The sequence below is a fragment of the Nyctereutes procyonoides genome, unplaced genomic scaffold (genome assembly GCF_905146905.1).
Source record: "Nyctereutes procyonoides isolate TBG_1078 unplaced genomic scaffold, NYPRO_anot_genome, whole genome shotgun sequence".
In the NCBI taxonomy this organism is placed as follows: Eukaryota; Metazoa; Chordata; class Mammalia; order Carnivora; family Canidae; genus Nyctereutes; species Nyctereutes procyonoides.
Window position 1 is genome coordinate 15,937,184 of NW_026575120.1, and position 288,358 is coordinate 16,225,541.

The window sequence follows — 288,358 nt, forward strand, 5'->3', positions numbered from 1 at the left end:
TTTCCAGAACCACTTCAGAGCTCATTTTCTTGGAACTCTGGGGAATAAACTGAGGGCGGTAATTACCCCTCCAGAACCTCTGGCTACAGATGGGTTGACCCGGGAAGACTGGCTGCATTGCAGCTGCTAAAAACCCTAGACGCTTGATTCAGAGAGAGGATGCCATGGCCAACATCCTCAGTCACCTACCCTGGCCTGAGGAATGGTGAGATGTGAAGGAGTGCACCAGCAGGAGAACTGGGAGGGGGGTTGGTAGAGGTCCCAGAGAAAAGGAAATTGCTCTCCTGGAAGAGTGGGGGCCCTGCTTGGAGTGGAAAGAAAAGGAAGTTGAGGCTACCAGTTGAGGTGGTCTTACCCAGGCGGGCGTACAGTCTTCCAAGCTCAGAGAGCAGTGCAAAGAGAAGGAACATGGCTGAGCCAGAGCGCTGCAAGCCCTGCCCAAGGCTGAAGGCCGTTGGGCCGGTCTGAGGCTCGTGGGCTGGAGTCCTCAGAGAAGTCCAGCACGCTGACCGGGCGCTGCGGGTGAGCACTGCGCTTGCTTTCAGCTCGCGCTGGCCCACACTTAGGGCTGCAGAGCGAATCAGCGGCTTCCACTGGCCCGCGGAAAGCCAGCACCAGACACAAGCTTATGCGTTTGCACGTAACTGATTTGTTCTGGCTAAATTTACATTGATTAAACTCTTCAGTAGCGATATAGGGGCAAATGAGTGGGCTTTGCTTTTCTGGTGAAGTTCGTGGTAATTTTGATTGGCCATGTCATGGTTTTCTGGCATGTATTTTATTTGCTGTGGTAGAAGAGGAAAATAGAAATGTTAACCATTTTTACCAGAAATTTTCTACTAAATCGTGCTACTGCTGACTTTATTATCTTTGCAAATAAGGAAAAATCAAGAATAGTGAACTTGGTCTTGGATAAGGCAATCAAAAAGCACATTTCTTCAACTGCATGCTTATTCTCACTGTATTAGATTGTAATCAGTTGAAGAAAGGAAAGGAAACCTAAGTGTTTTGTTACTCAAGCACTAGCAGGGAAGGGCAAGGAGGCAAATAAGAACTATGTCCAGGGTGGACAAGAGCATGAAATTGTCTTTGAATATCCAAAGAGAAATCTTAAACTACACAAGTACAAAATCTAACTCAACTTCTACCCACCTCTCATCTATACCTCCTTTTATCCCAGTACACCCTATTGCAAGCATGAATTGTGTCAACAGTTGCAACATTAAACTCATCAGGCTTAAAACATGGGCATGCCAGTACTACACCAGGGATCCTCAAATTTTTTACTAAAATAAGACAGGCCAGTGATCACAATGACCTAAAATAAGTTAGTGGCAATGAGAATTGAGGAAATGTCATGGTAGAATCATCATATCTAATTTTTTTACAATATAATTCACCCATTAAAGTGTACAGTTGCTTTTAGGATTCTTCATATGTTCATAGATGTGTGCTATCACCACCCCTCACCCCCAGCTCTTTATCCCCCTCCTAAACAACTCAGCCCTACACAATCACTAATCTTTGTCTCTATAGATGTCCATTTTGCATATTTCATACAAAGGAATAACATATGCGTTTTGTGACTGGCTTTATTTACTTAGCATAATGGTTTCAAATGTTCACCCACTTTGTAGAGGTGTATTTCATTTTTTTTATGGCTGAATAATACTCATTGTGCATAGATCACTATCCATACAATGTTTATCTTTTCATCAGTTGATGGACCAAGGAATCTCTTGGTCTCTGTGGTGAAGTAATCCTACCCCTGAACCAGAAGCATCTTTGTGTATTGATGGAGACTCTGTAGTTTCTCATTAGACTCCACCTAGGTTGATGGTTCTCTTATCCATGTACAATGCTTTGAGGTATGTAGAAGTGCACTCATCTCAGTAAGAGGAAGATGGGGAGGAAGGCACTGAAGCAAGAAAATCTTATCCAGAAAAGCTCAGCTCAGTGAAGAAGGAGTAACAAGACTCCAATTCTGTGTCAGAAATGTTCCTGCAAGGACAAAGATATATGCCATATCTCAATTTACCTGAAGCCAAGGAAGTATCACCTGGAGACACAATAGTTATCTATGACCAGGAACTCAGTTCAAGCAATTCCCTGAAGATAGAATGATGTTAGTTCCTGAGCATTCTGGGGCTGGCCTTACCTAACAACATTTCCTCTCAATATCCAAAAGCCTGGAACAGATAGAGCAGGGAACTGTGAGCTACTAGAGAGGTATGGACTGGATGTCTTTTCCTGAGAAGAGAGCAGTTAGCACGGCCCTGGGCATCTGAGAGTGGGTGGCAGCAGCATTGAACAATGGTATATTTACAGATTGGGACTTGAGAGCTTCTCTGGTTCAAAAGAGGCAATGTTGCTTATTTCCTCCTAAAGCATCACAGCAGGTAAAAGAATTAATAGACACAAGCCTACATACTTTCACTCTCAGGATTTATTTTTATTTGTGAAATTGAAAGCTTTAAGCCATAACAAAAGGAGAGACTAGTAGATTTTTTTTCATTCTCAGATCAGAGTTAATGGTGAATGTCTTGGTAATACTCTTTTCCCAACCTATGGCTTTTTAAACACTGTCATAAAATAGAGAAAAATAGAAATGTTAAATTTTAATTTTTAATCAAAACTATCTCATTTTATCATGCAACTACAAATGTAGGAAGTAATTAGCATATAGAACACTCCTTATAGTGTTACAGTCTATGCTTGTGCTCCATGAAATTCTTAAACCCTATTTTCTTTTTCCTAAATTGTTTGTAACAGCCCCAGTAAAAGGAAATATTATAAAGTGGTATTCGCACACATTTTATTTACACAGTTTCAACAATTCACATGGATAAAAGAAAATCACCAACAATGAAACAGAGGAAAAGAACAATAAAAATATATGAATAAATAAATATTGTCTATTTTTATCCACAGAGGAAGAATACTTCCAGAAGTCCTCTGCATTTCCAACAGGTGTCCCACATATATACACATGTTCAAAACCAAACTCATTCTTCACCCGCTCCACAGGGCCACTCCCAACACAAACTGGTGTTGATCTGGCTACACAATGTGTCATTATTAAACGTGTCATCTATTGTGTCACAAGTGTTTGTCTCTGTAGTTTTCTAGTATTCTAACCCAAATACACCCATCCAGTCACTCCTTCGAGTCTATCTCTGTTATATCTCCCAAAACTTTATTATTTGTCTCTTGCTCGATCCTGCCCTCCTCACACATTTCTATGAGTTCTGTTGTCTCATAGCTGTTTCACTAGCCTCTGGTTCTTGCTGAGTCTGACTTTTTCCCTACTTTATCCCAGTGAAATTTGTAACAAACAATGTCATGCTGAATCCCTTAAACTATAAGAGAAATGAGAAATGAGAAATGAGAAAACAAACCTCTTGCCATGGCATACCAGCCACTTTTCATGGCTCATGATTACCTATGTAGATTTCTCTCACAATGTTCATAAATTTTAACACAAATTTTAAAATGTACTAAGAGCACAAACTGCATTTACATTTACCTTTGTACGTATTTACATTTACATTTAACCTTGCTTATCTTGCTGTTTTATCAATAAACATTATTTAAACACTTTTTCTTACACTTTATGTTTGAACTATCATTTCATTCTGTTGGTCACCTTCAAAATTTATTCCTAAAACGATCTTTACTATCCCTGATCAGAGGTTCCATCCCTCCCCTCCTAGATTTTTGCAGTAGTTTCTCCACTAACTGGTTTTACCACCTCTACTCTTGCCATCATACAGACTATTTTCAACACACCAACCTTTTATTTTATTTTATTTATTTATTAACAAACCAGACTTATAAAGTGGAAGTCAGGTGCTTGAAACTTTAATCCTCCAGTCTTTTCCCCCTTTCACAGGGAATAAAACACAGATGGTCCGCAAATCTCCCACAGCCTACAAGAATTTTACTGTCTGACCTACTACCACCATAGCCCTCTTGCTAACTCTGCTCCAGCTAAAGGGACATGACTTTTATTCATCAAACATTCCTGGCTTATTGTTTCATTGGATCATTCATGTACTTGGAAAGCTCCCGCCCAGGTATATGCATGGATACCTCTGCCAGCTCTATGCCTATGTCAGAAAAAGTTGATTTACAGCTGGAATGGAAAAGCTCTATCTTTATCTCTGGGAAAGCCAGGTCCCTGGTTTCACTTTTTGCCAAGACAATGGCAGTGGAATTTGTAGTGGGCTGTTTAAAATTTAAAATAAGGAACCTGTGCATGAGGTGTCTCTGTGGTGCTCCTTGCTTGTCTACCCTCTCTTTGCTACACTGTACACTTTACCTTTAAATAAAAGCCTCCTGTGAGTTGCCCCTGGGAAGTAAAGTACCTCCTTTCAAATACCTAAACTCAGGAAATACTTGCACCTCCCCCAATTCTTTGCTTACATATCCCTTGCTGAATTGGGCCTACTTAGTCATATTTAAAACAATTCACTATTCATCTCCTCCTTTACCATCAACTCTCCCAATTAACCCTACTGAGAAATAAGCTCATTTAACATGGAGAGTAGTAGTTACGAATGTTTTCTTTGGTGGCAGATGGGAAAGAGATCCATTGGCTTAACTCTCCAACAAAGTCCGATATGGAAGAATGCAGTTGAATTTTTACATTTACTTCCAGTAATAGGTCTAATATGTCAAATATTATGATTTTTTATGTATATGACTTATAATTTTGAATATATACAGATTATTCTGACATATGTATATAATTACACACATATACAGAAAATATATAGATATGTATATTGAATATATACAGATGCAAATTTTATGCCATCTTATAGCAAAGACTTGTCTTACTGCTCTGGAGGGACAGTATATTTACAATTTTGCCTGGCATCTAATAGATCCTCAGTAAATGTAAATTTCATTTCCCATCACCAGGCATATATCAGTCTATGTGTCAAAACTGTAGAGTTCTTAAGAATTACCCAGGAGTCTTATTGTCTTAAATGAAACTCCAGCTCAAAACTTACTAAAATTCTGTAACACATGGAATTATTTAAATTCTTTAGGTCTGTTTCCTCATTTTAGTATGAGAATAACAATAACCACAAAGTCTTAGTGAAGAAGAAATGTAATCATCAGGAGTCAATCTGTGTAAGTCTACTAATAGGAACCTCAAGTATGGGATCAGGATGCATAATTGCTCATAAATAGTTTAAGAACATATTCAAATTATCTTTAAAGTAATTTCTCATTACCAAAATTGTTGGTTAATAAATTTCCAGCTAATTTTAGTTAACATTAAAATTTCTAAATTAATAAAAACAAAATTAGCAAATGCGTTTAGTGTTTGTTTTGGTAAATGACATTGATGAAGAATCTGTATTATGGAATGTGGAATAATTGTCTCTTCATAGTGAAGTATTGTTAACAAATTTTTTAAAATTCATGAAAGAAAATCTTAAATAATTTGACATCTTCAATTCACCTTTAACTCTCTGACAGGGTGCTGTTATTATTGCTGTCTTCTGATATAGTTCTGTATAAAAGAAATAGCATTACTTTTAGGGTTAGGGAACATGTAGTCTTATTGTTTTGTATTTTTTTATTGGAATTCGATTTGCCAACATATAGTATAATACCCAGTGCTCGACCCTTCAAGTGTCCCCTTCAGTGCCCGTCACTCAGTCACCCCATTCCCCTCCCACCTCCCTTTCCACTAGTCTTAAACAAAATCAAGAGAAGTAGAAAAACAAGACTTGTACTATTTACTCCATTCCCATGTACCAGTATCTACTTTGCTTCTCATATCCCACTCAGCAATCACATATTCTAGCATTTGGTCTTCTTCTAATGTTAATCTAGGTTTTAACAATGTGAGGCATTTTAAATTTCAAACATAAATCCATATAGTACTTTTCTCTATTTTGTCTACACAGAAGACAGAAATATTAATATGGTTGATAATGCTTCTCCAAAGTTAAAATGATGATTTTTGTGCAAATCTTCAAATTCTTAAATTATCATAGTTCCAATTTTATTATTCTGTCAAATAACTAAGTAAATAACTATTTCATTTTCATTATTGAGGTCCTTGATGAGGCTTCATATCTTTCAGTTATATAGTTACCTGTTGTAGAATTTATATAGACTCCTTTTTTTTTTTCCTTTGACTCCTATACACACTTAACTTCCTGTTGAGGAGGAGTGTCATTGTGTTCAGTTTCCTACTATATGGCAACAATTCCTTGGCCAGAGATGATGGAATGGGGTTTGAACACCTAACTCAGAATTATAAATGCAGAGAAGATTGGCTGAATTTAAGTACACTTACACAGATATTTTCTTATATCTCTTGAGAATGTGAACTAAGAAGCATTGGCTGTGGATAGATTATTTGTATTTTATTTGAAAGTGAATCTAGAAAGGATTGAGATAGTTATGCTGGATTATGTGCAAGCAGAGCAGTCACTTTGGAGAGAATTAATAGAAAGACAAGAAGAGATGATTTCATTCATACATCCTTTGGGTGATGGAAAGAATAACCTATGTCTTGAATATCCATTAATACCATCCCTTTGGACTTCAGCTCTGCATAATTACTTACACTTGTGGCCCTAAAGCCATTCATTATTGATCTAAAACTTGGCTGCTATGACCAGATTTTTATTCATGATCAATTAGCCCTTATTATAACATTTCTTCCAAAAGTCAGGTTTGTTTCTAGCGACTATTCAGATTTTGCCAAGATGTCCCAGGTAAGAGCACTAAAAGACTTATGTCAGACATCATTCAATTATATAAATTATAATAATTATTATGTAAATGTCTGTATAAATTATGCAGAATACACTGACTAACTTTGCTACTAACTAATTGAGAAATAAAATGGATTAATTTTGGACATACAGATGTTGATGGAAATTTTATATTATTTTATCTCCATCTACACAAGTAAGAGACATCTTCCTTTAGCATGGAACAATAAGATTCACTTTTTTATCTTTACTTCTGCATTTTCCTAAATATTCACTAAGAAAAATTATGCCTTGTATTGGTGTTATGATTAAAAAAAAAGCTATGTTTAAATGAAATAATTCAGACAGAGAAAGACAACCACCAAGACTAAAGAAACAAATTCATACATACAGAGAATATATTACATACAGAGAATAGAATGGCAACTGGTGGTTGCCAGTGATAAGGGTATAGAGTGGGCAAAATGGGTGAAGGGGGTCAAAAGGTACAAACCTCCAGTTATGACATAAATGAGTAGGGTATATAATATATAGCATGGTAACTATCGCTAATAATACAGTATTGCATACTTAAAACTTGCTTAAGAAAGTAAATCTTAAAAGTCTGCATCACAAGAAAAAATTTGTAACTATGTGTGATGATGGTTGTTAATGAGGCATATTGTAATGCTTATTTTGTAATATATAAAAATATTGAATCATTATGTTGTACACGTGAAACTAATAGAATGTCATATGTAGATTATATTTAATTAAAATAAAAGACTTAAGCTATCAAAAAAATTAAAAATAACTGTGCAAGTACCTTAATTCTAATTTTAGAAACACATATTAGAACAATATTAAGTATAAAATGGGCTATATTCTGTGGTGGGTTTTTTTTTGTATCTTATTTTTTAAAAATATTTTTCTCACTTTCTACATATTATATTCCAAAATTTGCTTCTCTATCTTTTTTTAAAGATTTATTTATTTATTCATGAGAGACATAGAGAGAGAGGCAGAGACACAAGAGAGGGAGAACCAGACTCCTCACAGGGTGCCCAATGTGGGACTCAATCCGGGATCCCGGGATCACACCCTGAGCCAGAGGCAGATGCTCAACCACTGTGTCACCCAGGCGTCCCACTTTTCTATCTTTATTAATCTCCTTGCCACAACTGAACATCAATGCAAGGAAATTGGGGTTGCTTGAGAAGTAGCAATTGCTCCTGAAGCAATTATATCCAGTGTGGCTTTCTATTTGAAAGGTCCTATAAATTTACTGAGTATCAGTTAGTTCTGGACCTATAAGAACATAAAGTATACCTAATTGACTGAAATTTGGAAATAATTTGGTATATAATGAGTCAATATTTCTAAACATTAACACAATCCACCCAAGAATCTCTACTTGCAATATTATGAATTAATTCAAATTAATTTGAATTCTTCTCATAATGTATTTTAATATAAAATATAGATTATAATTAATTTACTTACCCTTCAGTTGCTGTTCCCTCTCGATTCCCAGATCTTAGTTTATTCCATTTAAAAGCCATGATGGCAGCTATAATAAGGAGAGGTAGAAAAATGTAGAAACCAAACAAGAGGCTATTTTTTCGAAAAGAAGCACGTCTTTTTGTAATCAGGTTGTTATCATCACCTGAAAACATAAACACAGCTTTTAACTTTTTCAAAAATTATATTCAAAGCATATTAGTAATTTGAAGTATAAAAGTTAGAGATTCAAATAATATAGTAAGAGAAGAAATAAACAAATGTAAAAACATTTTCCTATATTCTGTGACTATTCCCCAAAGTCCATTACAATTACATATGTGTATGCATATCTATGTTTATCTGTATCACTGACATACATTTATTTTAAATCTTTTATCTTTAGTTATGTGCTTTACTAAATATATTTTATTCTATTACATTTTATTCTATGAATTGCATAGAATATATTAAATTGATATTCTTATCTAATATTTCTTCTATTAAAAGTAGAGCAAAAAGAAGTGTTTTAAAACTAATTTAATAAAAAAAATTATTGATATAACTAACGGTTACTTTTAAAAAACAATTAATTATGGTAAACTAGGTTAATTTTCCATATTTTCCATATTATCTGCATAAGGTGATATTATTCTAATTTTGACTATATTAATTGGAAAAAAAAGTATTTCTCTGGGTGTTATAAAAACATTACAGAAAATTAGAAAAACCTATTAGGTTCTGTCCTAACTGTACAAAATAAATAAATCAGACAACTAAATACATAACACTAAATTAAGCAATCAGGATTACCACCAAAACAACTATGATGATACTGAATGCAAATGTATTTAGTGTTTCCCCCCCCAAAAAAAGGCAAAAAATTCTGTAACTTTAAAATATAGAATCCAGTGGTATGTTGATAAGAAATGATTTACCTAAAAGAAAGTGACTCAGGATGTTCATGTTTATAGGAAATAAATTGAAAAATACGTAAAAATATTAAAGAAGATGGAAAAAGAAGAGCAAATAAAGTCTAAATCCAGCAAGAGAAGAGGAATAATAAAGATTAGAGCAGAAACCATGATATAAAAATCAGAACAGTAGAACAGATCAATAAAACTAGGGGCTGGTTCTTTGAAAGAATAAGATCAATAAACCCCTAGCTAACCTTATCAAAAAGAAACGATCCCAAATAAATAAAATTATGAATGAAAAAGGAGAGATCACAACAAACAACAAGAAATACAATTATAGGAGAATATTATATGTAACTGGATGCCTTCCTAGAGATGCATAAACTACCAAAACTGAAACAGGAAAAAACTGAAAACCTGAACAGACTCATAACCAGCAAGGAAATTGAAACAGTCATCAAAAACCTCCCAATAAACAAAAGTCCTGGGCCAGACACATAGAATAGAGAACCCAGACAGGGACCCTCAACTCTATGGTCAGTTAATCTTTGACAAAGCAGGAAAGAATATTCAACGGAAAAAAAGATAGTCTTTTCAACAAATGGTGTTGGGAAAATTTGACAGAACATGCAGAAGAATGAAACTGGACCATTTTCTCACACCATACACAAAAATAGACTCAAAATGGATGGCAAGCCCAAATGTGAGATAGGAATCCATCAAAATCCTAGAGGAGAACACAGGCATCCACTTCTGTGATCTCAGTCTCAGTAACTTCTTGCTAAACATGTCTCCCAATGCAAGGGAAACAAGGAAAAATGAACTATTGGGACCTCATCAAGATAATAAGCTTTTGCACAACAAAGGAAACAACTGACAAAACCAAAAAGAAGAACTATGGAGTGAGGAGAAGATATTATTCACAAAGGCCTTATCAGATAAAGTGCTAGTATCCAAAATCTATAAAGAACTTATCAAACTCAACACCAAAGAACAATAATTCAATCAAAAATGGGCAAAAGAGGGGATCCCTGGGTGGCTCAGCGGTTTGGCGCCTGCCTTTGGCCCAGGGCGCAATCCTGGAGTCCCGGGATCGAGTCCCCCGCATCGGGCTCCTGGCATGGAGCCTGCTTCTCATTCCTCCTGTGTCTCTGCCTCTCTCTCTCTCTCTCTGTCTATCATAAATAAATAAATAAATCTTTAAAAAAATGGGCAGAAAACAGGAACAGACATTTCTGCAAAGACGACATGCAAATGTTTAACAGAGACATGAAAAAATGCTCAACATCACTCAGCATCAGGGAAATACCCATCAAATTCACAATGAGATACCACCACACACTAGTTGGAATGGCTAAAATTAATAACTCAGGAAATGGCAGACATTGGCATGGATGTAGAGAAAGAGAGACCCTCTTACACTGTTGGTGGGAATGCAAACTGGTACAGCCACTCTGGAAGAGTATGGAGTTTCCTCAAAAAAGTTAAAAATAGAGCTACACTATGACTCAGTAACTATACCACAAGGTATTTATCCAAAGGATAGAAATATAGTGATTTGAAGGAGCCGTGCACCCCAATGTTTATAGCAACAAGGTCACAATAGCTAAAATATGGAAAGAGCCCTAATGTCCACAAACAGATGAATGGATAAATATGTTGTATATACACATAATGGAATATTACTCAGCCATCAAAAATTGAAATCTTACCATTTGCAAGGAAACGGATGGAACCAAAGTTATTATGCTATGCAAAATGAGAATCAGAGAAAGACAATTATCATATGATTTCGTTCATATGTGGAGGGAAAAATAAAATAAGACAAAATCAGAGGAGAGGCAAACTGTAAGAACTTTAACTATAGGAAGCAAACTGAGAGTTGCTAGAGGGGAGTTTGGGGGACGGGTAACTGGGTGATGAGCATTAAGGAGGGCACTTGATGTAACAAGCCCTAGGTGTTATAAGCAATTGATGAATCACTCTACTACTATACATCTGAAACTAATAATACATTATATGTTAACTAATTGAATTTAAATAAAATAAATAAAAATTTAAAAAATAAGACATATACAGTGTCTGGTGAAAAGTATAAAATTCTGATGCAGAAAATCATAAAATAATCTAAATAAATGAAGTGACGCACCATATTCATAGATTGGAAAGTTCAATAATATACAGTAAAGATTTACAATATCTTCCTAAATTGCTCCATAGGTTTAGCAGAATTTGTATCAAGATCACAGCAAAGATTTTAAAACAGATAAGTTTATTCTAAAATGTATATGGAAAGGAGACCCTAGAATAGCAAAAACAATTTTGAAAAAGAAGAAAGTGGTAGGAATCACTTTTACTAATGTCAAAGGTTACCATAGAGTTATAATAATCAAACCAACATAATGATAGTAGAAAAATGATACAGAGATCAATGGAACAGAATAGAGAAGTGAGAAATACACCAACACAAAAATGTCCAATTAATTATTGACAAAGAAACAAAAATATGAATGACTCAGTGTTTTGGCATCCTTACTAATATCCAATAATATCACTTTTTAAAGTCATTCTATTAAGTGTGTATTAATATCTCTTGTGGTTTTAATTTGCACTTCCCTAGGATAGTGATGTTGAGTATCTTTAAGATGTTTATTTGGCATCTGTATATTCTCTTCAGTGAAAACTGTTCATATATTTGCCCATTTTCTAATTAGACTGTGTTTTTTAAAATGTTGAATTGTCACCTCAGAAAAAGCTTTTGAAAAAATGTTTTGGTCTCAGAGAAAACAAATTACAGACATGGAAAAAATGCGTTCATATCAGATATCTAATAAAATATATATCTAGGAAACAAACAAAAACTCTGACAATTCAACATTTTAAAAAACACAGTCTAATTAGAAAATGGGCAAATATATGAACAGAGTTTTCACTGAAGAGAATATACAGATGCCAAATAAACATCTTAAAGATACTCAACATCACTATCCTAGGGAAGTGCAAATTAAAACCACAAGAGATATTAATACACACTTAATAGAATGACTTTAAAAAGTGATATTATTGGATATTAGTAAGGATGCCAAAACACTGAGTCATTCATATATTATTAGTAGGAATGTCAAATGTTATGGTGTCTCTGAAAAATAGTTTGACAGTTGCTTTTAAAATTGCAAATGGCTCACCATCAACCCAGTAATTTCACTATTGAGGATGTTTCCCAAGGAATTTAAATTTTACTTTTGTGCAGTATTTTCTACACAAGTGTTCACTGAAGATCTATTCATAATAGTTAAAAATTGGCAACCACCCAAATGTCCATCAATAGTTTGATACATCCATACAAGGGAATACTAGTCATCAATAAAAATAAATGGAATATTTATACATGCAACAAATTCTGATATAGTTCAAAGAAATAATGGAAGAAAAAGAAGCCAATATCCAAGAGATACAAGCTGTATGATTCCATATATATAACATTCATGAAATAACATAAATAGAGGCATAGAAGTAATGGTCACCAGGAGTTAGGAATGGCAGAAAAGGGGATCAGTGTAGCTATATAAAGGGGTGATATTAGGAGCCATATAGTGATGATACACTTGTGTATCTTGATTGTGGTGATGCTTACACAAATTTGAACATCTGATAAAACTGCATGAAACTAAATACAAAGACACATATGTGCTCACACACATACACACATACACATATGAGTGCCTGTATACTGGTGAAATCTAAATAAGGGCTGTGTATTTTAATAATGTCTATTTCCTTGTTTGCTACTCTGCTATAGTATTAAAACATGTTAACACTGACAGAATCTGAGTAAGTGTTACACAGGACTTCTATCTGCATTTCATTGCAACTTTTTGTGAATCTATAGTTATCTCAATGTAAAAAGTTAAATAAGTCACAAGGGGATATTATTAGACATCTGCAACTGGGAAAACAAAATCAAACAAAACAAAAAAATGACAGTATCAATTGCTTGTGAAATGTGTAGCATCCGTGCAGAGAAACTGGAACTCTCATAGATGATGGAAAGAAGGAGAGCTGGGATAGTCACTTTACAAATAGTTTGTTTCTTATAAAATTAAAAATACACTAAGTAAAAACTAAAAACTTTAATAAATGACCCAAAAATCTTACTCCTAGGTATTTACCAACCAAAAAAAGAGAACTTACATACAAGAGAGGTCTATGTGCATGTTAATAGCAGGTTTATTTATAATTGCCAAAATCTAGAAACAACCCAAATACCTTTCAATGGGTGAATGGATAAGGAAATTATAGTGCATCATTTCAATATAGAAGCCTACTTAGATATTTATCCAAAGGACACAAAAATACAGATTCAAATACATGCACCCCAAAGATTATAGTTGTGTTATCAATAATAGCCAAACTATGGAGAAAGCCCAAATGTTCATCAACTGATGAATGGATAAAGATGTGGTATATGAATAAATATATACTTAGATATATATTAATATAATGGAATATTAGTCATCAAAAAGAATTCTTGCCATTTGCAACAATGTGGAGCTAGAATGTTTTATGCTAAGCAAAATAAGTCAAAGACAAATATATGATTTCATTCATACTTGAAATATAAGAAAACAGACGCACATATGGGAAGGCAGGAAAAAGGAGAGAGGGGAATAAAACATAAGAGTTTGTTAAGGGTAGAGAACAAACAGGGTTGATGGAGGGACGTGGGTGGGGAGGGGCTAATGGAAGATGGGTATTAAAGAGGACACTTGTAATGAGCACTGGGTGTTGATGTAATTGATGAGTTACTGAATTCTTCATTTCAACATTTATTTACTTATTTGAGAGATATTGAGTGGAGGAGAGGGACAGGGGGAGGAAGAATCTTAAGCAGACTGCACTGAGCACAGAGCCCAGACACAGGACTTGATCTCCCAACCTTGAGATCACGACCTTAGGAGAAACCAAGAGTCAGGTACTTAACTGACTACACCACCCAGGTGCCCTGAACTACTAAATTCTACTCCTGAAACCAATATTGCACTGTGTATTAACTAAGTAAAATTTAAATTAAAAATTTTTAAAAAGAAGCCTCATTAACCATAAAAGAATGAACAATTAATAACACCTAGCTGTCTCAATTGGTAGAGCTCGAGACTTAATTTCGCTGTGAATTCAAGCCTGGAGCCTACTGCAAAAAAAACCAGAAAACTATTAAAACATATGGCAACAGGAATGTATCTCAAATTCATATGTACTGTATATGACATTCTGGAAAAGTCAAATCTATAGGGACAAGAATAGGTCATTGGTTGCCAGGAATTGGCAGTTGGGTATGAATACAAAGCAGAAGCCAGAGAGAAATTTTGAGGTAATAGATCTATTGTGTATCATGATTGTGGCAGTGAGAACAAGAGTATGTGCATTTCTTCAATGCCCTTGAATTATATGCCACAGAGTGAATATCACAGTATATCATTTATAAAACCCAAATATGTTTAATAAAAATATTTTTAAAAAGATAACAACAGCTAGGAGGTTTTTTAAAATTTCCCAAAACACATTATGCTATAGTTTGAAGAATCACAGCCAACCCAAGCAGGATAAATTCAAAGAGAAACATGTCTTGGGCAGCGCCGGTGGCTCAGCAGTTTAGCGCCACCTTCAGTCCAGGGCGTGATCCTGGGGACCAGGAATCGAGTCCTATGTCAGGGTCCCTGCATGGAGCCTGCTTCTCCCTCTGCCTGTGTCTCTGCCTCTCTCTCTCTCTCTCTCTCTCTCTCTCTCTCTCTCTCTCTCTCTCTATCTCTCATTAATAAACAAATAAAATATTAAAAAAAGAAATGTCTTAATTGTAGTGAAACTGTGGAAAATCATATAAAATACATATAAAAGAAGTCTGAAACTCAAAGAATAAAAGAAGCATTATATTATTGAGATGAATAGAATAATAAGAATGATATTGTATTCTCATCAGAAAAGGAAGCTAAGATACAATTGAATTACATCTTTGAACAACTAAAAGAAAAAATTCTCAATATAGGATTCTAATTCCAGTGAAAATACTTTTCACAAATTAAGACATTTTTATAAAAACCATTTTTATTTGAGACAATTGCTCATCACAAAGTAAAACAAAAGAAGTAAAAAAGGGAGTTTTTCAGAGAGAAAGAAAATGACCCACATGCAATTTGAACGTCCAAAGAGAGTTGAAAAGCACTTAAAAACAGTAAATGGATGAGTAAATGTAAATATTTATATTCAAAAAGTTAAAAATTCCATTGTCTAAGGCAAATATAATAGCATTATCAGATTTATAATGTATATAAGTAAAATAGAAAAAAAAAGTGCAATTGATGAAAAACATTAAAGAAATTATACTGTTAAGATTTTTATATTGTGAATTTAGAAAAACAAATATGGTATATTTGTTCATGAATGTTCATCAAATAAAATTTTAAAATGATTTGTGCCATCTACTATCCATATCCTATGGATATGGAAGATCTGATTAACTTTCCCTTTTGAAAAGAGAAACTTAAAAGATGCAACTTGCTGTGAACTATCTAACATGGTAATAGCTAACATCCTAGAAATATTTGGAGTATATAATAAAACTATCACCTATTGTATAATCAAACTATACCTATCTAGAAAATTCTGCTATATATAGAAATGGTTTTGGCAACCATGGTTAAAATTAAGGAGAGATCTATTAAAATGTTCATTCCTAGATTGGAATTAAAAGCATATAAAAATTTTGATTGGCAGTATGATCTAGAGCTGTACTGTTTAATGACGTTGCCACCAAGCCACAAGTGGCTACTTAAAGTAAAATAAAATGGGGGATCCCTGGGTGCTCAGTGGTTTCATGCCTGCCTTTGGCCCAGGGCATGATCCTGGAGTCCCAGAATCAAGTCCTGCGTCGGGCTCCCGGCATGGATCCTGCTTCTCCCTCTGCCTGTGTCTCTGCCTCTCTCTCCCTCTCTCTCTTTTTCTCTCTCTCTCTGTCTATCGTGAATAAATAAATAAAAGTTAAAAAAAAGTAAAATAAAATGGAATTTTTAGATTCCTAGTTGTACTATCCGTATGTCAGGTACTTGATAGACACATAGTCTGTGACGATGTAAACCATCTTTCTGTGATGGCAGAAAGCTCTTCGAAGCACACTCATCGAGATACTAACTTCCCCTATTCCAAAACCCGTTATCAATACTTCCTCCTGGTGATATTCGTGATGGTTTACAAAGTGGAGGAGAATATCCAACATCACAGTGACAATGAAGCAAATTATTGCAAACCTGAAACCAAAACCAAATAAAAAATGAGAACATTTTATGTACAAAATAAAAATTATATATATTTTTCTGATTGTGAGTCAATGTAAATTATTAAAGTATTATAATTTATATATTATAGTTTTTATTTCAATGTGGAAAATATTTTTAAAATAAAATGTAATATAATAAATTCCCATGCAATTTGTTGCTATTATAACTTTCAAATGTCATATTTTCTTTTGTTTCATATATTTTTAAATTTTTATTTAAAAGCTAAAAGTAGATAAGCTTCTTGATAGAACTGAAATGCCTTATTCCAGAAAGGCATAAAATTATGACCCCCAAAATTATACTAATAATCAGAGAAATGCAAATCAAAACTACAATGAGGTATCACCTCACACCAGTCAGAATGACTAGTATCAAAACAAGAAAAACAAGCATTGGTGAGGATGTGGAGAAAAGGGGACTATTGTGCATTGTTGGTGGAAGTGTAAATTGGTAGTCACCATCAAAAACAGTACAGAAGTCCCTCCAAAAAATAAAAATAGAAATATATAAATTCAGTAATCCTACTACTGAATATTTACCCAATGAAAACCAAAACACTAATTAGAAAAGTTATAAACTCCTGTTTAGTGCAGCAGTATTTATAACAGAAAAGATATGGTAACAACTTAAGTGGCTAACAGTAGATGAATGGATATATAGATGTAATATAAATAAACAATGGAATGTTACTCAGCCATAAGAGAGAGAGAGAGACAGAGACAGAGAGACAGAGAGACAGAGAGATCTTGCCATTTGTGACAACATGAATGGACCTAGGAGGTATTGTGCTAAGTGAAGTAGATCAGACTGAGAAAGACAAATACGAAATGATTTCACTCATATTTGGAATTTAAAAAATAAAACAATGAATAAACAAACAAAAAGAATTAGACCCATAAATACAGAGAACTAGTGATTATCAGAAAGGAGAGTAGTGGTAGAAAGGGGAAAAATGGGTGGAGAAGAATGGGAGATGCAGGTTCCAGTTATGGGATGAACAAGTCACCGGGATGAGAGGTTCAGCATAGGGAATATAGTCAATGATACTATAATAGCAGATGGTAGCTATATTTGTGGTTAGGATAGCATATTTTACAGTTATGAAAGAGATTTGAATAAGCAAGAATTTCAGCTCTCAGAAAAATATTAGATTATATTATGTGTAATATAAATATATTAAGTGTTCAAGTATTTATCAATACACATACACTCAACCACAAGCAATATTTACGTGTATGTTAAATGAGTATGAGTTAATCCTTAATAAAATCATTTCCAAATTGTCATAATCTTAATCTAATGTAATAGTCTATATTTTATATTGTTTTTGTACAAAGTTCAAAGCTCATAAGGCCTATAATAATGTGACTGAACACTATTATATATGCCATATATATGTATAAATAATGGAATCTACTTTCCTTATTTTAGCTGCAAATTTTCAAATTTCTGTATCAAATAATTCTACCTCATTATCTTGAACAATGTTTTTGATGCGAATTAAAATAACTATACTTAGAAATGAAATAACCATTACATACCCCATGTCCACTGCAATTTAGTTTTGAGTCACAGTTTGTTCTCTGTGTAAATGAAGTCCTAGAAGAGCACTGTCCCAGGTAACAGTACTAAAATGTTAAAACCACAAACAAGAACTGTAAATATAAAGCCAAGAGTTGAGCAATTGTACTTGCTACAAAAATTAGATGCATATGTTTTATATTTATGTCATATATTATGAATATGAATATATAATATGAATATGGAATTCATGACACATACTTATTCTAAAAAAGAATTTGGGAGTCCAAAAAGCATGTTATTATTTTACCAAAAAAAATTTGAGAATGAGATATTATTTCTTTCTTATGAGGGAGCACGGCTATGAGTTTATTGATATACTGACACTAATTGGTATAAGAACAAAAATAGGCAAGTTGTACTGACTATTTATAATTAGCTTGGGTCTTTCTTTGCACCTTCTTTGTATTTTTATAATACATACTCATATATACTCAAAGGAAATGTTTTTATTTTCATTTTATATGTGATGAGAATGTATTCCTAAATTCATGTATAAGTTATTGACACAGCCAATATTCAGTGCAAGAACTCCTTAAGAACAGAAATACATATTGATCAATGCTAAATAATAATGTTTCTTGTCTTTTTAATATTTTTCCAACTTTAATGACAATATCTCTTATCTTTCACATTAGTGCTAAAACAAGTTATTTAATCTCTGCATACCTCCATTTATCCATCTTTGAATTTGGAATAGCAATTATATTTAAATTTTTTAAAAGTACGGTATAAGGATGAAATAATTTGTTAGACATAAAGGAACAAAAGCAGTGTCTGGTGCATAGTAAATGCACACTCAATATAAGATATAATCTTAATTATTATTTATTTGACCTGATTTCTATATAAGCTCTATGTATTCCTCCATCCAAATTTTAATTTAATTTGAACATCTTTCGGGGAGTCTGTTAGTTATCTGTTGGCTTTTCTCAAGTTATCTGATAGAATATTTACTATTTAATGAATACTATTAAAAACCATTATTTTCTATCACCATTAATCAATTATCACCATAAGGGAAAGAATATCAGCTTGTTCATTTACTGAGAGTGCTCTGATGAAGCCAACAAGAATGACAAAATGTTGGAAAAACCAGCATTACCTGTCCACAAAACCATTTTAATTCTAGTGCTCCTTAAACATTGTCCCTGAGGCAATAGCCAACTAGTCATATTTCATTGGGTTGTCCTTAGGGGGAAAATAAGCCAGGAAAAGTTAAGACCTATGCTTCTGATACAGTTTCCTTCAAGTAAACAGATCAATTTGTAGCTGGCTCTTTTGTAATGACAGCAAAAGCAAGAGACACCATAAAAGTACTCAGCCCTGGGCAATGGCTGGAATGATGTTTTGAATATAAACTAATACACAAGCTTCCTCCTTTGAATAAGAGACACAAAGGGTGTCACAGAAGCAGACACATCATGGTTCAAAGAAAAGAATATATAAGTAAATACATATTTCCTAAAGTGAAATGCCTGGATTATGTAAGCATTTTTCTCATATAGTACAAGGTATGAGTAAGAAAAAGGCAGTTAATTTTATTTATTTATTCAATAGTTAGCTTATCTTATTTTGGATAATTAAATGTATCAAACATACCCCTTTTCAAGTGTAAAATGAATGTGCTGAGGTGTGTTTATCTTCCCTAGGCTACATGTGTGAACTAGAAATCACTTCAATAAACATTTCTCCTGTTCTGAGTCTTATAAATAAAAAAAAAATCAAAAAAGCCTTCTATCACATCCAATATTAAACAAACTTGCATTGTTGGAATAATGCTTATCTCCATGTGGTGTACTTTGCACTCAGTATATTAAATACATGTGTTTTATTTAAAATTTCATTGTGATTAGTAAGAGAGACCTCTTTTCTGTTAATAAGTAAGATATAAAGTCTCCCCTCTCTCCCTCTTTCTCTTCTTACCTATCAAGATAATTTTTACAAAGGACCCACATTTAATGAGAGTAAGGTAAAGAAGTCTTTCCTTTCCGACCACTCTGAAATCAACTGAATAATGTAGAATAACGGATGAAAATAACATGTATCCTTAATGAATTTTTTAAACAATCATAGAATAATTTCAATTTAAGTTCACAGACATGGCAGTCATGATTGTTCTCCCTTTCCTAATTAATGTAAGTTAAGGAGAAACAGAACAAACCAATTAGAAGATGAGAGAGTTAAGAACTTCCTGGGGTTTTGAAATAAAATGAAGGCCACTGGTGGATAAAATGCAGTGTGGAAGCGACCACATCAAATACAATGATAAAAGAGAGAGCCTAGTTGATCAGCCACACAATGCTCTGGAGGAGCTGCAGCCTCAGAGTAATAAGGAAAAGCAGAGAAGAAGATCCAAAAAGGTTGGGCAGGGAGGCTAACAGGTGGAATTATCCATGGAAGTCTGTCCACAGAACCACAGAAGTAGTTCTCTTATATTCACTACTTACCTCTCCTCTCTCTCAATTACAAAATGCAGCCAACACAACATTTTTATCCCAAGGGAAAAATTAGAAATGTATTTTGTTTCCTAAAGCAATTGAATTAATGATGACTATAGAATTTAGGCTTTCCAAGTGGTCTGTCCTCTAGGAGAGTCACTATCCAATTGAACTACAGAATGTACCACAGCCTAAATGGCCACTTCCGAAATGAAGACTGTGACAAGTCCCCGTCATATGGAGGTTTGTCAATTAATTGTTTTTTTGTTTGTTTTTAATTCTAGGTAGTTAACATACAGTGCAATTTTGGTTTCTGGATTAGAGCACTGGGTGTGACATGTAACACTGATGAATCACTGAATTCTACTCCAGTTTTGTTTTGTTTTTAATTGGTGTGGGAGTAAAAAGTCCTGCCAACTTAAAGTTCCTACTAACCAAGTAGGAACCATTTTCCTTCTTTCTTTTCCTTCCCTTCTTCTCCCTTCCCTTTTCTTTCTCCTTCACTCTTTTCTTTTCCCTCCATAGGCACATTGGTCAGATGGGCATAAGCTAGTGATCAGACTTTCCCAGGCAGAGAATCACTGATGGAGAGAGGAGTGATCTCTAAAGCTTTTAGTGGTCATATGGGGCAGTGGGACAAAGAACCATGGCAATCTTCTGTGGCATTTGTATGCCTAGGTCCCATATTGTTTTATTTTACTTATTACCACTGTAATTGTATTTTTTCCTGTACATGTTATTTTACTCTCATTATTTTTAAGATTCTTTTTCTTTGCCTTTAATTTTCAGAAATCTCATTATGCTGTATCCTGCTGCAGATTTGCTGGGTTCATCCTATATGATGTTCTTTGCTTTTTGTATCTGTGTGTTTACCTTTTGCCAAGTTTGGAGACATACCAAACGTTATTTCCTGAAATACTTTTCCATCCTTAAATTCTTTCTCCTATTCTCCTAGGATCTTAGAATGGCTTTTATCATGACAAAAAGTAATAACAAACATTTTTGAAAATGTAGAGAAAAGGCAGCCCTTGTGCTCTATTGATAGAAATGTAAATGAGTGCAGCCACTATAGAAAATAGTATGGAGGTTCTTACAAAACTTAAAAAATGGAAACATCACATAATACAGCAATTCCACTTCTGAGTATTTATCCAAAATAAACGAAAACATGTAACTCAAAAATATATATCCAAAAGTATTTATCCAAAAACATATATCCAAAAGTATTTATCCAAAATAAATGAAAACATGTAACTCAAAAATATATATCCACCTGCACATTCATTGCAGAATTATTTACATAGCCAGGATATGCAAGCAACTGAAGTGAATGAATGTATGGATCAAATGTAGCAAATATACACAATGGAATATTATTCATCCATAAAAATGAATTAAATCTTGCCATTTGTGACAACATGAATGGACCTTGAGAACATTAGCTGATTGAAATAAGTCAGACAGAGAAAGACAAATATTGTGTGATCTTACTTCCATGTGTAATTTAAACAACAACAAAATATGAGCTCATAGATGCAGAGAACAGGTTGGTTCCCATGATTCCGATGATGGGGGTTTGAGGGAGTGGATAAAGTGGGTGTCAGAGCCAAAAATTACAAACTTTCAATTATAAAGTAAATAAATACACAATGAAGAGTATAGTATAGTACGGTGACAAGAGTTAATAACGCTGTATTGCATATTTGAAACTTGCTAAGAGAGTAAAATTTGAAAGTTCTCAATATAATAAAAAAATATCATGACTATACAGTAGTGGATGTTAACTAGACTTCTTGCATTGGTCATTTCACAATATATACAAATATTGAACCCCTATGTTGTACACCTGAAACTAAGGTAATGTTATATTTTAACTGTTTGTGAGTTAAAAATAGTAACAAAATGTAATTTCTAAAAATCAATAAAATGTGTAATAACATATTGACTCCATACATATTTCTAAATCACTTTCCAGAAAGAATGTGCCCAGTTATATTTGTTTTAGGATGGTAATAAGTTATGCTTCTCATCATCAGTTATTATTTTTAACTCCTATTTGATTAGACAAAAACTAGCTGGATATTCATATAGTTTGTATTTATTTCACCAACCCACAAGAACACCAAATCTCATCATTCAGAAGTTTTTATAGTGTTCAATCTCTTAACCATATTACTTCCCTTCCTGAAGCTTATGATGAAGCTAAAATTTAATCACTTGGTCTTACTAGTGATCAGCTCCATCATAAAGTTATCCTAGAGGCCCCATTCTGTCACTTTGTTAAGTGTAAATTAGTTTGATTGAAAGAGGCTTTTTATGAACAACAAAAAACATTCCTATCACTCATGAAATTCCAAGGAGTTTAGAAGCTCTGTGCTAGAAATAAGGGACAAAGACCAAATTATTTTTGTGTGTTATACCACATGTATACCATTTAAGTGTTTTTTTTCCCTCCTAATTGATGAATGCTTGAATTGGCTGATAAATTTATGTATTTAATCTCTCACATTCATAGTAAACATTTTTTTCAGTTTGTCTGAAATGTCTTTAAAATAATAACATATTATTATTTTTTTAAGATTTTATTTATTTATTCATGAGCAACACACAGAGAGAGAGAGGCAGAGACACAGGCAGAGGGAGAAGCAGGTTCCATGCAGGGAGACTTATGTCGGGCTCCATCCCAGGACCCCAAGATCATGCCCTGGGCCAAAGGCAGCCACTCAACCGCTGAGCCACCCAGGCATCCCCGGAATGACCTATTATAAAGGAGTCAGCACTAGTGTGTTCCCTTTGATTATTTCATTAATTTTATGTGAGAATGTTTTCCCATTTTGAGATAAATTTACTATTCATTTCCATTTTTCTCTATTTTTTGTTTCTTAAAATTTTGCATCTCAATGTAAATTATCTAAATTCAAATGTGAAATACTTGAGTAGTGTTTTACATTAGTCAATTTTTCAATGGTAGTAGTTTAACAGTCCTTTATTTTGTTTCTTAAGCTATTTAAGAAAAAGAAAAATAAATAAGGCTTAAACTCCATTTCTTTATTGTGTCTTGTGGGAGGACCAAATTTTTAACAAGTATTTGTTATGCTTTTGGAAAAACAATTAGGGGATTTGGCTAATGAGCAAATAACTGTTTTATTTTCATTACAACCAAATTAATTCTTCCTGTCAATAATTGCTGGACTAAATACTTGGCTATTTTGTTTTCTTTGTTCTTATTATTCAGATTGTTTTCACCTATTTTTTGGTTGTTTATATCAATTTTTGCAAACCAGATCCTAGCCTAATTAAGAGGCTAATATTCTCAAGTATGAGAAAACAAGTTTAAATATAATTACTCAGCCATTAGAAACGACAAATACCCACCATTTGCTTCAACGTGGATGGAACTGGAGGGTATTATGCTGAGTGAAGTAAGTCAATCGGAGAAGGACAAACAGTGTATGTTCTCATTCATTTGGGGAATATGAATAATAGTGAAGGGGAAAACAAGGGAAGGGAGAAGAAATGTGTGGGAGATATCAGAAAGGGACACAGAACATAAAGACTTCTAACTCTGGGAAATGAACTAGGGGTGGTGGAAGGGGAGGAGGGCGGGGGGTGGGGGTGAATGGGTGACGGGCACGGAGGGGGACACTTGACGGGATGAGCACTGGGTGTTATTCTGTATGTTGGTAAATTGAACACCAATAAAAATTAATTTATTAAAAAAAATAAATAAATAAATAAATAAATACTATACCAAAATTCATAATAAACAAAATGATACTGAAGCATGTGTTCCTTTGACCAACAGAAATTTTGAACTTTAAAGCTTAAGATCAAAAAAATAAAAAAAAAGCTTAAGATCATGATATAGTAACCAAAATTTGTAATGTAAATTATAATATTAAGGTCTTTTCTGTCTCTCTCATATGTGTGTATGTGCACATACACACACACACACACACATACACTCCCATACTTTATCAAGTCAAATTTTTACTTACCCTATCTGGACCGCACATAGTGCCATTTGATGTATAGGTAATATCTTCTCTTATATGTGCTGCTGGTGTTCTCAAATATGCAGAGACACACAAATGGCCTTCCATGTAAGTATACTGAATATCAAATTTTTTAAATGGTATTATTTCTAAATGTGTCCAGTGACAAACTATCTTTCCACATAAGATATCCCTAACAATATAAGGCAGAAAAAAGTATTTATATGATACTAGGGATGCAAATATTAGGGAAATAACTGTTTAAAATATGAAATTAATTGAAAATGTTACAGATAAAAGCTATTCAGAACAAAACAATCTTAGGAAGTGGAACATGAATATCTATCTGTACATAATACATTTATTTCTCACTTGCATTAAGCAACTCTCTGCAGTACAAACATACCAACAAAATTGGAAAATTTATAATTTTCTAAATACACACCTAAAATTACAAAATCCTCCTCTACAGTTTCCAAAATCATCATCCTGCATATTCACTTCTTGTGTGCACAGAGAAGTAGAACCCTTTGCAACTGAAAAATATAAAGTTCCAATTACTCATCTTAAAAAAATAAAACACTAAAAGTATAGTAAACTAATATGGAGACATCTAGATGAAAGCAATGCCCAGTCAGTGTCAGCTACTATAAATTTTTGGTGTAATCTACTGGCTATACAAGAAGAAGAGTTACTAAAAACTATCCACTTGGGAATAAGAAAATTGCTATCATAGTGAAGAAATTATTAAGAAATCAACCATTTACTCCTTTATCTGTAATTCTAATATTCTACTCTTTTTCCACCAATCACCTGAAATTTAACTAATATCTTATTTTCTCTTTGCCCTGTAATTATTAGATCTATCTACCTCTTCATGTAGTTTGAGGTTGTTTTGACTTGCAATTTTATTTTCAAATTTGGATTTACACAAACAATATCTTTTATCATGGCTATAGGGTAGATTACTGAATTTAGGAAAATATAGTTTAAAAATGAATCCCTGAGGAGCCCACACAGGAAAGACAAATTCCCATAATATTTGGCTTTGAAAGCAAGAGGAGCCAAATTTTATAAATTCTTACAATCAGCAAGACTTAAAGCTTAGAATTTTAAAAATCAGCAGCTAGGCTCTGTTTGAACCCAGAGGGCATTAGGAAGCTGAGTCTTCATTCAGACAGCAGGACAAACAGTCAAAAGAGTTACAGCATGGAAGTAGCAGTTTGAAAAACACCATAGACAAACATGAGGGAGAAGGATTTACTCATCTTGGAGCATTGTCCAGAGAAGCAAGATCATGGAAAAATACCTCCAGGAATAAAAGCTGTCAGGTGCCATTTCACTCCCCAAACCCCCAGTATAAACATGGTGCTATCTGCAAGAAACGGTATGGTGCAAACAGTTGCTATTTAATTTGCTTACACCAAGCCCCACCCCTCTCACTTCAGAGGAGAGGCCCTTTCCGGTCATGCTTGCCTCAGCCCTAAATCCATGGGCCTCCACCCCAGGAAAGACTAGTGGAAACCCTACCAATACCCAGTCAATGGACCCATGTGTTTTATGGGACCTCAGTTCCTGTGGTGGTATGGCAGCAGGTTTCATTTCACAAGCAGAAATGAAACCCACCCACCTTGTTAAAATGTGCTGCACCTAGCCATAGACCAAACACTGCCCACAACAGACAAAGAGACCCTCTGCAGACAACCTTACTGAAGGAAAAAGAATCAAAGCATAGCCAACACATATAGGAGACACTTCTTGAAGCATGAGGTCTTGGGGAACAGGGAACTCTGCACTGTAGAGTACTAATGAAGTACTTCTTCATAAGGCCATTATTTTCAGTAGTAAGAGAAATAGCTGACTTTCCTAACCAGAGAAACAAACTCAGAGTTAGAAAAAATGAGGTGACAGAGGACTGTGCCCCAAATGAAAGAAAAATACCAAGCCACAGTAAGAAACTTAACCAAAACAGATGTAAATAATATACCTGATAGAGAATTTAAAGTGGTAATCATAAAGATACTCATTGGACTTGAGAAAAGAGTGGAGGATATCAGTGAGACTCTTAACAAAAAAAAATTTAAAAAAACCCAATCAGATAAAGAACACAATAAATGAAATTAAAAATATACCCAATACAATAAATAATAGGCTAGATAAAACAGAAGAAAGAATTAATAACCTGGAGGACAGAGTACTGGAGAGTAATCAAGCTGACAAATTGAGAGTAAAAATAATAATGCAAATTGAGAACAGTCTTAGGGAACTTAGTGTCTGCATCAAGCATGAAACATTTGCATTATAAGGATCCTAGAAGAAGAGAGAGAAAAGGGAGTAGAATTTCTGTTTGAAGAAATAATAGCTGAAAATAATCAATAGTAATACAATAACAGTGGGAGAATTTAACACCACACTTACACTGATGGACAGATCAAACAGCAATACAATGAGGAAATAGCGGCTTTGAATGACGCACTGGACCAGATGAATTTAACAGATATATGCAGAACATTCCATCCTAAAACAGCAGAATACACATTTTTTCAAGGGCACATGGGACAGTCTACAGAATACATCACTTAGTAGCCCACAAAAAGAGCCTCAACAAATTCAAGAAGATTGAAGTCATATCATGCATCTTTTTACCACAATACTATGAAACCAGAAGTCAGCCACAAGAAAAAAAATCTGGTGAGAGTATAAATACATGGAAATTAAATGACATGCTACTAAGCAATAAATGGGTCAACCAAGAAATCAAAGATATCAAAAAGCATATGGAAACAAATGAAAATGAAAACACAATAGTCCAAAATCTCTGGGATGCAGAAAAAAAGCAGTTCTAGGAGAGTTTACAGCAATGCAGGTCTACCTCAAGAAGCAAGAAAAATCTCAAATAAACAGCCTAACCCTGTACTAAAGGAGCTACAAAAAGAATAACAAACAAAACCCCAAACCAGCATAAGGAAGGAAATAATAAAGATTAGTGCAGAAATAAGTGATATAGAAACTAAAGAAATAGTAAAACATCAATAAATCAAGAGCTTGTTCTTTGAAAATATCAACAAAATTGATAAACTTTTAGCCATACTCATCCAAAAAAAGGGGGGGAGAGAAAGACACGCCCAAATCAGAAATGTAAAGGAAAACTTAAAAATGACATCACAGAAACACAAAGAATTGTAAGCAAATATTATGAAAAATTATATGCCAACAATTTGGACAACCTAGAAAGAATGGAAAAATTCCTAGAAATGTAAAACCTACCAAAACTGAAACATCTCTACAGCTACATTGTACCCTTTCAAAGCATTTAATTTTATTTTTGTATATATATATTTTTTCTTTTTTACAATTCTAGGATGTAGTCTCTTCTAACAAACAAAAATATACCCAGGATTTACTGTATTGTTCTGTTCATCTGTTTGTTTATATTCCTTCCTTTTTGTTTTAATTTTTACAATTATATTCTATCATTTCATTATATTTAACTTTATTTTTGTACATATATAAATTTTTCTTTCTTTACAATTTTAGGATCTAGTTTTCTAACAAACAGACCAAAATACACACAGGAACCAGTGTATCACTCTGTTCAATTCATTTGTCTGATTATATTCTCTTTTTTGTTTTAATTTTTCTTTTAATTTCAGGTCTCTTCTGATTTGTTTAATGTATATTTCTCTGGGGTCATTGTTACCATTTTAGTATTTTGTTCACTTGTTCATCTATTCTTCTCTGGAGAGAATGAGGAAAGAAAAACTCACCTCAAAAAATAGAACAAGAGGCAGTACTAACTGCCAGGGACGTAATCCGTATGGATGTAAGTAAGATATTGGAACTAGAGTTCAGAGAAATGATTGTAAAGATGCTAGCTAAGCTTGAAAAGAAGCACAGAAGACAGTAGAGAATCCCTTTCTGGGGAAATAAAAGAATTAAAATTTAATTAAGTCAAAATAAAATAGGCTATTAATGAGATGCAATCAAAAATAGAGTTTCTAACTGCTGGGATAAATGAGGCAGAAGAGAGAATTAGTGGTTCAGAAGACAAAATGATAGAGAATAAAGAAGCTGAGAAAAGGAGAGATAAACAACTACTCTATCATGAGGGAAGAATTCAAGAAATAAATGATACAATAAGGTGAAATAATATTAGAATAATTGGGATCCCAGAAGAGGAAAGAGAGAGGGGGGCAGGAGGTATATTGGAGCAAATTATAGTGGAGAACTTCCCTAATATGGGTAAGGAAACAGGCACATAAGTCCAGGAGGCACAGAGGACCCCAACCCCTTAAAATCAATAAAAATAGGTCAACACCTGGACATATAGTAGTGAAACTTGCAAAACTCAGAGACAAAGAGAAAATCCTGACAGCCTCTCAAGACAAGAGGTTCTTAACCTACAATAGTAGAAATGTTAGATTGATAGTAGACCTATTTATGGAAACCTGGCATGCCAGAAAAGACTGGTATGATATATTAAGGGTGCTAAATGAGAAAAATATGCAGCCAAGAATACTTTATCCAGCATGGCTCTTATTTAAAAGAGAAGAGATAAAAAAGCATTCAGGACAAAAGAAACTAAAAGAATTTGTGATTACTCAATCAGCCCTACAAGAAATATTAAAGGGGATCTTTAAGTGGAGAAAGAGCCTAAAAGTAATACAGACTAGAAAAGAACAGGGACAATATACAAAAACAGTGACTTTACAAGTAATACAATGGCACTAAATTCATATCTTTCAATAATTACTCTGAATGTAAATAGGCTAAATGTTCAAATCAAAAGATGCAGGTTTTCAGATTGGATGAAAAAGCAAGACTCATTGATATGCTGTCTGCAAGAGAATCATTTTAGACCCAAAGACACCTCCAGATTGAAAGTGAGGCATGGAGAACCATTTGGAATGCTAATGGACATCAAAAGAAAGCTGGGGTAGCAACCCTATACCACACAATTAGATTTTAAAGCAAAGCCTATAATTAGAGATGAAGAAGGACACTATATCATAAAGGGTATATCCAGCAAGAAGCTCTAACAATTGTAAATATTTGTACCCCTAACATGGGAGCGCCAGTTATATAAGCCAATTAATAACCAAATTAAAGAAACACATTGATAATAATATAATAATAGTGGGGAACTTTAACATCCCTCTGACTGCAATGGACAGATTACCCAAGCAGAAGATCAACAAGGAAACAACAGCTTTGAATAATACACTGGACTAGATGGACTCCACAGATATATTCAGAATATTCCATATTAAAGCAATAAAGTAAACATTCTTCTCAAGTGTACATGGAACATTCTCCAGAATAGATCATATACTGGGTCACAACTCAGGCCTCAACTGCTACCAAAAGATTGGGATTATTCCCTGCACATTTTCAGTATACAATTCTTTGAAACTTGGACTCAATCACAAGAGGAAATTTAGAAAGAACTCAAATATATGGAGGTTAAAGAGTATGCTACTAAAGAATGAATGGGTCAACCTGAAAAATTAAAGAAGAATTTTAAAAATTCATGGAAACAAATAAAAATGAAAACACAACTGTTTAATACCTTTGAAATGCAGCAAAGGTGGTCATAAGAGGGAAGTATATAGCAATCAAGCCTTTCTCAAGAAACAAGAAAGGTCTCAAGTACACAACCCAACCTTACACCTAAAGGAGCTGGAGAAAGAACATACTAAAGCCTAAGCCCAGCAGAAGAGAATTAACAAAGATTAGAGCAGAAATCAATGAAATAGAAACCAAAAGAACAGTAGAACAGATCAACAAGACTAAGACCCCAAATACCAAAGGAATGTTGAAAAAGAAACCTGAAGCTGGTGGCATCTCAATTCCAGACTTTGCATTCTGTTAGAAATCTATAATCATCAAGACAGTATGGTACTGGCACAAAAACAGAGACATAGATCAATGGAACAAAATAGAGAACCCAGAAGTGAACCCTCAACACTATGGTCAACTAATCTTTGACAAAGCAGGAAAGAATATTCAATGGAAAAAAAGACAGTCTCTTCAACAAATGGTGTTGGGAAAATTTGACAGCTACATGCAGAAGAATGAAACTGGACCATTTCCTCACACCATACACAAAAATAGACTCAAAATGGATGGCAAGCACAAATGTGAGATAGAAATGCATCAAAATACTAGAGGAGAACACAGGCAGCCAATTCTGTGACCTCAGCCTCAGTAACTTCTTGCTAAACATGTCTCCCAATGCAAGAGAAACAAGGAAAAATTAACTATTGGGACTTCATCAAGATAATAAGCTTTTGCATAGCAAAAGAAACAACTGACAAGACCAAAAGACAAACTATGGAGCGAGGAGAAGATATTATTCACAAATGCCTTATCAGTTAAAGGGCTAGTATCCAAAATCTATAAAGAACTTATCAAACTTAACACCCAAAGAACAAATAATCAAATCAAGAAATGGGCAGAAGACAGGAACAGACATTTCTGCAAAGGCGACATGCAAATGTTCAACAGATACATGAAAAAATACTCCACATCACTCAGCATCAGGGAAATACACATCAAATCCACAATAAGTCAGAAAGTGTTAGCTGTTGGAGAGGATACAGAGAAAGGGGAACCTCTTACATACTGGTGGGAATGCAAGCTTGTTTAGCCTCTCTGGAAAAGTATGGAGGTTCCTCAAAAAGTTGAAAATATAGCTACCCTCCCTATGAGCCAGCAATTTTACTACTGGGTATTTACCCCAAGGATAGAACTATAGTGATCTGACGGGGCACTCATATCCCAATATTTATAGCAGCAATCTCCACTATATCCAAACTATGGATTGAGTCCAGATGTCCTTCCACAGATGAAAGGATAAAGAAGATTATACACACACACACACACACACACACACACACACAATGGGATACTACTCAGACATTGAGAAAATGAAATCTTGCCATTTGCAATGATGTGTATGGAACCAGAGGATATTATGCTATGTGAAATAAGAATCAGAAAAAGACAATTATATGATCTCACTCATTTATGGAATTTAACAAACAAAACAGAGGATCATAGGGAAAGGAAATTAAAACCAGATGAAAGCAAAGAGGGAGACAAACCATAAGAGACTCTTAATCGCAGGAAACAAACTAATGGTTGCTGGAAGGGAGGAGAGTGGGGGATCAGATACTGGGTGAAAGACATGAAGGAGGGCATGTGATGTAATTAGCACTGGGTATTATATAAGACTGATGAATCACTGACCTCTACCTCTGAAACAAATAACACATTGTATATAATTAACAGAATTAAAATTTAAGAAAATTTAAAAATTGAAACACAAGAAACAACAAGTGTTTGTGAAGATGTGGAGAAAATCTTCTTGCACTCTTGAGCATCGAAACTGGTGCAGCCACTGTGGAAATCAGTGTGGAGATTCCTCACAAAGCTAAAAATAGAACTATTCTGTGATCCAATAATTATACTACTTGGGTGTTTACCCCCAAATTACAAAAACATTAATTCAAAAAAATACATGCCTTTCTAGGTTTACAACAGCATTATTCACAATAACCAAATTATGGAGGCAGCCCAGGTGTCCATCAATTGAACGGATAAAGAATAAGTGGTATATATGACAATGGAATGTTGTTCAGCCACAAAAAAAAGAATGAAATCTTGCTGTTTACAATAATATGGATGAAGCTAGAGAGTATAATTTATGCTAAGCAAAATATATCAATCTTAGAAAGAAAAATACCACATGATTTCACTCATATGTGGAATTTAAGAAACAAAACTAACAGAGGGGGAACAAAAGAGAGAGGCACACACAAACCAAGAAATAGACTCTTAACTATAGAGAACAAACTGATAGTTAACCAGAGGGGAGGTAGTTGGGGGGATGGATATTAAAGAGTACGCTTATCATGATGAGCACTGAGTAATATATAGAATTAAGTCACTATATTTTACACCCGAAACTAACATAACTCTGTATGTTAACATTACTGAAAAAAATACACAATTAAATAATAAAAATGAACCCCAGAAAAAAGCACACCCATTACATTTTCCAAATAACTCTGCACACTGTTTATCTGTATCTCGGCATTTTCCCTCATAGCAATAAGCAGTGTTATTATTGCATGGTTCTAAATCAGCAGATTGCACATCAGGTACGCAATACTCATGTATTCCATCACAAAATTCTGGAAAATCACAGGGATCTTTACTTTCCCGACATACAGTTCCTTTGGTGGATATCTGTGAGACAAAGAAAAACAATTATTTTTGTAAAGTAGTAAACCAAAAATGTAAAAAAACTTAAACAAGAATAATAGATTTCTGTCATTTCCATTATTATTACATTTTTAACTACTTAAGTTATGAATTTACTTAAAAGCTCAATTGAAATAGATTGGAAAAAACCCAAATGTCCACCAATGGATGAATAGATGAACAAATTGTGGTATATTCATATAGTGGAAGATTTTCAGCCATATAAAGGAGCACTGATACATATGCTACAAAGTTGTTGAATCTTCTACACTATGTTAAGAAAGCCAGACACAAAAGGTCACATATTCTATGCTTCTACTTATATGAAATATCCAAAATATGTTACTCCAGATAGAACACAAATTGGTGGTTGCCAGGGACTGAGGGGGAGGGAGAAAGGAGAACAAGTGCTTAATGGGCTGGGAGTCTCCTGTTTGCATGAGGAACATGTTTTGGAACTAGGTAGAGGTGGCAGTTGCACAGCATTGTAAATGTACTGAATGCCCCTAAATTGTTCATCTGAAAATGGCAAACGTTATGGTACGGGATCTTCACCTTAATTTTTTTAAAGGCTCTACCAAATGTAGGAATTATCCCCATGTGTAAGGGAAAGGGCAAAGGACTGTGTAGAAAAGCCTTATTGTTCAATTCCACTGATTTGGAGACCAAGGCCAAGATGAGAGCTCTGGTGAAGGAAAGAACGTTTATTGTTAGGTAGTAGAAACTCTAGGCTTGCCTCTTTATTCATGCTCCTTGAAGACAAGTGACCACTGGCTTTAATTACTAGCACATGGAGTGAAAAGGAACACACACAGAACAAAATAGAATGACGTTTGGAGAGATTTCATTTACAGGGGAATATAAGGGAAGGGAGAAGAAATGTGTGGGAAATATCAGAAAGGGAGACAGAACATAAAGACTTCTAACTCTGGAAAATGAACTAGGGGTGGTGGAAGGGGAGGAGGGCGGGGGGTGGGGGTGAATGGGTGACGGGCACGGAGGGGGACACTTGACGGGATGAACACTGGGTGTTATTCTGTATGTTGGTAAATTGAACACCAATAAAAATTAATTTAGTAAAAAAAAAAACAACCCACATAAAAAAAAAAGAAAACCTGCCAATCAAGATCTCTAATGAATCAGCTTCTTTGACAGTTGTTGATGCCTGAAAGTGACACAAAGGTGGCAAGATGCTACAATGAAGTAATCCTCAAAACACAAGTCTTACTCGTCTCCTTTTAGGTGTGGCGATAAAGGAAAATTGAATGGAAAACTTGCCAAGGGAAGCCAATGATTCAATCCACTTCTGGGACCAGGAGTCCTTGCATAGAACTTCAGTATTAGACATGCTACACCTTGCTGACTATACTACATGGACTCTTTTTTCTGCTATTCTCAAAATGTTTATTCAAACATTTTATGTCAACCATGCGCTGGGTGGCTTATTTGTAATTTTGTTGTGAATTGTTGGGTCATGAAAGCTACATTCAGATATGAACTCAGGTATGACCAAGAGGAATCCATCATGCCCAAATAATCTGGAATTGGTGTTGGATAACCTGAGGGATCTTGAGTAGAGACTGAAACAATACACTGAAGGCAAAGATAAGAAGGAGGTTGAGAAAGATCTAATGACATCTGAATTCTGAATTCAACTGTGTATGAATCAAGTATTTTAAGCTACATATTTGAAAGTTGTGTAAAAAAAAGCAAGAAAAAAATAAGTGAATGCACAAGAACAGAAAAAAAAATCACAAAAGAAAATACTGCAATAATTTGAAAGCTTACCTGACAAGTATCTTTATTACAGCATGGTCCAGTGCCACACTCTGCAAATTCAAGCAGAGTACAATCTTCAGGATTACAGCATTTTTCATATTTTTTGCACTGCTAAAAGTAAATATACAATAGGAATTTTCAATCAAAGAAATAATTTTATTTATTGTCAAAATATACTATAATCTCTTAGTTAATTACAACCATAGTATGATTTTTACTTCTGTATTTATTATTTTTTTTCTTTTTTAAGATTTTATTTATTCATTCATGAGAGAGAGAGAGAAAGGGAGAGAGAGAGAAAAAAAAAAGAGAGAGAGAGAGGCAGAGACACAGGCAGAGGGAGAAGCAGGCTCCATGCAGGGAGCCCGATGTGGGACTCGATCCTGGGTCTCCAGGATCAGGCCCTGGGCTCGAAGGCAGCATTAAACCGCTGAGCCACTGGAGTTGCCCTCTGTGTTTATTCTTAACACCACTTTATTTAAAACTAATATATTTCCAGTATAGGAAAAAAAAGATAGTAATGAAATTATAATTCCATGCTTAAGAAACTCAACTGTTAAAATTTTAATAGAATTTCTGTCAATCTTCTTTGTGTTCATAAATATATGCACTATAATTTAAAAATATTTTTTTAATATTTATTTAATATTTATTATGTCATAAGTACTTTTTCATCTTATCAATTCTCCTCACGGTATCATTTTGATAATATATTTATGAATGTGACAAAATAGAGGTTTCTAAATTATATTTTATTATTTAAAGGATGTGTCTATGAAAATTTTATTATTTTTAGCTCTAAGATATTATATTAAAGATTAATTCTAGAAGTTACTAAGACACAGTCCAAAAATATTAGACTATAACATACTATTATTTCCTTATTTCTATATACCTATCTGTTCAGTGAAAGAGTGATTTTTCACAAAACTGATAGTAATATTTAAAAATTAGCAAAGCGATAGGCAAAAATAACTAAGTGCTACAAGCGATAGGCAAAAATAACTACATCTGTTTCGATTTTATTATTTTCATTACCAATGTGCTATAAATTTTACAAAAATGCACGTTCTCATTTATTTTATTTTTTATGCATATATTTTATTGTGCTCTGTTTATTCCCTTTATTTGTAAGCACTTTTATATGAATTATTTTAACCGTTGGCCACTAATATATCTTAACTATGTTTCACAATTTGTCATTGACAACTTTTGTTTTGGTGTATTTTGGGTTTGTTTGTTTTGGTAACTGTTAGATTTGTGAGATTGTGAAATGGTACACTCATGCTGTCCGAGAACTATCATCTTTTTTTGTGGTTTGTTCTTGAGTTTATGGATAAAACTTTCTTCCACTCTATATCCAGTAAATATGTGAGTCTTAGTGTGTGTGTGTGCAAAATATTTGTGTTATATATACTATGTATTTATTTATTTTTATATTGAATGGTTTGAGTAGTGTGTTGTGAAAGAAGCTATAATGATGTATCTTTTTCCCAAAACAGAAGTTAAATTTATCAATTGCTTTTATAGGATAATTTATTCCTGATCTTTTGTAATACCTGGACTGTCATATAACATCCTCTATAAAATTAGATATGTCAGTGTCTTCAATTATACCAACTGTATATCAAAGTATATTTTAAAATGTTATCATATAACATGTTTTAATATTTGCAGGAGTCAGATATTTTTCCATTTTTATGTTTCATTATTAAAAGAATGTATTATGCTTTATAATATAAAGATTTTAATAAAAATTATCAAGAGTATTTCATGAAGACAGAAGATTGAACACACACTAAATATTACGGGGGAAAAAACAAAAATCAATGACACAAAAGAGAAAGCCTCCAAAGGCTAGAATCAAAGAGAGCCTATAAGAAAGGGGATCTTATGACAATATTCAATGTATAATGGAAAGCTACACTAAATGCTGGGCTTAGAAATTGATGTTCAATGCATTGTGGTTTAAAAATGGAACCCCACAATGGGCCTGAAAGTGAGAATATTTATTATTTATTTATTTATTTATTTATTTATTTATTTATTTTAAAGATTTTATTTATTTATTCATGAGAGACACAAGCAGGGGGAGAAGCAGGCTCCCTGCAGGGAGCTTGATGTGGGACTCAATCCCAGAACCCCAGAATCAGGCCCTGAGCCAAAGGCAAATGCTCAAATACTGAGCCACTCAGGCATCCCTAGATGTGAGAACATTAAAAAACAAGTAACGGTGGAATGCTATTGAAAAATTAGAGAAATAAAAAGGGTATAGATGTCCAAACTTTATCAAATGTCACTTCAATATTTAATATCATAAGTTTTATCTTTATCAATTTTGATATATGTTGAAAAGTACCAAAATGTTTCTTTATTTCTTAAACTCAAATTATATTATTTTTTTCATATATTCACTGGGATTATTTGATAATTTTAATTTAGACATTTTGCGGGTATTTTCCACAATATGGATCAATCATTCAAAGTAAGTTTAAGCTGGTGATCACAGGAATCAACAACTTTCACATTTTAATTCTATTTCTATATGCCTGCAAAGGACACTTTAAGTGGATATTTTTAAAAGGTGCAAAATTTACAGTAACAGGCAGGAACATGAAATATTTAGGTTTTGAATTTAATTAGAAACATCTAAAAAATGGAATAATATACCATGTTCATAGTTTGAAAATCACATTGTGAATACATCACTTCCCCAAAAAATCATGTATGGATTCAAAAAAGTCTCAATCAAAATTCCAGCAAAGTTTTTAATTATTTTTTATTTTTTAGGGAATGTGGGTAGAAATAGAAAAATTGATTCCAAATTTTACACAGCAAAAATCTAAGATCACCAAACCTATCTTCAGAAAAAAGTAAATATGAAGACACAATTTACCTAATTTTGTGAATCAGGGTAAGAAGGGCTGGTATTGGTGTAAAGATAGATATATGGATCAATAAAACACAAACTATGCGATGAACTGTTTTTCGATAAGAGTAGCATAGTAATTCAGTGGAAAAATGATAATTTTCCAATAAATGGGGCTAAAGAAATTAGATATACATATAGAAAAATATATTCCCTAATTCAAACTACAAAAATTACTGAAAATGGATTATAGGTAAACACATAAAAGCTAATATCAATAAACTTCTAGAATACTTATTAGAAAGTTTCACAACTTTGGGATTGATAGGACACAAAATACAAAGCCATGACACATATTTGCATATGGCTAATACTAAGAATTCCAATAACTACATAAACAACACCCTCAAAATATGTAAAATATGTGAACATTCAAAAAGGAGACATAGACATATGGATGTCTCATAACCACATGAAACACTGTCCAGTATGATTAGTCATCAGGGAAACGTGAATAAAAACTGCAGTAAAATACCAGCAGACATTGAAATGACTAACATGTAAGGGACTGGCAGTAGCAAAAGTTGGTAAGAATAAGGAACAATTAACTGCCACTCTCATACATAGATTATTGGAATGTAAAATATTACAAGGATTTTAAAATGCAGATTGATGCTTTGTTACACATTTAATAGTGCAATTAACATATGACCCAGCAATTCTATTCCTAGAAATTTATCCAATATACATAAAAACTTAAGTACAAAAAAAACATGTTATTTTTTTTTAAGATTTTATTTATTTATTCATGAGAGACACAGAAATAGGCAGAGACATAGGCAGTGAGAGAAGCAGGCTTCCTGTGGGGATCCGAATGTGGGACTCAATCCCAGGACCCCAGGATCATGACCTGTGCAGATGCTCAACCACTGAGCACCCAGATGGCCCATAAATGTTCTTTAGAACATTCTAAAATCCAAAACTTAAGTTCAAAGAAGACATGAATGTGCTTTAGAAGCATTTTTCATAATACTCAAAACCAAAAACAACCTAAATGTTCACTAATAAATCCATGAATAAATAAACTGTTATAGTCATACAAAGAAATACTACTCCACAATAAATACCAATGAACTACAGATGTGTTCAATCATGCAGTTGAATATCAAAAATATAAGCAAAAAAATCTAGAGTCAGAAAGGATCCATCATCTATAATTCATTCACGTGAAATTCAGTAGTGGGCAAAAATAATGTGTTGTGACAGGATGACAGGATTAGAAGTTTCAGATATTAATGGGATTAATTTAGACTCCTCCAATCAATGGAATTAAGGTAGAACTGCCTGTGATAATGTAAAAGTCCTAATATTTCTTTTATCCACATCTAATTAAGTATAACATAAGTCAAATTAAAAAAAAAAAAACAAAACTCAGCAAGCCAGAAGGAAAACAATACATACTTACATATACACAAGCACACTACCTAGATAGATCCTAAATCTTTGTGCTGAAACAAAAAACAAAGTCACAATGCCTATAAAGACAGATGGATTCTATGATCATCCAGCCAGGTGTGGAGCTAACTTGGTTTCTGAAGTTTTCAGTGATAATGAGGACAAATGGTTTTTGATCATCATTGCCGAGATTCCTGATGAGTTCCATTAGTGAGGCTGGTGGTCTTTGTAATATTAAGGAAAGCTTATTGTGGTTATTGGTCACTCACCTACACTATCAAGAAAATAAAAGTACTTTCCTTCTGCTGATAGCCATAACAATAGATAGAAAAATCCCTGTTAATAAGAACTGTTGGTTACTCTAAAATTCACTGAGATGGGGGTATTTGACGGGATCAGCACTGGGTGTTATACTATATGTTGACATATTGAACTCCAATAAAAAATATACAAAAAATTCAAAAAAATAAAATACACTGAGAATTCTCAATGCATGAGAAAGAGAAGAAACTAGAGATATATTTAGGAAAAGCCGAATGAAATTCTAAAAATTAGCTCATCTAACATATTAGGGGGAATCAGTGCAAATTTTTCTGGATTTGAGGGTACGGAGTCACTTGGTCACTTAAGAACCAACTTCATGCTCTAAGCATCATTTATTAAGAACCAACTTCATGCTCTAAGCATCATTTATCAGTGACCACTCTGGTTAATTATATAAACATGGAAGAAGAGAATGTAAAGACTTACTGCAGCTTATTGCAGTAGGTCTTGTTAAAAGATAAACTAAGTAAAAATCAATTCAAATTGGGCAGCATCCATTCTAGTAAAAGAAAGATCTAAGGAGTTACACAAAATGAAAGACAGAAGGGAGGAGGAATAAGGAAGTAATAAAGGCAAAAAACTATGTTTGCTATTGCAAAGTAACATTCCTTTAGGAGGTTGCAGGGGTCTATCAGGCAATAACTATTACTGATAAGGTAATTGACTGGTTTAAGATTCTATTTCTGGGAGAGTTAAAACCAATTAAGCCTAAAAAAACAACAACAACAACAACAATTAAGCCTTGGTTTGATAACATGGGGCTTAGCCCAAGTGACTCCACTATGGGCCTGTTGTCTTGTTTTTAACAATCTTTACATCTATAATTAGCAGTGTCCTATCCGAGATAAATTCCCATGTTCCAATAGATGCCCTTGAAATCCAGTGGGACAAGCTACCATTTCCCTTTGGTCCACTGTGACTCTATTCCAGGTTTTAATAAAGACTAAAAGTGCCCCGATAAAATAGGCATGTAAATCAGATCAATCAGTTCATATAAACAGTGCAAACTGGCTATCAGAAGCAAAGAATCTTCTCTTGTGTTCCAAGAATAATCTCTGAAAAAAACTATTCATGAACTGAGCAATTAAGTATTCCAAATAAACACTTTTTTTTTTTTGCCATAAATCTATTACTGATGTAGGATTGAGTTACCGGGCAGACAGGACTTGTCAGGGAAAGATAAGGGAAAGGCCCAGAGTCAGGATCCTACCCATCCCAAGAAAACTGAGATAAGACAGTAAAAGCAAACAAACAAAAAATAAACCTGGCTCCCTAGCTCCAAAATATTAGGGAGTATCCTCCTTTAATGGCTACTAAGTAATCACAGAAATACCAGATGTAGAGAAATGTTATGGAGGAGATATTAACCAGAGAGAAGGGAACACCTTGTCTGTGCTCAGGATATTTACAAAAAACATCTTGTTTGTTTCAAGTCCACCATGTTTGTTCTAAATATTCACCCTGAAATGGACAAGAAATGTACCAGGTTCCCTGGTCAGTTTCCTATAAAAGATGGACTGTAAAAGCCCTCAGTGGCAACCCTGTCGGGACACCTCTCACTTTTGGGAGCTTCTCTGTATCTCTGCTTATTAAGCCTGTATCTCTATTGTCCATGAGATTCATTCTTTGATTCCATGAGCCAAGAACCAAGCTCTCCTGTATCATTACTATATTTTTAAAAAATCAACTATTTTTTTAAAAGAAATAGATTGAAATTTTGCAGCAAGTAACACATTCTGAAAATGTATGTTTGAGCTTATTAAACATTAGAACTAACCTGGCTATTGTTTTTTATGCCTTCTGTGTATTTTTGTTCTTGTATTAGGTTTTATTACTTGATAAATTTTTTCTTGGTCCTCAGATGTGGTACACATTTGTAGCTTCTGTAATGATTGGTTAAAGTAAGAACCATCTATGCTCTTAAGGTATTTCAAAGTTGTAAAATGACACATGTGAGGAAAAAAATAAACAAGCACTGTCTGGGGCTGGAGGAACTCATGAATAGAGGCTTGCATTATACCACTGAAATAATGAATTGAAAACCATTGTTCCCAGAGTGAATAACAAATTAACAATAATTAAAATTTTTTTCCACTAATTGCCTTCAGCATATAGAAATGAGTATAGCTACTACTTTATATACCATTGTGGGAAGTTGACCAAATTTAATTTCATCAGGCAATGCTTAGAGCATAGTTTTACTGTTCTGGACTTCCACAGTGATGGGTCTTGTCTGGATTATACTAATTCTTATAAAACGTGACATACTGTTAAGTGTATAGATATTCTATCACAATCATAATGTTTTTATAATGGCCTGCACTGAACCAGTGTAGTCACTTTGAAGGAATTCAGGAGATGACTGAGGTGATGGTTATAATATTGGCTTTAACCATGTTTATGATACAGAAAAGTGGGTATTGCTACTAATGATTACACATTGAAGAAAATCTACCTCTTTAGTCCATGCTATGCTTACCCCTTACTTAAATTCTTCAAATGTTTTAAATTCAGGATGAATCAGTTATCACATGCCCCACTGTGCAGTATTTGGGGAAAAAAAGTCCATTTTATATCACATCTATATTTATAAGGCTACAGAAGAAACACAAAGAAAAATCTTTAGATAAGCTATTATGTTTGTCACTAACCTCTTGACTACCACAATCACATTGTTCTGAGTTTTCCAAAATTCCATTGCCACAGAGTGAACTTGCTGTGTGGTAACCCACATTTGAAATGGTTTGATTCTGAAGACATTCAAATTCAGGCTGTGAAGCCATACGTTTAAATTCATCCATGCTGCAACTGCTAAAAAACTTTACACCATGGGAACGTCTAAAAAAAATTATATTCTTCAGATAAATGGAATACAATCAGTTTCAAAGAAACGCCCTTCAGTAGAGTACTATGAATTCTGTACACTTCACTTATAGAAGAGCCAAGGAGAGGATGCTTTTCTCCCCTTACATTTTTGATTAAATTCCAGTTAGTTAACATATAGTGTAATATTAGTTTCATGTGCTTTTTTCCCCTAATGCAAGTCATAAATAAAAGCAATAAATCCATCTATAATTCCATAATATGGAGGAAGTTAAAATGACACGAGTTAGAATACATTAAAACTCTTAACAGTGCTTCACACACAAAAAGCTCTTTTAGGTATATCATTATTTTCATTATTATTGTCAATATAATTATCATTATAACAAGAAGCAATAATTACAAGAAAATGAAATATTAGGAAATTTATGTAAACTGAAGGAATAAAAGATGGCTAATTATGCTAATGAAAAGTCAGGGTTATTCTTTTGTATCAAAATCAATTAACCTGTATCAACATTGAGTATATAAAATCTGTAAGTCCTAAATTCTTTTTTATTTTATTTTATATTTGTACATTTTTAAGTGCACTGCTTAATGGGCTTTTAATTTTGCAGCAATCTAAATCTTAGATAAATGATACAATATAGTTCAAAGAATAAATTTTATTTACTGAAAGTTAAGAATAATTGTCAAAAACAATCTTAATAATTTTAAGTATTTTAATGTATAATTCTTACATAGAAATGAATTTTCCTTAAGCAGGCCCTTAAAAATAAAGAAATACTGATGCTTTACTAATATCTAATTCTCAGATGCCATTCAAATTTACCTTTCATTACAATATTGGCACTTTATCGCAAGAGGATTCAGTTCAGAATCAACCATTTAGTTCTCAATATCTAGGTTTGTTTTTAAGTTTAGTTATCTACATTTCTTATCGAATTTCAGAACCCTGAAAAAAGTTTTATGGTTACAGGGTGATTATTTGCTAAAGTAATCCTTTTCTGCAATTTAGGACTATAAAATGTTCTCTCATAACTACACTGAGGTTATGAATCTTGTCAACATTATTACAAAAGTGTTGCTGAGTCTGTTTTCATTGCATATTAACAAATGGCTCACAATTTTCATTTTGAACCATGCTTTCTGATTGTATTTCCTTATTTTTCTTTCTGATAGTTCATTATTAGCGTATAGAAATGCAACATTTCTTTACACTGTTTTTATATCCTGTAACTTTACTGAATTGATTTATTCTGATTTTTTGTTGTTGGTCCTTAGTGTTCTCTGTATACAGTATCAGGTCATCTGCAAATAGTGAGAATATTCCTTTTCCAATTTGAATGCCTTTGTTTCTTTTCTTTTTCTTTTTCTTCTTCTTCTTTTTTTTTCTGATTGCTGTGGCTAGGATTTCCAATACTATATTCAAAAAAAGTGACAAGAGTGGGCATTTTAGAGGAAAAGCTTTCAGCTTTTCACCACTGAGTATGATGTTAGCTGTGGGTTTGTCTTATAAAGACCATATATGCTATGCTCACTTTGTTTACAACTTCAGCTATCATAAATGTTGAATTTTATCAAATGCTTTTTCTGCACTAATGTGATGGTCATATGATTTTTAGCCTTCTTTGTGTTAATGGGGTGTATCACGCTAATTTATGGATATTCAACCATCCTTTCATCCTAGTTAATCTGAGTGTATGATATTTTAATGTATTATTGCATTTGTTTCCTGATATTTTGTTGAGAATTTTTGAATCTATGTTCATCAGGGCTTTTGGCTTGTAATATTTTTTGGGAGCTCAGTGCCTTTATTTGGTTTTGGAATTAGGGTAATGCTGGACTCCTAGAATAAGTTTGGAAGCGTTCTTTCCTCATTAATTTTTTGTAATATTTTAAGAAGTACAGGTATTAACATTTCTTTAAATGTTTGCTAACACTCACCAGATGATGATACCATCTAGTACTGTACTTAGGATGTTTTTCTTGTTTTTGTTTGTTTTACTAATTCGATTTCATTACTAGTGATAAATCTGTTCAATTTTTCTCTTTCTTCTCGATTCAGTTTTGTAAGACTATTATTTGAAAGAATTTACCCATTTATTCTAGGTTGTCCAATTCATTGGCATATAATTGTTTGCAGTTTCCTACAATTCTTTAAATTTCTGTATCAGTTGTAACTTCTCTTTCATTTCTGGTTTTATTGCAGCGTTCTTTTTTTTTGAAAAGTCTGGCTAAAAGCATATCAATTTTGTTATTTCAAATAATCTGCTCTTTGTTTCCTTTATCTTTTCTATTGTTTTTTAAGTATATATTTCATTTATTTCTACTCCTCTTTATTATTTACTTCTTTCTACTAACTTTAAACTTGATTAATTTGTAATTGATTTATAGTTTCATATTGTTGTGGTTGGAAAAGATGCTTGATATAATTTAACTTCTTAAATTTATTAAGACTTGTTTTGTGACCTAACATAATCTATCCTGGAGAATGTTCCCAAATGTACTTGAAAAGAATGTGTACTCTGCCAGTTTTGGATGGAAAACTCTATATATCTATTAAGTTCATCTGGTTAATATGTTATTTAAGGTCAATAGTTCTTTATTGATTTTCTGTCTAGATGATCTATCTATTGACATTTGCAGGGTGTTAATGTTTCCTACTATTACTGTATTACTGTCAACTTCTCCCTTTGTGTCTGATAATATTTACTTCATGTATTTAGGTTCCCCTATGCTAAATGCATAGATATTTATAAGTGTTACATCATCTTGTTGGATTGGTCCCTTTACCATCATGTAATGACCTTTTTCTTTTTTATCTGCTACGGTTTTTGTTTTAAAGTCCATTTTGTCTGATAGAAGTATTGCTACCTCAACTGTCTTTTCTTTTCTTTCTTTTTTTTTATAAATTAATTTTTATTGGTGTTCAATTTACCAACATACAGAATAACACCCAGTGCTCATCCCGTCAAGTGTCCCCCTCTGTGCCCATCACCCATTCACCCCCACCCCCCGCCCTCCTCCCCTTCCACCACCCCTAGTTCATTTCCCAGAGTTAGAAGTCTTTATGTTCTGTGTCCCTTTCTGATATCTCCCACACATTTCTTCTCCCTTCCCTTATATTCCCCTTCACTATTATTCATATTCCCCAAATGAATGAGAACATACACTGTTTGTCCTTCTCCGATTGACTTACTTCACTCAGCATAATACCCTCCAGTTCCATCCACGTTGAAGCAAATGGTGGGTATTTGTCGTTTCTAATGGCTGAGTAATATTCCATTGTATACATAAACCACATCTTCTTTATCCATTCATCTTTCGATGGGCACCGAGGCTCCTTCCACAGTTTGGCTATTGTGGACATGGCTGCTAGAAACATCGGGGTGCAGGTGTCCCAGCGTTTCATTGCATCTGAATCTTTGGGGTAAATCCCTAACAGTGCAATTGCTGGGTCGTAGGGCAGGTCTATTTTTAATTCTTTGAGGAACCTCCACACAGTTTTCCAGAGTGGCTGCACCAGTTCACATTCCCACCAACAGTGTAAGAGGGTTCCCTTTTCTCCGCATCCTCTCCAACATTTGTTGTTTCCTGCCTTGTTAATTTTCCCCATTCTCACTGGTGTGAGGTGGTATCTCATTGTGGTTTTGATTTGTATTTCCCTGATGGCAAGTGATGCAGAGCATTTTCTCATGTGCATGTTGGCCATGTCTATGTCTTCCTCTGTGAGATTTCTCTTCATGTCTTTTGCCCATTTCATGATTGGATTGTTTGTTTCTTTGGTGTTGAGTTTAAGAAGTTCTTTATAGATTTTGGAAACTAGCCCTTTATCTGATATGTTATTTGCAAATATCTTCTCCCATTCTGTAGGTTGTCTTTGAGTTTTGTTGACTGTATCCTTTGCTGTGCAAAAGCTTCTTATCTTGATGAAGTCCCAATAGTTCATTTTTGCTTTTGTTTCTTTTGCTTTCGTGGATGTATCTTGCAAGAAGTTACTGTGGCCAAGTTCAGGGTGTTGCCTGTGTTCTCCTCTAGGATTTTGATGGAGTCTTGTCTCACATTTAAATCTTTCATCCATTTTGAGTTTATCTTTGTGTATGGTGCAAGAGAGTGGTCTAGTTTCATTCTTTTGCATGTGGATGACCAATTTTCCCAGCACCATTTATTGAAGAGACTGTCTTTCTTCCAGTGGATCGTCTTTCCTCCTTTGTCGAATATTAGTTGACCATAAAGTTCAGGGTCCATTCGTAAAACAATCAATGTGATTCATCATATCAGCAAGAGAAAAACCAAGAACCATATGATCCTCTCATTAGATGCAGAGAAAGCATTTGACAAAATACAGCATCCATTCCTGATCAAAACTCTTCAGAGTGTAGGGATAGAGGGAACTTTCCTCGATATCTTAAAAGCCATCTACGAAAAGCCCACAGCAAATATCATTCTCAATGGGGAAGCACTGGGAGCCTTTCCCCTAAGATCAGGAACCAGACAGGGATGTCCACTCTCACCACTGCTATTCAACATAGTATTGGAAGTCCTAGCCTCAGCAATCAGACAACAAAAAGACATTAAAGGCATTCAAATTGGCAAAGAAGAAGTCAAACTCTCCCTCTTCGCCGATGACATGATACTCTACATAGAAAACCCAAAAGCCTCCACCCCAAGATTGCTAGTACTCATACAGCAATTTGGTAGCGTGGCAGGATACAAAATCAATGCCCAGAAATCAATGGCATTCCTATACACTAACAATGAGACTGAAGAAAGAGAAATTAAGGAGTCAATCCCATTTACAATTGCACCCAAAAGCATAAGATACCTAGGAATAAACCTAACCAAAGAGGTAAAGGATCTATACCCTAAAAACTATAGAACACTTCTGAAAGAAATTGAGGAAGACACAAAGAGATGGAAAAATATTCCATGCTCATGGATTGGCAGAATTAATATTGTGAAAATGTCAATGTTACCCAGGGCAATTTACATGTTCAATGCAATCCCTATCAAAATACCATGGACTTTCTTCAGAGACTTAGAACAAATTATTTTAAGATTTGTGTGGAATCAGAAAAGACCCCGAATAGCCAGGGGAATTTTAAAAAAGAAAACCATAGCTGGGGGCATCACAATGCCAGATTTCAGGTTGTACTACAAAGCTGTGGTCATCAAGACAGTGTGGTACTGGCACAAAAACAGACACATAGACCAATGGAACAGAATAGAGAATCAACTGTCTTTTCATTTTTATCTGCATGAGATATCCTTGTCCATCCCTTCATTTTCACTCTGTGTATCTTTAGATCTTACGTTAGTTTATTACAGGTAGCTTTTATATAGGTCTGGTTTTTATTTGTCCATTTAAACACTCTATGTCTTTTGATTGGAGAATTCAGTCCATTTATATATTTAAGATATGTACTTACTACCATTCTATTTATTGTTTTATGTTTTTGTAGTTCTGTTTCCTTCTTCTCTTGCTGTCTTCTGTTGGTATTTGGTGACTTCTCTTGGTGTTATATTTATGTTCCTTTCTCTTTTTTGGTTTGTAACTATTATTGGTATTTGTTTTGTGTTTACCACGAGAATCATATGTGACAACCTAAGTACATTGCAGCCTATTTTAAGTTGATGGTTGCTTAAGTTTAAATGTGTTCCAAAAGTGCTACATTTATATTCCCCCTACCTTTTTTTTATTTATGATAGTCACAGAGAGAGAGAGAGAGAGGCAGAGACACAGGCAGAGGGAGAAGCAGGCTCCATGCACCGGGAGCCCGACGTGGGATTCGATCCTGGGTCTCCAGGATCGTGCCCCGGGCCAAAGGCAGGCGCCAAACTGCTGCGCCACCCGGGGATCCCTACATTTTATTTTTGATATCTTATTTTGTGTATACCTTGACTAATTATTACAGGTAAATGACTTTTGTCTTTTAACATTCATACTATTGTTACATAGGCGATTGACCTGCTGCCCTTACCCTATATTTACCTTTACCAGTGAGATTCTTTTCATTCATAATTTTCTTATTTCTAGTTGCAGCCTCTTCTTTTCCATTGAAAGAATTCTCTTAACATCTCTTGTGAGATTTGTTTGGTGTTGATGAACTTCCTTAGCTTTGTTTGTCTGAGAAACTTCATCTATCCTTCAATTCTGAGTGATAACCTTGATGTGTACCATTTTTTTAAATATTCCTTTCATCAATTTGAATATATCCTGCCACTCCCTTCTGATCTGTAAATTTTTGTTGAAAAACTAGCTATGAGGATTCCCTTATACATGACTACTCATTTTTCTCTGTTTTTAAGATTCTTTAAATGTTGACACTTTGATTTTAATGTGTCTTTGCTCTCTTTGGATCAATCTTATTTGAGACTTTGTGCTTCCTGGACTTGGACATCTATTTCCTTCCCCAGATTAGGTAAGTTCTCAGACATTATTTCTCGAAATATGCTTTCTGATCCTTTCTCTTGCTCTTCTCCTTCTGGAGCATCTATAATATGAATGCTAGTGTGGTTGATGTTACCTAGAAGTCCCTTAAAATAACCTCAATTTTAAAAATTTCTTTTTTCTTTTTACTTCTCTGAGTGCTTTCCACTATCCAGGCTTCCAGATTGCTTGTCCATTCTTCTGCATCATCTAATCTGCTATTGATTACCTTAGTGTGTTTATTTCATTTATTGTATTCTTCAGCTTGATTGGTTATTTTTTATATTTTCTATGTCTTTGTTCTCACTGTGATCACCCATTCTTCTTCTGGTTTGGTGACCACCTTTATGACTATTACTTTGAACTCTATCTAGTAGATTGGCTATCTCCATTTCACTCTTTTTCTCAGGTTTTGTCTTGTTCTTTCATTTGCAATCTCTGGTGCCTAATTTGCCTCTATGTACTAGATAGTTATGTCTTGAAGGAGGCTTTTTAAGCAGAAGGTGGTCCTGTGAGACCTAGTAATGCAAACCCACTTGGACACCAAAGCCAGGTGCCCTAGGACTGCCCTCTCTATGGGCTGTGTGCATTATCCTGTTCTGGCTAGGCCATGACTGGTGTGGATTTTGGTGAGTGGAGCTCCTTCTCAGTGCATCTGTATGTGAGGTGCAGCCACAACTGCTAAAGGCACACTGGTGATTAGGGCTGGCTCTTGGCCCATCTGAGAGTCCTGGCCATGACAGACTAGGGTGCATACCAGGGTGGCAAGGCCCTGTATCACAAATTTGAAAGTTGCTAAGAGACTAGATCTTAAAAGTTCTCATCACAAGAAAAAAAAGACATATGTTATTCTTTATGATCACAAATTTTTTTTTAATTTTACTTAATTATTCATGAGAGACACAGAGAGAGGCAGAGACATAAGCAGAGGGAGGAGGAGGCTTCATGCAGGGAACCTGATGCGGAACTGGATCCCAGGACTGCAGGATCACACCCTAAGCCAAAGGCAGATGCTCAATCACTGAGCCACCCAGGTGTCCATATGATCACAAATGTTAACTAGTTTTCTGTCCCTTTGACTCTTCTCTCTCCTTCTGGGACTTCTATACTGTGAAGAGTGGTTTGCTTGATTTGTTCAGTAAGCTCCTTATTTATCTTTATTTTTATGAAGGACATGTGTTCAGATTCTTCCTATGTTGCCCCCTACCTACCAATAATTCTTGACATCTCCTTTTCTCTCAGTCTTAAAAAACTGCTATTATTTTGAAATATCCCAAATATTCCCAAATATCACTATATTGTTCTCTGTGCTATATTTTACATTCATTTTACAATGTAATTTTTATTATCCATACTGAATAAACCAATTAAAATATATTCCATTACATTTATTATAAAATCCCTTTTCACATCATTAATGCATGATTAAGGTCTTTCCTATATTCCTACATCACATCCTGGACTTCTCCTGACTCATTCTTTAGCCTCACTCTATATTATTTTCTTTTCCTTATGTCTAAACACTCTTCTTATAGGCCCAGCTATTTTTTTTTTATTTTTATCCTCTCCACAAGCCTCCTTATATCAGTCTGTCAAGCTTGTTACTATTCAAGTATTACTTCACTTGTTTTCATTGAAAAGTTTTCAACTCTTTAATAAACATCTTTGTTCCTTCTCTGTCATATCCCAACATAATTATTTCCATAATTATTCCTAGACCACTTTATCAGAAAGTTTCTTCTCCTAATATTTTCTCTATTTATTTTTTTCTTGGCATCTGTCATAAACTGTTTAGATCTTGCTTGTTCTTTTGTCCTTTTAAAATCTTCTGTCCCTGATGGACTAATATATTTAGGACTTATCTATCTTGTTAACCTTTTGTAAGTCAAAGTAACACAATAACCAAGACACAGTAGATGCTTATTAATAATTTGAAGGTGAATTAAATTTTACCCAGGAAGCCATCATCAACATTCACTTTCTCCCTACAATATCACATAGAATATAGAATAAGCACATTTTTTACAATATCAGATACTCTCTTTAATAAACATTAAATAATTGCATGTTTATCTAATAAATAATTCTCTTAATCAGATTATATTGAAAGACATTATACATTAAAAATATTACAAACATTTCCCAAGGGAAGATACAGATTTAACAAAAATAAAACCTTACATTGCTTTGGCGTTCATTATGCATGTAGCTCCTGGGCAGTAACAAGTGAAGATGTCATTATTATATGTTAATCCCAGACTAATTCCAAGCAACTGTGCTATAACAACTGAAAACGCCTCTAAAGTTATCACCTGTGGATACTAAATAAACAAAATATCAGAATTGTTATCTAAGTTGTGTATTCATCTATTTTATCTTTTCAAGTAAATGTAAATACAAATTTAAGAAAACCTAGTATACCAAAGATTATTTGCTTAAAAATTTGGAAAAAAATAGTAAATTTTGTTATTTTCTTTGAGTAATGGTATTTTTAGTCCAAATAGCATTGACAAATAACAATTAAGATCAATGAAATCATTTGACATGTTACTAATATTTATATTTTTTAAAGATTTTATTTATTCATGAGAGACACACAGAGAGAGGCAGAGACATAGGCAGAGGGAGAAGCAGGCTCCCTGTGGGAAGCCTGATATAGGGCTCCATCCCCGGACCTGGGGATCAAAACCTGAGCCAAAGGCAGATACTCAACCACTGAGCCACCCAGCTGCCCTGACACATTACTCATTTAAATTCTATTTTTTTATTTTTTTAAATTTCTTTCCTTATTTATTTGAGAGAGAGAGAGAGAGAGAGAGAGAGAGAGAATTTTAAGCAGGCTCCATACCCAGCATGGAGCCCAACATTGGGCTCAATCTAATGACCCTAAGATTATGGATGAGTCAAAATCAAGAGTTGGACACTTAATTAACTGAGTTACACAGGTGCCCTTAATCTATTTTTTTTAATTGAGAAGAATAAGCATTGCTCCAGTAACTATATTACTTTTCAAGTCAACACTCAGAAAAAATACACAGGTTCTTAAGGCTTGACTTGGCAAATAGTATGGACTTTAGAAATAGTTTTAGGGAGGAAAAAAACAAATTAACTGTTTTCTAAAGGTGGAATACTAGAATATCTTGCAAGTAGCATTTCGTTTGTCTTAAAAAGTAAAACTTGAGAAGTAGTGATATTGGCAACACAGAAACCCCTGGCAATCAATAACCTTGGCATTATCTCCATAGTTTTGCCTTTTATGGAATGTCACAGAATAGTAATAATAATACAGTATAATACAGGATAAAACAGTTTTTGGTCTTTTCTCCAAATGGCTTCTTTCATGAACAAGTATTAGATTCCTCTATATCTTCCAATCGCTTAATGGTTCACTTCTTAAAACACTGAATGGTATTCCTTTTTATGTATTTATTCCTGTTTGTTTATCCACTGACTTATTAAAAGACATCTTGGTCCCTTCAAATTTTTGGTAATTATGAATAAAGCTGCTATAAATATTCATGTACATGATTTTATGTGGATATGATTTCAACTCATTTAAATGACTGCCAAAGAGGACATATGCTGGATCATATGGTAAGAGTAAGAAATTGCCCAACTGATTTCTACAGTGGCCGTACCACTTTGCATTCCTATCTTCATGAATGAGAGTTTCTGTTCCTCTACATCCTCACAGCATCTGGTATTATCAGTGTTTTGCACTTTCAGTACAAATCTGAAAAGGACTGGTAAGTTACATTCTTGCCTTGTTCCTGATCTCACTGGGAAAGCATTTAGTTTCTCACCATTAAGGTTTTAGCTATAGGTTTTTTTCTAGATGTTTTTTCCTCAAGGAAGATCCCTTCTTGATCTACTTTCTTAAATTTTGTCACAAACGGCATTGGATTTGTCAAATTCTTTTTCTGCATCTATTAATATGATCAAATAATTTTTAAAATTTATCCTATTGATGGCATTGGTTATATTAATTGATTTTCAAATGATGAACCAGCCTTACCTATAAATTCTGGGTAGAGATATCAACAGGAGATATAAACTATTATAAAAAAATTCCAGGGACACTTGGGTGGCTCAGCTGTTGAGCATCTGCCTTCAGCTCAGGATGTGATCCCAGGGTCTGGAATTGAGTCCCGCATCGGGCTGAGGGGGGGCTGCTTCTCCCTCTGCCTACCTCTCTCTCTCTGCCCCTCTCTCTCTCTCTTTGCTCTCTCATGAATAAATAAAATCTTTAAAAAAATTCTAGACCCAAAAAGTACAATAAATGAACTTAAAAATTCACTGGAGGTATTCAAAATCAGATTTGATAAGGCAGATGAAAGAATCAGATCTGAAGGCTGATCATTTGAAATCATCCAGTCATAGAAATAAAAGAAAAAAGAATTAAGAATATAAAAAGAGCCTATTGACCTCAACAAGCAGATTAATGTATGCATTATAAGAGTCTCAGAAAGAGGAGAGAGAGAAAGAAAAGGACAGAGTTTATTTGGAGAAAGAATGGCCACAAACTTCAGAAATCTTGTTTGTAAAAGAAGCTCAACAAATTCTAATCAGGATAAACCCAAAAAGATTCACAAAGATTCCCATTAGTCCAAGACAGGAGAGAATCCTGAAAGCAGCAAGACAAAAGTGACAAATATAGTAACATGCATTATTGTAATTTTGGTGGATAGAATTGGAAGACAAATACCGAAAAACAAAACAAATCCTATTATCTGTAATAGAACTACAGAGGATAGAGACACATGGGTGGCTCAGTAGTTGAGCATCTGCCTTTGGCTCAGGACATGATCCTGGAGTCCTGGGATCAAGTCTTAATCGGGCTCCCTGCATGGAGCCTGCTTCTCTCTCTGCCTGTGTGTCTGCCTCTCTCTCTGTGTCTCAAATAAATAAATAAGTAAATAAATAAATACATAAGTAAATAAATAAATAAATAAATAAATAAATAATAAAATCTTAAAAAAAAACTATAAAGGTTAGAATAGAACTATAGAACTATAAAGGACAGTGTTTTTGTATGCATTTAAATGTAAGCTATTAATAGAAATATTAAAAAATAACCCCCAAATTAATATGGAATCCCAAGGAACACTAAATAAATATGCCAATTTCAAAAAAGAAGAACAAAATTGAAGGACACATTTCCTGATTTCAAAATGTATTACAAAGCTACAATAATCAAAACAGTATGGTACTGGCAATACAGATAGACATAAATATCACTGAACAAGATTACATATCCTAGAAATAGATCCTTACATGTATGATTAAATGATCTATAAAAGGGGATCAAGATGAGATAATGCAGAAATGACATTCTCTTCAACAGGTATACTCAATAGATAAAAGATAGCTTTTTCAATAAATGGTGATAGGAACTTTGCATATCCACATACAGAATAAAGTTGTATCTATGTACTTCATATACAAAAATTGCTTAAAAACAGCTTAAAAGTCTAAACAGTAGATTGGGTAACATTTGGGTAAATCTAAAGGGTAAATCTAAATTTGGTAAAAATCTAAAGGGCAAGATTTGGGCAAAATTCAAAACTATAAAACTCCTAAAAGAAAACACAGAGGAAAATCTACATATTAGGTTTGACAATGATTTCTTAGATATCATGCCAAAAGCACAGGCAACGAAAGCAAAAATGGACAAATGGGACTACACCAAACATAAAACTTCTGTGTTTCAAAGTACATAATCAACAGAGTATAAAGACAACCTACAAAATGGGAAAATTTGCAAATCCTCTATCTGATAATGGATTAACATCCAAAATATAAAGAACTCCTACAATACAAAAACAAAAAATCAAATTCAAATCAACCAATTAAAAATTGGACTAAAGACATGAATAGATATTTCTCCATAGAGGATATACAAAAGACCAGAAAGCATATGAAAAGATCTTCAATATTACAAATAATCATAGAAATGCAAATCAAAGCCACATTGAGATACCCAATAGGATGGTTACCATAAAAAAGAAAAAGCAACCACAGAAAATAATAGATGTTGGCGAGGACGTGATGAATATAATGTGAACTGCTGGTGGGATTATAAAATTGTAAACCACCCTCAAAATCAGTATGATGGTTCCTTAAAGTATTAACGATAGGATTATCATATGATCTAATAAACAAACCCACTTCTGCATATATATCCAAAATAACTGAAATCAGTATCACAAAGAGATACCTGTACTCCCACATTCACTGCAGTATTACTTATGATGGCCAAGGTATTTAAAGCAACTTAAGTGCTCACTGACAGATGAATGTAAAAATAAAATGTCACCCCCACACACACACACACGATATGGAATGTTACTTATCCATAAAAAGAATGAAATCCTGTTATTTGCAATGACATGGATGAACCTAGATGGTACTATGCTAAGAGAAATAAGCCAGACACATGAAGACACATATCAGATGATCACCATTATATATGGAATCCAAAAATATCATACTCACAGAAGCAGACAGTAGAATGGTGAGTGCCAGGGGCTAGAGGGTTTGGAAAATGGGGCCATGTTGAATAAAAGGACAAAGCTACATATATGCAAGATGAAGAGTTCTGGAAATCTGTTACATAATAATGGAACATACATACTTAACACTACTGACATATATACACTTAACAGTTAAGGTGGTAAATTTCATGTTGTATATTTTTCCCTCAAAATTTTTTTGAAAATTGTAATATGTGAATTTCAAAATCCGAATAAAAATTATTTTATAAAAATGTCTCAAAACAGCATAATAGATATGCTATATGTACTTTTGCTCCTTGAAGTGGATATTAACTTTCAAAATGTGATATAATTACCAAATAGATGGGAATAAAATGCATACCAGAGCAATTCCTGCAGCAAACTTTGGATTGCATGCCATTCCATGATATGTTGCTCCTACATAATTAGGACGATCCCTATAACTAAATACCAAAATTTTTCTTGTAAATAAATACATTTTAAATTTTTAATAACTTAATGAACTTTTAAGAATTGGGCTCCTTAGTAAAAAAAAAAAAGCTGTGCTTTGAAACTTGAATATTACATATCACATCTAGTGTTTTTAATCATTTTGTATTTGAATAACTTCCCACAGTTCCTACAAAGTTAAGTTCCATAGCTTATTTTAACATTATATGATGCACAGCCCCAAACCCACAGTGACTAATCCATCCAAAATACTAATCATAACCGTTACCATGACTGGATGAATATAATTCTAAGGTGTACAAGTCAAGATAGCTTACTGCCATGATTTGCACATAGTGAGCCTTTAAGGTGTGTAAAAATGTTGAATTGGAGGATAAGGAGGGAAAGAAGAATGTGCAGTACACTAACGAAAAGAGAACTCAGAAAGTGTCCTCACACATTTCAATTCTGTTAATGTTGCTCCTGAGCTCCCGTATCAGACTTTAAAAGCCACAGGAGACACCAATAGATTTGTAAATGTATTCCATATTGCTTAAGACCTTCAGAATTGTATTTTTATTTTTCCCCATAAAGAATAAAGTTAAGTCAAGCAAACATCTATATGAAAACTTTTGAAAGATATAGTGCATATAGTGCATATAACTATATATATATAATATATATGGTATATATATTTATATTCTGACCATATATATATGGTCAGAATATAAATACCAGAAAGTAACCACATTACTATTAAATTTAATTTTTTTTGCATAACCAGCTTTATATATAATTATTTTATTTTGTTAACTAATTTATATTTTACTTAATGTTAAAACAATAGTTTCAGTTCTTTAACTCTGAGAAAAATCTTTAAAATCCTTGAGGCCCATGTTGCTCCAAGGCTTTCCAAATTTCCAAATTTATTACATTTCCATGGATAAACAGTCCACTCTGAGAATAATGGCCTACCATGATTTAGTGTCTTACATTGTTATCAAATTTTTATATTTTACGTTTCGCTAACACAGTATGCATATAATTTTTGAAGTTTCCTGTCATTATATATAACACATTTTGTATTTAATTTTGATAGCTAACATATCACATAATTTGATAAGCCCTACCTCCATGAAAATAATGCACTTACATTAATAAATATGCTAGATCATGGGATCTTTGAAACAAAAATTGTTCTTTCCATGACACAAATCTCTGTAGTACTTCATCAGCATCCGCATTAGTTGAAATCATATTTTGATCTGACCAGAACTCCAAAGAAGTTAGCTTAACAGTCACTTTAAGCTGGGAGAACATCTAAAAATAGGAGATACACCACATGCAGGTTTAGGTAGTAATAGGTATTACATTACATCTCTATACATAATGCTAACATACTTATTTTTGGAGGTGAAATCCATTGGTGAATGAAACTAGTTGGTAAGACTACTTAATAAAATTACAAATGCTATTTACACAATGTTATTGCATTAATAGGATGCTTAAAATTTAAATGAAAAATACTTACAGTATTAACAAGACCAAAGATATGGACAACTTTCTCAGCTGCAACTGCCACTTCAGAGCCCATATAATCAAACTGAAAGAAAAATTTTGTTTCACTATTGAATATTACTAAACTACCACATTTTAAATGTATATAATATGGTAAGGGGCACCTGGGTGGCTCAGTCAGTTGAGCTTCTGCATTCAACTCAGGTCATGATCCCAGGGTCCCGGGATCAAGCCTCCCTCTCTTGCTATCTCTCTATCAAATAAATAAATAAAATCTTTAAAAAAATGTTAAAGTAAAGTGGTGCTCAGTGAAAGGAAAAAAGAACTAAGATTTATCAATTGCTTAGTTAGTTTTAGGTTTAAATATAGGGAGCATATGTATTAATAATATTAAATGAGAAGGTTGTGAATATTTTCCTCTTTACACAGAAAAGTTAAGGGTTGAAAGTTAAGATGCCAAGATTCTATAACTACTAAGCATAAGAACCAGGACTCAAATCTCTAACTAAACTACAAAGTCATTTTTATCTACTCTATCTGCCACCATTTATCTTCATTGTAGTAAGATAACATGACTATGTATCCTGGATAAACAATGTACCATAATAAAAGAAATTCAAGCAACTGTTCTCATTCAAGGAAACAAAAATCACATATTTTCTCTTAAATACTTTAATAGTATGTGTACACACATTTCTAAGTTTTTTGCTGAAAATGAAAAGTGGCAGTTTGAGATTCTTCTATAATTTGCACCACGTCTGCTGAAAACCACTAACAGAAAATAAAACGTAATATCCTCCTAGTCTCCAGAAATTATGTACTTTGCTATTTCTCTGCATGTAATCTTTCCCAATAAATTACATTGTATATTTACACAGTGTAGCATGTGCACTATGAGTGAAGGTGAATAAAGGCCTATATAAAATAATGAGAGAATATATATATTTTTTCAAACATACATGAATGTTTTACATAAATTGACCCATATTAGGCCATTCAAAAGCTATTTGAATATAAAACATTAAGCGTCACTTAGATCATATTGTCCAACTATAATGCAATTAAGTTATAGTAGACTTAATATAAAGTATTTTAACAATGTCATTTTTACTTACATGGATAACTATTGTGTTTATATAAGATAATGATCTTATTCTAGGTAAATGCACACTGAAAATGAATCTCCATATTGCAATTTACAACTTACTTTTGAACAGAGCACAATTGATAATAGGATACAATATTCATAAATCTAAGTAAAGAGACTTATAAGTATTTTTTGTCTTATTCTTCTTCTTGCAACTTTTTTTGAAAGTTTGAAAATATTTCCAAATAAAACATTTTAAAAGTGAGGATAAAAATAACTTCAGATGAACAAAAGCTGAAGCAAATTCATTAACCGGCTAAACATCAGAAACACAGACTACAAGGAAAGAAGAGCTTTGAAAATGGTAAATGTGAGAGAAAAATGAATTTTTTTCTTTTCCTTAATTTCTTTAAGCAATTGAATATTTAAAAAATAATTTCTTTTATGGTTTATAACCAATGGCAGAGTAAAATGTATTACAATAATACATAGGGTTATTTTTATAATTATTTTCATTAATTTTTAATTTGAGTGTAGTTGACAATGTCACATTAGTTTCAGGTGTACAGCATAGTAATTCCTCCCATAGTGTAAACAAACAACACCTCGTATTACCACAAGTGTAGCTACAACTTGTTGCCATACAAAGCTATTATAATATCATTGACTCTATTCCTTTTTTTTAAGATTTATTTATTTATTTATGATAGACAGAGAGGGAGAGGGGGAGTCAGAGACACAGGAGGGAGAAGCAGGCTTCCATGCCGAGAGCCTATGTGGGACTCAATCCCAGGACTCCAGGATTGCGCCCTGGGCCAAAGGCAGGCACTAAAACGCTGAGCCAGCCAGGGATCCCCACATTGACTCTATTCCTAATGCTATGCTGTGCCTTTTATTTCTGTAACATTCATTCCATAACTGGAAGACTCTCCCACTCCCTTTCACTCATTTTGCCTATCCCCCACTCCCTCCACTCTGACAACCATCAGTTTTTTCTCTATTTATGTATCTAATTTTTTTTCTTTTCCTTTTTTTTTTTTTGATTCCACATGAGTCAAATTATATAGCACTTCTTTTTCTGACTTCTTTCATTTAGCAGAATAGCCTCTAGGGCAGCTCACAAATAGCATGACCTCATTCTACTTTATGGCTTGTAATAGAACCACAAAAGTTCCCAAAAAGCCAAAGCAATGTTGAGAAACAAGAACAAAGCTGGAGGCAACACAATTCCATATCTCAAGTTGTATTACAAAGCTGTAGTGATCAAAACAGTATAGTACTGGTACAAAAGTATACACATAGATCAATGGAACAGAATAGAAATCCCAGAAATAAATCCACAATTAATAGTCAATCAATCTATGACAAAGGAGATAAGAATATACAATGAGGGAAAAGACAATTTCTTCCGTAAATGATATTGTAGAAACTGGACACCTACATAAAAGAATGAAACTGGACCACTTTCTAACATCATACACAAAAACAAACTCAAAATGGATTAAATATGTAAATGTAAACCCTGAAACCATAAAAATCCTAGAAGAGAGCACAGGTAGTAATTTTCTGACATCCACCATAGCAACATTTTTCTAGATATGTCTCCTAAGGCAATGGAGGAAAAAAGCAAAAATAAACTATTGGTACTACACTAAGATAAACAGCTTTGGGGGAAAAAAAACAAAGCTTTTTAATGGTGAAAGAAACCATCCATAAAATGAAAAAAACAACCTACTGAACAAGAGAATATGTCTGCAAATGATAGGTCTGTTAAGGAGCTAATACATAGTGGTTAAATGGAACTTTAATGTTATAAACTTCTTACATTATATGTGAAGTGGTATAATATTAATTCTATATTGTGATAAGTTAGGAATCTTAATTTGAACCAACAGAGAAACCACTGGGGTAAGAAGTGGGACAAAAAGAGATTGTAGGAAAAAACAATATAGAAGATAAAGATTGGTTTATCTTTACAGGAGATAAAGATTGGATTAGTGGGTTATTTTTAAAAATTTTTATAACCCACTAATCCAAGGGCAGCAACGGAGGAACAAAGGAATAAATAACAGGACACACAACACTAACAGCATAGCAGTATCCACAGTACTAGTTGTAGGACCCAGGAAATTTAACAAAATCCCCTACCTCTGGACAAGCAGGGCAGGACTGACTCTATTTTGGGATGCACCCGCCTTGTGCTGACCTGATTATTACTTACTTAGGGCACTGCCCCGCTCTAGTCAAAGACCAGGGCACACCCTAACCGGAAATCCAGCTCAGCGGACCAGCATGACTGCAACTTTCTGCCTATCCCATTGGCCACTGGCCCCTATAAAGCTGCTACGCCTCTTAGTGTCGGGGTCCAAGTACCTGCTCCGCTGCGCCTGGTATGCTTGGACCCAGGCTCGAGCTTCCTTTTTTCTTTTTTTTTTTTTTAATTTTTATTTATGATAGTCAAGAGAGAGAGAGGCAGAGACACAGACAGAGGGAGAAGCAGGCTCCATGCACCGGGAGCCCGATGTCGGATTCGATCCCGGGTCGCCAGGATCGCGCCCTGGGCCAAAAGCAGGCGCCAAACCGCTGCGCCACCCAGGGATCCCCCAGGCTCGAGCTTCTAAATAAACCCTCGTGTGATTGCATTGGTGTCGGCTCCTTGGCGGTTTCTCGGATTCGCGATCTTGGGCACAACACTAGTAATTTTGATAAATATAAATTAAACATTCCAATGAAAAGCCAGGGATTTTCTGAGTAAGGAGAAAAAATAGTTTACAGAGTCATATTTTAAAATTTAAGACAGATATACAACATAAAAAAGAAACGGAATACTAATCATAGGATATTATAAAAACTCTGGAGTTCTTTGTTGTTATTTTTGCATGATGATATGTGCATTGAAAAGGCCTTCTGTTTTATTGGAATGGTCAGAAGATAGCCCGTTAAATAGAAAGGAAAGTAGGCTGTCTAGATTTAATATTAACAACCTCATGGAGGTGGCTGTTGCAGAGCATAATTTCAATGCTCATGATACTGGTGTTAAGTATTAACATTCCCCACATAACAAAAATCTAAATCTAAATGCCCCAAAGGGCAATAGTTAGTAAAATAGGTTAAATTATATTAAATATATCAGACACTATGTAAGTGTTAAAATAAAACTGTAATGATATATTTCATTAATATGTGGAAAAACAGGGGCAGCCTGGGTGGCTCAGCGGTTTGGCGCCAGGGCATTATCCTGGAGGCCCGAATCTAGTTCCATGTCAGGCTCCCTGCCTGGAGCCTGCTTCTCTCTCTGCCTGTGTCTCTGCCTCTCTCTGTCTCTCTCTCTGTCTCTCATGACTAAATGAATAAAATCTCTTAAAAAAACATGTTTAAAAAATATGTGGAAAAACATAATAAAATAACTTACAAAATAGCATATATAAAACAAAGGTATAAGAACATATACATATATATATTAAAAACAGAAATGTGTACATAAAATTTACCTCCTGATAATAAAATTATATGTGCTTTTTTCTTTATTATGTCTATCTATTCTTTCCTGTTGTTTTTATTAAAATTATTTAAAGATCTAAATATTTCCTTTTACCAACAAAATTTTATGTTGAAAATTATGGCACTTATCGACAGACTTTAGGCAAAAATATTAGTGATAATGAAAAGATCAGATTTATTTTTTTTAAGACTTTATTCATGAGAGACACAGAGAGTGGCAGAGACATAGGCAGAGGAAGAAGCAGGTTCCCTGCTGGGAGCCCAAAGTAGGACTCAATCCTGGGACTCTGGGATCACGCCCTGAGCTGAAGGCAGACATTCAACCAGTGAGCCACCCAGGTGTCCTGAAAAGACCAGATTTCTTAATTGCTACCCATAATGACTTGGCTAAAACTGATTATATAAACAAAAACTGAATGAATATTCCTATGAATAATTCTTCCTGTTTTCAAAATACATTATTTCCGGACACCTAGGTGGTTCAGTGCTTGAGCATCTGCCTTTGGCTCGGGTGGTGATCCTGGGGTCCTGGGATCAAGTCCTGCATCAGGCTTCCCACGGGAAGCCTGCTTCTCCCTCTGCCTATGTCTCTGCCTCTCTGTTTCTCTCATGAATAAATAAGTAAAATCTTAAAAAAATAAAATAAAATATAGAATTTCCATCAGAGAATCCAAGAAATTGTAGAGCATAAAATAATCTTATAAAAGGTCATTTTCAGCAGCCCGGATGGCTCAGCAGTTTAGCATCACCTTCAGCCCAGAGCATGATCCTGGAGACCGGGGATGGAGTCCTGCATCAGGCTCCTTGCATGGAGCCTGCTTCTCCCTCTGCCTGTGTCTCTGCCTCTCTCTCTCTCTCTCTCTGTGATTATCATAAATAAAAAAATAAAAATTAAAAAAAATTAAAATAGAAATTAATTTGTGTAAGAATTTCATCACTATTTGGAGTGCATCCAGAAGTATATACAGCTCATTATAATTGACTAGATTATAATGTAGCAGAACCTTTCCATACATATAAATTATATAGTTTTGCTAAAATTCTATATTGATTTTGAAACCAATAATATAAATATTAGCCCCCAGTGCCAATGCAAAGGCAATGGACAACATTTCTTTATGTCTTGCTACACTGAGATACACATTTCAGAGTAAAATATATCTGTATTTCAGACAAATGGAATTTTCTTAATTTCCTTTGAACTTAAACACAAAACAAAGATACTATCAATATCAATAATGCATACCAAGGCTTTATCCATAATGATTTGTATTTTCAGAATTCTTTGTAATAGTATATCTGAATCTTTCTGCAAAACAGATGACATGAATTAAATAAAACATAAAAATAAAACATTTTATAAGAAAAAATTCTTCTATTATCATATACATTATTTGTGTGTGCACATACACACACACAGAGGGATGGACGAATAAATAAATAGGTAAGATAGCTCACTACAGATACATAAAGATACATATAGGTCAAAGGAAAATAAAGGATGGAAGGCCACTGAATAAATAAGCAAGTGAGATTCCAAATAAAAGTTTTAGGAATAATCAAAAGCTTTTATCTTACATTTTTATTAGAATCCTCAAAAACGTTACTGAAATGAGGGAGAATCCATGTTTCCTTTTTCTCAAATCTTCATCTTAGACCCTCCTCCAACCTTCATGTTAAATTAATGACCATCATCTTTCCCCCAAACATTGCCTTTAATTTCTCTTTTTTAAATGCTTTCAATTCTTTATGTTAATTCTATCACAGTTTATTCATTGATATTAATGTATACATCCATGTAACCATTTCTATATTAAGATAAAGAATGTTTCCATCACACTTTTCCAAGTCAAGAGCACACATGGCTCAAGGCAATCAATGATCTGCTTTCTTTCACCATAGGTTAGAATAATCTATTCCATAATTTCATAAAACTGAAATCATGTGTCACACTTTTATATCTGGTTTCTTTCATTAGTATCCATCTACTATGCTGTGATTATTCATAATTCATTAGTGTTTATTGCTAAGTAGCGTGCCATTGTAGAAATATATCCCAATTTGTTTACATATTTACCTGTTGATAATCACTTGGATTATTTAGAAACTGTAGCTATCACAAATAAAACTATGAATATCCATGTAGAGGTCTTTGTGCAATTATGTTCTTTAATTTTTCTTGGGAAATCTTTAAAAATGGAATGCCTGTCATCTGGTAACTGTAGGAGTGTAAAGTAGGACAAAAGTGCCAGATTGGTTTCTAAAAGCATTTTGATCATTCTGCATTTTTACCAAGAACTAAAAATATTGCCAATTACTCCACATTTTTGTCTGTATTTGGCATTATCAGTTTTTTTCATTGTATCCATTCCTGTAGGTCTGTAGTGATATCTCATTGAGGTTTTAATTTGTAGTTTCCTGATGATTAATGATATCGAACATCTTTCACAGGCTTATAGCTCATTAATTTGGTTTCTCTTTTAAGTTATGTAGCAATTTTATGCTTAGTCTTGACATTTGTCTATGCTCTAATTTTTCTGAATAAGGGCCAAAATTTATGTCATGTGAATATCCAGTCTTTTAGCACCACTTGTTGAAGAGTTCATTCTTTAAGTCCTTCTTAGCACCTTTGTGGAAAACCAATCAGCCAATAGCATGTGTATTTCTGACCTATTTTGATCTACTGATCAATATGTACTCATTTATATTAATAACACAATTTGCATCTCTACAGCAGGGGCCAGCAAATATGGCCCAAGACATGGCCACCGGTTTTATAAAAAAAAAAGATTGTTATACCAGAGGCATACCAATTTGTTTATAGATCCTCTAAGCTGTTTTCATGCTACAAAGGCTGAATGAAGTAGCTTCAACAGATCATCTGCCCCACAAATCTAAAATATTTACACTCTGGCCCTTTAAGAGAAAGATAATAGAAGTCCTTCATCTTGTTCTCATTTTTCAAACTAGGTGAGTAATCTAGGATACTTGCATTTCTCCTTGAAAGTTTGAAGACCAACTTCCACAAAAAAGTTTTCTGTAATTTCGATTGTAATTACACTGAATCTATAGATCCATTAGAAGAAAATAAACATTTTTAATAACATCAATTTCTTTCTTTACTGTGATCTTGCTAGACTCTCTTATTAGTTCTGGTGCTTTGGAGGGGAGTGTTTAATCTTTTCTTTTTTTATAGAAAACATCTTTTTCTTTCTCTGTTTTTCTTTTCTAATTCAATTAGCCAACATATAGTACATCATTTGTTTCATGTAGTGTTCATTAATTTATCGGTTGTGTACAACAACCAGTGTTTATCACGTCATGTGCCCTAACTGATGTCCATCACCCAATTACCACATCCTTCCACCCACTTCCCCTCCAGCAATTCTCACTTTGTTTCCTGTATTTAAGAGTCTTTCATGTCTTCTCTCCCTCTCTGATGACTTCCCATTCAGTTTTCCCTCCCTTCTCCTAAGATCCTCTGAGCTGTTTCTTATATTTCACATATGAGTGGAACCATGTGATAATTTTCTTTCTCTGACTTATTTCACTCAGCAGAATACTCTCCAGTTCCATCTACATCTACATAAATGATAAGTATTCATCCTTTTTGATGGCTGAGTAATATTCCGTTGTGTATATTATCACATCTTTATCCATTCCTCAGTCAATGGACATCTCGGCTCTTTCCACCATTTGGCTACTGTGGACATTGCTGCTATGGACACTGGTTTAGTATTTTCTATGTACAGATTTAGGTCACTTTAAGAAAAAAGACATTTTTTCTTTCAAAAATGTATGCCCTTTCTTATTCTTTCTCCTATTGCACCACTCTAAAGGAACTCTAGGAAAAAGTTGGCTGGAAATAGTGAGGGCAGATAGCCTTGCTTTATTCTTAATCTTATGGGCTGTTTTAGTCAGTTCAGGCTCTAATTAATAAATATGCCATAGACTAGGGGGCTTAAACAATGAACATTTAGTTCTCACATTCCTAGAGATTGGGAAGTTCAAGATCAAGGCACCAGCAGATGGGCATCTGGTGAGAGCACTCTTCCTACTTTGCAAACGGCTGTCTTCCTCTTGTATGTTGATGTGAGGGGGCACAGAGATATCAAGGAAGTTTTCCACATCACAGTTTTTTTTTATCATGGATAGGTACTGAATTTGGCCAGATGATTTCTGGAACCATTAATACGGTTGTGTGGTTTTGACAAAAATCTATTAAATTGTTTCATTCCTGTTTGCTATGCCAATTTGAATCATAGTGCTTCAAAGTCGCATAGATATAATAGTCTCAAAATTCTTGAAAAAGTACAAATGCTTTTTTTTACTATACTGACAAGTTGACCAGATAAAAAACCGTTGAGATTTGTATACGTGCTAGAGAAGCTATTCTATATACTACAGATATACATATCTTATAAGCACTTCATTTGGCAAAGGCAAAAGCCAGTTTTTCTCCTTTATGGAGGTCTCTGAGGCCAAGATGCCTGTAAGTTTATTTATGATTTATTTATAAAGTTTAATATATTAATAATATTATAGTTCAGTATTCCCAGTTTTAAATTAGGGTTTCTTAATTTCTTTTTTAAATTCAAGACTTTTTTCAACAAAGTTTTATTCTTTAATAATTTGAATATCTTGGGTGCTACTTTATTCATTAATCACATTTTTTTATTATCTTGAACTGCCATTATCAGTCTCTCATACCATACTATTCAGGGTTTCCCAGAAAAACAGAACCAATAGGATGTGTTTTATTATTTCTTATAATTAGATTATAAGGAATTGGATAACATGATTATGGAGGTTAGCAAGTTCAGAACTTGAAGAGAATAAGCCAGCGGCTGTAAACCAAGTGAGAACTGCTATTTACCTCAGGTTTAGAAACCATTAGAATAGAAACCCAGGGTAATGATGCTACAGTACAAAGGTAATCATCTAGAGAATTCTGTCTTACTCAGGGGGTGGTCAATCCTTTTGTTTCATTCAGGGCTTCACCTGATTGCATTAGGCCCCTCCACATTATGGGAGGAGTCTGCTCTACTCAAAGTCCACTGATTTAGATTTTAATCTTATTCAAAAACATCCTCACAGAAATATCTGGAAAATATAACTATCTAGGGAATGTGGCCTAGTCAAGTGGACATATAAAATTAACTCTCCTATATTCTTAGCTTTTCTCTAGCATCATTTTTATTTCATTGCTTTCTCTATTCTCTCAAACCTAACTATAATATTATAAATTAGGGTTTTAGAGTGTCATTCAGAAGTTCTTTTATCAATATCTTTTATTTTTAAAATAGTTTTATTTTTCCTCTTACCTTTATTTCCTGAGCACTTTCAGGGAAATTTTATTTATTTATTTTTAATTTTTATTTATTTATGATAGTCACACAGAGAGAGAGAGAGAGGCAGAGACATAGGCAGAGGGAGAAGCAGGCTCCATGCACCAGGAGCCCGATGTGGGATTCGATCCCGGGTCTCCAGGATCGCGCCCTGGGCCAAAGACAGGCGCCAAACCGCTGCGCCACCCAGGGATCCCTCAGGGAAATTTTAAAACAGACTATATAAAGGTATAATATTAGACTGCTACAGAACATTCTCTGGGGTAATATTCTCTGGGTTTGAGTTTTAATGCTACATATTACAAGAGAATTTCACAGTATAAAAATGGAAATTCTCTAAATCTCTATTTCCTGATCTATAAAAGAAGATAACAGTAACCTTAAAATTGTTGAAAGAACTGGGAAGGCAGGGTACATGTAAAGCTCTTAGAACACCATGTGGCACCTATGAGGCAGTACCTAAATATAGTTTTTTAATTTTGTGCTTTTCTATATTGCATTTTATATTTATATTTCATATACTCCATGTTTGTCCCCTTCTAGTTACTATTATTTTAGAATATATGTAGTTCTTTCAAGTCAAACCATTCTTTCAAGTCAAATTTCATAATAAAAGTCAAACAATGAGTTTTATTTTACTATAAGAAATGGCCAATTATCTAAGGATGTTTGCTCCCTTCTCCAAGAGAAAAGATGTCAATGAGACACCTGTCCAGGCTCAAGTGTATTGAGGTGGGGATGCATACACCCTTCACCCTCTACTCTTGACTAAATTCAAATAATCTAGTGAGGGGGACTCTTAGAGGCCCTGAATCAGAGCTAGGAAGGGAAACAATCAGGGGAGTTTCATCCACTTGGGCATTTTCATGAGCAAGACATAAACCTGTTAAGCCACTGACAGTTGGAATTGTTTGCTTCCAAATCTCAATGACCTAATAGTGATTCTTATGAAAAATACAGATTGAGGACAGCTGCTTACACAGGTCTTCCATCTTTTCATTTGGTTGACAGTTCATGATATTTGACAACTATTATTTTTGGATCTGGTTGTGATGGTGTCTGGCTACTATCTTCAATCAGGATGAGATTAGAGTCTCTTTTTTCCACTCAATTGTGGTTTGTTTGTTTTTATATTAGGAAGAATGTTTCACATTAGGAAGAAATAGTTTTAGTAAAAAAAAAAACCCTCAATTCTGTAGTTCTGGATTGGTATAGAATTACAGATTAGAAACTATTTTGCCTAAGTATTTGTGCCATCACCTTTCAAGTATTGCTGTAGGAAAATTTCATGCCATTCTGCATCTTGATCATATATAAGAAACCAAAAATTTTAATATCAGTTCAGAAATTCACCTTAAGTAATTCTGAGTTTTCTTAAATTGTTTTATGAGTTATTTGATTCAATTTTCTCTATTTATTGATACTGAAACTTCTACCACCAATATTGTTCTTTTAATCTCAAATTTCTGTCATTTGTCTTTGTTCTTTCTTTTTGTATAATTTCTGGAATTTAATACTGTGAACTTTCTATTGAGCGTTTACATTTTTATTATCATACTTTTAATTTCCAACAACTGTTACTTACCTGTGGAATGGTATTTTTTAAATTACACTTCATTCTTATTTTGTGGATAAAATATTTTTTCTGTATCATTTTATTTTCTTCACCCTCTGTGTTCTTTGGTTCCTCAAACTTGAAAATTTGGATTTATTCATGTCTCTATCTTCCACGTTAAATTGTTCGATCATATGTCTAGTACCTCTTCATATTAACAATTGAACTTTTAATAGCTTATTTCAATATCTTTATGACTATATATGGAGTTTATGGGCTGTTGTGTTGTGTTTACAGAGAGTAATTTTGTCTGGGTTGGTTAGGAAAACCCTGCTGTTAATGTGGTTAGTTTTTATTATTTTGGCATGTTTGATTCCCTCCTGAAGAGGGGTCTTCCAATATACTTCTTAGAATGTGTAAGCCTGGCTCACAATATCCAGTGTGTCAAATTTAACTTAAGCACACAAGTCTTAGTATGGTACTCCTCCTCTATTAGGAAATACAATGGGAAATATGTGCCTGGTATCTCCATTTCATAGGCTCCCCAAAGAAAACAGCCTTCATTGATCTGTCAGTCTACAACAGAGACAATTAGTTAAGAAAAGGAATGAAGGTTTCTACATAGTTATACAACTGCACTTACCTTTGGAAAATAACATTTTATCCATTCTTATTTTCCTTACAAATGCATATGCTTAGTATTTTAATAGATGCTAACCCATATATTATCTAATTGTAAATTATAATAAGTGTAACATGTGTATTATCACCTTAATAGCAAAAAAATAAATTTCAAAGAAGTACATGTGGTTATATCACTTTTTTTTGTTTAAAAATATCTATGCACTGATACATCTAGATTTATAACTAGGTATATAAAAAGAATTGGAATAAATAATCCAAAATTCTAAGCACTATTTCTAGATGATGACCTTGGACAATTTCTTCCTTCCTTTCTAATTTTATTTTTTTTAATCAAACTAATAAAGAAAACATGTATTGTCAAGGAAATGCAGACAAACTAAAAATAAGTAAATGAGGATTTCATTATATTTTAGCATGCAAATTTGGTAACAATGAACCTATGTTTATATGCATCAAAACACTTTCAATTAAGGAAATGAGAGTACTTTGATTTTTAACTTATGTGAGATTATATCAATTACAGTTTCTAAATACTGTATGACCAAATATAAAAACATATTTAAAATAAAGATCTTACAACAGAAGTTCAATATCTGTTAAATTTTTTCCCAAATATAGCACATTTAAACATAAATAAATTTATTAGAAATAACACAAATTAAGATTTCATAAGAGGGGTTACTTACTTCTGATTTCACAAGAATCTTGTAGGACTTTTGTACCAATTGGGGCATAGGATTTTTGTGTAAGAGAGAAAAATCAATTTTATCATTATTTATTTGATAAAGCATATGCTCATATGCAGCTGTAGAGTCCACTGGCTCAATGCCATAACTGACATTCTCCAACTGCAATAATCCCCTACACATTTAAATACATAAAAAAGAAATAAAAAGATAATTAATATATATTCCCACAGAGAATATAAATCACCATTAAATAATATTTTATAAAAATTTAATAGTGGTCTTTGTAGTTTAGCATCTAAGAACCATCCTTTCTTACATGGATAAGCTTTCAAATCTAATTTTATATCTTTTCTGTCTATTATGTTACTTAGGATTCATTGTGTTTTTAGTATGACTGAGGAATGTGAATACTCCTCATACCAGGGGTTTTTTTACTGCATAAATTTTATGACTGCAAGCCTGGGATGGAGACAAGAGATAGAAAAAAATGATAGGAGGAGGAAGAAAAGAAAGTATATGAGTAAAAACACAATCAAACTCTATTTTCTTTGCCTTCACTCTATCCTTCAAGATATTTCTAAAAATTAAAGAGTCACACAAGATTTTCAATCATGTACATCTCTGGAATATGCCATTACCTAAGTCCAGAACAGGTGCTAAGTGTCACAGCTGATTTTGGAACTTCTGCAGCATATCCTTGATAAAAGCAATGGCCCTAAACAGGAGTATATTAAGATACATTCATGAATTATTTTATATAAAGTTTTTGGTTTATCTTTACTTCCTAACGTTCAGATTTAGTCATTACCATAATATTATTCACCAGGGATTCCTTTTCCTTGTTATCTACTTACAATCTCTTTCTCTTAACCCTCTTTTGCCTAAAAATGATTATGACTTCTGTTCTCCCACAAAATAATTCTTGCTATAATTCTAAATTTTTGATGAACAACTTTCTTATCTGTGTCTTTTCTTTCTCAGCCATACTTTTTCTTCTTTATTTTTCTAACTTATAAAGTTTTATTCAAATATGGTCATTGCAGTTTTAATCTTTATTCTGTTCTATTACCTTAGTTTATTTTACAGACTTACGTTTAATGACTCAGTTGGATTTTTTCCTTTTATTAGGTTATTTAATTTTTTACTTGACATTTCCTGAATACATAATCTATAACTGCTAACTCAATGTAAATAAGATTAATTTGACTTCAAATGTGAACATATCACTTTTTTCTAAGTTACCCAAAAGTATCCTAATTGATATTTCCTCATTTTTATTTCTCTTTAATATCTCATCATATCATTTAATTTATTTAATATCTTACCATTATTAGTTCAAGCTCTCCTCCCCATGGACTTTCGCAGCATTAGTTTCCCCAGGTTCTCCCCTAATATTCTCATTCAGTGAATATTCCCTTCTCTTCCCTTAAAAATCTAGTGACATCTATAATCAATCCTGTTGCTTTGTTAATGCTATGCTATGAAAACTTCAGTGTCATCATATTCTCTTTTATGAATTTGTTTATATGTTATTAGCTGCCAGACATACATCTCTATTAGTAACCATTCACTTTTCCTCAAAACTAGGCTTAACTCCTATCCTCCACCCACTGACAGTGGCAAGGCCTACCGTGTCCCACACCAAGAAATAGTAGCAGCCACCTTTGTCTGCACTAGTTCTAACAGACTGTACCACAAGCCCTTCACAAAAAGGTATAAGGTGAACCATGCCCCAATCCTCTGTCCAGCATCAGACAGTAGTTAAGTCTCTGTAGCTCCTGGCCTTGTGCCAGGGGGAGAAAATGAGCCTCATAAGATAATTCTCAACATCCCCAACACAAAAAGTGACACAAGTAGGAACTGTCCTTACCCAAGGGCACTAATAGCGAGTGAGAAGTGTACTGATAGGGTTAGAGAAGAGCCAGAATAAATGTTATCTATCCCATGGGACCTTCATCAGCCAGCCCCACCTTGCAATACAAAGTGGCCCAGGAGAGTACCTTTTACCACTATAGCCTGCATCAGCAGAGATCCAGCAGGAGCTTGAGAAGAGCCAAAAGAATGAATCACAATAGAATAACATTAAAAGTCTCCCACAAAAAAGAGAAATTGCCTGTGGTACAGTAAATCACAACAAACCTAAACTTAACCTGGGTTACTTGCTTTTAAAAATAGAGTTGAATGTTGAGTATACAGCCAAAAGTCATACACTATACCAAGAACCAAGAAAATCACAAGAATGAGAAAAGAAAGCCACCTGTTAACAATATTGAGATAAACCACATGATGGAACTACCAAAGATTTTAAAGTAGCTGTGATACTATTGCTTCAGCAACCAATTACAAATAATCTTTAAAAAGCTAAAGAACAGAACTAGAAGCCATAAAAACATATTAAAATATTAGAACTAAAAATATATAATAAACAAACCTACAGAAAAAAAAAACATATTTGATAGGCTCATAAGTAAAGTGGAGACGGCAAAGTGGAGACAGCAACCAGTGAACTTGAGAACAGATCAACAGAATTTACTCTATAACACAGAAAAATGAACTAAGAAAATGAATAAAGCCTCAAGAACCTGTGGTACAATAACAAAAGTACTAAAATACATATCAGAATCTGACAAGAACAGAAAGAATTTGGAGCTAAAAAGTATCAAAGAATTAAAGGCTAAAACTATGGTCAGGAAGATAATGGAGGAGGAATCCTTGAATTCTCTCTTCCCTAAAAAACAAATTCAGCAACAATTCACAGACAAATTTCCTTTATAAGGAATCAGAAACTAATTGAAAGGCCCTGCACACTCTGGGAGAATGTCAAATCAGACTTACCAAACCAAGATGGAGGCTTGGTAGACTCTTTCAATGGGGACACTGCCTCGGACCATTACCATATGGTCACAAAAAGACCCTCAGGCTGTCAGCTTGACCGAGACCATGAGAAGGGTTTTTGCATATATCTAGTGCCCCAATTTTTCTGAAGGGGCTAGTCAAAGAACTGTGACCTATTTCACTTGTCTTGAAGCTCTAATGGGTTCAGCACAAACTAGCCACCCAGACAAAAATGGAGATGGTGACTTGGGCTAGTAGACACTATTGATTTTTTCCCCCATGTTACCACTAAACACAGAGTAAATGGACAAAAAGATACCAGCTCTGCTTCTCCTTGGAGATGGAAAAAGTTGATCCATGTGTGCAGTTTTCCTACCTCACCAAAACAGCCCAAAGAATCAGCATCTGTCTCCCATTGCTGGAGCACAGATGGGCCAACCACAATATAATTGCCAGGGTGAGAATAGAGGCAGCAGCTTGTGAGGGTAAATGCTACTAATCCTCTCTCCTCACCAACACAAACAGAGCAGGAAAAAGACACAGATGCATGCTTCCCCTTTGAGAGATATAAAGATTTGGTGGAGGTCTCCAAAATCATTGGCCAGGATGACTTGTTGGGATCCTTTTCTGTACAAGGTCAGTCAGTAAAGACTGAAAATAGCAACTAGTTTTTTCTAATGAGCAGATACCAAAGCAGAGTCAAGTAAAATGAAGAATCAGAAAAGGAAGTTTCAAAGAAAGGAAGAAGATATAGCCAGAAACTGATCTTAATGAAGTTAAATTAATTATCTCACAGAGAATTAAAAATGCTGGGTTCAAGAGAACAATGCATGAACAAAGTGAGAATTTAAAAAAAAGAGAGAGAAAAAACATTTTCTTAAACTATGAAACAGAGGACATAATTAAGATGGAGGAGGAGGGGCCCCTATGCTGGTCTTTTTCCTCAAACATAGCTGGATAAATATCAAATCATTCTGAACACGTAAAAAATCAATCTGAGGACTGAGAGAACAAACTTCATATCCATGGGTAGAGAAATGATCACATCATGGCAAGTAGGAGCTGCAGAGAGTTGATTTGGGAGAGAAAAGAACTGCAAGTGCTATAAAGGGGAGGGAGCCCTGATCACAGAGAGAGACATGAGAGATAGAGAGTGAAAAGATATAGAGATGAATGAGTGAAAGTGTGCACAGGGGCTTGCACAAGAAAAACTGCCCCAATACTATTGACTGCAAAAGAAGGGCTGACTACTGACTACTGCAAGATTTTATAAGCAGCAGAGCTCAAAGCCTGAGGTTTTAGAAATCTATGCCATTTCTAGGGTCCTGCCTGGTGGGCTTAGTGGTGATCCAGTGGGGCAGGAGGCACAGGAGAAGGCAGAGTATTCTGAAGATCCTATGGCCTGAATGATGAGAAACAGTTCCCCTTCTTAGAATGCATTTCAGAGTGGTGGCATGGCCTCTCCAAGGACAAAAGAGTTAGTGGTGCCACCATACTGCCTTGTTCACTAGCATAGGAACAGAGACACCTGCTGAGGGCAGCAAACCTTGACTATACCATAAACTTCAAACTACTGCGTGGTCATATGACTGATTTTCTGAGACAACTGGCAATGGCTAGAGTGTGGTAAGACCCCTAGAGGATCAGCATGGGTCACCACCACACAGTTCCCTAAATTTGGAGTTTTGAAACCCAGTGAGTGCCTGAGTTAAACAGAGGAGTACTGTGCCACCAGATGGCAGATAGTTTGAAAACAGACAGGGTGAAGGTAGGGATCTGATGGAAGAAGGGGACACAAGAAGTGTGAAAGTTTGCTCTTCTGCAAGGGCTTCCTGAAGAGTGGCAGGCATGAACTACCCACTGCAGGGAGGAACTACCCCTATCAGCATTGACCAACTTCAGTGAGCAACACAGCATGCCCTCAGTGGAGGCAGGGCTGCTTACACTAAGCCCCACCCCCACATATATGCCCTGCAAGTATACCTCCACTAGAGTAAGTCAGCCTGAGAATCAGTGCAGCAGGTCCCTCCCCCAAGACCAGCAGAAACTCCTTGCACACACTATGTCTACTGATCACACAGCACTGTAAAACTTCAGCTTTAGCAGAACTAGGATAAACTTCTTTTAACAAGCAGACCAAAACACACTGAGTTAAAACTCGCCACATAGTGGACAAAGTCCAAACACCTGCCACTTTAGGCAAGGAGAAACTCTGCAGAGGACTGACCTGAGGGAAGGAGCAGCCAAAACACAACAGCAGAGTGTACACTCTGAAACACCTTCTAAAGCACCAGGCCCAATATATTACAGGAAATTTTCCTTAGTATAGCCATTACACTCAGGAGCAGGAATATAAGAGGCTTTCCTAACAACCAAACAAAAAATTTAGTGACCTAGACAAATCGACAAGATGGAGGAATTCACCACAAAAAAATAAAGAACAGGAAAAAATAAAGGACTCATTCTTATGTATATCAAAACTGATACAAGTAAGATGCCTGAACCAGAATTTAAATTTTTATTTATTTATTTATTTATTTATTTATGATAGTCACAGAGAGAGAGAGAGAGGCGCAGAGACATAGGCAGAGGGAGAAGCAGGGTCCATGCACCGGGAGCCCGATGTGGGATTCGATCCTGGGTCTCCAGGATCGCGCCCTGGGTCAAAGGCAGGCGCCAAACCGCTGCGCCACCCAGGGATCCCCTGAACCAGAATTTAAAACAACAATAATAAGGATACTAGCTGGGTTTGATAAAAGCATAGAGGACACTAAAGAATCCCTTACTACAGAGATAAAAGAACTAAACACTAGTCAGGCCAAGATAAAAAATGCTATAACTGAGATACAAAAGTTACCAGATGCAGTAACAACAAGGATAGATGAAGAAGAGGAACAAATCAGTGACATAGAAGATAAAATTATAGAAAATAATGAAGCTGAAAAGAAGAAAGAAAAATTTTGGAATATGAATGTAGATTAGGGAACTCAGCAATGCCTTAAAGTATAATATTCAATATCAGAGGCATCCCAGAAGAGGGGGAAATGGTTTTTTGTTTTGTTTTTTTTTTTTTTTTGACAAATAATAGCTGAGACCTTCCCTAAACAGGAGAAGGAAACACATCAAAATTCGAGAGGAACAGAGAATTTCCATCAAATTCAACAAAAGCCAGCCCATATTAAGACATATCATACTCAAAGTCACAAAATATGCAGACAAGGAAAGAATCCAGAAAGCAGCAAGGGAAAAAAGTCCTTAACCTACAAGGAAAGACATAATCAGGTTTGTAGCAGATCTAACCACAGAAATGTAGCAGGCTAGAAAAGAGTGTCAGGATATATTCAATGTGCTGAATGGAAAATATATGCAGCCAAGAATACTTTATCCAGGAAGGCTGTCATTCAGAATAAGAGGAGAGATAAAGAGATTCCCAGACAAACCAAAACTAAAGGAGTTTGTGACCACTAAACCAGCCCTTCAAGAAATATTAAAGAGGACACTTTGAGTGGGAAAGGAAGACAAAAAGCAACAAAGACTAGAATGGAACAGAGAACATCATGAGAGACACCAAAATTATAGGCAACAAATGGCACTAATAATGTCTATCAATAATTACTCTGAATGTAAATGGATTAAATGTTCCAACTAGAAGACACAGGGTATCAGAATGGGTTTTAAAAAAAAAAAAAGAAAACCCATGACCAATCTGTATGCCACCTACAAGAGACTCATGTTAGACCTAAAGACCCCTGCAGATTGAAAGTGAGGGGACAGAGGATCATCTATTAATCTAATGGACATCAAAAGAAAGTTGGAGTAGCCATACTTATATCAGAAAAAAATAGATTTTAAACCAAACTTGTAATAAGAGACAAATAAAGGTACAATATCATAAGTAAGGGTTCTATACATTAAGCACTAACAACTGTAAATATATATGCACCCTACTTGGGAGCACCCAAATATATATATATATATATAAATCAATTAATAACAAACGTACAGAAACTCATTGATAATAATACAATGATAGTAGGGGATTATAACACCACACTTACAGCCAACAGACAGATCATCTAAGCAGAAAATCAACAAGGAAACGTCACTGATGGACTTAACAGATATACTCAGAACATTTCACCCTAAAGCACTTTTTTTGAGTGCACATGGAATATTCTCCAGAATAGATCACACACTGGGTCACAAATTAGCACTCAACAAGTACAAAAATATTGAGATCATACCATGCATAGTTTCATACCGCAACACTATGAACCTTGAAGTCAACCACAAGAAAAAAATTGGAAAGACCAGAAATACATGGATATTAAAGAATACTAAGGTTAAAGAATTAATGAGTTAACCAGGAAATTAAAGGAGAAATAAAAAAAATACATGGAAACAAATGAAAATGGAAACACAACAGTGCAAAACTTCTGGGATGCAGCAAAGACTGTCATAAGATGAAAGTATATTGCAATACAGGTCTACCTCAAGAAGCAAGAAAGTCTCAAATATACAACCTAACCTTCTACCTACAGGAGCTAGAAAAGGAACAGCAAATAAAGCCTAAAGCCAGCAGAAGAAGGGAAATAATAAAGATCAGAGCAGAAATAAATGATAAAAAAAAAAACAGTAGAACAGATAAACTAAACTAAGAACTGGCTCTTTGAAAGAATTAATAAAATTGATAAAAACCCTACTTAGACTTATCAAAAAGAAAAGAGAAAGAACCAAATAAGTAAAATCATGAATGAAATGGAGAGATCACAAACACCACAGAAATGCAAGCAATTATAATAGAACATTATGAAAAAAATGTATGCCAACAAACTGGGCAATCTGGAAGAAATGGATAAATTCACAGAAACATGCAACCTATCAAAACTGGAACAGGAAAAAATAGAAAATTTAAACAGACTCATAACCACAAAAAAAATAGAATCAATAATCAAAAATCTCCCAAAATACAAAAGTTCAGGGCCAGATGGCTTCCCAGGGAAATACTAGTCATTTATAGAAGAGTTATATCTATTCTTCTCAAACTGTTCCAAAAAATAGAGAAGGAAGAAAACTTCCAAACTCATTCTACAAAACCAGCATTAACTTGATTCCAAAACTAGACAAAGATTCCACTGAAAAGGAGAATTACAAGTCAATATCCTTAATGAACATGGATGCAACAATTCTCAACAAGATACCAGCAAAATGAATCTAACAATGTGTTATAATTATTCACCATTCACCAGCAAGCTAGCTCAGTAAGTTAAGCAACTACACTTGATTTCAGCTCAGGTAATGGTCTCAAGATTATGAGATCAAGTCCTGTGCAGGGCTTTGGGCTGGATATAAAGCCTGCTTGGGATTCTCTCCCTCCTTTTTCCTTCCCGCCACCCCCCCCCCCCAACTAGCTCTCTCTCAAAAGAAAAACTATTCTCATGATCAAGTGAGATTTATTCTTGGGCTGTAGTGGTGGTTCAATATTCACAAAACAAAGAATGTAAAACATCACATTAATAAAAGAATGGATAGAACCATATGACCCTCTCAATAGATGCAGAAAAAGCATTTGAAAAAATACAGCATCCATTCTTAAATAAAACTCTCAAAAAAGTAGGCATGGATGGAACATACCTCAACATCATAAAAGCCACATACAAAAGATCCACATCAATATTATCCTCAATAGGGAAAAACTGAGAGCTTTTCTCCTAAGGCCAGGAACATGACAGACATGTCTACTCTCACCATTGTTATTTAGGATAGTACTGGAAATCTTAGCCTCACCAATAAGACCATAAAAAGAAATAGAAGGCATCCAAATTAGCAAAGAAGTCAAACTTTCACTATTTATGTATGACATGATACTCTATGTAGAAAACCTGAAAGACTCAACCAAAAAATTGCTAGAACTAATACATGAATTCAGCAGTCACAGGATATAAAAATCAATGTACAGAAATCTGTTGCATTTCTATACATCAGTAATGAGGCAGCAGAAAAAGAAATAGAGGAATTGATCTCATTTATAATCACACCAAAAGACCATAAAATACCTAACCTAAGAGGTAAAAGATCTGTACTCTGAAAACTATCGAACACTGAAGAAAGGAACTGAAAGAACACAAAAAATGGAAAACATTTCATGTTCATGGGTCGGAAGAACCAATATTGTTAAAATGTCTATACTACCTGGAGCACCTGGATGGCTCAATCAGTTAAGCATCCAACTCGAATTCATCTCAGGTCATGATCTCAGGGTTTTGGGATCAAGCCCCACATTGGGCTCTGTGCTTATCAGGGAGTCTGCTTGAAATTCTCTAACTCTCCCTCTTCTTCTCTCCCCCCTCTGCTGTCTCTCTCCTCCCTTTTGCACTCTGTGTCTCTAAAATAAGTTTAAAACTCTTTTTTAAAAATGTGTATACTACCCAAGACAAGCAATTCCTATCAAAATGCCAATATTTTTCACAGTGCTAGACCAAACAATCCTAAAATTTGTATAGAATGACAAAAGACCCCATATAGCCAAAGCAACCCTGAAAAAGAAAAGCAAAGCTGGAGGCATCATGATTCCAGACTTCAAGCTATATTACAAAGCTGTGATCATCAAGACAGGATAGTACTGGCATAAAGACAGACACATAGGCATGCTAGTTGGCTCAGTCTGCCTTCAGCTCAGGTCATGATCCCAGGGTCCTGGGATTGAGCCCTGCATTGGGCTCCCTGTTCTGTGGGGGGTCTGCTTCTCCCCCTCCCTCTGCCTGCTGCTCCCCCTTGCTTGTGCTCTCTCTCTCTCCCTCTCTCTCTCTGCCAAATAAATACATGGAATCTTTAAAGAAACAGACTCATAGATCAATGGAACAGAATAGAGAAGCCAGAAATGTAACCACAACTATATTGTCAACTAATCTTTGACAAAGCAGGAATAAAAGTCTTTTCCCAATTAAAAAAAAGTCTCTTCAACAAGTGGTATTGGAAAAACTGGACAGTACCCTGCAAAAGAAACTAGAACACTTTTTAACACTATAAACAAAAATAATTCAAAATGGATGAAAGAGCTATATATGAGACAAGAAACCATCAAAATCCTACAGGAGATCACAGGCAGAAGCCTCTTTAACATTGACCACAGCAACTTCTTACTATACACATCTCTGGAGGAAAGGGAAACAAAAGTAAAAATGAACTATGGGGGCTTCATCAAGATAAAAAGTTTCTGTACAGTGAAGGAGACAATCAACAAAACTAAAAGGCAGCCTATGAAATGGAAGAATATATTGGCAAATAGTGTATCTGATAAAGGGTTAGTATTCAAAATATAAAGAATTTATCAAACTCAACACCAAAACCCAAACCAATCACAAAATGGAGAGAAGACTTGAAAAGACTTTTTCCAAAGAAGATATCCAGATGGCTTATAGAAACATGAAAATATGCTCAACATCACTCAGCATCAGGGAAATACAAATCAAAACCACAATGAAATGCCAGGAAACAAAAGATGTTGGCAATGATGCAGAGAAAAGGGAAAACTCTTGCACTAGTGGTAGGAATGCAAACTGGTGCAACCACTCGGGAAAACTGTATGGAGGTTCCTCAAAAAGTTAAAAATAGAACTACCCTATGATCCAAGAATTGTACTATTAGTTATTTACCCAAAAGATACAAAAACACAGATTTGAAGGGGGTACATGCACCATTGATGTTTATAGCGGCATTATCAACAATAGCCAAACTATGGAAAGAGCCCAAACGTCCATCAGCTGATGAATGGATAACAAGAAGGTATAGATATAGATATAGATGATACAGATATAGATAGATAGATAGATAGATAGATAGATAGATAGATACATGTCTATATCTATAGATACATCGTGGGTTGTTACTCAGCTATCAAAAAGAATGAAATGTTGCCATTTGCAATGATGTAGATGGAGCTAGAGTCTATTATGCTAAGTAAGATATGTCAGTAAGAAAAAGACAAATACATATGATTTCACTCATATGTGGAATATAAAAAACAAAACAGATGAACATTTGGGAAAGGGAAAAAAAGGAGAGAGAATAAAAAAAACATAAGAGTCTTTTGTTTTTCATAAGAGACTCTTAATGATAGAGAACAAATTGAGGGTTGATGGAGGAGAAGTGGGTAGGGGATGGGCTAAATGGGTGATTTAGATTAGGGAGAACACATGCTATAATAATTACTGGGTGTTATATATATGTGATGAATCACTAAATTCTCCTGCAACTGATATTACATTTTATGTTAACCAGAATTTAAATTAAAACCTGAAAAAATAAAGTACCAAATAGAAATCACAGAGCTGAAAAATAACTGAACTGAAAAAAACACTAGAAAGTTTCAATAGCAGACTAGATTTAGCATAATAAAAAAATAACTGACCTCAAAGACAGGTCAGAGAAGCAAAAAGAAAAGTGACTGAAACAGTGAAAAAAGCTTAGGGTACTTGTGGAACATTATCAAGAGGAACAATATCCACATAATAGAAGTCTCAGAAGGCAAAAAGAGAGAAGGGAGGAATACTGTGATATGATAAAGGAGTTAGCTAGTGCTATAATGATAATCATACTGAAATATATAAATATCAAATCAACACACTGTATACTTTAAACTTACATAATGTTATGCCAATTATATCTTTTTTAAAAAATATTTATTTATTTATTTATTTATTTATTTATTTATTTATTTATTCAGAGAGAGAGGCAGAGACACAGGCAGAGGGAGAAGCAGGCTACATGCAGGGAGCCCGACATGGGACTTGATCCCGGGTCTCCAGGTTCACACCCCAGGCTGCAGGCGCTAAACCGCTGTGCCACCAGTGCTGCCCACCAATTATATCTTAATAAAAAAAACCAGAAAGCTTATTCAAATAAATAATGGCTTGAAAATCCCGAAACATGGGGAACCCTGGGTGGCTCAGCAGTTTGGCGCCTGCCTTTGGCCCAGGGCACGATCCTGGAGTCCCAGGATCGAATCCGGTGTCGGGCTCCCAACATGGAGTCTGTTTCTCCATCCTCCTGTGTCTCTGCCTCTCTCTATCATAAATAATAAATGAATGAATGAATGAATGAATGAATAGATAAATAAATAAATAAATCTTTAAAGAAAAAAAAAAAGAAAATCCCCAAACATATAGAAGAAAATTAATATCCAGATCCAAGAAGTTCAAAAGACACCAAATAAAATGTTCCTAAAGAAATGTACATTGAGATATATTATAATTAAATTATCAAAAGTGAAATATAAAGAGAAAATTTTGAGAGCAACAGGAGAAAAGTGGTTTATCATATATAATGGAACACCATTAAGTTTCAGTAGATTTTTCAGCAGAAACCTTGCAAGCCAGAAGGCAATGAGATAGTAGATTCAAAGTACTGAGAGGAAAAAAAGACAACCAAAAATATTGTATCCTGCCAAACTGAAGAATGAATCAGAGACTTCTAGTTTCTGGTTCTGCATGTAAGGAGCTTAGAAGTCACCACTCCACCCTAACAGCATGTAGAATGTTAATTATACTGAAAAATCAACAAGTCTTCTTGGATCTGTAAGAAAGGCAAGGACACAGGGAAAATCACAGACTCCAGGACTGGAGAGAACACAGGGAGTTGCAACTTACTGAAGTAGAGAATCAGTGAAAACTGCTGCTGGAGCCAGAACCAAAGCATGTGATCCTGATTATAATTTATGAAATGCTAGAATATGGATAATGCTAGAATAATACTCCAGAGAACTTATGAGCGTGGCCCACAATTTTGTGAATTTACCTATAGGAGCTTGACAATGATGCCATAGTAAATATCAGAAAAACTCCTCATACTTTGAGCAATGGGAGGGGGGAAAACATTCTTAAATACATCAGAGCACTCTCTTCTTAACAGAACCTGCATTGAGGCGAAATAAAACTGAGAAACACCTGTGAAGTTCATAGTTCAGAGGCATAGGTTTACTACAAAACTGAGACTTAATCATAAAACTGTAGAACACCTCGTTTCTCCCCACGCCTCACCAGTACATTACAAAAGATTTATTTATAGCATCCCCTTTACCCATTACGTCATATCCAACTATTAAGAAAACGATTACAGGGCATGCCAAAATTCAAAAAACAATTTGAAGAGAGAGAGCAAGCATCAGAATGGCAACGATAGGGATCCCTGGGTGGCACAGCAGTTTAGCACCTGCCTTTGGCCCAGGGTGTGATCCTGGAGACCCGGGATCGAATCCCACGTCGGGCTCCCGGTGCATGGAGCCTGCTTCTTCCTCTGCCTATGTCTCTGCCTCTCTCTCTCTCTCTGTGTGACTATCATAAAAAAAAAAAAAAAAGAATGGCAACGATATTTCAATTGTTAGCCTGGAAATTTAAAACAACCATGATTATATGATGCTAAGGGCTCTGATGGATAAAGTAGACATCAAGCAAGAACAGATGGGGAGATGTATTCAGAGAGATGAAAATTCTAAGGATGGATAAATAAATAAATAAATAAATAAATAAATAAATAAACTCTAGAGATTAAAAAATGTTAACAGAAATGAAAAATGCCTTTGATGGCTCACCAGTAGACTGGGCATGGCTAAAGAAAGAATCTCTGAGCTTGAGACTATTATCAGTAGAAACTTCAAAAATGAAATAAAAAGCAAATAACACAAAGAAAAAAAAAAACAGAAGAGATCATCCAAGTACTATGCAACAACTACAAAAGAGCTTACATAAAGGTAATTAGAATGTCGAAAGGAGAAAGGAATATAAGACGCATTTGAAAGCAATGACTGAAAATCCCCCTGAATTAATATCAGACACCAAATCACAGTTCCAAAGCTTAGAGAATACTAAACGGGATAAAAGAGAAAAAACCCTACATTTTGGCATACTATTTTCAAAGTACATAAAATCAATAATAAAGAAAAAAATGCTGAAAGAAGCCAGGGGGCAGAGGAGGTTACCTTATCTATGGAGAAATAAAGTTAAGACTTACATCAGATTTCTTGTCAGAAACCACACAAATAATGAGTAAAGTGATGCATTTAAAACAATGAGAAAGAAAAAAAAACCAGCTTAGAATTCTATACCTTATAAAATTATCCTTCAAAAAGAAGTACTTCCTGAGACAAAAATTGAAGTAATTTTACCAGCAAACTGGTTTGTAAGAAAAGTTTTGAAAAAATTCTCTATAGAGAAGGAAAATGACATGTCAGAAATTTTGATCTATATAAAGAAAGGTAGATCACTGAACAAGTAATTGTGCAGTAAAACTTTTATTTTTCTTATTCCTAACTGATATAGCAATTCCTCAAATAATAGCAACAATGTATTTAACTACATATGCTTATGTATAGACCATATATACATTGAATACATATATTTGCATATGCTTACATATAATAACTGACAACAGTGATATGAGGCAATCATTGAGATTCAAGAACATGCTTCTTTTTTAAGATTATTTATTTATTTATTTATTTATTTATTTATTTATTATAGATACACAGAGAGGGAGAGAGAGAGAGAGGCAGAGACACAGGCAGAGGGAGAAGCAGGCCCCATACCGGGAGCCCGATGCGGGACTCGATCCCGGGACTCCAGGATCGCACCTTGGGCCAAAGGCAGGTGCCAAACCGCTGAGCCACCCAGGGATCCCCCAAGAATATGTTTCTAAATTCACATGGGTTGAAAAGTTTTCAAAATAAATTTAAAAATATTTTTAACTAAATGTAAATGAAAATACAAATCTTCAAAATTTGTGGGATGCAGCAAAAATACTGCTTAGAGGGAAATTTATATTATATTCAATACACATATTAGAAAAGAAAAAGTATCTAAAAACCCTAATCTAAGCTTCCACCTTAGAAAACTAGAAAAGAACAAATTAAATCTAAGGTAAGCAGACAGAAATAAATTATAACAATTTGAAAAGAAATCAAAAGGAAATCAATAGAGAAATTCAATGAAACTGAAAGGTGGTTCCTATCAATAAAATTACTGAACCTCTAGCTAGGTAAACTAAGTACAAAAGAGAAAGGACATTAGTTACTCATGTCAGATCTAAAAAAAAAAAAGGCATATTTCTACATCTCATGCCCATTAAAAGCGTAATAAAGCCATGCATATGTCTTCTTTGGTGAAATGTCTGTTCATGTCTTCTGCCCATTTCATGATTGGATTTTTTTTTTGTTTCTTGGGTGTTAAGTTTAATAAGTTGTTTATAGATCTTGGACACTAGCCCTTTATCTGATATGTCATTTGCAAATACCTTCTCCCATTCTGTAGGTTGTCTTTTAGTTTTGTTGACTCTTTCTTTTGCTGTGCAGAAGCTCTTTATCTTCACCAAAGAAGACATACATATAGCCAACAAGCACATGAGAAAATGCTCCACAACACTTATCATCAGGAAAATACAAATCAAAACCACAATGAGATACTATCTCACACCAATGAGTATGGTGAAAATTAACAAGACCGGAAATAACAAATGTTTGAGAGAATATGGAGAAAGGGGAACCCTCTTGCACGGTTGGTGGCAATGTGAACTGGTGCAGACACTCTGGATAACCGTGTGGAAGTTCCTCAAAGAGTTAAAAATAGAGCTACCCTATGACCCAGCAATTGCACTACTGGGGATTTATCCCAAAGATACAGATGCAGTAAAAGCTGGGACACCTGCACCCCAAAGTTCATAGCAGGAATGTCCACAATAGCCAAACTGTGGAAGGAGCCTTGATGTCCATGGAAAGATGAATGGATAAAGATGTGGTCTATATATACAATGGAATACTACTCAGTCTTTAGAAACAAATACCCACCATTTGCTTCGATATGGATGGAACTGGAGGGTATTTTGCTGAGTGAAGTAAGTCAATCGGAGAAGGACAATCATCATATGGTTTCACTCATACAGGGAGTATAAGAAATAGTAAAAGGGATTATAGGGGAAAGGAGGGAAAATGAGTGGGAAAAATTAGAGAGGGTGACAAACCATGAGAGACTCCTAACTCTGGGAAATGAACAAGGGGTAGTGGAAGGGGGGGTGGGTGGGAGGATGGGGTGACTGGGTGACAAGCACTGAGGGGGGCACTTGACACAGGATAAGCACTATACTATATGTTGTGTTATACTATATGTTGGCAAATCAAATTTCAATAAAATATACATATAAACACAATAAAGGAAAATGATGAATAACCCTATGACCACAAATTTGAAAATTTAGATGAAGTGGGCACAATTTGTTAATCTTCTATGAAAGACACAGTTTGTTAAACTTCAACAAGAGGAAATAGACAATATGAATAGGTATATATTTATTAAAGAAATTAAATAAAAAACAATAACCTTTGAAACAGGAATCAGCTGGCCCAGATGGGTTTCACTGTCAATTTCTACTAAAATTTTAAGGAAGAAATAATACCAATTCTCTAAACACTCTTTCAGGGTATAGAAGCAGAGGCACTACTTCAGTTAGGAAAGTTTTTTTTTTGGGGGGGGGGGCTTTTATTTGGATTTACTGAATTAGCACAGGAGTTGCAGGAATGCCTATCTCCTTCCTTGCTCTGTATCTAAGCAGGTGTCAATGTCTGGTCCTGGTTCACCCTCATCCTGGGGGTTGAGATGTTGGTAAACCAGATCAAACCTGATAGGTCCCCCAACCTGAGCCATCCCTGGGCTTGACTTCTGCCACCTTGCCTCCAAATGGGAGCTCCACTGCATGAAGCCCCCAGGACCAGAGTAGCCCTGAGAGGGGCCACTTTCCGGGTGACCACAGAGAATAACAGCCAGGAATCCAGGCCACCGTGGCCACATCCCACACAGGAATGGAAGAGGGGCAGATGCCAGACAGAACTGCCTGGGCTTTTCAAAACAAATCTCAAAACTGAACTAGCTTTTAATGCTTCTAAAAAGATAAACAAAACAAACAGTGGGTCCATTACTCTAATACCAAAATCAGACAAATACATAAAAAAAACTATGACCAATATCTTTCATGAATATAGATGCAAAAATTCCTAACAAAATATTAGAAAACTGAATGCAACAGTGAATAAAAAAAATTATAGACCACAACTAACTGGGATTTACTCCAGATATGCAAAGTTGGTTCAACATTAAAAAATCAGATAATGTGGGCAGCCTGGGTGGCTTAGTGGTTTAGTGCCACCTTTGGCCCCGGGGCGTGATCCTGGAGACCCAGGGTCAGAGTCCCGAGTCGGACTCCCTGCATGGAGCCTGCTTCTCCCTCTGCCTGTCTCTGCCTCTCTCTCTCCTCTCTTTCTCTCTCTCTCTCTCTCCTCTCTCTCTCTCTCTCTCTGTATCTCATGAATAAAAATCTTTTTAAAAAATCAGATAATGTAAGTAATCACTACAGGTTAAAAGGGAAAAACCAGTCAATTGAACTATGTTGCAGGGTACAATGTGAACATACAAAAATCAGTTGTGTTTCTATTCACTGCCAAACTATCAGAAAAAGAAATTAACAAAATAATCCCCTTACAATAGTTTTCAAATAATAAAGTACTTAGAAATAAACTTAACCAAGAAGTTGAAAAAACTGTACACTAAAAACTAAAGTACACTGATGGAAGAAATTGATAAGGACACAATGGTTAGATATCTTATGTTCATGAATTTGAATTAATAATGTTAAAATGTTCACACTACCTAAAGAAATGAACAGATTCAAAGTAATCCCTATCAAAAATTCAATCGTGTTTTTCACAGAAGCAGATTAAAAAATCCTAAAATTCTTATGGCACCACAAAAGACCCCATATAGGCAAAGTAAATGAGAAAGTTGAAGTATCACACTACATGATTTTACCCTGTATTAAAAATCTATAGGTTATTATAACAATATGCTCCTGGCATGAAAAGACAGACCAATGCAGCATATTTGGGAGCCCCGATACAAATCCATACATAAAATGTCAACTCATCTTTTACAGGGATGGCAAGAACACACAATGAGAAAATGATAGTGTCTTCAATAAATGTAGTTGTAAAACTGGTGATATTGGACCCCTATCCTACTTCATTTATAAATGAACTTGAAGTGGATTAAAGACATAACTATAAGATGTGAAACTATAACAACTAGAAAAAACACAGGAAAACATTCCTTAATGTTGGCTTAGCAATGATTTTTGGGGTTTGATAAGAAAAGAAAATTTTTACAAAATGGGAATGCATCCAACTAAAAGACTCTTCACATCAAAAGAAACAAATAACAAAATGAAAAGGCAAAATATGGAATAGGAGATAAATACTTATAAACCATGTATTTGATAAGGAGTTAATGCAAAATACGTAAAAAACTCAATAGCAGAAAAATATTTTAAGTAAAAATTGGCAAATAATAAAAAAATAAATGAAACACAACAGACAGCAAGAGGAAAAGACAAAATAACTGCAAAACAAACACAAAACAATTAACAAAATTTTAATAGTAAATAATTAATTTAAATGTAAATAGATTAAATTCCATGAACAAAAGACATAGAGTGGCTGAATAGGAAACACACACACACACACATAGATAGATAGATAGATATACACACACACACAGTTACACACTGGGCATTGGAGCCTAATTAGAAATAAAATTTTTAAAAATCTAAAAATAGAAGAAAGGTCAAAGTACTAAAATAAAGATTAGAGCAGAAGTAAATAAAATGGAAAGAATAAAAGAAAAAGAAAGAAAATAATAGAAAAAATTGTGAAGCTAAGGGTTTTATTTTAACTTGATAAAATTGACAGACCTCCAGCTACATTAAGAAAAAAGAGAAAACACAAATAGACAAAATGAGAAAATGAAAGCAAAATGAGAAATGAAAGCAAATTAAAACTGATGTCACAGAAATAAAAATGATCAAAAGAGAATACTATTAACAATTACACACCAACAACTGAATATCATAGAAAATGGACTTGTTCTTAGAAACATAACAACCTGGGCAGCCCAGGTGGCTCAGTGGTTTAGGGCCGCCTTCGATCCAGGGCGTGATTCTGGAGACCCGGAATTGAATCTCACGTTGGGCTCCCTGCGTGGAGCCTGCTTCTCCCTCTTTTTTTTTTTTTAATATTTTTTAATTGGAGTTCAATTTGCCAACATACAGCATTACAGCCAGTACTCATCCCAAGTGCCCCCCTCAGTGCCCATCACCCAGTCACCCCAGCCCCCTGCCCACCTCCCCTTCCACTACCCATTGTTCATTTCCCAGAGTTAGGAGTCTCTCATGTTTTGTCACCCTCACTGAACCTTTCACGCATTTTCTCTCCTTTCCCTTTACTCCCTTTCACTATTTTTCATATTCCCCAAATGAATGAAACCATATAATGTTTGTCCTTTTCTGATGGACTTATTTCATTCAGCATAACACCCTCCAGTTCCATCCATGTTGAAGCAAATGGTGGGTATTTGTCATTTCTAATGGCTGAGTAATATTCCATTGTATACATAGACCACATCTTCTTTATCCATTCATCTTTCGATGGACACTGAGGCTCCTTCCACATCTGGCTTCCACATGTGGCTACTGAGGCTCCTTCCACATCTCCTTCCACATGTGGCTACTGTGGACATTGCTGCTATAAACATCGGGGTGCAGGTGTCCCGGCAGGATTGAGTCCCATGTCAGGCTCCCTGCATGGAGCCTGCTTCTCCCTCTGCCTCTCTCTCTCTCTGTGTCTCTCAAGAATAAATAAATAAAATCTTAAATATATATATATATATATAACTGTATTAAAATGAAAATACATCAATTGTTGCAGACTGCAGCTCAAACTATGCTGAGCAGCAAATTTTAGCTTACAGTAGAAAAGAGGAAAGATCACAGGTTGATAAGTGTTTCCCTCAAAAGAAAAGAACTGGAAAATTAAATTTAAAAATAAGTATGGAGTAAGGGAAAAAACAATAAACCTAAGAGTCAAATGCAATGACATTAAAAATAAGACAACAGTATGAAAACAAGAAAAAGTTGGTTCTTTTGTAAATTCAATAAATTGAAAAATCTCCAGAAGGATTGACAAAGTTGAGAGAAGTGATCAACCATTGATTAATATCTGTCACACTGTCAACCAAGTGTCAGAAATAAAACACTTCTGTAATTATTAAAAGGATAATAAAAACCAGGCCATGACAAAATTGCATAAATTCCACACCTGAGATAGAATGGACCAATCCCTTAAAAGCCACAAACCACCAAAATAATACACATGAAACAGATATTCCGGGGATCCCTGGGTGGCTCAGTGGTTTAGCGCCTGCCTTTGGCCCTGGAGTCCCAGGATCAAGTCCCACATCGGGCTTCCTGCATGGAGCCTGCTTCTCCCTCTGCTTGTGTCTCTGCCTCCCTCTCTCTCTGTGTCTCTCATGAATAAATAAATAAAATCTTAAAAAAAAGAAACAGATATTCCTGTAACTATTAAATAACATTATTTTGTAATTAAAAATCTCTCCCCCACACACACACACAAATCCCCAGGGACTTCCCTGAATTATTTTACCAAATATCTTAAGAATTACCCTGGACTTTGCATAATTCCTTCCAGAAAATAGAAGAGAACATAATACTTCCTAATTTATTTTATTGCCAGTATTAGTCTAATACAAAAATTAGACAAAATCAGGACAACAAAAGAAGGCCACAGACTCACAGACCAATATTTCTCATGAACTTTGACAATAACACAACAAAACTGAGAAATTATTAGCAAATAAACCTGGTCATGAATAAAAAGAATTGTATAGCAGGACCATGTTGTAGCTTTTCTAGATATGCAATATTGTTTTCAGTATTTGATCATCAATCAGTGCAATCCATCATATCAACAGGCTGACAAAGATTTATGTGATCTTATCAACTGAAGCAAAAAAAAAAGGCACTTGGTACAATTAGACACACACTTTGATATAAAAAAGTCTTAGAAACCTAGAAATGGAGAATGTCCTCAACTTTATAAAGGATGTTTAAAAACAACCCTACAACTAACATTATCCTTAATGGTAAAGAGTAAATAAATTTTCCTTAAGATTGGGAACAAATGAGGATGTTTTCCCTCCCTATTGTGATTTGAACAGTACTGGAAGTTGTAGCAAGCACAGAAAGGCAAAACAGTGAATAAAAGCACACAGATTGAAAACAAAAAAAGGAAAAATTTTCAAGTTTGTAAATGACAGGTCTATGTAGAAATCTCAAATACTCTACCCAAAAAAATGAAAACAAAACAAAAATCATCATAGAATTATGTAACTTCAGTAAGTTTGAAGGCCATGAGAATAAAACAAAATGCGTTTCTGGATAATAACAAATATATAAATACTGAAAATACAATACCATTTATAATGGCAACAATAAAATTAAATACTTTGGCATAAGCCTTAAAAAAAGATATGTACAGAATCTAAATGCTAAAATTACAAAATGCTAATAAAAGACATGTAAAAAAAGACCAAATAAATGGAGAGACTCACTGTATTCATGAATTGGAAGACTCAACATAGTGAAGATGTCAGTTGTCCCCAAAATGATGTATAGGTTTGACATAATGTCTATCACAATCCTATCAAGTTTGTGTACATAAAGCAGTTTAGTCTAAAATTTGTATGAAATATGAAGAATAGTCTAAAAATCTTGAAAAATAAAAATAAAGTGGGAGAAATCACTATAGTTTACATAAATCCTTAATATGTAGGTAAACTAAAAAAAGACAGCATGATAATCACAGAAGTATAGACACATAAAGGAATTGAACAGATTGAAGAACCCAGAAATATATCCACAAAAATATGTCCTACTGACTTTCTGCCTTAGATGCAAGAGCAATTTAATGCACAACAGCCTTTTCTATCAATGATGTTGAAACAAATACACATCCTCAGTCAAAAGAATGAAATTGGATTCAAACCTCACACCTGATACAAAGCTAATTGTTCACTTTTATATCAAAGTGAACAATTAAATATAAATAAAACTACAAAATTTTAGGAAAAAAAACAGAATCTTTAAGAACTAAAGATATATGAAGTTCTTAGGTTTGATAACTAAACCACTACTCATCCAAAGTTGATAAATTAACCCTCAACAAAATTTAAAATTTCTGATCAATGAGAGACCTTATGAAAATGATGAAAAGGTAAGTTACAGACTGGAAATAAATATTATCAAATCACATATCTGACAAAGAACATGTATTTAGAATATATAAATTGCTCAAAAGTCAACAGTAAAAAACCAACCAATCCAATTAGAAAATGGATAAAGGATATTAATAGACATTTCACAGAAGATGACAAATAAGCACATGAAAATATGTTCAACATCACTGGTCATTAGGAAAATTTAAACCAAATTACATGAAAAAATCACTACACATCTCTCACAATGGCTAATTTTTTTTTAAATTGTGATAATACCAAGTGGTGGCAAAAATGCACTCTTTCTCTCTCATACACTGGCAATGGAAATGTGAAATAGTAGAGCTACTCTGAAAAACAGTTTAGTAATTGAACAGAGGGTTGCTGGAGGGGAAGTTGGTAGAGCTGTAGGGTAATTGGGTGATGGGTATTAAGGAGGGCACTTGATAATGAACACTGGGTGTTATATGCAACTGATGAATCACTAAATTCTACTCCTGAAAGTAATAAAACAGTATATGTTGACTAAATTGATTTTAAACTCACACTTATCATATGACCTGGTAATCATATTCTTGGATATACATTCCAGAGAATTAAAAAATTATATCCACACAACAAATTGCACATGAATGTTCATATAAACATTATTTTTAATAGCTAAATTAGAAACAACAAATATCTCTCAATAGGTAAAGTGTGAAAATATTTAAACCTGGCATGGGAATGTAGTTATTAAGAAACTCACATTTTTAAGTAGATTTCAAGTGATTGAGATTTTCTATTATTTCTCCCCTCAATTTTGATGTTACCCTTTTCAAGGAAGTTGCCCATTTCATCTAAATTATCAAATTTATTGACCTAAAGCTTTCATAATACTCCCAAATATTTTATCTTCTGTATGACTAGTCATATCTCCCTTCATCCCTAGTATTGATGGAATTTGTTTTTGTCTGGGTCAGTCTTACTAAGGGTTATTAATGTTATTAGACCTTTTAAAGAATTACATTATGGGCTTAATTTTTTCCTATTCTTTTTCCTTTTTCTATCTCATTGATTTCTACCCTTATCTGAATTATTTCCTTCCTCTACTATGCTTTAACCCTTTATAGAGTATTTCATTTTGTATTGTAATTAATTTGATGGCAACCTTCCTTAATCCTCTTGTTGCTGAGTTTTAGCCCTTGGGGTACGGAATGAGGGTGATAAGAGTATCTCTTACTCTAAAGCTTGGTCTTTCCTCCTAAGGATTAGGGTTCTGGGCTCAGCTGAATGTCTGGGGTTTTAGCAAAGTCACTCTACTCTCTCCAGGCTGAAAATCCAACATCTCCTGATTCTGTTGGACAATTAGTATTACCTCCATCTTACTCTCTGCTCTTCAGTAGAGTCTTACCCTCTTCAGTAGAGCACATAGGCAGCCTAATCGTTAGTCAAAGACATAAGGACAACTCCCCTCCCTGCAAAAAATTCATACATCTGACGGCCCCTCTCTCTGGTCCTGTGTCATCACAGTTGAAGCTGCATCAGCAGCTCTGGTCCAAAGTCTGCAAGCTCTGCTTGGTCCCAACTCCCTATGTATGCTATGGTTGAGACTTTAGCCTCAGTCAGAAGGGCCAAGTTGAATGTGACTCACCTTCTGGGTTCTCTTATCTCTCAGAAAAAATTTTTTTCCTGATCTGCCTATTGTCAAATGTCTCAGAACAGATGTCTTTTGTATTTTGTTCTGTCTTCTACTTACAGATGGCGACAATGTTGCAGTAATTATTTTTAATTTCATTACCTCTCAACTGCAATATAGCAATAGAATTTGACCCTTCACTTGCATTTACTTCTTGCCAATCATCTGTTCTCACAAAGTAAATAACTCACTAATTTTCTCAGATACTTAAAAATTTCTTGAACCCTATCTGCAATTTCAGATCAATACAAACTCCTGTGTTTCACATGTGAACTTCTTCAGATTCTGTACCCAATATGCTTTGACATCCTTACTCTTTCTATAAGGCGGTTCTTTCTATTAGGTCTTTCCGCAAAGTGATTTCCACCACTTCCTCCATTGCTCAGGTCCTAGGACATTTCAGTTTAAATGACTCTGTGTTTAGGGGCTTCTTATTCTTAGCTCCTTAACCCACTTTCTCTCTCTCTCAGACCCCTGCTAATACTTCTGATAGTTTAAACGACCTTTTTACGTAAAAGATTCCTTGAGTTCCAAATGTGAAAAGCAGTTGTTCCTTTCAATCTGCCTTCATAATAAAGCCACGTTACATTTGGGCTTCTGATCTGATTGCCCATTCTGTGAGGTAGAAAGCATTCTTTTTCTTCTTGCCAATGGTATCTTAATGATATTTAAAAAGTAAATCTAGGGGATCCCTGGGTGGCTCAGCGGTTTGGCGGCCTGCCTTTGGCCCAAGGTGTGATCCTAGAGTCCCAGGATCAAGTCCCACATCAGGCTTCCTGCATGGAGCCTGCTTCTCCCTCTGCCTGTGTCTCTGTCTCTCTCTCTCTATCTCTCATGAATAAACACAATCTTTAAAAAAACAAAAAAAGTAAATCTACACAGCATAAAGAAAACTTACCTTTTCAAAAGAAGAATCTGGATACAATTTTCCTAATTTGTTGTATGCATACACCAGGAAATGAGGGTCTAAAAATGACCTAATTCAACCAAAGTAATGACACTTCATGTAATAGTAACATTAACAAAACCAGAGTCATGAAATTAAAATTTTCATTCAATTTTACAAGCTCAAATATCCAAAAATTAAATGGTCCCCTCTCTCCATTATCTCATTTGCATTTTGATAGCATAATTTGTATGTAAGAAAAAATAATAAGCAGCATAATCAGATAGCATCAGGGACATCATAATGACATAGATTTATGTATACTAGAAACCAGGACTTCCTGATTCCCATGGCAAAGTTTTCTTTTAGATTCAACAATCGATCTCATTGCATAAATATGTTAGTTAATATTTGCTAACAAATAGCCATAGGTTGATAAGAAAAAAATATGCTTTTTCCAATAGTTTCCATGCAATTATACCATGGTAAAAATACGCTCCAAATTCTCAATGCCTCAAAACAACAGTGAATGCTCTTCACAAGTTTATTGCAGGTTCAGCTCCATCTGCCTTCATTCTGGAACCTGGGAAAAGACATACCTTCTACCCCTGGAACATGCCTTTCTTTGTAGCAGAAGGCAAAAAAAAAAAATTGTAGAAGCACACAATTCCTAAAGCCTTTGTTTCGAAGCAGAAGACTAGGAAACCTGAGGGCATGATCCCGGGGTCCTGGGATAGAGTCCTGCATCAGGTTCCCTTGCCTGGAGCCTGCTTCTCTCTCTGCCTGTGTCTCTGCCTCTCTGTGTGTCTCTCATGAATAAATTAAAAAAATCTTAAATCTCATTTATTCATGAGAGCCACAGAGAGAGGCAGAGATACAGGCAGGGAGAGAAGCAGGCCCAATGCAGGGAGCCCGACGCGGGACTCAATTCCGGGTCTCCAGGATCACACCCTGGGTGGAAGGCAGCGCCAAACCACTGGGCTACCCGGGCTGCCCAGTAAATAAAATCTTTAAAAAAAGGGGGGGGGACATATACATCTTCCCCAACCTCCCCACTCCCTAGGTCTTGGATCTGTGTTTATGCCTGCAAAGCCAACTTCCTGAGTTTGTGTTCCCCCAGGGCCCCAAGGTTAGAAGTGTCCTGTCCTTGATTAAATGCTCTGCTATTGATGCTCTGTGATTCTTAGTACTATTGAAAAAGAGATCTCATATTTTCATTTCATCGTGGGCCCTGCAAATCATGCAGCCCATTCTATGGCTATGTGACTTTGGCCAAAAAGATGCTAGCTGACTTGATTCAAACAGAGTTTTGAAAAAGCTCTCCTGCTTTTGTATTTTTCATCTTGTTTGTCTGCCATCCCCATGAGAATATGCTTTGATCAGCTTTCTGGAAGATGGAGACAAGTGGAGCACCGTCAAGATGCCCTAATCATGCCTAGATCAGTCAACATTCAGCTGAATGAATGAATCCAGAATCTACCTGAATGAACGAATCCTAGACCATTGAGCAAGCAAGCCTGGTCACCATTAGCAGAACTACTATTGTTACTCACACATAACCCAGAAAGAAGTGTGAGCAGAGATATTTACTATGTTAATGTGTGTGGTTCTGTTTTTTGGGGTTGTGCTTTTTGTGCAACAGTTTGTATAATATTTTTCAAGATTCATTCATACTGATGTGTACAAAATGATAGTTTTAAATATATAACTATCAAATAAATATATCTCATTTATTATTTATTCACTCATATTTATAGCAAGAAAAGGTGTATTGTGGATATCCTTGGCCATGACTTCCTGGGCACCAGTGAAATTGATGGGTTATAAATGATACAATTCCCAAGAGTGCTATATACCACCCACTTTTACTTGAGGGTTTATACCAGTTTTTGCTTTTGTCAATCATTCAAAAGCATTTTTGTTCTCTATCTTATCAACAAAATTAGTATCTTCACTTATTTTTTTTGTTAATTAATGGATGAGAAATGCTATTGTAAGGCATTTTAATATATGCTAATGCTTTATTATGCTTTATTTATTTTTGTTTAAAGATCTTATTTTGATTTATTTATTTGAGAGAGAGGGAGAGACCACAAGCTGGGAGAGCTGCAGAGGGAGAGGGAGAAGTAGTCTCCCTGCCAAGCAGGGAGCCTGACTGAGGTCTTGATCCCAGGACTATTACCTGAGTCAAGGGCAGATGTTTAGCCTGACTGAGCCATCCAGGCACCCCTTATTCTGCTTTAAATAATGCTTTTAATATGTTTTAATTGTTGTTTAGGAGTATCTTTTTGAATATTCACTGACTACACTAATTGAATTTCGTTTCCAATGTTTTGTTTTTTCCTTGGGTCTTTAGTTTTAATCATTTGTTTCGAGTTATTGTCAATCCATGGTTTATCTGTTTAAATTTTTTCTTCAAGATTAAATTGTGGGAATTTTTATTTACTGTAGACGTCAACCCTTTATCTGTTCTATATGTTGCACAAACACTGCCCAGCCTGTTGTCCTCCCCCATCCATCTTTGTGGGATTCATTGCTATAAAAGTGAAATTTTTATGTAATCATATGTTCATTATTTTTATAGGTTTTCAGATTTCTCTCATGTCTCTCATATTCTGAACTTGCATCATAATCTGATAGTATTAAAAATTATTTTATATTTAAGATGTAAAATCTTTCAGTATTTTACAACTGTATTGCATTTTCCAAATTTTACCACTGCTTCTTTTTTTATTTGTGATTTTATGCTGACTTGATTATTGTATATTTATTCTACTTTCACATTGTTCTCTTCAGATAGACTATGCAAATGGCATGTTTTCTGGATCTGTGCAGAAATATGCAAATGTACCTTTTGTTCTCAGAACAAAATAACTGAACTGAATAACTGAATAACATCTTGGCAGTATGTAGAATTTTGAGTCCTATTCCTTTGCTATTAATTTTATAATACATGAAATAATTCATCTTATATCAGTTTTCTAGTGTGTGTTTTGTACATTTGAGTACATGTGCATGCGTACATGTGTGGTTTTACATTCATCTTCCCTAACGTGATAAATCCCTTAATTTTTCATTTTAATTTTAAATCATTGCATATTTTTTAAAATTTTATGGAAATCAAAAAAAATATGGAAATCTATAGTTTATTCCTGGGTCTTATGGATCTGCCCTCTTTATAGTATAGTTTTCCTCCAACTATTTTCAAATCTCTATTTTGGCTGTGTTTTTTACTACAAAATTTGTTCTCTCTATTGACTAAGACTAAGTTTTATCTTTTTAATTATGCTTGTCAGGAATCTGTTGAATTTCTTTTTCCTGGATTCCCATTTCCACCACCTCCATTGACATGCTTAGTTACAAAATATGGCTCTGACCATATTCCAGGTACTCACACCTAAAGCAACCCAAGCCACTCAGCATTGTCCCTGAATACATGTGGGATATGGTCTGATAAATAGCAGTATTTTTTTTTTCTGGGAAGCTCTCTAGTTTTGTTATTTGAATTGAGGAAAGGAAGAGCTGTCAGGAATGATAAAAGATGAAGAAGCAGATCTGAAATGAGAAGGGGTAAAAGTGCACACTCCATGAATGTGCTGGTCTCTCTTTCATTCTGGCCCTGAACTGCCCCTTGGTGTTTGGAATCCTTAAGAATCCCAGTCTCCCATCAATAAATAATGGTGTCAGGCTGTTCCATGACAATCACTATCTTCTCTGCAAGATGACACTTCGGTACCACTTATATGAAGTTTGTCTATAGAAATCATTTAGCTTATGAAATTTGAGCAAGGGACTAATCTTCCAGGGTGGACTCGATCCCAGGACTCCAGGATCACAAGGTGAGCTGAAAGCAAAGGCTCAATCACTGAGCCACCAGGCACCCCTATGTTCCACCTCTTGAAGGTAAGAACTCAAAGTTTTATGGCAAAGATTGAAGATACAGAAAGAAGTAAAGAATTGGGGTCACCTTAGTGGCCCACCATATTCAGATAAATAAATTATATAAAGGAGTATTGTGCCATTTATGTTTATTTAAGGTAATACTCAAAACATGATGATTCATATTGAACTCTAGGCATACAGATGAATGAAAAAAAATATGACAGTATGTGTCAGTATCACAACTATAATTAGCACTGGGGAGTGAAAGAACTGAATATGTCTAAGGATAGGAATAATAGATTTCACTATTACCTACCATGTACACTTTCTAGAAAAATATATAAACAAAATTCTTACATGTGTGTCATTCATGGTGAAAACCTAATTGCTTATATTCTCAGAATTTTCCTTTTTATTTTTAACCAAAAAAAATGTCAATGTAAAAAATTTGGGACTAATATAAACTATGGACTTTGGGTGATAATGATCATGAATTATAACATATGTATCACTCTGGTGGGGCAAGTTCATTACAGGAAAGGACATGCATGTGTGGGGTCAGGCGGTACACAGAAACTATACTTTCCCCTCAATTTTACTGTGAACCTAAAACTGCTCTGAAAAATAAATATTGAATAGGAAGGAGGAAAATGCAAATGGCTAATAATTGTTTAGAGAAGTTATTGAGGGAAATATAAATTGGTACAAAGATGCAATATAATATTTTAGCATATCTCACATACTTTTGAAAATCTAAACTGATTTCAGAAACTGAAAATATATCTCTCAATATCCTAATACAAAATGTGAGTAATAAAGAAAGTTGTTGTGAAAATTAAATCAGTTCCTCCATGCAAACTGCTTAGAAACATGCCTGGCAAAGAGTGCCTGGGTGGCTCAGTTGGTTAAGGGATCAACTCTTGATTTTGGCTCAGGTTGTGATCTCAGGGTCATGAGACATAGCCCCGTGCTGGGCTCCACACTGAGAATGGAGTCTGCTTAGGATCCTCTCTCCCTCTACCTCTTTTCCTCCTTGCCCCCACCACGTGTGCACACACTCGCTTTCTCTTTCTCTCTGGAAAAAAAAAAAAAAAAAGGAAGGGAGGGAGGGAGGAAGGGGGGGAGGGAGGGATGAAAAAAATAGGTTCCTGGCAACTGGTATGTGCTCTATAAATGTCAGTTACTTTTGTTGTTGTTATTATTATTACTATCATTCATACTTCTTGACTCAGAAACCCATTTCTTGATATCAAGTCTACAAAACAAAATCTCTATTACATAAGAATATACATACAAGGATGTTTGTTGCAGGACTCTATAGTAATAATTCCTGGAATGAAACTCATTATTAATATTACATACAGTGAAATGTTATCTCTTAAAGAATGAGTTAAAATATATATAGCAAGAAAATGAACACCATTATTAAATAAGATCTGCTAGTGACAAAACAGTATTTCCATTTGTGTAAAAATAAACTCTTTTGATAGGTTCATTTAAGGGAGAGATGAAATTTAGAATAGAAAATGGTGAAAATATACACCAAAGATTATTAATATTGGTTTCCTCAAACAGAAAAATTAAAGAACACAAAATTTAAGAGATTAAATTCTATATTATACCAAGATGAGAAAAAATTATGGTGTATTACCAAGTAGAATGCTTAAAATTACATAGGTATATAAAATGACATGAAGACAAAATTAAACATACAAATAAAATTATTTTCCGAATGTTATTGTAGTTATATTTCAAGAAATTGCATAGAATAATTGTAATTTATCTAATATACATTAATATTTATATCATTACATTAGAATTTGGCTTCAATATTAGATTTAAAATCTCAAGAGGAAGACGGTTGAAATTCTAATCTGTCATAAATCACAAAGATATAACATATTAAATAAATACAATGATCATGCTCTTTAGACTCAATGTAGAGTACTAATTTTAAAAATCTAAGTAACGAGGGGATCCCTGGGTGGCTCAGTGGTTTAGCGCCTGCCTTTGGCCCAGGGCGCGATCCTGGAGTCCCGGGATCGAGTCCCGCATCGGGTTCCCGGCATGGAGCCTGCTTCTCCCTCCTCCTGTGTCTCTGCCTCTCTCTCTCTCTACGTCTATCATAAATAAAGTAAATAAATCTTTAAAAAAAAAATCTAAGTAATGAAAAAGAATGGGGTGCCTAGGTGGCTCAGTTGGTTAAGTGGCTACCTTCAGCTCAGGTTATGACTTCAGGGTCCTGGGACAGAGGCCCATGTTGGGCTCCCTGCTCAGCACAGAGCCTGCTTCTTCTTCTTCCTCTGCGCCCCCCCCCCCCCGCCACTTGTTCTCTCTCTCTCTCTCTCTCTCTCTCTCTCTCATAAATAAATCAAATCTTAGAAAAAAAGAAACAACAAAGAAGGGCATGAAAAGAAAAATGACCACTTACTGTTTTTTAAGATGGAGAGTATAGGTTTCCCTGTCAATTTTGATGGCATAAGTGACCTACAATAAAGTATTCAGAAAGTAATTAGCAGAAATCTAAAATTCTTAAGTCAAAAGCCACAATTTTTTAAATGTCAGTACTCATTCATGTAAACAAATGGTATCACAAATGTCTCAAAATTTTATATAAAAGTATATAACATATATATATATATTACTATCTTTCTTCAGTCTTGGAATGTGACAGAATTAAGTATAATTAAATTTAAATACAATTAGGAGTTAACTCTTCCAAAACTAAGAGAATTAGTTATTAGCATTTATCATCATATGAAATTTTAATTTAAAATGGTTACATTTAGAAATGCTGAGTAATCTTCCGAAATAAATTTTATTAACTTTTTTCTACTTTCTGATTTCTAGCCCAAATAAATTGAAAATTAAAGACTACTACACAGGTTGTGTGAAACTGAGATGTCACAGAAGTCGGAAAACCCTAGGCTTGCCTCATCCCGAACACTGATGGATAACTAACCAATCACTCTGAATACCCAAGAAATCATCTGAGGACTGCAGGACTAGAGGAAAGAGGCCACATTGTGGAAGGTAGGAGGTGTGAAGGTGTGGTTTGGGGGAGAAATGGACTGCAGGTGCTGCAGAAGGGAGGAAGCCCTAGTCACAGAGGGAAGCGAGACAGAGAGAGGAGCACACAGGGGATAGCGCAAGGAAAACATTTTCCCAAAACCATTGACTGGCAAAATGAGAGGGACTGATTTTCAGAAGGTTTTACAACCAGCAGGGCTCAAAGACTGGAGTCTTAGAGTGTGCAACCTGAGGGTGCAGTGCTCCTGTGGAGAAGGAGGGTGGAGAGCCCAGGAACAGACATTGCCATATGAGGATCCCCAGGATGCACAGGGAGAGACCATTCCCCTTCTTGGAGTGCATATAGGAGAGAGAGCATTGCCCCTCTAGGGAACAACCAGTGGGCACCATTACCCTCCCTGGCCCCTCAGCATAGATGCTGAGGACACCTATCACAGACTGCTGCACTTTACTCCAAATTCTGCACCCCTGTGCTTTGGCTGTGACTGCCCTTCTGGGACGAATCTGCATCAGTCCCAGAACAGCAAGATCCTCCGCCAGAGGACCAGCGTGGTTGGGTCCACAGAAGCCCATATCTCTAAAGTTTGGAGTTTTAAAACTCAGCTGTCCTGCCTTGGATAGACCCCAAGGTGCACTGTGCTGCCAGTCTGGCAGGTGGCCCGACACAGACAGGGTGAAGGCAGCATTCTGAGGGATGCCTGGAACCAGGATGGAAGACTGTTTGCTCTTCCAGGAAGCAGCAGGTGTCAACTCCTCTCTCTAGGGACAAGAGAGCTGGCTGGTGCCATTTCTCTCTCCCACCCTTCAGCATAAACTTACTTCAATAAGCAGCACACCACCAACACTGTCTGCCTGAAGCTCTTACACCAAGCCCCGCCCCCTTGAGCTCTACAGGTGCCGCCTTTCTCAGGCCACTGCACCTGAGAACCAGATCAGTGGGCCCATCCTCAAGAAGACTAGCACAAGCCCTTGCACATACCATACCTATTGAGCATAGGGTCCTACAAGCTTTAGTTCTTAGGTCTCTTTTAACAAGCAAACCAGTGCACATTTAATCAAAACTTGCCATGCTCTGGCCAAGGTCCAAACACCGCCCACTGCAGGCAAGGAAAAGCTCTGCAGAGGACTGACCTGAGGGAAAGAGCAGCCAAAACACAACAGCAGAGTACATGCAGCGTACACCAGAGACACTTCCTGAAGTGGCAGGCCCTGGACAGCATATGGTCTCTTCTTCATAAAACCATTACTCTTAGGAGCAGGAAACATAACAAGTTTTCTAACACAGAGAAGACAGAGGCCTACACAAAATGCCAAGATGGAGGAATTCATCCCAAAAGAAAAAAACAGAAAAGGCCATGGCCAGGGATCTAATCAAAAAAGATATAAATAATATACCTGATCAGAATTTAAAGCAACAATCATAAGGATACTAGCTGGGCTTTAGAAAAGCATAGAAGACACCAAGAATTCCCTTATCACAGAAATAAAAGATCTAAAAACCAGTAAGGCCAAAATGAAAAAAGTGATAACCAAGACTTGAAATTGACTGGATATAATGATTATGTGATACAGAAGATAAAGTTATGGGAAATAATGAAGGTGAAAAGAAGAGAGAAAGAATACAGGACAGATCCCCTTTTCAGATTAAAAGAAGTATCTCCTAACTGTAAGAACATATTTCTTCTCCATGTCTTCTTTGAGAATTGCCTCAGCTACAGAGGGTCACCTCTGACCAAGTCACAACTTTCTGAGACAACCCACGTTTACCTAGAAGTCCCCTCATCCCAACTCCAAATACTGATAGGCAATGCAAGCTTCACATTTTGCTGAGACCCAGTTGAGTCTCCATCCCCTTCTGACTTCCTCCCCTCCCCTTTCACAGGGGTTCATCACAAGAGCATACTCTAATAAACTGCCTTCACAGGAATCTTCTCAAATACTCTATCCCAAAGAATCTAATCTGTGACATCATCATAATACATACCTGTTCTTCATAGCATAGCACGTTGTTAATAAGGGTAAATTTTCCACATTTGCAAAGAATATGAATTTTGTCATTAGAGTACAGTTTTCTGTATAAGTCATTTTAAACCTTCTCATGTTCAGTCCTCTGCAAGTTTGCAGCTATTGAAAAAGGTTTGTTGACATCTCCCTAAATTATTGTGATATTATTTCTTTCTCCTTTCGTCTGTAGTTTTTGACCTTACATATTTTAGAACTCTATTGTTGGTATAAAACATATTTAATATGGTGATATCTTCAGGATAAATTATCATTAAGGTATCTTTCATTTCTTGAAGTGTTTCTTTATCTGATATTGTTGTAGTTGCATCAGCTTACCCGTGATGTTTCACTTTTTTAATATTTAGCATTTGTCCATTTTGATGTAATAGTTAGGTTTTCTAAAAAATGTTTCCTAATCATTTAAAATTTAAGGATGCTTTCTGAAGGACAAAAGTAAGTTGCAATTTTCAGAGATTTACTGGCATAAAGATGCCCCCCAAATCATTTATTTCACAATGGCTATTGCTAAAATTGTATAAATGCAAATGAAATGGAAAACAAATTGATTTAAGTACTACTTCTTTAGTATCCCTCCTCTTTCTATTGTTTGAGAATAAATCTGTGTAATTCCCTTCTAAATTATGGATCTTAGGTAGGTAATGACATCACCATATAACAAAGTTACTCAAAGCAGAACCATGGTCTATGTGATAGCTGATCTATGTCTTATCTTTTAAACCCTACTTTTTAAATATTTCTTAACTTTTTATATTTTAAATTACTGAATAAAATGGAAATAATACGCACCTCTGTGTTACTCTGATCCTAAAATAGAATTATATAATGTGTAAAACATTAAGTGTGATATTAGTTATAGCTTTGGTTGATGTTCCCTTGTTCCCTGGAGCCATTTAAACACATTGAGGCCATTCTCTTCCAAAGAGGAGTATTATGTACATATTTGGTGAATATGTATGTATGAATGTGTGAGTAATTTTCTGAAATGCTCTTTTGGATACATTTATTGATATTTAAGAATATGTTAGTGTGGTAGTTTAATAATTTTTTCTACTATTAAGACTTTAACAGAGAAAATCTACTTGGTCATAATATTCTATAATTATTTGCTACATTCACTTTTTAAATATTTTAGTTAAGTGAAAGGACCTATAATTCCCCTTTCTCATATTTTACTTGGCCTCTATTAAAGGTACATTAATATTTTTAAATGTTACTAAATGATCTGAAGGATTAGTTAACTTATGTTCTGTTCTGTGTTCTAGTCTCTAAAAAGGATATATCATTTTCCCGTGAATTTTGTCTAAAAGTTTAAAATAAGAGTATCCAGGTGGGTTAGTTGGTTAAGTATCCAACTCTTAATTTTGGCTAAAGTCATCATCTCTGGGTTCTGAGATCAAGCTCCTCATCATGCTCCATGCTGGGTGTGGAGCCTGCTTAATATTCTCTCTCCCTCTCTCTCTGCCCCTCCCTTGTCCTGTCTCTTTCTCTCTTTAAAATAAATCAATCTTAAAACTACTTGATGCATGGGATTTTCTGGCAATTTATTTAATTACTAATTCAAATAATTTTATGATTATAAGTGTAATCTATAAGCAGATATTGTATTTCTGCCTGAGTCAAAAGAAATGTATTTGGGTAAAAAAAAAAATCAAGATTGGAGACTTACACTAAACTTATAATCACAAAAATTAAAAATGAGTGTGCATATATCTAAAAATTAACTAACTTCAAATTTCCTGTCTCTAGAAATGTAGGTGGACATTCACTTTCTTAAAAATTATCTGTGCTATCTATATGTCCCAGAAGAAAATGACAGAGAAAAGAGGACAGAAAATTTAATTGAAGAAATAATAATTGAAAATATTCCAAATCTGGAGAAGGAAACAGGCATTTAGATCCAAGAGGCACAGAGAACTTCCATTAAAATCAACAAAAGCAAGCCAGTAACAAGATATATTGTAATTAAATTTGAAAAATACAGTGATAAAGAAAAAACGTTAAAAGCAGCATGACAAAGTCTTTAACCTACAAGGGAAGACCCATAAGTCTAGCTGGAGATTCCCCAACAGAAACTTGGCAAGACAGAATGTAGTGGTATGACAAATTAAAAGTGCCAAATGGGAAAAGTTTGCAGCCAAGAATACTCTATCAGCAAGGCTATCATTCAGAATAGAGGAGAGATAAAGTGTATCCCAGACAAACAAACACTAAAGGCATATATTATCATTAAACCAGCCCTACAAGAAATATTAAAAGGGATTTTTTGAGTGCAAAGGAGAGACTGAAAATGATGAAGGCAAGAAAGTATCAGAGAAATCACCAGAAACAAAACAAAATAATAAAATGGCAATATATACATATCTATCAATAATTACTTTGAATGTAAATGGACTAAATTCTCCAATCAAGACACAGATATTAGAATGGACAATAAAACAAGATCCATCTAATGGTACATTCAAGAGACTCAATTTTAGACCTAAAGACAACTGTAGAAGAAAAGTAAGGAGATGGAAAAATATTTATCATCTAAATGTATGTCAAAAGAAAGCCAGAGTAGCAAAACTTTTATCAGAGAAGCTAGACTTTAAAATAGAGACTGAAACAAGAGACAAGTATGGCACCATATCATCATAAAGGATACAATCTGACAAGAGCTATAACAAGTGTAAATATTTATGCCCCCAACATGGAAACACCAAAATATATAAAACAATAACAAAACTAAGGAACTAACTGATAATAATGCAATAATAGTAGGACACTTTAATACCACACTCACATTAATGGGCAGATCACCTAAGTGGAAAATCAACAAGGAAACAACTTTGAAAGACCCACTGGGGCAGTCCAGGGTGGCTCAGAGGTTTAGCGCCACCTTCAGCCAAGGGCGTGATCCTGGAGACCCAGGATATAGTCCCACGTCAGGCTCCCTGCATGGAGCCTGCTTCTCCCTCTGCCTGTGTCTGTGCCTCTCTCTCTCTATGTCCCTCATGAATAAATAAATAAAATCTTCAAAAAAAAAAAAGACCCACGACAAGATGGATTGAACAGATATATTCAAAACAACCCATTAAAACAGAGGAATATACATTCTTTTCAAGTGCATTTAGCACATTCTCCAGAATAGATCACATATTAGTTCACAGATCAGGCCACAACAAATGCAAAAGGACTGAAATCATATCATGCACCTTTCCTAAGCACAAAACTATGAAATTAAAAATCAATCACAAGAAGGGAAGGGGCAAAATGGTGGAAGAGTAGGGGACCTCGTTTAATTGGAGCTGTTGAATTTAAATAGATAACTGTCAAATCATTCTGAACACCCATGAATTCAACTTGAGATGTAACAAGAGAATTGCTGGAACTCTACAAATAGAAAAGTGACCACTTGAAGCAAGGTACAAGGTGTGGAGAAGTGAATCCTAAGCAATGTATCAGAAGATAAACAGCGATGGGAGGAAGCCTCCATAAGCCAGCTACTGGAAAGTGATATAGCCCCAGAGTATAAAATTGGAACCCTTAGAAATCTACTCCAGTAAGAGACATCCCTGCCTGAAAGGTGCTCAGGTGGTGAAATGGGGCAGAATATTAGTTGGGACAGTGTGGTCTCAGGATCCCCACAGTTGGAGAAAAATTAGAAAAATTAGAAAAATCTCAAATACACAAGCTAACTTTACACGTAAAGGAGGTAGAGAAAGAACAGAAAGTAAAGACTAAACACACAGGATAAGACAAATAATAAAGATTAGAACAGAAATCAATGAAATAGAAACCAAAAGAATAGTAGAACAGATCAACAAAACTAGAAGTTGGTTCTTCAAAAGAATTAGATTGATAAACCCCTAGTCAGACGTGTCAAAAACAAAATAGGAATGATACAAATTAATAAAAACATGAAAGAGAAGAAATCACAACCAACACCAAGGAAATTCAAACAATTTCGAGAACATATTATGAGCAATTATATGCCAACAAATTAAGGAATCTGGAAGGAATGAGTGCATTCTTAGAGATGTACAAACTACCAAACTGAAAAAAAAGAAGAAATAGAAAACCAGAACAGACCCATAACCAGCAAGGAAATTGAAGCAGTAATCAAAAACCTCCCGATAAACAAGAGTACAGTACCAAGTGGCTTCCTAGAGGAATTCTACCAAATATTTAAGGAAGAAATAATACCTAGGCTTCTGAAGTTATTTCAAAAAGCAGAATAGAAGGAAAACTTCCAAACCCTTTCCGTGAGGCCAGCATTACCTTGATCCGAAAACCATACAAAGACCTCATCAAAAAGGAGAATTACAGACCAATAGCCCTAATGAGCATGGATGTCAAAATACTCACCAATATACTAGCCAAGAGGATCCAAAAGTATATTAAAAGGATTATTCACAATGACCTTGCAACCTGGGATGCAAGGGGGGTTCAATATTCACAAATCATACATCATTATACATCACATTAATAAATGAAAGGAAAAGAACCATATTATCCTCTCAACTGATACAGAGAAAGATTTGACTAAGTACACTACTCTTTCATGATTAAAGCTCTTCACTGAGTAGGGATAGTGGGAATATACTTCATTATCATAAAAGTCATACATGAAAAGCCCACAATGAATATAATTCTCAAGGAGAAAAACAGATCTTTTCTCCTAAGGTCAGGAACATGACAGGGATGACCACCCTCACCACTGTTGATCAACATAGTACTAGAAGTCCTAGCCTCAGCTAGAACAATAAAATAAATAAATAAAAGGGCATTCAAATCAGCAAAGAAGTAGTCTAACTCACCCTTCACAGATGACATAATACTCTATATGAAAAACCCAAAATACTCCACCCCAAAATTGCTCGAACTCATACAGCAATTCAGCAAAGTGAGAGGATACAAAATCAATGCACAGAAATCATTTATATTTCTATGCACTAACAATAAGACTAAAGAAAGAGAAATTAAAAATTTTTAAAGATTTTATTCATTTACTCATGAGAGATGGGGCGGGGGGGCAGAGACACATGCAGAAGGAGAAGCAGGCTCCAAGCAGGGAGCCTGACGTGGGACCTGATCCCGGGATTCCAGGATCATGCCTTGGACCGAAGGTGGTGCTGAACCACTGAGCTACCCAGACTGCCCAAGAAATTAATAAATTGATCCTGTTTACAACTGCACCAAAAACCATAACATACCAGGAATAAACCTAACCAAAGAAGTAAAGGAACTGAACTCTAAAAACTACAGAACAGGGATCCCTGGGTGGCGCAGCGGTTTAGCGCCTGCCTTTGGCCCGGGGCGCGATCCTGGAGACCCGGGATCGAATCCCACATCGGGCTCCCGGTGCATGGAGCCTGCTTCTCCCTCTGCCTGTGTCTCTGCCTCTCTGTCTCTCTCTGTGACTATCATAAAAAAATAAAAAAAATAAAAAAAATTTAAAAAAAAACAAAAACAAAAAACTACAGAACATTTATGAAAGCAATTGAGGAAGACACAAAAAAATGGAAAAACATTCCATGCCCATGGATTGGAAGAATAAATATTGTTAATATGTTTATGCTAAAAAGATTGGACCAGAAAAACAGAAAAAAAAACAAATAAAATAAAGGGTTGAATCTCCAGGAAAAAAAAAATGTCTATGCTACCCACAGCAATATATACATTCAATTCAATCCCTATCAAAATACCATCAACATTTTTCACAAACATGGAATAAATAGTCCTAAAATTTGTACAGAACCAGAAAAGATCATGAACAGCCAGAGGAATGTTAAAAAAGACCAAGGCTGGTGGCATTACAATGCTAGACTTCAAACTATATTACAAAGCTGTAATCATCAAGGCAGTTTGGTACTGGCACAAAAACAGACATATAGATCAATGGAACACAATAGTGAAACCAGAAATGGACTCCCAATTTCGATGGTCAACTAATCTTTGACAAAGCAGGAAAGAATATACAAGGGAAAACAGCCTCTTCTTCAAGAAATGGTGTTCATCCTTCAGTTCATCAGAAGGATGAAACTGGACACAACAGACTAAAAATGAATGAAACACCTAAATCCTAGAGAACAGAGGCAGCACTTCTGTGACCTTAGCCACAGCAACTTCTTGCTAGACATGTCTTCAAAGGCACAGAAAACAAAAGCAACAATGAACTATTGGGACTTTATCAAGATAAAAAGCTTTTGCACAGTAAAGGAAACCAAAGACAACCAACACAATGGGAGGAGATACTTGCCAAATATCATATCTGAGAAAGGCCTAGTATCCAAAATCTATAAAGAATTTATCAAACTCAACACCCAAAGAACAAATAACCCAGTCAAGGAATGAGCAGAAGATATGAACAGACATTTCTTCAAAGAAGACATTCAAATGGCCAACAGACACAAGAAAAAAAATGCTCCACATCACTTGGCATCAGTGAAAACAAAACCATAGTGAGATGCCACCTCACACCAGTCAGAATGGCTAAAATTAACAAGTCAGGAAAGTACATATGTTGGTGAGGATACAGAGAAAGGGGAACTCCCTTCCTCTGTTGGTAAGAATGCAAGCTGGCTGGCTGGGGCATCCCTGGGTGGCTCAGTGGTTCAGCACCTGCCTTCGGCTCAGGGCGTGATCCTGGGGCCCAGGGATCGAGTCCCACATCGGGCTCCTGCATGGAGCCTGCTTCTCCTTCTGCCTGTATCTCTGCACCTCTCTCTCTCTCTCTCTCCTTTCTCTCTCTCTCTGTCTCTCTCTCTCTGTCTCTCATGAATAAATAAAATCTTAAAAAAAAAAAAAAGAATGCAAGCTGGTGCAGCTACTCTGGGAAATAGTATGGAGGTTTCTCAAGAAGTTGAAAATAGAGGGAAATGACCCAGCATTTGCACCCAGCATTGCTGACTCTATAAGCCAGCAATTGCACTACTGGGTATTTACCCCAAAGATACAAATGTAGTGATCAAAGGGGCACCTGCACCCCAATATTTATAGCAGTGATGTCCACAATAGCCAAACTATGGAAAGAGACCAGATGTCCATTGACAAATTAATAGATAAGGAAGATATGTATATATACATACATACACACATACACACAACGGACCACTACTCAGCCATGAAAAAAAGAAAGAAGAAAGAAAGAGAAAGAAAGAAAGAAAGAAAGAAAGAAAGAAAGAAAGAAAGAAAAAGAAGAAAGAAAGAAAAAAAGGAAAAGAGAAAAGAAAAAAGAAAAGAAAGAAAAGAAGAAAAGAAAAAAGAAAGAAAAGAAAAGAAAAAGAAAAGGAAGAAAAGAAAAGAAAAGAAAAGAAAAGAAAAGAAAAGAAAAGAAAAGAAAAGAAAAGAAAAGAAAGAAAAGAAAAGAAATCCTGACATTTGAAATGACATGGCTGGAACTAGAGGATATAAGGCTAAATGAAATAAGTCAATCAGAGAAAGACAATTATCATATGATCTCACTCATATGTGGAATTTAAGAAACAAAACACGGTATCATAGAGGAAGAGAAGAAAGAATAAAACATGGTATCAGAGAGGGAGACAAACCATAAGAGACTCTTAACTCTAGGTAACAAATTGAGGGTTGCTGGAGGGGATGAGGGTGGAGGAATCGGTTAACTGGATGATGAACATTCAGGAGGGCAAGTGATGTAATGAGCACTGGGTGTTTTATGCAAGTGATGAGTCACTGATCTCTACCTCTGAAACTAGTAATACACTATGTTAGTGATTTGAATTAAAAAAAAAAAGAAAGAAAAGAAAAGAGGGACGCCTGGGTGGCTCAGCGGTTAAGTGTCTGACTTTGGCTCAGGTCCTGATCCTGGAGTCCCTGGATCGAGTCCTGCATCAGGGTCCCTGCGCAGAGCCTGCTTCTCCCTCTTCTATGTCTCTGCCTCTCTCTCTGTGTCTCTCATGAATAAATAAATAAAATCTTTAGGAAAAAAACAAGAAAGAAAAGAGATGTGGTGTATATATACAATGGAATATTAGTCATCAAAATGACTGAAATCTTGTCAGTTGCAACAATGTGGACGGAAGTAGAGGGTACTATACAGATATTAAGTATTAAGCAAAATAAACTAGCCAGAGAAAGACAAATACCATTTATTTCACTCATATGTGTATTTTAAAAAACAAAAAAGATGAACTTAAGAGAAGTGAAGGAAAAATAAGATGAAAATAAGAGGGAAGCAAACCATAAGAAATGCTGGACTCTAGGAAACATGAGGGCTGCTAGGAAGGTAGGTCAGAGGATGGGGTAACTGGGTGATGGGCAATAAAAAAGACACTTGATGGAATGAGCACTGCAACTTATGAAACCCTGAATTCTACCCCCGAAACTACTAATACACTATGCACTGACTAAATTGAATTTAAATAAAACAAACACATGGAAACAAATGAAAATGAAAACACAATAGTCCAAAACCTTTAAGATGCACCAAAAGCAGTCCTAAGAGGGAGGTATATAGCAATAAAGACCTTCCCTGGGAAGCAAAGAAAATCTCAAATAAACAACCTATCCTTACACCTAAAGGACAATTAGTGAAACCTGAAAGCATCACAAGGAATGAAAGAGGATTAGGAGAAGTAAATGAGACAGAAACAAAACAAGACAAAAACAAAACCAAAAAAAAAAAAATAGGTCAATGAAACCAGGATCTGGTTGTTTGAAAAAAATAATAAAATTGATAAGCCTCTAGCTAGGCCTATCAAAGAGAAAAGAGAAAGCAACTAAATAAATAAAATTACAAATGAGGGAGTAAAAAATAACAACCCATGCTACAGAAATACAAACAAATATAAGAGAATATTATGAAAAACTATATCCCAACAAACTGGACATCACGGAAGAAATGGATATATTCCAAGACACATAAACTACCAAAACTGAAACAGGAAGAAATAGAAAACTTGAACAGAGCAATTACCAGCAAAGAAAATGAATCAGTAATCAAAATCTCTGAACAAATAAAAGTCCAGGATGAGATGGCTTCCCAGGCAAACGCTATCCAACATTTAAGGAGTTACCAAAACCAGATAAAGATTCCAATAATAAAGAGAATTATAGACCAATATCTCTGATTAACACGGATGTAAAAATTCTCAATAACATACTAGCAAACTAAATTCAACAATACATTAAGGAAATCACCAGGATCAATGGTGGTGAATTTACTCCTGGCCTACAAGCATGGTTCAATATTCAGAAATCAATGTGATACACCACTTTAACAAAAGATTAGATAAGAACCATACGATCCTCTCAATAGATGCAGAAAAAGCATTTGACCAAGTAAAAATCCATTCACAGCAAAAACCCTAGACAAAGTAATTTTAGAGGGAACATACCCCAACATAATAAAGGACATATATAAAAAACCTACAGTTAATTATCATCTTCAATGGGGAAAGACAGAGCTTTTCCAATATAATCAGGAACAAGGCAAGGATGTCCACTCTCACCACTTTATTTAACATAGTGCTAGAAGTCCTAGTCAGCAGACAACAAAAATAAATAAAAGGCATCCAAATTGGCAGGGAAGAAGTAAAACTTTCACTATTTGCAGATAACAAATATTTTTTTCATTAAAAAAAAAGTGACTTCTTAATTACATGTGTTTTGAAATCTTCACCGTCATTGGTATTTGTCCCAATCTTCCGCGGCACGGTAATTTGTAGAAGGGATGGTTCAGGATCTACAGTAAGGACGACATGTGTGAGCCTTCCCCAGTGCCTGGCAGCATCCTCCTTCTTCACTTCTCCTCTCACATCACCTCACCCTTTGAAGCTCCAAGCCCCAACACACACACACACGCACACACACAGAGGCACGCACGCACCCACCACAAAATCAGACTTTGTACATCCCGGGAAGAGGCTCCCAGGAAGTGGGGAGCGTGACCCTGCCCCCGTCCAGAGACTTCGGGACTGGCCGACCGCAGCCCGCAGGTGAAGGAGGGCTGCGCCCCAGGCCCCAGGCCCCAGGCCCCAGAGGTGCGCGCCCTCCCCTCCAGGTGCAGGGTCCGGCAAGGGAGGGGCACCTGTCCCAGCCTCGCTCCGAGCCCTCCCCGCAGCAGGCCCAGGACGACCCTGACGCCAGCGGGCTCTGACAAGACGCTGGTCTCTCCCCAGCGGACCGGGGCTCTGGAGCAAGGGCCCGGGGCCCGCCGAGCCCAGGGGCTCTGCGGCCGGTGGCCCTCCGCGGAGCAGGGTCCGTCACTCACGATGGCCCGCGGAGGTCAGCCGGCCCAGACCTGAGAGCATCAGCAGGAGAGACAGCATCGCGGGGCCCGCCGGCCTGGCCACGGTGACGGCTGTTGGCTGCGGAACGGTGGCGGCGCGCGGGGCGCTGCCCTCCGGCGGGTGGGAAGGGTCGGCGCGGGCCGCGGGGCGGGGCGGGGCGGGGGCGCGGCTGCTCCGCCCACCCCGCCCCCTCCGCCCCCTCCGCCCCCTCCGCCCCCTCCGCGGACCCGCGCGCAGCCGCAGTCCCTCCCCCCGCCCCCCTCCACCCCCCCCCCACCCGCTGCGCGTGGGACGCACACACCGGCGGGTCCTGCTGCCCTCGTGGGCTTGCGCTTTATTTTGCAAAGCGGGGACATCGGAGACTCGTTCGGGGGTGACGTAAGGGTCACGAAGTGCATTTTCTACCCTGGAAATGGGCCGTTTGCCGGTGAAGTGCTTGGCGGTGTTAATATTCCACGTCGTAGGTTTCTGGCGCAATGGCTGAATTACTGTAGTGAAAGAAAATAGGAAATGGAAATTCACAATATGTTTATTAGCAGACAGGTGTCTGTTTTAAGCATACCTACTGCCAGATTTCTAGAAGTCTCGGATCAAAACAAATACAGGTGCACACAGATAAAGAGTGTAAAAAAATTGTATCTGAACCAATTAGTTCTGTGGTCGATAACTTTCTTAGAAAGCTCCTTTGTTAAGGAAACTAAATAAAACGCTAATTATGACATGGATGCATGTATGTGTTTTAATCCTTCAATATAGAATTGCAATTTAAATATCAGGGCAAAAACAAATCACAACTGTGAAATAATCATGTAATAACAACTTTATCTTCCCATTATTTATTTATCCCATTGTGTATGGCATGGCTTCCAAGGAGTATATTAAGAAGTACATGCAGAAGTTTGGGACTGTGTACAAACCCAAAGAGGACACTGAATTAGAGTGACTTGTGGGGCCAGGATGGGAGGACAGGTGAGCAGGTAGGACCGACTCGGGAGAAGACACCCCGTGGGCCCGCTGCGCCCCTTCCCTCCCCCTCTGTCAGGGCTGTGCTACTGGTGACACATCGCCCCGGGGATTTCAGACCTGCAGATTTCAACTGAAAGCCACGAAATCCAGCTCCATCTGCAACAGGCGATCCCTGGTCAGGAGCTGTTGGGGTGTGGTTGGAAGCCCGTCAGAGGCAAGGGCTGAGTGAAGGACCCGGCTAAGATCCTGGCCAGGCTAGCCCCACTCCCAAACCTGGGTCTCCTCCTTGGCGGTGCTGTCAGCGCACAGACCCATGCGCATCCCCACCCATAACCCTTCACCCTGACGATCTGTATTATATTTTAATGTATATGTGAATATATTGAAAATAATTTGTTTTTTCCTGGTTTTGTTTGTTTTTCGTTCTGCTTTTAGCCTCTACGTGCTAGATCACAGGAAGACTTTGTAAGGATGGTTTTAAGTTCTCCTGCAAGGTTTAATTTGTTATCATGTAAATATTCCAAAGCAGGCTGCCTTGTGGTTTTGGCCAGCCTTGTGCTATGTTGATAAGATTGATTTACTGCTTAAAATCACTTTATTTTATCCAATTTTTACTGAACTTTTTATGTAAAAAATAAAATCAATTAAAAGCCATGATTTATTTGATGTGATTGGCTTGTTTCTACGTGGCGCCAAGAATGAAACTGTTTAACAGCTGTAACCAATGGTACTGACCTGTCCATCCAATCTTGTCCTTTATTATATCTGATTGTGGTTTGATAGTATTGCATTGTCACACCAGGAAAGCTGAAGAAGCAAAATGTTTTAGTAACTGCTGAAGACCAGCCTTACTAAGGGACAGCTTTCCTGCCGAGGATTATTAACTTTTATCAGGTGTTAACATCTGTTTCAGGAATACGGCAGTGTGTTTACATGTCAGAAGTCTCGTTTCATTCTATGATATTTCTAAATTGATTTATTTAAATAAATTCAGCAAATGGAAAAAAAAAGATTTTCCTAAGAAAATCTGTGGCTAGTAAAAGGTTAAATGTAAACTTTTCTCCCCATCAGTATGACATTCACACATGAGAAGGGAGTAACTTGGAAAGAACTTTTATTTTTTGGCTTACTATGCAAGTTGATGGCTTGCGTAATTTCCATTTTGCAAGGACTTGTTTGCCAGACAATGATTTTTCTTTAAATATTTATTACAGAGAGAGAGCGAAAAAAGAAGATATTATGGTGATTACAAATAGAATTTCAAAGTAGAATTTTAAAAACTTCAAATGCTACTTAGAGATCAAGCAGAATGAGAACTGAGGTGATTATTGTTTGAGTGGTAATGAGTAAGTAATGAATGTCCTCATATTCTTCAGGAATCGGATGCTGAGGAAGAGTTACAGAGCAAAAGATCTTTCAAAGAATAACAGCTCTGAAAGAAAGGAGGAAGCAGATTTGAGAAAATTACCTCGCACCATAATAAAGACCTCACAGAGTTACTGCCAGTCCAGAAAGGTGGCTCCAGAGCCACGGACTCCAAAACAAAGATTGCTCATTAAAGGAGGTGAAGTTTAGCCCTTTGTACAGGTAGCTTGCTCAGTAATTAAATCAATACACTCCCAAAAGGTCCTGTTGTTGGCTCAAAAGCTGAGACAGACTTTATAGCAACTAAGAGTTTGAGGCTATAGGCTAGTCACATTCCTCCCCTGGGTAGCAAATCCTTTCTTCAAGGGGGATCTGAGTGGTGCATTTTTCTGTTAGCAAAAAAAAACCTTACAAGAAGTTGGTAGCACAGCAGGGACAGAAGCCATCATGTAGAAAGTTAGGAAGGAAAAGGAGAGGAGATGTTGCAGAAGGGGTTAGTCTATACTTTTAGCAGGACTGGAAAGATCCAGTTAGGAGGGAAGAAACATAGCAAGGATGAAGGTGGATAAGGAGTGATTAGAAAATAAAATATAAAAGTAAAAAATAAAATGAAATCACACTGTTAAAGAGATGTGATTAAAACGTTAAGTGAATATTTTCTGAAAAAGAAGGGAGAAACATTATGCAAAAGATGTAAGACTTAGGGTGATAAAATTAGTAGTTCAAATGTTAAGAGGCATTGTCTACTGTGGGACATAGAAAATAATAACAATAGTAATATTTTCCTAATTAGAATGTAACCTACAAAAAGCAAGGGACATATACAGAATGTTCTATCCAACCTCAGCAGAAAATACATTCTTCATGAGCACATGTGGAATATTATACAGGATATATTAGGTCACAAAATAAGCCATAGGAAATGTATGAAGATTAAAATCATACCGAGTATCTTTTCCAACCACAATAATATGAAAATAGAAATCAATAATAGGGGGAAAATGGTGAAAATTAAGTGACATATTCCTGAACAACCAATGGGTCAAAGAAGAAATCAAAATCAGAAACTATATTGAGACAAATTAAAGTGAAAGCATGACATACTAAAATTTATAGGATGCAACAAAAGCAGTTCTCAGATGGAAGTTCATATCAATAAGATGTCAAAAAATCTAAATTTATACCCTTAGCAGAAGGAATGAAATAACAAAGATAAGAGCAGAAATAAAAGAAGTAGAGACTAGAAAGATATTAGAAAAGATCAAAAAAATTCAAAGTTTGTGATTTTAAAAGATAAAACTGCCAAACTTTTAGCTAGACTAAAGAAGTGAGAAGACTCAAGTAAAATCAGAAATGAAAGATATATGTTGAAGACCTGACTCCCAATACCTCAGAATGAGACTGTATTTGAATATAGAGGCTTTAAATGGGTGATTAAATTAAAGGGCTATGTGGAGGGCCTAACCCAATATGACTAATGTTTTTATAAAAGAGGAAATTTGGACACAAAAAGAAACATCTGCAACGTTTGAGCACAGAGAAAAGATCATGTAAGGACACAGTAGGAAGGCAGCCATCCACCTGCAAGCCAAAGAAAGAAGCCTCAGAAGGACTACCAGTCTCCAAAATTGTGGGAAAATTAATTTATGTTATTTTAGCACCCCACACTATGGAATTTTATTATGCAGACCTAAGCTAATAGAAAATGTAGTGGACCCAGAATATCTCCAATCTCATACATGGGAGTGTAGGCATTTTCCCACTCAAAAATGTACTACAGTACATTTCACTACAAAAAAGTCACAGTAATCAAGACACAGTGTTACTAGTATATGAAGAAAAATATAGATTGATGGCATTGAAATGAAGAGTACAAAATGAATTCTTACTTTTACTTTCCATTGATTATTAATAAAGGTGCAAAGACAATTCAATGGGGGAAAACATTGTCTTTTCAACAAGCAATCCTGGGGCAACTGTATAACCACAAGTAAAGAATCTGAACCACTATCAAATATCATACATTTTTTTAATTTTTATTTTTTATTAATTTCTAATTTTCTATTGGAGTTCAATTTGCCAACATATAGCATATCACCCATTGCTCATCCTGTCAAGTGCCCCCCTCAGTGCCTGTCACCCAGTCACCCCAACCCCCTGCCCACCTCACATTCCACTATCCCTTGTTGGTTTCCCAGAGTTAGATGTGTCTCATGTTCTGTCATCCTCACTGATATTTTCACTCATTTTCTCTCCTTTCCCCTTTATTCCATCTCACTGTTTTTTATATTCCTCAAATAAATGAGACCATATAATGTTTTTCCTTCTCTGATTGACTTATTTCACTCAGCATAATACCCTCCAGTTCCATCTACATCGAAGCAAATGGTGGGTATTTGTCATTTCTAATGGCTGAGTAATATTCCATTGTGTACATAGACCACATCTTCTTTATCCATTCATCTTTCAATGGCACCGAGGCTCCTTCCAGTGTTTGGCTATTGTAGACATTGCTGCTTAAACATGCAGGTGTTCTGGCGTTTCACTGCATCTGTATTTTTGGGGGTAAATCCCCAGCAGTGCAATTGCTGGGTTGTAGGGTAGCTCTATTTTTAACTCTTTGAGGAACCTCCACGCAGCTTTCCAGAGTGGCTGCACCAGTTCACATTTCCACCAACAGTGCAAGAGGGTTCACCATTCTCCACATCCTCTCCAACATGTGTTGTTTCCTGACTTGTTAATTTTCCCCATTCTCACTGGTGTGAGGTGGTATCTCATTGTGATTTTGATTTATATTACCCTGATGGCCAGTGATGCGGAGCATTTTCTCATGTGTGTGTTGGCCATGTCTATGTCTTCCTCTGTGAGATTTCTGTTCATGTCTTTTGCCCATTTCATGATTGGATTGTTTGTTTCTTTGGTGTTGAGTTTAATGAGTTCTTTATAGATCTTGGATACTAGCCCTTTATCTGATAGGTCATTTGCAAATATCTTCTCCCATTCTGTAGGTTGTCTTTTAGTTTTGTTGACTGTTTCTTTTGCTGTGCAGAAGCTTTTGATCTTGATTAAGTCCCAATAGTTCATTTTTGCTTTTGTTTCCCTTGCCCTCATGGATGTATCCTGCAAGCAGTTGCTGTGGCCAAGTTCAAAAAGGGTGTTGCCTGAGTTCTCCTCTAGGATTTTGATGGATTCTTGTCTCACATTTACATCTTTCATCCATTTTGAGTTTATCTTTGCGTATGGTGTAAGAGAGTGGTCTAGTTTCATTCTTCTGCATGTGGATGTCCAATTTTCCCAGCACCATTTATTGAAGAGACTGTCCTTTTTCCAGTGGATAGTCTTTCCTGCTTTGTCGAATATTAGTTGACCATAGAGTTGAGGGTCCATTTCTGGATTCTCTATTCTGTTTCATTGATCTATGTGTCTGTTTTTGTCCAGTACCACACTGTCTTGATGACCACAGCTTTGTAGTACAACCTGAAATCTGGCATTGTGATGCCCCCAGCTATGGTTTTCTTTTTTAAAAATCCCCTGGCTATTCAGCGTCTTTTCTGGTTCCACACAAATCTTAAGATGATTTGTTCCAACTCTCTGAAGAAAGTCCATGGTATTTTGATAGGGATTGCATTAAATGTGTACATTTCCCTGGGTAACATTGACATTTTCACAATATTAATTCTTCCAATCCATGAGCATGGGATATTTTTCCATCTCTTTGTGTCTTCCTCAATTTCTTTCAGAAGTGTTCTGTAGTTTTTAGGGTATAGATCCTTTACCTTGGTTAAGTTTATTCCTAGGTACCTTATGCTTTTGGGTGCAATTGTAAATGGGATTGACTCCTTAATTTCTCTTTCTTCAGTCTCACTGTTAGTGTATAGAAATGCCACTGATTTCTGGGCATTGATTTTGTATCCTGCCACACTGCCAAATTGCTGGATGACTTCTAGCAGTCTTGGGGTGGAGTCTTTTGGGTTTTCTATATATAGTATCATGTCATCTGCAAAGAAGGAGAGTTTGTCTTCTTCTTTGCCCATTTGAATGCCTTTTATTTCTTTTTGTTGCCTAACTGCTGAGGCGAGGACTTCTAGTACTATGTTGAATAGCAGTGGTGACAGTGGACATTCTTGTCTTGTTCCTGATCTTAGGGGAAGGGTTTCCAGTGTTTCCCCATTGAGAATGATAGTTGCTGTGGGCTTTTCGTAGATGGCTTTTAAGATGCTGAGGGATGTTCCCTCTATTCCCTACACTCTGAAGAGGTTTGATCAGGAATGGATGCTATATTTTGTCAAATGCTTTCTCTGCATCTATTTAGAGGATCATTTGGTTCTTGTTTTTTCTCTTGTCGATATGATCTATCACACTGATTGCTTTACGAGTGTTGAACCAGCCTTGCATCCTGGGGATAAATCCCACTTGGTCACGGTGAATAATCTTCTTAATGTATTGTTGGATCCTATTGGCTAGTATCTTGTTGAGAATTTTTGCATCCATGTTCTTCAGGGATATTGGTCTATAATTCTTTTTGGTGGGGTCTTTGTCTGGAATTAAGGCAATGCTGGCCTCATAAAACAAGTTTGGACGTATTCCATCCATTTCTATTGTTTAGAATAGCTTTAGTAGAATAGGTATTATCTCTTCTTTAAACATTTGATAGAATTCCCCTGGGAAGCCATCTGGCCCTGGCTTTTGTGTCTTGGGAGGCTTTTGATGACTGCTTCAATGTCCTCCCTGGTTATCACCCTGTTCAGGTTTTCTATTTCTTCCTGTTCCAGTTTTGGTAGTGTTAGTTCCTCTTGTTGGATAGACCCTTTTTTTAATTTTTTTTATTTATTTATGATAGTCACAGAGAGAGAGAGAGAGAGGCAGAGACATAGGCAGAGGGAGAAGCAGGCTCCATGTACCGGGAGCCCGATGTGGGATTCGATCCCGGGTTTCCAGGATTGCGCCCTGGGCCAAAGGCAGGCCCCAAACCGCTGCGCCACCCAGGGATCCCCTGGATAGACCCTTTAAGTATGATATATTGTCCCTCTTCATCTCTTACTACAGTCTTTGGGATAAACTTTTATTTATCTGATATGAAGATTGCTACCCCTGCTTTCTTTTGAGGAACATTTGAATGATAAATGGTTCTCCAACCTTTTATTTTCAGGCTGTAGGTGTTCTTGGGTCTAAAATGAGCCTCTTGCAGACAGCAAATATATGGGTCTTGCTTTTTTATCCAGTCTGAAACCCTGCACCTTTTGATGGGATCATTAAGCCCATTCATGTTCAGAGTTACTATTAAAAGATATGAATTTAATGTCATCATAATACTTATTCAGTCCCTGGTTTTTGGATTGTTTCCTTGGACTTCCTCTTTCTTTTACAGAGTCCCCCTTAATGTTTCTTGCAGAGCTGGTTTGGTGGTCACATATTCTTTCAGTTTCTGCTGATCTTGGGAGCTCTTTATCTCTCCTTCTATCCTGAATGAGAGCCTTGATGGATAGAGTATTCTTGGCTGCATGTTCTTCTCATTTAGGGCCCTGAATATATCATGCCAGCCCTTTCTGGCCTGCCAGTCTTTGTGGAGAGGTCTGCCATTAACCTAATACTTCTCCCCATAAAGCTTGAGGATTTCTTGTCTCTTGCTGCTTTAAGGATCTTCTCTTTATCTTTGGAGTTTGCAAGTTTCACTATTAAATGTCGGGGTGTTGAACGGTTTTTATTGATTTTAGGGGGGGGTGTCTCTCTATCTCCTGGATCTGAATGCCTGTTTCCCTCCCCAAGTTAGGGAAGTTCTCAGTTATGATTTGTTCAAATACACTTTCTGGTCCTCTGTCCCTTTTGGCACCCTCTGGAACCCCAATTAAAAGTAGATTTTTCCTTCTGAGGCTGTCATTTATTTCCTTTAACCTTTCCTCATGGTCTTTTGTTTTTCTCTTTTTTCCTCAGTTTCCTTCCTTGCCATCAACTTGTCTTCGATGTCACTCACTCATTCTTCTACCTTGTTAACCCTCGTCATTAGGACCTCCAGTTTGGATTGCATCTCATTTAAATGAATTTTAATTCAATTCAATCTTTGGCCTGATTAGATCTAAATTCTGCAGTCATGAAGTCCTTTGAATCCTTTATGCTTTTTTCCAGAGCCACCAATAGCCTTATAATTGTGCTTCTGAATTTGCTTTCTGACATCAAATTGTAATCCAAATTCTGTTACTCTGGGAGAGAGTACTGTTTCTGATTCTTTTGTGATGAGTTCATCCTTCTAGTCATTTTGCTCAGTGCAGAGTGGCTAAAAACAAGTTGTACTGGAAAAAGAGAGGAAAAAAGGGGGGAACCAACAAACCAAAAAGGGAGGGATATCCTCTGATTCTGATTCTATATACTGTAAGTCTCTCAACTTCCCCTAGAGCTTTCTAGTGCTGCTTGGTTAAGAAATTGCTCTTCCCCTGTCCTTCCAGGTGGTCTTCTGGGGTGGGGCCTGCTGTGCTGATTCTCAGGTGTGTGCACCTGGGGGAACTGCCCCACCCCCTGCCAGGTGCACAGCTCGGTGGGAGCTGTTTATCCTGTGAGGACCTTGCTCCCTGGCGGCTGCTCAGTCCCCCTCAGTCTCCGGCACAAGGTGACACCAGGAGGAACAACAACGGTATCAGCAGCCAGCTCTCCAACCCTTGAGTCAGCTCTTGCAGTAACTACCGCAGCTCCCAGTCCACAGAGGCCTGGATGCTCCGGGGGCGGGGTTGTGACCTGCACAGCTTGTAGCCGACCATCTACAGGAGCGTCCTTACTGTCCTGTGTCTTCCCGGCCTCCACCTGTCCCAGCCTCTGGTGTCCCTGGGAGCACCAGATCCTGGCCTGTGTCCCCTGGTGCCTTGGGCTCTGGTGCCTGGGCTGCTGGAATTGCACTCCCGGCCTTGCAGCCCCCTCCGCGGAGCCACTGCCGGAGCTGCTCCCAGGGCCCCACCAGATGTGTGCTCCAGCCCTTTAAGGAGCTCAGCCTGCAGTGTGTGGCACCCTCTCCCCCCGGGTGCACCTCCTCTGTTAGTGACCCGGGAACCTGGAGTCTCCACTGCCCCTCCTGGGATGCTGCCCGATTTCCCTGTGAGCACCTCTCCATCCGGGAAGATTGGTAAAGCTGCTGCTTCTCCGGAACAGAGCTTTCCAGTCCTGGAGGCTCTTGCAGCCTGGCCTTAGCCCAGCTCCTTGTGGGGGCCCCTCCCCCTTGGATGTTTTTTTATTTATTTTTTTCCATCTTCCTACCTTGATAGAAGCGTGAACTCTTCTCACTGTTGCATTCCAGCTGTTCTCTCTTTAAATCTCAGGCCGAATTCGTAGGTTTTCAGGATGATTTGAAAGTTATCTAGGTAAGTTGGTGGGGACAGGTGACTTGGGGGATCCTACTCTTCTGCCATCTTGCCCTGCTCCTCAAATATCATACAAAAATTAACTCCAAATGCATCATATCCTAAGTTCTAAGGGCTAAAATTATAAAACTGTAAGAAGCAAACATAGGTTAGATTTTCATAACCTTGGATCTAGCTATTATTGATAACATAGAACACCAAATGTAGAAGGTACAAAAGAAAAAGAATGGATAAATTGGACTTCATCAAAGTTATTTTCTCATTTTTTAAAGATTTAATTTATTTATGGGATCCCTGGGTGGCGCAGGCGGTTTGGCGCCTGCCTTTGGCCCAGGGCGTGATCCTGGAGACCCAGGATCGAATCCCACGTCAGGCTCCCAGTGCATGGAGCCTGCTTCTCCCTCTGCCTGTGTCTCTGCCTCTCTCTCTGTATGACTATCATAAATAAATAATAATAATAAAAAGATTTAATTTATTTATTCATGAGAGACAGAGAGAGAGAGAGGCAGAGACACAGGCAGAGGGAGAAGCAGGTTCCATGCAGGGAGCCTGACTTGGGACTGGATCATGGATCTCCAAGATCATGCCTTAGGCTGAAGTGAAGGCGGCGCTAAATCGCTGATCCACCTGGGCTGCCCTCAAAGTTAGAATCTTCTATGTTTCAAATGACACCATCAGAAAGTAAAAGGACAATCCATGGCATGGGATTTTTTTTCTTTCTAATTATTTTTTTTTCTAATTATTTTTTTTAAATTTTAATTCCAACATAGCTAACATATAATGTAATATTAGCTTAAGGTGTATAATATAGTGCTTGAACAGTTCCATACATCACTGAATGCTCATCACAACAACTACACTCCTTAATTCTCATCATATGCTGAAATTCCACACATGGGTGAAATCATATGGTATTTGTCTTTCTCTGACTGACTACTTATTTTGCTTAACGTTATACTCCCTAGCTCCATCCATGTCCTTGCAAATGACAAGATTTAATTCCTTTTTTAATGAATGAATAATATTCATATTATCTTATATATACACATAATATAATACTCATATTATTTTATATATATTCAAACAATATACTCATAAAATATATTCATAATATATACTCATAATAATACTCATTAGACTTATATACTCATAACATTCATCATATACTCATATACTCATCATATACTCATAACTATATAGAAAAACAATTTTTAACTTTTTGAGGATACTTCATACTGTTTTCATAGTGGCTGTACCAGTTTGAATTCCTACCAACAGTGCTAGAGGTTTCCTTTTATACCACATTCTCTCTAACACTTTTCTTTTTTTGTTTTTTATTTTAGCCATTCTGACAGGTGTGAAGTGATATCTCATTGTGATTTTGATTTGCATTTCCCTGATGTTGAGTGATGTTGAGCATCTTTTCATGTGTCTCTTGGCCATCTGAATGTTTTCTCTGGAGAAATGTCTGTTCATGCCTTCTGCCCATTTTTAATTGATTATTAGGGAAAACTGGATAGTCACAGGCAAAAGAATGAAACTGGACCACTTATATCTTACACAAAAATAAACAAAATAGATTAAAGACTTATATGTGATACCTGAAATAAAAATACTAGAAGAGAATATAGGCCATAATGTTTCTGATGTCAGCCATAGCAACAATTTTTTTAGGTACAAAAATAAACTATTGGTACCATGTCAAAATAAAAATCTTCTGCACAGTGAAAGAAATAATCAACAAAACTAAAAGACAATCTGCTGAATGAGAAAGATTTTAGCAAGGTTGGACAAAGGGTAATATCCAAAATATATAAAGAACTTATACAACTCGGTATGGGACAATATATTTACAAAGTATATATCTGATTAGGAACTTTTATTCAGAATATATAAAGAAGTATTATAACATAATAACTCAAATAATCCCGTTTTAAGGTGGAAAGTGATTTTAAAAGACATTTTTCCGGGCATCCCTGGTGGCCCAGTGGTTTGGCGCCACCTTCAGCCCAGGATGTGATCCTGGAGACCCGGGATAGAGTCCCACGTCAGGCTCCCTGCATGGAGTCTGCTTCTCCCTCTGCCTGTGTCTCTGCCCCTCTCTCTGTGTCTCAAATAAATAAATAAATAAATAAATAAATAAATAAATAAATAAAATCTTTTAAAAATAATTATCCGATGTGAATGCTTCCAAGGTACTACAAACTACATCACTCATGACAGTAAAGGCATTTGCCCACTGCCCGTCTGTTTCTTCCTTGAATACTGTGATCAAACTTCGGGCTTTTGGTGACTGTGTCCATCTGGACCTATTTGCCCTCTATTTTTAGAACCTGTGAGTAATTAAAATTAAATCTTTTACTTTTATATGTCTTTCAGAGTGTAATTTCACAGCTGCATTGGAATGGCTTTTAAGTAACCCACAAGGGGGAGTCACTCTTCCATTTACAACACAAAACTTTAATTTAAAATTTATGTTCTTTCCTGTATATGAATGATATACCTATTAAGTTTTGTTTCCATGTGAAATTAAGTATTGAAAAAATAGTGTTCAAGTGTGCTTACAAATTTTTAATGTAAGTAACTGCTATTTCATTCCTAACTTTGTTTATTTGCAATTGTTATAATAAAAAGTTATAAGTATAATGGTGGTTCTCTGAATACATTAATTGCTTATTCATGAACATATATAATGTATATAGTTTTTATAATATTTTTTCTAAATTATATACACTTAAAAATAAATTGATGCTTTGGAAATTAAATGTACATTTATTAACTCTAATAATAAGGGCAGCCCTGGTGCTCAGCGGTTTAGTACCACCTTCAGCCCAGGGTGTGATCCTGGAGACCCAGGATTGAGTCCCGAGTTGGGCTCCCTGCATGGAGCCTGCTTCTCCCTCTGGCTGTGTCTCTGCCTCTCTCTCTCACATGAATAAACAAATAAAATCTAAAAATACCCTCTAATAATAAAAATGTGATATTTTATATTATATCTATTTTCTTTTATTTTTCTAAAAAATAGTTTGTATTGTATTTTTCAAAAGTAAACGCTTTATATGATTGAAAATAAAAAAGATATCTAGTCCTTTACCATAAATAATTTGAGAGGTGTTTATCTACAACGCACTATTGCATAAGAATTAGCATAGAAAATATTAAGAACTACAGATCAATGAGTAACCAGAAACATCTCCAATCAAAATTAGCCAAAAGACACAATTCTTTCACAGAGTAGAAAATACAGCTTGTCTTAAACATCTGAATAGATGATTAACCTCACTAGCAATCTGAATAGATAGTTATTCTCACCAGCGAAGTTCAAAAAAAATAAAAAGCTCTAAAAAGGTTGCATGTCATATGATTCCAATTATCTGACATTCTGGAAAAGGCAAAAGTATGAAGCAATAAAAAAGATTAGTGGTTGACAGAAGTTTGGTTGACAGAGTGATGGACACATTTGATTATATATTTATTGAAATCCATGGAATGAACAACATAAAGAATAAACCCTAATCTTATTTATTTATTTATTTATTCATTCATTCATTCATTCATTCATTCATTTTTGTTTTACCACCTCAATTTTATTTTTTTTAATAAATTTATTTTTTATTGGTGTTCAATTTGCCAACTTAAAGAATAACACCCAGTGCTCATCCCGTCAGGTGCCCCCCCTCAGTGCCCGTCACCCATTCACCCCCACCCCCCCAATCATCTTTTTAAAAATATTTTATTTATTCATTCATGAGTGACCCAGAGAGAGAGGCAGAGACACAGGCAGAGGGAGAAGCAGGCTCCCTACAGGCAGCCCAATGTGGGACTCCATCCCAGGACTCCAGTATCATGCCCTGGGCTGAAGGCAGACACTCAACTGCTGAGCCACCCAGGCGTCCCAAAACCCTAATCACCTTTAACAAAGGCACTAGACCAATGCACAACATAAATAATAGGGAAACAGTATGGAATCGGACAGAATTGGGGAGAGGGGATATGTAGGAACTCTGCTGTTTCTGATCAATTCTTTGTTAAACCTAATTCTCCAAAAAATGAAATATGAGTTTAAAAAGGACATACACACAAAGAAATACAATTTTACATTAGCCAGATGGGCAAAAGTGAAAATTACAAACACTAACAAATATTTGATGAGGTTGAAGTATATCTCAACAAAAATATGATTAGATATTTTCACACACTATTGGTTGGAAAATGTTCTGGAAATATTATCTTGTAGAAAGTGGCACATTCTCATCTTTATATTCAATAGTTCACCTCTTCCACATGTATATCTTTAGTCATCTTCAGTCAAGTGCAAGTTTTGCCCTTGGGGGACATTAGGCAATGGTGGGAGACATTTTTGGCTATTAAAATTAGACAGAGAAGGCACTATTGGCTTCAAGTGTGGAGAGGCCAGGGATGCTGTTAGACACCCTACAGCTCCACACCAAACCAACAGAGACTCAGCCCAAATGTGAATGAGACAAAGGTTGAAAAATTCTGCTTTATATCAACACTTTTATAGATTCATTGGATTTTTGCAACATTGTTCTTCATAGCAAAAACAAGTAAATAAACAATTTAAAAGAAACAAAAATCTAGAAATAGCACTTATGTATAGAAACATGAAAATGGGGATCCCTGGGTGGCGCAGCGGTTTAGCGCCTGCCTTTGGCCCGGGGCACGATCCTGGAGACCCGGGATCGAATCCCACGTCGGGCTCCCGGTGCATGGAGCCTGCTTCTCCCTCTGCCTGTGTCTCTGCCTTTCTCTCTCATTCTGTGTGACTATCATAAATAAATAAAAATTAAAAAAAAATAAATTCTTAAAAAAAAAGAAACATGAAAATGAGTGAAGTGTAACATATTTATAAATTGAATGCAATAAAGCAGTGAAATTTAATGACAAACATATCAATATGGATGAATGCTACAAATATAATGATCGTTGAAAAAAAGAAACTGTGAACATGCAATAGAATATCACATTTTCACAATTTTCAAAAACAAGTAATAGTAAACAACACATGGTTTAAAATTACATGCAAACTTTGTAAAACTAAAAAAAATGAAAGTAATAATTAAAAAATGCATTCATATTTATTCAGGTCCTCTGCCCATTTTATTAATCATATTATTTGATCAAACATATTGAAAATATATGATGTTTATATCATATTTTTGATATTCAATTGTATAATTTCTCTATATATTTTGGATATTTAGACCTTAACAGATATATCATCTCCCATTCAGAAGATTGCCTTTTTGTTTTGTTAATGGTTTTCCTCACTGTGTAGAGCTTTTTATTTTGATGTAGTCTCAATAGTTTATTTTTGCTTTTGTTTCTCTTGCCTTAGAAGACATATCTAGAAAAATGTTACTAGGAACAGTAAGAGAAATTACTGCCTGTGCTCTCTTTTAGGATTTTTATAGTTTCAGGTCTCACATTTACATATTTAATCCATTTTGAGTTTATTTTTGTGTATGGTGTTAGAAAGTGGTACGGTTTCATTCTTTTACATGTAGCTGTCTTATTTCTGCAGCATCCTTTATTAAAGAGACTGTGTTTTCTCTATTGTATATTCTTTCTTCCTTTGTCATGATAATTGTGGGTTTACTTCTGGATGCTCTAATCTATTCCATTGATCTAGGTGTCTATTTTTGTGCCAGTGCCATACTATTTTCATTACTATAGCTTCATGGTATATCTTGAAATCTGGTATTGTGATAAGGAAGATGTGGTACATACACACACACACACACACACACACAATGAATATCATGTAGCCATAAAAAAGGATGAGATCTTACCATTTATGACAACATAGATGGACCTAGAGGCTATAATGTTAAGTGAAATAGACTTGAGAAAGACAGATACTATACGATTTCACTCATGTGTGGAATCTAAAAAAGTGAATATACAAACAAAAAGCAGAATTAAACATAAAAATACGTGAAGAAACTGGTGGTTCCTAGAGGGGAGCATGGTAGGGGGTGGGCAAAATAGGTGAAAGGGAGTGGGAGAGATACAGGCTTCCAGCTATGCAATGAATAAGTCATGGAAATAAAAGACACATCATAAGGAATATAGTCAATGATGTTGTAACAGACAGTTGGTAGCTATACTTGTGGGGAGTATAACATATATGAACTAGTTGAATCACTATGCTGTACAATGAGACTAATGTAACATGTGTCAACTATGCTCAACAAGTTTAATAGAAAAAATCAACACACATGCATTCAAGATGCTGTTTCTCTGAAATAGGAATGGAAGTCGCAAGGAATGTGATTGAAAAAGAGCATCCAATTTGGGTATTTGGTGATGTTCTATTTCTATAGGTCTGTTTTTTTATTATTTATTATAATTTAAAGATAATCTTTTTTAAAATTTTTATTTATTCATGAGAGAGAGAGAGAGAGAGAGAGAGGCAAAGATACAGGCAGAGGGAGAGGGAGAGAAGCAGGCTCCATGCAGGGAGCTGATGTAGGACTTTATCCCAGGCCTCCAGGATCACACCCCGAGCTGAAGGTGGCGCCAAACCGCTGTGCCACCAGGGCTGCCCTAAAGATAATCTTTATATGTTCTCTTGTCTTTACCAACATTTCATGATAAAAAGATTTAAAATGTAAAAAAGAAAACAAAAAACAAATAATAGTGAAAGATACAGTGATAAGTAAAAAGATTTTCTCAACAATATGTTCCCGAGCCCAGTGTTTATATATTTACTTCTCACAATACTTGGCTTCTTTTATACTCTTGACCTCTATGCAAAATATTATAGGATCTATCCGGTAGAATATTTAGATGGTTGAGTTGGCAACCTGGCATTCCTCTTGACATGAGAATCAATTAATGAACTCAGGTACTTCCACAGATGCGTTTATGAATTGATTTTAAAAATTAAGTGATAATTTCCTATTATCTCAGAATTTTGGTTGAAGCTCAAAGCAGAGGATAATGTTCAATTAAATTCACGATAATTCTAATCCACAAAAATCATCTCCTGGAAATTCATGTAACTTGTTAAACCCAAGAATGAAAGAAAACAAACAAACAAATAAAAACAATGTCTTATAATCTCTTAAGAGAGGCTCCATAGCATAATGGTTTTAAAAGTATGGACTCTGGTTAAACTCAAATCTTGTCTTTCCACACTTATTTTGTGAACTTGACACAACTACGTAAATCCTGCATGTCTTATATTTCTCATTAGGAAGAAGAGAATAGCATACATACCTTTTAGGATGATTGCAAATATGACACGAGTTAGCATTTATAAAGTGTTTAGAAAAAAGTTACTTAAGCATTTCATAATTAAAATATTGATGACTATTTGATTTACATGGCATTTTTTCAAAAAAAATTTAAGAAAACACATATTTACTCCATATAGTTTGCACTTCTTTTTAGTTAAAATTTGCAACAACAAAAAGTGGTTCATACTCTCACTTGAATATTAATGCATTTGACTTAACTGTAGCATTGTAGTGATGTTCCCTTTTTTATTTGTGACATTAGATATCTGCATCTTAATTTTTCTTTATTATTTTTATCAGGGGTCATATTTTTTCAAATATATGTAAATATTTTTCTATCTTATTAATGTCTTCACTTATTTCCTTTCAAATTATTTTTTTCTTTTACACTTTTTTTGATATTAATGAATTATTTTTCCGAAATCATGAAATGGATGCATAGTCTTTTTTAAAATAATTTATGATTGCAGATTATACATTTCCCTTTCAACATGCCTTTAGCTGCATCCTAGAAATTTTTTTTACCATTATTCACATCAAAATAGTTTCTATTTTCCATTTTCATGTTTTTTTAACCTATGAATTGTATAAACAAACATATGTCTTCATTTTCAAACATACAGGAATTTTCCAGTTAACTTTTTGTTATTTATTTTACCTTGGTTAAAAATATATTCTGTAGAATTTAATCTTACGAAATTTTTGAGACTTGATTATGGACCTGCATATACATATATGGCCAATTTTTGTAAATATTACAATGTATTTGAAAATAATATGTATTTTGAAATTGATAAGTTTGATATTTTATACATCTTAATTAGTTCAAGTTCATTAATCCTGTTCTTAAAATTGATTATATGTTTAATGATTTGGGGTTAACTATTCTGTTAGTGAGCTTTTATCTATTTTTTTTTAAGATTTTATTTATTTATTAATGTGAGACACACAGTGAGAGAGAGAGAGGGGCAGAGACACAGGCAGGGGGAGAAGCAGGCTTCATTCAAGGAGCCCGACGCGGGACTTGATCCTAGGACTCCAGGATCACGCCCTGGACCGAAGGCAGGCGCCAAACCGCTGAGCCACCCAAGGATCCCCAGTGAGCTTTTAAATTTAAAAAATTTGCAAGGTAATTATGGGTTTATCTCTCTGCCTTTTGTATTCCATCTCCATCCGTTTTTGCTTTACATGGTTTGAGATTATATTATTTAATGTATAGAAAATTTAGTATTGTTGTATCTTCCCAGTAAATTAAACACTTTGTGTTATAAAGTATTTCCCTTTATCTCTGTGATTGTTTTATGTCAACTTGGACTAGCTATAGTACCCACTTATTCAACTGAACATTAATATAAGTTGTAAAATATTTTCCAGATGTTAATACCTATAATTAGTTGGCTTTAAATAATAGAGATTAAGTGTGATAACTTTAGTGGGCCTCATCGAATCGGTTGTAAGGACATAGAAGCAAAAACCTAGGTTTTCTCTTCAAAAGGAGAAATTCTGCCTATGAACTGCAATATTAGATCCTGTCAGAGTTTCCTGTTTGCTGGCTTGCCCTCCAGATTTCAGACTTCCTAGCCCCCACAATATGTAAGCCCATTTCTTGAAATCCGTTTATGTATGTATGTATGTATGTATGTATGTATGTATGTATCATCTATCATCATTATCATCATCTATCATCCATCTCTATCATCCATCTCTATCTATCTATCATGTATCTATCTATCATGTATCTATCTATCATCTATCTATCTATCTATCTATCTATCTATCTATCTATCTAATCTAAAATATCTCCTTATGGGATGTTTCTCTGGAGAACTCTGATTAATACAATCTCTAATATTGTTGCCTCAATATACACTACCTAATATTTATATAGCTATGATAGATGTTTTTATTAGTGTTTGCATAATATATATTTTTATTATTTTATTTTTAGCCTTTATGCATCCTTATATTTTTGATTTTTACATTTTAAACATCATATAAAATAATGTTTCAAAACTGCAGTCTAATAATCTTTGTAATTTTAAACTGGAAGGTTTCATTCATTTACATATAATGTAATTACTGATATATATGATTTTCAATCCACAATTAAACTTTTTTCTTCTTTCTTAATATTTATTTATTTATTTATTTATTTATTTATTTATTTATTTATCTATTATTTTATTTGTAAAGAAAGAGAGAGTGAGAGGGAGAGGCTCAAAGGGGTAGGGAGAGAAAAAAGGGAAAGAATCCAAAGCAGACTTTGTACTAAGCATGGAGCCTAACATGGGGCTTGATCTCATGACCTGAGCCAAAACCAAGAATCAGATGCTTAACCAACTAAGTTACCCAGACACCCTTTGTAACTTTTTTTTTAAATGTTGCCTGTTGTATTAAGATTTGTTAATCAGTTTTTCCCATCTATTGGCTTGTTGATTTTCACTGTTACATCATTTATCTGTTGGTAGCCTTAGTGATGAAAACATGCATGTAAATTTTCAAAACCCTTATAAATTAGTTAGGAATTTAATGACATTTCTATCTCTCTTCATATTTATACTGTTGATATATATTTTTAATTCAATCAATCTATCCAGATAAAACTCCACAATGACTTATGGTTATTATTTTTCATTTGTTGTTATTTCTGAAATTAGTTTTCCTCTACAAAAACAAACATGCAAAAAAAACAAAAAAAACATAAACAAACATGCAAACAGAAAACCTTAATTTTTCCTTGACTGTGGGCTAGCTGGTAATAGATTCTAATCTTTTGTTTGATTAACTGAAAATATTTTTATTTTATTTACATTCTTGAGTATTATTTTCTGTGAATATATAATTTATGACTTGATTTTTTTCTCAGCACTTTTAATATATTATTCCATTGTCTTCAGGTTTCATTAGTTTCTTAGAGAATTTAACTGCCAGTGTGTTTAGCTCCTTTGAAAGTAACTTACTGTATTTTTTCTAATTCTAAAATTTAAAGATTTTGGGGATCCTTGGTGGCTCAGTCAGTGAAGTGTCTGTCTTCAGTTCGATCTCAGGGTTGTAAGTGAAAAAAATTTTTTTAAATGTTTTTCTGACACCAGATCAAAAGAGATTTTCAATGAGATGTGCTTTTTGCTGGAGAAAAATCAAGATAAATGAGGACTGAGAATCAATTGAGAATGTAGTTTCAAAGATATAAAAAGGGTGTAAGTGTGAAGGTAGAGATAAATAGGTAGAGAATAAAGTAGGATACTACAATATTATTGTTTCCGCAGTCAAAGGTAGTGTGAATCTTTTTTTTTTCTTAAAGATTGATTGATTGATTGATTTTACAGAAAGATGTGCAAGTGTGCACGAGAAAGGGTAGGGCAAAGGAAGAGGGCTGAGCACAGGGCCTGGAGTGGGACTCAATTTCATGATCATGAAATCATGACCCTGAGATCATGACCCTGAGATCATGACCTGAGCCAGTCAAGAGTCAGATCCTGAACCAACTAAGCCACCCAGCTGCCCCCAAAGTAGGACAGATTTAATGAAGTAGTTGGATAAGTAGAGTCAAGCAAATGTTTTATCAAGACATGCTTCTTACAAAAATAAATCTTCAGAAACTTTTCCAAGACAGGATTATCTGAAACTTCATTACATGTATCTGTTTTGACTCACCCATGAAAAAAATTCAGTTATAAAGAGTGAAAAAAATGTAGGAATAACCACGCATTCTCTAATTCTTAAAAGTTTTATGGAATTTTTGGCTTCAATATAGATATGATAACCTAACACGGTATTTTTTAAATTTGTTTCTTTTGCGTTGGGCCTGATTTCAGAAATATCAACCTTATGAATCCTTCATTTTTTTTTAGATTTTATTTTATTTATTTTATTTATTTATGATAGTCACACACAGAGAGAGAGAGAGAGAGAGAGAGAGAGAGAGAGAGAGAGGCAGAGACACAGCCAGAGGGAGAAGCAGGCACTGGGAGCCCGATGTGGGACTCGATCCCTGGTCTCCAGGATCGCTCCCTGGGCCAAAGGCAGGCGCCAAACCGCTGCGCCACCCAGGGATCCCTGAATCCTTCATTTTGAAGAAGCTTAAACAAGTGTTCTTTTTGCTGTGCAATTTTGGTTTCAGTTTCCCTTATTTTTATTATAAGGAGGCTGTATTCTTATAAAACTAATCATGTCAAAAAAAGAAAAACAAATCATGATGTAATTAGGAAAGACTAGTGGGAGAACTATTCTAGAATGCAAAGTAATGCATCATTAAAAAGTTATTTCAAGCACTGATAAGTTGGATGACAAAGCTGCATTCTAATAATGTACTGAACACTAACTCCTGAACTCTTTTCTCCTTTTGATCATCAAAAAGAACGATATGGTTTCTGCTTTTACTTCAGCTTTATTAGTAAGATCGAACAATACCTATAAGTGACCACAGAACTGCATGCACCTTCAAAAACGTTTACCAAATGCAATTTTCATTTGTGTTCTGAATGAAACTTTTCAAGGTATTTTATCTCTTACTTAAACTTTTAACACATTGCAAACTCTCCAAATGTGAAGGGCTGTTGCCTTATCATCCATGCTTAGCAGTCAAATATAGTAGAGATACAGAAAAGTCTTCCTGAAAATGACATAAAGAATATAAGAAGAACTGTATCATTGGAAATACAGATAAAAGACTGGGTAAGAAAATGGGGGCATAAAGGGGGTACTATCTTAATCCTCATGTTTTTCCATTTTTTTCCTAGTTCAATGTATCACAGGTTGCATTTCATGGCTGCAAAAGCAAGACATTAGTATGTTCAAAGAACCCTGATAACTTAAAGGAAAGCCTATGGTAGTGCTGACTAAATGATAGTTTAGGACTTTAGCCTAGCTTAAATTCATTATATTAATTCAAAGATTTAAAAGGTCCCATTAAAAATGTCTTTTTCTGGTTACCTATTTTCATGGTTTTTGTTATTCCAGTTTCTTTCCGACTTCCCCAATGGCAGTAAACAAATGATATTCCTGGTGATAAATACTTCATAAGAACATAAGCTTTCAGTTTCTTCATATGATAAATAGTGATGCTTTTGTGGCTTTATTGTTTATCAAATTACAAAAAAAGAAAATGAAACTATTTCAAAAGTGGAAGTCATTGCTTACTGCCTACATGAGTAAGGTTGTGGTCATATAAGGCTGTGGCAACCTTTATAATAAGTAGAGGCTCTGAAACTCTATCAGAACTAAGGACCAAAAGAGGAGACTGCAAGCATGGAAGATGATGGAATACTTCTTATGGAAAGTCCTCAGAGAATTTTTGAAAAATACCATATAGATGAAGAGATGGGCTTCGCTTTGCCAAATCCACTGGTAAGACAGGGTACCGAGATATGGGCAAAAATGTTTTGTTATCATTACTCACCTGGACAAGTTAACTTCTATTGATGATATGTGGTTCAGTAATTTTTACTAAACAATTGGATAAAGTAGTGCCAAAATTAGAGGCAGAGTTTTAATAAATGGTTCATACTTAACATTTTCTGGCTAGAGATTTAGTATTAAATGCACATTTTACTTACCTTACACAGATAAAGAGAGTGATGAGATAAGGAAATTATACAAGTATTTTAGCTTAATATAATTGTAAATTTTCGGAGGACATTTTGAAAAAAACAAAGTAAAAAATGATCCATGAGTCAAAGGAACTCTCTTGACTGATACACTTAAATTGTATGAAGTATACATTCCTACTTTATTTTTTTGAGATGTTATATCAAGTAACTTTGTGTTATATTAATACTGCCTATTGTTATAAGTCTAAAACTACTTTTCTTTACAAGCTTTGCCTAAAAACAGCAAGACATGTAAAGTAAATGTCTGCCTTTATTCTTTTTTTAAAAACTCTTATTTATTTATTCATGAGAGACATAGAGAGAGAGAGGCAGGGGGGCGGGAAAGCAGAGACACAGGCAGAGGGAGAAGCAGGCTCCATGCAGGGAGCCTGATGTAGGACTCGATCCCAGGACTCCAGAATCATGCCCTGGGCCGAAGGCAGGCTGTTTGCCTTTGAAAATGTTTCTAAGTCATGTATCAAAGAATGTTATGAAAACCATATTATTATCTATTTCAATTATCAAGTATTTATATAGCATGTTTAAGCAATTTACAAATATTCTTACTACATCTTTACAACCATCTCTAATTTTCCTGATGAGAAACTTAAGCAATGGAGAATTTAGGTAATACCCAAATTCACACAGCTAGCAGAGATAGAATGTGAGCAAACCTGACTACTCTGGCTCCAGAGTCCATGATCTTTTTTTTTTTTATTTTATAAATTAATTTTTATTGGTGTTCAATTTACCAACATACAGAATAACACCCAGTGCTCATCCCGTCAAGTGTCCCCCTCAGTGCCCGTCACCCATTCACCCCCACCCCCCGCCCTCCTCCCCCTCCACCACCCCTAGTTCATTTCCCAGAGTTAGAAGTCTTTATGTTCTTTCTCCCTTTCTGATATTTCTCACACATTTCTTCTCCCTTCCCTTATATTCCCTTTCACTATTATTCATATTCCCCAAATGAATGAGAACATACACTGTTTGTCTTTCTCCGGTTACTGTGGCCAAGTTCAAAAAGGGTGTTGCCTGAGTTCTCCTCTGGGATTTTGATGGAATCTTGTCTCACATTTAGATCTTTCATCTATTTTGAGTTTATCTTTGTGTATGGTGCAAGAGAGTGGTCCAGTTTCATTCTTCTGCATGTGGATGTCCAATTTTCCCAGCACCATTTATTGAAGAGAGTGTCTTTCTTCCAGTGGATCGTCTTTCCTCCTTTATCGTATATTAGTTGAGCATAAAGTTCAGGGTCCACTTCTGGGTTCTCTGTTCTGTTCCATTGATCTATATGTCTGTTTTTGTGCCAGTACCACACTGTCTTGATGACCACAGCTTTGTAGTACAACCTGAAATCTGGCATTGTGATGCCCCCAGATATGGTTTTCTTTTTTTAAAATTCCCCTGGCTGTTTGGGGTCTTTTCTGATTCCACACAAATCTTAAAATAATTTGTTCTAAGTCTCTGAAGAAAGTCCATGGTATTTTGATAGGGATTGCATTATACGTGTAAATTGCCCTGGGTAACATTGACATTTTCACAATATTAATTCTGCCAATCCATGAGCATGGAATATTTTTCCATCTCTTTGTGTCTTCCTCAATTTCTTTCAGAAGTGTTCTGTAGTTTTTAGGGTATATTTTGAGAACCATTTGAATGGTAAATGGTTCTCCAACCTTTTATTTTCAGGTTGTAGGTGTCCTTCTGTCTAAAATGAGTCTCTTGTAGACAGCAAATAGATGGGTCCTGTTTTTTTATCCAGTCTGAAACTCTGCGCCTTTTGATGGGGTCATTAAGCCCATTCACGTTCAGAGTTACTATTGACAGATATGAGTTTAGTGTCATCATGATATCTATTTAGTCCTTGTTTTTGTGGATTGTTCCACTGAACTTCTTCTTAAAGGGGAGTTTTAAGAGTCCCCCTTAAAATTTCTTGCAGAGCTGGTTTGGAGGTCACATATTCTTTCAGTTCCTGCCTGTCTTGGAAGCTCTTTATCTCTCCTTCCATTTTGAATGAGAGCCTTGCTGGATAAAGTATTCTTGGCTGCATGTTCTTCTCATTTAGGACCCTGAAAATATCCTGCCAGCCCTTTCTGGCCTGCCACGTCTCTGTGGAGAGGTCTGCTGTTACCCTAATATTCCTCCCCATGAAAGTCAGGGACTTCTTGTCTCTTGCTGCTTTAAGGATCTTCTCTTTATCTTTGGCATTTGCAAGCTTCACTATTAGATGTCGAGGTGTTGAACGGTTTTTATTGATTTTAGGGGGGGATCTCTCTATTTCCTGGATCTGAATGCCTGTTTCCCTTCCCAGATTGGGAAGGTTTTCAGCTAGGATTTGTTCAAATACATATTCTGGCCCTCTGTCCCTTTCGGCGCCCTCGGGAACCCCAATTAAGCGTAGGTTTTTCTTCCTCAGACTGTCATTTATTTGCCTTAATCTGTCTTCATGGTCCCTTAATTGATTGTCTCTTTTTTCCTCAGTTTCCCTCTTTGCCATTAACTTGTCTTCTATGTCACTCACTCGTTCTTCCACCTCGTTAACCCTCGTCGTTAGGACTTCTAGTTTGGATTGCATCTCATTCAATTGATTTTTAATTTCTGCCTGATTGGATCTAAATTCTGCAGTCATGAAGTCTCGTGAGTCCTTAATGCTTTTTTCTAGAGCCACCAGTAGCTGTAGAATAGTGCTTCTGAATTGGCTTTCTGACATTGAAGTGTAATCCAGATTTTGTAACCCTGTGGGAGAGAGGGCTGTTTCTGATTCTTTCTTTTGAGTTGAGGTTTTCCTTCTAGTCATTTTGCTCAGTGCAGAGTGGCCAGAAACAAGTTGTATTGGAACACGGGGGAGTATCACTGGTCCGTCCAGCTGGTCTTCTGGGGGAGGGGCCTGCTGTGCTGATTCTCAGGTGTTAGCACTTGGGGGAGCTGCTCTGCCCCTGCCTGCTGCAGGGCTCAGCGGGGGTTGTTTACCCCGTCAGGCCCCAGGAGGAACAGTCGCAGTTGCTATGGCAACTCTGGAAGCCTGGATTCAGCCTCCGCAGGAACTACGGGGCTCGGGGCTCTCGGCTCTCCGTCCGCAGGGCCTGGAGGCTCCGGGGCGGGGCCGCTGATCTGCTCAGCTCGGGGCAGGAGCGTCCTTGCTGTCCTGGGCCCTCCCGGCCTCTGCCTGTCCCGGGGGAGGCCGGATCCTGGGCTGTGTCCCGGCGCCCTGTGCTCCGGGGCCTGCGCTGTTGGATTCGCGCTCCCGCCCCGCAGCCCCCTCCCTGGAGCCGCTCCCGAGCCCCTCCGAGCTGCTCCGGTCGGTCCCCGCCGTGCGCGCTGCAGCCCTTAGGGAGCTCGTAGCACTCTCCCGGGGCGCAGGTGTCTGTTAGTGTCCCCGGGAGCCCGAGGGCATCCCCGCCCTCCTGGGTCCTGCTCTAACTCCCTGCGAGCCCCTTTCCCCCGGGAAGGTTGGTGCAGCTCCTGCTCCTCCGGGACGGGGCTCTCCTGTCCTGGGGACACTCGCCCCGGCCTCAGCCCGGCTCCTCGCGGGGCCCCTCCCCCTCGGAGGCCTTTTGTTTCTTTATTTCTTTTTCCCCGTCTTCCTACCTTGATAGAAGCGCGAACTCTTCTCACTGTAGCATTCCAGCTGGTCTCTCTTTACATCTCAGGCCGAATTCGTAAATTTTCAGGATGGTTTGAAGGTTATCTAGGTAATTTGGTGGGGACAGGTGACTCGGGGACCCTGCTCTTCCGCCATCTTGCCCCTCCCCCCTCAGAGTCCATGATCTTAAAACCATTATAATATGCTGCCTCTCTTAAAAGAAAAGAAGGTATCATAAGGCATTGTTTTCCCTCTACCCACCTCTTGGATTTAATAAGATTCATGAGAGTCCATATGATTTCTAGGAATCAGTTTTATGTTGTGATAATTCTGTATACCAGCATATATCTATTTATTGTAGCTAAGAGTCTATATTCTAGAGGACATCTTTTATCTTAGAAAGAAAGAAAGAGGGAGAGAAAACAAGCAAGGAAGGGGCAGAAAGAGAGAATCTCAAGCAAACTCCCGCTGGGTCCAGAGCCCAATGCTAGATTCAATTTCAGGATCCTGAGATCATGACCTGAGCCAGAACCAAGGGTCCGTCACTCAATCGACTGAACCACCCACACATCCCTAGATGGCATCTTTAAATGCACCAAATATATATTTTAGTAGAGATCCAATATAACTGTACTTAGAAATAACATCCTGTAAACACCTTGTGTAATACAGACAAATCTAAACAAATTCTTCTCCTGATTTAATTCTTCTCTTCAAACTATTAAGTTAGTTTAATGTTATTGCTAATAGCAACTAGTTTACTTTATATTTGGAAATCAATAATACTCAGACTTGCTATACTTCCATCCAAGCACACCAAAATGCCAGAATAAGATGGTTTTGAAAATATACTTATCAGTGGTACAAGAACAAAAATCTTCAAAAACTGTGAAACCTCATATGATCTCTCCCCCCACAGTAAGTTCTCTTAAAAATTAAGACAATTATGGTAGTTTATGGGGACTCGGGTGGTTATGGGGTAGTTTTTGGGAAAACAAAACCCCCAAACAAAAGCAAACCAAAACTCTTCCTGAACTACTTAAAAAATAATGTTGCTACCTAAGTTGTTTAGGAAATTAGATCATGTCCTGAAACAAGAGAGATAAATTAAAGGCTACTTTTATTTCTTCACTGAAGATCTTTCCCTGAGATTATAAACTCAAAAAAGTCCACTTCACCTCTATAATCTATCAGCTTTCTATTCCAAAGGAAAATAATGTGTCTTCTAATTCCACATAGATACCAAATACATTCTCTAATCTAGCAGAAATTGAATGACTTTCTGTTTCACTCGTCATTGATTTATATTATACCATTCAAACATTCTATGACCAGAGCATATTATTGATTGAATTTTACATCTGTTGAAAGTCAAATAGGATAATCATGATATATAACAACAACAAAAAATTCCTTTATTTGGAGAAAATAGTAACAACCAAAAATTCAGTTGTGCTACATAGTAAGACACACAACGAAAAGAGATATATGTATTACTAAAAACACTCGAGTACAACTTTTGTGTGGTTAGAGAGAAAAATTCCAAGAAACAAGAAAGGTGACTCTCTAGTGAGTATACAGTCACTAATTATCTGCAGCCCCTGAAAATATTTGAATTTGATGTTACAGTTGCCCTTTTATCTTATAGTTTACTTATTAACTTTGTTTTGTAGCTTGAAGCTTCTCCTGCGTTGGTTTGAGTTAATCTCTACTTTTGCTGTGTCCCCATAGTTCAGTATTGACCTTAAGGATATGTCGGGAAACAGCTTAACGAAGGAAGTATAGGGAAAAAGCATATGGGAAGTTGTTTAGGGATGTTAATCTCATTGAGAGCTGTTGTCTAGGTCTTTTGTTTGAATATTTTCCCTTGAAATGAAAGTACAAATATGATAAGATCCAAGGAAACACTTTCGTTTGGCTTTTATTTGTACTTACTGGGTAAAATTTAAGCCTATTGTCCCAAAGCAGGCAATTGATATATGTATAGACAATATAGTTTAGTATTGTCTTGTTTAGTACTGTCCCAGGTTCTGCAAGAAATATAAAATTAAAAACAATAAAGTCCTTGCCATCAGAGAGTGAGATGTTAAAAGGGCATTGATTTGTGAAAGCTGAAAACACTTAAAAGTTCAATCACAATAAACTATATCTACAAAACAATTTCATAAACTGAGCCTTGTTTTCCTTATTTATGAAATGGAGATAACAATCAACATTGTAGATCATTAATATTTAAATGAGAAATTATTGAGCAAAATGCCTAGTCTATTACTAACATCTAATAAATCTCATTTTTCTTCCATTCAAAGAAACTTAAATCTAGTCAGGAAGAAAAAATACATAGCAGATAACAATAAATTACTTAACAATCAAAAGGTATAATATACAGGATGCCTAATTGAGGCTATAAGTGTAGACTAGAATAATCAGGATAATTTTAGTGAAAATTTTGAGGTGACTTGTGAAAAAGAGACAGGTCAGAGTGTCTGAAGAGAGAAAGAGAGGATCTTGAGTTCTGAGTGTGCAGGTGGCAATGCAGGGACTGGAGTTGCTGGACAGGTATGTATGTGACAGGACAGCATGGTACAGAATTGATTTAGAAGCAAAGATAGACTATCAATCAGAGGCAAAGATATTTTATAAAAACTTTAAATACTAAATAAAAATCTCATTTCTTTTTTTCAAGGAGAAGCTACCTCCGCCTTATGATGAATGGATTTCCATTGCTAAAAATCTGCCTGAACTGATTAAGAAAAATGAACTACGTAAAAAAGTTGATGAGGTTTGGAAGAGCATTACATTTGTCTTCCTCTATCATTGCTTCTTAAAATTTTTAACTTGGCTTTGAAGCTGTACTGTCACCTATATTGATTTGGGTCAACCTCTATTTTTATTCTCAGTTAAAAATTCTCAGTATTGATGGCCTCAGTGGACACAAGTTGCAGCGCCTTGCACGTCTGGCTCTGGGGTATATCACCATGGCATATGTGTGGAATCAAGGTGATGGAGATGTTCGAAAGGTTTGGAGATTTTATGATATTTCTTATGCTACATGACAATTTACATCCAATTTTTTTTACATCCAATTTAATGTAAAAAACATTCTAAAAGTATTACAACTAAATTTTAACAGGTAACAGAAAAAAATAAAAAGGAAAACAATCATTTAATGCTTTAACATTCCAACTGCTATCATTATTGGATTTTTAATCTTTTACTTGTGTAACACAGTTCCTCCATCCTGTGTATATAGATGTATGTTCTGTGTCTTTTACTGAAATTACATTGTAAGCATTTCTTAGTTCCTATACTATCCTTCTAGTCATCATTTGAAATGACTGTAGTTTTTCACTGAATTCCTCAACTTTATTTATTCAATCCTCTATTGATAAATCTGTACTTGTTTTTAAAATTTTACCATTGTAAATGACACTATAATCAATATATTTGAATACAAAACATTTTCTCTATGAGTTTTGGGTGATATGAACATTTTATGCCTCTTTTTACTTAATATTAAAGTGTTATCTTCTGTCAGCATGTAAGAATATATGGGTTTTACCCTACTCTCATCAACAGTAGATAACTTTAGATTTAAAATAATAACATCTTGTTTTTTATCTGGCAATCCTAATTACATGAAACCAATACAGATTGTAATACCTAATCTTTAAACTGCAAAGAGATAAAAAAGACTCCAGAAGGACCTTCTGCCATTTAAGGAATTTTTTTTTTCCTTTTTGACAAAGGTAATCGGAATTTTATCTTGTTTGTCTTTTCACATACTGTGTAAATATAGAAAAAGACATATTGTTCATCTATGATATGTCATCCTCTGATATGTAAACAAAAAGAAAATGTCATTCTACATAATCATGGGGACATCTTATATTTCTTTATAATCATCAAACTATCATGTCTAGATTTTTAATGACGCAAAAAGGTTTAAGATAAGCCTTACAACCTAAGCACACAGTCTCACTAGACTTGCTAGAATCTGGCTCTAGCTAAATATGTAAGAATTGTATAGAAAGATCATCAATAAAAAAGGACAGCATATGCTAGGTGTAGAAGTATTAGAGCCCAGAATAGCTAAAGAGTCGTTGGTATAATAATGAAATGCTTCAAGGAAGAAGTGGGACTTGAACTACTTCTTGAAAGATTGGTAGAGCTTATCCAAAAAGGAAAGGAGCAGAAAAGAGAGAGAAGACTAGCAAAAAATATGGAGACCAGAATGTACATGGGATAATCAAAGATAATATATTTATTATTGGAGATCAGAATTACAAAGAATACATGAAAATATATTTTTAATTTATCTAGTTTTTGTAAACCACATTATTCTAAAAAGGATTTTAGAAGCCACCAACAAATATAGTTTGATGAGGAAATTATAATATATATATGTACATATATATAACTATTTAAATGAGGATATTGTGGGAAAGAAAAAATTGATAAAAAATAAGATATATCAATATAAGGCACATTTTGCTTGAGAATGAGCTAGGAACTAGCATCTGAGTTTCTTAGTAACTGCATAAATGTCTTTAATAGATTAAGATGTGTTTCAACATTTCCTTTCTTTTTCCCGTCATTTCATATTAACTTTTTCATTAAGCATCTTTCCTTTTGATTCCCTTAGATCTTTTCTTTAAATCAGAAAGAGACAAAAATTTCCATTTGAAACATGTAAAATCAATCACTTGCAAACCAAAATATTCAATTCCCAAAGACAAAAGTTCTACAAGGGAAGCACACATCCAGGTGTTACTTTGATAGCCAATGTTTTTCTTTCTCTTTTTTTTAAAGATTTATTTATTTATTTATTTATTTATTTATTTATTTATTTATTTATGATAGACACACAGAGAGAGAGAGAGAGAAGCAGAGACACAGGCAGAGGGAGAAGCAGGCTCCATGCCAGGAGCCAGACGTGGGACTCGATCCCGGGACTCCAGGATCGCGCCCTGGGCCAAAGGCAGGCGCTAAACCGCTGAGCCACCCAGGGATCCCAATGTTTCTCTTTCTAACATTTTGTTCTCTGTTAAACCATCATCTTCAGGTGTATTAAGTTAATACAGAGCCATTTAGGTTATAGCTCTCATGATTTTTGCAGAAAACTGTGGAGTGTGCCACATTGTCATATCACCTCTACCACCACAGTTCCACTTCCCACTACCCCAGATAAGTCACACATCCCTGTCCTTTGCCTGGTTAGATACACATATTCCAACAACTGGCTGCTGATGACAAGAGTGACCTTAATTATTACATGGAACCCTCTAGTTACAAACCAAATGATACTTAGATGAGGAAGTCAGGCAGGTAAAGAATAAAACATCAGCATTATAACTAATAGCACAGTTGGAAAACATGGCTTACATGTGTGGCAACAATGGGCCTGCTAGGAAAGCACTTATCCATCAGGACTGTCCATGGGGGTAGGAGCCTTTTAGAGTGTGGCCAGACACAGACTAGAATCCTGAGTAATAGGCACAGGGAAAGACAAAGTTTGCTGAGCTAAGGTCCCCCTCCACACACAACAATTGGATTAGCCTCTATACCTCCTCTGAGGAAAGGTGAGTGAAAGAGCCAAGAGTGTCACTCCAATTGACCTACTCTGCATGGAAATAGAAAGGAAGGCTAAAGGAGATTCTTCCTGCTGATATAAGTAAGTCTTCAAGGATGAGCTCCAACATCTTCTATGGTGAGACTTTCTAAAAAACCATCCAGGGGAGAGTTTCTGTCAGCACTATGCTCCAAGGGCAGCAAACTGGTTATGGTTCTAGTATGTACCATATCCCAAAGTTATAACTACAAATGACTTTGCACTTCTTGGAGACAATTGATTTTAAACTTGTATTTACAGAAAAAGAGCTCTTCATAGAGGAGTTGCCTAAAAATATTCATGGGATGGATGCACAAATAAATGACTGCAAGTAATCCCAGGTCATTAGAAAGTCAAGGATACATCCTTTGTTTCTTGTACCCTCTACCTCTTTTTCCTCTCTCTGATTAGATTATATCCACATCAACCTACATCTAAAACATAAACATTTAATAATTACCAGGACAAAGTTATGAAATGAGGAAGAGAAAATTATGATTGTTTGGTTTCAGAGTGCCATTATGTAGAATAGTTAATGTTTTGGCACTAATCGGGAAGTTGGAAAGGTAGCAGAAGAGGTAGCTGGGAGGTAGCAGAAGACAGAAGAAAAGGTAAGGCACTTCAAAGGTTAATACCAAATTTTGTGTTTTCATTAGGTCTTGCCACAGAATATTGCTATTCCTTACTGTGAACTCTCTGAGAAGCTGGGTCTGCCTCCTATTCTGGTTTATGCAGACTGTGTCTTAGCAAACTGGAAGAAAAAGGATCCCAATGGGTATGTGAACTCTAAGTACAACAGGAACAATAGAAATGCATGCTATTTACATCAATAGGGCATTAGTCATTGGTTGAATTTTCAGCAGCACAGCTTTCTTCTCTGCTTTAGGGGTATGATTTCTTTTGCTGGCATCTCTATAACTACAGATATATGAGAGAAATGTATATAATTAACATACAATGAAATGCACCATCTTAACTGTTCAGTCTGGTGATTTTGACTGTTCTATATACATGAATAGCCCTAAGCAACATACAGAATATCACCTCTGTGGCTCTTTCCATTCAATTTTCTTCTCTACCTCTAGGTACACATATTCTGATTTGTCATATTAAAAATTAAATTTTTCTGCTATTAGATTTCATATTAATTAGATTATAGAATATGTACTCTGGCTTTTCTTAATTAACATGTTTTGGAGATTCTACAAATTTGACTTTTAACTATGTGGTTAAGTTTAAGAGTCAATACATTGTCAGCAGTAGAGATGGCAATGCCTGGGCCTTCTGTGCTGCCTGCTGAGGAGCTAGGCCTCTCTCCTCTCCTTTTAGCAATATGCTCTGTTACAACAAAGGGACCAGAGACTTATGGTGCCCCAGGGGTCTGGGTGTGATTTGCCAAGTACTATAGACACAGAACCATAAAATGAAAGGATTTGATTTAGAAAAGAATGAGAAGTACTCAGAAAAGGAGACAAATGCTGAAAGACTTTTAACTATAGGAAACAGACTGAGGTTCGATGGAGGAGAGGTGGATAGGGGAATGGGGCAACTGGTGATGGGCATTAAGGAGGTTGCATGATATGAGGAGCACTAGATGCTATATGCAACTGATGAATTATTGAAATCTACATCTAATTGTAGATGTAAACTAATGATGTACCATATTTTGGCTAATTGAATTTAAATAAAAAAAAGTTTATTAGTAAAAACTAATTTTGACTAACATGGTGTTCCTTGAATATTTAATTTTTTTACTTACAAAGTGTTTGCAATGCCTGATAAATACTGTTTAAAAACACACATATATTCTCTTTTTTATCTATATCTTACCTTTAATAGAGCAGTAGTATTAAATGGGATATGAATAACTCAAAACCATTTGATTTTTAAATTGATTTTCTTTTTCTCTTCCAACTGATCCATTGCTTCATGGCTGCTTTCACAAGGCCTATGACTTATGAGTAAGTATTTGATTCTTATTTTATTATAAGAATTGGTATTCAAACTGAGTATAGGTTTATCAATATCCTCTAAATGTACTTTTTAAAAGACCAATTGAATTCAAGCAAAAATAACTCAAGTAATTGTTTAAAGAGCAAATAATCCCAATCCTTATTTAGATTTATGACTGACAGGACTGTTTCAGTTTGATATTATAGCTATAGATATATACAAAACTAGCACTTGCATATATAAAAATGTAATTAATATTCATAAATCCAAACACACATACATCTGTATGTCTTTGACTTGATGACTTCAGTGGCCAGATATCTATATATACCTGTTCTTTATTACCCAATCCTTACTATTTTTAAGTCATGAACTGAGCAGAGGCTAAGAGCTAGGGAAACCATGGTAAATATAGGAATAAGCCTGTCCTAGTGAAGAAAGCAGATACAGGAAAATTATGTAATTATATTGCTTTATGATTAAGAGAAAGGTGAGAGGATAAAGTGCTGGGAACTCTAGCTGAATAAAAGTGATGAAGAAGTAATCCCTGCAGCAAGTTATTTAAGCTGAGTTCCAAAGAGTCAGTCAGAAGGAATTAGCTAGAAGGAAAAGATTACTGTTCATAGTGGAGGAAACAGTAAGAGTGAGGGCCTTGAAGTGATGAATATCTTCATGCATTATCAGAACTGAAGGAAGACTAAGGCCGCTGATAAGTAGTAACTGCTAGGAGTAAGTGGTATGGAAAAGGGAAGAAGAAATAAACTTAGCAAAAAGATTATGTAGGACTTTCAGCTATGATGAGGGGTTTAAATAGTATCTTAAAATCAATGGGAAGTTATGGGAGGTTTTTAAATGGGAGGATAATATCATCAGTCCTGTTTTACAGATGAGAACAGTGAGTCAGAAACATGAAATATCTTGGTCAGTGTCACACAGCAAGTAAATTGCAGAAATGATCTGGCTTTTTCAGAGACCATGAATTTAACCACCATGAACTTCATAGATTTATAGATAGTGAGCCTTTGTTGGCACTAGCGCCAAACTTCAATTAAAAAGAAAATGGAGGGCACCTGGGTGGCTCAGAGGCTTATGTGTCTCACTCAGTTTCAGTTCAGGTCATTACCTCATTGGTTGTGAGATAAAGCCCTGCATAGGGTTCCATGCTCCACACAGAGTCTAAGATTCTCTCTCCCCCTCTACCCCTACCCCCGCTCGTGCTCTCTCATTCTCTCTCTCTCTCAAGTAAAGAAATAAATCGAAAGAAGGAAGAAAGAAAAAAAGAGAAAGAGAGAAAGAAAGAAAGAAAGAAAGAGAGAGAGAGAGAGAGAGAGAAAGAAGAAGAGAAAGAAAGAAAGAAAGAAAAAGAAAGAAAGAAGAAAAGAAAGAAAGAAAGAAAGAAGAAAGAAAGAAAGAAAGAAAGAAAGAAAGAAAGAAAGAAAGAAAGAAAGAAAGAAAGAAAGAAAGAATAAATCAGGTCTAATCAGCTATTTGCATTTCCCCATTCCTTTGTAAAGCAGATAAACCACTGAAAAACTGAAATAGGTTCATAAATAAAAATACGGATATGAATATATTTAAAGCAAAAAGACTACTTAAAATTATACCTCACAAATGTCTTTATAAGTATTATATATATAAATATATAAATATGGTAATATATATGCATGTGAAAAATTAATGAGAAAATAGAAACAGAAATGGTCTTGGAATTTCTAGTTCCAAACTCTAAAATGGGATTTCAAGTCCAACTTAATCTGCTATCAGATCTTAGGCAACAGACCTAACACTGATATTCCCGATAATGTAATGGAGATAGTAAAACCTAAAATACTTATCCCACAAGATTATTTTGAAGCTAAAATGGAATAAAAATATGTAAAACTACAACACTTAAATATGCCAGAATTTTTGCTAAATTCTTGACTCCCTTGACTTATTTTCTTAGGAACATGGACATTCTCTTCTGGTTTCCTGGTGGAGACTGCAGTAAAGGATTTTTCCTGGTTTCACTATTGGTGGAATTAGCAGCTGCTTCTGCAATCAAAGTACGTCCATATCTACAAGCAAATTTTTATCTCTATTTGCATAAGCAGAGCAATCATTTAATAACTGAACTATATTATGCATGAAATAATTTTATCTTGACTAAATACAGCATTCAATTACTTAATTGGATGTAAGGGATCATCTGGTAGAAATATTTAATTTATTTTATGTATCACCTAAAATATAAAACATAAGACACATTAATTAATTTTTTTTAAGAGATAGAATACAAGTGGGAAGGGGAATAGGGAAAGAAAGAATCTTAAGCAGGCTCCATGCCCAGCACTCTCAGGACCCTGAGATCATGACCTGAGCCAAAATCCATATTTGGATGCTTAACCAACTAAGCTACCCAGGTGTCCCAAGACCCATATATTTAGAATTAAGTTTGAAACCTCAATAGGAGAGATGCATTTTTAATAAAATTTGGCATTGGAACTAGATAACAGTGACATAAATCTAATGGTTTTGAGTATTAGAAAAGAGATAAAACTATATAAAACTTTATAGACTTTAAATGGTAAATAAATAAACATAAACCCAAGTTTATAAGGAAATTAGTCAAACAATAAAAGTATAATCAGCCTAAAAATGAAGTGGAAATCCTACATTTAACTTAGAGATTAAGAATTAGAATTTTATTCTATACCAATATTTAGTGCTAAGAAACCTTAAATATTCATCTTTTTTTTTAAAGGTAATTCCCAATTTATTAAAGGCAGTTAAAAATCAGGACGAGGTCACTTTGAAGAAGGCACTGCATTATATAGCTTCTTGTCTGCACCGAGCCCATGAAGAGTTTGAAGAAGTTCATAGTAAGTATTATATGCCCATAAACATTCAAGGCTGGCAATCACATGCTTCTGATTTTCTGAGACTAGAATTGTTGAGAAAATGGAAGGAAAAACTTTCACTTAGGTAGTGTGTTTTCACTTTAACTCACTAAATAATTATACTTTCTTGTAGGTTTTATTGTGTGTATTTTATGGGTAAGGTAATCTAATGGAGAGATAAGATAAGTGACCCGAGGTTACTTAAATTAGTAAATTTTCAAGCTGGGTCTATTTAACTCAAAATAATGTCATTGCCTCCCACTGAAACCATGGAGAAATTTGCAGAAAGTTCAGGCTGTTTTAAATACCGAAATATTTAGCTTCTGCTTTATAGGACCTTCCTACAAATTCTGTTTTTTCATAAGTTAAGTAAGAAACTGCACAGAAAAGCCACTGAGCTCAAAAGTTATTACGAAGTTAATAGTTAAAATATGGCAATAACTAAGTATGTAAACAAGGACTTACAAAAAAAAAAAAATGTGCCCTGCTTAACAGCCTTAACAAGTACATGACTATGTATCACTGAGCTTTGAGTTACTGCTGATGGGTCCTTGGCAAAAAGATCAACCTTTAAATCAGAAAAGTTAGTAACCTTTGGGAAGGGAGACCCAGGGATGGTGTCCACAGGGCTCCTGGGGCTCTTGTTTCATTTTGTTTAGGTTTGTTTCTTTCTTTATGTGAGTAGTATCTGTTTTTATCAGTAAGCAAATGAATAGCTTTAAAAAAATTGACAGTTGACAGTTTAATTGGTCTCCTGATTCCTTGACACAAGCTGTGTGTCAGCCCTAGGGGTCAGTAGGCCCTGTTCAGTGGACACGGAAGTAGGCCCCGTTCAGTTCCCCATGAACTCTCAGGTGAGTGAGAGCTTGTCCTCAGGGACATTTTCCTTCATGGACTGACTGACCTAATGCCCTTCCTGCAGCCTAAGCTGAAACCCACTATCAGTTGTTTACAATATCTTGATCTCCTCTGAAAGTTCTGATAACTGCTTAATTAAACACACTTCATCTTTTTACAGAACATGTGGACCCAAGCACATTTTTCAATGTTCTTCGCATATACTTGTCTGGGTATGTAATCTCATGCTTAAATTTGTTTTCTTTTAAACAATTAATATAAAGAAAACATCAAATTCTCACTGATGGTCCCCACTATCCATTGAATTTAGGAAATAATTTCATATGATAAAATACATGTTGTAGAGAAAGATTAGACTGTTCCCTGTTATTATTCGGCCAGTCATGCACTGGAGTATGGACAGGAAGGCTAGTCATTTAGGTAAAAAAAAAAAAAAAAAAGCAGGGATGTCAGGGGAATAATCTTTGCTAGTGCAAAGGTAAAGTTCCAATTCTAGAATATTTATTCCAAATTTGCTCAGAACCATGTTATTTGTCATTCTCAAACATGAACATGAATGGAAAGGGAGTGTGGAAGAAGAATAATGAAGCCGATTTCATGTCACTTTCCATTCATCCTCTATTATAAGATTCTATACCTGAAAATTTGTCAATTCTCCAAATAATGATGTTTTGTTTGGTTTTGTTTTGTTTTTTTCCCTTCCTGGCCTAGTTGGAAAGGCAACTCCCAACTGCCAGAGGGTTTGAAGTATGAAGGTTTCTGGGAAAACCCAAAAAAGTTTGCAGGAGGCAGTGCAGCCCAAAGCAGCATCTTTCAATGCTTTGACATTCTGCTGGGCATCCAGCAGTGTTCTGGTGAAGGTGAGTGGATAATGACAAATGTCAATCACCTCATACGTTAATACAAAAGTGTTTTAATATATGAAAAGTAACTTCCCATCAGCATTTCATCTGAACTTATCTGATACTTTTAGAAGAATCAGGAAGCAAGACTTTATTGTTATCATCCCATTTCACAGACAATCAAGCAGAAATTTCCAAGTTTCTTTAGAGGATAAGCGATGGGCTCCTTATTAACCAGCTTGAAAGCAATGGAGCCAGAACCAAAACTCAAGTTCATCACTATCTCAATCTTGACATTTGGGCATGTATATAAGACCTGATGGACTGTGGTGAAGCCCATAGCACATGTTCTAAAGATGTATAATCAGATTCAGAAAAAGAAAGCCACCCTGCAAATGGGATGGAACTCTGAGCTAAAGTTGGGGAGGTGGAAACCTCAGTGACAAGGCGAGGCTTGGCACTGCTCTTGCTCAGCTGTCTTACTCCAATAGCAGTTCAAATTTTTTCATTTAATTTAATTATTTTATTTTATTTTATTAAGGTTTTTTTTATTTATTCATGAGAGAGGCAGAGACACAGACAGAGGGAAAAGCAGGCTCCTTGCAGGAAGCATGATATGGGACTCGATCCCAGAACCTGGGATCACCACCTGATCCAAAAGGCAGATGCTCAACCACTGAGCCACCCAGGAACCCCAGCAGTTCAAATTTTAAAGATGCACCAAAGTTGAAAGATGAACCACACTGATTATATTTCTTCTAGGGGTTTAGAATGGGCAGAAGAAGCTCCAGTAAGAACTTTGTACTTTTCTCTGTTCTCCTAAACTTCTACTTAATAGTCAAAGGGAAAAGCATTGGCATGGGTGTAAATATGCTTTTTTTTTCTTAGTTAATTCATTTATTTAAAAGTTATCCTTTAAACTCTCTTGGACTCAGTGTCATGATCTTTCAAGTATAGATTACATGCACCCTGTCTATATCATCTGCTTTTTAGAAGGATCAAATACAGTAGGGAAATGAGAAAGGACACAAAAAAGTTTATTATGAAGAATGAGTTCAGTTCAGGTGGTTTTCAGAATTAAGTAAATATTACAGTAAACGGCATTACTCGTAGCAAGACTAATAGCCTAACAATCCTAACAGGATGGTGGTAAACTCATTTCCTCATGCTTCCATGGTGATGTGTGATCTCCTACTCACTGTCCTCACTCTGCCTTTCTCACCTAGATTGGGGAATGCTTAGGCTTCCCTACTAACTAATCTCTCTCTTGTTCCTATAGAATTTGCTGCTGAATTCCTCCAGGAAATGAGAAACTATATGCCACCAGCTCACCGGGACTTTCTTCTCTTGTTAAAGTCAGGCCCCTCAGTCCGTGAGTTTGTTCGTTCAAGAGATGATATTGAACTGAAGGCAGATTATAATGAGTGTGTGAAAGCTATGGTCTCCCTGAGAAAATATCACTTAAAGATAGTAGCTAAGTACATTGTGATTCCTGCAAGCCAGCAGCCCAAGAAGAATCAAGCATCTGAAGAATCATCGGAACAAAAAAATAAAGGAACTGGAGGCACTAATGCCATGGATTTCCTGAAGAGTGTAAGAACTACAACTGAGAAATTCCTGCTGATAGATCATTAATGTAACTCAAACAAGGGCACATTTTGTCAAGATGAAGAGGTCTGTATATATTAGTGTCACTGCTCATGATATCAGACCCATGAATTAATAGTACACAACAATGTTTTAATAGTACCTATAAAAGATTTCAAAATGTTTTTCCAATATCTGTGTCTTCCTTGTATAAATATAATAAGAAAAATTATATTAGAAGTATTATAATCTATATTCTGTAATTAGAATGATGAAATTCAATAAAATTTTGTGTGATATAATTAAATGTCTAAGATTTGCTTTATTCACAACTAAAATTACTCTTCCAGATGAGACTCAGTCTACACTTCAACCCTTTAAGCATGGCTAATAGGTTCCTGTACTCACCCTATAGTAATAGCATGCTTGTTTATAATTACCTGTGTACTTGTCTCTATTCTTATTACATTATAAGCTTCATGATGCCAGGGATAGTCTACTGTTTACTGGCCCATCCATTCTCTGACCTTAGAAGATAATTTGCAAATATTGGTTGAATGAATATTTAAAAGATTGAGTGACCTCATGATTACATTAATCTGGACTAACAAGAAGAGGTCACTTTTGAAACATAATTTCTCCTGGGAGGTCAGGGTTATCTGGCACTCACAGTCTGGCATGAATTTACTTAATAATGGAATCTAAGAATGGCAGAGAGGAGCTTAAGAATTATATGGGCCAGATTGTTTTAAAGATAACAAAATTGAGGTTCAGAAGAATGAAGTTGATTGCTTAGGATCACACAATTAGGGATCCCTGGGTGGCGCAGTGGTTTGGCGCCTGCCTTTGGCCCAGGGCGCGATCCTGGAGACCCGGGATCGAATCCCATGTCGGGCTCCCGGTGCATGGAGCCTGCTTCTCCCTCTGCCTGTGTCTCTGCCTCTCTCTCTCACTGTGTGCCTATCATAAATAAATAAAAATCTAAAAAAATATATTTTAAAAAAAGGATCACACAATTATTTATAAATGGGAGAACTTAAGTTTGTTGACAACTCTCATCTTTGTCACAGGACTTGATGTAGACCAGTTTCAAGAGGAAGGGAATTTGGGAAGGAGAGGGAGGGAAAATGAGATGATGTGTTGGAATCTCAAGAGGTAGTAGTAGATGATCAGCTAGAGATTTGATATGCTATTAAAGATGAGAAGAGAAAAAAGGCACAACACTTGCCTGGGTGCAGAATTAGCAAGCACTTTCAATTTATCAAAACACCAGCTCTGGGCAGCCTGGGTGGCTCAGCGGTTTAGTGCAGCCTTCAGCCCAGGGTGTGATCCTGGAGACCCAGGATCAAGTCTCACATCGGGCTCCCTGCAGGAGCCCGCTTCTACCTTTGCCTGGGTCTCTGCCTCTCTCTGTGTGTCTCTCATGAATAAATAAATAAAATATTAAAAAAAAAAACCCAGCTCTGAGGAGATGGGTTGAATGCACACAAGCAGATTCAAGGAAGGAAATGTAATAACATATTTCTAAGGTCAAACTACTTTAACATTATTTTTCAAATTCACTCTAACCCGATGAAATCTCCCCACTCATAGCAAAATTTCACTTGGTTCTGAAGAAAATATAGTAATAGTTTTTAAGTGCATAGGACACATTTTCTTCTTTATTCTCCTGTCAGTGTTTTTGCAATGAGCATATATAAGTTTATAATGAAAAAAATATGAGGCTGCCTGTGTAGCTGAGTCAGTTAAACATCGGACTTATGACTTGGGCTCAGGTCATGATCTCCTAGTCATGAGATCCAGGCCCACATTAGGCTCCATGCTGGGTGTGGTTCCTGCTTAAGATTCTCTCCCCCTCTCCTCTGCCCCTCCCCACTTCCTGCTAGTGTGTGCATGCAGTGCACATTGCATTCTCTCTCTCAAAAAAGAAAAAAAGTATGCATGCATGAATGTATGCCTGCAGACCAAATACATATATGTACATAATTTTTAGGGTTGGCCAGAAAGATCATCGTGTCTTAGGAATTGATGCAGTTCAGAAAGCACTAAACTGGGAGTCAGGAGACCAAGAGGTGGGTTCCATTTTTTGCATCTATCACCTTTGTGACCTCAGGCAAGTCACTTTGTATTTCTGTACAATAAGCATAATGATTCTTGCCCTTCCTCATTCACAAGATTACTACTGAACAAAATATAGTGCTAAAGTCTTAGAAAACTATAAAGTACTACTAGAATATCAGTAAGTAAATTACTAAGGATCATTTACTGGCTCTGAGTTAAGGTTTTTTTCTGTCCTGTCTTCTGTTCTGATCACTCTGGCTCCACAGCTACATACCACATCAAGAGTTTCTCCTCCAGAGTTGGTTTCACCTAATTAGCGATGAATCAGCTTGACATGCAAATCATCTTTGATCCCCTCAGCCAGACTCTGCACTCACATCTTCTCTTTAAGAACATCACATATATCTGACCTGGGGGATGAAAAGTAGATGGGGGAAGGAGAAGCAAGGGGCATTGTCTCACATACCACTGTTGTCTGATAGCTAGTAGACAGACTGAAACTGGGCTTCAAATTCTCCACAAAGAGTGTAGATGCTCATTTCTCAGAAGCTATTCTTTTCTATCTGTCCGAATAATAGAAATCATAATTCCTGCATTTCTTCTAAGTCACTCATATCTGGACTGGAAGATGTACAACAAAATACAGGATATGTTAAGAAGTCCTGCTATTCTTGCATCCATGTCATGTGGCCTCTGCTCATCACAGTGAGAGCTCCTGGGACAAGGGTCATGGAGTTACTGGAAGATAAAGGTAGTCTACTACCATAAAAGAAGCCTTTAGCTAGATTAAATGAATTCTTAGTAACATGGGATCTATTTGAATAGAATTAATGATATTTCCATCCCATCCCAATCTGTCTTCGTAAAAGCAGAAGTGTACAGTGGTATATTCCCTACATGTTGTTTTCCCTAAGTGAGGAAAAGTTACCTGAAAATATGTGTATTTTTCATATCAAGGATTCAGAAAAATAATTATTCCTTTCACCCTTCCTTCTATAATTAACTTTTGCACAATAAATGATTGAATTTCCTTACATATAATTCATATCGTATTTTTCTCACTCTAATATATCAAATATAATATTACATGATACAGAGGGAATATTACTCAATTCATAGCATTCTGAACTCCTCATACCATTCTATAAGAGTTAATGTACAGAGAGACAGTTCTTAGGATAGGAATTTATTTATTTCCACAGAATTGTTTCATGTAACAATAAACAATTGAAAAATTCGAAGTTCAGATAGGCTAAAAAGTCGGCATATAAACAGACACTTGGTGGTCTCTAAGGTTCTTGCCAATTCAGAGATACACAGCCCATACAACGTATGAATCCCTCTCCAATGCCTCTGAAAATATTTAGAGCTTACATATATCAATTTACTTAATTATTTCAATGAGCCAATGAAACAAGTACTAGCTACTTTTAAGGATTAAGACCCAATTGAGTTCAGAGGCTTTTAAAAGCTACACAGCTAGTGTATGGCAAAGAGATACCCAGAATTACACCCAGGCAAACTGACTCCAGAATATGTCAAACCACTACATAGGAAAACTCCTTTAAAGGAAGGGATCCCTGGGTGGGGTGCAGTGGTTTAGTGCCTGCCTTTGGCCCAGGGCGCGATCCTGGAGACCTGGGATCAAATCCCATGTCGGGCTCCCAGTGCATGGAGCCTGCTTCTGTCTCTGCCTCTCTCTCTCTCTCTCTCTCTCTCTCTCTCTCTCTCTCTGTGTGTGTGTGTGTGTGTGTGACTATCATAAATAAATAAAAATTTAAAAAAAACTTTTTAAAGGGAAAAAAATGTCCATACACAGGAACTTTGCTCAATAATATTGAGTGCTTGATTCTTGGGCTTTCCCCCAAATTTCCAACTCATTCGTGATTTTTTTATTATGTTGTAATAATGAGAGTAGTGGAAGTAGGATGGAACTTTTGTTCCCATTACTTCTATTGGGTCAACCAATCCTCTATGGAAGCTCAGAGGCACACTCCTGATTTGGGAGATGTCCTGGAGACATTTTTGTGGCTGTTTTTGCCATTGGAACTGTAGCCATAGAAACTTAGCCTAATTGGAACTGAGCTTTGTAAGAGTAAAGCCAATGTCTGGAAATATATGTCCTGTATGGGAGAGAAGATGGGATATTTGAAAGTTGGAAATCTATTTGGTAAAGGATCATTTGCTTGTGTCTACAAAGCTGAGTCCATTCATACACACTTCAAAGCTGCAGTCAAAATTAGACAAGAAAGTTGGAATGGGTACGAATAGTCAAGCATTAGGTGAAAAAGAATTGCCAATTGGATCAGCCTTCTACTTTGGATCTATATAACTATTTTGAAGATAGCAAGTATGTGTATCTAGTATACCTTAGTACCATAAACCCATATGTGAAAAACCCGTAGTGGATATCAATTTCAACCAGGAAAAACTGAGAGCTTTTCCCCTAAGGTCAGGAACATGACAGGTATGTCCACTCTTACCACTGTTGTTCAACATTGCACTGGAAGTCGTAGCCTCAGCAATCAGACAACAAAAATAAATAAATAAATAAATAAATTAATTAATAAATAATAAATAAGGTATCCAAATCAACAAAGAAGTCAAACTCTCACTCTTCACAGATGACACAATACTGTATGTGGAAAACCCAAAAGACTTGACCCAAAAATTGCTAGAACTCATATAGGACTTCAGCAAAGTGGCAGGATATAAGAATCAATGCACAGAGATCAGCTGCATTTTATACACTAACAATGAGAGAGGAAAAAGAGAAATTAAGGAATTGACCCCATTTACAATTGCACCAAAAACCATAAGATATCTAAGAGAGTAAAAGGATCTGTACTCCAAAAACTGTAGAACACTTATAAAAGAAATTGAGGAAGACACAAAGAAATGGAAAAACATTCCATGCTTATGATTTGGAAGAACATTATGTTAAAATGTTTATGCTATCCAGAGCAATCTACACATTGAACGCATTCTCTATCAAAATACCATCAACATTTTTCACAGAGCTGGAAAAAATAATCCTAAAATTTGTATGGAACCAGAAAAGACCCCAAATAACCAAAAGATTGTTGGGGGGAAAAAAGCTAATGGCATCACAATTCCAGACTTCAAGCTATATTACAAAGCTGTAATCATCAAGACAGTATGGTACTGGCACAAAAACAAACATACAGATCAATGGAACACAGTAGAGAACCCAGAAATGGACTGTCAACTCTGTGGTAAACTAATCTTCAACAAAACAGGGAAAAATATCCAATGGAAAAAAGATAGTCACTTCAACAAATGGTGTTGGGAAAATTGGACAGCCACATGCAGAAGAGTGAAACTGGACCATTTCCTTACACCATATACAAAAATAGACTCAAAATGGATGAAAGATAAACATAAGCCAAGAATCTATCAAAATCCTAGAGGAGAACACAGGCATGGAAAAGCAAGGAACAGGTCTTCAAAGGCAAGCAAAACAAAAGCAAAACTGAACTATTGGGACTTCATGAAGATAAAAATATTTTGCACAGCAAAGGAAACAGTACACAAAACCAAAATACAAACTACCGAATGAGAGATGATATTTCCAAATGTCTTATCAGATAATGGCTAGTATCCAAAATCTATAATGAACTTATCAAACTCAACTTCCAAAAAAACAAACAACAAATAATCTAATCAAGAAATAGGCAGAAGACACGAACAGACATTTCTCCAAAGAAGACATATAAATGGCCAACAGACACATGAGAAAATGTTCCATATCACTCAGCATCAAGGAAATACAAATCAAAACCACAATTACCACCTCACACCAGTCAGAATGGTTAAAATTAAGAAGTCAGTAAATGAAAGATATTAAGAGGTCAGGAAACGAGGATGTTGAGAAAGGGGAACCCTCTTACACTGCTAATGGGAATGCAAGCTGGTGCAGTCACTCTGGAAAACAGTATGGAGGTTCCTCAAAAAGTGAAAAACAGAGCTACCCTACAACCCAGCAATTGCACTGTTAGATATTCACCCAAAGACACAAACATAATGATCCAAAGTGGCACCTGCACCCCAATGTCTATAGCAGCAATGTCCACAATAGCCAAAATATGGAAAGAGTCAAATTGTCCTTCAACAGATGAATGGATAAAGAAGATGATATATACAATGGAATATTACTCAGCCATCGAAAAATGAAATATTGTATTTGTAACAAGGCAAATAGAACTAGAGGGTATTATGCCAAGTGAAATAAGTCAGTCAAAGAAAGATAGTTATCATATGCCTCAATTCATATGTGGAATTTAAGAAACAAAACAGAGGACCATAGCAGAAAGGAGGGAAAAATAAAATAAGATGAAATCAGAGAGAAAGACAAACCATAAGAGACCCTTAAATATAGGGAAACAAACTGAGGATAGCTGGAGGGGAGGTGGGTGGGGGAATGGGGTAACTGGGTGATGAGCATTAGGGAGGACACATGATGCAATGAGCTCTGGGTGTTATATGCAAGTGATGAACCACTAAACTCTGTGAAACTAATAATATTGTATCTGTTAATTCATTGAATTTAAATTAAAAAATAAATGGACTGTAATAAAAAAGAACAGATATGTGAAAAAACAGAAAGGAAACCTTTTCAAAAAAAATTTTAAACATCGTGTATAAGATTGTCACAAGAATATTGTGTGTTCATTTTCAATACATACTACCCTAGGAACTCACCTCTTACATATAATGTAAACATTAAAATGGCCTACGTTAGACTAGGAACATAAGTGAAAATGACATTATAAAAAGCTCTATGCTTCATGTGATACTCCTAATTACATTCACCCTAGAAATTGCAACTCAAACTGCACATGGACTTGAATAACATTTGGTCCATGGGCTGAATGCTTTAGACATTACCTATTGGGAGGAAAGCTTTAACATTGTTGCAGTCAAAAATGCATTAAATAAAGTAGTATTGGCAGATTATAAAATGCTAACTTTTCTTTTTCTGAAGAAAGTGAAACCTGAGGTGTGGAGCTGCAGTTGGGTTACCAGTATCATAACTGTCACATCTTTTTAAACTATTTACAGGTTAAAATCAATCAGACTGAAAACCAAAAATATCTTAGTGAATATGCTTTATTCAGAAAGTGTGAGCAAATTTTCTAAAGGAGTTCATATATCTACAGTTTGAAATGTGATTATTTATTATACAAATGATATAAAATGTTTTCTCTTATTCATAGAATGTGCTTACCTGCTGACAACACAGTAGGTATAGACTTGACAATTTACCAGAAGTATTGCAGAAAATAGGAATACACTTCCAGGTTCAGCTTATAAGATTTAAAACTCTAAAAATCACCTATTATACAAGATAGTGTAAATGCACTTTGACAGAAAATTACCCTGTGTTGGTTTTGAGGTTTGGTTTTATGATGAGCATTTAAGTCAGATGATTGATAAAACTGGGAAACCTTACACCCTCATAGCAGAAAATAAAGCTAATAGCTTGAAAGAAGACTCACAAAAGATGTATATGGTCCCACCACTCTGAGATCATGACCTGAGCCAAAATTATGAGTTGGACACTTGACCAACTGAGCCATCCAAGTGCCCCTTATTCAGCACTTTAAAGGAATAAGTGATCAGGCAAAAAAGGAGGAATCTATCATGTATATTATTACTAAGTAAAAGAAGTCAATCTGAAAAGTCTACATACTGTGTGATTCCAAGCATAATGACATTCTGGAAAAGGCAAAAATTTGGAGACCGTAAAAAAATCAGTGGTTTTCAGGGGTTAGGGAAGAGAGAGAGAGGAGTAAGCAAAACACAGGGTTTTTAGGGCAGTGAAATTTTTCTGTCTGATACTACAGTAGTGGATAAATGTCATTATACATTTGCTAAAACATGTAGAATGAACAACAGCAGGAGTAAACCTTAATGTAAATTATGGACTTTGGATGACAAGCATGTATCAATGCAGGTTCATTGATTTTAATAAACATACCATTGTGGTGTGGAAAGCTGTGCTTGTGGGGCAGAAGATTAAATAATGGGAATTCCCTGTACTTTCTTTTTCATTTTGCTATGAGCTTAAAACTGCTCTAAAAATTAAAATCTATTAAAAAGAAAACTACTATGTGAGCTCAAATAATCACTTACCTTCTCTGGTCTGTTTGTTCACATCTAAAAGATCAGAGATAGGGCAGCCCCGGTGGCCCAGTGGTTTAGCGCCGCCTTCACCCTGGGGCGTGATCCTGGAGACCCAGGATCGAGTCCCACGTCGGGCTTCCTGCATGAAACCTGCTTCTCTCTCTGCCTGTGTCTCTGCCTCTCTCTCTCTCTGTGCCTCTCAAATCAATAAATAATAAATAAATAAATAAATAAATAAATAAATAAATAAATAAATAATCAGAGATCAATAGATCATTCTTAAAGTGCCTCCCAACTCTGTGATTTAATTATATGTAACCTGAAAATTCATCCATGAAAAAAAAAATTAAATGACAGGCTAGGTTCTAACGGAAATTTTAAACAATATAAGTCAACATGTGTCAGTATTAGAATAGTACTGATTTTTCTTTTGGATTACAAAGACAATAATTTCGTGTAATAAATATGTATATATTTGTGTATTTTACAAGTTTACAAAGTCAATGGAATTTCCTATCTACAATCTGGCTAGAAAATCAGAACAGGAACTCTTTTTCTTATTTTGTGCTGATTTTCAAATATTATATTGGAGGTAGGATGAATGAGGAAATGTCAATACCAGAATAACCTGCCTTTGGAAGAGAATGTCTTCCGACAAATAACACATACCAGACCCTCCAATTTTCCAAGGATGATTAAAGCCTTGTGAACTCTGGAAAGAACTCCAGTAATCATGCTAATACAACCACTTCCCACATATCCATTTCTATTTGAGAACCACTATTTTAGTCCATTGCCCAAACCCAAACTGAAGGATTAACTTGTAGGGAAGTTTCTCTCAACTTTATTCCCCTAGATTTTTAAAATTCTTTTTTTTTTTGAACAAGCTACTTTTGCTCTTATATAGTGATGATGGCGCTCTCTTTCTCTGTGTGTGTGTATTATTTAAACTGCTATTTTACCATTTCTCTATAGCTAGGATCCATGGCTTTTTTATTCTTACATCATAGCACTTAGCAATGAGTTTAAAATATTGGCTGCTAAGAGAAGAAAAATATAAATGCTGTATTAACTCAAGCATTATTTCACTAATGTTTAAAGCTCACCTATAAGCATCAGAATGTATACCCTAATTACTCATCTGTTCAATAACCTTTTGATGGGCAAACATGGTATGCTAGTCCCTAAGCTAGATAGTAGAGATAGAAAGATTAAGGACATTAAACTTTCTTCATGATGCTCATTAGTAGGGAAAGAGACAAATGAATTAATTCAACACAATGGGATGAAAGTTATATAAATACAAACAAAGAGTGTAAGAGCAGAGACGTATAGTTCCTAACCCAGACTAGTAGGCAACAGAAAGAGGATGGGCAAAGCAGGGAGGTGGTACTGAGAAGAGTTGTAATAAGAATAGACTTCCTTAGATAAGGTAATATATGACATGAGTTTTAAAGGGTGAAGAATACATATGCAAGTGAAAGAAAGGTTAGAAATTTCAGAAAGTGAGAAGAGTTTACAAAGGACAGCAGCATAAGCATGATCTGTCTGAGGAAGTACACATAGTTCAGTATGGCTGAAGCATAAAAAAATAAGGGTGATAAGCTAGTGAAGCTAAGCTATAGCTAGCTTTAAGGGCCATGCAATGAAGTAGTTTCAATTTATCTTGAAAACCAAGTGAAATATTTTATTTTATTTTTAAATATTTTATTTATTTATTCATGAGAGACATAGAGAGAGGGGGGGGGGGCAAGGACACAGGCAGAGGGAGAAGCAGGCTCCATGCAGGGAGCCTGACATAGAACTCGATCCTGGGACTCCAGGATCAAGCCCTGGGCCGAAGGCAGGCACTAATCTGCTGAACCACCCAGGGATCCCAAAGTGAAATATTTTAAGCATAGAAATGATTTTATTATATCTGCATATTTGAATAATATTTAAATGAAAAGTTGCCCATCACAAATAAATATTTAAATGTAGTAGTTGAAAAGAAATATTATATGGGTAGGATAAAACAGGGGGTCATTATAAAGGCAGGGAGATGAGTTTGGAGGTTGTAAAAGCAATTCAAGTCTCAAAATGGGAAAGCATTATGGGATTAGATTTGAAACAGAGACATCAGTTAGGGATTATGGTTTAATACTCCAATGGTAAATATCAAGGAATCAAAAACAATGTCAGCAGAATTGGTAATAAAGGGAAATATAAGAAATATTAAGACAGCAGGATCAGCAAGACTGCTGTTCTGTTGGATATAGTGGAGAGATGACTTCCAGGTCACCTCTAGCTCCAGAAGTACCGGGGCCCAGTTCATTGACACTCAACCTGTGCAGTCGCATAGGGTCTCACATACAGAAAGGCTTAATGCTTGACTTAATGTTTTACTGTCAGTATCTTGTAATTCTGAATAATTTTGAACAAGAATCCTTAACTTTTTATTCTCTACTAGTCCTTCACATTTATTCCTGGTTCTGGGGATTCCATTCACCAAGACATGAAATAGATGAGGCAGATCAATTTTGTTCCTGTTATGAGAGAATAAATCGATAAGTACAGATATGACCTTTCATTAATTAGTGGACTCTCTGCTCAAGACCTTGTTGGAGGTTTTAAAGCCTTTGCCCCTGCCTTAGTGTTCAATATTAAGATTTTCATATAAAGCTTCTATACAAGTCAAGTGAAGTCATCTATTAGACGGCAGAAGAGATTCAAATAGAAACAAAATGTTGAGAATCATCAGTCTAGAGATGATAGGCAAAGTCTTTGAATGGATGAAGTCACCCAGGGAGAGGGAACAAAGTCAGGAGAGGAAAGTTGGGATCTGAACTATGGAGACCACCGATAGTAAACCGTAACCAGAATTAAGAGGAGAGAATAACCAAAGCAGGGAAGCCCTGTCCCTCATGGTTAGGAGTGGTGACTTTCATTTTATTTTATTTTATTCTTGTTTTCATTTGTATTTATTTTTAATTTTTTTCCCTCCACCTCTCCTAGGAGTGGTGACTTTAAGGTCAGATTTTGTCTGTGATCCAGTCCTGACTCCATCACTTACAAAAAGTATGACCCTAGGCTTTTACTTAAGCTTTACAAGCTTCAGTAATACTTAATTATGGGAACAACAGCACCTAACTCACAGGGCTGAGTGAGGGTTAAATGAGATAATCCATGGAAGAAAACTTGGCACAGAAGAAAAATCAGTGAGTATTAACTACCATTTCTTTCTTATTATTTTTAAGTACAATCAAACCAGAAGGAATGGATGTCATAGCAAATGCCAAGAAGAGAAGAGAGTTAAAAAAAAAAAGGAAGAAAGAGAGGGAGAGAGTGGAAAAGAAGAAGAAGGAGGAGGAAGAGGAGGAGGAGGAGGAGATGAAGGAGAAGAAAGAAGGTGCAGCAGAGGCTGTGGCAAAATTCCAGATTCCTGCATGGTTCATCAGAAAGGAATGAAAAGTCCCACTGAATTTACAAACAAAGAAGGGATTAATGAGTTGTACAGGAATAGTCCCCGTGTACCAGCACTTTTTGGGTTGATTGTGACAAGTCAGATTCTAAACCTTAACAGTTTGAAACTGAGACTATATCTGAAATTGCCACCATTAAACATGTAAATGATATCTTGGGGCACCTAGGTGGCTTAGTTGGTTAAACCTCCAATTCTGGTCATGATCTCAGGGTTGTGAGATGGATTGAGCCCTGCATCAGGCTCATATTCAGCAAGGAGTCTCTCCCTTGCCCTCTGATCCTCCCCCTGCTTTTGCTCTTTCTCTTTCTCTCTCATTCAAATAAATAAATAGGCAAAATCTTTAAAAACATAAAATAAAATATAAATGATCTCTTAAAAATTTCCATCAGGAATTTTTTTTCCTTTTCTGGATACCCCTTGTTTCATTTCCAAAAAGTTGTAATACACAGTCAAAGACAAACAGAACCCTTGTTGCACACTAACACTATTTTAATTTGTGGTAAAGCTAATTATAGAACCCAGGACTCTGAAAATCCAAACCTTTCAGTTAGGAGAGGAAGTTCCTGTGCACAATTATATTTCAGCTCCTTCCTCTTAGTAAATAAGAAAGATGTGAGGCAGGGCTTCATGGAGTGTGTAGCCACTATGTTCCTTTGGGCATAGTAAGTCACTGGGTTGGGGCCAGTATGAATTTCTACCTGGCAACAAGACCCTGGTTCTAAAAGTATGGAATCCACCGTGAGACTCTGAGAGACCACTCATTTAACAAATACTCCTTGAGTACCAGACACTGGACACATGCTGCTGAAGGAAGATGCAAAATTGGGTATGAATTCTTCAAGAAGCTTACAATCTAACAGAAAAAATGAAATAAATATGTTAGTAACTGTCAAACCAGGAAGCACATGAATGTGACATGATAGAAGTTCAAGGTGATTGCAGAATTTTGCACAGCTAGAAAGGCGATGAAGAGTGAGGCAATGGACATTATCAAATGCCTGATCAAGAAAACTTGAACTTTATTTAATTTACAGTGAGGAGCTCTTTTTTATAAGATTTATTTATCTGTTTATGTATTTGAGAAAGAACACAATGGGGAGGGGCAGAGAGAAGGAGAGAGAATCTTAAGTGCAGAGCCTCATGCAGTGCTCCATCTCATGACCCTGGCCCTCAGATCAAAACCTAAGCTGAAATCAAGTTGAATGTTTAACCAGCTGGACCCCACAAGTGCCCCCACAGTGAGGAGCTCTTGAAAGATTTTATGGTAAGACCCGAGATGTTCACTAACCCACAAGTACCATAAGATTTAAACCTTGGGAGCCAGCAAGTTCAAGACTGAATATGAAGATTTTGGAACCTGGTATATAGAATTGATGGCTACGATGAGATAAAAATACATAAGCATATTGAAGTAGAGAATAGTTGTAATAACACTACAAATATGTGTATGTTCGGTGCCAAAAATTTTTAAAAAGGAGTCAATGATTGAAATAGAAAAAGATATAATCAGAATGATAGGAAAGAAAACCAGAAAAAACATTAAAAAAGGATGTCCAGAAGGAGGCAAAAGGGTCATGATAAAAAATAGCATCTACTGTTTTCTGATAAGTGCTTCACTTAGTGGTTTCTCCTAGATTTATCCTGAAATGTCTCTGGGATAAATGTTGCTATTACCTGCAGATGTGGAAACAGAAGCTCAGAACTTTAAGTTACCTGTTAAAAAGTCTCACAGCAGATAAGTGATAGAAATTCGCACTCAGGTAGGCCTGGCTGGGTAAATAGAAATTCTGGACTGTGAGGGGCAAGTCAGAATTCTAGTTCAATTCTTATGTGCACTCCCAGGATGACATGTGTAAGTCATTTCATTCCCATAATTTCAGGCTTTTCATATATTTAGTGAAAGTGCTGAACTAGATAATCTATTCTATAATATTCCTTTCAATTCTGATATTTTATGATTCTATGCTTTTATGAGGTTACAATTAATTCTGGAGAGGGGGTAGAGGGAATGGATGCAAAATAACATACCGAGCATCAACAAAAATAACTGGGCCTTCTTTTCACCTGAAATTGACGGAGAGAACAAGATGATTATTAACATATAAAGTTTGAGAAGTTGCATTTGTAACACTTAGAATAAAATTTCAAGACTGGCTGGGTATTTGGTTGAGGGAAAGTAGATAATTGAAAATGGCTCTCAGGTGTTTGGTGAACCATAAATTAGGCTACTTTTGATATACAACTTTTAAAGTTGAACCTTCCATGGGAACTATTCAATAAATGATTAGAGAATTTCCTGCTGTTAGCATTTTTTTTAAGATTTATTTATTTAGTGACTCCCAGGTGGCCCAGCGATTTAGCGCCTGCCTTCGGCCCAGGGTGTGATCCTCGAGACGTGGGATCGAGTCGAGTCCCACATCAGGCTCCCTGTATGGAGCCTGCTTCTCCCTCCGCCTGTGTTTCTGCCTCTCTCTCTGCCTCTCAAGAATAAATAAATAAAATCTTAAAAAAAAAAAGATTTATTTATTTATTTGATAGAGAGAGAAAGAGAGAAAGAGTACAATGGAGAGCAGAGAGGGGATGAGAGGGAGGGGGAAAGAATCTCAAGCAGACTCTAAATTTGGGACTAGATCCCACCATCCTGAGATCATGACTTGAACTGAAATCAAGAGTCTCATTCTCAACCCTGAACCACCTAGGCAAGCTTTAGCTTTCTATTTATCCTAGAGAAAGAGAGGAAGGAAACTATGTGTTTAGATAAATTAGCTTCCAAATAAATTTGTTTTACGGGAGTGGATGGTTAAGTGTCTAACTTCAGCTCAGTTCATAATCTCCAGGTCTTGGGGTCAAGCCCCAGGTAGGGCTCCCCACTTGGTGGGGAGTAGGCTTATTCCTCTCCTTTTCCCTCTGTTCCTCCCCCAACTCATGCACATGCTCTCACTCTCTCTCAAATAAATAAAACCTTTAAAAATATATATCAAATAATTTGTTTACAACTTCCTTTCCTATGTTCAGGATCCATTTGGCAAAAGGCAGAGTCCTCAGAATTTCCACAGTGCAGATCTATGACTTGGAACTCATAAGTGGGCTCTGTAGTTAAGTGAATTCAAACTGTAAGAGCATTTTTGACAGATAGCCTGGCAGCTTGATCTAGTAAACACAGCAATGGCTTGGAAGTCAAGTTATTTCAGCTCCAGTCCTCACCTGCCAATAATTAGTGTAGTGACCATAGACAGGGTTATTTACATGTGTGTGCCTCAGTTTACTAGTCTGTAAAACTGGTAAAATTAGTAGCTACTTCATAGGTAAAATCACCTATCTTAGTGGTAGGTTCTCAAAAGATGGTGGATATAGGTAGAGGGTTAAATCAAATAATGTGTTCCGGCTCTTAAGTTTGTCAATATCCACTACCTCATTTGTTAAACTTAAGAATATATATGTCTTCCTTATTGTGATTAAAGATTTCAAAAAAAATATTAAATATTATTTCTTGAGGGGAGGGGCAAGATGGCGGAAGAGCAGGGTCCGCAAATCGCCTGTCCCCACCAAATTACCTAGATAACCTTCAAACCATCCTGAAAATCTACGAATTTGGCCTGAGATGTAAAGAGAGACCAGCTGGAATGCTACAGTGAGAAGAGTCCGCGCTTCTATCAAGGTAGGAAGACGGAGAAAAAGAAATAAAGACACAAAAGGCCTCCGAGGGGGAGGGGCCCTGCGAGGAGCCGGGCTGAGGCCGGGGCGAGTGTCCCCAGGACAGGAGAGCCCCGTCCCGGAGGAGCAGGAGCTGCACCAACCTTCCCGGGCGGAAAGGGGCTCGCAGGGAGTTGGAGCAGGACCCAGGAGGGCGGGGATGCCCTCGGGCTCCCGGGGACACTAACAGACACCTGCGCCCCGGGAGAGTGCGCCGAGCTCCCTAAGGGCTGCAGCGCGCACGGCGGGACCGGAGCAGCTCGGAGGGGCTCGGGAGCGGCTCCAGGGAGGGAGCTGCAGGGCGGGAGCGCGAATCCCACAGCGCAGGCCCCGGAGCACAGGGCGCCGGGACACAGCCCAGGATCCGGCCTCCCCTGGGACAGGCAGAGGCCGGGAGGGCCCAGGACAGCGAGGACGCTCCTGCCCGAGCTGAGCAGATCAGCGGCCCCGCCCCGGAGCCTCCAGGCCCTGCGGACGGAGAGCCGAGAGCCCCGAGCCCCGTAGTTCCTGCGGAGGCTGAATCCAGGCTTCCAGAGTTGCCATAGCAACTGCGGCTGATCCTCCTGGGGCCCCACGGGGTAAACAACCCCCGCTGAGCCCGGCAGCAGGCAGGGGCAGAGCAGCTCCCTCAAGTGCTAACATCTGAAAATCAGCACAGCAGGCCCCTCCCCCAGAAGACCAGCTGGACGGACCAGTGATACTCCCCGTGTTCCAATACAACTTGTTTTTGGCCACTCTGCACTGAGCAAAATGACTAGAAGGAAAACCTCACCTCAAAAGAAAGAATCAGAAACAGCCCTCTCTCCCACAGAGTTACAAAATCTGGATTACGCTTCAATGTCAGAAAGCCAGTTCAGAAGCACTATTCTACAGCTACTGGTGGCTCTAGAAAAAAGCATTAAGGACTCACGAGACTTCATGACTGCAGAATTTAGATCCAATCAGGCAGAAATTAAAAATCAATTGAATGAGATGCAATCCAAACTAGAAGTCCTAACGACGAGGGTTAACGAGGTGGAAGAACGAGTGAGTGACATAGAAGACAAGTTAATGGCAAAGAGGGAAACTGAGGAAAAAAGAGACAATCAATTAAGGGACCATGAAGACAGATTAAGGCAAATAAATGACAGTCTAAGGAAGAAAAACCTACGTTTAATTGGGGTTCCCGAGGGCGCCGAAAGGGCCAGAGGGCCAGAATATGTATTTGAACAAATCCTAGCTGAAAACTTCCCCAATCTGGGAAGGGAAACAGGCATTCAGATCCAGGAAATAGAGAGATCCCCCCTAAAATCAATAAAAACCGTTCAACACCTCGACATTTAATAGTGAAGCTTGCAAATTCCAAAGATAAAGAGAAGATCCTTAAAGCAGCAAGAGACAAGAAGTCCCTGACTTTCATGGGGAGGAATATTAGGGTAACAGCAGACCTCTCCACAGAGACGTGGCAGGCCAGAAAGGGCTGGCAGGATATATTCAGGGTCCTAAATGAGAAGAACATGCAACCAAGAATACTTTATCCAGCAAGGCTCTCATTCAAAATGGAAGGAGAGATAAAGAGCTTCCAAGACAGGCAGGAACTGAAAGAATATGTGACCTCCAAACCAGCTCTGCAAGAAATTTTAAGGGGGACTCTTAAAACTCCCCTTTAAGAAGAAGTTCAGTGGAACAATCCACAAAAACAAGGACTAAATAGATATCATGATGACACTAAACTCATATCTGTCAATAGTAACTCTGAACGTGAATGGGCTTAATGACCCCATCAAAAGGCGCAGGGTTTCAGACTGGATAAAAAAGCAGGACCCATCTATTTGCTGTCTACAAGAGACTCATTTTAGACAGAAGGACACCTACAACCTGAAAATAAAAGGTTGGAGAACCATTTGCCATTCAAATGGGTCTCAAAATATACCCTAAAAACTATAGAACACTTCTGAAAGAAATTGAGGAAGACACAAAGAGATGGAAAAATATTCCATGCTCATGGATTGGCAGAATTAATATTGTGAAAATGTCAATGTTACCCAGGGCAATTTACACGTATAATGCAATCCCTATCAAAATACCATGGACTTTCTTCAGAGACTTAGAACAAATTATTTTAAGATTTGTGTGGAATCAGAAAAGACCCCAAACAGCCAGGGGAATTTTAAAAAAGAAAACCATATCTGGGGGCATCACAATGCCAGATTTCAGGTTGTACTACAAAGCTGTGTTCATCAAGACAGTGTGGTACTGGCACAAAAACAGACATATAGATCAATGGAACAGAACAGAGAACCCAGAAGTGGACCCTGAACTTTATGGTCAACTAATATACGATAAAGGAGGAAAGACGATCCACTGGAAGAAAGACAGTCTCTTCAATAAATGGTGCTGGGAAAATTGGACATCCACATGCAGAAGAATGAAACTGGACCACTCTCTTGCACCATACACAAAGATAAACTCAAAATAGATGAAAGATCTAAATGTGAGACAAGATTCCATCAAAATCCCAGAGGAGAACTCAGGCAACACCCTTTTTGAACTTGGCCACAGTAACCGGAGAAGGACAAACAGTGTATGTTCTCATTCATTTGGGGAATATGAATAATAGTGAAAGGGAATATAAGGGAAGGGAGAAGAAATGTGTGAGAAATATCAGAAAGGGAGTCAGAACATAAAGACTTCTAACTCTGGGAAATGAACTAGGGGTGGTGGAGGGGGAGGAGGGTGGGGGGTGGGGGTGAATGGGTGACGGGCACTGAGGGGTACACTTGACGGGATGAGCACTGGGTGTTATTCTGTATGTTGGTAAATTGAACACCAATAAAATTAATTTAAAAAAATAAAACAGAACTTTGTCAACAACAATAAATAAATAAATAAATAAATAAATAAATAAATAAATATTATTTCTTAAAGAAATCAAAGCAATTGTATTTTACAGTATGTTGTTCAGTATGTTAGAGCATGTCATTGTTCAGAACCCTTTGAGATTCTGACATGCATTTAGAGTCTTCCCCTCTTCTCCAGTCACCACCAACCACTGAAATATCTGTCTAAATATAACTAACTTCCAATGTTAATAGTAGGGATAAAGACCTAGTGCATCGAAAGTCATTGTGGACCAGGTTATTGTCAGGGTATTTGGGATAAGCCATGACCATAGTTCTAGTTCATTTCCCCTTTTCCAAAGGAGAACAAATTTCTCTCTGGATTTATTTGTTTGTTTGTTTGTTTATTCATTTATTTTTGTCTCTGGATTTAAAGACAATCTTCTCATAGTACATGTGTGTGAAAAAAAGGGAGTTTTTTGTTTGTTGTTTTTTCTATTGTGATTTTGTTTCCCTGTGGTTTTTTTTTTAAGATTTTTTATTTATTTATTCATGAGAGACACAGAGAGAGAGGCAGAGACATAGGCAGAGGGAGAAGTAGGCTCCATGCAGGGAGCCCGATGTGAGACTCGATCCTGGGTCTTCAGGATCATGCCCTGGGCGGAAGGCAGCGCTAAACCGCTGAGCTACCCTGCCCATGTTTCCCTGTTTCGTAATTAGCAGTCTGTAAGTGTTTACTCAGCCTCGTGTCAGATTAAATTTGTGGCAGTCTGGAATTCAACCTCAGATCAAGGTTCTCCTCTGTTGCTGAGACACTACAGAATTAACTCCAGTGGGAAAATACTATTATGAAGCTCCCTTACCCTGGGTCTTTGATAAAATATTGAAGTAGTGGACACTCAGGGACTCAGACTTTAGTGTAGATACTTCAAACAAAATTATGGAGCCTCCAAGTCAGAATTTGAAGACAACACCATTATTATCTCTAAGAAGATTTCACATTTCTGAAGATTATGGCTTTCTTCTTCCAAATCCTCTGGTAAGTATAGAGCCTTGGACCAGGGCACAATAGGTTTCTCAAGATGCTGATTTGTTGGTTCCTTTGTTTGCTTAATTTATGTGGTTGTCAGGGGACAGGTAATATAAATACCTGGGAAAGATGCTACGAATAACTCAAAGTGTAATTATGAACAAAAGGAAAGTGACAGCCACAGCACTCAAACAGAATGTTTTAACACCAGTTGTTTTTAATAGATTGTCAATTAGTCCAGTAAACATATGAGCAAATCTGTAGTTACCAAGGAAAAGACAGAACTTAGAGATCAATTAAGGGAGTAAATCAGTTTATCGGGGCTTACTAGTAGGAGAGCAAAAAGCTCATAGAAGGCCATCAGTACTTTGGGCCTTGGTGGGAAGAATCAAATATTCACAGACATTGCTGAGAAGAAGAAGTAACCCTTGAGAACTAACGATACCTATTTCTTAACTCTCCTAAAGAAATATACAACCTGTAATACAATTGTTTCATCACTTAACTTTTACCAACACTGTTTACTCTCTGAATGTGGTCCAAAGCCAAGATGTTAAGACTGTAAGAGGCTTTAGAAACCATCTGATCCAGGGCAGCCCAGGGGGCTCAGCGGTTTAGCGCTCCCTTCAGTCCAGGGTGTGATCCTCGAGTCCCAGGATCGAGTCCCATGTTGGGCTCCCTGCATGGAGCTTACTTCTCCCTCTGCTTGTGTCTCTGCCTCTCTCTATATTTGTCTGTGTCTCTCATGAGTAAATAAATATAAATCTTTAAAAAAAAGAGAAGAAAGAAAGAAAGAAAGAAAGAAAGAAAGAAAGAAAGAAAGAAAGAATCTGATCCCAACTTCCTGCTTTTGAATTTAGGGTAGCTGAGGCCCAGAGAAGCAACTTGCCAAAGCCATATGAGTGTCAAAAGTAGAACTAGTACTCAGGACTCTCAACATCTTTTTTTCTACTACATCACATAGATAACGGCCAAAACTATTTGGTTGAGAATCTAGAGGTCCAATATTGTAGTTACTGCAATAGCTTAATAGATCCAATTGCTCCCCCCACAATAAGCCTAATTTGTCATTTAAATATGATTAAAGAATGGTCTAGAATTCAATGAGCTTTTATTGAATACCCACTGTAATGCTTATTTACTTTCAATTGTTGTTTGGGGAATACAGATGAAGACATAATCTATTCATTGGTCCCAAAAGCTGTCTGTTAAGCTGTTAGTTGAGGGAACAAGCCACAGATCTGCAAGTAACTTGAACATTAGAAGTAATGATTTCAGGGTGTTATGGAGAGTAGGGTTGTAGCCCTGAGCACAGAATGAATTCTCTTACCGCTGGTAGGGTGCCCAAGAATTTGCATTTGCAAGGACTTACAGGGTTCCCAAATTATGGGTCTTTCAGGGCTAAAGCAGGAAAGTCCTGGGTAAATCAGAATGTGTCAGTCATCCTGACTTGCACTTACTAACTCTTGTAACCCTGTGTGAATCACAAGCACTGACCCTCAGTTTTCACACAGAGTGGATGCAGATCTAGTGCCACTCCCACTGGACTGCTGTGGAATGAAGCCCTTTAATAAATTTAGTGCAAGACTAGAAACAGTTCTCCTGACCCTCAGTCCAATGTTCATTAAAAACTCCATTCTGAGTGGAAAACTTGATTTGGGAATATTCCTATCATCCCTGGTTCACAGGCAAGAAAAGACCAATAAGCTAACACTTACTGAGATTAAATATGTACACTAAGCAGAGGAAAAATAATAGTATAAAGTATGTAACTTTATAGCACCATGATCATCGACTTTTCCTCTGTTTCCTCGTTGATAAATAAGAAAACTAGATGAGAAACAATAACAGGTAGCAAGTGCTCATAATGTCCTGAGCCAGATCATGTCTGTCTTGTGATTTGGCTAATGGATGCCCCCTGACAAGAAATTTCCATTCCTAAGTTCATGTAAAAAGTTCCCTGGCAAACCGGGCCTACTTTATTAGAGTAGTCATACGCCAGATTACTGGAAATGTAATTCTGTGTTTCACTTTTAGTTTCCTTTGATTTCTGTGAAAATTTTAAACTTCCCTATTTCTAGCACATGATGAGAGAAGGAAGTTTTCATCAGAATCTGCCCCCAGGTTGCTCCATCCCTTAGGAGGGATTTGGTCACCAGAGGTACCAGGCAGCAGTGGTGTTGAAACTGATTAGGAAATATCTGTCACTGACTTTGCTAAGTGTACAAATAGGTTTTGCTTTCCTTTTAGTTTAAAGGCAAATGATCAGAGAGCTGTTCCATCATGTCAACTGGCCCAAAGTTACTCTTTCAGCGAGCTTAGATGCTTACTATGAATATTTACTTTGAAGTTTGTCTGAATAAAACAGTCAAGCTAATGAACAAGTAAATATTAGGGCTTTAGGGGAGGGGGCTTATTTGTTTTTAAATACTGTACCCCACGGTTTCTATCCACTCTCAAACATTTCCAGGGGATAGCGTTTCAGTGTGGAAAACGTATACCTGCAGACTCCTGTCCATAAACATGCCACAAAAATTCTTTCCCAGATCATGTGTCCTGTGCATGTGTATGTGTGTTTGGGTGGATGTGGGGGGCGGGGAGTAATTTTTCTTCAGACTTAAAGAATACAAGGAAATCAGCTTGGCAGGAAAGGAGGGGCCCAGGGCAGATTATAGCTGTAGATTAGATCAGTATGGAACAGAGATCTCCAATTTTAGGCTCAAGAATTTGGATTTCACAAATATGGCAAATGACATAATGAAACTGGCATTTGAATTTTTTTCTAGTAGAATGTTAAGTGTGTTGTGCCCAAGATTGCGAATCTGAGAAACCACCAAGGAGCCCACACCGATGCAAACACAGGAGGGTTTATTTACAAGCTCGAGCTTGGGTCCAAGTGTACCCGACACAGCTGAGCAGAGACTTGGACCCTTGGACCCCGAGGTGGGTTCCAGCTTAGTTTTAAGGGCTGGTCTAGGGGACCTCCAGAAGGGGTGGAGGAATTTCTCAAGTTCTGTTTACATTCTGATATGGGGCTTTCAAGGGCATTGAGCTCTGTTCTTATTCTAATATGGGGCTTCCTGCCCTTGGCTGGGGCTCTGTTCTTATTCTAATATGGGGCTTTCTAGAACTGTTTTTTTCCTGTAACTGAAGTAATGTAAATTTCAGCCCTTATTCACGGGGGCCTGGGATGGCTGTACTTGTGCTAACGCAGATCTTAAAGTGGAATGGCCTTAATTTTCTCCACAAAGTGCAGGGTGGGTGAGAGCACCAGTTCCTCGACTGAACACCAAAATCACTGGAGGAGCTTTAAAAAATACTGATATCAGAGCCCCAACCCAACAGTTAATTTGGAATCTCTAGCCTAAATGACTCAGTACTTGAAAGGCACAGAATGCATCGAGGACGGTGCAGGTCCAGGTGAGAGATGAGGGTCTACACTTGAGAGACTGGCTATAGTGATAAAGGTGTTGTGGCTTGAGTAGAGCTTGGAAGTAATTTAAATACAAAAACAAAGGATCCTTTTATGAACATAAACTTCTCATAAACTATTTCCTTTGATCTACATGGGCAGGAAAAATGCTTAATTCCTTTCTTTTTCTTTCTTTCTTTCTCTTTCTTTCTTTCTTTCTTTCTTTCTTTTCTTTCTTCTTTCTTTCTTTCTTCTTATTACTTTCTCTTTTAAACAGTTCCAAACTAAAGAATTAGCTCCCAGGCATCATCCAGAAATGACTTATAAATGAAGAAGAAATTATGAGATTAGAATATCACCATCTCTCAGAATGTACCAAATGCAAGGTATAGCTACTACAGAAAAGGCAACCAACAGCCCCCCTTCATTACTCACTCCTGCTCCAAGTACTTCTTGAGAGCCAGCTGGCACTGTGGTGGATGCTGGTGGCATGTGAGAGAAGTGAAGTGTTGCTCCGGCAATTCTGGTCTACTGGGGGTGCTGCTCTAATGGGGCAGGCAGGATGATCAGGGAAATCAGAGTATGCAAGATAATTACCATTAGGGGAAACCTCCTGATCAGAGAAAAGCTTTGCTGAGTCCAGCCTGAAGGAAGCCTCAGGGGGAAAGAATGGGAGCAGACAAGGAATTCTGAGCTGAGGTCAGTTGTAAGTCTGGTGTTGTCCCTGACTCCAATTGTCTTTGGAAAGTGGGCTGTGCTGTAGGTGTCAGAGGAGGGGGAAAATGTGATCTGACCAGTTCTTGTTAAGCAGGTTCTGAAGGGGGTTATGGGGAGGGCATATTTCAAGGGCAAAGTCTGTCAGGTGACAGATATTGAAGAGGCAGTGACAGCCTGGAGATAAACGCACCAGCAGGAATGAAAAGGAGGCAGGAGCATAATGCCTCTCATCTGGAATGGGGGGAGGGTGCTCTTTATCAAAAGGATTCTATTGCTGAACGGGTATTTAGCTGAAGGAAGAGCACTATGATGCCCAAGGGTCTACAGGATGACCTGTAGGCAATAGTAGAAGGGACTAAAGCTGTTCTGAAGAAGAGAAAGTTTAAGGGTGGTTGGGAGGACAGGAGTGATCCTGTTGCACACCAGAAGTGACAGGAACAGCTTCCTAGAGAAGACAGAACTTGAACAAGTTCGCAGGGTTAATTGGTAGGTTTGGATAGACAGAAGGAACTCCTTGACATGATCATCTTACCTGAACATAGTTTTAATATTCTTGCATTTGGTTTGTCATATTTCATTTTCTTCTGAGATTGTTTTGGTAGCATTACTTACCATTTATTTGGTTTTTTTCTTAGTTTAATTTTGATCAATATATATTGAACATATTTTACGTGCCAAAAAAAATATATCACCATCTTATCAAACCCAGTGAAACAATGAATGGAGGAAAGAATCATCAATGGCTGCTCACAACCAGACATTATGCATCTCCTAATAGAAGTACATGTTCCTCACTGCCTATGAACTATTCCTGCCAAAAATTCCAGTGTGGTTGGCAGTGCTTCTGATGGCTCCATGTTTTCAAAGATGACATTTGTCCAGGGCTCAGGAGTTCTCACCATTTGGCAATAAACCCCTAACTGGTCCTCCAGCAAAAGAACACCAATAACCAAAAACCAAAAACCAAAAACCAAAAACCAAAAAAGATAAGCCCACAAAAAACAAACCCACAGATAAACAAACTGAGGATTGCTGAAAGGGAGGTGGGTGGGGGATGGGGTAACTGGGTGATGGGCCTCAGGAGGGTACTTGATGGAATGAGCACTGGATATTATATGCAACTGATGAATCACTAAATTCTACCCCCAAAACTAATAATGCACTATATGTTAACTAAACTGAATTTAAATAAAGATTTTTTTTTTAAAAAGGAAAAGGGAAACTTAAGTTTTTCATGAAGCAGAAAAAGGGGACTGGTGCCAATAGTTCTAGGGATTTTGGGAACTTTATTCTTTTTTTTGGAAAATTTTTTTTCATTTTTTAATTCAAATTTTAGATAATTAACATACAGCCCATTATTGGTTTCTGGAGTAGAATGCAGTGATTCATCACTTATATATGATACTTGGTGCTCATTATAACATGTCCTCTTTAACACCCATCACACATTTAGCCCATTCCCCTGCCCACTTCCCTCCATCTACCCTCAGATTGTTCTCTATCATTAAGAGTTTCTTATGGCTTGTTTCCTTCTCTCTTTTTTTTTCTTTTCCCTCTTCCCCTATGTTCATCTGTTTCTTTCTTAAACTCCACATATGAGTGAAATCATAAGGTATTTGTCTGACTTACTTCACTTAGCATAATACATTGTTTCCATACATGTCATTGCAAATGGCAAGATTTAATTTTTTTGATGGATGGGTAATATTATATATATATCTACATATATATATATATATATATATATATATATATACCACATCTTCTTTATCTATTTATCAGTTGATGGACATTTGGGTTCTTTCCATAGTTTGGCTATTTTTTATAACGTTGCTATAAACATCAGAGTCCTTCCCATTCTGTAGGCTGCCTTTTAAAAAGTTTTGTTCATCGTGTCCTCCACTGTGCAGGAGGTTTTTATCTTGAAGTCCCAATAGCTTGTTGAACTTTATTCTTTGCAGGGATCAAATAACTATTTAGGAAAAATTGATACATATATACTCTCCTGTAGAAATTCAAAACTCTTGGTAGAAGCAGTGGACTCCAGGTGCTTAGAAAGAGGAGTAGAAAAATAATTGCCTCAGTACTTTTTTTATAGCATTGGAGGCTGTAGTTTCCAGACATAAGTTGTAGGTAGGAAATATTCAGATATTTCCCTGAGAAATTTATTGCTACTTCCCCTAGTTTCTGGGGCATATCTGATCATGTTGAAGGGAGATTTGAGGTGGTGAGGGTAATATAGTAGAGATAGAGACAAAGAGATTACATTTCATAATAGTTAATGTAGGTCAATAAGGAAAAATGTGTTTGGGGGCAGGGAGGTTGGAGGAGGTTTGGATTTACATGCCAAAATTAAGGAACCAAAAAAGGTAAGTAGAGACAAAGGGGAAAGCTGTGGACGGAGATAAGGAAGTAGAAGCAGAGATAGCCAAGACAGTCCTCTGGAACCTGGAATTTTTTTTTTTTTTTGAAACTGGAATTTTAAACAATGATGCCACTGAGAGCTTTCTCATGCGGGATATCTCAGTTGCAGAGAAACATGAGACAACATGGGGAGACCAGCTGATAGATGCAAAGAAAGAATGAAAATTGGCCATAAGAAAATACAAATCCTCCTTTCATTCAAAATGAGGCTTGGGCATTTATTAGTTTCCCAGTACTGCTGTGACAAAATTACCACAGTTTTGGTCTCTTAAAACAACAGAAATTTTTTTTCTCACAGAGTGCTGGAGAGCTGAAGTCTCAAGTCAGGGTGCCAGCAGGACTAGTTTCCCTCCAGCGGCCCTTATAGGAGAATCCCTACTGGCCTTTCCTATTGGCCTGTGGCTCCAGCCGTATCACTTTCATGACAGAATAATTCCACTCTCTGTGTCCATCTTGATGTGGCCTTCTTTGTGTCTGTGTCTTCTTCTTCCTGTCTATGTCTTCTAAGACACTTGTCATTGTAGCCACCCTAATCCAAGACAATCTCATCTTGCAATTATTAACTAAACTATATCAAAAAGACCCTTTTTCCAAATAAGGTTGCTTTCACAGTTTCCAAGTGGATCCTTCCTTCCTTCCTTCCTTCCTTCCTTCCTTCCTTCCTTCCTTCTTTCCTTCCTTCCTTCCTTCCTTCCTTCCCTCCTTCTTTCTTTTCTTCCTCTCTTTCTCTTTCATTTTTTTGTTCTTTCATTCTTTCTTTCTTTTTGGAGGAGGCACATCCAATCCACCATGGGGAGTGAGATGAAAAGATAAGGCATTAGAGGGAGAGAGGGGCCTGGGCAACCAGAACTATGATTGTCCTAAGACCTGACCACACATGCATGGGAGGGTGAAGACAATGAAAAGCAGAGTGCAAGATATTAAGCAGTCAACAAGACACAAGGACCGTTGAATATTGGCCAGTTTTGTCAGCATAATGTTAGCTCATGTTCATCAATATGACCTCAATATATTCTGAAGAAAAGGCACATCCTCGGCTGCAAAATTGTACCTTTAAAGTCAGAGGAAAGTTAGAATATGAAAAACCATCATATGGGCAGTAATTGTGTGACCATGGTTACATGGGAAAGAAGTGGTTCTTCTCCTGCATGAATTTAAAAGGACACACTAGAATCATATTTCTGAAACTGTGGCCTTTGCAGTAGGATGAGGGAAAAGGTACAAAGACATATTCTTGAAAGTGCATGAGTACTTGCATGTGGTTTTTTTCCTCTGCCTAGAAATAAAAACAAATGTTGTGATGATAATTTGCGATTGAAAGATGTTTCCATAAAATTGGATTTTAGTTTCTTTCATCATTTTTCCCAACTGAAGTCTTTGGATCCTTGGGAAATTATTCTCTGGGGTCCATGATGTTTCTTCTTATAAAACAATTCTAGTTAAGAAATAGTAGATAGTTGACATAACAAATTCTGATGAATGGCATAAGCAAACTCTCTAAGAGTCATAGTGATTTGAGTTTGAATTCTAGCTGAAACTCATCAGTTTTAAAACTAACAAGTTGTATTTAATCTCTCTGACCCTGTTTTTTTGCTACATGAGGATAACATTTCGTGGGTATGCTATAAGAATGAAAGTAAGAACTCAGTAAGATTAGATATTACTGATCTGTAAAACCCTTAATATTCTGACACTCTGGTTTGAGTCTAAAACACAATTCTAGGCCATACCAGGCCCTGGGGGCTTACTGACAACAGGATAAGTTAGGATCATATAGCCCAGAATTTCTAAGTCATGACCAATTTGAAATAGAATATTTGATCCCATTTCATTCCATAATTATGCCAATTTTTATCAAACTATGTGTTTTTTTAAAAATTTTTATTTATTATTTATGACAGTCACAGAGAGAGAGAGAGAGAGAGAGAGAGGCAGAGACATAGGCAGAGGGAGAAGCAGGCTCCATGCACCGGGAGCCCGACGTGGGATTCGATCCCAGGTCTCTAGGTATCAACCCCTGGGCCAAAGGCAAGCACTAAACCACTGTGCCACCCAGGGATCCCCAAACTATGTGTTTTAATTTGATTTTCAAACATGGTTGCCATGAATATCTCCCGACAGCTTTTAATAACATCTTACAGTTTTATTATTGATCAGTATCTCTCAATTATATATAATCTCAAGGTAATAAGTCTCATAAATTGGCAATCCATCGTTTGCTATTTTACTTCACATTTATTTTAACTGTTCATTTATTTTTAATCTTTAGAAATTGGGAGACTACTGAAGTATGGAGGCTTATCATTAGCCACAATGAATGATTTTACAAAAAAAAACACATGTTCTAAATGTGGCTATTTTATTACAAAATTAATAAAAACGTTAAAAAATTTTTTTGATTATTCTTGAGAGACAGAGAGAGAGAGAGAGAGAGAGGCAGAGACACAGGCAGAGGGAGGAGCAGGCTCCATGCAGTGAGCCTGACATGGGACTCAATCCCGGGTCTCCAGGATCACGCCCTGGCCCAAAGGCAGGCACTAAACCGCTGAGCCACCTGGGCTGCCAATAAAAACATATTAAATAAATATTAGAAAAATTTAAAAATGTATGAAACATTACTCCTGGCTCCACAGAATCAAAATACCTTTGGAAACAACAACAACAACAACAACAACAACAAAAACAAAATACCCTCACTGTTTGAAGGTAATTTACTTAAGAGTGTGTATATCTGGGTATTTGCTTGTGTGTGTGTGTGGTGTGCGCGCGCACGCGCACACACGCATGCAAAGTTGTAAAGTTGTTATCCTGTTGTATATCCAAACCTGAGCTCTGCATGCTTAACTTGATACTATAAAATAAACTTTTGCCTAAAACTAATGTCTTAATAACATAATTTTAATGGTTTCATCAAATCTCATTTGCATGATATAACACTGCAATTTAAATGGGGTTCAACATTTTGGTTAGTTTCAATTTCCTCTCATAAATAAAACTGAAATGGAAAACTGTGTGTCTATTCCACCCCTTATGTTTTAATTCAAACTAAACCATTTTCACAAAAATTCTCTATCTTGTTCCTGAAAATAACTTATCACTAGCTAATTTTGAAGGCAGTTGTTTAGAACTTTCTTTTTATTTTTAAGATTGTATTTATTTGTGAGAGACACAGAGAGAAGCAGAGACATAGGCAGAGGGAGAAGCAGGCTCCTCACAGGGATCCTGATGTGGGACTCCATCCCAGATTCCAGGATCACAAGCTGAGCTGAAGGCAGACGCTCAGCACTGAGCCACTCTGGCGTCCCTGTTTAGAGCTCTTCTGCATACTTCTTTCTTATCTACAACCATTTGCTCTCTCTCTCTTTCTCTCTCTCTCTCTCATCAAATTAATGACCTCTGGATTTACTATTCTCTTTCTTTTCTAATTTTCTTTTTACTGGCATTTTATTCATTGTTTTCAATTTAGTATTTTTTCACTATTTTCTACATTTAAAGGAACTTAAGTAGATGCTTAGAAAACAATAGGAGACCAAAACAAAAGACTTGGGCATTCTAGATAGACTAATTATTTTAGTGCCAATTAAAAGTTATAATTTGTATTATTTGTCTAATGTTTATTATGGGGAATGACTGTGTTCTAGGTGGAGAGAGGGACCAGAGAAGGAGAACTGCTCTTTATGGGAGCTGCTATCCATAGCTACTCAGCTTCGGTCTCAAATCTATTTAACCATCCATGGGGGGGGGGGGGGGAACAACAACAATATAAAAAAAATGTTTATTGTCAAGTCCCTTCTCTTTACAAGGCGTTTTAGCCATTATTTATTGTTACTCTGGTATATCCTCCAGCAGCTTATGAAAATATTCTCTCCAAAAATCTTCTATATTCTTTGTCTAGATTTTCCTGATTTCATGCATAATAATAACTTTCTAATGTTAAAATATACTCACGGTAATGCTCAAAATTGATTGGTCTTTTAACATACTATTGAATTCAGTTCGATAATATTTTACTTAAGGATTATCCTTTTGTATTCATAAATGTTATTCTTTCAAGGACTACTCCTGAGGTTATGTTATCTTCATAAGATGCATTAGATGCTGTCTTGTTTTTCTATGATCCAGAACAGAAAATAATTCATAATTCTGGAGACTAGAGAAATTTTAGTAAGCTTTAATTACATTTTCCATTTTTTCTATGCTTATTAAGATTCCTACTTCTAGATAAAAAAGACCAATCTTTTACAGTGTTTGAAATGCTGACTCAATACAGATTTTCAAATGTATTAGCAAAATATATTTATACTATTTTCCTGTATTTTATTAAGGGTTGAGTTTTCTTGGGACGCCTGGGTGGCTCAGTGGTTGAGTGTCTGTTTTCGGCTCAGGTCGTGATCCCAGGTCTAAGGATGGAGTCCCACATCAGGCTCCCTGCATGAAGCCTGCTTCTCCCTCTGCCTATGTCTCTGTGTCTCTCATGAATAAATAAAGCAATTTTTTTTCAAAGTTGAGTTTTCTTATTTCCTATTACAACTCCTTTATAATATATAATAATATAATAGTAGTAATTACTATTTAGTAAATTCTTACTTGGTACTCTGCCTGTGTTAACCTTAACTACATTTTTCTTACCTCAGCCTCACAATAATCTTCAATATTTACAAAAATTCATTTGAGAATGAGTGGATTCAGCTTTTTCTGAAATGTATCTCCTTGCTATCCACCCTCGTGTAATCCACCATCGCTTTCCTTTGGGCTATTGCCTTCCACTTTGTCTCATTTCCACTTTGGCCTAGCCAGGCAACACTGGAAGGCAGAGTGACTTTTTAAGAGGAAAATCCAGCCACACCCCTCTGCTCTTTAAAACTCTCTTGCAAGGAGGGGCAAGATGGCGGAAGAGCAGGGTCCCCGAGTCACCTGTCCCCACCAAATTACCTAGATAACCTTCAAATCATCCTGAAAATCTACGAATTCGGCCTGAGATGTAAAGAGAGACCAGCTGGAATGCTGCAGTGAGAAGAGTCCGCGCTTCTATCAAGGTAGGAAGACGGGGAAAAAGAAATAAAGGAACAAAAGGCCTCCGAGGGGGAGGGGCCCCGCGAGGAGCCGGGCTGAGGCCGGGGCGAGTGTCCCCAGGACAGGAGAGCCCCGTCCCGGAGGAGCAGGAGCTGCACCAACCTTCCCGGGCGGGCGGAAAGGGGCTCGCAGGGAGTTGGAGCAGGACCCAGGAGGGCGGGGATGCCCTCGGGCTCCCTGGGACACTAACAGACACCTGCGAGCGCAGGAGAGTGCTCCGAGCTCCCTAAGGGCTGCAGCGCGCACGGCGGGACCGACCGGAGCAGCTCGGAGGGGCTCGGGCGGCGGCTCCGCGGAGGGGGCTGCGGGGCGGGAGCGCGAATCCCACAGCGCAGGCCCCGGAGCACAGGGCGCCGGGACACAGCCCAGGATCCGGCCTCCCCCGGGACAGGCAGAGGCCGGGAGGGCCCAGGACAGCAAGGACGCTCCTGCCCCGAGCTGAGCAGATCAGCGGCCCTGCCCGGGAGCCTCCAGGCCCTGCGGACGGAGAGCCGAGAGCCCCGAGCCCCGTAGTTCCTGCGGAGGCTGAATCCAGGCTTCCAGAGTTGCCATAGCAACTGCGACTGTTCCTCCTGGGGCCTGACGGGGTAAACAACCCCCGCTGAGCCCTGCAGCAGGCAGGGGCAGAGCAGCTCCCCCAAGTGCTAACACCTGAGAATCAGCACAGCAGGCCCCTCCCCCAGAAGACCAGCTGGACGGACCAGTGATACTCCCCCGTGTTCCAATACAACTTGTTTTTGGCCACTCTGCACTGAGCAAAATGACTAGAAGGAAAACCTCACCTCAAAAGAAAGAATCAGAAACAGCCCTCTCTCCCACAGGGTTACAAAATCTGGATTACACTTCAATGTCAGAAAGCCAATTCAGAAGCACTATTCTACAGCTACTGGTGGCTCTAGAAAAAAGCATTAAGGACTCACGAGACTTCATGACTGCAGAATTTAGATCCAATCAGGCAGAAATTAAAAATCAATTGAATGAGATGCAATCCAAACTAGAAGTCCTAACGATGAGGGTTAACGAGGTGGAAGAACGAGTGAGTGACGTAGAAGATAATGGCAAAGAGGGAAACTGAGGAAAAAAGAGACAATCAATTAAGGGACCATGAAGACAGATTAAGGCAAATAAATGACAGTCTAAGGAAGAAAAACCTACGTTTAATTGGGGTTCCCGAGGGCGCCGAAAGGGACAGAGGGCCAGAATATGTATTTGAACAAATCCTAGCTGAAAACTTCCCCAATCTGGGAAGGGAAACAGGCATTCAGATCCAGGAAATAGAGAGATCCCCCCCTAAAATCAATAAAAACCGTTCAACACCTCGACATTTAATAGTGAAGCTTGCAAATTCCAAAGATAAAGAGAAGATCCTTAAAGCAGCAAGAGACAAGAAGTCCCTGACTTTCATGGGGAGGAATATTAGGGTAACAGCAGACCTCTCCACAGAGATCTGGCAGGCCAGAAAGGGCTGGCAGGATATATTCAGGGTCCTAAATGAGAAGAACATGCAACCAAGAATACTTTATCCAGCAAGGCTCTCATTCAAAATGGAAGGAGAGATAAAGAGCTTCCAAGACAGGCAGGAACTGAAAGAATATGTGACCTCCAAACCAGCTCTGCAAGAAATTTTAAGGGGGACTCTTAAAACTCCCCTTTAAGAAGAAGTTCAGTGGAACAATCCACAAAAACAAGAACGGAATAGATATCATGATGACACTAAACTCATATCTGTCAATAGTAACTCTGAACGTGAATGGGCTTAATGACCCCATCAAAAGGCGCAGGGTTTCAGACTGGATAAAAAAACAGGACCCATCTATTTGCTGTCTACAAGAGACTCATTTTAGACAGAAGGACACCTACAACCTGAAAATAAAAGGTTGGAGAACCATTTACCATTCAAATGGTTCTCAAAATATACCCTAAAAACTATAGAACACTTCTGAAAGAAATTGAGGAAGACACAAAGAGATGGAAAAATATTCCATGCTCATGGATTGGCAGAATTAATATTGTGAAAATGTCAATGTTACCCAGGGCAATTTACACGTATAATGCAATCCCTATCAAAATACCATGGACTTTCTTCAGAGACTTAGAACAAATTATTTTAAGATTTGTGTGGAATCAGAAAAGACCCCAAACAGCCAGGGGAATTTTAAAAAAGAAAACCATATCTGGGGGCATCACAATGCCAGATTTCAGGTTGTACTACAAAGCTGTGTTCATCAAGACAGTGTGGTACTGGCACAAAAACAGACATATAGATCAATGGAACAGAACAGAGAACCCAGAAGTGGATCCTGAACTTTATGGTCAACTAATATACGATAAAGGAGGAAAGACGATCCACTGGAAGAAAGACACTCTCTTCAATAAATGGTGCTGGGAAAATTGGACATCCACATGCAGAAGAATGAAACTGGACCATTCTCTTGCACCATACACAAAGATAAACTCAAAATAGATGAAAGATCTAAATGTGAGACAAGATTCCATCAAAATCCCAGAGGAGAACTCAGGCAACACCCTTTTTGAACTTGGCCACAGTAACCGGAGAAGGACAAACAGTGTATGTTCTCATTCATTTGGGGAATATGAATAATAGTGAAAGGGAATATAAGGGAAGGGAGAAGAAATGTGTGAGAAATATCAGAAAGGGAGAAAGAACATAAAGACTTCTAACTCTGGGAAATGAACTAGGGGTGGTGGAGGGGGAGGAGGGCGGGGGGTGGGGGTGAATGGGTGACGGGCACTGAGGGGTACACTTGACTGGATGAGCACTGGGTGTTATTCTGTATGTTGGTAAATTGAACACCAATAAAAATTAATTTATAAAATTAAAAAAAAAATAAAACTCTCTTGCTGCTTTTTAGAACAAAAGCAGATGTTTTGGTGTAGCCTGCAAGTCCCCTCATGCTGCTTATCTATCTCTTCAAAGCCATCCAGTAATTTCTTTGACCTCGCTTGATTTTGCTGCAGTGTCAGATGGCTTCTTTCCATTGACACTTAAATATTTTATTTCATTTATAGCTATCTCCTTCAAATTCTGATAGTTTAAATTCTAATTTTTGCAATATTCATATTGTCACCCAGCTTTGCCGATATTCTCCTGGTTTATTTTCATTCAAACTTGTATTTTTAAACTTTCCACATGATTTTCTTAATCAAAGTTTTAACGAACTTAACCAAAGTGCTAATCTAACAGAGTTTATTTATTATTCCTATAAAATAGTTCCTATTAGATGTCTATTCTATTTTATAAGTGTGTTGAAAAAATTTATTAATAAAAAAGCAAAAGGATGGCTATGTGTTCATTTAATACCATCCTGGAGCCCTAAGAGTCTCACCTGAGGACTATTTAATTATATAAGGAATTTCCCTTTGTTTAGTATGCTACTTACTATCACTTATGGTCCATCCTGTAAGGTTGCATATTAACTTGAAGATCATTGTACAAGAAAAGCTTCAACTGATTTCTGTTGAGTAGAAGATATACCATACCCCTAAAGTTATGAACATTAACTGGATTATTATTATTATTAAGCTTAGCAATTTTATCTCAACATTCTTTTTTTAAAAAAACTCTGCAAATACCCAGTTTAACAAATGCTTTTGAACCAACTCTATCATCCTGCTGATTTCCTCACTAAGGAACCAAAGATATTTTGGACACACATTCTCTATTTGTCTAATTTTGTCTAATTCTCTATTTGTCTAATTACAAATGTCTAATTTTTTTAACTTTTTGAAAATTACACTTGGGCAGATGTATAAATCTAGCAGAAGAATAACATAAAATAGGAAACTGGTTTTCAAAAAGGAAGGCAGACCAAATATTTCATTATCTTTGTCTATTCCACATCTGGATCTTCCAGTTATTGGAAAAGAAAGAAAAGCACAGTTTCCTTTAATTTCCTATCCAGTTACACTCATTTTCCATCCCCCTATGTCCACCATTCTCCCTGTGTTTATTCTGATGAGGTATTAAGTGCACTGAACTCTGAGTCAGAGGAGATTTGACCTGGTCACCTACCAGATGTGTAACCTCAGTAAAGTTGAAAGTCATCCAACATCTCTGGACTCTATTTCATTTTTTAAAAAAGATTTATTTATTTATTTGAGAGGCATGGACTGAGAGAGAGGGGCAGAGACATAGGCAGAGGGAGAAGCAGGCTTCTCACAGGGAGCCTGATGTGGGACTCAATCCCAGATCCCAGGATCATGACCTGAGCTGGAAGTCAGGCACCTTACCTCTGAGCCACCCAGGCATCCCTGGACTCTATTTTAAGATAGAAATGAGGTAATATGTTGAACTCATAACATGAACAACATAAATGTAGATGGATTCCAAATATAAGTATTAATAGTTAATCTAGAAATAGCCTAAAAGAAATATTGTTGGGATGGGAAGAACTTTCCAAACATAATGTAAAAACCCAATGGCAAACATGAAAATATTGCTTAATTTGACTACCTTGTGAGTGGCTGTTTCACACATGTACACAACGATCAAAGCATATGAAAAGATATTCAAACTCATTAATAATCATGGAATTATAAAAGTACACAATAGTATGATAGCATGTACAATTTCTGAAAAACCACACAAGAAACTTGCAAGTGTTGTTATTGCCAGGTGGGAGGATGAGAATTTGGATACTTTTACTTTCCACCCTTTAAATTTTGTGCTTTTTGATTGTTTTGCCATAAGGATTGATGGCATTATTTTTAATCGTCATTTCCAAAAGGAGTATATTTCTTGTGAAGTTATTTTAATGTTTATTAAATATTAAATAATACATATCCTATCTTAAAAGCATAACTTAAAAGCATTTAATATTTAATTAGGTTTATAGCTATTTAAACTTTATAGCTTTACATCTATTTAATACTTGAGGATAGCTTAAAAGCATTTAATATTTAACTTAAAATTTACTTGATTAACTTAAAATTAACTTGAAAGTTAATTAAATATTAAATAATACATATCCTATCTTAAATAACAAAACAAAAAGAAAGTTTAGTAATGCTCACTGTTTCTAGAATCAGATAAGTTGGCACTCCCATTATATATCACATACTGTAATTACAATTATAAATTCATGTAATTTTTCTGTTAGAAAATCAAGAAGTGATTTTCAACCTTTCCATGTACAAAATCTTTAATCTAGCAATTCCACTTTTCGGAATTTGTCCTAATAATAAGAAAACATCCAAAAATACATGTATAAGTTTGATCGTTTCAGATTTGTTAATAGTGAAAAATTAGAAACAATTAGTAATATTCATTAATAGAATACTGGAATACCATACAGATTTTTTTTAAAGATTTTATTTATTTACTCATCAGAGACACAGAGAGAGGCAGAGACATAGAGGGAGAAGCAGACTCCTCACAGGGAACCTGATGCAGGACTCGATCCCCGGAACCAGATCGTGCCCTGAGCTGAAGGCAAACACTCAACCCTTGAGCCACCCAGGCGTCCCACCATACAGATTTTAGAACAGATATGCCAGATAATATATGAACTGACAGAAAATAGGTGCTTTTTGATGAAAAGTTCATCAACTAATCCTGTCTCCTACCTTGTAGATAAGAAAAAAAAAAAAGCCTGGCAATCAAAAAATAACATAATTCCATACTTTCTTCTGTCTCTAGAGGAAAAGCTAAAAAGAGATGCTACATTCTTAATAGATTATGAAATATCTTTAAAATCTTTTCTCCTCTTCTTGATCATTTTCAATGTCCCCACATCAGTGATTTTCAAACTTTGGAGTACATCAGCTTTATCTGCAGGGTTTGCTAAAACACATACTCCTGGACCCCACCCCAGAGTCTCTGATTCAATAGGCCTGGGGTGGAGCCTGAGAATGAGTATTTCTAACAAGTTTCCATGCTGCTGGACTAGGCACCACACTTTGAGAGCCCTCATGATCTAAAAAGCTATTGGGTATTTTTGTGTTTGTGAATGATCCAAATTTTAGAACTTTTAATTTTTATTTTTTTCTAATGTTTACTATATTCTATTTATTTAACATATAGTGCAATATTAGTTTCAGGAATAGAATTTAGTGAGTCATCACTTACATATGACACCCACAGCTCATCATCATATCAAGTGCCCTCCTTGATACTCATCACCCTGCCTAGCCCCTCCTTGCCCCACTTCCCTCCATCACCCCTTTGTTCTCTGTTTTAAGAGTCTTTTATGGTTTGTTTCCCAAAGGAGAGAAAAAAACAGGAGGAAGGCAGAGATTCCCCTAGGAATCTAAGAGAAAAGAAAAAGTAAATACTCCATTGCAGCACAACTGAAGGCAAAAGGTAGTATTTAAGGATTTGCATGAAGGTGAAGAAAACAGAAATCCAGGATGCCACCATATATATAATTTTTAAAATAGGATATCCCTTATCTAGGCATTGAGGAGAGAAGGCCAGAGGTGATGATTTGGTTACAGTTTTCCTTCTTAAAACCCACTTTATTTTTTAATTTTATTTTAAAGATTTCATTTATTTATTTGAGAGAGAAAGAGAGTAGAGAGAGAGTGGGGAAAGGAGTGGAGGGAGAGGGACAAGCAGATTCCACACTGAGCATGTAGCCCAATACAGGGCTCTATCCTACAACCCTGAGATCAAGACCTGAGCCAGAGTCAAGAGGCAGACACTCAACCGACTAAGCCACCCAGGTTCCCCTAAAAACCTACTTTAAAAAGACGTTCTGAATATTATGACTCTGCAACTTTGATTTTTCTATTATGAAGATTAATTCCATTGTCTCTGTAAAACCATATTCAGTTTTTGTTCATAAAACATGCATCATACAAATGAGATGACAAACAAGTTGCCAGTTCAGAGTCTGTTTATCATAAATGTTTCTGCATTTATTCTTGCTAATATTCTCAATTCTGCTACCAACTCTGTAAATCTCCAAACTTGGGTCAATATAATTATCAGCCCTCTTCAATTCTGCACCCACTGCTAAGCATTGCTGGGGAAGATTATACTACTGTGCTTATAAACTTCTTCTCCTTGGGAGAAGAATGGGAGAGAAAGGTAGCTCCCTTCCAGAAGCAGAGGTACTGTGTGAACACCTGAGGAGGAGAGTGTAATGGGATTTTCTCTCCATGATCATCTGTATATATAGTAAAAATAAAAATAATATGATGCTGGTATAATCTGATTTGTTGAGAAAGCTAGTAGGGAGTTCTCAGTTTGTCCTGAATTGATTCAATTTCAAAGATAAAAAAGGGAGGATTAAATAAAGTTTAATTTTCAGAGATTGTGGATTGGATGTTAGATTCACCCAGGTTATGAATTAAGTAGGAGTTTGAACCCAATTTTGTCTCAGATCTGAGACAGAGGACTGCCTCCAATAAGTGATTTATGGGTAACTTATAGTTCTCTACCTCTCCAAACACATTTTTCAAATTGTGATGGGTTTTATATATCATTATAATATAGTATAATGTACATAATATAAGACATATAACAGAGTTTACTGTTTGTATTTATGTTTTTATGTTTTATGTTTTTATGTTTAATCTTCTGTTCCTTCTCCCTTAATTACTTTAACACCAACCCCTTTCTTCAAGTCATAGAAGCTGATCTCTCCCATTTGGTGAGAAATTGAGTTCATAAAGAGCAAATTCCCTCAAGCTCCAGACTTTCTCTTTCTATTACTTCAAAGACAGATGCTTTATTTGGCCTCTTATTCCCCTTCTCTCCTTACTCCTTGACATTTTGCCTCAAGTTACTCATGTCTGTCCTTTACCTTTCAAGACTAAACTTCTTAAAGTTCTCATTTTAAAATTGAGATAGATCTCAGACCCAAATGCCTCCTTGCCAATGCCCTATGACTCTCTTAAAAATAGTAATTTACACTTTGGGTCTCTGTATTCTCACTTCCTCAACTCACTGAAATTTAAACACTGCTTTCCTGACCCTGAACTAAATTTCTATGCCAGATACATAAAAAGACTGTTATACATGAGTATCTTCTTAATTTTTTTTTTCAAAGGGGACAATCTTCCTTTAACTTTCTAATGATACCTTTGATCTTCTGATGAATCCCTTATTTGATGTCCTCTAACGTCTTGACTTCTGGAGGGTGATTCTCTTCTGGCTCATTGAACCTTTTTGGTCTGTATCGCTTCCTCGGCCTGCTTTGTCAATATTCCCCAGTGTGCTGATCTGGGCAGTCTCCTTCCACTTTGTGACTTCTCCCAAAAGACTTTATACACTCTTGTGGTTTTAAGTACATGTGGTGTTTTTACCAGTTATGTCTCCCAACTGTGCATTTCTAATACTAATTTTTTTTCTGAACTTCAAACTGCAAATGTACTTGCCCAGTATCTTGACATTCCACAGACATTTTAGGCTATAAATATTAAAAATAAATTCACTAAGTTTATGCCTTCTTTTTGACATCCCTCTGCATTTCTGTTTCAATTTGTGTTCCCATCAATTCCTTATGGCCTGTCCTTAACCCAGAGACACATTTATACAGTTTATACTCTGAAAAAAGAAGTGTAGACCATAGGGATCAAGAGTTGGCAAACTTTTTCTGTGAACAGCCAAGTAATAAATACTTGAAGATTTGTATTCCCTATAGTTTTTCTGCTGTAACTACCCGACTCTGAGGCAATAATGTAGAAGCAGCCATAGACAATATGTAAACACACAAATGTGACTTATTCCAACATAAGTTTATTTATAGCAATAGATACAGTGTGCCATTTCCTGGGTTGGAATCAGGATTGCTGAAATTCAGCCTATATACTACTTGGCTAAAACATGGTTCCAACACAGGCAGCGCTATTAGACCAGAAGTCATCTTGCCTTTAGCCCCCACCTCTAAATGTAATTCTCTCATCATTTGAATTTTACTTTCCAAATATTTCTCCTTTTTTGAAAGATTTATTTATTTGAGAAAGAGAGAGCGCAAGCAGAGGGAGGAGTGAGGGAGAGAAACTCAAGCACACTCCTCCTAGTCCACTGCAGAGCCTGACACTGGATCTAACCACCCTGAGATCATGACCTTGAGATTGCAATCTGAGCCAAAATTAAGAGTTGGATGCTTAACTCACTGAGCCACCTAGGTGCCCCTTTCCAAATACTTCTTGAATACATACATACATACATACCCCTTTCCAAATACTTCTTTTCCTTTCTAAATTCACTGTCATTGCCTAAATTTAGTTCTCATTATAGTACTTCAAAGCCTTCCTAATCTGATTTATACCTTCAAACCCTACAAATGAAATTACCTTTCTAAAATTCAAATTGAACCATGTCACCAACTACATAAAAAGAAAATCCTTATGTACATTAAAGCATATTTGATCTGATTTTCTGGTCTCGTCCATCACCTTTGCTCTCGGGCTTAATATTCCAGTAACACTGAGTCACTTGTAATCCAGGAAGCACAGTTGTCTCTATTTATGCAATGTCTCCTCTGTTTTACTGTCTTCCCATTTTCAAAGTTCCACCGAACAAAGTCACTTTCAGACTCTAACACTGGCCCCAATTGTCATATTTCTACAAATACTTCCCTTTAATTTCCCACACCTGATGACAGAATTAACAACTTCCTCTTCTTCACAAGTTCTTTTTTTCCCACAAGTTCTTAAACTTATACACATCAGTAATTGAACATATTACACTGCATTAGGATATATCTGACTACATGTTTTCCTGCCTTACTAGACTACATGCCCAGTAGGATTGTATTTCAGTTATTTGTGTGCTTGCAATGCTTAGCATAGGACCCAGCATACAGTGAATTCTCAATATTTGTTGCTGAACTGACCTGAATTCTACTTTAAGACTAAAATCTGAAAGCAGCTACTCCCCTGAAGCTGCTTCCCAGAGAGGTCTAAAATAATGAGATGTTTCCATTTTGAATGCAGAAAGAACTTCCAGATCAGTTTAGGCCTTGGATGGAAATTGCCAATGAACTCCCTCATTTGATTGAGAGTCACCAGCTTCAAGCTCGAGTGAACAAGGTATATCTTTTTCATTCTTCTCTTTAAGGTCATTTTTTTTCCTCTTTAAGTTCTTCTCACGATCTTAATTTCATCCTCACATACTCCTCTTTCTCAGCATTATGAAAGTGGGTCAATGGACCCAGGGACACAAACCATTGCCTTTGAAATTACCAACTAAGCTCTCTCGCCTTTCCTGAAGAGTGGAGTGACTTGTTCCTCATATTACACATGCATTTCCCTAGTTTCCAGAGCCTGCACAAAACGATTTCTGGAACATATTAAGCACTCAGCAAATATTTGTTTGCAGAAGGAAGGCTGTCTGTTTGGGAATTATAGGCAAGCTGATGGAAAAGATCTAACTAGAGAAAGGTAAGCATAGATATTCTCAGTGTCCTTCTTGCATGTCACATGGTTACAACTTGATTTTACCATTGGAGTCTCAGAGAATAGTTGAGTCAAGTTAGTATGTTCTGCAGAAATAATAAGATGAGGAATATTTCCCAAAAGTGAGTAAAAACAGTGAAACTTCTTGGTCCATGGGCACTGATATTGCCCCCACAGTAATAATAGGATATAATGAGAAAACATAGACTTTAATTCAGGAAGACTGAGTCTGAATCTTGGTTTTATCACATAGTAGCTTTCCAACTTATAAACAAATTATTTCACCCCTGTAATTCTGAGTCCTTATTTACAGAAGGGGAGAAATTCTGGTCTCATAGAATTGTTGTAAGGACTAAATGACTTCCATATTCCCTGCCACTCAACAGTGTTCAATATATATTTATACTTCTCTCTAGTCTTGTCTCCATGGGATTTAATCCCACCAATTTGGAATGCCATGTGATTTCAGAGAGAAAAAAGGTTTTCCATTCTCCTAAATCCTCTATCACTGACTTACACACGTTTAATATCTATAAATACTAATGTATTTAAAAATACTAGATGCCTGTTAAGTACAGGCACAAGACTGGAAATCCTATGAGAGATATATAGGACCATCTTCAGTGTTAATGAAGATAAACCTAAGAATTTATTTTCCTGCTGCATAAAGTCTCTTTAACATGACCAAAGAAATACAAAGAAGAAGAAAAATAATAAAATATCTTTATATGCAGGAAATCAAGAGAAAGTAGCAAAGATAGATAAAAATTTTAAGAATTTTTATATCATATTAAGCAAATTATATCAATCTATGGTACCCATGCAAAGCATTCAACCAAAGCAAATTGTGCTTTTTAAGATTACTGAAAAATTTTTAAATCTTAAAAAAAAAAAAGTTCACCAGCACAAGTTGAGACTGAATCAATTGGAAATTAGTAACGAAAACAAATATAATGGCTTCCTGGACCATACATGGAACTACAGATAAAACATTTGTTCTCATGAGTCCTTTACTTGGCACAGACAACACAATAAATACATTTACAGTTTTTATCTTAAAGTACCTCCAGGTCAGCCACGTTGCTCTTAGAAAGCCCCAGTACACCTATCTGTATTTTGGTAAAAAACAAACAAACAAACTTATTTTTTGGTTTAGATGCATCCATCCTATTCCCGAAAATGTCCGTTCTCCACTCTACTGCCACAAAACACTACAGGTAACTGACTTGCTCACAAGAAGCTACACAAGAGGAAACTCAGCAGCATTCCAGAAACATGATAAGGAATGCTGTATTAGCTACTAAGGTCTGACAGAACTGACCACCATTCCTGAACATGAATAGACAACACCAAATTATCATGTAATATGAAGAGAAGGAATAAGTCAAAGAGCAATAGAAAGGGACTGGACATTCACAGTCAATGGCTCTGATGAACTCAATGTTTTTAATATTCTAATTAACATCTCCAGTGTATTTATTTTATAAAAATAAGTAAATTTGTATGTAAAAGGAACTAGTGGGGAGCAAAGAAACTCAATATGAACTCAAATAAATCATAGAAACATTGGTTATAGAAAAAGGATACATTTTTCATAAAATATAAAGCAAAAATTATAGAAATACCAACTCTGAAAAATAAAGTATATGAAAAGGAGAAATTAATGACCCAAACTCTACTAGTTCCCTAAAGCAGAGTGGTGTAGGGGGAGAAAAAGCAAAGCTTCAAGCATATAAGAACAAAATTTTTCAGATCTTAGGAAAGATTTGAGTATTTTATTAGAAAAACAATGGGGGTAGGGGGAACACATACAGATATCCTTGTGAAATTTCAAATTTTCTAGAACAAGAAGAACATTTTGCAAGTTTTAATCAGGAAACAATAAAAAACAAAACTAGGTTACTTACAGAGTGACAGGATTATTTATAATAGTAAGTATTAAGAAACAATTCAATATCTCTTTGAACAACTAAAATTAAAAAAGAAAATTTGTCATTATCAAGTGCCAGTGAAGATATATACCAAAGAGACACTGATTCATTTTGCTGGTAAGAATGCAAAAAATAGTACAACTACTTTGGAAGATGGCTTGGCAGATTCTTATGAAGTTGAATGTAGACTTTTCATATGACCCAGCAATCACATTCCTAAGTATTTACTCAAGTCAACTGGGAATTTATGTGCATGGAAAATCTTATATGTGATTGTTTATAGCAGCTTTATTCATAATCCCCCAAACTGGAAATAATCAACCTATTCTCTCAACAGGAGAATAGTTAAACCGAGTACATGAACTAAATGTTTGTATTGCCCACAAATTTAGATCCTAATTTTAGATTCCTAAATTTAGATTCCTAATCATCAATCTGATGGTATTAGAGGGTAGGGCTTTTGGGAGGTGAATTAGTCAGAGCTCTCCAGAGAAACAAAACCCATGGGATATAGTGAGACACAGAGAAAAATATTTATTAGGAGGGATGGGCCCCCATGACTATGGAGGCTACACTGCAAGTAGGAGCCTCAGCAAGATGAGAGTCAAGGAAGCCAACAGTGTATGTCCCAGCCTGAGTCAGAAGGTCCGAGCACTTGGTAACTGCTGTTCCTAGCTAGAACATGGCTGTCTCAGCTCAAGCAGACAGAAAATTCCTCCACTTCCTTATTTTATTCAGGTTCTAATGCAATTGATGATGTCCACCCGAGTCTCTGAGTGCAATGTTCTTTACTTAGCCTACTGTCCAAATGCTATCCTCTTCCAGAAACACCCAGAGACACACCCAGAAACAATGTTTTATCAGTTATCTGAGTCCCTTAGCCTAGTCAGGCCAACACATAAAACTGATCAACACAGACTATAGATTGTGAGCATGGAACCCTCATAAAGAGAATTAGTGTACTTGTAAAAGTGGCTCCTGAGTGCTCTCTGGCCCTCTGTAGCTATAATGTGAGTAATGTGAGGATAAAACAGGAAGACAGCAGTATGCAACCCAGAAGAGGACCCTCCCCAGAATCCAGTCATGCTGGCACTCCACCTGATCTTGGGCTTTCAGCCACGAATATTGTAGAATTTAAATGTCCGCTATTTATAAGCCACCTAGTCTGTGGCACTTTGTTATAGCAGCCTGACTAGCTGAGACATTGAGTTATAACCACACAACAGAATGCTATTCAGGGTCAAAATTATATTTTGCTAAATAAAACATGTCAGACCCAAAAGACTATATATTGTGTGATCCCACTCAAATGACATTCTGGAAAAGACAAAACTCTAAGGACAGAAAAAGGATCAATGATTACCAAAGACTGTGGAGGAAGACATGGGTGGTGAACTACCTCTCCTAAGGAGGAGTTTTAGGATGATAGAATTGTTCTGCATGGTACTCAGGTGGCAGTAAAACCCACAGAATTGTTTATCATAGGGAGTGAATTGTATGCAAATTTTAAAAATCAATTAACCAGAACTTGGGGGACTCTTGGAATGGAATGCAGTCTGTGACAAAGGAATGTAATGGTACTCCAGATGTGGGATGTCACTTCATGAGAAAGGGCAAAGGGACTAAAGAGCTGACCTGAGGCTCTGTGGAAAATGATGCTGTGGCTGCAATCTATATGGTCAAACTCAAGGGGAACTACACATAATCACTAAAGTCTAGTTCGGAAATTGTTTTTTTTTTTTTTTGTGGGATACAGTTTAACAATTCTGAAACTGCTTTTTATGAATACTAGGTTGAACAGATGCTGTATGATACTTTGCTGTCAGAGATGAAAGTTCTAAATTGGCCAAAGGAGAAGGCTAGAATCAACCTGTGGTACTGCATGAAACATGAGCATGAAGTCATGTTTAGCATTATGTATATGAGTAAATAAACATATGTGGATAAATCATTATATATGTGTGTATATATAAAATATGTGTACACATATATACACATACATCTCACACATACACACACACACACACACACACACACACCATTTCCTCACTTTGTCCACTGTGAAGACCTAGAAGCAGTGGCACCCCAGTAGCAAAGGGCAAGCCCAGTGTTGGGATAAATACCCTTCTTCAATTAAAGAAACTAGAGGTCCTTGGAGAAGGTCCTGATTATAAACTTGGGACAGGGTAAATACAAGATGAACCCTCTTGCACTGCCAGGAAGCAAGAGAATGCTAACAAACAAACAAATATGAAAGGTTGGGGCATATTAAGTGGGACACAGAAGTCAACCTGAAAAAGACCCCAGTGGCCAGTATGGAACAATATAGCAAGCAAATAAATAAGGGATTATTGGATTATAATCCAAACTATAAAATAAAAATATATCTGTCCATACTGATATTTTTAAAGATAATGTATGAATACTAATAAAATATTAGGAATAAGTATTTAGAACACAGATTTTAATAATCTTCTGAGAACTAAAAAAAGTAAATTATCAGTCAAATCAAAAAACAGGAAAATATACTATCCAAGCACTTTGTCTTAAATGTTCAGAAATTATTCTAGCATCATGAATATAAATCAGAATAAAGAACTCAGGAAAGACAAAAAATGAGAATTTAAGAAACATTGTTCAACAACGAAATTAATTAAATATATGGTCAATTTTTTCTGTATGATCAATTCTTAATAATCACTGTTAATGTGTTGGTGAAATAAGAAGGAATTTCTAAAATAATTTGTGCATGCATGTGTGTGTATGGACATAGTCTTGTGGCCAAAGTGCATTAACATGATGATAGAGTTAAAATTCTATATTTATTTTTAACAAGCTGATGAAAAAAGAGATGTGGAAGTTATGAAAATAAAATAATGTTTTGTTCATTATGCCATATTACATAGGAAGTGAATATATATATATATATATATATTTAACAATAGCAAGGTGAGAAGATTTGCCTTATCAGTTATCATGATGTAATATAAAACTACAAAAATTAAGAGGATATGATATGGAGGCAGCATAAACAAAGAGGACCAAGAACTTTTAGGGAACATACATATAGACCCACAAGTATGTGAAATCTTCCTATATAACAGATGATAGATCAGAAGGGGACATAATGGTAAAGAATGGCTGATTATCCACACATATGGTAGCACAGAGCAAAAGAATACTTTGAATTGGCTACTTTTGTTATAAACAGAAATAAATTCATTCTAGATAGACTAAGAATTTAAAATGTAAAAGATGAAAATTTAAACGTTATAGAAGAGAATTTAAGAGAATATGTACTTGAACTAAGGAAGATTTCCTAATGACTAAAGCTGAGATATTTTTACAATAGACTTCATTAATATAGAATCTCCATTCATCAAAATAGATTATAAAGAAAATGAAAAGCCAAGTCACAAACTGAAACAAGATGTTTTCACATGTATAACAAAAAGACTTGTATACTGGACAAAGTTCTGGAAATAAAACAGAAAGACAACCAAGTTAAAAAACCACTGGTGGCCCAGTGGTTTAGCGCCTGCCTCCGGCCCACTATGTGATTCTGGAGTCCCAGGATGGAGTCCCACATCGAGTCCCACATCGGGCTCCCTGCATGGAGCCTGCTTCTCTCTCTGCCTGTCTCTGCCTCTCTCTGTGTTGCTCATGAATAAACTAAAAAAAAAAAAAAAAAAAAAAAAAAAGAAAGAAAGAAATATGCTATAAACATGAGCATTTTACTTAGCAAACATGAATGACCAAGTGACATATGAAAGATGCTAACCTTTACTAATAATCAGGAAAATGAAACCTAAACGGTAATGAGATGGCATTTTACAACTTCTGTATTTACTTTTCATCTTACAGTACACACACACATGGAATCAAGTTGATTTACTTTTAAATTGAGTAAAACATTAAGTTTATAACTCATTCTCTCCCCAACCATTTCACTAGTATTTTTTGTTTGTTTGTTTTTTGTAGAAGAAACTTCCAAAGAGTATTTGTTGTTACTGTTTATTTTTTTTCCAAATCATTTTGATTAAAAGAAAATAAAAAAAAAAGTAATTTGTATGTTTACGTGGAAGAGAGAGCCCAAGGACTCTGGAATGTACAAGAAATTTACAACAACAAAAAAACCCAAACCCTTCCAACCAAGAGAAACATTCTCAACTTGTACTTTATGCCTTTGTCTTCAGGCTGCACTATAGGCAGCCAATAGGGGCTGACGGCTTTGGGACATCTGAAATGTGGTTAGGACAAACTGTGCTGTGAGCTATGCGCTGGATTTTGAAGACTTTCTTATAAAAAAGGGCTGCAAAATGTCTCAATAGTTTTATACTGATTATGTGTTGATAATATAATGGATGGATATATTGGCAGAGAAAAGCATATTATTAAGACAAATTTCATGTTTCTTTTTAGTATTTTTTTTTTATGTCACCGCTTAGAAAATTTAAAATTACACGCGGCTTTCATGCATCTGTTAGGCGAGGCCAACTTGAGCCCGCAGGTCAGCAGTCAGTGGAAGTGAAGGGGCACCCTGGCTCAGTGCCCCCCACTCTGGGATACTGCCCTACCCTGTCTGACACAGTTTTGTCCCGTGGTTCGGGGGGAAGGCCCAGCACCACCCAGCGTGGGAAGATTTTAGGAAGAGGTTTTATAACAAGTACTTAATAAATCACTATTGTTAGAATTCTCAAGCTGCTTCCTGTTGAAATGCAATATTTCAGCAGCCACCACCCTCTCCCCCACCCCCCCCCCACGCAAGTGCTCTGCGATCCTGCCAGAGAACATTTTTGCATTTTTGGGAGGAATAAACACGCCGCTGCGCGCTGCGCGGGGCGGACATCCTCAGACAGGCGGGCCCTGGAGCACTGCAGGGGGAGGATTCCGACGGGAGGCGGCCCGGGGCGGCGGGGGGGGGGGGAGGCTCTGAGCCGGAGGAGCCGAGGGGCGGCGGGTCTGAGGATGCTCCTACGGGGCCTGGAGCTTAGGACACACACACACACACACACACACACACACGACGTCCTCCACCACCTGCTGTGGCACCTGAGGACCCCGTGGAGCTGGGGAGCCACGGAGGAAGGAGGAGAGCAGCGGTGGGGAAGGGGCGCGCCGGGAAGCCAGGGCTCACTGGTGTGTCCGCCTCCACGGGCAAGGCGGTCCAGGCAAAATCGAGAAACTGGTTACTGTTTCGGCAGAGCTGGCAACCATTAACTTCTGTGCAGGATGTGGCTTTCATGACATTTCCACGAAGAAAAGGGCATGGAGAGGTACAAACCCCCAGCCAGGCTCATGGGAGGAGTTCAAGCAAGGACTGCACAACCCTTTGGCCCGTTCACACCAATTGCCCACCCCCCCACCCCCCACCCCCCCGGCCAGGGATTTGGTAAAACTCCCAACTCGTTTCTGTACTTCAGAATTAAGCCGTTTGAGTATCGCGGGCGCTGCAGGCTTGCTCTCGGGTTAGACGATGCCAAGGAGGCAAAGGTGCCTTGATGGGTAGCGTTGCCATTGTGCTGCCCACGAAATAAACCATCCCAGTTCGGGGAACTGGTTCTGGTGGACCCTCTGAGCGATCAGGGCACCTGACCGTGGCTGGCAGAATTTGGGAGCCGGGACGGAGTGGTTGGGTACTTCACGAACAATGCTGCCTGGGATAGGCAATACTGTAGCAGCCGGGGTGTTGGGCGGAGGGATGGGGGTGGGTGGAGGCTCCTAGCTCCTGCACTAAAGTATGACCTGTTCCCTACACACGAAGAACCCATCAGGGCAGAGAAGCCCAAGCCCACTGCAACTGATGATGTGTGTTCTCTTGAACAGATGCCCCTCCTCAGCTGTCAGGGCCTCACGAGTTACCGGGAACAGCGCCTGGCTCACTTGGTTCTCAGCTTTATTACTATGGGCTACGTGTGGCAGGAAGGACAGACACAACCCAAAGAGGTAAGGGGCAAATAGAGGCCTGCCTTGTCATCGGCAAGTCTGCTGCTCCTGGAATCCACTCTCTCTGCTTGGCCCAACACTGTTTTTCTGGAAAATAGGTCCTTTCTTGTTCTTTTCTCTGGCTATCAGCTGAAGGAAGGGCAAATGGCCCACTTACATGAGACAACTTTTCTCCCTAAGAAGCTTTTTTTTTTTTTTTTTAGAACTTGTAGCCATTTCTCCCTTTCATTAGTTTTTCACATCTATTTTCTTTCTGGCAGTAATGCTTAACAATGCATTTGAAGGCAAGAACTGAGGTCTCATAAAATACTTAATGATAGCTTACGTTTGACCGCATTTTGTATGTATATGCATATATATTATCTCTTGATTTTCACAATCCCATAAGGTAAGTAAAACTCCCCTGTGTCCATTTTACAGACCATTGAAGACTACAGGAGATAAAGTCCTTGTCCAAGGTCAGAGAGCAAGTGAGTGTAGAATGCAAGGCCATGCTCAGACCTTCCCATTCACCAACATAAACTTCTTTCCCTAGAGGGACTCACTGACATTAACAAGGATAATTTTAATTTTTAATACTACTTTATTTCTACTGATTATTGGCTTCTTAATAATTTATTTAAATCTCTTCTGAATCTTTGCTTAACCTTTCATGATTTCAACCTGAGCCTTGAGACATGAAGTCTCTGAGTTCCACTAACTGCAGTAAAAAGCACTACTCCTTTTCATTTTGCAGAAGTTTCCCTTTTCCAGGAATTGGCCTCAGCATTGTTCCAGTACTTCATGGTTCACTGAACAACCCCTGCCTATTTTGTTTGCTTAATTGATCCAGCCTCTTTTCTTTCAAGTAAACACAGGAAATTCCCCATGAGAAAAAGAAAGGAACATGAGGAAGGAGACAAAAGGAAGGTAATACAGTTGCCTCAGAGTTTTTAAATGTTAGTACATTTTATTTTTTAAAATTGTGCACCTTATATAACAAAGCATAAAATCTAGGCACACTACAGAATATCCCACTGGGCTTCCCTCCCCCTGTGTTCTCCAAACCATACCCTAGACTGGGAGGAGGTGTAGAGAAGGGTGACAGGAGAGGAAGCCTCTAGCTTCATGGTGTGTCCATGGCGTACTTCCAGACCACCATGGAGCCCCCTGCCCATGGCCTCAGAGCATCTCTGACTTTCTCTGCATCTCATCTTTTAACTTTTCACCTAAATGGACACCTCATATCTTCACTACTCTTCTCATCCCCTGGTTCCCAAGGGAAGGTAAACTTAAGTTTGAATTTTAAGAATCTTTAAAGTTCTTTATTGTTTTCTACCTGAAAAGACAGTTCTTTTCCAAGCCTAATCTAAAAATCTAAGGGAAAGCTAAGGCAGACATGGGCCTTCTTAATTAGACACTTTTATCTTAGGGAGAAATAAAAATAAAAGTGGGAGATAGGGAGCATAAGAACGTTCTTTTGGATCTAATTTAGCCCTGTTCACAGCAAAGAGACCTCTGCCCCCTGGTTTCCCATAGATCTGAATTGTTTTTCTGGACTTGTGGGCAGATAAGTTTCTTTAGAGTGGTCTTCAGATAATTTAGACGTTGAATGGGAACTGTCTTGAGGTGACTTACTTGAAGTTATTACTGGGTTTGACTTATGAGGTGATGAATAGAGTTGGCTGCTACACAGGACAAAGAGTTCTATCCTCCACATTCCTCTTTCCGATTGACACATGAACACATACTCGTATGTGTGTATATATATATATATATATATATATATATATATATATATGCTTGTAGTTTTATACACACAGATATATCAACATATTTATGTAGTTGTCCCTGTCTATAGATAAGTAGATAGATATAGAAATAGAGATTCTTTTCCCACTGCTCATAACTCAGTCCACAGTTCGTGTTCAAACATGGTGGTGAACATTTGGTGATGCCCTTCTTTGCAGTCAATTTTCAGAGATTATTTTTTCCAAATGTGTGTGTGTGTGCCCCCACTTTGTAATATTCTTATATATTTCAGCTTGTACTTATACACAACATATCCACTAGATGGTAAACAGAAAACATATGAGACTAGGTGTGTGTTTATGGATCACTCAGATCATCCCAGTTTTATGGTCATTTCTCTACCACAGGGTTGTTGGAATAGAGGGAAACCATGACCACTTCCTCTGCTGTATTCTTTCTAGACTATCCTAATTGTCTGGATTTATATCTATAAGGTTCTGCCAAGAAATCTTGCCCTTCCCTTTGTCGAAGTCTCCAGGAACTTGGGGCTCCCTCCTATCCTGGCCCACGCAGACCTGGTACTGACAAACTGGACCACTAGGAATCCAGAGAGGTAAGATGAGCAGTGAGAGCTTTGGATTTGAACAGATTGAAACTGAGTAAAGGGCAGTCCTGTGACTTTTATTCTCCTTACAGTAAAGGCCCTGGCTTTTTCAGCTATTTGCGATTAAAGATGTTCATATTTATTTATTCCTATTTATGGTTCCAAAGAAGGATGAACCTGAACACAAGCTCAAAAATCAAAACTCCCAGCATTTTCACTGTGAATACATTGGTACAGGCTACATTTTTCTCGTATGCTTCCACATCCAACCTGAATTTCTCAACTTGACCTTCAAGCTCTGCATAATTAGACTTCACTCATTCTTCCTCACCAAATTATCTGCTATTCCCTAACATGCTTTCATTCGCATCAAACTAGGACCATTGACTTCATTATGTGATGATGATACAGTGTTCATACATGAGTGATTATGGGTGAATTAAGAGTAGGGCTCTAGATAAGTTGGATTGAGAATTTGATGAATGTTATTTCTTCTACCTAGCTGGCATCAATCCTCTGAAAGTTGGCCTGGGAATGTATGTAGACATTAGTCTAAAGAAGTAGCATGAGTTTTTAATAAGCAATGGAGTGGGTGGAAGAGAAGTATTTAATTTCTCTTGAACTTCATTATCACAGCCAAATTTATTTCAAGAATAGTGCTTTGTGACTTAAAATAGCTAGCGACATTTAGGTTAGATATGAAGAAAAACTCAGCATGAGGTTTGTGGCTAACCACAGTATTGCCAGAGGAGATGATAGGAATCTGTTCCAGAGGATTACACATTTTCCTTAATTATGAATTATAATTATATAATTATTAATTATAATCTTTGATCAATTCTGCTTTCATAACAAAATTGGTGACCAATATTCTCATGAAGAGCTGCTAAATATGACTCAGAGTTTTGACAGAAATAAATAATATATGTGCAGAAATGATTCTGGTCAAGGCACTGAACATTGAATAAACTGAATTTCTGATTCAGAAAGAGAAAAGCAGGAAAGTTTGAAGGGGAAAAAAAATTTCTGGGCCAGAATGATTAAATAAAAAATACAGCCAGGAGCTAATTGCCCAGTCAGTGAGTACTCAGGGCTGCATCCCAGAGATGCAGACACAGTCCTGGGCTCAGGAGTTTTCCTTCTTGATAATTAACTTTTGGAGTCTTTTAATATGCCTAGCATAGAGCTAAGTGCTATGAACAAATGGAAGACATGGAAGCAGAGTGCACTGACAGGGTTAAAGAATAAGAGTGAATAAATGTCAAAGAGTGACACAAACAATAGCCCATAAGAATTTCAAAGAACCGATATCAGTACAGTCTTTAAAAATCAGGAACAGATCGGTGAGGGGGTAAAACTTGATTTATAGTATGAGCTAAAGGTGAGTAAGAGTAGAAGAGTCATAACAGAAATGTGGGTTTGTGCCAGTTACAAATCTGTAAGAGGAAGAAGATAATTTATGATGATGGCCACAGGCTAAATGGTCTAGGGCTTATGTATGAGTTGGGATTTAGCTCACTCTTTGTCACACGAAAAGGAAAGAGAGGTCTTACAAGACAGGAAAACTTCTCCCTTCTTCCTTTCTAGGTTCTTTGGTTGGTCTGATAATGAAATTGATGTGAGAGAAATTAATAGGAGAAAAATGAATGTGTGCATGGATGTGTGCGTGCTGCAGGTGCATTTGCACACAAAAGTATGTGTGTATGGGACTACAAAAGGCACATCTGGTTTACAAGCTGATTTGTTCTTTTGTTTTCTTTTTCTCTTTGTGGCCATCAATACTGAAATTTGATTAGATCCCTGGAAATCAGGTAAGTTCTCAGAAACTTTAGAATCCATACTAACTAAAAGCTTACAAATACACAAAAAAGAAAGCGTACCAAATTTTATATGTAGTATCTAAACTATCTAAAAATGCCTGAAAAAAAGACTGGAAGGAAATGTGCCAAAAATAACAGTCCAAAAATTAACAGTGGTGCCTCTGCTTTATAAGGATTAAGGGATTAACAACTTTCTTTACTATATTTTCCAATCTGGGTGTAATGAAACAAGTAAAGTGCAATACAGGAAGGAAGGAAGGAAGGAAGGAAGGAAGGAAGGAAGGAAGGAAGGAAGGAAGGAAGGAAGGAAGGAAGGAAGGAAGGAAGAAGAAAGAAAAGAAAGAAAAGAAAAAGAAAGAAAGAAAAGAAAGAAAGAAGAAAGAAAGAAAGAAAAGAAAGAAAGAAAGAAAGAAGAAAGAAAGAAAGAAAGAAAGAAAGAAAGAAAGAAAGAGAAAAAGACTAGAGCTTGTAGGACAGGTCTGGTCCAGACATCCGTAGTCTCCTCTTTCCCCAGAGAGCAAAATTAGCCTCTAAATTGGCATTGCCACTCCCATTGCCAAACCTCCAGAAGGGGTTCAGTGTAATAGCTGTAGATCAGAAGACAAAAGGTGGAAGGGTAAAGACACCACTTTCCACACTAGTGTAACTCTGCTGCACAATGGAGTTCCTGACTTATTTTTCCTTTGTGTTTGTTTTTCATCTCTTGTCATGCTTAAAATGTTAGAGGCAGAAGTGATTTATGGAGTGGGATTTTAGGTTTTATAGACTGGACTGACTTCTGGGATCTTTGAATCTATGTGATAACTGGTCATTTAAAATTGATCCCTGCCTAACAGTCTTCCTGCTTCCTTCTATTCTAATACAGCACTTGGGGGGGTGGGTGGAAGTCACTGATGAGAAAGAGCACGAGCCTGAATTATGATATAGTCCTGCCCTCTTCCTGTGACTAATCAGCCACATGACTCTGGGGAAACCATTTTGCTTCTTTGGGTCATAGTTTCATATTTAAAACAGGAGTATGGAATTAGCTACTCTCTGTGGTCACTACAGCTCTAAGACTCTGCTCCTGACAGGAATGGTGTGATGGGCCCCAGATTGGCCTTGTGGAGGATCAGAAGTACCTGCTCACTTAACGCTTCAGCTGACCTGCAGGGATTATGAACTAGGACAATCAGGGCCATGCTAGACTTAGAGTCCTCAGGTCTGGTGAATGTGGGCTGGAATAGACCTGCTCTCTTTCATTCCTGAACATGGCTGGAGGTGGATGCTCCTCCCCAGGGCTGTTCTATGGAGACCAGAGGGTTTCTTTCAGAGTCCCCTTGCTCTCGCAGGTGTCAGACTCTGAGTGGCCTATGGACAATGCGCCTCACAGTGACCAAACCTCACTAACCATGTGGTCCTTTCCTTTCCAAGGAACTTGGACATCATTGTCTCACTTCCTGGGGGAGAGAGCCTGCGTGGCTTTATACTGGTGACTGTTTTGGTGGAGAAAGCTGCAGTACCTGGGATTATGGTATTTTCTTCAGAACACATTTTTTTTTTAACATAATGAGTTATTCGCGTGAGCTTTACTTCCCACCAAGTCCCTTTCCCTATGGTGAACTAATCAATATAGATGAGCACAGGCCTTGTCCTATTTGGTGTATGTCTGAGAAAAGAGGTCTGAGTACTAGCCCACCCACAGAGATAACTCCTGTTTCTCAACTACCGTAAAACTTGGAATGACTGTTCATCCATTCAATAGACAAGCCTAGTTCTGAGTAAGAATGTCTGGGGGAACAAGAAAGGCACTGTTCTGGCCTCTACAGATCACCATGCAGTGAAAGAAGATAGACTGATGATGTATAGGGTAACAACAACAACAACAAAGGCAGTGTTTCATGAAAAGATTGCAGGGTCAGGCAAAGGAAAATGGGAGCTGGAGCTAAAATCCCCGTGAAGTACAGGACCTAAACAGGAGGTGGGAATGGGGGGTGGGGAGTAGTATTCCTGCCCCAGAGAACTGTTTTTGCGAAGCCTCAGAGGACAATGAATCTTCATTGAGATTTCCTAGCCCCAGGGTGTTACAAACTTGAATTCCTACTGGGGTCAGGCTGGTACCTGAAAGGTCAGGTGTAAAGCAAAGGAAAAGGAAGGTGGAGTGGCAGGTGATCCACTAGAGATTTTGTGCCTTGCCCAAAGATATTTAAATGAGATCTATGTCTTTCCTCACTGCTGCCTTCCCAGGTAAGCATACTTTGAGCGTTTCCTGAGTCCTTAGGAGAGTGACCAGATTGTGGTACAATTCTTTTAGCATTCCCTCTTTCCCTCTCAAAATTGAAACTATATGGTTACTTTACTTCTCATTCTTGTGTTTAGTTCATTGAGAGCTACAGAGTAAAGTATCCCAAATATAGCTTCAGTAACCTGGAGACCTCCAGAGACAAGGAAGGCTTCCTGGTGGAGGAGGCTCTGACACTAAGGAATCTACAGAATCTGTCTGATTTTATGTACACCAGCACTCAGGAGTGAAAGTGCCCTAGTTCAAGATCACAGGAAGAACGAGTAGAAGTAGAAATGATCATAATGTGAGATAAATACAAAAGAAGGAACAAAATGGATATGGTTATGCCCTTGAGAGTTACAAGAAGTAGCAGCCAATGGGAAAGATCCAGAAAGACTTAACTATGGATTAAGGAGATTCTGGCTCTCAAGAAGACCTCACAGCCCCTTAGGGCAGGAATGACCCCCCATCAGGGACCCCTGCCAAGCAGTCCAGCAGTCAGAGGGGCCCCTTCCTCCAGGTTCTCACAGCACTGCTGCTCACTCCCTCTCAACAGACTGAATGCTAATGAACTGAGTGAAACGAATCTCCTCTTCAGGCACTTGTTCAGGCCGTGAATGCCATCCTGCAGCACGGCGACAACTCCCTGCTCCGAGCCCTGCAGCAACTGAGACTCTCCATTCAGGACATCACCAGAACCTTAGGACAAATGCACAGTAAGAGGCTCTTGAAGACTGAGGGCTCTGCCTGGGACCAAAGGGCCTGGAGGTTTGGCGACATCCACAAGATGGTGCTGGTGCATTAGCTTTTTTTTAAGGCCACCAACTACTATTCATGCTACTGGAAAATGATCTCTCTGCAGAGATTTTCTTCTGGTTTTATCCTTCTTTATATTCTCTTGTGATTCGATGGCTTCCACTTCTCACTGGCCATGTATTTCTTTGCATGTGGGGCGGTCTTGCATGAAACTGGAGGGAGAGGTGGAACACACAATACTGGAGGTACAGCCTCTATCCAAGGTTACTGCAAGGGTGGAATTAGGGCGTGAGAGAGTGTATCCTTACACTCTCTAAAGCTTCTTTAGTCTTTGTTCTTAAGTGGGACCTGAAATGCTGGACCTTGGCTTTGGGCCTTATCTGAGGGCCTTTCCAGTGTTCCTCCTCTGGGTCTAGTTTAGGGATGTTATCATGGTGTGGCCAGTTATGTGGCCCACCTTTGTTTGATGATATATTGTTCTGATGACTGTAATTCTTCAACTTCCTCTATCACAAGCATTTAGAAAATGTAACTAGTGTGTATTTAAGGAAGGTGTGGGAGAGGGGTGTGATCTGTTTAACCGGGGATAAAATAAAATAAGTATCAGTTTCCCTGAATAGATGGAGGGAGTCCAGGAAAGGAGAGGTTTCTGGGAAACAGGACAGGAGGGAGGAAGGGAAGGAGCAAGGGGGAACATCAGGTGGTGCTCAGCTTTACTGCCTGTTATTAAAGGAGTAAATTTACTGGTCATCTCAGACTCTCTGCACTAGTGGAAGTCCATCTGAAGTCACAGCATTATGTATCATAGGCATAATACATTATTTTCAACTCCCTGCTTTATATTTCAGAATCACATTTCCTCTATTTCCCTGAATTTTAATTTTAAAGCCCTCCTGATCACATCAGTAGGTCTCTTGCCAAACAAGCTCTCCAAAGTGAGTGACGTGGATTTTCACCTTGCCGAGTGACCCTGAGTTTATTACTCAGGATAGCAAGACCAGGACAAATGAATGAGTGAAAGCAAGTAGTCTAAAAGCTCATGGGAGGCCTGCGTGCCTGTCACAGTGCCTGCGGCAGTGAGATGGCACAGCCATGTCCATCACAGGCTTCCTAGAGCTCTTTTCTTCAGCCCAGGCCAGCCCCAGCACTCTCTTGATTATCCTCTGCAAGGAGTCTGATGGCCTGGGGAGGTACCAGGGCTACTTGCTTTGTTTTCCTGAAAGGCGAATTATTGCACACAGACATAATTTATTTTAAAGGTTTTACCTGCGGTCACTGCAGTGAAATAGATGAATGCATCGACTGCATTTTCCAAAGAGGGCCACAGCATCTTCCATGCCATAGACTCCTTTACAGTGCTCCTTTGACATGCCTGTGGTCTGTGTCCTTGCTTGTGATGTTGGTGGGCTGGTGACATGCCTATAATCAATAGCATGCAGTAGAAGTGACCCTGCATGGGTTCTTGGGCAAGGCTAGAGAAGGTGATTCAACCGCCACTCTGGATACTGAGTCACCACATAAAAATACAACGCACTCTGAGGCCACCATGCTGTGAATGAGGCTGTCAGACCACACAGGGAGCCCAAATGTAGGAGCTCCAGTTGGCTCCTGGCCCAGGAGTGAATGAGCCCCCTTGGATGATTCCAAGTTCCCAACTTCAGATCATCCTGTCTTCAAGTCTTCCCACCTTAGGACCCAAACACTACGAAGCAGAGAAAAGCCATCCTCTGTGTTCTGTCCAAATTTCTAACCCACAGAGGCCACAAGTGTAATATACTGGCTGTTTTATGCCACTAACTTTCGAGTGATTTGTTTTGCAGCTATAGTAAACAGAAAAATGAAATTATAAAAATGACAAATACTAGACTCTGCAAGGTTTACAGAATCACACAAATTTCTTAGTCACTATGTCTGGATTATAGTTAATGACTTTTTTCTACAAGATCAATAGAGCTTCCCCCTGCTTTTTCCAACCAGATGGAGCTCACCAAAAAATTATTTCTTTTTGAGCTTAACTTTACCAAGAGTTGTGTGCTATACTCCCTTCCTCCCTAAATATCTCACTGCTAGGCAGGATAGCCTGAAAACATGCCCATGGCAGAAGAGAAGGTACTCTTTATTGTAAGGCTGCAGTTTGCTTTTCTGAAGACCACATGCTGTCACTAGGCCTTTGCTCAGCCCACATGTGACTTCAACCTTACGTTAAGTCCTGCCTTACACAAGTCCTCAGCACGGGTTGGGAAATAAAACCAGATTACTCTGTTTTCATAGCCTGACTCTTCTTAAGGCAGAAGTCTGTAACAGCACCACACAGATAGACTGTACCCACCTCACCATGCACTGCTTGCTGCATGTCAGCACTGGGCACCGGCAGAATCCATGGCCAGCTTCCCTTTTCTTGGTGATTTGTAGAGAACTCAACCAGCTCTGAGTGTTGTGCTCAGCTGGAAGACTAAAATATGTTCGGATTTCCAAGCATCCAGATTACACTGGCATGACTTCTGGCATGTTTCTTTACAGCTCTTGTTTTTAAGAATTAATTTCCTCCTTAGAAAAGCTGAGGGATAAATTTCTCTCCAAGAAACCATGGAGATTTTTGCTTTGTATTTCCTTCTGAATCAACACAATTTCTAGCTTCTCCTTGACTGACTGGTGTTGTAAGAATTTTTCCTTTAAATAGTATAACAAGGAGTCAAACTGTTTCCTTCTAACAGTTTGATATGTGTTTAAAGCAGGATGCTTAATCAGTGAATCGGTGCTAAATGGTAAACCTCTGCTACTATCTCCATCTGACAATTGGCCCACTTAATTCTGTCTAAAGAATTTTTCTTCCTGATTTGAAAATTTATTTTGTCTAAAACCAATTGGAAACACAGTTCTTGTTTTCATTTTTGTTATCTTAAATTGAAGTTTAAAGGTGGTGTATGATTAGAACACTCTTAGATTTGTTGAAAGCATTTTTGACATTTGTATAAAAGAATTTGTGATAAAGGCTCCTGAATATCCTGTTTGGTCTGAAGGAGGTAATTACAGTCAGAACAGCCTACTGGTGAGAAAAGCCTGCTAGTAATAAAAATGGTCCTTAACCTTTGAAAAAATAAACTAAAAAATAAAACCAATTAGAAAAGAGTTAACACTGGAATTCTTCTCTACTAAATACCATGGGATAATATTTCTAAAGTTGTCTTCACTCGTGGATTAGTTACACCCAATAACCTGAGTATACCCTAGTCACCTGAGCCACCATATTTTACCTTAAGTCCAATTTTATTATGTCAGTGCATCAAATCTAGAAGCATGCCTACAAAAACCCAAATATAATAAATAGTTCCATAAGTCTTCACAGAAGATGTTTTAAGGCAAACAGGAGAGAATATACATTGCACATCACACATCAAAAATATCCAAAAATCTACAATGATAATTATTGTTGCATATGGTCAAGATTCACTCAGATTTGCTTACATATTAATAACTTTTTGTCTTGCCCATCACTCCATTACGCACATTTCTTTTACCACAAAGATTTCCTCTAGTGAGGACCTGCTGCTGGCAAACTCTCTCATCTGCAAATTGCTGTTTCACTCCCATTCCTTTAGAATATTTTTGCTAACAGCTATATTCTTTTAGTTGTTGAGTAGATAAGTCCAACATCTTTTGGCTTCTGTTGTCACTATTGGGAAGCTACATGTCAGTCTGTTACTTGTTTGGGGCAACCTAACCTATCTTTTTCTTGTCTGTTTGTGACTTTTTCTTTATGTGTCAGTCTTTCCGTTGTTCTGTTTATGACATGTAGGCTTCATTATGCTTCTTTAATTGATATGATTCATCATTCTGGAAAGTCCTCATCCATTAAATCCTCAAAGGTTGTAGGATACGATGGGACAGCACCTCACTGTCCTCTCATCCTACTGCAACTGTGATTAAAGTTAGACCTTGGTCCACTATCCTCCATTCTCTTAACGTCTTGCTGTTTTTTCCTCATCTCTTTATTTCTCTGTGCTTCATTCTGGATTAATTCTTATGATCTAATTAATTAGTTTTCAACAGCTTCTGATCTGCTGCCAAATACATATGTCAAATAGGTTATTTTATTGTCTCCTTTCCAAAACATATTTTATTAATTTCTAACCTGTTAACTTTTTACAATTTTCTATTCCTTGTAGACATTTTCAAGCTTGCTTTTGTTTTTCTTCAACATACTATGTGTATCCATTTTATAATTTGTATGTGATGATTCTAATATTGGAAACTTGATTCTGTTTCCTTCTTGTTATTTCTTTTTTCCTATTGATTCTCATTGCTGGCTGTCATGTTTTCTTGTGTCTGTGATTGCTTTTTTTTTGCCTTTTTTTCCCCTAGGTATTGTTCATTGTACTTGAAACATTGTAGGCAGTCTTTTGAAACTGGGGTAAGGAAATATTTGTATTCAATTCTTCCTGGTTCTTGGGGACATTAAAATTCTGGACCATCTTGAACCAAGCTCAGCAAGTGAGGGCCCATGTACTAATCAGGGAATTAAACTTGGGCTGAAAATGTGAGAAAAAACAACAACAACAACAACAACAACAACAACAAAAAACAATGCCAAGATACCCCCAATTTTGTCTCCTAGGCCAAGCAACGGGGGGGGGGGGTGGCAGCTAGATGCACAGTGATATTAAGATATAGGCAGTTGGGACCCCCAGATCAATATGAGCAGGGTATCCTGTAAAATTCCTCACTATGGCTGGCATCAGGGTCTTACTAATGGCCCGTATCATACAGAGAAGCCACCAAAACCAAGCCCAGGTGTACCTGGATTGGCAAATGCCTTCAGGGAAAAGTGCTTTTGCCATTCTAATTTTCTGTCTCCCTTCCTAAGTTCCCGCTTTCCCTTAAATTTTTGCTTGGCAGTTCCTTGCTATTTCTTCAGCTTCTTGATGCCTTTAGGATGTTTGCTTCTCTTATCCCTCTTTTCAGATTGTTTTTAGTGGACGGATAAGTCCAAGTGAGATAGTACCCTATTGCCCCCAAATGAAAGTCTCTTTCTGGAGTATCGTTTGCATCCTTTCCTTTATCTCTGTTTCCATCACTTGCTCTGGAACTGGCTCTCATTATTACTTGCCAGGACTCTGCAGTGACCTTTCCCATCCTGTCTCTCATCTGCCCTTTACCTAGTCTAATTCATTCTCTACACAGAAGCCTGAAGTGTAGGCCCTTACTCCTCAAACTCTTCTCTCCTGGCACATTGCAGTAAGGTAGCCTCTAGACACATGTGGCTATTGAACACTTGAAATGTGATCAGTGTGACTGGGGAACTAAATTTGAATCCTGTTTAAACAAATGAAATTGAAATTTAAAAATAGAATCAATGTAAAATAGTTTTTTGTTAAACACAGCTCTATTACGGAATAGGTCGTATTTTTAGTTTTCAACTTAACTGTTGAAAATTAAGCATCCAAATTGAAATGTAGTAAGCTTAAAATAATTTTTTTAAAATATTTTACTTACTTATCTGTTGGAGAGAGAGAGAGAGAGAGAGAGCTTGGGGAAGAGCAGAGGGAAAAGGATAAGCAGACTCTGCAATTAGTGGGAAGCTGGACTCTGGGATTGATTTCACGTCCCTGAGATCAGGGCCTGAGGTTGAAATCAAAAGTCAGTGGCTTAACCAACTGAGCTACATAGGTGCCCCAAGTGTAAAATAAATCTTAAGTCTGTAAGCATATACAGAAAATTTCAAAAATTTATTACTAAAAACTTAATAGTTTTTATATTATCTTTTGAAATGAAAATATTTTGGATTATTGTGAGTTAACTGAAATGTAGTGTTGGTATTAATTTTGCCAGCTTTTTTTACCTTTTGAAATATGACCACTAGAAAATTTTAAATTACATATGCCCATCACATTACATTCCTATTGCATTCACTAGTTTATCCATTCTTCTTCTTCTTCTTCTTCTTCTTCTTCTTCTTCTTCTTCTTCTTCTTCTTCTTCTTCTTCTTCTTTTTTAAGATTTTGTTTATGAGAGAGAGAGAGGCAGAGACACAGGCAGGGGGAGAAGCAGGCTCCATGCTGGGAGCCTGATGCAGGACTGGATCCCCGGTCCCCAGGATCATGCCCTGGGCTGAAGGCGGTGCTAAACCGCTGAGCCCCCAGGCTGCCCCCATTATTCTAAAGAAAAGGCCAAACAAAATCTTTAATGCTTTCTGCAGCATTCAGCATGGTCTGAGCCCAGAATATTTTAATTTCAATTTATCTTTGACACCACTTGTTCTTTCTAATCCTAGATTTTAGTTCCCAAGAAGAATTTTTGTCCTGAGCGCGTTCTGAAGGTGCACACGAGTTGTGTCTTTCCACAACGTCAGCTTCATTCAGTAATAAAGCAAAGTCAATCATAATTATAGAGCAGGTTGGAGATTCCAAAGTCAACAACTCACCAGGTGACTAAGCGTGGCCTCTTACGTGGCACGCAGAGCGGACCAGAAGGCAAGTCACACAACAAACGAGGTAACAGAAGTGGTGACCACAGCCAGAGTCAGTCTGTGGGCGCGCAGCTGAGACAGGGCCTGGGTCCGGTGGGTCCGGGTCGGGCCGGCACTTGGCGCTTCTGCTGTTCCAGCAGGGCAGGGCCTCGGGGATCTCCTGTCGGAGACCCTGGGGATCGACCGGCAGAGCCTGCGGCAGCCGCTGCCTTTTGAAAGTGGTCAGACACAGAGGGGTCACGTCTGCCCTAGTCCTCCCCGTAATAAAGGGATTGAATCAGTCTCGGGCTCCTGCAGACCCCCTCTGGTTCTGCGTGTGGTCAGGCCTGGGTCCCCAGGACACCTCCCAGGAGCAGCACCGCTCCCTGCTTATGTCATTGCTTGGCACATGCCCCTGCTTGACCTGAGAGACCCCATCTTGCTCTCTACAACTTTCTTCACCCTCAAGGCTTGTTTACACTCTTCCTTCTGTTTCATACATTTTTTTCTATTCACCTTCTGTCTGATTGGCTCCGACTGACACTTCAGATTTAAGCCCAGGTTTCATCCAAGCGCACAGAGCTGCTTACAGCCTGCCAGCAATGCTACCAAGTCTGGGAAAAGGGGAAGGGGCTAGAGCATCATAGTAACAGAAGAGACCAACAAGACCAACATCAGGGGTGGGGACCAAGGACTGGCAGAGGGTAGGTACCATCAGAGGCAGGAGGACGTGTCCAGGAAGCGAACGTGATTTCACAGCTGGTTAGAAAAGATCACGATGCCTCTGGCAAAGATGTGCCACTCGGAAGACTGAATTGAGTTCGGCCTGATGGGTTGACTGCTTTCAAAGTAAACAGGGGCTCTGAGGGAGGATGATGAACTTGCTTTGAAACCTGTCATGCTTAAGATGATGATAAGACATCCAGAAGTATATGGCTTTGACAGTTGTAATTACACGAAAAAGTTACAGTTTAGTGGTCGTGAGCATCAGATGTATGGTTCGATTATGCATCTACAATGCTTCATCGCAGGTGTGGGTAACACAGCACCTGCTGTTACTTCTCCAAGTGGGACAGGATGAATGTTGTTAATGTAAGGTCAAAACACTACAGTAATTCAGTGTTTGTGGTTTTACAGCACTGATCCAAAGCAAGGCTTTCCTGGTTTTGCTTTGTGTAAATACTACTTCTCAATATAAAATCTAAATCCCTACCCCTGAAAAATTTAAAAGCAAGTTCCCTCAGGTTTTTTCCAAACAAAAGAAAAATAGGGATCCCTGGGTGGCGCAGCGGTTTGGTGCCTGCCTTTGGCCCAGGGCGCGATCCTGGCGACCCGGCATCGAATCCCACTTCGGGCTCCTGGTGCATGGAGCCTGCTTCTCCCTCTGCCTGTGTCTCTGCCTCTCTCTCTCTCTCTTTCTGTGACTATCATAAATAAATAAATTTAAAAAAAAAAACAAAAACAAAAGAAAAATAATGCTTCTGACACAAAATTATTATCAGTGTAAACAAATCAGAAGCAGATGTTATATTTCTCTAGAGATTCACTTGGATTTAAAAGAGTCAATATTTTGTGTTTTGCTGAACACAACAACAGAAACACTGGAAGGTGTCTGGCCAGGTGTTAAATGGACCTGTGGTTGGCCCTCCGGGCAAAATATGTAGAGTCCTTGGTGCCTTTTTCCCTGCTCTACTCAGAAGCCACCATGGAAGGGAGGGATCATAATTTGGGTGTGTTCTTGGAGCCTCTGTGTCATCGTCTTGTAGGAAGTGCCCTTCTTAGCTAAAATGTGCCCACATTACACCCAGAAACCAGAACCATGGTTCTCCTACCTTACCAGCCCCATGTTAACAGAGCAGTAGGTTCTCTACTTGGTATTTTCTGAATGGCGTTCAGAGTCATTCTCCAAAATATATTTCCTAGTAGTCTGTTCTTTTTTATGACTTTTATCTTTCTGTTATAGTTCTCATTTTGTTCATGTGTCATTCTCTTGATTTTCTCGATTTGTCTTTCTGTGTTTTCTTATAGTTCACTTAGCGCCCTTAAGACAGATATTTTGAATTAATTTTATCAGGCATATCATAGGTCTGCATTTCTTTTGGATCAACTACAAAAAGTTATTTTGTTCCTTTGATAGTGTCATATTTCCTTGATTTTTTTAATGTTCTGTGAATCTTTGTATTGCTGCAAGAAATATTTGAAGAGGTATTCTTCAAATATTGGAAGGAAACACCTTCCATCAGCCCTTGGTAGGGATTCAGAGGCTTTCCCGGAAGGCTGTGGATATGCCATCTCCATACTACTTGCCCCCTCTTGTGGCAGAAGTTTTATTTTATTTTATTTTGGTATATTTTTTTTTTATTGGAGTTGGATTTGTCTTATGCTATATGTATAACACCCAGTGTTCATCCCATCAAGTGCCCCCCTCAGTGCCTGTCACCCAGTTTTAATTGTGTGTGCCTTCTCTTGATCCTGCAAAGCCAGGCCAGGGGCTGACCGCCTTCCATTTGCCTTCCCTAGGGCAGTGTTCAAGATTCAAATTTGTGCTCTTTCTCCCAATCCCACAGAATCAACCAGTTTGCTGCATGAGCTCACTAATCATCAGTAAAGACTCGCTCTTTCGGCCTCCAGGAGTGCACACAGAGCTGGCCACAGAGTGGGTGAGACACTACAAGCAGAGGGGTCCCGGTGCTAGTTGGGGTAACTGTGACCGAAATTGCGAATCCGAGAAACCACCAAGGAGCCGACACCGATGCAAACACACGAGGGTTTATTAACAAGCTCGAGCTTGGGTCCAAGTGTACCCGACACAGCCGAGCAGGGACTTGGACCCCCAGACTAAGAGGTGTAGCAGCTTTATAGGGGCCACTGGCCGATGGGATACACAGAAAGTTGCACAGTCATGTCGGTCCACACGCAGGTGGCCGATTGAATTACCTACAGTATCCACTTGAGCTGGCCTATCCCTGAGCCGATTTCCGATTAGGGTGTGCCCTGGGCTTGACTAGGGTGGGGCAGCGCCCTAAGCAATAAGCAGGTCGTGTGGGGGCACGGGAGGTGGCCGGTGCAGCACAAAATGGAGTTAGTCCTGCTCTGCTCCTGGTAGGGGATTTTTGTCAGATTTCGTGGGTCCCACATAATCTTCGGGGGAAGCCTGCTCAGAATGTCATGGGAGGGTTTCTTAACAGGATCTGTGAGGAGGTGATTGGTATAATCTGCATCCCCTTAATGCCCCCCCCACACACACACACACAAGAGCCCTAACTCCTCCCCATACCCAGTCTCCCCAGTTGTGTGGCTTCCCTCCACGTTCTGGATGGGGTGAGAAAGAAAGGGGTCGGCTTGGCAGGATTCCTATACAGCTGGGGACACCAGGCGCTCGCTCCTATGCTCTCGTTTTCCCTCACGGGAAAAATCACAGCCCTAGAAAGTCTCTGGGCCCTGAGCTGCTGCGGACTGAGCGATGTGAGCAAAACAAAATGTTCTTACCTTCTTCGATGTATCCAGTTCCCGATCTTGTTGCTCAGGGGGGAGCTGGCACTTAAACCAATTCCTGGATGTTCGCAAACGCTCTTGTCTGTGTGTGATGGTCTAAACCAGTGTTCTTGGTGGGGCAGACAGTGGAAAGCTGTTACTCTACCCTGAGGATGACCTCATCCCTACAGTCTCCGATTCGAGTGCAGGGCTCTTCCGTGTGCACGTGTGGGCACGTGCATGCTTGTTGCTGCTCACCACCCTTGTCCCTTTTGTGAATGCAGATGTTTCCTTATACTTGTAATGGCCTCTTATCTTTTTGTACGTTTTTTTGTACATCCTGGTGGCCTGCTTCTTGTTAGTTGGTGCGTTGCAAGTATTGTGGTTTGTCTTAGGACCTTTGAGAGTGGACCTTTTACATTTAAATATAGTCAAAGTATCTATCCTTTCTTTTGCCAAGTCTATGTTTTAGGCAGTCTTGCCGAAGATTTTGTTTCATAGTGGTAGGTCATAAGTATATTTTCCTGCATTTTCTCCTGAAATTGTTGTGTTGTCTTTTACATTTTAGTCCTTAAGTCACATAATTATTATCCATATGTAATGCGACATAGGAAATAAATTCAATTTACTTTCTTTGAATAATCCTTAATCTGCAATACTGGCACTGTCTTATACCAGACTTTATGAAATGACTGGCTCTGTTACCAGGTTTCTTATTCTCTTTCATTGTCTGTCTTCCCCAACAGGAATATCATTTGTCTTAAGAACTATAGCTTCATAGTATTTCTCATTTCAAATGAAGAAAACCTCCTTGTCATGGCCTGCTTTTCCAGGAGTGCCTGTACTATTTTCGACCCTTTGCCTTTCATGTAAACTGCTAGAATCAGCTTTTCTCAAATTGCACTGAAAAAAATCTGCTAAAAATTTTGCTCACTTTACATTAAATCCATACATTAATTTGGAGAAAAATATCATGATTCTGATATTATATGCAGTCTTTCTGTCTCATGATCAAGGGTGTGGAGAATCAGAGAATAGCACAGAAATACCGACTAAGGTCGTTGGGCAAGCCACTCCAAATCACACCTTCATGTTGCTGTCTGCTGACTAAAATTTATCCACATAGAGAACTCTTTTTTAGATACATTTCTTCTCTTTGATATTGATACTGAGTTTTCTTGTCCATCAACATAGACAGATTTTTTCTTTAATTTCTTGAATTTTCTTTAATTTCATTCAAAGTCAGACACTTTGATATCTTTTGGTTTTTTCATAGTTGCTTTACATTTTTTTTTCTAGTGAATATGGTATCTTTTGATTTAACTAACTCCCGACTATATGTTGCTGGTTTATGGAATGAAATTGACATTTGACTATTAACCTTGGATCTGGGACCTTGATAAACACTCTTATTAATTCTAGTAATTATTTGCAAATCATTTGGGTTTCCTATGTTGAAATCATATTATTTGAGAATCATGTTTTACTCCTTCGTTTATAATACTTATAACTTTTATTTCTTTAAATATTTTTTTATTATTCTTCTGGCTTGGATTCCTAACATCATGTTGAACAGAAGGGCTGATCCTTGTTTGTTCCACATTTTAAAATACTTATTTTTAATCTTTCAATATCAAGTACAAAATGTACAGTAGGCTTTCAGTGGATTTATCAGTTCAAAGATGTTCTTCCCATTCTTTTTTTTTTTTTAAGATTTTATTTATTTATTCATGAGTGACACAGAGAGAGAAACAGGCAGAGAAACAGGCAGAGGGAGAAGCAGTCTCCATGCAGGGAGCCTGACGTGGGACCCGATTCTGGGACTCCAGGACCACACCCTGGGCCGAAGGCAGGTGCCAAACCGCTGAGCCATCCAGGGATCCTCTTCTTCCCATTCTTAATTAGCTAAATGTTTTGTCTGTTATATAATAAATGGATTTTTCTTACATTTATTGACAATATTTTTACACTGAAGTTATTTTATATCTATTGGCTAATCATTTTACTTTCAAGGATAAAATATTAAATTATTGCTGGTCATTACTGCTTCAGCAAAATTTCTACATAATACTTAATATTTTTGTGGGAACAGAGCACCAGATGGGAAAGCTATAAAAACAGGGCCCAAATAAAAGTGCAGCACATGGGACGTTGTCACAGAAGATCAGAGCACTGGAAATCCCTGAGGCTAAAGGAAGCTATGAGTTACCTGAGCCCATAGGGCTTCGGAAAACATAGAGATAGAGAAACTGAGACTAGGTAAGATGGTAGAAAAGGGAACTGATGGTATAGAGATGACATTATTTGGGTCTTATAAAAAAGATATTTTGGGGGTATTTTGCATTGTTTTAAAGATTTTATTTATTTATTTATTTGACAGCACACAAGCGGGGGGAGAGGGGAGAAAGAACCAGACTCCCCACCAAGCAGGGAGCCCCACATGGGACTTGCTCCCAGGACCTCGACATCATGACCTGAGCCAAAGGCAGACACTTAACTGACTGAGCCACTGAGGCACCCCTGTTTTTTGTTTTGTTTTGTTTTGTTCTCAAAGAGAAACAAGGAAACATAGACAGGAATCCAGGTAATAGAAACATGCCAGGTCACAGAGGGGCCCCATTATGTGAAGAAGAAGGAACAATCTTCAAAAGTTAATGAAAAGAAATGTAGTGCAAATGTGAGGACACGTTTCTTTAAATGTAAATTAATAAACTAGTGGAATCCATTACCCCCACGCATTGGCTTAGAGGCAAAACTAGCTGATTAGACTATGGAATGCAGCTACAAAGGGAGCTATACAACCCATGCAGGCCCTGGTGTGGCAACCCCTGCGTGAGACACTCTCGCCTCCTCTGTCCTTCGTTGCGTGTACGGAACTTTGCTTGAGCATTGATGACTTTAGTTTTCCTCTCTTGTGAAAGCCTTGAGAAAGGTGACTCTTTTTCTCTATGTTTCTTCTTACTACTTCCTACGTTCTCTCAAATATCATGTCTGTTTAAAAGATTAATTTTTAAAAATGACCTTGACCACTCCTTCTGTTGTTATGAAGTTCAGGAAAGGGAAGTGCCACAAATAGAAGAGAGGAGCATTTGGAACAGTTTAATATTCTGTAAGTGCCAGTGAGGGGCCACAGAAGAGAACATTCCATCCCCCTCCTGCTATGGCCTTCCTTCCAGGTTTCCACAAAGATCAGATAGAGGAGATGGCCCCAGGAGAGCAGCAGGACCCAAGCACATGTAACCAATTGCTTTCTTTGCCTGTAGTAAAGTTCACATTTTGATTGCTTCTCCAGATTATGTTGATCCAGACATATTTTATGCAGTCATCCGGATCTTTCTCTCTGGGTAAGTAAAGTTCAATTGTTTTCCTGCATGAGGCCTCTGTAGCATATGCCAAATTTCTGAGAGGAGATGGGAGCTTCCTATGGCAAGAAACACACCAAGAAACCCTTGCTAGCAAAGTGATCATTTGGATCCACCCTTGGATAAAAGAGGTGGGGTACCACCTGCATGACAAATGACACTGAAGGTTGAATATTTAAGCTTGTAATAATTTTCCTTAGACCATCATATTAGATTCATTTGTATTCATTTAGAATCCCATCTCAGTGGTAGAAAAAAAAGCCAGTATGTAACCATGAAGCTCGATCATTTATATCCAATCTCTTCCCCTTGTTACCAAGGCAGATGAGAGCATAGAAAGTGGTTTAAAAGCTTTCTTCTAATGTTCCTAGAAGAGCTACCCCAAGCCATTTGTTCTATTTGCAGGTGTCTTCTTTTGTCACATAGCCTGTCATTTCTCCAGTTACAGAACTCTACCCTTAGATACATTTCTTCCTTTAAATACATTAGTTCTATCTTGACATGTTTTAATCAAATTGCTTTCCTATTCATATTAATTGAGAGAAATTAAGTGTATTTGTTTTATTTTTTAATGGTGAATAGGGAAAAACAAAAATAGTGAATGAATGAGGTGAAAAATGTGAAATAGAACTCACCTCGTGTTCCATCTTGATAATGAGGAGATGCTGAAGTGCTATTGACAGAAAGAATCTGAAGCTGTGCCTGAAAGTAATTAGAGACAAATCCAATACCAAAACCATAGATTTGCTGATTTATCAGTAGATTTAGTGGTATATTACATTGGTGCAAAAAGGGAATGGCAACATGAACTCAGTACTTTCTCTAGATCGAGTGGGTCTGGAGTGTGAGACACTCAAAGGGGAGGCCAGTGTGGCCTCAGTAGGTCTCAGAGAGTGGAAGCCAGAAGGTCTCCAGAAAATAACTGGAGAGTGATGGGTACCTGATTTATAAGGAAACAAGAAAAATGGGGAAGGGTGCAGAATGGAATTGGGGGTGTTTCTCAGAGTTCAGACTTCTGCTGTATGCCTACTCAGTCCCAAGATCCTCTCCAAAGAGATTATCTATCCTTAGACCTCTTCTTGCTCTCTGTGCATTTTGCATGTGCTCAGGGTTAAGACAAAAGATTTGATTATACAACAGTGATTCCAGCAACAATTGTTTTTTTTTAATTTTTATTTTAAATTTTTATTTATTTATTTATGATAGTCACAGAGAGAGAGAGAGGCAGAGACACAGGCAGAGGGAGAAGCAGGCTTCATGCAGGGAGCCTGATGTGGGACTCGATCCCGGGTCTCCAGGATCTCGCCCTGGGCTGTAGGCGGTGCTAAGCCACTGAGCCACCAGGGCTGCCCTTGGGGCAATATTTTTAAAATTCTACCCATCATGATGAAATGGTCACTGCAAGGACATATTGTTTTCATTAAAATAAGTTCTGGGTCAGTGATGCATTTTATCTTGATCTACATGAATGTCTCCCCTCTGCCTGATTCTCAAAAATATTTCCCATGTAGCACAACTACATCGGAATACCAATACATCTTAAATTTATTGATAAGTGTGGATGACTAAAATCATCTAGACTGTTGAGAATTCCTAAGACTTGTCTTGAAAAATCGAAATCTACTCCCATATTCTTGGTTTGTCCTATGTTTGATTTGTTGTTTTCATTTACTTTTTTAAGAAAAATTTATTTGGGAGAGTTTCATCATCTGTAGATTAAACGTATTCTTTTTATTTCCCTCTCACATTAAATTTCCAGGGAAGTCATCAGCCCCTGTGGAAAATGTCACTTCACTTCTTTCTTATTTTCTTTCTGTTTACATTTCCTCTTAGGTTTCTTAGAAATATGCTATGAGAAATACTAAAAATAACCTTGCCTACAGAGATTTGAAAGGAAACTAATTCCTTTCTTTTACCAACAGTAGTTTAGGCCTGAGAGTACACGGGAGCAGTTCTTGGTCTAGTCAGAGAAATCCTACTTCCCATCCTCAGACTAATCTCATCATAGGTGGAGAACATGGGTTTTCAAAGTAGGTCCCCTTATTTTATCTTCTTGGACTTATGTGCTGGTGTTTTCCCTATCACCTTCAATGTGGCTTTAACACATCCTCTTCATGTGAGGCACCAAAAAGAGGTTGATTGATGTCTCCTGGCCATTTGAGCATCTGAGCTCTTTAGAGCTGGCTGCTAGGTCCTTTCCAGACAAACTTTTGGGTCTACATATTCTAGACATATAGTATGGAATTATGGAGTGATATTTTTTTCACTCATTCAGTCATCAACTATTTAGTGAGTGCTTACCATGTGCCAGGCACAGTTCCTAGTTGTAGGTGTGGTGCAATAAAACAAAACAGCAACTTCATTCCCATGGAGCACATTTTAATGATATGATCCAGATAATGCATAAATTAATATAATTAAAGTGAGTATCATATACTATATGTTACAACAATAAGTGATGTGGGAAAATGCAAAGTAGGACACAGGACATCAGGGAGAGATAGGGATGGTAGCTGAAGTTTCTTATTTATTATGATCTGGGAATGCCACACTTCTAAGTGACACTCGTGCAGGTATCTGAAGGAAGTGAGAACTAAACCACCTAGATATTTATTCCAAACAAAAGGAACAAAAATTGCAATGACTCTGAGGTTGGAGCATGCTTGTCATGGAGGAATTGTTGCAACGAGGCCAGTATCACTGCAATGGAATACACATGGGGGAGAATGCAAACGATAGAAGTGATAGCAAAAGACCAGATCATGTCAGAGCTTGTTGGCTCCTTTCTGAGAGAGAAAGTCAGTAGTAGCAAGTCTGGATAAAAATGACATGATCTGTCTTAAGTTTGAATCACTGATCTATCTTCTAAGTGAAAAATAGATGATTTGAGAACAGGCCTGGAAGCCAGGAAAGTATTAAAGAAGCTATCCCACAATCCAGGATGCTAGCTTGGACTAGAGTGAAAGCAGCAGAGGTGCTGAGAAATGTTCAGTTGTGGACATGACTGAAGGTAAAGTAGACAGGATCTGCTATTGGATTGCATGCAGAAGGGAGAGAATAAGATCAGTTGAAGACGACACTAAGGTTTTGGCCTGGTCCACTGAAAGGAAGGAGTTACCATTTTCTCTGATGAGGAAGGCTGTAGGAGGAACAAATTAGGCAAAAGAGAGGGGAAGTTGGGAGCTCAGTTTGGGACATGCTCCTTCCTGTGGTGATATCTGTAAATAGGTGGTTGAATACATGAGTCTGGACCATAAGGGAGAGGTCCAGGTAAAAGTGTATGCTTTTAAATTGTCTTAATATAGTTGCTTTTTAAATCAACGAAGCTAGATAAGACCACTTGGGAAGTGAAAGTAGCAAGAAGCTGAAAGATTGAGCCCTGATAAAGTCCAACACTTAAAGCGTTCATTATGAGGAGGAGAGTGTTGAAAGAGACCAGACTGACTCTCTGAGATCATCCACAGGATGGCAAAGACAACTCTGAACCAGTGTGGCTTGTCTTTGCTCACTTTTTCAATACTCCTCCACCATAAATGGTTATTTAGAGATTTTATTGAAGCAGTGCTCTGAGCTCTGACAAGTCATAAAACTTCTCATGAACCCATTTAATTATGCAGCAGCTTTAGGAAGTAGGTGCAATTTAGGACTGAGACTCACAACGGTGTGTGCAAAGTTGCAGCGTAATGAATGGAGGGAGCAGAGATTCCAACTCACCTGAATAATATAAAATGGCTAATATTTAGCAAATATTTAATATGTTTCAGGCACTGAGCAGGTATTATTTTAATTCGTTCCCACAACAACCCAATAAGATGGATCCTAGTATCTCTTACCTGAGGCTCAGAGAGGTTAATTAACCAAGCCAATACTCACCATTAATAAATATCAAAGCTGAGATTAAATTCTTTGACTGCCTGAAAAAGAGCCCTCTCTCCCAATAGCTACAGCATCTTCTAATCTTATGATCAGAATCCTTCCTTTGCTCTCCCCATCTCTGCTTTCTATGCCTCATGTACTTCCAGAGTGATGCTCCCCCAACTGCAAAGGCCACTCTGACATTCATGCAGTGGAAACCATAGAACATCTGACCAAACAAGTCTCCAAAGAAAACACCACAGCTCCTTATATCATTTCCTACCTCAAGAAAGTATTGGAAAAAGGTCATGAACAGCAAGAGCAGTCTGGCTATGGCTCTTGCATGTGTGTAATGCATTTCCCTTCTCTTAAGCAAAATGACTTTTAGAATTAAAGGAAGAAGGTGAGACATCAGTGTAAGCCTGTTATTTAAACCATTCCCAGCATGGACTGTGGCTTGTTCCTGGCAATAACAAAAAAGATTCTATTCCTTAGTAAAAAGTAAAAATCTATATGCAGGCATCTCAAGAAAATGGAAATAGAAAATTACAAGTTTGGGATTTACATTCTGGTTTCCCCATTTCTAACAATCTGGAGCCTTAAAGATTTGGAGTCTTTGTTTGTTTATCTGTAAAATGGGTTTTAGAAAAACCTGCCTTCATCTACTCAAAAGAGGTCAAATGAGAACATGAAGTTGAAGGGGGTGTATACGGTAACATGTTGGCAGTACAATTAGAATATGTTCTTGGTGCTATTGTTTTTGTTTTATTATGGAGTCACCCACATAGTCTCTGGAATTAGTCAAGACCTATAAAAAATGTGACCAGGAAATGAATAAAATAGTTGGAGGCAGAAGTAGGGCAACTCAGACACAAAAAGACAAAGAAATGGAATCAAGGTGACAGAAGAGGAGAGGAAGGGAGGAAGACCCACCTCATGTGAACAAGATTCAGGGCCTCAATTCCAGTCCATCTACATGTCCCTCTGGTAACCTGTAGGATTGCACTGTGTTCTCTTTATCGCTGCCCTCATTATCAATACCTGTTATCAAGAATATATTTGACAAAGGTGCTCCCACAAAGTCAGGTAGTATTTACAACTGACAGTTCAGCATGACAACTGTTATAGCTGTTTCAAGGAAGGGCAAAGGTGTGTGTGTGTGTGTGTGTGTGTGTGTGTGTGTGTGTGTGTTTACTTTCAAAGCTCTACTTGCAGAGTTAAAGATATCAGGTCATCAAGAGTAAGGTTAGCGGAAGGACTGAAGATTATTCCAGAGCCGCTAAATTGCTCCTATGGATCAGCACTGATATCATCTTTATAAATGAATTTTTCTAGTAAATATGTCATAGGAGCAATGCTAAGGATTCTTCTCTAAATATCCTTTACTTCTCTAGAATAATCCTTCAACTGAGGAAAGGAAGGGCTATATTCTGTGGCCTGTTAATGATGTTGAAGCATGGTTAAGGACATGTCCTACAAAAATATCCAGTCTTTTGCTCTAAAATTAGCATTGAAATTATGTTTACTTTCTTACTCAACATTTCCATATCAGAAAATATGCTCTTAACTTCTAGCACCCACTCCTTCTCTTTGACTTTTACTCTGGCTTAGATGGAAGGATAACCCAGCAATGCCTGTGGGGTTGACCTATGAAGGAGTCTCCACAGAGCCCTTGAAGTACTCTGGAGGGAGTGCAGCTCAGAGCACAGTGCTTCATGCCTTTGATGAATTCTTAGGCATTTGTCATAGCAAGGAAAGTGGTAAGTCAAAAACTTTCTTTTTCTTTTTGTTCCATAACAGGGAGGAAAAACAGAGATATCTTTACCAATTGATAAGACCAAGTGTAAATTAAAATGTCACGAAGTCTATACTTCTCCCAATCAACCAGGAGGCGATGTGCCTGCCAGATGTTATTGTGTCAAGTCAATTAATATTTGATCTCAGCAGGATATTGGGTTTCACTTCCATCTTAAAACATTGCTATATATCCAGCTGTTTCCTGTAGTTTTGTTTGGATTCTTAAGCAGAAGCTTCCTGTCTCTAAACTGGGAGAGAGATCTGGAGTTTGAAAGCTGTGGCATCAAGTTACTAACTCTGGATATAGCTGGTGATGGGTCTGAGCTCCTCCACTAAAGCCTTTCCTTGTAAAATTGCTGCAACCTCAGGCCAAGTCTATTTCGACTAGAAGAGGAGTCTACCAGGTTAGAAGCTGGAAATTATTCATTTCCTTACCTGCCAGCAGCAAGCCAATGTTTAATAGTTGCAAACAGGCCCTTCAGAGTACAGATTTTTCAAGTTGGATTAGAAAAAATGACTAGAACTTTGTGTCATAGAGTCCAGTCTCATCCACAAAAGTCAGTTGTCAAGAACTATGATAGTATTAAACACATAATGGATATTCTATAAATGATTGATCTATCTATATTTCCTATAAATATCTATTGATGTGATTTTTTTTAAGATTTTATTTATTTATTTGACAGAGAGAGCACAAGGAGGGGGAGAATGAGAGGGGGAAGCAGGCTCCCCACTGAGTAGGGAGCCCAATGCAGGACTCAGTCCTAGAATCCTGGCATCATAACCTGAGCCAAAGGCAGATGCTTAACCAACTGAGCCAACCAGGTGCCCCTATTGATTTGATTTTAAGCAACTTGACGTTGAGGCAATTATGAAAAAACAGTTGGTCATTCTTTATTTTCTTGCCCTTATAAAAGTCTTTTACTTTCCTCCTCCTTAGCATTCCTCCAAACAAAGCACCTAGGAAGCAAATTTTAGCAGAGTATTTAGCAAATCAGTTCAAGGGTTTATGCCTTACATTTGTAGATATCTCCCATGATGATTATTAGCAAGATACTTTGCTCTCTGTGGGTATACAATACATATTTATACATCGGCTGATAGATCTAGTTCTAACTTAGTTATCTGAGATGTGCTGCTTCATTTTTCCTTCCCATCTCCTAACAGTAGTCAAGGATATAGTATTTGACGCCTATGAGCAAAAGAGCCAGGAATGTAGATTGCACAGTTAGAACAAAAGTGAGTTTTTGCTGCACTAATGTCCAGAAAAGTAGACAGGCTCTCTTATCTTTCCATGTGGAGCTATGACCTTGTTCTGGTTTGTTCCTTTCAGCTGACTTTCTGCACAGGATGAGGGAGTACATGCCTCCTTCCCATAAGGCCTTTATAGAAGAAATCCATTCGGCTCCCTCACTGAGAGACCACATCCTGTCCTCTGGAAATGACCAACTTCTGACAGCCTATAACCAGTGTGTGGAGGCCCTGGTGGAGCTTCGCAGCTATCACATCACTGTGGTGACCAAATACCTCATCACAGTGGCCACCAAAGCAAAAGGCAGGAAGCCAAACCATCTCCCTGGGCCATCACAAGCCTTAGAAGAGAGGGGCACAGGTGGCACTGTAGTTCTGAGCTTCCTGAAGAGTGTCAGGGACAAGACCTTAGAGGCAATTCTCCACCAAAGTGATTAAGAGACTGCCCTCTGCCCAACAATGCAAAACCAGCAAACTTGGGTGTTCCCTTTCTCTCTCTCCCTTTGGAGCACACATAGGCCTGAAGAATAAGAATGTCTGGAATAATCTGAAAGGGATATCAGCCTTATATATGTTCCTGCTACCCTCCACCCAGCCCCACTATGCACACACACATATTACTGGGACAGTATTTAGATTCCAGAGTACCAATCAAGGAGAGTACCTGATCGTTGGGGGTAGCCTCCACCCAAGTTAACATCTGCTGACACAGTCCCCCTCCCCATATGGGTACTGGTCGAATGGAGCTTACAGCTTATCTCATCCTGTCTAAGAGGCTTTTCAGATTACTCAGCTTTCAAAGTCCTATATCATGCCACTTGGAAAAAATACCTGACTACTTTCCACATCCCCTAGGCCCTTAAACCCCACTCTGACTATATGTATATTATATGTACTGCATATATACTATAGTATACTATAGGTATTACAGTATACCATACATCATGTTCTCTCTCTCTCTCTGTATGTGTGTGTGTATATATATATACACACACACACACACACACACACAGCATATATATATATATATATATATATATATATATATATATATATATGAGAGAGAGAGATTTTTAGAAATTGGCTTATATGATTATGAGGCTGGAAATTCCAAAACCGCAGGGTAGACCAGTAAGCTGGAGGCCCAGTGATGCAACAATTGAAAGACTGGCTACCTTTTCATTTAAATGTTCATCTCATCCATACAAAACAGCCTCACAAAAACAACCAGAATAATGTTTGACCAAATATCTTGGCATCATGGCCCAGCCATGGTGACATAAAATTAACCATCAGAAACCTCCATGAGAAGAACCTGAATTAGGATCGTTATGGTATCTGACACACACCCTCCCCACATCTTTATCAGAGAAGAATCATCCTTTGTAATAATGGAGAGGAGGTACAAAAATGGTGTAGAGTACAGCGACTCCCCAAGAGATGCTGGGAAAGGATGTAGCAGTGCATTGGAGAGAAACCCCTAGAGAAAAGCACAGAATACTGCACCAAAAAACCTGACCACATTGACAACTAAAGGCTTTCTATGCTGCATGATCCATGTAGAATAAAACCATCGTCTCTGTTAATAAAAATAACAACCCATTGTTTCTCAAAGTTGGTATTATAGCGGTAAGCTTCATCTGGGAAGGGGGATAAGACCTTAAAGTCCTAAACCTTGTACATGAGAGTCACCTTCATCCATGCTGCTCCACTCTACCTAGTCCTACCGGGGTCAAGGGGTCACCAATTCCTTTTCATACTGTGTCCACATACAGCTAGGATTACTTTAGTAATTTTTAGAAGACTTTAGTAAAGATTCAGGGATGATTTCAAAAGGAAGCAAACAAAAACCATAAAGGAATACTAGTTAAATGGCCTGGGTAACATGCCATGTGCATTCTGGAGGCACACAAGTCCTACACTTCCTCATTCCTAGGCTGCATGCTGGTGAACGGGATCCCCCAAACTCTCAGCTTATAGGATGTCAAACCAAGACAGTGAGGCTCAGAGACTGAGTTTCTCCTCCCCTGTTGTTAGTCTGAAATTTGTTTTTTGTTGTCTCAGTCCAATCTATATTGGGTTAAAATCAAAATAAAATGAAACACCAATGATAAAGAAATGCTTGATACCTGTGAGATCCCATCCAATTTAAGATCTGGGATAAAAAACTTGAGGTAACTACAAGCCAATTATTCCTTCCACAACAATGAATTTCACCCACCACGTTCTGTCTTGCATTTTCTGGTGCACAAATGTCCTATTTGCTTTGCTAATGGAAGAAATGTTCTTCTCTTTCTTTGTTCATGTAACAGTAAACTTAATAAAGAAGTCGGATATCACTGTTTTCTGAAATGCAATCGCTAGTTAATTTTTGCAGTTTAGCATCTGCTTCCCACGAACATTAAAAAACTGAGTTCTTGAATGTAAGCATCATCAAAAATAAATGATTTTTCGTTTGCAAAGTAATTTCCTTTGTAAACTCACAAATCTATTGGCCCACGTGGTTCTATGGCAGCTGTATAGATTTCAAACCAAACTGGATTACGGTATTTGCCTTTAATTATCCCCAAATAATTTTTCTTTTAAAGGTGTCAATCAGAATTTGGTGTCACTGTACATTGGGAGCCATTTGCAGAGGGCCTTAGACCCCTACTCTGAGCCTTCACAGGCCATATCTTTCTTCACAAGGCAAGGAGTCCTGGGACCAGTAGAACTTGCCTTTAGGATGATCAGCTTTTTAAAGACCCAATCAGGGGCACAGCCACACTAGACAACATAACAATAATGATAATAATAAGAAGAAAATGTAAGTATGTACATATCTGTTATTAATTTGTCACTAAAATATGAAAAATAAGCAGCCATTTGAAATTATATTGCCATATATGGCATTATTTACTTCTCTCTTGCATAAATGCTATCATTAAAAAAAACAATTGGCTATTTAACAGTGGCAGTAAATAGTAACTAATAAGACTATTTGAACAAATAATATGTAATTGCTTTCATTTTAATTATGTAAACTTTCCAAGAGAGTTCAGGAAATGTGATGACTATACTCACAATGTAAAAATCATATTCATACTGTCTCAACACAAAACACAATGGTTCATGCTGCCCACTGTTCCTACTTAGAATTAGGACTTGTTGCTTCAGGTGCTGGCTTTGGTCATATCACTCAGAGCGAGCAGTAATGGGCTGTCCATCACTGTGAACATGAACTACATTTGTCAACATAAACGGTCAGGGGAAAACTCACTAACAACGACTATGGAAGATGGATAATCGACACCATAGCCATTTGACACTAAAACAGGGTAACCATCATATGGATTTTTCATTCTTCTTTTAATCTTTTGACACAAGATTGAAAAGTGGGGGCTTTAAAACCCAATGAAGGTTTTCATAGGACATGGGATTTCTAGTGGTAAACACAAGTCAGATTTAGGTAACCAAGTTTGGTCACCAGACCTGTCCTCTAAGAGCCCACACCATCTCCATTACCATCATTTTCCAAATCATGCTCTGGGTGCCTGGAGCTCCAGAATACCTTGCACAAATGGTCTCAAGAGTGCTAACCCTGTATCCTTACCAAAGAATACAAAAATACCGAATCAAAGGGATACATGTATCCAGATGTTTATAGCAGCATTACCAACAAGAGCCAAATTATGGAAAGAGCCCAAATGTCCATCCAAATGATAATGGATAAAGAAGATGTGGTACACACACACACACACACACACACACACACACACACACTGGAATATTACTCAGCCATAAAAAAGAATGAAATCTTGACATTTGCAACCACATGAGTGGAGCTAGAGTATATCATGCCAAGTGAAATAAGTCAGAGAAAGACAAATACCATATGATTTCACTCACATGTGAAACTTGAGAAACAAAACAGATGAACATAGGGGAAGGGAAAAAAAGAGAGGAAAGCAAATCATTAGAGACTCTTAATGATAGACAACAAACTAGGGTTGCTGGATGGAAGTGGGCAATGGAGATGGGCTAAACTGGTGATGGGCATTGAGAAGGACACTCGCTGTGTTGAGCACCCGGTGTGATACATAAGTGATGAATCACTAAAGTCTGCTTGTGAAATCAATATTACACCGTATATTATCTAACTAGAATTTAAATAAAAATTTGAAAAAATTAAAAAAGAAAGTATCTTTTTAGGTAGAATAATAGCACATCTTTTATTTATTTGCTAACCTAATTTATAATTTTTACATATGTGTAAACAGAAATGGTACGTGGATGTCCATTTGCACTTTTACCCCAGGCCCTGGCAATCACTGGCGGTGGGGATTGTCTGATGCAGATCAAGCGGGTTATTTAAACTCTGCTTGTAAGGCCGGCTTAGGACCACCAGAGGGCAATCGCGACCCGCGATGCTCAGCCCCAAAGCTCCAAGCAAGGTGTGGATTGCCCGCTGATCTCACAGGCCAAAGGTTTTTTCCTAGTTTTTAAAAGTATCTCTTTCTCCACAGTAGCACTGGGTCCAGAAATCCGGAGAGGTTATCACCCAGAACTCTGCCTCCACACAGAACCACATAAATCAATCCAGATAGATATCTGTGTCCAAAAGCAAACCATTCTTTACGCATTTTAATAGGGATATTCTGGGTGCTAGAACTGTGGAAATTTGCATTCCTCTTTTTATATTTTTCTTTATTAAAAAGAAAAACATCAATGCTTTTCTTTTCTTTTTTTAAAGCTGGAAAGGAATTCTTCATCTTACTTCCCTGACTAGTGGTATCTGAGGATCTTTACTGTCAGGGAAGCTTAAATGCTGCCAAATTGTGAAGATTAGTAATAGGACTGAGCATTGAAGAGAAAGATCACATAAATATAGGAAACAGGAAAAGCCAAATAACTGCCTTAGGCTTAGAAAAAGGTTAGTTGAGGTTTTGTGTATAAGAGAAGAGAACTGGGATCCCTGGGTGGCGCAGCGGTTTGGCGCCTGCCTTTGGCCCAGGGCGCGATCCTGGAGACCCCGGATCGAATCCCACGTCGGGCTCCCGGTGCATGGAGCCTGCTTCTCCCTCTGCCTGTGTCTCTGCCTCTCTCTCTCTCTCTGTGACTATCATAAATAAATAAAAATTAAAAAAAAATAAAAAATAAAACCTAGCTTTAAAAAAAAAAAAAAGAGAAGAGAACTATCATGACTCATTAAAAATTTCTTTCCTCATTGCCCCCTCTTACCCATCCCAACTCTGTGGCACTTAGCCATGTGTGACTGGTGGAGAACACCTCCTATGACAATAGCTCAGTGATGCAATCTGCACCTGCAAATAGGCAGTCCAGTTAAAAATGTCCTATTATGGCAAGCACTGGAGTTATGGCAAACTCTGGAGAGGGAAATGGGGATCGCCTGAGTCAGTGGACAGAATAGGCAATGTGGCATCTAGCTGAACGGCTCACTGTTACCAAGCTCAACCTGCTGTCAAAGAACAAAAGAGGCATAAAAGAACACAAACTTAGAGTGTCCTAATTTATCATTTTCCTTTTCCATTAACTTCCAGTGACCAATAAAGACACTGAACAGAGAACTTAAAATTCTCATGTGAAACTAATGAAGACAACAAATCTACACTGTATACTACTCAATCCCCTGTAGCTGCATAGTAAATACAAATTTGAGATTAGTGATCTCAACACAGAGTATGAAGTTCATACGAATCTACTCATAACATCCTTCCTTTCCATGGCACCTGTCTGGGTACAAATTCTAGTTCCTCTGTTCAATAAATTTGCAAAATCTTCATGTTTCACTTTTAGAGTAATAATCACACTAACATGGTATGATAATTATATGAGTTATTATATGTAAAAAGCACTCAGACCAGTGTGTACATAGAGCAAACATCATCTAACCACATACTGCTATTATAATTGCTGTTATTAATTTCCAGGGACTGTTAGATGCACTGTTGAATAGTGTGGAGGAAAGCTTGCTTTCATAAACCCAAGACAGAGTCATAGAAGAGTTCCATTTATTTCCGTCCTCTCAGACTTCACCCGAAAGGAGAAATCTATGATCTAAGAACCCCAGAAAAAGGCCTTTGGAAAAAACTGAGAAATTCCTATTGCATTGCTTTCTCATCTTTTTTAGGGAAATATTTTTCTTAGATGGTTTGATTGCTATCATGTTCACTACACAAAAACCTTTCCATCACTCCTTCTAAACTCTAAATAATATAAAATATCTAATTTTAAATCAACCCAAAATCATGTCAGCGTTGTGAGAGAAGTGGAGATACGTAGATTTTGAAACAAAAGTAGAACAGCTAGAACTAGGATCAGAGCTAAAGACTTATTTTCTTTAAAGATTTTATTTATTTATGTGAAAGAGAGCAAGTGCAGAGGGAGAGGGAGAAGCAGACTTCCCACTGAGTAGAGAGCCTGATGGGGCACCCCCTCCCAGGACCCTGGGATCATGACCTGAGCCCTGAACTGAAGGCAGATGCTTAACCAACTGAGCCACCCATGTGTCCCCAGAGCTACAGACTGATAAGCATATTGGTAAGAAGGAGCTAATTTTCTGGGAGAAGGAATGCTATATCCTACTACCTGATGGGATGGGCTAAGCTGTAAAGTATGGGAAGTTTATCCTCCACACTTCTAACTTCTCTTGTCTGTGCCACCAATTCTCATCTTGGTGACATCTCTCAGGACAATGTTATATTTTATATAATCAAAAATATCTTAAGGATAAGTTTGTTGTTCTCTAATATTTTAAAATACGTCGGGATAGAATTGTGGCTCCATAGGGTCATTAATGACTCAGGTTTCTTCCTCTGTTCCTTGATGTCTTCAGGAAGTTTCTTCCACTTCTTGGTTTAAAATGGCTGCTGGAGCTCCAGCCGTTCTATCTGCCCTGTAGATCACAAGAAGAAAATGGAAAAGGATAATTTTCTGTTCTTTTTGAGGAAACTTCCAAGAAGTCCCTTACTCTTTTTTTTTCTTCCATTTTTTATTGATCATGTCTTAGTCTCATAGCCTTCTTGGCTACAATAGAGACTGGCAAGCTTAGTCCTTAAACAGAACAACCATACACTTAGCAAAAAAATAGCGTTCTGTTAAAAAAAGGAAGAAGGAGATGAAAACACGTTGAGGTAGGCAACCAAACCCATCTGTATGCTATCTTTCTTAAATAGCCAAATTTTCTCAGGGCCCTTCATGTTTCTCAAAACTTTTCTTCAGAAAAGAATCTAAAATTCACTCTGTGGTATAAGAGATTGGTAAAGAAGGAAAGCATTAACCTTGCCCAAGGATTTTGAATTACCATAGGCTGAACGCCTTAAGTTAGGTTATTAAGCAATGCTGGTAAATTTTCAAGGGAAGGAGAAGGACAGGGGAGTAGAGGTGGTGTTGACAGGAGCAGGGGATGAACTCCCTCTGAGTTCTGTGAGGCAGCCCACACCTCACCTAAAGCCAGGCAGCTGGCACTCAAATCCCAACACTATCTTCAACTCACAGCTAGCTACGCTGAAACAGAAGTCCTGCTTACATAAGTAGCTGCTCTCAGGTTGGAAGAAACTCTAGCTGTTCTCAAGGTCAGGAGTAAATTGTTTAAATGTGTTGCATTCCATAAGTTTACAGCAGTCTACATCTTAAATGTTAGTCCTAGGTCAGAGCTGGAAAATGTTTAGTACGATCAGGATTTTTATGCAAATAAATACCTGCCGTGGAGCTAGATGATTGTATTCCTTCTGTCTGTTGCCCATTTTGGGTACCATAGCCTTGCCTCACTGAGCCTCAGAATCTCGGATTATGAAGTGAGCTGATTGCACTGCATGATCTCTGAGGTCTCTTCTCACATTCAGTGATGCTCTGCTGAGTGTGTAAGAGGTGTTCCTGGGCTGGGTGCACTGGGAATTAGTTCTGTCTGTGATATTAATCACGAATTATTCTAAGCCCTAGTTGGTTCATTGGCATTTAGGCTGGACTCTACTTGTTTGCATTAAACATAAGGAACATTTATGACAAATATGATAGTAAATAACAAACTAATTAATTATAGTTTAATAATGGCATTCACCAGAGAAACCCATCTTCTCTCTTACCTGAAACACCCATCCCATAACCACCAGCTCCATTGAACAGGCCCTCCCTAGGCCATGGCCATCTGTTCCTTCCAAACAGTATCATGAAATATTTGAGCGACTATTGCTATTTGAAATCATGTTATCTTAACTCCTCATCATTTATGATGGCTAATTAAGTCATTCAACTCCATATATAGAGCCTGGAATTCCTCAGAACCTTCCCCTTCTGTATCTTCCTGATGAACTCCCAGGTATCTTGGAAGACTCGATTCAGACATCAGCCCCAGAGGGGCCTGCCTGCAACCCCCCACCTGCCACCTGCAGCCTGGCTGCCTAAAACTTGGACCTGCCTCTATTTCCAGATCTCTTTAATAGGGTGTTTGCAATTACCTGTTGTATAACTGCTTCTTCTATGCGACTATAAATTCCATGAAGTCATCGCTGAGTCCCTTGTGCCAGCATAGGAATATTTGGTAAATATTCTTTCAATGAGTGAAGGAATGAATAAGATTGGAGAGTGTGTGGCAAGAACCCATTTGGGATAGAGCCAGCAGTACAAACACAGAACTTCTGGTAAAAGGGGAAGAAACTGTCTTACCAGGGAACAGGAGTCTACTTAGCCCTCTAAAATCTGCAGCCTGGGGCAAATTATTTTGTGAGTCCTTCCCTCAGTACACTTTATACTAGAAAAATCTTATTTATTTATTTATTTATTTATTTATTTATTTATTTATTTATGATTTGCCAACATATAGTATAACACCTAGTATTTAAATATACATTGAGCAAAGTCTTAAATGCTGACAGACTTACAGCATGAGCATCAGGCATAACTCAGAAGCATTCAGAGCATACAATAGTAGTAATGCCGAAATAATAATAATACTATGTGTATAATTTCTGAAGTGCATTCACAGTATTATTCCATTTGATTTGTCACCACAGGCTTGTCAGGTGGATACTATCATTATCCAGCTTCAGCTGATAAAGTAAAGAAAATGAAGCTAAGAGGAGTTAGGTAACCTTCCCAAGCTCAAGAGCATGGTGAGCAGAGGAACTAGAACCCAACCCAATTTTTTAAAAGATTTTATTCATTCATTTATTTATTCATGAGGGACACAGAGAGAGGGCAGAGACATAGGCAGAGGTAGAAGCAGGATCCTCACAGGGAGCCTGGTATGGGACTTGATCCCAGAACCCGAGGATCACACCCTGAGCCAAAGGCAGATGCTCAACCACTGAGCCACCCAGGCGTCCCCCAACCCAATTATTTTGGCTTCAAATGCTGTGGCCTTTGTATTGTTCTTTCATGACATGGTGTCAAAGAAGCAGTTTCGAACACTGAGATGCATGTTGTCTGGGGCAGTGGAAGCAGAATCCCAGCCAGCTGTCTTAGTGCCTCTCAAGTATCTCAACAGAGGACTTGGTTTTCTTGCCTCAGCATTTAGTCACTTGGACTCCTGCCCCAGGTTGCATCTGTGAATTTCTGTGACTCTTGGGAGCAGCACCCCAGATATACAGGATCCTAACATGGTGGCCCTGATTGGTGAGTCTACACTTAATGGCTTTGCACAGAGATTTCCCCTAGAGTGAATCACCCTTTAGTCAACAGTGAGTCAGGTCATTTAACTCTAATCTTAAATTCATACTTCATAAACAGTTCCATTTACTCAAGATGTCTTTAATTTAAAAGCTAGGGGCAATGGTAATTGCAATTGCAAGAAGTAACCTCACAGAGAGAAAAGAGAGCAGAAAATGAAAGCACATGTCCCTTTTCATTCTAAATAAAAATATCCATTAATACAGTTTCCTCCTCCCTGCCCACCCTGTGGTCACATCCAGGACTCCTCAATGGTGAAGGAGGAAGCAATCCGAAGTGCATTTGCAATCTGGCCTCCTAGTTCTGGGATTAATCCAGAGACAGGGATCACTGGTTATTGCAGCAGTGATGGAGGAACTCTGCAGGTATGACTTTGAGAAGCCTCCCCAGCTTCCCACAGAGTTTCCCTAGGGGGGAAAAATGGAACAACTTTGGTTTGGTGCTTCATTAGTGCTCATCTCTGAAACCCTAATGATATTATAAAGCTATAGTCCTGGATTGTTCTGTCCAAAGAGGAAAGGAAGGCTTGATTTACTATCCCAGGCATAATAAAAAAAGATCCTAGATTGAAATTCTCAGCAACACTGTCAAAGAGCTGCCTGATATGGGTCCCACTTGCAGCTGAGGGACTGAATCATGGTCGGTATACAAGCTTTTATATACAGCACAGTAAAATAATTTAGTGATTTTAGAAATGGATAAAAATATTAGGGAATAGATTGTATGCTTTCCAACCAAGGGCATACTTTAAATGCCTGGTCCTCAGAGCATTCGTTTCTAGACCATCAAATAAGTGATCATGTTTTGGAGCACCTTTTACATTATATGTGCCAGGCACGAGATCAAGAAATAATATACATAGAGAATGGTCTCAAGACATGATCTCAAAGAGCTGTTTATCCAAAAAGTCAGATGAAGGGTCAGGTTCACACTACCAGTGTTATGCAGCACTTTCCAAAACACCAGAATGACTCTGCTCTTTGTCTGGTGCTGGGAAACCATGAGCCTGAGGTAGAAAATGATGCATTAACATTTGGTGTTTATACCAGGCAAAAAGCTTCAAAACATCCATCCTCATTAGTATTTTAATAGGACTAGATCCATGAGCTCTCTTCCTGGTCTACCACTATGCTGTTTCACTCATGGTTTTAAGGGTAGCTCCCATCTATTCCAGAGCCCAGGCTTTCGGTTTCCTTCCTTCCAGTTTTCCTTCCTTACTGTGCTAAGGAAGATAGATATGCAGACTTGGTGATTGCAATCTATTTTTCACTTCTTTCTGAGACAAAAGACTTCTGATTCCATAGAAGCAAACTCTGGGGGGAACTGTTATGTCCAGAGACAGACTGATGCAGGCACAGGGAAATTTGGACATCTTATTTTTCCCTTCTTTTACCTTTTGTGAGACTATCCTAATGGGATATCTCTATGTCAAAAGTGCTCCATGTGTGGCTTCCTTCTACACACACCTTTTCCGAAAAAATGCTGAAGTAAATGTTTTCTTTTTCTTTTTTCTTTTGGTCTGCAGCACCCTCCTTCATCTTTGTTTCCTTTTATGCAATCTTCTCAAATGTTCTAATGTGTTTACAGCCAACCCTTAATTAATTACTCATATGCCTGGCTCTATCTTACCCACAAGAGCACCTTCCAACTTCTACTAGGACTTAGGAATCAAGGTGAGAATGGCTGTTTTCCATTATTACCAGTGAGGCCAATTCCAATTTTCCTTCCCACAGATGTGGGTGGGTGACTTGATCATGTGTGACTAGGATATTCAATTATCTGGGCTAGTGGTGTTGGCATGTGACTCAAACAGGGTCAATCAGACTCTTCTCTGACTTTGGACACCGGGTGCTGAGGGAAGTTCATGAAAATGTAAGTAAAAGCCTGTCTGAGCATAAAACCATCAGAGACGGGGAAGTGGAGTCAAGAAAGGGAGGGGAGCAAGAAAGGTGGGAGGAGAAAAAGAGAGAGACAGAGCTTAGAAGACGTGTCTCAAGCCACTGTAACTGAAGCCGGCACTGCCCTTGGACTTTCCAGTTTCCTAAGTCAATACATTATATTAAAAAATAAATAAAAAGCCTGGAAACAATGAACTACTGTCTATAACTATTTGTCCTCACTGTGTACCTGTCGTGGAATCTGCACCTGTCTTCCTTGTTTTAATGCTGCCAGACGTGACCTCAGAATTATTAACAGAATTTCATGCTCATAGGTTCCTGGGTGAGGTTTTATATTCTATTTAGTACTAACTGGGTTTCTCATACTGACCATGCCTCTGGCTCTGTTTTTGTTTTATAGGTAAGTTTTAGTCTTGCTCCGGATGGTCCAGCTACATCAGCCCATTTAAGCACACCACACTCCATCCACCTTTCTCATCCCATCCTTGGTTTTCTCTGTTCTTCCCACTTGGCCTGAAAGTACACAGTGACCTTTCCAACCTACACAGCTGAGATTTAATACCCATTCAGAATATCAGGTAGCACTTGAAAAGAAAATGCCATAATTGTAGGAGTATGTCCACTTAGTACTGCAGCTTGTACTTCTGTATTTTGAAAGCTGAGATATTTTAAATGAAAAGGAATACAGGTGATCTCAAGTAGTTGGACAGGTCAGGGGGATTTAAGCTTTCCCAGCATTCTTCAAGCAGAGACACACTCAAGATGTTGGTTGTTTCCTACTCTGCTCACATTCCCTTCTTTTTTTTTAATAATAAATTTATTTTTTATTGGTGTTCAATTTGCCAACATACAGAATAACACCCAGTGCTCATCCCGCCAAGTGCCCCCCTCAGTGCCCGTCACCCATTCACCCCCACCCCCCGCCCTCCTCCCCTTCCACCACCCCTAGTTCATTTCCCAGAGTTAGGAGTCTTTATGTTCTGTCTCCCTTTCTGATATTTCCCACACATTTCTTCTCCCTTCCCTTATATTCCCTTTCACTATTATTTATATTCCCCAAATGAATGAGACCATATAATGTTTGTCCTCCGATTGACTCATTTCACTCAGCATAATACCCTCCAGTTCCATCCACATTGAAGCAAATGGTGGGTATTTGTCGTTTCTAATGGCTGAGTAATATTCCATTGTATACATAGACCACATCTTCTTTATCCATTCATCTTTCGATGGACACCGAGGCTCCTTCCACAGTTTGGCTATTGTGGACATGGCTGCTAGAAACATCGGGGTGCAGGTGTCCCAGCGTTTCATTGCATCTGTATCTTTGGGGTAAATCCCCAACAGTGCAATTGCTGGGTCGTAGGGCAGGTCTATTTTTAACTCTTTGAGGAACCTCCACACAGTTTTCCAGAGTGGCTGCACCAATTCACATTCCCACCAACAGTATAAGAGGGTTCCCTTTTCTCCGCATCCTCTGCAACATTTGTTGTTTCCTGCCTTGTTAATTTTTCCCATTCTCACTGGTGTGAGGTGGTATCTCATTGTGGTTTTGATTTGTATTTCCCTGATGGCAAGTGATGCGGAGCATTTTCTCATGTGCATGTTGGCCATGTCTATGTCTTCCTCTGTGAGATTTCTCTTCATGTCTTTTACCATTTCATGGTTGGATTGTTTGTTTCTATGCTGTTGAGTTTAAGAAGTTCTTTATAGATCTTGGAAACTAGCCCTTTATCTGATACATCATTTGCAAATATCTTCTCCCATTCTGTAGGTTGTCTTTTAGTTTTGTGGACTGTATCCTTTGCTGTGCAAAAGCTTCTTATCTTGATGAAGTCCCAATAGTTCATTTTTGCTTTTGGTTTCTCTTGCCTTCATGGATGCATCTTGTAAGAAGTTACTGTGGCCAAGTTCAAAAAGGGTGTTGCCTATGTTCTCCTCTAGGATTTTGATGGACTCTTGTCTCATATTTAGATCTTTCATCCATTTTGAGTTTATCTTTGTGTATGGTGAAAGAGAGTGGTCTAGTTTCATTCTTCTGCATGTGGATGTCCAATTTTCCCAGCACCATTTATGGAAGAGACTGTCTTTCTTCCCGGGGATAGTCTTTCCTCCTTTATCGAATATTAGTTGACCATAAAGTTGAGGGTCCACTTCTGGGTTCCCTATTCTGTTCCATTGATCTATGTGTCTGGTTTTGTGCCAGTACCACACTGTCTTGATGACCACAGCTTTGTAGTACAACCTGAAATCTGGCATTGTGATGCCCCCAGCTATGGTTTTCTTTTTTAAAATTCCCCTGGCTATTCAGGGTCTTTTCTGATTCCACACAAATCTTAAAATAATTTGTTCTAACTCTCTGAAGAAAGTCCATGGTATTTTGATAGGGATTGCATTAAACGTGTAAATCTTGGGACTCAGACCAAGCGGGTGACAGTTGAATCAGAGAGAAACATCTACATTTTGAATATTTGACTCACACTGAAGGAGAAACACTGTATGACCTCAAAGAAGGTCCACAAGTAACCACAGATCCTTGACTCAAAAAAAAATTTCCCAAACCATTATACATGAGAGAAATTAATATTCCCCATCTGATCTCCTAGTGCTTACTTAGCAAGGTCACTCTCTGCTCTTTGCAACAAACCATATAAATCCAATAAATGCTATAAAACCATAGTGTCTCCTTTACCAATATGAGGACAGCTCTGTTCATCCCATACATTAAACCAAGGCAGAGTTGGGGCGGGGGGGTGGGCAGGGCAGGGACTTGAGGTCCAAGTTATGTGTGTGAAATGCATGATTGTGTTCAGTAGAAAGGAGGGCACAAGTCAAATTTAACATGACCTGATTTTGACATAAGTGAAGAAAAAGGCAATTCTAATCTCTGATCCTTTTTCCAATACCTATCTTCTAGAAATCTTTTTCTTACCCTACCAAGGATGAGATGAATCATTTATATAAATGTTGCACATCAAGATAATTTTAATGAAAGCAAGACATACCAAATTAAGCAAAAGAGAGTTTTATTAAAAAAACATTAAGAATTTATGGAATGGAAGAAAGGCCATATGACCAATTTTTTTCCCCAAAACTTTAATATAGTTACAGATTCAAAAAAAAGTTGCATAGATAGTATGGAATGGTTCTGTGTAATCTGCATCCAGTTTCCTTCAATGATTATATCTCATATAATTAATAGTGCTATATATTGAAACAGAAAATTTGCATATTGGGATGTGTGTTTCTGTTGTTTTAACAATGTGTAGATTCATGTACCACCACTATAACTATGGTACAGAAGTATTCAGTCACCACAAAGGGATCCCTTTTATTTCTTTTTATGGTTACATAAAATCATTCCCTCCTCCCCAACATCCCTAACCCCCAGCAACCACTTATGTGTTCTCTACCTCTATAATTTTGTCCAATTTTTTCCTTTCCATTACTGTATAAATGAAATCACAGTATGCCACGTCTTGAGATTGGCTTTTTTTTTCACTCAGCATAATGCCCTTGGCATGCATCAAAGATGTTGATGTATCAATAGTTTATTTCTTTTGATTTGTGAGGAGTCTTCCAAGATATTGGGGGAGCACAGGTTTTTTTTAATCATCCCCCTATTGTGGGGAGTATGACCTGTTCCCAGTTCCTGGCTACTACAAATAAACCTGCAAGGAACAATCACTGTACACGTGTTTGTGTGGACATCAGTTTTCAGTTCTCAGGGATAAATGCCCAGGACTGGGATTGCTAAATCATAAGATTAAATGTATGTAATTTTTTAAAAGAAGTTACCAAACTATTTTCCAAAGTGGCTGAGTCATTATACATTTCCACCAGCAATATTTGAGAGATCTAGCTTCTCTGCATCCTTGCCAGGATTTGGTATTATCACTATTTTAAATTTTAGCCATCCTGAAGAGTTGTAATGAAATCTCATTGTGGTCTTAATTTGTGTTTTCTTAATAGCTACCAACGTTGAACATCTTTTAGTATGCTTATATGTCCGTCTTATGTCCTCTAGGGTAAAATGTCTCTTTGTATCTGTGCCCATTTTCTAATTGGATTGTTTATTTTTTATTGTTGAGTTTTAAGAGTATTTTTAAATATATATTCTAGATATGAGTCCTTTGTCAGACATGTGGTTTGAAAATATTTTCTCCCTGTCTGTAGTTTGTCTCTTTGTACCATTGCCATGGTCTTTCATAGAACAAAATATTTTAATTTTGATGAGGTCCAATCTATTGACTTTTTTGTTTTATAGGTTATGTTTTTGGTATCACACTTTCCAAAACTCAGTATCAAGCCTTAGGTTGCAGGCATTTTCTCTTACGAGTTCCTCAAACAGATTTGTGTTTCTGCATTTTACATCTAAATTTGTGATCCATTTTGAGTTAATTTTTGTGTGTGGTGTGAAGGTTAAATCAAAGATTTTTTGGGGTGGAGGGTGGGAGCTATGTGTATATAATTATTCTAGCATCATTTATTAAAAGGACTATTCCTCCCCCATTGAACTACTTTTATACTCTTGTAAAAAAATTACTTGTCTCCACTGATATGGGGTTACTTCTGGGTTCTCTGTTATTTTCCATTGATGTATGTGTGCCTCTCCCTCCTCAAATACTGCACATTCTACATTGCTATAGCTATATAATATATAATTCTGAAAATGAGGTATTTATTCCTCCCACTTTATCTTCTTAAAAAATTTTAAAGCAATTCTAGTTCTTTCCCATTTCCATATAAATTTTAGAATAAGCTTGTCAAAATAATCTTGTAGGAATATTGATAGAAATTGCATTAAACATATAAATTTGGGACACTTACCGTCTTTACTAAGCTGGGTCTTTGAATCAATGAAAATAGTATGTCTTTCATTTACTTAGATTTTCTTTGATAGATTTCATCAGTGTGTTGGAGTTTTCAGTGTACAAATCTTGTACACTGTTTTGTTAGATTTATAACTAAATATTTCATATTATCAGGTGATTGTAAATGATATTGTATTTTTCATTTCAGTTTAATGACTTTACTGCTAGTATAGTCAAGTAAGACTAATCTCTGTATATTGATCTTTTACCCCTAGATTGCTAAACCTACTTACTAGTTCTAAGATTTCCTTTGTGGATTCTTTGGAATTTCTACAAAGAATCATGTCATCTGCACATAGAGATAGTTTTCATCCATCCTTTTAAATCTGTATGCTATTATTTCCCTTTCCTATCTTACTAAACTGGCTAGAATTTCTAGTAAGATATAGAATGGTAAAGGACATTTTTGCTTTTTTTTCATTCTTAAAAGAAAATCATCAGTCTTTCACCATCAAGTATGTTTGCTGTAGGTCTTTTTGCAGATATTCTTTGTCAAATTGAGGAAGTGCTTTATTCCTAGCTTCCTGAGAGTTTTAATCATGAATAAATGTTGAATTTTACTAACTTTTTTGTAACAATTTATATAATCATGAGATTTTTTTCACTTACCTGTTAAAACAGTGGATTACACCATTTGATTTTCAAATACTGAAACAGTCTTATATCCCTGGAATAAAACCAACTTAGTTATGGTGCATTATTTTTCCATGTATTGCTGAATTCTATCTACTAATATTTTGTTAAGGATTTTTACATCTATATTCATGAAAAATATTGGTCTATAGTTTGGAGGGGTTGTTTGTTTCTTTTTCAGTATAGGTTTTGTTAAAATTGGCTTTATAAAATAATTCAGTAGTAATCCATCCTCTTTCATTTATGGAACAACTTTTTTTTTAGAGATTTTTAATTTTTTTTAATTTTTATTTATTTATGATAGTCACACACAGAGAGAGAGGCAGAGACACAGGCAGAGAGAGAGGCAGGCTCCATGCACCGGGAGCCCGACGTGGGATTCGATCCCGGGTCTCCAGGATCGCGCCCTGGGCCAAAGGCAGGCGCCAAACCGCTGCGCCACCCAGGGATCCCATTTATGGAACGACTTGTGTTGAATTTAGGCAAAATCTTCTTCAAATATTTGGTAGAATTCTCTGGTAAAATCATCTGGTCCTTAATAGTTACAGGGAAATTCAATTTTCTATTTTGTATTGAATGTATTATAGTAGTTCATGCTTTTCAAGAAATTAGTCACTTTATCCAAGTTGTCAAGTTTATGTATATAAAGTTTTTATAGTATTCCTGATGGATATTTGCAAGGTCTGTAGTGGTAGCCTTTATTTCTATTGTTGGCAGCTTATGTCTTCTCTTTTTTCCCATTTGCAGTCTTGCAAGAGATTTTTAAATTTATTGATCTTTCCAAAGAACCAGCTTTTTATTTCATTAGATTTCTCTATTATTTTCTACTTTCAATTTCATTGAATTCTACTCTTATTATTTCCTTCCTTATATTTTTTTAGGTAAATTGATCTTTTTTAGGTAAATATTGATCTTCTCTCTTTATATCATGAAGTGGGAGCTTAGATTATTAATTTAGACTTTTCCTGTTTTCTAATGTAAGCAGTTAGACATATAAATTTTCCCATAATCACTGCTTTCACTCTGTCCCACACATTATGATATACTGGATTTTTATTTTGAATAGCTCAACCCATGCATATACTTTCCCCTTAAAACTTCCTCTTTGATTCATGGATTATTTAGAAATGTGTTTCCAAGTATTTAGAGATTTTCCTTTTATCTTTCTATTATTGACTTCTAGTTTAATTCTATTGTGGTCAGTACACAATCTGTAAGATTCCAGTTATTTTAGTTTGCTAACTAAGATCTTGTTTATCTTGTTTCCTAAGGTAGAGTCTACTTCGAGATATATCCTGTGAGTGCTTAAAAGAATGTAACCGTTGCCAGATGAACTGTTCTGCAAATGTCAATTAGATCACATCAGTTGTGTTATTGAATTTTTCTATATACTTGATAACTTTCTGTTTAGTTGTTCTAGCAACTGTTGAGAGAGGAATACTGAAGTCTACAACTCAAATTGTGAATTGATATTTATATTTCATATCAGTTCTATCAATATTAACGGTCTCATTATGATGAGGATTTCATTCATCTGCACTAGACCCCTGCTGATATTATCTTGGTTGAGAGGTGCAATGGGTGACTTGTCAATGAGGCCATTCTCCCCAACAAGGTCACTAGGTGGTGGTTCTCCATTAGTGTCCTCTGATACCACTACAACAGAAGAAATGGAGGACACTTTATGATTGTCAGGTGGTGATGGTAATCCAGGCCACCAAATGGTTTTCACTGACATCATATAGGGTAGGGAGGCTAATTACTGCCTAGTGAGACTTAATATCCTGTGTCTGTACTCTACCCTTTCTGACAATACACTTGTGAAGAGGTCAGGGAGCCTCATTACAGTATATGCTTTCCATTGCCCTTTGTTGGCAGGTGTGGGGCAGTGGTTTTTCTGTAACATTTGGCTGAAGTAGAGTGGCTAGTTTCTAAAAGTTTTCTGTCCTGCAGGCTGCCCCTTTCCTGATCCTTTGGCTAAAGATAGCAGGCTTTTGCTGGGGGTTTTAACATCTGCTTCCATTGGCATTTCTGGATTGCTGGTTTATTTCATATCCGGTCAGATATTTTTGAAGTAAAAAGAAAAAATATGTATAATTACAATTATTTCATATACAATGAGAACTATGTAACTTAAGTCTCAAAAGTTGCATATCCATCTTCATTTATTTTATTTGTATTTATTATAGTCACACACAGAGAGAAAGAGGCAGAGACACAGGCAGAGGGAAAAGCAGGCTTCATGCACCGGGAGCCCGACGTGGGATTCGATCCTGGGTCTCCAGGATCGCGCTCCGGGCCAAAGGCAGGCGCTAAACCTCTGCGCCACTCGGGGTTCCCATAAACACAGTTCTTTCATTTGAAGATGGATATGTAGGAATCCCTGGGCGGGGCGGCAGTTTAGCGCCTGCCTTTGGCCCAGGGCGCGATCCTGGAGACCTGGGATCGAATCCCACGTCGGGCTCCCGGTGCATGGAGCCTGCTTCTCCCTCTGCCTGTGTCTCTGCCTCTTTCTCTCTCTGTGTGTGACTATCATAAAAAAAAAACAAAAAACTGTGTTTATGACCGTTACTCTTCCAGTAGTTCTGCAGTGATTTGCATAATAAATTTGTAGATATAAGGATTATAGACCTTATTTCTGTAACTGGTCACAAGACAATAACTAAAATTTCTCTCTCCCTTTCTTCCATACATGTGCTATACTCCCCCTTGCTATTAAGTTCATCAGAGGGTTGCTTAAAATGGTGACCAACACCTTTGCCTTGCTAACGAACTGAGACCGTGGTAGTCCTTATGTTAAGGAATTCCATTGACCATTTACTACTAGGCATAAGTTGTATAAATCCCCAAGGGAATAACCTGGATTTCTTCCATATTCCTTCCCAACCAAATGTATTTAAATAGTCTACTTTCTCCATCTAGCTAAATCTATAACATCTTTTTTGACATCTTCACCCAAGAACATGGGGGAACTTCAAATTCTCAAGTGAATTAGTATTAAAAGTCTCAGATTTCCAGGAGTTAAGATGGTGGAGGAGTAGGGGGACCCTAACTTTGTCTCATCCCTCAAATACAACTAGATAGTTATCAAATTATTCTCAATACCTGAGAAATCAATCATAGGTCTGAGAAAATAAATACTACAAGTCTATAAGTAGAAAAGCAACCATGATCTGAAGATCTCCTGGGTCACAAGAACAGGTGACCTGTTCTCTGTGATGTACTGTTCTTAGGCATAGTAATGTGGTAGCTGGCTGAGAGCAGTTAGTGTAGGTCCTGGCTTTCTGCTCTGTGTTATCATAAACTGTGAACTGCTATGCAGTTGTGTGACCACTTTCTTGGAATGGGTCTAGCAGAAGATGGAAGTGTGATGAAACCCTCCCCAAGAGGAACAGCATGGGTCTGCACTATGGCAGTCCCTAAAATTTGGAGTTTTGAAACTCAGTTGTGTGCTTGAGATAAAAAAGCTCAGACACAGGGTGAACATAGTGTTCTGATGGTCCCTGGGGAGACAAGAGTAATTGACTGCTCTTCTGTGAGGATTCACTGAAGAGTGGGACACAAACTTTCAGCTCTGAGGCTAGAGAGTGGGACACTGCCATATTCATCCACCCATCAGTGCTGAAAGATCTCAGGGAACAAAACAATGACAGTGGAGTCTAGTGCTGTTTAATAGAGCCCTGCCTCCCTGTGCACTGCAGGCACATTTCCACCAGGGCAAGTCCATCTGAGAATAAACACAGTAGCCCCCTCTCCCAGAAGACCAGTAGAAACAACTTGCTCACATCAAGCTTACTGCTCACAGAGAGCTGGAAAGCTTCAGTTCTAGGGAAAATAGTATCTAACATTTCTTGTACTTTTATTCATTAGGGTTTTTTTCAATTATTTTCTTTTTTTTTCAATTCTTTTTTATTCTTTTAAAATTTTTATTTTTATGTATACTTTATATATATTATTTCTGTTGCCTTTAATTGTATTTAATTATATATATACATATATATACACACTATATATATTAATTATATATATACTTCTTTCTTTCTTTCTTTCTTTCTTTCTTTCTATCTTTCTTCTTTCCTATTTTGGGACCTGGTTTCTTTTAACAAAGAGACCAAAACACACTAAGGATCTAGTTTTTTGGTTGTTTGTTGTTGTTGTTGTTGTCATTTCCTTTCTTTTTTCTTCTCTTCTTTTTGGACAAAATGATGAGATGGAAAATTCACTCCAAAACAAAGAACAGGAGGTAGTACTCACAGCCAGGATTTAATCAATACAGATATAAGTATGGATGTCTGAGCTAGAATTTAAAACAACTATTATAAAGACACCAGCTGGGCTTGAAAAAAAGCATAGAAGACACTAGAGAATCCCTTACTGTCTACATAAAAGAACTAAATTGGAGTCAGGCAAAAATTTAAAATGGTATAACTGAGATGCAGTCCAAAGTGGAAGCCATAAAGACAAGGATGGATGAAGCAAAAAAGCAGATCATTGATATAGAAGATAAAATTATGGAAAACAATGAAGCTGAAAATAAATTATTAGATCCTGAAAATAGACTTAGGGAACTCGGTAATTTCATAAATCAAAATAATGTCTGTATTATAGAAGTCCCAGAAAAAGAAGAAAACAGCCATTCAAGTCTAAGAGGAACAGAGAACCACCCTCAAAATCAACAAAAATAGGTCAACACCATGACATATTATAGTGAGATTTGCAAATTACAAAGACAACGAAAATCCTGAAAGCAGCTCAGGAGATGAGGTCCTTAACCTCCAAGGGTAGACATATAAGGCTGACAACAGACGTGTTCACTGAGACCTGGCAAGCCAGAAAAGACTGGCATAATGAGAAAAAAATGCAACCAAGAATACTCTATAGAGTAAAGCAGTCATTCAGAATAGAAGGAAGGATAAAGTTTCCGGGGGGGAGGGGGGAACTGAAGGAATTTGTGAACCTTAAACCAGCCTGCAAGCAATATTAATTAACCCTCCACTCCTCTGAGTGGAGAGAAAGCCCAAAAGTAAACAAAGACCAGAGAGGAACAGAGACAATCTATGAAAACAGATGACTATACAGGTAATGCAATGGTATTAAATTCATATCTTTCAAGAATTACTCTGAATGTAAATGGACTAAATGCTACTATCAAAAGACATTGGGTATCAGAATGGTCAAAAACACAAGACCCATCAATATGCTGCTTAGAAGAGACTCATTTTGGACACAAGGACACCTCTAGATTGAAAGTGAGGGTGTAGAGAACAATTTATCATGCTAGTGAATGTCACAAGAAAGCTGAAGTAGCCATCCTTATATCAGACAAACTAGATTTTTAAACCAAAGACTGTAATAAGAGATGAAGAAGAACACTGTATCATGATAAAAGGGTCTATATAACAAGAAGATCTAACAATTGTAAATATGTATGCTCCTAACTTGGGAGCAGCCAAATATATGACCTAATTAATAACAAAATTAAAGAAATGCATTTCTAATAATAAAAATAGTAGGGGACTTTTAACATCTTATAACAATGGACAGATCATCCAAGCAGAAGACCAAAGAAATAAAACTTTGAATGACACACTGAACCAGATGGATGTGGTAGATATAATGGAGCGTTTCATCCTAAAACAGCAGAATACACATTCTTCTGAAGTGCTCATGGAACATTTTCCAGAACAGATCACATACTAGATCACAAATCGGTTCTCAATTGATACAAAAAGATTGACATCATACTCTGAATATTTTCAGATCACAGTGCTATACAACTTGAAGTTGACCACATGAAGACATACTAGACATATCATCACATGCAAGGGAAACAAAAGCAAAAAATAAACTATTGGGACTTCATCAAGATAAAAATATTTTGCATAGAAAAGGAAACAATCAACAAAACTGAAAGACAACCTACAGAATGGGAGAAGATATTTGCAAATGTCTTATCAGATAAAGGGCTAGTATCCAAAATCTATAAAGAACTTATCAAACTCAGCACCCAAGAAAAACAAATAATCCAGTCAAGATGGGTAAAAGACATGGTCAGACATTTATCTAAAAAAGAAATACAAATGGCCAACAGACACATGAAAAAATGCTCCACATCACTTGGTATAAGGGAAATACAAATCAAAAGCACAACGAAATACCACATCATATCCTTCAGAAAGGCTAAAATGAATAACTCAGGAAACAACAGATGTTGGCAAAGATACAGAAAAAGAGGTACCCTCTTACACTCCTTGTAGGAATGCAAACTGGTGCTGCCACTATGGCCAACAGTATTGATTTCCTCAAAAAGTTAAAAATAGGAGCACCTGAGTTGCTCGGTGGTTAAGCATCTGCCTTTGGCTCAGGTCATAATCCCAGAGTCCTGGGATCAAGTCCCACACTAGGCTCCCCACAGGAAACCTGCTTCTCCCTCTGCCTGTGTCTCTGCCTCTCTTTGTGTCTCTTATGAATAAATAAAATCTTTTTTTTTAAAAAAGTTAAAAATAGAACTACCCTACAACCCAGCAATTACACTACTAAGTATTTATCTAAAGGATACAAAAATAGTGATTCAAAGAAACACATGCACCCTAATGTTTATAGCAGCAATGTCCACAATAGCCAAAATATAGAAAGAGCAATGGATAGATTAATGGATAAAGATGTGATACACACACACAAACATATACATATACACACTGGAATGTTACTCAGCCATCAAAAATAATGAAAACCTGCTATTCGCAATATGGATGGAAGTAGAGGGTATTATGCTAAGCAAAATAGGTAAGTCAAAGACAAATAGCATATGATTTTACTCATATGTGGAATTTAAGAAACAAATCAGATGAACATAGAGGAAGGGAAGAAAAAATAAAATAAGATAAAAACAGACAGGGAGGCAAACCATAGGAGACTCTTAACTATGGGGAACAAACTGAGGGTTGCTGGAGGGGTGGTAGGTGGCAGTGGGGTGAGGTAATTGGGTGATGGACATTAAGGAAGGCACTTTAAGTAATGAGTACTGGGTGTTATATGCAACCAACAAATCACTGAATACTATCCATGAAACACAATATGTTAACTAAATTGAATTTAAATAAAAATTTTTAAAAGTCTCAGATTTCCAAGTTCTGAGAACAGGAAGCAATGATTTTGTAGATGGCAAGTAGATATGTAGCCTTGTGAAGCATCAACTCCTATTCTATCTTTTATTCCTAAAAACCATGATTCTAGCTGTGGGCAAAACACCATCATATATCAGGTGTTGCCTCATAACAATAATTACACTCTCTAGACACCATTACAACCTGGCAAGCTTCTGTCTTTTAGCTATGATAAAACTGTTTTTCAGTGTGATGAGATACAGAATAGGATTAATGAACACCATTAGCATAGAATCATTGCCTTCCTACTTTGACAATGAGGCAATATCTTTGATATCATGAAAGTATGAGATACATAATGCTGTATGAATACTTCTACAAGCTCATGGATTATAATGCTGGCAAAGGCATGATAGAAAATCCAAATGTAGGGGAAAAAAGGTTGTGCCAGTAAAATCAAATCTCTACCTCCTTTGTGATGGAAGTGGTCTAATGTGAACAATCTAGCATCATCATGCTGGATTCTCTTATTGGCAAATGGCATTAAACTGGATGCTCAGCAATGTAGGCCCACTGTATATTCAGCAGTGGTCAGTTGCATATCAGTGTTGGTGAGGGGATGCCCTTGCACCTGCTTCAAAGCACATTCTCTGTGCCTACCAACATGGTTACTTTGTTCAGGAAGGTATTGAGCAAATCTGGGGTGACCAGGAAAGGAACTTAGTACAATGCAAGTCTGTCCATCTGATTATTAAAATCCTCTTTCGCAGTGATAGACTGTTGGTGATACTTTATATGAATAGAAAGTTGATTTTATTTAGAGTATCAAACCATCTTGCTAATATATATATATATACTTCTTAGCTGCCATTGAATCTAAGGGCGGCCATATAACTAATTTTGATTGATGAGATATAAATGGAAATATTGTATGGAATTTTCAGGAAAATTGCTAAAAAGAAGCTCCTCTTTTTGCTTCTCTCCTCTTCCTCCTTTCCAATGCCTAGAATATGATTGACTGGAATTCCAAGAGGCATCTGAGATCATAAAGTAAACATGATGACCTTTGAGCAGGTATATCAGTTCTGGATGCCCACCTACACCTTTTTTTATGTGAGAATACAAAAAAAAAAAAAAACAAATTACCTTCCACCTTGTTTGGTTACTATTTGTAGGGTTTTCTGTTTTAAGCTGAAACTAATTCTAAATAATACAGGATCTATTCTTCAAGATGCATCCATGTACTTCTTTCTCAACAATTTCCTTAAGTTCCTTATCATCTGACCAGACCATTAGCCATGATTAAGTGAGGATCTTATCTCAGACCATCTCTCCTAAACAAAGTTGATGAAATGTGCTGTTTCGAATTCAGGTGTGGAAGGATTTTCTTTCTTTATTATCCATCAGAACCATGCCTGAGTGAGGTTATAGTAATGTGGGAATTATAAGAATAATCTTATAGCAGGGAAATTTGATGGAAGAGAAATAAGATTAATGCATTTCAGTCATGTCTTTACTATCTGCATCACATTATCAAGATTCAAGTTCCTGAAAACAAACAAACAAACAAACAAACAAACAAAGTATTCCAGTTGTCAAATTTAGATAGTCTGTCCACATCTTGCCCATGTGAATTGATAAGAGGTAAAATATGGTCCTTTTGGCTTCTTTAGTAAAAAGTATGAACATGGATTCGCTATCTCAATAACTCTATCTAAATGAGAAGAGATATTTGCTCCTTTCCCCAATAACAACAAAAAATGCAAAATCAAGGTGTCAATAGGAAGGGGAAATGAATTTTATACAAACAACAAACAAAAAGACAAATGTTCATTACAGATAATTTGGCAATCTTTACCTTATTAGACACAGTAGGGTTATGAGGAAGCTAATATGATTTCAAGGTCAGACAGAGATGGTTTAGGTCACAGCTCTACTACCTAGTTGCTGGTTGCAACTAGAGCAAATCACATAACTTTTAGGAGATCAAATTTTGTAATTTATATAAAGGAGCTGTAACAATTTATTGGATACATGGCCTAAATATTAAATGAGACAACTTATATAATATGCTTAGCACAGCATCTGATGTTAGTTGTTACTCTTCTAAGTTCCATTTTTTTTAAATGATGGTCCTAATCTTAGCTTTCTGAAAAGTATTCCTGCATCCATGCTAGTAAAATAGTTAAGAGCAAATGATTTTGAATCAAATAGACTATTACTTTCCAGCTATATGATATTGGTCAAATTTCTTCTGGAAATATCCATTTCCTTATTTATAAACTGAAAAAAATAAATGCTTCAAAAATATTCAAATAAAAAAATCAAGGAATAAATCAGATGATACATATAAAGCATTTAGTACAGAGTCTAACCTAGTAAATGCTCAAAAAAGAGCAATTGCCAACACTATTATTATTATCACTATTACTAAATATAAGAAATGTTGACACAAGGTATACTATTTATACAACTTTCTGGAAATATTTAAAGCTCTATAAGCATAGAAAACCAAGTTATCTCAATTCTACAATAGTATTATAAAGTGAAAAAAGGAAGCTATATTTGACAGAGCACTCTGAAACGGGTTTAAATGGATAAAGATAACAATGAATGATTGTACCTATTACTCTGTTTGGCTTTATAAAATGTATTACATGCCCGCAGTGTACTATAGGTAACACAGCTAATACTATACTTCCCTTTGGGGACTAATTGCCTATACTTAACACTCCAAACTTTTATTCAATTAAGGGATTTGTTTGGAACCTACTTATAGCCCTGGTCTTCCCCCACTACCTAAACCTGCCTAGATGCCTCAAAAGACTAATACAAAATGGAATATGGGAAATGGACATATGCTGAAAGAGAAAGCCCAACTAAAATCATGTCTTATCAATCTCAGCAGTGCAAAACCTTTCAAGAATCACTTATATGAGACTATGATCATTCAGTGAATATTTCATATAATCCACCAACAGCCAGGTGGGGTCATATTCACAGGCCTCCATAGTGATTTATTCTCTGAAAAGCCTTTTCAGGCACATTATGGATCCATTAATTCGTATTTATTGAGCACCCACTATGCACAGAGCTAATTATTCAGGAAATATATTCATAGCGTAAGTTTCACTCCTTCAAGCTGAAGGAATATGCATATATTCATTAGTCCATTCATGCACATATCCAAGGACTCAAAAATATTTAATGAGCATCTGCTAAGTGCCAGATACTCCACTTAGGAGTGGTATATGAAGGTATATAAGACAAAAGTTACTTAGGTGCCCAAAATTTGATCGTATCAACCACTGCCTATGAAACACATTTGCCTCCTTACACCCGTGATTCTTCCTGCTAGGGGAGAGTGTGTGGTGGAGCACTCATCAGGTTAAGGTAGCTGGGGTGGAAGAAAACAGTAAGTTGGTATCCAGGTGGTGTTAAGCAGGTAGCCACCATTATCCCCAGGGAGAGGTGAAAGGAGGACACAAGTCAGAAGTGCACATTTTGTGGCTGAGGTGGCACTGACATGAGTCAGCTAAATTGACCTTTGGAACTTAGAGAAATGTCCCTTGCACAAACAAACATTTCAACAACTCTGGGAAAACTGGTTTCAGAAACCCGTTGTGCAATATTTGACCAAGGGCATTTGATGTGCTGCTCGTTTGCATTTTGCCGCGCAGGTATGTTATCTTCTGTACACTCTCCACCCTTCTTCATGGACTGTCTAAAACTAAATGTGTATGTCTGGAAGTTAATGCTCTATTGGGCTGCTGGCTCTGTCTGCTTCAGCTAATGGAGTGTAGATAGCCATGGTTGTTTGCAACTTCTGTCCTCTCCTTAGGGATTCTAGTCAGTAATTCCAGCCAGTTCTGATAAACAGAGGACGGAGTGAACTGGCACAGAGGTTGAAAATTGCTTGCTCTGTGCCAATTGCCAGCCGGCTATAGGGCAGTGCCCACAGGGCGCCTGTGCAGCTTTAGGAACACCACATTGGGAAGAACAGCCGTGTCCAAATCTGGCATTTGATAAATACACCCTAGAGTAGAATGCATGACCTCTCAGAGATGAAAGAGCCCTTGGAAGATTGTTTGGTAAGGAGGTAGGTGAGGAACATAGTGAGGCAGTGTCTCTCAAGGACACTTAATTAGCAGTGCAGATAAAGCTGTGTTTTTCTCCCTGTCCTTCTTACTTGTGATGCATTTATCAATATCTTGGGTTGGTTTGCCTCAAGAGAAGTCCCTGAAACAAAGACTTGGGTGCCGCTAATTTATTTGTGAAATGACCTCTGGAAGCACAAATGAGAAAGTGATGACAACTCAGGGAGGGAGAAAATTACCATTCAAGGGTGTATTATAGTGTGGACTAAGCTCTGTAGGCTCATCTGAGGCTCAACCCCAATGGAAATCCTGTAAAAATCCAGGAGGAGTGAGCACCCCTCGTATGTGTTCCACCAGAGAGTGTGGAGGCTGCATGATTTATCCAGAGACTCCCAACTGCATTCACTGGATATCCCTCCCAAGGGCACTAGAATGGGTACACAGAGAACAAGTCCAGGTGGTACCGGAGAAAACCCTCAGACAGAGGGGAAGAAAATGTAGGCATTTGAGGTGGAAAGTTCTCAACATTCTGGAAACTATCTACCACCACCATAGTTTACTCAGAGATAGACTGTGGATATGGGGAGAGCATATCAGCAGTGTTTGCCACAGTCAGCAGATGCACTCAAAATTTTCATCTGGGACACCTGGGTGGCTCAGTGGGTTACATGTCCAATTCTTGATTTTGGCTCAGGTCATGATCTTAGGGCCGTGAGATCGACCCCCAGGTCAGACTCCTCCCTCAGCAGGGAGTCTGCTAAAGATTCTTTCTTTCTCCCTCTCTCCCCGCCTCAAAATGAATCTTTTAAAAAATTTGTATCTGGTGAGAAACAAATGAAAAGATACTTAGGAGGACTCTTCTTCCTATGAAGTAAGAAACCAAGACATGAGGTATATTGTGATGTAAATAAAGGCTTTAACAAGAGATCACTCCATCACTTTCTGTCTGTGTGGTCCTACATTGTTGCCTTAATATTTTTAGACCGCAATTTTTCACATCAGTGAAATTGAAAGTAGGATCTACTCAATCTTGATGCAAAGGTTTTAAAAGGACAAAATGAGAAAGTGCTTGTGTAGAGATTTGCATAAAACTAAACAGTATTATACAGTGAATTTATTGATTCAACCAATGTTATTGAATAACTGCTTATTGCATATCAGAGACTACATTAAGCATTAAAGATGCGATAGTAAGTAAGATCAATAATGTCCTTGTTCTCACTGAGACTGTAGTCTTTGGGGGAATGTAGACCAAAAACAGGGAAGTTTTAACGTAGTCAGTGCTAAGATGAGGAAGTACAAGGTACTATAGGAATGCCAGTAGGAACACATTATTCAGGCTTGAGTTGAGAAGGGTGCTCAGGAAAAGCTTCCTGGAGAGAGTAAGGTCTACATCAGTCCAAAAGGATGAGAAAGAGTTAGCCCAGGGAACCAGGAGTGAAGAGTGTTTCAACAAAGGGTTATGGAGAGGGTTGGAGACAGAGAACTTGAAGCATGTGAGGGTCCAGAGCTCTAAAAGAATGTTGTATATCTAAGGGTCTGAACAGCTCAGTGGGGCCTGGAACTCAGAGAGTAAGGACTGAAAAAGCAGGAGAGAGGTGGGGGTCTAGAAGTCCCCAGAGTTCAGAACATAAAAGGTCAAGACCTATATTAAGCTATATTAAGGGGTTTAGATTCTATGTGGAAGGCAATAGGGAGTCAATGACATTTTTCAGAAAGGAGAGAGGTGATCATATTTGTACCACAGGAAAATCACCCAGGTTGTGTGCAAAAGGGAAGATTGACCAAATTTGGCTATTCTGGCCCTGGGGCTTTGCATCAAGACCATCCCTGGAAGGGGAGAAGCAGAGACCAAACTCACCCTGTAAAGTGTCTTTTTGAAAATTGTGCTTCCTTCCCACAGACCACTCACCAACCAACGTCTTTGTCTTTGCTGCATGATCCCAAATGCTTTTTTTAAAAATTGTGATGAAATATACACAACATCAAGCAGCCTGGGTGTCTCAGCAGTTTAGCCTGCCTTCAGCCCAGAGCCTGATCCTGGAGACCCGGGGTCGAGTCCCACATCAGGCTCCCTGTATGGAACCTGCTTCTCCCTCTGCCTGTGTCTCTGCCTCTCTCTCTGTATGTCTCTCATGAATAAATAAATAAAATCTTAAAAAAATACTCACAACATCAAATTTACCATCGTAATCATTTTTAAGTGCACAGGTCAGTGACATTATGTATATTCACATTGTTATGCTGCCATAATCACCACTCCCTCCACAGAACTTATAAAACTGAAACTCTGTACCTATCTCACTCTCAACCCCAGACCTGGCAACCACCATTCTACTTTCTATTTTTAGGAATTGAATTACTCTAAATATCTCATGTAAACAGAATCATACAGTGTTTATTTTTTATAAGTAATTTATAGCATAATGTCAAGGTTTATCTGTACTATAACGTGTCAAAATGCCCTTCCTTTTTTAAAAGTAGGCCCCACACGAAGCAGGAAGCCCAGTGCAGGGCTCAAACTCAGGATCCTGAGATCAAGATCTGAGCTGAGATCAAAAGCTGGATACCTAACCTACTGAGCCAGCCACCCAGGGACCCCAAAATGCCCTTCCTTCTTACGGCTAAATAACATTCCATTTTAAGTATATAACACATTTTACCTATACAACATTCATCCATTTTTGGACACTTGGGTTGCTTTCACCTTTTGGCTACTGAGAATAATGCCACTATGAGCATAAGTATACAAATCTCTCTTCAAGCCCCTGCTTTCAATTCTGAAACTTTTTATCTATTGCCATTTGTCGTTTTTTGGCCGGTTTCACATAGGCATATATTTTCTTCTTTGTGAGAGAATATGGAGAATATTGCAGTAGATACACTTATACTTTTGAGAGTATTCATCAAAGCCCCTTTCACTACTGTTATCTTAGCAGGTAGTATAGAGTAATGGGGTGTAGACTCAAGCACTAAAGCTTGGTTCCAATTTTAACACTTTTACTTATAAGTGGTGTAAAGTGAAGCAAATCATTTGACCTCTTTAAGGCCAGTTTGCTTTTTTTTTTTTTTAAGTAATCTCCGCACGCAATGTGGGTCTTGAACTCACAACCCCAAGATCAAGAGTTGAATGCTCTACCAACTGAGCCAACCAGGTGCGCATAGGCCGGTTCATTTTTCTCTGAAATGAAGAGAATATAACTAATCTTACAGATGATAGTGCTCAAAGAGCAATCATATCATGTGTTATATAACCAATACAGTTTAGGAATGCAGTAAATACAAAGTGATGTTTAGAAAATAGTGCTTATTAATCTTATAGGCACTTACTAAGATACTTTGAATTTACAAGTGTGTGAGTCAGCAAGGGTGAGAGGAGTCTCTGGGATGTCAGGCCTGAACCAACTGGGGGCATCTGACCTGAGGCGGAGAAAGCACTGCTGGGATGGGATCTCCCACTGCCCCCCACCATGCTCTAGCCTCATGTCTGGGAGACTCAGGAATCATGGGGTGCCTTTCCACACAGACTACCAAAGTCAACTCATTAGCTTTTGACACAAAACTAGGATGGAGAGGAAGAGATACAAAAATGAAATCTTCTCATTGTCTTGCCACAAGCCAGCGGAGCCTGGGAAGGAGTTTTCCTCAGAATTTTTGCCTTCTGCTCAGGCATTTTTTTTTTTTTTGGTCAAGACACATTCCTCATCCTCATGACCTAGGAGACTATTTTCTAACTCTCCCCACAAGCTCAGTCTCCTATTCCAATATAAATTTTCCCTTGAAATTTTGCAAGCTGACTCAAGTCTTTCATGGACTGAAGTATAATACAAACACTAGTATTTACCATAGTACTTAGATGTCGGAATATGAAATATATTACATTAATTGGAGATGGACTTCCTGCAAAACCAATACCACAGTAGTTAAAAAATACTTCCAGGCTTTGAAACATTACTGTCAATGTTTGGTGAAACCAGAAATCATCGTAATACAACCCAAATGTGTGGATGATGAAATTTTTTGTAAAGTTATCAAGTTTCAATCTCTAAGGTAAGGAGCAAGTCATGGGAGGCATTGTACCACTCATAAGAAATGACTCCAAGACAGAATCGTTTGATCACTTCATCACTCAGATTTCAACATTTAAAAACAAAACAAAACAAAAAACAAACCAAAACAAAGCAAAAAAAAAAAAAAAAAAAAAAAAAAAAACATCAAAACCACAGCTCCCAAGTCTAGCATTCAGCCTACCAGGAACTGAAACAGGTCATTATAGAGTTCTTAGTCCAAGACGTATTTTCTTCAAAGTTTCTGGAGCAAACGGTCTCCAAAACAAATACCAACAGATTCGGGTATAAAGACACTGTCTACAGACACTTCCTTTTAGAAAGTGCTAATCAGCAGGTGACTCAGCCTGGTGACTCTTCATAATGGAGTGCCTTTCACTTCAGGAAGGGCAAACTAACTCCGTGACTCCAGTTCAGAGGGGCCTTGTGCTTTTTATTCTTCGACATCAGTGGAGGCACTTAGGAAAGGGAAAATGAAGGTCAGGTATCTTCTTCAGTAGTCTCAAATAGGCAAAGACTCCTTCTGTCAAGATTCCCTTTTTTGAGAACAGAAGGGTAATGTCTTGCTTCAAGAGGTGCAGCTGTAGGAAGATAATAGAATGTCAGATTCTGAGAAGGGAAAAGATAGTGAAGAATAAGAAGTGTTAACATTTAGAAATTATTATTCCCCCCTCCCCACCCCAGTAATTCTAGATGTGGCTTCTATTAGCAACAGATGTGGCAAATCATATGATAGAGGGTTTATTATTTTTTTCTATTTTAGCATTTTTTGGATGCTTCTTGAGTGTGAATATGTGGGGATCTGGGGCAGAATACTAAGATATGCCTTACAGTCAGGACTTAGGAAATTTTGAGCCATTACTCAGAGTTCAAATCTCACCATGGAACTCAATGCTCTGATGTCCAGCTTTCTCATCTGGAGGTAAATAGGATCATATTATTTTACTCATTTTTCAGATATGGACATTGAAAACAGTATGTCCACCCTAGTATTTAACTTACAGCTGAAATAAATGAATGAAATAAAATAAATGAATTAAATTATATGTAAAATTATTGATTATAGTATGTGCTAAAAACCTGATAATACTGTTATCAGTAGTAGTAGTAGTAGTAGTAGTAGTAGTAGTAGTAGTAGTAATGGCAGTACAGCTACCAGCGCTTGCTGATCTAAAGTTTAGTTCATTGTGATCTTGCTCTAAGGAAATCTTTTCATTTTGTGATGTGATACACATTTTGTCATCAGTAGAGTCTCAGAATTAGGAAACAGTCCAAAAGGTTCCTCTGGGAGCTGTCTCTAGAATAACATATGGTGGGATAACACATGGAATTATTTTTGGTGTGCACACCCCAGACTATCATTAAAGATCAAAGTGACAGTTTCAAAAGTAACCATGCTAAGAGAGAAAACATGATTTCTAGGAAAGAAGTGGTAGACAATCAATAGTTTAATGGCTAACCTGGTTTTGAAGTCATTATCTTTATTCATTAATTTATCTTGACATTCAGCTGGCCACATGTATTTATAAAATACTTCATATATTAGGCACTGTATATTATAATGATAAACAAAGTAGACCTTATCCCCCCTAAATGGGAGTGACATTTAAAGAATAAACACACAGAATTCCCATTGTGTTAAGTGAGATGAATGGGGTGCAAGGTGAGAGAAAACATGAGGGAGGGTGTTTCATAGTTCGGCAGGTTGGAGATGGCATCTGTTGGAAAGCTCTAGTAAAGCAGAGATCAGAGGGATAGATGGGAGTTTGCTGGGCAAAGTAAGCACACTCTGAGGACCTCAGGGAAGGAAAAAGTATAAGAACATGAGAGAAGGTCTGAGCGATCTGAGCATAGCAGCATTGCAGGAAATTAGGGGCACAGCAGAAGAGATGGAGATGGAGAAGTTCACAGAAGACAAGAATTCAGGGCCTTTTAGATCATGGTATAGTTTGAATAAACAACATACTGACATGATTTTATGTGGAGTTTGCATATGGCACTTAGCTGCTCAATGGATAATGGATGGGAAAGGAACATAAGTGAATATGGAAAAACCAACTAAGAAATTATATTCACTCCTGCTCTTCTTTTGCCTCCTTTGTCCTTTCCTCTATGTCTTCCTGTTTCCTTTCCTTCTTTCCCTGTTTTTTCTTTCCCTACCTTCCCCTCCTCTTCCTTTCCCTTGGTTTTCTTTCTCCTTAATTCTCTGTCTTTTCCTTTATATTCTTCCCTTTCCTTCATCTGTATATCCTTTCCACTTCCTTCCCTTCTGAAACAATTCTGTGCACAAGACATTAAATGGAGTCAAGTGAGATAGATGTCTGAGCCAGGATGGTTAAGTGCCATGGTGGCTCAGTGCATTGTGTCAGAGTCCAGGCAGGGGCAGGGAGCAACTGTGTCAGGGGCACTGTGGGTACAAAAATAGAGAAGGGCAAGGAGGGTATCCATGCAAGAGGGAGCCTGGCATGAGATGTCAAAGCCAAACAGGATAAAGAGGACATGGAACCAGCATGAACAGGGTCCCACTGGCCAAATAAGAAACAATTTGGGCATTAGAATAAATAATTATAATAACGGATTGTAACTAATTGAATAAAGTAAGAAACCATGAGTCTTATTCTGATATAAATAAATGAATAAATTGAATGTTTGATTTGAAATGTGATATTTATATAACATCAAAGAAACTACTCAAAACCCATTTCAAATAGGAGAAGAGTATATCTACAGTGGAAAATCCTGGCAGGTACTATCACAAAAGTGTGTTTATAATTCAGTCTGAAGTTTCTCTTTCTCTGTCTTTAATCTACTGAACACCTTTATCTCTTCATCACTCCTTTGAAACCATTGTCATTAGGGTCAACAGAACCTCCACAATATCAAATCTAATGGTCAGTTCTCATTCTCATTCTTACCTGACCTCTCAGGACATTGGCCACTCACTCATTCTTATGGCCCTTTTAATAATGTGGCTTCCCTGTCATCTTCATGTTCTGGTTCCCTTTCTACCACACTGACTGCTCTTTCTGATTTTCTGGCAAGATCCTCTCCTCTTCCCAGATCTTCAATGTTGCAGTGTCCTAAGGCTCTTTCCTGGAACCTCTTGTCTTTTAAAACAACACTCATTTCTTAAGTATTCTCAACCAGTGCACTGATTACACAAATTATCCTCTCACAAGACTAATTTACCCAACTGCCTATTCAACATCCAATCTCCACTTAATTTTGAAAAGAAATTGCAAATCTAGTAAGACTAAAGTGGAATTGTTGATTCCATTTTCTTTACCAGAACTAGACTATCTCCCAGTATTTCTTAACTCAGTAAATGATGCCACTATTCATCTTGTTGCTTGAACCCAAAACATTAAAATTGCTCCCGATTTTACTCTTTTTTCTTTTTCCACATTCAGTAATGACAAAAATAGTTAGTACTCATATAACATTTACTGACTTCTAGGCACAGCTGCAAGGGCTTTGCATAGCTTAGTTAATCCTAACAAAAAAGTAAATTAGTTTATTTACTTAACTTATTTAGGAGGCTTATTTCAACCACCATTTTACTAATAAGGAAGTGAAAGACAGACATTGTTGTTTTCACAATGTTATAGAGATAGCTTGTGCCCAAGGATGAATTTCAAATGTGAGAAGCCTATCTCCAGAGACTGTGGTCTGAAGTGTCATTATACAACGCTTAGATGACCATAAGAATTTCTTGGTTTAGTCTTGCATTTAGTCTTATCCCCCACAATAAATTTTCCATATAACATGAAACTTTTCCTTTAAACTCACAGTTAACTAACACCACCCTTCTGCTTTAAAATGCTCTTAGGGTTTTCTATTAGCTAAAGAATAAAATCAACCTGTCTCACTATGACCTATGAGGCCCTATTGATCTAGCCCACTTGAAATCCTATCTCTAATGTTTGTAAAGCCCAGACCAGAAGTGTAAAGGGAGGCCCACAGACCATATATCTAAATATTAAGGTTTATAAGGAAATGCAAATAACTCGAATAAAGGTGAAAATTTAATGTTTTCTTTCAAGTATAAGTAAACCTTATTAAATAGTTTTGCAAAAGTAAAACTATTTCAACTTTTAGCATTTAGAATCCATTTCATTACAAGGGTAATGAATATAATGGGTATTGCTTTTCATGCGTTTTATATCTAGTCTGACATATTTACAAATTTAAGAGCAATATAAATTGTTTAGTATGACAAAATGCTCCTCAGACACTATGCACAGTTTGTGCTAGTACCATATTTGATGTTTGTTTGTAAATATCTCTTGAACCAAATTGGAATCAAAAGGAAACCAAAACTAGGTGAAGCACATTTCTGGGAAATATAAAAACCTATGGCATTCATTTTATCTAAGACGTGAGGCTTGACAAGTCAAATAATTTATCTAAGTATTTCTTCCTCTCAAACCCACTGAGCAATTCAAAGCTGTGTCCTTTGATGTTAGCAGTGGAACAACACTCAAATCTTTATAGAATTTGAAGAAAATTGGATTTTCTTTCAAATATATAAGACAAGAGATGTGGAAGCTATTTCCTTGAATATTATTAGTCAAAAAGCAAATGTCACCAGTTACAAGAAGGGCTGCCTGGGCCAACACTGAGTGTGGGATTCACAAATGACAGAGGTGCCTGAGCAGGGTTCATAATTGTAGCATTGCTATAGCTAGATTTGTGGCATTGAGGAGGGCCTCTGCAGCATGGGGTTCAGGGTAGGAATCTTGCTTGTCTGGGTCTGAGGACAGTACTGAGCCAAGGGATAATTCTCAGATAGCGTTCTTTGCCCTTGATTACTATATTCACAATATTTTCAGAGAACATTGGTTTGATTACCCTCATATTCTGCTTAAATCTCTGGATTCCAGATTTCCCACAGAACTTTTCCAGGAAGTTTATACTGTCCCGTGAACTTTTTAGTGTTTTCAAAGAGATTTTTTAAATGTTTTAGTCTAGATCTGAATCTGTTTTAATTGAGAATACTGATCTCATTTTTTTTTCTCTCCTGAGTCCAATTTGGATTTTTTCCAGTTTGGCTTCCCCATGTCTGCTCTGCAACTCTTCTCCATTCTGTGAAGATGTTTACTGCAAAAGTTATTTTGAGACCTTCATGTTGTCAACCAATAGATATATTATTAGACTGTGTTCAACTCTCTGATATTTCTTCTACCTCACTAAATATTCCTTCTCAATATTATTTTCTAGCTGCTGATACTTTAGAGACCTGAATTTACTTAAAGCTCAGTCCTTGACTTTTTTTCCTGTGTCTCTATCCTCTTCCATGTATAAGGTTATGAATCCTCTGGCTTCCAGAATAATTTCTCTACCAATGATTTTAAACTTTTATCCTCAAAATTTTACCTGACTCACAATATGTGCAAGTTAAAAGAGAAAATCCATAAGATTTTCTTGAGGCATTTATCAAAAATTTTGATAAAATCCAATATTCATTCATGATATAACTCCTATACTAGAAGAAAAACTCTTTAGCCTCTGAGAAACTTGCATAAAACTTCTAGCACCATAATGCTTCATAGTGAAATGGTAAGAGCTTTCCTTCTGCAAGCTGAACAAGCCAAGTATGTATGCTATCTCTGCTTCCAGCCAACATTACATTGGGAGAATAATACAAGATAAAGAATTAAGCACAAGAGTTGCAATGAAAGAAAATAAAGAGCAGTTGTACAGAGATAATATGATTCCATATATATTCTTAAAAACTATAAATAAATTATTAGAATTGATATGAGTGTTTTTAAATAGTAGTTGAATATTAAAGAAATATAAAACAACCATTTTCATTTCTATATAATAGCAAAAAGTGAGCATTTAGTAATTGGAAGTTATAAAATTTAGAAAAAGTATTTTACTATTTATAGAACATCAAATAATATGAAGCAGGTTAGATAAATCTAATAAAATGCGTGATGGACTTCTATGAAGAAATTACAAGGCATTCAGTGTTTTTGAGAGACATCAAAGGACAAAAAAGTAAATAGAAGGAATAAATCCTACTCATGACTTGGAAGGCCCATGATTGAAGGATTCAGTGCAATCACGAGAACTCAGCAGTTGCTGTTGTTGTTTTATTTTAGAATACGATGGGCTTATTGTAAAAGTAACATAGAAATGCAATTGTCAAGCACAGCAAGAGCACTCTTAAAAAAGCAGTTCTTCAGAAGAATTTGCTCTACCAGATTTCAAGCCTTGTTATAAAACTATAATAATTAAAAAGCTTTCTATTTGCACTGAGGTAGTGACATGTAACAGAATAGAGGGCATTTGTGCTGAGCCATGAATATGTGAGTATTTAATTTATGACAGAATTATTACTTTTTTGAAGTGTGGTTTTAGAATAATTGAGTTTCCACGTGGATAAAATTTACTACATATTATGCACAAAACATCAGCTCCATTTGAGTAACAGTCCAAATATAAACATCTCATATATTTAAAAGAATATATATAAGAGAATATATTTATGATCTAGCAATGGGAAATATTTATTAAATGAGATTTCAAAAAAAATGATTGACACATTGAGCTACTTGGAATTTAAGGACTTCTGTTAACCCAAGGGCAGCATTTATAAAGAGAAAAGGTAAGACACAAAGTATAAGAAAATGTTTGTAACCCATATAGCTGGTCAAAAACTACTATCCAAAATATATAAAGAACTATTACAAAAAGAAAAAAAACTGGAATTAAAAAAAAAGGTAGATATCCCAATTTGGAAATGGAAAGAAAAAAAAGAGGAACAATTAGTTTACAAAAATAGAAATCAAAATATTGGATAAATATTTGCGAATACTATATTCAACCTCTCTAACAATAAAAAAACATTGATTAAAACCATAATGAAATACTATAGTGTATCAACAATATTGGCTAAAATTGAACATTTCATTACTACTAATGTTGGCAAGGATATAAAGCAGTAGAAAATATTATATTATTTGGTTGGGAATATAAATTGGTATAACCACTGGAAAATGTTTGACAATATTTTCAAAAGTTGAATATATGCAAACTAAGCAATTCCACCGTTAGTATAAACTCATGTGTATATGTGTGTATATATCCACACACACAATAGGAAATAGGCAAGTATGTTCCTAGCAGAATAATCATAGTTAAAAACAAAAAACTTTTAAAAAACTCAAATGCACATCAACATTAGAATAAATAAATGTAGCCTGGTGTATAGTGATGTAAACAAATAATTCTCGTTGTGTGCAATAATGTAGATAAAGAATCAGCAAATTACAGCCCATGGGCCAAACAAATCCATTGTGACCTACTTTTGCATGACCCACAAACAGCACTTTTTTTTTTTTTTTTTTTTACATTTCGGTGACTCGTAAAACAGACAAACAAAAAAGAATATGTGTCAGAGAATGTATCTAGCCTGAAAAAACTAAAATATTTACTATTTGGTCCCTTATAGAAAAAGTTTGTCAACCCCTAACATGGATGTTAAAAATGTACTTGATCAAAAAAGGGACCTAAGAATGAATAGAGAATCATTCCAGTCCTACAATGTTCAAAAGCAAGCAAAAGTAAATTCTTTTGTTTCAAAATCAATATAAATATCAGAACTATAATGAAAAGCAAGAAAATGTCTGTCACAAAAGTCAGTTTGCTAATTACTGTGAAGGAAAAATACCATCATGGGGAGAGAGACCCAGGGATTTCAGGTGCTGGGAATAAAGTTCACACACACACACATAGACACAAACACAAATATGGCATTTTTCAGTACATATATTTATTTCACAATAATTGTTTTTTGAAGAGTAATTGTACTATTTTTGGTTCTTACAACATGACATACTGAGATATTTGTGTACCTTTTTGCAAAGAAGTGTTTGGTAATATGTAAACAAAAATATTTTAATACATATTTGACCTAAAAAGAAAGAAGATAAAACTAGATGCCAGAAACGAAGAAGATCTTAAAGTCAGAAAGGAAGGTTCCTGAGTGGTGTTGTGGTAGCCCAGGTAGGAATTGCATTTCCAGGGCTAGGGCAATGCTGTCTGAGAAGAAGTGGGTTTCCAGATGTCAGGCACATTTGAAAAAGTAATATGTAATCAAGACTTCTGCATAAAGTCCACAACTGAGGACGGTTCCTCATTGTGTAAAAGGAAAATTAAAGTATATCTCTCCATTAACTCAAGGAAGAGACAAAGATCTAGATTTCCTCCTGGAGATACAATTTAAGAAAAACATATTCATTGGAAAATGGAAACCCCCATTTCATAGATTTAGCCAAATGGGGAGAAGAACCTGGCATAAATATTGGTCCCAGGGTGAAGATATGCTGGGATCCTGACTTAAGCAAAAAGGAAGAAAACATTTTCTAAGATTTGGTTTTTTGCCCAGTGTTCATGCATGTGCACACACATACACACAAACATATTTCAGCTAAATAAAAAGGCAACCACAAAAACTACAAACCACACAAGAAAATAATCCATCCCTACTTATTGGACTTATGCAGATAAGTACATTGTTATGAAAAATAAAAATATTTAATAAGAGTTTCAGAATTCTGGAGGGATCAGGCAGGGAGAAAAAAAATTCCAAAGTTTGTTGTAAAGAAACACTTTAACCAAATTGGTGTAGGTTATAGATAGCTTAATGGGAAGAGAAATAGGCATCCTCTCAGTCTGGAAAAGAAAACATTAAGGTAATTATTTTTCAAAAAAAAGAAAATAAACTATCCTGAGGGAGAATCTGATTAATAATAAACATGAGGACTAAGATCTCAAGAATTATAAATAATAGAAAAATCATAAAATGTACCTTAAACTGTTAAGGAAAACTGTTAAAGATGTAATAAAATTATAATAAAATGAAATATTTTACAAATAATGTTTTTGAAAGAAAACAATAGGAATTTTTTTAAATGAAAAAATATTCACTGAAATTAAATACTCAGAGATTTGTTTAAATGTCACATTGAACACAATTGAATAAAGAATTAGTAAACTGAAGGATTGGCATGTGGCAAATACTATAGGAAATAATAACCCAATGAGATAAAGGAATGGAAAATGTAGAGTGAGTGTCATGGCAAATAGAATAAAGATGACTGACATATGTCAAATAAGAGCTCCAGAAGAGAATACGGGGAAAACTGAGCAAAGACATATATGATAAATATATCATAAAATGATAAATAGCTAAGAATTTTCAGACCTGATAAGAAGCTATGAATTTTCATTATAAAGAATCATATGAACTTCTGAGCTGGATAAATAAAATAAACATTCACTGGGATGCATCATAGTGGAACTGCAGACAAAAGGAGAAACAGAACAAATCCAAAACAATCAGATAGAAAAGACATTTTACCTGCAAAACATGAACAATTAGATAGTTAATTAGATGCTCAGTCAACAGAAGTAGAAAGTAGACATAATTGAATAATATCTTAAAGTTGCTAAGGAATATAATGTGAATTTAGACTTTATGCTCAGTTAAAGTTCTCCTTCAAGAGCAAATGTAAAATAGAAACACTTTCACACAGATGCTAACTTGACCACTCAGATACCCTGCTGAAAGAACCATTACAAGATGTATCCCATAAAGATGTGAAATGAGACTCAGGAAGAAATAGGAAGCAAATTTGAATGGTTAGCAAATAAATCAGAACAATGTGAGTAAATCTAAATAAACATTATTGTAATAGTTAATGATTATGATTAAAATAATGCCTAATTGGGGTGAAGGGGGTAACACAGAATGTTATTAAAATGCCACAAAAAATGATATGCAAGACACAGCCATTTGATCATTCTTTATTACTCATGAAAAAAAACTGTTAATTCAGGTATTCATTTTAACATTACATCATTCTATCAGACAAAATATATTGAATATCTCCATTTTATAGGAGAAAAAATTAGAAAAAAATTCTAAATTGTCTAAAGAAGGATGATTAAGGAGAAAAAAAAGAATCAAGAAATATCATGAAAATACACACACAAAAATTATACAAATAATTTCAAGTATATCCAGAATACCAACAAATATAGAGCATGCTCATCAGTTAAAAGATAAAGGCCCTCAAATTGGGATAAACGAAAAGTTAAGGTATATGCAATTTATAGACATTATACAGAAAAGACACTACCAAAAAAATCAGAAAAGATATATAAGGCAAATGCTAACCTAAATAAAGATGCCAATTTGTATTAATGTCATCTAATTAAATGTAAAGGTATGGAGGAATATTAGTGATAAAGTAATGATAGAGATTAAAAAGAAACAATTCCCCAGGAAAATGAAATAATACTAAATGCATCTATTCAAACAGTATAGTCTCAAAAAATATAACGCAAAACAAAAAAATAGAATTACAAGGAAAATTGATAAACAGCAGAAGATTTTTACTTGTCAGAAACAGAACAATCAGCAAAAATGGTCAAAAGTAAAAAAAACTAATCAAATACTGCAATAACAAATTTGTTTGAATTGTTATATTAAACCTTGCATCCAACAATTAAGATATCCATTTTTTTAAAAATAATAATCAGAATACTGATAAAAATCTACCATGTCTTAAGATGTGCCAGAATTTGATATGGTACAGACAACACTAAAAACACATTACCAAAAATATCTCCACAAGTACCTAAACAACTTGTTGGAAAATTTTTAAATGTTAATATTTAAGTATTTCTTAAGTCCAAGGGAATTCAGAATGGATTTTAGAATATGTAGAGAACTGAAACATATCACAATTCATTAGTCACAACTATAGTAATACAGAAGACTGGGGCCTTAAAACCACAAATTAAGAACAAATACCGATTCAAAAAAAAAGTTAGTGAGCTATATGTTCAATTTGTGAACTATATGGAAAGACTAATAGAGTGAACATAAAGAAAAGAAGAGGAAATAACTAATAGAAGAAAGTCAAAAGCAAAAAAAAAAAACTAAAGAGGATTAACAAAAATCAAAGTTGGTTTTCTGAAAAATAATAATATAGGCAAATCTCTGATACAGAGAGAAAGACAGAGATAGAAACAGACAGAGACAGAGAGACAGAGATCTGGTTAGAAATTATGTACTTAAAGTTATTCAATTAATGGTCAAAAATCTATCTATCCCTCCTTCTCCTTATTCCTTTTCAAAAAAGAAAAAAAAAGGCCTACCTAGAAAGCAAATTAAAGCATTCTTAATATATAATATATTCCAAGAAATAGCCAAAGAGAAGCAACTCTCCAAATTAGTTTATGAAATTAATATAATATCAGTTCTAAAACTGGACCAAGAAAGTACCAAAAGGAAAAACTGTAAGGCAATCATACAGAGGAATACAGATGCAGTAATTCTAAATAAAATATTAGTAGACTCTATTGAATCCAACCACTTTTTCAGTGAGCAAGTAGGACGTATCCCAATAATTCATAGTTTCTACAACTATAATTCACTACTTTAACAAATCAATGATTAAAAAAGATAAACAATATAATGCCCTTAATGAATGCAAAAAGCATATAGTAAAATTTAATATTCATTATTTTAAAAAATCTCTTAACAAAGTAGGCATAAAAAGTGGTACTAACTTCCTGAGACTTGAAATTGAAATTACACTTAATGCTAAAATATTAAAACATCCCCTCTAAAGTAAAGAAGAAAATAAGGATGCCTGCTATCAGCAGTTTAATTCGGAATTATAGCCTCTGTCTTAACCAGGCCAATAATATAAGGAAATGCCAAAAACGTGAAATTTGAAAGAAACAAAATTAGTGTTACTCAAAGGTGGCATGGTTATCTACACAGAAAAGAAAGAAAACAAACAAATGATTAGAATTAATAAAAGTGCATCAACATTGCTGAATATGACAATAATGTCTTCATATCGATAATAAAACTTTAGAAAATATATATCAACAAATCTTATCCATGATGACAGCAAGAGTACATAGGAATGTATTTCAGAAAATTAGAGAATAAACTCTATGGAAAACTTATAAAAATTTATTGAGAGATATTCTAAAAAGATCAAAATGGTTTATGATAGAAGTCATGTTCATGAATGGAAGCACTAAATATCTGTCATTCTAACCTCCCACCCCCACGTTGTTTTTAGTTCCTTGTTATTTTTAAGGAAATTAATTAATGGATACTAAAACTAACATGCAAGAATAAAGTGCCACACATGCCTGAACTACACAGAAGAGGGAGAAGAGGAGGATGGACTAGCTACCCCAGATACAAGATTTATTCTAAGGCTCCTAACTGGGCAGTGTAGTAGAGATGCAGGGATGGGTCTAAGCACAACTACACAGCAAAGAGACCGGGATGGACCCATGCATATATCAAAGTGTGTTTATAAGATGGCTTAGAAATCAGTGGTGAGAAAATAGTTGACTGCATGATAAATATTGTTGAAGTAATTACCCTTTTGTAATAAATTAAATTTCTCCTTCACATGGTAGCAGTAACAGCAGCAACAACGGTAGCAGTGTTGTCACTAACATATGTTGAGTGTTGGTTACATGCCAGGCGCTGATCTAATAAATGCTCTATATTTGTTAGCTCATTTAATCCTTTCTATGTGCCAAGAAGGCATTTGACAGATGACCTAACTGCATCTCAGAAAGAGGCATCACCGCTCAGAGTCACACAGCGAGTTAGCTAGCAGCAGAAGCAGAGCGGTGCTTGCTTTCTTTGCAGGCAGTCTGGATACGGAGCCCTAGCTCCTACCTACCACACACTGTTGTAATTGCAATGGAAGTGGAATTCCTCATGGGGCAAGGTCTTAAAGGTGAAAACAAACCTTAAAACTTTAAGAAAGAATTTTAGGACATAGGATTTTAGGTCAGAAAAAAATTCTATACACATATTTATTAAACTTATAAAGATAAGCATGTAATTTCATTTAACAACCTGAAAATGATGGTTATATATTAATATATATTAATATATATTTATATATATATACATATATATGACAGATACAGAAAAGGGAGGTACTTATTAAATCAGATTGGTGAATAAGCGTATGCCTGTTTATTTTTCAGTATATTTAGCATTTCCTAAATACCTGAATTTTATTTCATTTTTTTAAGATTTTATTTATTAGAGAGAGAGAAAATGAGCGTGAGAGAGCCTGAATGCAGGGTTGGCAGAGGGAGAGGGAGAAGCAGGCTCCCACTGAGCAGGGATCTCAGGATCATGACTTGAGACAAAGGCAAACGCTCAACAGACTAAGCCAACCAGGCACCCCATTACCTGCATTTTAAAAACTAGATGCAAAGTACATTTTTGAAAGGATGAGTCGGAGACAAGGAAGGCAAGTCAGCGAGTATAGACTACTCTTAAGAAATAAGTTTGTGTATTTTTTTAATGAGGCTGCAGGAGACTGCGAACGAGGTAAAGCCCTTTAGAGAATTTACTTTCTCATTTTTCTTCTTCCAAATAAACACTAATGCACCCACTAAGGTGATAAAATTACCCACAAGAGTCCATTCTCAGCCTATACATCAAACTCTGGTTATTACCTGGGGCATCTCCTGATTTGTGCATTGCACTTCCTCAGTAAATGCTTGTTGATTGAGCTATTTGCAATCTGGTATTAAACTAAATTAAATCATATTAATTCAGAAGATGCCTAACAGGTGTTCCATTGGTATTAAATTGATGCCCTGGGCATCACATTAGGCAAAGAAAGCTTTTGGCCTTGATTTCACTACTTTCAGTAGCAAAACAGATGAGAAAGTTAGTGCTCATTGTGCTTTTAAAAAATAAAACAAAACAAAAAAAAACTTACTTGGAAAGTCTGGGATGTTTGTTGACTCTGTGAGCACTTCACTGTCTACTCACACAGTCAGCTGATATCTCTCCTCAGCCAGCTTTGGCTAACCTCTGATGCCCTTTCCCCCTGGTAAGAATTCTGCAAAGCTGAATTTCCATTTCAAGCACAACCCACTGCTTCTGAAATTGTTCCCATCGGTTTTCTCACCCTTCCTGTGTTTTACCTGTTTTCCTCAGAGCCTTCAACAATCCCCTGAAGCAGAATTGCCAAAACAAAGGAGTATTCTCCTGCTTCTCTTACTTTTACTTTTAAATTTCTGCTTATTTGAAATGGAACTGGGTTGAAAGCATTTGAATTTTAGACGCCTCCTGATTTTAACAGTTTCTATGGCATTTGGCTAATTTCCTAGAACAACGTTGTATGGATGGGCCAGGTAATTCAGGCTTCCGTGTTGACATTGCGGTTGTTTTGCTGCAAATTGTGTAAGAGCACTTCTGCCTTAGCATTCAAAGTTAGGTTTGCCTGGGGACTTCCTTCTACTGCTATATCGCTCATTCATTTTAATTAATATTCTGTTCAGCCTAGCTATGGAGTGTTTGAAAGTCTTCTCCAGTAGTAAAAATATTCTTTGGTCAATGTTCCTGAAGTATCTGAGAGTCTTCTGATGTCATTCTAAAGTTCTTTGAATTGCTCCCTTGATTAATGTTTTGATTCAAATAATCTTTGCTCAAAGTCAGTAGATTGTTACTCTTCCCTTTTCAAATTGTTGGCACTCTTAAGTTTTTGTTTTAATTTTATATTCTTCTTCTTGGCTCATTACATTGGCATTCTCTTCCACTCATCTCTACCCTGAACCTCCTTACCACTATCTCTTGGGGCAGCCATGAAGGGAGGCTGTGATATTCACACAGATGTGTTTATAAAAATAAAGCAAATTTTAAAAGTGGCCAATGCTTTCAGTTTTCCTCAGCTCTATGACTTCCGGTCTTCTTATCATTTCCAATCTCCATTATGTCTTCTTGCTTTGGGAATTGAGAGGATCTCTATAAAACATCTTTTCCATACAGTATTACAGTGTTCGTACTATTTTTGTTTTGAAATTGTTTCCTTCTCCTTGTCCCGTCTTTCTAAAACCCCCACCATGTCTCTTTGTATCTCTGTCTCTCTGTCTCTTCTCTCTCGATACCATGAATAGATTTTTGTTTTCATCCTTTCCCTATTTTTCTTTTCCCAAACACTTGCTAGGTTCTCTTGCCTAACCACTCTGCTCAGCAATGATCTCCAAAAAGAAAATTCAAAGTTCAATAAGATACATTACCTAACTTTCAGGAGCTCATAGTTACTTAAAGAGAGAAATGTGTAACAAATTGCTATAATATATTAAGTTCTGTAAGATAATTTTGGACAAAAGTTATGGGTAATTTGCCTCAAGATGCTGGGAATGACAGCATAGAGGTAGAACTAATGTTTGAGTCTGGTGTGACAGCAGTTAATGGGCTTTGGAGCCTGTCTATTCAAGCTCCCAAATCTATTAGCTCTGTGAACTTGAGTTAATTCTTTTATCTTGAGGCTTCAGGGTTTTTTTCATCATCTGATTGTCCTTATGATACTTGTCTTAGAATTAATAGGATAGCCCAGTGCCTGGGACATAGCAGGCACTTAAAAAATAGTAGTGCTCAGATGATGTTAGGTTTTGTTATGTGTGATGGATCTTCAGGTATATGGACAAGTCTCTGCTAAAGGAATCACATGCCCAGTCAAAGAGTTCAGCCACATATATAGCATTTTGAGGAAAAGGCAAAAAGGTAAGTAGTTCAGGAAATTTAGTGGTTGACCAAGAACGAGTTAAAATTTCACTAGACAATATAAATGGACTATGATGAGGGTTCCTTTAACTTGCTAAGGAGTTGAATTTGATTCCGTGCTAACTGAAGCCTAAAATCTTCTTTCAGTAGGAAAGTAGCATAATCTGCTTTACATTCAGAAAGCGTGTGGAGATGAATTGCAGGATGAAGATGAAGAAGATTTGTAGTCCAATTAGCAAGCTATGGCCACAGCCTAAGCAAGAGATAATGAGGTTCCAAATTAAGTCACTGAAGTTGGGGAATGGAGGCAGATATGGGATATTTAAATGATGGAATCAATAGCCTTTGGAAAGAACTAAATATGCATGTGTATGCCTCTGTAAAAGGAGGCATTTCATTATATTCTTAACTTGGCTACTGAAAAATTAGTTATATCTACCCCAAATGGTGTGTTTTTTGCCCAAACCATTGATATAGATTTCATTCAATTATCTTTCATATTTGTTTTTTCATGTAATAATTATTTATGGACATGCATAGCAGAGTAATGTAAAGGTAAACAAGTTTAACCCATGCCTATCTCCCAGAAATTTTTGCTGAAAGTGAGAAAAGAGAGAATATTCATTTTTCTTTGTTCTATTTTTTAACCACAAAGGGCTATTAAGTCAGAAAAAGTCCAAGAGGTTAACTCTTGTTATTTTAAGACTTGACTGGTGTTTTCCTTTCCCATCTTCCCAGCTCAGTAGCTTATAGGAAGTCCTCTCTGCACATGACATGCTGTATTGAGGGCCCAAGTAGTTATTTTTGGATGACCATGAAAATTTTACAAAGCAACTTGGGCCAAATCCCATATTGCCAGCTACCTCCCTAGACAAGTCTCTCAAGAGAGTAATCATCTGCATTTTCTTCTTTTAATTCATTTATCCTTGACACTTCTCTGATCTTCCCTATTATTACCATTGCTAAAGAAAAAAATTCAGCCAACTACATTTGAAGATCTAATTGCCTTTATCAAGTGATTGATAAATCAGGCAGATCCCTTCCAACAAGTAGAGGAGAGCTCTGAGCAATTGTACAACATGGAAGGTTTTTATAGAAAGGAGGATGGGGCAAGAAATTATTAGCAACAGAAAAGAAAAGTCACCCTCCCTTAGGTTGAAGGACGAGAGGTCTTCTTAGGTGGATTACTTTTTCGTCTTCCTTCAGAGGGTAGAGAGGGCCCACGTGACAGTTTACCTCATTTGGTGCTTATCAGAAAATTCCTGATCAACCTGTTAAGATTACATATCTGGTATAGGTTAAAACTACAGTTAGATTAAGTAGTAAACCCTAGTTTGGTGACTTGACCTGGCCCAAGTGATGTCATTTTGGGCCCGTGGTTTTCTTTTTAAACCATGTAGGCAATATTTCATTGCATTTTTATTAAAAGGAAAAAAAATAATCACTGAACGAGTTAGCACAAGTTAGGATATACTGCATTAACAAACGGTATTAAAATCTCAGTGGCTTAGCAAAACAAAATTTATTTCTTCCTTCTAATGTGAGCCCTGAAGGCCATCCTGGATTCTGTTTTCCATCTTCTCACTCCAGGCCACAGAAACAATCTGGAGCATAGGTACTGCCATGGCAGAGAGGCAAAGTATACCAACCTTGAAAGCTTGCTCATGGCAAGGCATAGATTCCTGCTTTACATTTTACTGGTCAATGCAGGATACTCAACCACATTTAACTACAAGAATGCATTGTAGTACTGATGCAGTCGTACTGAGAATAAAGTATAGAAGTCACTTCTCCTTTGTGCCTGGAAGGAGGAGAAATTGGATATTTATGATTAACCTTAATGACCAATCATAATTTCCTCTTTTGATCACTTAACACTTTACCCATTCTCTTTTCCACATGCAAAATGTCCACATCCTTTCTAATCAGGAAATAGGCTAAAAATTCAGTTATGGAAAGCTCAAGGGCTAGGATCTCTAGATGATGCTGAGTAGTCTTATCACTAAAGAAAACATGCAGTAGTCTCTACCACTGGTCCAAATATGGCTTTATGAGCTAGAAAGCAAGCTTAATGAACCCTTCATAAAACACATAGTCAATATGGGGAAATCCTACTAAACCCTTTTCAGAGAGAAGAATGGAAGACACACAGTTGACAAAGGTCTGTAACAATTCCTAAATATCATGGGGAGATATTTAAAGGGCTCCTTATCTTGGAAGGTGGAATGTTCCTTGATTAAATCCTCAGTTGCTCCCAGGGAGTAACTTGTACATCCTGTTCTCTAGGGTCTTCTGGAAGTTCTTCTTTTTTCATTATCCTCCCTGACTGCATGAAAAGAGCACTGGGGAATATACCCTCCTTAGGGACGCAGACTTTAAAGTTTCATTTTTTACCCAGGAATAGTTGGGAGGTACAAGGGTTAATTTTAAACTTGAACAGACATACTCCCCTTTAATCTAGGTAGGTGAGTCTTGTGACAAGAAATTTCAAGAAACAAAATCATTTTAGACTTGTTAATTTTTTAACTTTTAGAATATTTGACACAACATTCTGTTTAATATGAAGGGCTTTTGTCTAGGTATGGTTATTGGCATATGGACCTGATTGCAGTCAATAGGTAAAATGCTAATAAAAATATGCAATGTTTTGCCCCTTGAACAAAAGTCATGATGACTTTATTTACATCAAATATCATATTCTTGGGTGCTTTTCTTTTTTTTTTTCTTTTTTTCTTGGGTGTTTTTCTGAATGAATATTTTATAGGGACTATATTTTTCAAATGTCTAAGTCTCTCTTCATGTATATTTTACCTTATTCTTTATGCCTGCCCTTGCTTTCAAATTGTATATTTGTTTTTATTTATTACCACTCCTTTCTTTTTTTCAAAATGTATACTTAGATTGGTTTCAAATATAAATTATCTATTTTTGTTGGTTCATCAATAACCCCTGCCAGGCCCTACACAATCCCCTGCAAACATCCCACTAACCAAGGGGGCAGGAAGAGAGACTGAAACACAGGTGGAAAAAAGCTTCTTTTCCGTGACATAGATTTATCATTGATTTCTGGAGAGAACTGACATTTCCAAGTGATTTTGGTAAGAGAGATCATCTGAAAAAATGGTTCCAAAGGAAATGTTTCCATCCTTCAGAAATGGAATATCACTAATAATTTGGGAAAGAACTCCTCTTGAAATTCTGAAGTGGGAGTCAAACTTTTGTTTATGAAGGTATCTGTCTCTGTTCTGGGCTTTGGGAATAGAAAGATGAGAACAAAAAAGTCCATATCTTCATTACAGAGTTTCTGATCTGATTAGAGTTCAGATAAACAACTAAATAAGGAAAATGTGGAAATATGCATTATTTGTTGTTTTTACCTTTTTAGAACCCTATGGATTACAAAACAATTTCTGGGAAATTGGTAGTGTTAAGCAGAATCTTGGGTTGCATTCATGAATAAAGAAGAGCCTATATTACTGATGGAGTAGTACTGAGGTGGGAGGGTCATTTAGCTTCTTACTGGTGGATTCATCCCTCTGTTTTTCTTGAATGCATATCTTTCGTAAATGGCAAACGTCGGATTTCAAAAATTCTAAAGTCTACACTCCTGCAACAGTAGCCACAGTTACTCTCTAAATATTCCTCTTTTTTTTTAATTTTTCCTTTGCTTTCTTACTTCCACCTCTCCTCCTTTGCCTCTTCTCTTTCTCTCTCTCTCAGTTGCACCTACATTGGTATTTATAGGAGAGTCACATAGTCTCCTTTTTGCCTGAGCTTTTTCTATCCAACAGAAATGATTCACTGGGTGCAACACTCATAAGTGAATCTTCGCTCTGGGATACCTTGATCCATTCAGAGTTTCTAATACTGCGTGAAATGTCTTCTAAAAATGTTCTTTGTATTCACATACATCCATTTGTACCAGAGAATTCATATTTGACAGTTTTTTTTCAGGACATAAAGGGTATTTAAACATCAACTTTGAGATTCATTTTTTCCCAATAAATGATATACCTGAGAGATACACATTAACCATTTCAATAATATTTGATAGTCATTCTCATACTGATGGATACTTAGAATTTTTTCAATGTTTTCTTACAACAAATAAATCTGCAATTAATATCATTGCATACATCGTTTTGAATATTGCAAATAATTCTCCAGAATAGATACTGAGAGTGAAATTGCTGAGACATGAGATAAGAACATTTTTTTCTTTTAATAGGTACTGTTAAATTTTTTTAAAAATTGCCATACTCATTTATATTCCCATCTAGGACAACCTGTTCTCACATATCTGCCAATATTTTCCATTATTGAACTTCTAAATTATTGTCAGTCTGTTGGGTGAAAATAAACTTTTATTTTTATTTTCATTTATTTTTTTATCACTAGAGAAGCTAAACTTTTTTTTTACTTTTCATATGTTTAATGGCCATTTATGATCATTTTTTGCTCTTGAATTTCTTCTTAATATTTATTGACAATTTTTCTATTGGTTGCACATTGTTTTTTATTGATTCATAACAAAATAATTGTTATTATAGCATTACAACCAATATATCTTATAGTCTATGAATCACATTTTCATTTTTCTTGGGTTTCACCTTATAAAATTTGAAAGTTTATTGAACTCAATATTTTCCATTGTATCAATTGCTTTATGTGTTCAATTTAAGGACAACCATGTTCTATGCTAATAAACATATCATCTCATATTTCTTCCTATATTTGTGTACTTTTTAACATGTAGATCTCAAATCCATATAAAATTTATTTTTAGGGATTCGCTTAATATTTTCCCAAATATGTAGCTGTTTTTTCCAATGCCATATAATGTGTTAGAATTTCTCTTCAATATAAAGACAACACCTACCACTTAAGAAATTCCCTTGTATACACAAGTTCTGCTTCCAGACTCTCTGGTTTGTCTATTGGCTAATTGTGTTTATTTAATTTTAGCACACTGCTTTGATATTCAAAAGCTTGTAATATGTTTCGGTATTTGTTAGGAACAAGAATTCTCTCTCTCTCTCTCTCTCTCTCTCTCTCTCTCTTTCTTTCTTTCATTTACATAGCTGTCTTGGTTATTCTGACACATTTCTTTTTCACTTGAACTTTAGAACTAGCATATCAAGTTTCATAAAAAAAATCTCCCCTTTACTCATGATTTATGCCTTTCTCTCTTGACCACAGTTGCCAAGGATTTATTCATACTATTAACTTATAATTATAATATTTTTTTCTGTGTATAAAATTTTACAAAATTTGTTTTCAATAGCTTCATGGTGTTTTAGTCCAATTAGATTTTCATCTTTTTCAAGTATTCCATCAATCCCATTTTGAATTTTCTTTTTCTGCTGGATATACCAAAAAGTTTCTAAATGCAGGCTGAATGGGTTTAAAAAGTTTGTTTGTTTTTATTTATCTTTTTTTTTAAGATTTTGTTTATTTATTTGACAGAAACAGAAAGCACAAACAGGGGGAATGGCAGGCAGATGGAGAAGGAGAGGCAGGCTCCCCACTGAGCAGTGAGCTGGATGGATGCTGGGCTCAGTAACAGGATCCTGGGATCATGACCTGAGCCAAAGGCAGATGCTTAACTGACTGAGCCACCCAGGTCCCCCTGTTTTTATTTATCTTGCTTGGGTTCTGTAGGACTTTCATTCTGAGAACTAGTATTTTGGATTGGAATTGACAGCATCAGTGTATATACATCAGTTAATAATAATTAACATACCTAGCCCCAGATCTTGTACCTAAGTGCTATTTTCCAAATAAAAAGAATTAAGGTCCCTTATAGAAAATACCAGTTATAATGTTGGAGCTAGAAAAGTACAAGGTGATTCTGGAATATATTTTTATATCAAAAAGTAAGGAAATGCTCAAAGAATGCATTCTTTTGATGGGATGCATCAAAAGGGGATAGAAGACAGCTCAAACAGACCCCATTGGTGCAAATTGAGGTAATTTGAGCATAAAAATAAATAATAATAATAATTGTCTTTTAGCACATAAAGAGAAAATCCATAAATCCATGCTGAAAATATATAGAGAACATTCATAAGCATAAGCAAGAACATTCATATTCATATAGAAAACATTCATTTATAAATAATAAATAGGCAAACAAGAGGGGAAAATTCTTCTTTACAGTAGAATGGCAAATGATAAATATAGATAGAATGATGTATTCAGAAAGTTGCCATTTGATAATCACCATAGTAATAATTGTTTTATTTGAGAATCATCAATAGCAACTAAAACCAGTGGGTGAAAAGAAACCTTGATAAGAAACCTTGACAAAGGAAAGATGCTATAAAAGTACCATCACCATTAATGAGACAGATAGATACCATGTGACTCCTGATGGGATGCACTGAGAATAATACACTGCTTCTGGGGTGTTCCTGCTAAAAATGTATCTTGTGAATCTAACTAAAAAGAAAATGCGCAGTGGAGGGTTGGTCCACAAAGTAAATAGGCATTAGCCTTCAAAAATATAAGGGTCACAAAAGTCAAAGAAAGGCTGAAAAACTATTTTGAATTAATGGAGAATAAAGACACAAGAAAACCAAATGCAACATTAATTCTTGGGTTAAAAAAATTCTAGACCAGAAAAAAAAAAAATCGTATGCCACAAAGAATTTAGTGAGAGAAATGATCAAACTTAAGTAAGTTCTGTAAATTATTATTTCTTTTAAAGATTTTATTCATTTATTCGTGAGAATACACGGAGAGGAGAGAGAGAGAGAGGCAGAGACACAGGCAGAGGGAGAAACAAGGCCCTATGCAGAGAGCCCGACGTGGGACTCGATACCGGGTCTCCAGGATCAGGCCCTGGGCTGAAGGTGGCGCTAAACCACTGAGCCTTCCAGGCTGCCCAAGGTCTGTAAATTAGATAAAAAGAACTACACTAATGTAAATTTCCCAATTTGGAAAATTGTAGTTCCTTGTTTTTAGGAAATACACACTGAAGTAAAGGGGCATTATCTTTGCAATTTACTGGCAAATCATTTAGAAAAAAATATTTACACACACATTGACAGAGAAAGAGAGGGAGAGAAAGAATGATAAAACACACATGGTGTAAGCATAAAATTATTTCCAAACAGTTAAGACAAATTCTTTAAAATATGCATTTTTAGTAAAGTATCATGCAACATCTGGGCACAGTAATCAAAAGTATGCAGGCTATAAAAGCTCTGCCACAAGCAGATTTCCAGAGGCAGAATTACATACTGTTCACTTCCTCTGAATGATGGAGGCGGCAGTAACAATGGCCAGCTTTAGATGATGTTATCTCTACAATGTGTTGGCAGAACAAGACTACAGTTTGACCAAATGTGTAGTGTTGGTATTTGCCATCTTAAGATATGCAATAAACAAATGTCATGTAAATAGTTATTAACTCATTTCCAATTTACAATAAAAGAGATCTCTAAAAGGCACTAGCTCAGGCAGGCTTACTATAGAAAATTGTACCAGCCCAAATCACTCAGACAGACCCCATGTTGAACTTTAAAGTATGCTTTCCAAAACCCCTAGGATGGAACAAAATGAAATATTAGACAAGTGGAATCTCTTCCTTTATGGAACTACAGGACACAAAGAAAACATGAAGTTCGCCTCAATATGATCTTCCAGTACTGACATTAATAAATTACACTCTACACGAACAGGGCATTGGTGAGTGGGTGATACCTTTTTGGGAAGGCCAACAAAATGAGTATTTTTTTCCCCCAATTCAGTGGCAAAACGTTTTACACAAACAGGAAATGGAATTGTTTGAGCTTTTTCATTACTGGAAATGTAGACTTGATTAAAGAAAGATGTTCAATGATTAATTTTCTCTTGGGCTCTGGGAAAGGAACCTTATTTTAGGTTTAACTCCTATGACTTTTTATTGTCCATAAAGGGCTATTAACATAGAGACCAATGTTTATGGAATCATTTATTTCTCTTTTGAAGTCCTCTCACTTTCTTTGCCATAACCATTTCAAAACAACTGAGTTTCAATCTCTAAAGAAAGCTGAGAGCTCTGTGGGAAAGAGGGAGTGCTGAACCAATGAAATTCTTCTGACCTGACTCTTTGCTCTATTGCTTGGCCCTTCCTCATGCTGCTTCCATTTATGTCGGCAACTGTCAGTGTATCCATTCACTTTTCAATTTGTTCATTAATCCATATGTTCTCCAAGTGGGCTATAAACTGTTGAAAGGAAAAAGAATTGCAAGACAGTGACTTTTAGTAGGACTGCTTATACTTTTATTATACAATACACACAGGAGATAATAATATCCTGTTCATTTGTTGCTCATTAATTTCTAAGTAAGTTATAAAAACTAAAGGGAGTCAAAACTCAGATGAGTTTCTTTCCTAAACCTACTGGAAATTTATGGGAGAGGTGGATGAAAAGAGGTAGATCAAGGTGGCTGTGAGAGGCATAGGAGAGGAGCCATTGAACTGGATCCTGACAAATGGGTGGGATTTGGAGAGTCAGAGGAAAGGTAATCACTGCAAGGAGGTCAGGTTAAGTGCAGTGTGTTTGGAGAACAGAGATGAGGTTGTTTCTGGGAGACACTAGCATGAAAAGGATGGAAAACACTTATTTTGTCATCTTCACAACACTGGGCTCCATGTTGGCCATTTCAAAAGGGTTTAACATCAACGTCCTTCCCTGTCTTATTTTCCTTCTCCATCACTCCTTTCAGTCCCTTCTTCCTTCCAACAGATTGCTGGGTAGAACACAATACTATTAGTAAGAACTTTATATTCTTCTGAAGATATAGGAATTCAACCTATAGAATTTAGGATTGCTGCTGCCCCAGATCACTGGCATACCCTCCATTGTCTTTATCATAGGTGATTTTGTACGAGGAAAATTACAAAATTCTTCTAAAGGGGTTTCTGGGATCAGAATAGGTTTGTTTCAAGCAAGACAGCAGCCACTAGTTATGCATAAAGTGATTTTATCCAGAAGTTAGAAAAAAAGAAGTTTTTCTCTCCTTCCTCCCCCATCTCTCCTCTCTAAAATATAAATGTTGAAACTCAGACAGTTCTGGGCTCTCACTTAGAGCACATAGTAAACTGATAAGGAAAATGAGATAGAGGATCATGTGCATGGGTATTTTAAACATTTATTTCCCAAATTATTTATGTCTTCTGTTAAAACCCAGAGCATTCCAATTTGTTTCCATGATAAAGGAATTATCAAAATCAGAAGTCAATTTTCTAAAAGCCACTTTGCCAATAGACCAGTTTTTGTTTTTTTTGGAAGAGTCCTAATTGCCAAATTTTTGAGGATTTTTCAAAGTTTGGATTTTATTTAGCTCCTATCCAGCACATGCATCTACTCTTCTTGCTTCCTATTCCTTCCAGTTTGTATGTAAAATTGTAGCCTTTCCTTCTCTGCTTTTTTAGTCTTTTCTTTATCTTTGTGGATTTCAGTCCTGCCACTGCCTTCAATTCTGTACTTATTTTAGCCCAAAAGATTATCAGAAATGTTACCTTTATATAGGATCTGACATCTATTTTCATAAACAGCAGGCTGGAGTAGAAACAAGTGCAAGGCAGAGCAGCTGCAAGAGTTACAGGGAGGCAGGGGCATGACTTTGAAGTGAAAGAAAAACTTTGAAAAATATTTCAACAATGTAAAAATTTGTAAATTTTATTAAGCTCAATTTTTAGGACACTATTTTTAAAGCATATTGACCTGGAGCCAATAGAAAGCCATAGACTCTATGATGAAAATATCTCCTCCATGTTGAATCATGGCTTTAACCTCTCCGTGGTCAGCTATTAGGTCTTGGTTTTTTTTCTGTCCTCTAAGCAGATGTGTTTCCCAAGTGATATAGACATTGTCCTCAAAGTCACTTCTGGAAGGGTTTCATACACTTCCCCCATTAGTATCATTTTTTTTTTAGTTTGTTTTAAATATTACAAGTGAGAAATAATTTAAGTTCTTGCAAATACATAAATAAGGTTGGGATATGTTTCTGCTTTAACTTTTTTTTAATGTTCTGGACCACCTCAACAATGTGACCCCATTATTCATTTCTAATAATTGTATCTGCCCTTTATTTGTGAGATTCGTAGGCCTCAGCCCGCATGGAATCCCATTTCTGTGGAACAAATTGATGTTGTTTTCAAGATTTCACTACACTGAAATCCACAGTCCATAAATTAAATTTAATGAAGGAGAGAGTGGGCAGATGACTAAGCTCCTTTTTCTAAATACTTGGAGCACCCTTGTTGTGGCAGCATTCTGATTATTAATCACCAATGTTGGCAGGATTTTAATACTGCCTTTTATGTGTAGCCACATGTATGGGTTTGACTTCTACTTATAAGCCCACCCATTGAAATATATGGCAGTCAGTTGTGCACATAGTGAATCTACTTTGTTGAGTTTTTTTATAACATGTATAACATTTTTAATGTTATTTATTTAATACTTATAAATTAAATAAATTTAATTATTGTGATGGTAGTACAGAGAGATCCCATATACTCCAATCTAGTTTCCCTTATTATTATTAAATTTTTATTAGTATGTTACATTTGTCATAACTAATGAACCAATATTGATATATTATTACCTAATTAAAGTAAATATTTAATTCAGATCTCCTCAGTTTTTCTCTACTGTCCTTTCACTGTTTCAGGACTCCATCCAGGATACCA

General features: G+C 36.8%; 4 protein-coding genes across 4 annotated transcripts in view; 2 read left to right on the top strand and 2 right to left on the bottom strand.

Annotated features, from left to right (window-relative positions):
* Nucleotides 1-410, bottom strand: part of LOC129516129 (disintegrin and metalloproteinase domain-containing protein 18-like) — a 164,913-nt gene extending 164,503 nt beyond the window's left edge. The window contains exon 1 of the mRNA XM_055335467.1: nucleotides 356-410. Coding sequence (XP_055191442.1) covers nucleotides 356-410 — 55 coding nt within the window. The remainder of the gene's footprint in view (nucleotides 1-355) is intronic.
* A 15,754-nt stretch (nucleotides 411-16,164) lies between these two features.
* Nucleotides 16,165-212,653, bottom strand: LOC129515879 (A disintegrin and metallopeptidase domain 3-like). Its single transcript, XM_055335032.1, has 18 exons — nucleotides 210,821-212,653; nucleotides 113,755-113,941; nucleotides 112,824-112,906; nucleotides 100,598-100,653; nucleotides 94,297-94,375; nucleotides 70,364-70,440; nucleotides 69,723-69,897; nucleotides 62,735-62,797; nucleotides 56,914-56,985; nucleotides 56,536-56,702; nucleotides 55,315-55,396; nucleotides 50,620-50,759; nucleotides 41,834-42,020; nucleotides 34,544-34,645; nucleotides 32,545-32,740; nucleotides 24,933-25,023; nucleotides 18,012-18,098; nucleotides 16,165-16,440 (listed from the first exon to the last, which is right to left on the bottom strand). Exons 2-17 carry the CDS (start codon nucleotides 113,849-113,851, stop codon nucleotides 18,029-18,031), a joined length of 1,737 nt encoding a protein of 578 aa, XP_055191007.1. The 5' UTR covers nucleotides 113,852-113,941; nucleotides 210,821-212,653; the 3' UTR covers nucleotides 16,165-16,440; nucleotides 18,012-18,028.
* IDO1 (indoleamine 2,3-dioxygenase 1) lies at nucleotides 135,599-153,490 on the top strand. The gene is made up of 10 exons (XM_055335031.1): nucleotides 135,599-135,738; nucleotides 142,253-142,348; nucleotides 142,467-142,586; nucleotides 145,834-145,952; nucleotides 147,124-147,138; nucleotides 149,076-149,175; nucleotides 149,874-149,991; nucleotides 151,028-151,079; nucleotides 151,579-151,727; nucleotides 152,989-153,490. Exons 1-10 carry the CDS (start codon nucleotides 135,640-135,642, stop codon nucleotides 153,342-153,344), a joined length of 1,224 nt encoding a protein of 407 aa, XP_055191006.1. The 5' UTR covers nucleotides 135,599-135,639; the 3' UTR covers nucleotides 153,345-153,490.
* Nucleotides 172,377-232,160, top strand: IDO2 (indoleamine 2,3-dioxygenase 2). The gene is made up of 10 exons (XM_055335033.1): nucleotides 172,377-172,518; nucleotides 194,042-194,137; nucleotides 202,261-202,380; nucleotides 204,606-204,724; nucleotides 206,512-206,526; nucleotides 207,949-208,048; nucleotides 209,397-209,514; nucleotides 222,766-222,817; nucleotides 228,302-228,450; nucleotides 229,821-232,160. The coding sequence occupies exons 1-10, from the start codon at nucleotides 172,420-172,422 to the stop codon at nucleotides 230,174-230,176; spliced, it is 1,224 nt and encodes a 407-aa protein (XP_055191008.1). The 5' UTR covers nucleotides 172,377-172,419; the 3' UTR covers nucleotides 230,177-232,160.
* The last annotated feature ends 56,198 nt before the right edge of the window (nucleotides 232,161-288,358 follow it).

Bases quoted from the DNA above. Each gene is read 5' to 3' on its own strand.
- IDO1 (XM_055335031.1), top strand. From the start codon at position 135,640: ATGGAAGATGATGGAATACTTCTTATGGAAAGTCCTCAGAGAATTTTT. The intron at 149,176-149,873 runs GTACGTCCATAT...TTTTTTTTAAAG, and splicing joins CAGCTGCTTCTGCAATCAAA to GTAATTCCCAATTTATTAAA. The intron at 151,728-152,988 runs GTGAGTGGATAA...TTGTTCCTATAG, and splicing joins CCAGCAGTGTTCTGGTGAAG to AATTTGCTGCTGAATTCCTC.
- IDO2 (XM_055335033.1), top strand. From the start codon at position 172,420: ATGGAGCCTCCAAGTCAGAATTTGAAGACAACACCATTATTATCTCTA. The intron at 208,049-209,396 runs GTATTTTCTTCA...TCTCCTCTTCAG, and splicing joins CTGCAGTACCTGGGATTATG to GCACTTGTTCAGGCCGTGAA. The intron at 222,818-228,301 runs GTAAGTAAAGTT...ACTCTGGCTTAG, and splicing joins ATCCGGATCTTTCTCTCTGG to ATGGAAGGATAACCCAGCAA.
- LOC129515879 (XM_055335032.1), bottom strand. From the start codon at position 113,851: ATGCACTTCGTGACCCTTACGTCACCCCCGAACGAGTCTCCGATGTCC. The intron at 56,703-56,913 runs GTAAGTATTTTT...TCCTATTTTTAG, and splicing joins TCTTTGGTCTTGTTAATACT to ATGTTCTCCCAGCTTAAAGT. The intron at 32,741-34,543 runs GTAAGCTTTCAA...TTTGTCTCACAG, and splicing joins GTAATAAAGATACTTGTCAG to ATATCCACCAAAGGAACTGT.